The sequence below is a fragment of the Clarias gariepinus genome, chromosome 18, assembly GCF_024256425.1.
Source record: "Clarias gariepinus isolate MV-2021 ecotype Netherlands chromosome 18, CGAR_prim_01v2, whole genome shotgun sequence".
NCBI lineage: Eukaryota > Metazoa > Chordata > Actinopteri > Siluriformes > Clariidae > Clarias > Clarias gariepinus.
In genome coordinates, this window is record NC_071117.1 from 26,787,942 (window position 1) to 27,076,299 (window position 288,358).

At 39.2% G+C, this 288,358-nt stretch overlaps 10 protein-coding genes across 22 annotated transcripts in view; 3 read left to right on the forward strand and 7 right to left on the reverse strand.

The window, feature by feature from the left end:
• Positions 1-308: 308 nt before the first annotated feature.
• On the forward strand, positions 309-40,133 carry LOC128506637 (GDP-L-fucose synthase-like). Of its 6 annotated transcripts, none has more exons than XM_053477186.1 (10): positions 309-330; positions 21,236-21,396; positions 21,559-21,673; positions 21,776-21,904; positions 22,070-22,143; positions 32,953-33,086; positions 33,836-33,967; positions 36,329-36,408; positions 38,936-39,035; positions 39,268-40,133. In XM_053477186.1, exons 2-10 carry the CDS (start codon positions 21,236-21,238, stop codon positions 39,321-39,323), a joined length of 981 nt encoding a protein of 326 aa, XP_053333161.1. In that variant the 5' UTR covers positions 309-330; the 3' UTR covers positions 39,324-40,133. The 6 variants fall into 6 exon arrangements, with proteins under 6 accessions (XP_053333161.1, XP_053333157.1, XP_053333158.1 ...); XM_053477182.1 differs by lacking the exon at positions 309-330 and adding an exon at positions 6,677-6,705; XM_053477183.1 differs by lacking the exon at positions 309-330 and adding an exon at positions 7,059-7,187.
• A 2,264-nt stretch (positions 40,134-42,397) lies between these two features.
• On the reverse strand, positions 42,398-102,038 carry hecw2b (HECT, C2 and WW domain containing E3 ubiquitin protein ligase 2b). 4 transcript variants are annotated; one of them, XM_053477179.1, is made up of 30 exons: positions 101,449-102,038; positions 79,226-80,108; positions 76,331-76,438; positions 76,129-76,223; positions 73,209-73,284; positions 72,755-72,909; positions 72,325-72,467; positions 72,131-72,231; positions 71,201-71,817; positions 70,804-71,107; positions 70,606-70,707; positions 70,216-70,366; positions 69,953-70,053; positions 69,730-69,854; positions 54,809-54,994; positions 54,471-54,605; positions 53,373-53,475; positions 52,800-52,896; positions 51,228-51,311; positions 51,038-51,147; positions 48,806-48,926; positions 48,607-48,720; positions 48,330-48,482; positions 47,966-48,064; positions 44,676-44,805; positions 44,426-44,572; positions 44,219-44,333; positions 44,051-44,136; positions 43,845-43,957; positions 42,398-43,656 (listed from the first exon to the last, which is right to left on the reverse strand). In XM_053477179.1, exons 2-30 carry the CDS (start codon positions 79,533-79,535, stop codon positions 43,545-43,547), a joined length of 4,293 nt encoding a protein of 1,430 aa, XP_053333154.1. In that variant the 5' UTR covers positions 79,536-80,108; positions 101,449-102,038; the 3' UTR covers positions 42,398-43,544. The 4 variants fall into 4 exon arrangements, with proteins under 4 accessions (XP_053333154.1, XP_053333152.1, XP_053333153.1 ...); XM_053477177.1 differs by having other exon boundaries at positions 72,740-72,909; XM_053477178.1 differs by having other exon boundaries at positions 72,740-72,909; positions 101,440-102,038.
• A 3,059-nt stretch (positions 102,039-105,097) lies between these two features.
• On the reverse strand, positions 105,098-113,455 carry gtf3c3 (general transcription factor IIIC, polypeptide 3). Its single transcript, XM_053476539.1, has 18 exons — positions 113,262-113,455; positions 112,159-112,249; positions 111,754-112,019; positions 110,806-110,929; positions 110,527-110,718; positions 110,272-110,437; positions 110,042-110,189; positions 109,853-109,952; positions 109,610-109,710; positions 107,920-108,091; positions 107,211-107,413; positions 107,005-107,106; positions 106,774-106,909; positions 106,438-106,663; positions 106,168-106,358; positions 105,956-106,080; positions 105,432-105,584; positions 105,098-105,299 (listed from the first exon to the last, which is right to left on the reverse strand). Exons 1-18 carry the CDS (start codon positions 113,361-113,363, stop codon positions 105,177-105,179), a joined length of 2,721 nt encoding a protein of 906 aa, XP_053332514.1. The 5' UTR covers positions 113,364-113,455; the 3' UTR covers positions 105,098-105,176.
• A 278-nt stretch (positions 113,456-113,733) lies between these two features.
• On the reverse strand, positions 113,734-118,204 carry fastkd2 (FAST kinase domains 2). The gene is made up of 12 exons (XM_053477188.1): positions 118,110-118,204; positions 117,306-117,883; positions 117,037-117,143; positions 116,848-116,956; positions 116,623-116,746; positions 116,331-116,470; positions 116,082-116,254; positions 115,833-115,996; positions 115,513-115,737; positions 115,210-115,258; positions 114,861-114,975; positions 113,734-114,572 (listed from the first exon to the last, which is right to left on the reverse strand). Exons 2-12 carry the CDS (start codon positions 117,852-117,854, stop codon positions 114,462-114,464), a joined length of 1,866 nt encoding a protein of 621 aa, XP_053333163.1. The 5' UTR covers positions 117,855-117,883; positions 118,110-118,204; the 3' UTR covers positions 113,734-114,461.
• A 289-nt stretch (positions 118,205-118,493) lies between these two features.
• On the forward strand, positions 118,494-127,021 carry mdh1b (malate dehydrogenase 1B, NAD (soluble)). Its single transcript, XM_053477417.1, has 9 exons — positions 118,494-118,576; positions 118,759-118,871; positions 119,006-119,140; positions 121,176-121,318; positions 122,170-122,663; positions 123,573-123,714; positions 125,545-125,720; positions 126,274-126,413; positions 126,516-127,021. Exons 1-9 carry the CDS (start codon positions 118,555-118,557, stop codon positions 126,555-126,557), a joined length of 1,407 nt encoding a protein of 468 aa, XP_053333392.1. The 5' UTR covers positions 118,494-118,554; the 3' UTR covers positions 126,558-127,021.
• Positions 127,022-129,219: 2,198 nt separating this feature from the next.
• On the reverse strand, positions 129,220-139,529 carry retreg2 (reticulophagy regulator family member 2). The gene is made up of 9 exons (XM_053477522.1): positions 139,168-139,529; positions 136,682-136,785; positions 136,542-136,572; positions 134,853-134,982; positions 134,359-134,443; positions 132,993-133,130; positions 132,798-132,886; positions 132,558-132,693; positions 129,220-131,068 (listed from the first exon to the last, which is right to left on the reverse strand). Exons 1-9 carry the CDS (start codon positions 139,425-139,427, stop codon positions 130,473-130,475), a joined length of 1,569 nt encoding a protein of 522 aa, XP_053333497.1. The 5' UTR covers positions 139,428-139,529; the 3' UTR covers positions 129,220-130,472.
• A 1,754-nt stretch (positions 139,530-141,283) lies between these two features.
• Positions 141,284-149,275, reverse strand: prkag3a (protein kinase, AMP-activated, gamma 3a non-catalytic subunit). 3 transcript variants are annotated; one of them, XM_053476985.1, is made up of 13 exons: positions 149,204-149,275; positions 148,836-148,872; positions 147,341-147,447; positions 147,181-147,262; positions 146,519-146,577; positions 146,330-146,375; positions 145,727-145,781; positions 145,509-145,635; positions 143,848-144,013; positions 143,058-143,095; positions 142,814-142,960; positions 142,258-142,449; positions 141,284-141,338 (listed from the first exon to the last, which is right to left on the reverse strand). In XM_053476985.1, exons 1-12 carry the CDS (start codon positions 149,264-149,266, stop codon positions 142,330-142,332), a joined length of 1,047 nt encoding a protein of 348 aa, XP_053332960.1. In that variant the 5' UTR covers positions 149,267-149,275; the 3' UTR covers positions 141,284-141,338; positions 142,258-142,329. The 3 variants fall into 3 exon arrangements, with proteins under 3 accessions (XP_053332960.1, XP_053332958.1, XP_053332959.1); XM_053476983.1 differs by having other exon boundaries at positions 146,315-146,375; XM_053476984.1 differs by lacking the exon at positions 141,284-141,338 and having other exon boundaries at positions 142,225-142,449; positions 146,315-146,375.
• A 3,329-nt stretch (positions 149,276-152,604) lies between these two features.
• On the reverse strand, positions 152,605-157,510 carry cnppd1 (cyclin Pas1/PHO80 domain containing 1). The gene is made up of 8 exons (XM_053477700.1): positions 157,342-157,510; positions 156,363-156,465; positions 155,648-155,729; positions 155,411-155,531; positions 155,191-155,319; positions 155,008-155,069; positions 154,732-154,849; positions 152,605-154,475 (listed from the first exon to the last, which is right to left on the reverse strand). Exons 1-8 carry the CDS (start codon positions 157,402-157,404, stop codon positions 153,993-153,995), a joined length of 1,161 nt encoding a protein of 386 aa, XP_053333675.1. The 5' UTR covers positions 157,405-157,510; the 3' UTR covers positions 152,605-153,992.
• Positions 157,511-158,810: 1,300 nt separating this feature from the next.
• On the reverse strand, positions 158,811-169,102 carry abcb6a (ATP-binding cassette, sub-family B (MDR/TAP), member 6a). Its single transcript, XM_053477364.1, has 19 exons — positions 168,942-169,102; positions 167,937-168,472; positions 166,144-166,284; positions 165,625-165,814; positions 165,455-165,547; positions 165,168-165,360; positions 164,966-165,087; positions 164,746-164,855; positions 164,603-164,668; positions 164,372-164,497; positions 163,590-163,666; positions 163,424-163,487; positions 163,218-163,303; positions 162,085-162,142; positions 161,385-161,664; positions 161,052-161,164; positions 160,733-160,827; positions 160,579-160,647; positions 158,811-160,441 (listed from the first exon to the last, which is right to left on the reverse strand). The coding sequence occupies exons 2-19, from the start codon at positions 168,450-168,452 to the stop codon at positions 160,282-160,284; spliced, it is 2,559 nt and encodes an 852-aa protein (XP_053333339.1). The 5' UTR covers positions 168,453-168,472; positions 168,942-169,102; the 3' UTR covers positions 158,811-160,281.
• Positions 169,103-202,480: 33,378 nt separating this feature from the next.
• Positions 202,481-288,358, forward strand: part of pard3ba (par-3 family cell polarity regulator beta a) — a 123,824-nt gene continuing 37,946 nt past the window's right edge. The window contains exons 1-19 of one of the 3 annotated variants that reach the window (XM_053477471.1): positions 202,481-202,698; positions 202,829-202,961; positions 213,037-213,138; positions 234,691-234,859; positions 242,512-242,615; positions 243,514-243,611; positions 248,840-248,926; positions 249,643-249,768; positions 250,895-251,307; positions 256,437-256,576; positions 256,871-256,999; positions 265,295-265,480; positions 266,488-266,658; positions 273,157-273,274; positions 274,133-274,259; positions 274,740-274,852; positions 279,489-279,533; positions 286,030-286,233; positions 287,873-288,062. In XM_053477471.1, the coding sequence (XP_053333446.1) occupies positions 202,845-202,961; positions 213,037-213,138; positions 234,691-234,859; positions 242,512-242,615; positions 243,514-243,611; positions 248,840-248,926; positions 249,643-249,768; positions 250,895-251,307; positions 256,437-256,576; positions 256,871-256,999; positions 265,295-265,480; positions 266,488-266,658; positions 273,157-273,274; positions 274,133-274,259; positions 274,740-274,852; positions 279,489-279,533; positions 286,030-286,233; positions 287,873-288,062 (2,639 nt within the window). In that variant the 5' untranslated portion in view covers positions 202,481-202,698; positions 202,829-202,844. Of the gene's footprint in view, positions 202,962-213,036; positions 213,139-234,690; positions 234,860-242,511; positions 242,616-243,513; positions 243,612-248,839; positions 248,927-249,642; positions 249,769-250,894; positions 251,308-256,436; positions 256,577-256,870; positions 257,000-265,294; positions 265,481-266,487; positions 266,659-273,156; positions 273,275-274,132; positions 274,260-274,739; positions 274,853-279,488; positions 279,534-286,029; positions 286,234-287,872; positions 288,063-288,358 lie in introns of all 3 variants that reach the window. The other 2 variants (XM_053477470.1, XM_053477472.1) reach the window with 2 other exon arrangements.

Sequence of the window (288,358 nt, forward strand, 5' to 3'; positions counted from 1 at the left end):
TTTCTGGCACTTTAATAAAATGACTTCCTCCCATTGTAAGGATAATGCCGGGATCTCTGATTTGTCTTCTTTCTTTTTATGATTTCTGTTTGAATTATCCAGCGTTGATTTCAAGAGAGATTCCGACTTTTGGCCGGTGAGTATAATTTTTTAAGTTGGCTCGACCTACAGACGCAAGTCTCACAGATAACGCCACCCTACTGTATATTGCACTGCTGGAGGTAGTGGAGGCCTCTTGAGATCTCAATGCCGCGTGTCTTTCTGGTTCACCTGAAGTTTGTTGTGTGACTGTAGTGGAGCCCTCTTCCATCTCTACTGGCGGGACAAAAGGTTAGAAAAACAGAAACTTTTAGTCAGGTTGTAAATTTTAAAAAAAGGACTTTTTTTACTACTTAAAAATAAAAAGGGAATATAGAAATTGAATCGTTCTTTAGGATGAATTCTTCAGCATGGGGTTATCTCTCTGTTTCACTTTTGGCAGACACTTTCTTGGTGTGATTTCTCTTTCTCTCTCTCTGAAGCCCTATTTGCATGAGAAATCATAATTAGCCATTTCTGGTCATTTGTAAAGGTAAAAATTCCCTCGCAAATGATCTACCATATTTTTCTCTTTTTTTTTTTGTTTGTTTCCTGTGCGCCTTTTTATCCATCTTGAATAAAGAATGGAGACTGCATTGGAGACAGTGCCTGGGTAGTATGGCGTGTAGCAACTCAATAATGGAACCCAGATCCCACTGAGATACCCTAGCCCTTACTGATTCATCTATCGTGTGAATACGCGAAATGTGCAGCAGTGACGGGTGCCAGGAAAGCCCCCCTAACCTTTACCGATATGGCAGTTTAACTCAAAGGGCTATGAGTGACAGGTGAAGTAACAAAGTGGTTAAACACTACGTGTATCTTTATCATCTAGCTTTTGACGATGAACTGAGGATGCTCAGGGGAATGCTTTATCAGATGTTTATGTTCTACACACACACACACACAGCCTCGTTTTAGGTGACAGAACATCTGGAACACAACATTGCCATTAGTGAAGTAATCAGAAGGTTGTTTCAAATATGAAATTAGACTATTTGGACACATTCGGGGCATTTGAATGACTTCCTTTCAGTTATGATTAATACTGATCATATAGTTGGCCTGATGTTGTGTTTCCTGCAAAGGTGAAACAGTACTGAGCCCAGAGGTGAGAAGATGAAAAGAATGTGCTGTTTGTGTTGGATTGGCATGATAACAATTGTCCCATGAGCCTGAACTATGAACACAGTTTTTTCGGGATTAATTAGATAATACCTGTTTACCCGTGTGTGTTGATATAGTGTGTAGACTGTTGGGTAAGCATAAAAACAGAAAAGGTGGGTTACTTCTTATTGTTTTTAACATGCGTGCACACACACATCTACACATCCACTTAATGTTTCCTAATTTTTTTTGTTTCTTTCTTTTCATATTTTCCAATAACAGGGAATTTCACTATTCTTTCATTATTCTTACAGCTGCAAGGGATCCATTTTTTTAATTTTTATTTTTGCCCTAATTCTTTCTTTCTTTCTTTTTCTTTCCTACATTCAAACTCATGACTCTTTATCTGCCGCAGACCAGATGTCCTCGCCTTATCATTTATTCAGGGCCAACTACAAGTTTGTTTTCTGTTCTATTCCTAGCCTTGTCTTTCTATGTCTCATCAGACAGGTTTTAAAGCTTCTACAGTATAGTCTACTACAAAAATTAGAATGAACACATCGCCTTTTCTACTCAACCCAGATTTAGGAACCGTACTGAAGGTAAAAACTGATCCGCAGACCTGAGGGAGCATGCTGGACTGATGAACTGATCACAATGGGGGGATGATATGCTCTACTATGGGGGATGTGTGCTCTACTATTCTTATATTCTCACCCCCCATATTAGAGCATAAATAAGTTTTATTTATTTTAATATTCTATTTTTAAATAATGATTACAGGATAATTTTTATAAGAACGAAAGCACAGTGTTTACAGATGTAGGACCTCAAGGCAAGGCAAGGCAAGTTTGTTTGTATAGGACATTTCATACACAGTGGTAATTTAAATTGCTTTACATAGACGAAAAGAAAATAAACATGAAATGAAATAAAAGATAATAGCAATAAGACATTTTAACAAAAACTTTTAAATTTCATTTAAATTAAAAATAAATGCAGTTTGCAACAAAACTTTAAACTAATTAAAATTTAATTAAAAATAAAAATAAAAGACTAATTAAAACTAATAGAAACAATTTAAAATAAAAATAAAACAGTTTAAGAGATATAAAAATAGTACAGTCAGTTCGGACGTAGCACAGTGCTCATTGAATAAATGAACAGCTGAACAGATGAGTTTTGAGTCTAGATTTAAATGTGACTAATGTTTTATCTGATCTCTTCTGGAAGCTGGTTGCAACTGCGGGCAGCATAATGGCTTAAAGCGGATTTCCCTTGTTTTGTGTGAACCCTTGGTATTTCTAACTGACTCAAACCTAACGATCTGAGCGGTCGGTTAGGGTTATATTCAGTGAGCATATCTGTAATGTATTTAGGTCCTAGGACATTAAGTGATTTATAAACAAGTAAAAGTACTTTAAAATCTATCCTAAATGTTACACGAAGCCAGTGTAAGGACCTGAGGACTGGTGTGATGTGCTCAGATTTTCTGGTTCTGGTCAGAATTCTGGCAGCAGCTTTCTGGATGAGCTGCAGCTGTCTAATGGTCTTCTTGGGAAGGCCGGTGAGGAGACCATTACAATAATCCACCCTGCTGGTGATAAAGGCATGGACTAGTTTCTCCAAGTCTTGATTTGAGACAAAACATCTAATTCTTGCAATGTTTTTGAGATGATAGTATGCTGATTTAGTTACTGCTTTGACGTGACTACTGAGACTAAGGTCTGTCTCCAGAATCACCCCAAGATTCTTGACTTGATTTTTAGTTATCTGACCCCTAGAGTGAAGGTATGCATTCACCTTCAGAGCTTCATCTTTGTTTCCAAATGCAATGACTTCCGTTTTCTCCTTATTTAATTGAAGGAAATTCTGGCACATCCAACTGTTAATTTCATCAATGCATTTGCAGAGGGAGTCTATGGGGCTAAAATCATTTGGAGATAAGGCTAGGTAAAGCTGGGTATCATCAGCATAGCTGTGATAGGCAATTTGGTTCTTTCTCATTATCTGACTTAGAGGGAGCATATACAGGCTAAACAGGAGCGGTGCAAGAATTGAGCCTTGTGGGACTCCGCATGTCATGGACGTCCACTTGGACTTGTGCTCTCCTATACTCACATAATAACCTCTCCCTTCTCCCCTCAAACAGAACTGATAATTGATCAGAAAAAGTGCATCTCATCTCAAGCTGACATGATTAAACAAGATCTAGCATGTCTCCCTGCTGTTGTGTAGGAGCCAACACAAACTGTACAATGATCAAATAAACAGTGTTAGGATCACAGACGTGAATATTAAAATTACCAACAATCAAAAATCACGTTTAGGATAAAAAAAAGTCACTGACTAAGAAGAAGAAAAAAGACCTTATATTTAGGCAGTCTGTATATCATAGGCTTTAAGAATGGTTCAACTCAAATAATGTTTTCTTGTTTCTTTGAATTCAAACTTTTCTCTTTTTTCTTTCTTTCTTTTCCTCCTTTCCTGTATGTTCTTAATGTAGGTTGTTTTGTTTTTAATTTCATCGCTTTAAAGTTTTTCTCTTCTGAGCTTACTTTCTTTTCTCTCTATCTATCTATCTATCTATCTATATATCCATCTATCTATCCGTCTATCTATCTATCCATGCATCTAGACAGGTCAGATGTGAGCAGGTAAACTGGTTTGATGGCTTTAGACACTGTTGGTCTCCTGGGGGGAGTGCAGGTGTGGGTTACCTGTTGCAACTGTCTTAAGCTCCTGGCGAGTTCATGAGGGGATGTGACCAGGTGCAGACTTGTCCCCCCACACGAGCCGTCATATAGGAACACCAACCGATTCTTTCAGAGAGAGAGAGAGAGAGAGAGAGAGAGAAAGGACTCCCCTTACTTTCTCTGGTGGTTACACCTCAAGGTGTCTCGCTACTCTCATTCGTGTCTTTTTAAAACCTACTCCGCCCCCTTTATTCTCACCTTCTCCATTGTTCACGCAACTAACGTTTCAGATGACGGTCTTTTGTCCTTGGGGGACTTAATTACAAGGAACTTACCTTAGACGTAAGAAGCTACGTACTTGCCACTGGGATAAATAAAACGATTTAAGATTTTGTTCCTGTCAGTGTTTGCGATGTAAAACCTGTCCAATCTTGCAGCACTGACTCTTGTGTCAGTTGTACTATACAGTATATTGTTTTATTCCCTGGTTCGTTTCTCTCTATGGATCCATAAATCCACGTTTTTTATTATTTCCTCTACAACTACAGAAGATTGTATATGTGGTTCTTTATTTAATGTGAATTACAGCATGTGAATAAGTACGCAGGATGCCAGTCACATCATTTGAAGCAAAAACTCCAGATCCAGTTTACAAATGTCTTTTACACAGATGTTACCAATGTGGTTTTAGTGACTTTTTGTGGCTTTCAATAACCACACATAGCTTGTCATTCTCCCCTGAAATACAAACTTGTACTTACTGTAGCTCAGTTGGTGCTGAATTATGTTTGAAAACTACACAAACGTCAGGATATGTCACAACTTCTTTTTATTTGGTCACTTTTCATCTGATTGTTACGAGTATTTCCTACTGCTGAGCCCATAAGTTTTGTTTCCACACCTTTGTTCTCTGTTGCTACATTCACACAGTTGCTCTGTGTTTCTGTCTCATCACCCTCCCCCCTGCAGGTTCAGTCTGACTGAGAGAGAGAGATAGAGAGACTCTGACGTCTACAATTTGTTCTTTATTCGTACTAGGCACATTAAACAAAAAAAACAATAGGTGTGATGTACGTAATAAATAGATTAGTAAAATAGTCTTTAGATGAATAACTAAAATGTACACATCAAATAGATAAATAAATATACATGTAAATAAATGAAATAAAAATAGCATTCTCTTAAATTTTATTGCGTGCAAAAAAAAGTTCCGATGATCGTAAAGACACAACACTCGTCACAACATCACACTGTCATGAACATTTCTCCTTACTTCCAGGAACAGGATGGGATCGAATCCCTCAGCAACAGCAAAAATTATGTTATTTTGCAATATTTTTTCTACTCTTCGCGTTGCTACGTTAAGCAGCTCTGACGCTAAAATGCAAAACTTACTAAGAGTTATCCTGTGCTTATGCTGATGATGTATTGAAGAATTATCATAAAAAAAAGCATTTTAATGCCATTAAACACAAATTTAACAAACAAACTTGAAATTTTAACAAATAGTCCTTTTTAGATTATGTATTTTTTGTTTGTTTCTTAAAACCTATTTAGTTTCCTTCCTACACAAAAATTCAATTATACTTTGTATGAATAACAGATTGGCAAAAAATAGATTTACTGTATTAAAAATGCAAAAATATCTTCACACAGGTGTACTCCGTTTCTTGTTGAATAAACTGCCCGAAGGAAAAAAGGTCACCTGATATGTGTATTAAACAAATACAATACATTTGTTTATCAGCATTAAACAAATAAGAGTTACGGTCGAATATTGACTTTGGAAAGTACACAGTCAAAATGTATTGAGAAAATTGCATCCCTTGTTTTTGTGTGGACTCCCACATGCTCGTGAAAGAAAATCTTTTTTTTTTTTTTTAGAATCGGCTTCTTCAGCTCCACAGACCACCTTGGCTTTATTTCCTCCCCTAACTTGAATAACACGTCTCCTGTCATTCAATTAATAAATAATGTTTAGTGTCACCTTACTGGAGGAAGACACAAAATTTTGCACTTACTAATTCTGGAAGCATAAAACACATGTTTATATGGTTTCTGTGATATAAAGGCCACATGTTGGATGTTCTTTCAAATTAACCCTCTTTAGCATGATGTTGCCCCTTCGGGCAACAAACCACTAATTTGGCCAACACACTGACCCTTTAAATTGTTTTAGGTAAAACATCACAACTTATCTAAAAGCCTGAGATAAGTCTGTGACGAAAGATATTTGACATGGGCGTGGGTGTGACCTTTTGTCTGGGGGTAAAACAGTCCTTTTTGGGACCATAGCCAGCTTGGACACACTGTTAGCAGAAGATTAAACAAATTTAACCTTTTAAGAAGATAGGGGTGGGTGGGGTGGATCTGCTGGACTCTCTCATTATACTGTATACCGCAACAAAGAAGTGGCACCGCCGGCTGATGTTCCACTTTATCGACATGACCATCGTGACTGCTTGGCTGCTCTACAAGAGAGACTTCACAGAAGGCTTGTGCAAAAGTGTCAAGAATCTGGCAAGAGAGGTTTTCCCAGTTCCACAACTGATGGGGGGTATACAGAAAAGAGGAGAAAGGGGACCCACCACACTTATTCCAGTCCCTGATGTGCTACTGGACATTACAGCCCACTCGATGGTCATGATTTTATGATGAGTGACCCAAAACCTCCATGGGTTATTATGTACAGGAAACAGAAATGAGTAGCTACCCCTCGAGTTTTCAGGTCTGCGTCATTCGTTCTTTTGTCACGTGACTCCTATAGACGCTATGCGGTGCAATAGATTCAAAGACCGAACGACTCAGACTAGAAGATATGATGGTGAGCTGCTCATTTCTGTTTATCATAGCATGTCCTTAGCTGCATTGTAATATATTCATTAGTGGACCTATAGCCAAAATATGTGTATGTTGACGTGTTGAGGGGGGGTTAAAAAGATTATTTTAATTTCTAATCAAAAGAACAGAATAAAATAAATGATTTAAAAAAAAGAGATATGTTCTTTTTGATGAACGAGATTGACTGCAAGTTGAACTTACCCTCAAGAAGAAAGCGTAAAGCTGTACGTCTTATCTCCCTTTTTTTCTCTCTCTCTCTATCTCTCTCTCTCATGACTTTGAAAAGCCTCAGGGGTGCTCATTATGGTGCCAGAGCTGCTTACTGTGAAACGCCCTTTCCCGTCCCCCTCCCTCTCCTTCCTGGACGTTATACTCTGTGTCCCAGCTTCGAATAACTTTAGCAGCATAAACACAGGACAAGGGAGTAACACATACAAATGAACATGAAAATCGTACAGTATATGCGTAAGTTAAAATGAAATTGAGGATATAATAAGCACAGAGTCTGCTCCACTGTGGATAGTCACGTGATCTTACATGATTGTTTCAGTGGCAGAAGTTTCATCATGTTCATGTTCCTTCAGGTCTGTTTATGTTTATCCTAGCTTAAAATATTTTCAGCAGCAGGAAAAAAAATAGTTTTGGTAAGTCTGGCTTCTTTTTTTCAACCAGTGTTCGGTGTGGGCAGGGGAGCACCATGGCAGGATGGGTGTCATTATTATTATTATTATTATTATTATTTGTTTTTAGCCGTGCTGTATTCATAAGGGGAGAGTCGTGTCAAGTTGGTTACTTTTGATAGCGTGGTATTTGATTTTTATATTACATCATTTACAAGTTTGGCAGTATCGAGTTCAGAGCAGAAGACAGCAGCAAAATATTCAGGCACTATAAATTCAACATAATGGTTTTTGTTGTTGTTGCTGCTGTTAAGGGATTGATCACACCCGGTTACTGAACGTGACTGTATTTACATAACCGAATAAGGGGTCCGTTTCAATAAAAAGGCGTGCCAGCTTTGCTTTGAAGATAGTGATTGTGTAATGGGGGACAATCCATACCAGGGGGGTGTTTCAGCGCATAACACTAGCAGTCAGCCGCGCCGCCACCTTAGCCCTTTCTCCCCTCAGATAGAGCAGGTTTATTTGCTATTACTTTTTTAAATTAATTTATTCTTATAATTAGTGGTGCTTGCGAAGCGAAGCACTAATACTGTTATCTCACCGGCTTATTTTTTTTCCTTTTCTTATTCTTCTTCCGTACAAAAGTTTGGCATGTAACGAGTCCCGCACCGCTTGTCGTAGACCCATGAATGGGGTGCTATGACTTTTCTACAGGTGTTGGAAAAGTCCCACAGACTTAACATTGAGACCAACATCAACTATGACATGGCACCACTCACATTTTCTTCAGGAAATGTGCCTCTCTATTTATTATCAGGGCCCAAGCAATATGACATCACCCCTATGTCGTCATAGTGTGTGAGGGCAATATTGTTATTCTTACCACCATTCAGGGGCTTTTTTGGGGGGGGTCGCAGACAGATTTATTAGGATGCCTGAGAGTCGCACACGAGATTTTGCTGCATAGCCCATACACACTTTCACATATACACATAAAAGGCGGTACATATTTAGAGCTCATTAAGCTGAATCGTCTCTCATACTTTGCACTCCACACACAGCTCTCACCCACCAACTCCCAGCATGCACCAGAGAGAGATGTAACAGAGAATAATGTATTATTATTATTATTATTATTATTATATTCCTTTATTGATCATGTCCACAAGAATCGCTTTATCTTTGACTTTAACTAAATGTCTGTACTCTTTTACTTAATATACAGTCGAAACTAGATATAAACATAAACTTCAGAAAAAAAACACAAAAACTTTTTGTTCTTTAATGTCAAACCTAAAATCAGAGTAAACCTTTTCTGTTTTAGATCAATAAATATTAAAAAAAATAATTTGTTAAATTTTAGAATCGAGCAAGAAAGAATTTTATGGAATTTTTTTAATACATTTCATCAGTCAAAAATTTACACACACTTCCTTAGTATTTGGTAGAATTGCCCTGAAATTCACTTGTTTCCCTCGGGCCAAGCGTTTTGGGTATCCTTCCACAAGCTTCCTACAGTAGTTACCTGGGTCAGGATCGTAGGCCTTCATGCTCGCACTTGCCTTTTCAGTTCCACCCACAATTATTTTTTTTTTTGGAATTGAGTTTAGGGCTTTGTAATGGACGCTCCAATACATTGACTTTGCTGTCCTTAAGGCACTTTGTAACTAATTTGGAGGTATGCTTGGGGTAATTGTCCATTTGGAAGACCCATTTGGATCCAAGCTTTAACTTCCTGGCTGATGGCTTCAGATGTTGTTTTAATACATTATATCCGCATAATAATAATCTCCTTTTCTCATGATGCCATCTATTTTGTGAAGTGCACCAGTCCCTTCTGCAGCAAAGCAGCCCCACGACATTATAGCCCCCCCCCCCATACTTCACATTCGGGATGGTGTTCTGAGGCTTCAAAGCTCCGCCCTTTCTCCTCTGAATATACCCTTTATTATTATGGCTGAAAAGTTACATTTTTGTTTACAGTTACTAACTGTTGTAGTCTGGCTTTTTTTTTTGTTGGTGGTTTTGAAGTACAGTAATGGCTTCCACCTCCCAGAGTAACCTCTCAGCTCCTGGTGGTACAGGACTCATTTTATTTGGATACTGACAAGGTCTTCTGCTGTTATTCTGGGGTTGATTCACACATTTTGCACCAAAAAACATCACTTAAATAAAAGATTTTTCCATTTATTTATTTTTATTTATTAATTTCTATATGTATAAGTGGTGTATGTAAATATTTCATGTAAATATCTGGTTTCAACTGTACATTTATTTATTGTTACTCTTTCTATACTATTCAGTTTCTGTTTGTTTATTTTGGGGGGAGAGAGACATTTTTTAAACATTCATGGCATGACATGAAAAGAAATAAATACATCTTAAAAAAAGCTTTTACATGAGTAGATGAATTTAAGTAAAACAATAAACACATGGGAGAATAGGTAGATACATGTAAAGTTACATAATAATTAAAATCCTAGAAAGAGAGAGAGAGACTTATAGTTACTCACATGACTGTATGAAGCAGAGAAAGACAATAAATCTCACCTGAAGGGGAAATAGGGCGTGGCTCAGTTAAACAAACCATTCAGTGCTGAAGTGAAAGAATCGGCTCTTGTGAAACAGTGAGGCGGTTCCTCGTGTCTGTGCGAGTCCTTTGCATCACACAGGTGTGTGTCTGTGAGTTGGCAGGTCTCAGATAATACCCCTGTTCTTCTGGAGCTTTAACACATTCCTCGTCCTCCCTCAGTCGTTTGCTTCAAGGACTTAATTTTTGGTTCCTGCTCGTGTGTGTGTGCGTGCGTGTGTGTGTTTGTGATAGTGTGTGTGCCTGTGTGTTCATCGAGGTTGTGGAAAATTTATTTTTTTTAAAAAAGGGAAGGAGAGGAGAGAAGAGGACACACCTCAAACGCCTGGAGATCATTTCTTTCACAATATTCATAGCAGAATAATAAAAAAAAACAAAAGGTAATTCACTTTTTTCCCTTATTTTCTTGCATTTTTTCCACAAAAATGTCAGCTTTTTTCTTTTATTTATTTATTTATTTATTTATTTAATGAATGGTGGGTGGGTCAGGATTTAATAGTTTTTGATTTTTTAGTTTTTTTTATTAGTTTATTTATTTGTTTGTTTGTTTATTTATGCATTAAGAAATAAATAAAAAAAAGAAGAAAGACAGATGTTATAGTTCAAAATTATAATAATCCCGAGACACGGTGTGTTCTTCTTAATCTTAAGCTCGCCATTACCTGCTCATGAGGTGTTTTGCCTAAAGACAAGGTTCACTGCATAGTCGAGACAAGCAAAAAGAGTTCACAGCGAACAGCACATTAATGTTTTACGTCAATATACCGCTAAAAAAGAAAATGCATTTCCAATCTAAAAAAAAGAAAAAACAAATTAAATAATTCAATCTGTTGTTAAAAAAAAGTTAGAATGTATTTTAATTTCTTTTAAGTTATAAATTAATTTATTCAAATGTAAAACTTTAAAGGGATTACAAAACTGCAAAGAATTAAAAATCAACAAAGATAAACAATCTAATAATGGATTATAAACGGGTTTGGTTAAAGACGTAGTCATAAAATGGTGACTGAGCAACCAACCTTGTGTGTGTTTAGTTCACCTCCAGCTTGAATTTACATTAGATCACCATGAACTACACAACACTGAGATAAAACAAAAATATACTTTTTACTTTTTAAAATTTTACTTTGAAATTTTAATTTTACTTTTTAAAATTTACCTTTACATTTATAAAAATCAATCAGTCAGTTTGAACCGAGTCCAGTTTATTGTACTATAAAATTCTTGTTTTAAATTATTAACTAATATTCTGTTAGAAATGATTTACAATACTTCATTAAGGTAGCGTCGCTGGATCTTATTATTGTATCAAAAAACACTCGGATCCCTTCACAGCGACCTGCTCTGTGCTCGTAATTAAGACCAATTTATTTTACTGTAAATGTTTCAAATTACTGCTCTTTAAAATCACAAGATCCATTCATATATTTGACCCAAGGAGAAACTTTTTCGTCTTTATACCCTTTAATGACGAGTAAAATCTGCTCCACAGTTTGCCTCGGGGCACCAGGTTTATACCTTATGGTACACAAAGGCGAGGTCTCTATTACATACATTTCAGGTGCACAAACGACTATTACAGTAAACAGGCTAAACAGCAAGAGTGAGAGAGAACGATTGAGGGTTTTTTTTTGTTAAGTTTTTTTCCTCTTTGCACTTTACTAATAAATCACAGAACATATTGAACTCGCCACAGAATTCTGATCACTTATTTTAAATTCCGGACTCAGTGTTACTGTGATTGCTTTGTTCCGTACACAAGCACACTTCCTGCTTTCACAGGCTCGAAAAGTGTTTACTTGTTTTTCTTTGTTTATTGTTAATACATAACATAAACAGTTAAAACTGAAAAAAGTGGATTGAAGAGAAACCAGTAATGTTAAACCTCACTAAAATAATAAAAATAATAATATTAGAAATAATAATAATAATAATAATAATAATAATAATAATTGGTTAAACAGTAAAGTGCCGTTTGCAAAGTATTAATAAGGCGTGATTTACTTTATGTCGAAAAGATTAATGGATCAAAATCTACTGCAAATGTTCAAACTGATACAGTAGATCTTCATAATAAAAAATAAAGTCCTGAACAATTACATTGTAATAATATTGCTAAATTAAATATGACATTTTCTGTAGGGTTATTTATTTAATTTGTGTTTATTTAAAGTTTAAATTTTAATTAGTTTCAAGTCCAAAGACAGGCAGATTAGTCTCATTGCTCTTCACAAATTGCCTGTGTGTGAATGAGGGTGTGTGTGTGAATGAGGGTGTGTGTGTATGTGTCATGCATTGGATTGTCACCCTGTTTATGTACTTTTTCAGTCTTTATAAACCTGCAGTTCAGGTCTTCAGGCTAATTAGTTCTTTACAGCATTTATGATCTAATAGATTTAAATTCAAATTATTTATAAGAGCAAATGTAAAGCGATCATTTTAAAGCAGCAGATTAAAAATTGTCTCAGAACAAAAAAGGCAAAATAAGGTGGGCATTTTTTTTTCTTGATACAGTGAAGCTCATGATAGCGATGTGATGTGAGTGGGTGTAATCATCTACCAATTTAAATCGAATCATTTATTTTTATAACAAATTAAGACAGCATCCTGGCTCTGTTGAATTCTGACAAGTCTTGTGTTTTTAAGTTGCAAAATGCAGTAAATTTCTCCCTTTTTTATGAAATGAAACTCAATAGGGTTAACTGTAAAAAGTAGTAAAAAGTTTTTTAGTTGAAGTAAATTAAAATCTTGCCAATTCAATTATAATAACATATACAGTATTTTTTAAAGCAATTACTCTTTTAAAAATAAGAGTAAAATTAATTAATCTTTACTGTGAGCATAGAGTAGGTCCATAATAATAATAATAAGTCCTAAAAGCAGTGTGCGGCAGATTAGATGTACCATGACTCCAGGAAGAGCAGATGGCAGTGCGTACAAACGTCACCTGCTGATGTGCTTTCTTTCAGTTGGATCTTTGGTTTGTTTTTTTCAGCTGAAGCATTAACATCACGTTTGCATATACAGCGCACGGCGCTACAGGAGGAGTTTGTAAGCAATCATCTTGTGAAGGTTGAGAACTAAAACAATACCGGAAAAAGTCAAATCCTTATGGCTTGGATTTGAGGAGCATGCTGATTTGTAAAAAATATATATTCTTTTAATTCCATAATCCATTTCAGTGGTGGTTTAAACCGGTTTGACCGGGAGGCCAGGGGATTTTTACTTTTTTTATATGCAAAGACTACAGAGAGAGAATGATTACTTCCATTTTATATATGTAGTAGTAATTGGCATCAAATTGCTTGCTTTTTAGTCATTTAAATAACAATAATTGACATTTTTACTTTATTTACTCTCATAGCAGTTGTATTCTGTAAGTTTTTTTATATATATATATATACAGTATAAGCAAAATGATCTACAAAGTAAAGGGAGTTCAAGGCTATTAATCATTGCTAAGAACACCGATATTGCTCAACCCGTCATATCTTGATGTGGAACCTAAGGGTTAAAAAGTAGAACTTTTAGAAAAAATAGAAAAACTGCTTTCACAAGTGGCTGTACTTACCGGGAGGTTAACTGTTGTTTTACAACAGTTGTTTTGTTGTTTTGCAAGTCTACCTTAAAATAAAAAATTAAGCATACCGTAAGACCTTTTGCAGTCAATCACAACACTGGATATTTTTGTTTTGTTTTGTTTTTTAAAGAACCTTCACCCAACATTAGGTTGCTATGTATTATTGTGGATAGTTATATTTGTTGTGTATTTTAGAGCCAGGCAATATTAGCCATAATAGCAATGTAGTAAATCTGTATAATGTGGAGAGCCACGTCAAGCATGCTCACGAACAGGGAATGTACAGTAGAGAGAAGTACAAAGACCTATCTGAAATTAGACACATACTCCATGTCTCCTGCGATGTTTAAAGACGTAATTAAAGCTCCAAGCCTATCAAATTTCATACCACATGTAGGTCACATGATTCCATGGTAACCAGCAGTTTACCGTACACAGGCAGTGATCGCATAACATTGCAAAGCCTTGATGTCTACCAGTAATATGTGTTTTGGGCTGAGTAACACGTCTCTTCAATGCCACGGTAAAACAACAAATCATTTCTGAAATAATCAAAAACCCCAACTGTGCTTGACTAATGGCACTTAGTTAGAAACCTAGTAACCCAGTGAACGTATCTATACAGTAATGGAAACTTCAAAGCACTTTTTGTAAGTTGCTCTGGACAAGAGTGTCTGCCAAATGCGTAAATGTAAATGTAATTCATCATGGCTAGGGTTATGGTTAGAGGCGGTGCTAGAGGTGCAAGGTGACAGTGCTAACCACTACGTCACAGTGCCGCCTGTTTTGCCTTAGACCTCCTTAAATGTGAAAGTTCATTGCTTGTACTTTATACAAGTTTAATAAAGTTCATTGGCTATATTTAATAGACATCAGATTCAAACTTTTGAATATCAAGTGCTGAAAGTTACAAGGTGGGGCATCCTCCCATATGTGACAAGCTGTGATCCACTGGGTGTTCTGATACCTTTCAATTGTATAATTTGTGCTGCATTGGCTTATAAATGTACCTTGTTCATTTTATGGCTGATCAGTCAGTGTAAGGATTACTTACACTTGGGACTGGAGTTTGGAGGGGTTTGAACACCAGCACCTCCGGACTGCTACTGTTGAGCTCTTAAACAAAGCTCACCATACCTAACCCTATCTGCTTCAGAGGTACTGTATCCTGGTTGGCGCTATGCTTTAACACCAGCTTCCTAACTGGTATATGCAAAAAAGATTATTTCAATGTTTTTGGTCTTTTGGCTGCTCCTGTACTGCTGTAAACCGTACATAAATGGTAAATAATTTGCTCTTACTTCTAATCTTAATACGGTCTCGTCCTGCTCTGCAGACAGACTGTGTCACGATGCTGGGTGTTATTGGCTGTCGTTAATGCTGCAGAGTATTGATTTAACAAAAAACGTCTTTTTAATAACAAAATGAACCAAAACATGTACAAGAAACAAAAACACCTAAAGAAACTGAATCCCTAAACACAGGCTCTGTCAAACATAATATACACACTAGACTAGCTCTTTTAAGTATGATGCACACATACTAGCTCTTTTAAGCATGATGCCCCCCCAAAAGATGGGATTGCCACCGAAGCTGAGCTGGGGAGGCAGCTGCTGGACCGGGCAGCTAAGGCAGCACTGGATCGCTGGTGTAGGCCAAGCGGTGGAGACAGTCGGATGTTGAGCAGCGGATGCAGCACTGGGTCGTTCTCCAAACCAGGCGGCGGATGCAGCAGCAGCCTGTCCTCGAAGCTGGGTGACGGAGAAGGCTGTAGCTCGTTCTCGGGTCGAGCGTTGGTGGAACCCCTGACATTGAAGCCAGGTGGTGGAGATAGTCCTGGATACTATTTGTGGACCTGGCTGGTGAGGCAGGGCCGGATCAATGTAGGCCAGTCGGCGAAGGCAGCACTGTGTCGCTCTTGTAAATCGAGCATCTTATACAGCGCTGGGTTGACCTCCAAACCGGGCGGCCGATGCAGTACTGGGTTGTCCTCCCAGCCAAGTAATGAAAACTTTTTTAAATCCTTTCTGTGGACCCGGCTGATGAGGCAGCATTGGATCACGTAGGCCGGGAGGCGAAGGCAGCACTGCATCGCTCTTGGAATGCAGCGCTGGGTTGTCCATGGAACCCTTTGCTATGCCTTTATAACAGTCGAGCATTCCATACACTCACACTCCTACAAGCGACATTTACCCACTTGCACTCCTACGGGCGGCATACCATAGACTCACACTCCTACAAGCGACATTCACCCATACCATACCGCTCCTACCAGCAACGCTCCTACCAGCAACATTTACCCACTCGCGCTCCTATGAGCGAAACACACACACTCGGAGCTTACCCAGACTGATATCTTACATGGGCTAAGAGCTTGCACAGGCTATGAGCTTACACTGGCTATGAGCTTACACTGGCTATGAGCTTACACAGGCTTAGAGCCTGTACAGGCTTAGAGCTTACACAGCCTATGAGCTAAAGAAGACACTAACGACATAGGAGAAACTAGAGACAAGGAAACGCAAAAAAACAAGTAAACAGGACCTACACTGAATAACGTCGGTAAGGGCATCCGGCGTATAACCTGTGCCAAGTTGTAGTGCGGACTGGGTATTCCGCTGTGGCAACCCCTTGCCGGGAGCAGCCAAAAGACCAACAGCATTATCTTTTAGTTGCACTCTATTTAGTACAAAGTTAACTATTATGTTTTTCCTGGAAAATAATTACACCGTACTACACAGGGAAACCATCTTGAATACTTTTACCTATCTGATGATTTATCTAAAAAAGTTGCTTCTTTTCATCTGGCCATCACAACAACAAAAAAATCCAACACAGGATACTTTTTGAAAGGAGCACATTATTAATGGAACACCACATTCTTTTATATTTTTCCAGCATTTACAATTTAACTAACCACCTCAGAAAGCAAACACTTGGCTTTGGAACTGGGTTCACCAAATATTACACATGGACAGATCCGGCAGTCAGGTTTCTCTTATTAATTACAGAGGTGGGCAGAGTATCCAAAAATGTACTTAAGTAAGAGCAACTGTACTTCAAAATATTATTACTCAAATAGAAGTAAAAAGTAGTCATCCAAAATATTACTCATGTAAGAGTGAAGAAGTATTCAGTAAAAAGACTACTCAAGTACTAAGTAACGGTTTGAATCGTAATGTCCAATTTAATTTTTTAGAAATTATAATGATTTTATATTTTTATTATATTTTATTAGATTCAGTATTGCAACATTCAATGAAACTGCTAAACTTACAAAGTCAGGCTAGAACTTGAATTTCTATATGCTGAAGTGTGTTTGTTTTGGCAGATAAAAAGGACACTGCGGTATAAAACTATTCTTTTGCAAGCGAAACATGCTTTGTATATGATGCCTGGGATGCCAGCTGTGCTGCCAGTTTGGGTGCCGTCATGTGACTACATGTGGTTACTGTTATTGCGGCCGATTGGTAAAACAGAGTCATGTATTCATTTTTGCTGTGTCTGATTGGTGAAACAGTCAGGCTGTAGATCCAACGGCTGCATGTATCGAATAAATGGGTATAAAAGTAACGACTCGAGTGTAGCTGAATGTAGCGGAGTAAGAGTAGCGTTTTTTCTTCACAAATCTACTTAAAATAAAAGTAAAACATATGGTGCAGTAAAACTATTCATAGAAGTAATTTTTTTTTTTAAAGTTAATATAATGAAGTAAATGTAACTCATTACTACCCACCTCTTATTAATTACCCGTATTCTCCACTCTCTGATACACATCAAGGAACACTGACAGAATGCCACATACCAACGTACATCTGTTCCCCGGTTCTACACTTAAAAACAAATAATAATACTTGAGAATGTAAAAGATATATTTTAATTATTATAATCCGAATTTATGAGCAAAAAATGCACTATAAAATAAATTTCTGCATTTCCTCAGTAACCTTAAAGTCAGTTATGTAGCCTTGGTGAACAGAGCATGCAGGATTGAAAGCAAAATCTTGTTTTTCTAAGATGCCAATTTAACATGTCCTTCTAACAAATGAGTAACACCTTATAACAAGCTTTCATTTTTACCCTTCTTTGCAATGATTCTTGGGTATCACATTACTGGTCATGGTGGCTGCACATACACAAGCCTTTTTTGTATTTAGTTAGGAGTTTTTCATTTGTGTATTTAATTTTTTTATTTTTAGGAAATCCGCATAGTCATACCTGTTTGGCAAAGTTTTGTCACGTTATGATAATGGCAGACTTGACCTACCCTTTGCTGACAAACTTTGGTATTATATCAGATATCCGAGCTGTTTTTTGGGGGGCAAACCAACCAAAGAAAAAATACTTTTTAATACTTTTTAATTACGGTCTTATTATACTTATATATATATACTTATGTACTAGTTTGACTCCTAATGCCTGTGTTTCATCATACCCCGGTGATTTAAAATAAAAAATGAAACCACAGGTTCTATTGTCCCTGGGTGAAAAGTTAGGCTTGTGTATCCACAGGCTCGGATATCTAAAGTATGGATATGTTTATCACTGTAATAAACCAGTCCACATCGCTTTGCTGCTTAAGAAACACCAATGACTTTTACAATTTCAGGAGATAACTATCTGGCAGAGTGAACTGATTTAAAACTTCACCAAGAATGAAAGATTTTGTAGCTGCAAGTTAACATTAAATGAGATGAGATTAGATTAGACATCAGATAGGTATTTTAATAAACCTACAGGTTTATTGTTGCAAGTTACAGTGATGATTTTGTGTAAAGGTTTCCAGATGCTCAGTATGCAGTGATCCAGTTACAGTTACAATCTCTATTAGCTCGGTACAGTACACACTGCTAACCAACAGATTTGGGCAAATCAATCGGAATAAAGTGCGGGTTGTATCCTGTTCATCTTTTTCTCTCCACTTAAGTGGAAGGGAGGGTTCGAGAGAGAAGCAAGAAAGAACTGGATCGGTTTCTGGATGTTTAGTACAAGTGACAGATCATAATAGTGGTGTAGTACAGGGTACAGGCCAGTGGCAATTTCTTTAAGACTGCAAGGGAAGCTCAGCTTCACCTATAATGTCACAAAATTAATGGTCAAATTATGTACTATTGTATTAACATTTTATTGACTAAAAATGCGTTAGAAAACGTTCATCTCAAAGACGAGTTCGTTCAGAATCAGTTAGATATAGCAGGTCGGCTGACTTGATTTTCTTCTCATACCCGTAGCGTCACAGTGCATTTTCCTGTTGAAGCCCAGCGTCCATTGACTTGAATGCGGCTACTTTGAACTTTTTTTTTCAGTGCTTTGAAACTAGACGGTCATTGGATAAACGCTGCGATTACGTCCCACCCACAGATGCTCAGTGTCTCTGGAGGTGAATGAGGAGCAAATGAGGAGTGGGCTAGCCTGGACTCCGAGCTTCTGCGTAATGATTGGAGAGTCTGTCGAAAGATTGCATCTCCTTTTGACTGACAGCGATTTTGTACTATAAGGAATCGCTGAAGCTATTCGTGCTTAGTCGAAATAAAAACTGCTGCAACCTATTTCTTTATATTTGCTTGGCGAAATTGCTTGATTTTCATCATACATTTCACACAATTATACACCACATTCCTTGTTTCACTTTTACAGAGTTAAATTTTTTTTTTAGATTGTTCATTCATTCATTCATATAGTAGGCTAGCGTCGTGGGTAAAACTGCACACGATGGCAGACAGTGCTAATATTGTCGATCTGATTTTGGCGAAGCCATTTGAAAGTGTTACTTACGAGGAAAAACTTAGAATTAAACAGCAGGGCAGATCAACACCTAAGATTGATTTAGTGCAAAAGATAGGGAAAAATAACAGGTCTTTTCAGCTCTCCTGGTATGACAAAGTTAGCTGACTGACTGGAAGTGCTGTGACATATAAAATGTACTGCTGGCCGTGCCTCTTGATGAAACCATCTCACGGATGTGTTGTTTGGTCAAAGGTGGGGTTTGGAGATCTGTCTAACTTTGACAGGGCATATAAAAGACATGAAAAGAGCAATGAACATGTGAGTGCATGTGCAAGATTAAGTTGCATGGGAAGGATCAGGGTTAAGCATGCAATAAATGAAGGTGCTCGCATTCAAGTGGCTAAACATAATGAAACAGTCAAACAAAACAGGGCCTTCTTAAACCGCCTTATTGATGTGACATCCTTGCTAGGCCGGCAGGAGCTGTCATTTAGGGGACATGATGAGAATAGTGAATCATCCAACAAGGGGAATTACAGGGAGTTCACAGAAACATTAGCTAAATATGACACTGTCCTGTCCACATAATTCGAGTCCTCAACTGTGTTATCTGGTATGTCCCATACTATTCAAAATGACTTGATCTCTGCTCTTGCAGCCACCATTTCAGATCAGATCAGAGGTAATATTTAGGATGCTCCCTTTTTTGGATGGCAGGTGGATGAAACAAGTGATATATCCTGCCGTGCCCAACTCTCTGTCATTGCTCGTGATGTGGAAAGTGCAGGTAAAATTCAGGAGCGCTTTATTGGATTTTTTTATGTTTCTGGGGGCAAGATGCCAATGCGTTTTTGAAATATTAAATGAGAACATGCAGGGCTACAATTTTAAGGATAAGCTTGTGGAACAGACCTATGATGTCATGGCTTCAGATCTCAATGGTCTGCATCTCATAATTTGACACTGGTACAGTCATATGCAAAAGTTAGTGCCCCTCTTTTAATTTAAAGTATTTTGTGTACAAATAATCTGAACATAGCAGTTCTCAGTCTTAGGCAAATACATCCTCAGACGAACAACAATATATAACTTTTTTCACAATGCAATTATTTCAAAGAAGAAAACATAAAAAAAAAAACATGGGCAACGCTAAGCTACTGTGTATTGAGACAGTGTGTGGTGAGGTCGGACTTCCTGTTCACTTGGTTACGATCTAGTAGAATACAAAAGCATCCCCATGAGTTAAAGGATGCTTATGATATGATATGATATGATATGATATATGATACGGTATGGTACGGTACGGTGCTATATTATATTATAGCACTCTCGCCTTGCCCGGTTTGGATACCCAGCCAAACCACAGCCTCTGGATGCCAAGCCCGGATAAAATGGGAGGGTTGTGTCAGGAAGTACATCCAGTGTAAAACCTGTGCCAAGCTTGTATGTGTGGACCGGATGGTCCAACCATTTACCATGAGCAGTGAAAGACCAACAACAACATGTGTATTGATTTCAAATAACCCAAAAGAAAGAAAATGTGAGAAAGAAAATACTTGAAATTTTCTTTTTTAAAGGATGTATGTTGTATACTCATTCTGCCCCAAAAGACTAGTTAAGAAATGCATTGAAATTGAAAGGATGCAATATTGACATTGTGCTGATCATGAGCATACTGCATGCCAGGGTTGATGCTAACGGTGATGATGATGTCAAGTGTGCATTAGCTCTGCCCAAACGTTACTGCATCTATGTTAACTATAAATCCATTCAATTTCAAGTTACTGAAACTTTAAAAACAGTGTACTATGCTGCTTCCATGACTCCGATTTGCATAATCCTGCTTTGAATTGCCTGCAGATCATGCAGTTAGGGTCAGACAATGAATATTCACATCATTCTCATCAAGTCTTTGTTCAAACTGTTCATTACTTGTGTTAGGATTCTGTGGAAATAAATTTGATCCAGAACCGATTGTTTATCTGATCACCAGATGGAGGGTAAGACGGGGCCGACCCGGAGGCCGATGCGGGTGCTGGTGACGGGCGGCAGCGGCCTGGTGGGCAAAGCCATCGAGTTTGTGGTGCGGGAGGAAAAATACGAGTCAAAGGGAGAAACATGGATTTTCCTCAGCTCTAAAGACGCAGACCTGACGTGAGTTCCTGAAAGCAAGCAACCATTGTGCCAACTTAACTTGCCCTGAGTATATCTGCTCTGTCTATATCGCACTTTTCTCATCGTACATTGATGATGTAAGGATGATGTGACAGAAGTATTATAACATTATAATATTTTTTGCATTATTTTTCACATCAGTAACGCAGTTGAGACGAGAGAAATCTTCAAGAAGCATCAGCCCACACACGTGATCCACCTCGCAGCTATGGTGGGGGGGCTCTTTATGCACTTGAGAAAGAACCTAGATTTCTGGGTAATCAATCTCTCTCTCCCTCTCTCTCTCTCGCACACACACACACATACACACAATTCTTTATAAATTGCTGGACCGTTTTTTGTTTCTTATTTTTTCAAGAGGAAGAATCTGGCCATCAACGATAATGTGCTGCAAACGGCCCACGAGTCTGATGTAGTAAAAGTTGTCTCCTGCCTGTCCACATGCATTTTTCCAGATGTAACGCCCTACCCCATTGATGAGACCATGGTACACCTCTTTTTCTTCGATCCTGTTTATGATTATAAGTATCGCATTTTGGACAAGATCAGATTTGCAGAAATTCAAATGTGGGATAAACAAGAATACAGGAGCAAAGAAATACAGTTCAGGGGTGTAAAGGGGTAAACTGTCGCTTGTCTATCTTGTCTACAGATTCATAACGGTCCTCCTCATGACTCAAACTCTGGTTATGCCTACGCCAAGAGGATGGTCGACGTTCACAACAGGTTTGTCACATCCCGGTAATTTAAAAAATAGATCTTTAAGAGGACTATTGTGTATTTGATGGACGAGTGATGAAAGGAGTCTCCAGTGTGGGCGCCTTCTAGATGTTTGAGTTTGAGTAGTTTAGGGGATTAGTAAGATTATATTACCAATTTTGAAGACTGGTTTGGTGGCAGTGGCGGATAGATTGCTTTGGGTGATTTCCACAGTGATGTGGTGTATGCAGTAAAAACATGTAGAGCTCAACTTGTTCCTGTGTGTGTATACATGTGAACAAAAAAAAGTTGATTTACGTAAGTATACTTAAGTTCAAATATATTTCCCAAGTGAGAAGTACTTTAATAAGTATACAGATGAGCAACTGAAACACACAGGCCTCATAGAGCGTAATGCAGAAAGAAGAAATGCGTGTTTTTTTAAATAAAAACATTTCTCCTTGTTAAGAACACCTATGTTTCTGTGCCATTTTCATTTGCTTCACCGCACACATGACTACAGGTCTAAACCATATGGCAACAAGACGTGCAATGGATCACAGTTGATCCACGGCTCGGCATGCACGTGACCTGCGGATTAATTGCACTAGTGCGTAGGCACTAGTGGTACGAGAAAACTGTTTTGAAGTCGTAAAGATCGAGCATGACCATGCATCTGAACTGATATCACCTTGGTGTGCAGTCAGGATGCGAACCACAACAAGTACAGCAACAGCTGCTCATCGCTGCATTTAAGCAGAATCGGCACCAGAATCAGAGCAGGCTAAAGCGTTTCCTAAATCTTTCGGGGTGTTTTATGCAGCAAACATGAGGCCATACTTGGTCGTTTGTATGCAGTCACACAGGTACTGTACTACTAGAAGCGGTAGCAGGGTGGAAGTTGAAGAGGCAAAATGCACATGAAGCAATAGCCCAGTCACCACAGATAATCCACCAGAAACCAAGTAAACGCAGTGACAGAAGCTGGACTGGGGCCACAGATATCTTGCTTTGCACATGTGACAAATTTAGCATGCCAGTGTAAATACCCTCACATTGCAAAGATGGCAAGACTTTACCTTGCTGTGCTTGCCACTTCAGTTCCTAGTGAGAGGGTGTTCTCCACTGCTAGGGACATACAGTAGTGACTGATGAGAGGTCTACTCTCTCCCCAGAGAATGTACTGTAGACATCTTCTTCTTTGTCTTTTTGCTGTTCCCTTTCAGGGGTCACCACAGCAAATCATTTGCCTCCATCTAACCCTATCCTCTGCATCCTCTTCTCTCACACCAACTAACTTCATGTCCTCTCTCACTGCATCCATAAATCTCCTCATTGGTTCTCCTCTAGACCTCCTGCCTGGCAGTTCCAACCTCAGCATCCTTCTACCGATATATTTACAATCTGTCCTCTGAACATGTCCAAACCACCTTAATCTGGCCTCTCTGACTTTATCTCCAAAACATCTAACGTGGGTTGTCCCTCTGATGAACTCATTTTTGATTCTATCCATCCTTGTCACTTCCAAAGAGAACCTCAACATCTTCAGCTCTGCTACCTCCAACTCTGCCTCCTGTCTTTTCTTCAGCGCCTCTAAGCCGTAGAGCATTGCTGGTCTCACCGTCCTGTACACCTTTCCTTTCATTCTCGCTGATACTCTTTTATCGCACAACACACCTGACACTTTTCTCCACCCATTCCAACCTGCCTGTACCCGCCTCTTCACCTCCTTTAAACACACTCTGTTGCTCTGGACCGTTGACCCTAATTACTTAAAATCCTGCACCTTCCTTATCTCTGCTCCCTGTAGCCTCACCAATCCTCTTGGGTCCCTCTCATTTACACACATGTATTCTGTCTTGCTGCGGCTAACCTTCATTCCTCTGCTTTCCAGAGCATACCTCCACCTCTCCAAATTTTCCTCCACCTGTTCCCTGCTCTCGCTACAAAGCACAATGTCATCTGCAAACATCATAGTCCATGAAGACTCCCGTCTTACCTCATCTGTCACCAGAGCAAACAAAAAGGGACTTAGAGCCGATCCTTGATGCAGACCCACCTCCACCTTGAACTCTTCTGTCACACCTACAGCACATCTTACCACTGTCTTACAGCTCTCATACATGTCCTGCACCACTCTAACATACTTCTCTGTCACTCCAGACCTTCTCATACAATACCACAGCTCCTCTCTTGGCACCTTGTCATACGCTTTCTCTAAATCTACAAAGACACAATGCAACTCCCTGTCACCTTCTCTGTACTTCTCCGCCAGCATCCTCAAAGCAAATACTGCATCTGATGTACTCTTTCTAGGCATAAAACCATATTGCTGCTCACAAATGCTTACCTCTGCACTTAACCGAGCTTCCACTACTCTTTCCCACAGCTTCATTGTTTGGCTCATTAGCTTTATACCTCGATTAATTGCCACAGCTTTGCACATCTCCCTTGTTCTTAAAAATCATCACCAATACACTTCTCCTCCATTCCTCTGGAATCCTCTCACTCTCCAAGACCCAAATATAGAAAAAAACGAGCAAAATTTTTTTTGACCTCTCAGATATTGTTTTAGGAGGCCTCTGATGTAGGAATTAAAGATTTTTCACATTTTTTATTTTCTAGTAAGTTTTTAGGGAAATGTTGTAATATTGCAACGTTGGGCCTAGTTGTGAGCAGAATGTCTGTATTTGTACTCACTTTGCCTGAACTGGTATACAGAACATTTAAGCATTTATTTGCAGGGTTGTTCACTTATTTAGCCCCATAGCAGTATATATCATAAGTAATAATCACACAACAATCATATTTTTTATGAATAAGCATTTATTAATAACATTTTTGGAAATAATTATTTGGTCACATTCAGTGTGGTTTGAATAAATGTGTTTATTTGCAGTGATAATCCCTAAGACAGTTCTTTTCTTTTCCATCTTCCTTGAAGATGGTCGCCCTCTCTTGGGTGATGTGTTGTGCGTGTTCACCAGGATGAGAGAGGATGCAAGTTGTGCCTGAAACTGTCGCCTGTTCAGTATCTCTTTCTTAGTCATCTTCAGAGCTTTACAGTCCCGCTTGTAAAGGAGCCAGCCGTTAATTACAGCAAGGATGATGGTGTGCCAGAAGATGTAAATGTACCAGCGGTGAGATTTCATGGGAAACTTGTACTTGGCAGCAAATGAGTCCAACAAATCCACACCCCCCATGTGTTTGTTGTAGGTACCAACAATGTAAGGCCTCTCAACATCAATGATGGTTTTAGTGGCTTTGTCCCACCGCTGAATTTTCTGCACAGGTTCTGGTCCAGCAAAGGATGACACAAGTGTGACCGCTCTGTTGTCATACCATTTGACAGCACAAATGTTGTGGTTCCCCTCAGAAGGGAGGTGGCATCATTGGTGATTTCTGAACCAGAAAAATCTGTATTAGGACTGATAAACTCCTTTTTCAACCAACGAAACCTGTCACGGGGCACTGTGTGTTTTTTTGGTTGGGGCGTGATGTCCACATCATCATTAGCTGGGCAGTCAATGGGTTGGTGGTTTTCTTTGTCCATTTCACCTACATCCTCATTCTCTAAATCACTTGCATCAGTGTCATCCAAGTCCATTTCAAAATCACTCTCTCCATTTTGGACTGCAGCAATCACATCCTGCACACTGAATAGATGACCTTTCTGTATTGGTGGCATTCTGAAACTGAAAAGGTTTGAAAAAATGTAATTAAATATGTGAATAACACATATAGGTCTTTTATTGTAGCAGATAAACAAAGAATAGACAGGGTGGTAGACCATGTATCAAGGGTAGAGAGCTAAGTATTATCCATCAAAGTATAACCATTTCAATGCAAATGCTGATCAAAATTCCACTACATTCAAACAATGCTGTCTAATTGGCCTATTATAGTCTACTTATCATACTAAAAGGGACACATGCATCCCCCCAGAGCACTAACAGGTTCACATTCAAGACCATGCACACCTGTCCCTAAACAATGCAACAGGCTACCACTCTGACCCAACGTTGTAGAATTACAACATAGACATAATAACCTCTAAATCAAATTTTATCAATGTTTTCTAAAATAACTAAATATGTATATGTTCTAGACATTGTAATAAACATAGAAAAAAATATTTTAGAGATTTTACTTACTTAAATCCTGACAAATCCAGGCGTGCAAAAACAGGAGATCAGCTCAATGCGAAGTTTGCAAGTAGAGTAAGTTCACGGCAAGATGACCAGACCTATAAACACTTTTTCCATCCAATAGCATCATGAGTACAAACAATAGGACCCATTAAATATGTAAATGTGGTTTTGAGGAAAATAAAACAATTGCTGGCCTTTTTTTAGAATTGTTAAAAGTGATGTTGTAATTCTGCAACAGTGGGCTTTACAGGGTTAAACAAACTAGTCAGAAACTCTACTGCCACCTCCCCCAAGCACTTCCATACCTCCATAGGTATGTCATCAGGACCAACAGCCTTTCCACTCTTCATCCTCTTCAACGCCCTTCTCACCTCACTTCTACTAATATTTGCTACTTCCTGTTCCACAACAGTCACCTCTTCTACTCTTTGTTCTCTTTTGTTTTCCTCATTCATCAAATCCTTAAAGTACTCCTTCCATCTTCCCATCACCCTCCTGGCATCTGTCAGTACATTTCCATCTCTATCTTTAATCACTCTAACCTGCTGGACATCCTTCCCATCTCTATCTCTCTGCCTTGCCAACCTGTACAGATCGTCCCCTCCCTCCTTACTGTCTAGCCTAGCATACAAGTCCTCATATGCTCTTTGTTTGGCCTTTGCCACCTCTACCTTCACCTTACTCTGCATCTCCCTGTAATCCTGTCTACTCTCTTCAGTCCTCTCAGTGTCCCACTTCTTCTTAGCTAACCTCTTTCCCTGTATACTATATTCCTAATTCCACCACCAAGTCTCCTTGTCCACTTTCCCCATACCTGATGATACATCAAGTACCCTCCAACCTGTCTCCCCGATCACATTGGCTGTCAACTAAAAGCACCTCCTGACCACCCATAGCCGGTCTCAACTCCTCCCTAAAGACTAGACAACATTCTTCCTTTTTTAGCTTCCACCACTTTGTCCTCTGCTCTGCCTTTGTCCTCTTCACCTTCCTCACCACCAGGGTCATTTTACACACCACCATTCTGTGTTGTCTGGCTACACTCTCCCCTACCAACACTTTGCAGTCACTGACCTCTTTCAGATTACAACGTTGACACAAGATGTAGTCGACCCGAGTCCTTCTGCCTCCACTCTTATACGTCACCCTATGTTCCTGCCTCTTCTGGAAAAAAGTATTTACTACTGCCATTTCCATCCTCTTTGCAAAGTCCACCACCATCTGTCCTTCTACATTCCTGTCCTGAAGAGCAAACCTGCCCATCACATTTTCATCACCTCTGTTCCCTTCCCCAACATGTCTATTGAAGTCTGCACCAATCACCACTCTCTCACCTCTGGGGATGCTTTGCATCACTTTATCTAGCTCACTCCAGAATTTCTCCTTCTCTTTTAACTCACATCCTACCTGTGGGGCATAACCATTAACAACATTGAACATTATCCCTTCAATTTCCAGCTTCAGACTCATCACCCTATCTGATACTCTCTTCACCTCTAGAACATTCCTTACAAACTCCTCTTTCAGAATAACTCCTACTCCATTTCTTTTCCTATCCACACCATGGCAAAACAATTTGAACCCTGATCCTAAGCTTCTGGCTTTGCTACCTTTCCACCTGGTCTCCTGGACACACAGTATATCCACCTTCCTTCTCTGCATCATATCAACCAACTCTCTTCCCTTTCCTGTCATGGTCCAAACATTCGAAGTCCCTACTATCACTCCTAAACTCTTGCCTTTCCTCTTCTCCTCTTCCTCTTCTCCTTCTTCGATCAACAGTCGCCCAATTTCCACCAGCACCCTGTAGGTCAACAACACCAGTGGTGGTCGTTGTTAACCCGGGCCACAACTGATCCAGTATGGGAATTATATTCGTGATTCGCATCGTTGATTTTGGCAAATGTTTTACGTCGGATGCCCTTCCTGACACAACTCTCTGCATTTATCCAGACTTGGGACTGGCACAAGAAGATACTGGATTGCGCCCAAAAAAAAAACTCATGGAAATTGGCAGACAGGTTGGAATCTGCTGCCACAGGATTTTGCTGCATAGCTCATACAAACTTGAGCATATGCAGATGAAACTCAAAACACATTTAGAGCTCATTGAGCAGAGCAACTTTTTGGATGTCCTGGGCTCAAATCAACAGGAAGTCAATTATTTTGTGTCATTTGCGAGATGGATTTTGACATACTCCTCCTAGGGAATTTATACGATCGCCACCAAACCGGGCCTCTGTGATCTAAAGACATTGAGGATGCACAATCGTAGAGGGATTTTTGATATCTCAAACGGGTCAGCCGTGACGATGCCTTAAACTTTCTGTGTGGCATTGACATTATATTCAGTGAAAACATAGTGTAAGGCTTATTGTACACACGTACACATCACAAATGTTAACACACAAACACACTTGTACACACACACGCATGCACGCACAAACACACTCATATATCACACACATACACACATCACAAATGTTAACACTCACACCTCCCTCTCTCACACACACACACATACAATATACATACACATAACACACATCATAAATGTTAACACACAGACTCACACACAAACATGCAAAAACACATTTACTCATCACACACAGACTGACCCACACGTCTCACACACACACACACACACACACACACACTAACATACACATCATAAATGTTAACTATCACAAATATACATCTCTCTTTCTTACACACACACACACAAACACACTCATATCACACACTCGCTTCTCACTCATATCACACACTCGCATCTCTCTCTATCTCAGACACACACACACACACTAACGTACACATCATAAATGTTAACTATCACATATACACATCTCTCTTTCTCACACACACACAAACACACACAAACACACGAACAACATGTTTTGTTCAGCCCTATTATGTCATAGTTTGTAAAGTATGCTTAGGGTGGAGAGGGCGCATGGTGCTTGGGCCCGCTAATCGTTGCTTGCAACTATATTTATTATTATTATTATTATTATTATTATTATTATTTATGTCACAAGGCATTAGACCAGGTTCGGATCAGAGCCTGCCATTTGGTGACCCCTGCTTTGAAGAATACTTTTAGGAAGAATACTTAGAAAGTTTGGTATTTTGTACTACAAGTATACTTGTTCATATTCTTGAAGGAAATTTCAATCATTTAAAACCTTATTTTATAACAAACTGTTAACGAAGTGTTTTATATTAAAAAAGTGCCATTAAAACCAATACAAAAATACAAAAAACAAACAAGTACAAAAAAAACTAAACAACTTTTTCCCTTTAATATAAGGTCAGGCTACATTAAAAGTAGAATGACCTTATATTAAAAGCCAAATCATTCCACAACCTTGGTGCACCCACAGCATCATGCTTGATCAACTCTGGTCTTATATTTAGTCTTTGGTGTATATAAATAGAGCCAATCATAGGATCTGAGTGAGCGTGTTGAAGAACAGAACTGCAATTAATCATCAGGGTAGCAGAAAGCCAAGTAATTTGAACCCTTATAGGCAAACATTAGAGCATAAGCTTATTCTGTGTACAGGGTCATGAACGCCTAGGCCAGGAAACAATTCATCACAGGACACACACACACACACACTACAGGCAATTTAGGGACCACAGCGATAAACACTAAGCCACTGTGCTGTCATGCCAGTAATGGTACAGGGAAGTGGTAATACATCGAGCCTGACCATGCTTTCAGGACTAAAGGACTATATGACTATAGAAAGAAAAGAATAAGACCTAGTATGGACCCCTGAGGCATTGCCCTGAAATAATACAGTATTAATAATAAAAAGAAGGCTAGGTCCATTATCTTAAATTATAAACATTTTTGCAGGCTACACTGTAAAACAAACCCTGAACGTAAAAAAGTTAAGTAACAAGTTGCAGGATTAAAAAAAAAAAAAACCTTTACTTAAATTTTCAGATAAATTTGCTAGCCAAATAAAATATTTCTTGTTTAGTTCAACATGTTTTGTTTATTTGACACAACATGTCTTCTCCTTTCTTTTTTGTCTTTTGAAAGTTCTCTTTCACCACAGTAAATCATCTGCCTCCATCTAACCCTATCCTCTGCATCCTCTTCTCTTACACTTCAGTCCTCCCTCACTGCAGCCATAAATTGCCTCTTTGGTCTTCCTCTAGACCTCCTGCCTGGCAGTTCCAACTTCAGCATCCTTCTACCGATATATTCACAATCTGTCCTCTGAACATGTCCAAACCACCTTAATCTGGCCTCTCTGACTTTATCTTCAAAACATCTAACATGGGTTGTCCCTCTGATGGACTCCAATTCAACCTTCTTACTCCCAAAGAGAACCTCAACATCTTCAGCTCTACCACCTCCAACTCTGCCTCCTTAGCATCGCTGGTCTCACCACTGTCTTGTACACCTTTCCTTTTATTCTCGCTGATACTCTCTCACACAACACCCCTGCCATATTCCTAGTTTCCCCGTGCTAACCTGCTAGCACATGCCTCTTTACCTCCTATTCACACTATATGTTGCTCTGGATTTACCACTTAGAAGCCTGCACCGAACATGCGAGCAGCCAGCCCTTTCAGCCATGGCATTCTTTGGTTTATTCTCCTTGTAGAAGGTGTCAGCAATGTTCTTCTAGATAACTGTCCAGTTAGCTGTCTTCCACATGATTCCACTAAGATAGACCAAGAGATACACAGTATTTATACTGTATGAATAGAAATGTACTAAAATGTAAGAAATGTAAGCTGTAATTAAGTCACTCTCTCATTGTCTATACAGCTTTATCCTGGGTACAGGGTCATTTGGGGCGAAACATATCCCAGGAGACTTAGGGCATGAGGCAGGGTATAACTTGAACAGGGCACACAGACATTGTCACACACACTAACATGCCAGTTCACACACTAGCGGCAATTTGGGAAAGCCAATGAGCCTAATCTGCATGTGTTGGACTGTGGGAGGAAACTGGAGTATCTGGAGGAAAACCCAGCACTGAGAGCACGTACACACAGACCTGAGGTGGGAATCAAACCAAAAGAGACGTACATAAGATTTAGCAACATCACATTCTATAGTTTAAACTATGTACTTAATTTCAAACTACCTAACAAAAAGCCGATGACAATAATATAATAACGATAAGAACTAACGCACGCAATGTCGCAGGGTCCAGCTGTGAATTCAAACTAGAAGCGGAGGACTGGGGAGCCAATTAGTGATGGGTCGTTCATGAACGATTCGTTCTTTTTGGACAAATCTTTAACATGACTCAGAAGTATCTCGGAGAGTGATTCCTTTATTTTCTACTGGGCGTGCATGCAAAAAAAGCATCGCAGAACCCCAGTAGATTATGGACAGGAAACAGAATTGATCAATTCGTTCTCAATGACTCTTCTACTCCGAGTCGTTCGTTCTTTCGTCACGTGACTCCCATGGATGCTATGCGGTGCAATAGATTCAAAAGACCGAACGACTCAGACTGGAAGATATAAGAGATGAGCTACTCATTCTGTTTATTATAATATGTCCTTAGCTGCATTGTAATATTTTCACTACTGGAACTATAGCCAAAATTTATGTATGTAGACGTATTGGGTGTCTTTTTAATAAAAAGGCAACATTTTATTTTGTTGAAATTTTTTAATTTTATTTTATTTTACATTTTATTTTATTTTATTTAATTAAAAGAACAAAATGAACTAAATGACTCAAAAAGGATCCGTTCATTTTGATGAACGAGATTTAAAGAACCGTGTCACTAAAATGGTTTAAACTTCCCATCACTAGAGCCAATCAGAAAACAGAGAATGTGCCCGCCTCCTGTTTTCCATTGGCTGGTATTGCCCCTACTCTAGTCGCTGATTGGCTGAAATAGTGTCAGCGTTCTAACGAGCAAGTGTAGCTTTATTTTTTTTTTTACGGGATTAAGTACTGTATATTTGAGCAATTAAATCACCCTTTCTCATGATTCTTCCATCAGAGGTTCATGCTCTGCTGCTTTTTTTGGGGGGGAAGGGGGGATTTTTTCCAGATTTTCTCCGTAATTTAGTCATGTCCAATTCCTCCCCATCACTAGGGGGCTCCCACATTGAGGCTAATATTACCATTCAGCGGGGAGGGCCAAAGACTATTACGTGTTTCCTTCCTTCCTTAAACTGCTCGCTCACACACCGTTAGGGGCGGAGTAACACACTCGGAGGAAAGCACTAGCCGCTTCATGTTCCTCCAATGTGATCCCTTCTCAATATTTAATACTATTAAAGCAGTGGATTAGAAATTTTATTATTAGTGTAAATAAAATAAATAAATTTTTTTAGCATTTTGGTCAACTGTGTTGTTTAATTAAATAAAGGCTTGGCATGAAACGTTAAGAAGTATAATATTAGTGTACTTAAATATACTTCCTTTTGCTAAAGGGGTGTAGCATCACCTAAAAGATATTTGCTTAAAATGATTGAGTACACTTTACTTCAAGGAAGCATGACATACATGTATGGGTGTGTGTAGGGGTGTGTGTATGGGTGTGTGTATGTTTTGCTCACTGCAAGTGAAATATTTCTAGACGATTTGTTTAACCTGCTGATAGAACACTGATAGAATGCATCAGTGTGACTGAGTACATACATTATACTTTGTGCATAATTGTATGTGCGTGTATGTGTGTGTGTGCAGGGCTTGTTTTCAGCAGCACGGACGGCGATACACAGCTGTCATTCCCACAAACATTTTTGGGCCCTACGACAACTTTAACATCGAGGACGCTCACGTTTTACCTGCACTCATCCACAAGACCTACAAGGCAAAACGTAAGAGTCATGAAGCAGTGACACACACACACACACACAGTTCGACACAGATTTCCCATAGCCGATTTCCCCTGAACAAGGACAACAAATATATATACCGTGCAGTTCTGTGCTAGTGCATTTCACACCAACTGTAACGTTGCACAAACCACCATGACACCAACATGAACACCATCTCCAGGAAACTAGACAGATCTCCAGGATGTCTTCTTCAAACATCATGCATCATGGGAAATTTGTCCACAATTAGTTGATCCATGTGTTAGTGTTTATAGCCGTCATGTACAGAATTTTTTTTAATATATATATATATATATATATATATATACAGTTTGCACCGTTACATTTAGCTGAATAAGCCTTTAGATCCCATATGTATAAAGACGTTTGAGACGCTCTACAGAACAAACACAGCAATGGTTTCTACGGTATGCGAAGGCGAGGATCTAGTGGCTGCGATGAGGAGATGTCTGTAGGAAAGAGTAGCATTAGCAACATGAGCTGAAAAAAAACTGAAAACTGGTTCTGTAGATGAATTAAAAGATGCAAAATCGAGCTGTTTTTCTCTGCAGTAAGTGATTCACACCTACAGTATGTGACATGACACGTCTGTGTGCAGTTAACTAAGGCTCTAACCAAACATATCTGCCTTTCCTTTGTGGACTCTGATAACTAGACAGACATTGATGTGTGGGTTTTGCATGATTATGCACCTGACAAACCTGATAACAAAACTGTGTGTGTTTTAGGGGATGGGACCTCTCTGGAGGTTTGGGGCTCTGGCAAAGGACTCCGGCAGTTCATTTTCTCTGTCGACTTGGCTCGTCTTATCATCTGGGTGTTAAGAGAATATGACGAGATAGAGCCAATCATTCTTTCAGGTACTCACTCTCCACCCGTGCATTCTTGTTACAACACATGAACGGAAAGCGTTACATAAAGACCAGTTTAACAGCATGAGTGGTACATTTCTTCTGTAAAGTTAGACTGAATTCTATATTATGCCTATGGTTACCAGGGGGCCAAGCACCAAAGGGTGCATAGTGTTTCTTCTTCTTCTTCTTCCTCCTCTTCTTCTTCTTATTTCTGCTACTAAAGTCTGCATATTAAGCATACTGACTGAAATGCATAACTTTATGTGATACTTTTACTTATCTTCTGTGTCTGTAGACAAACAAACAAATAAACATATACCGAAGATAAAAACAAGCTAAAGAAGTGAATGTAATAAAGTAGACTGGAATAGAGAGGGGGAAAATAATAAATTAAAATGGTAACAGAAAAAAATACAATCAAAATAGAATAGAATAAATTGGTGGGGAAATGATGACAAAAACACATACACATGGAATTAAACAGTGAAATCAGCTAAAAAAAAAACAAACGTTAAGTAAAATAGATAAAATTTTGAATAAAACATGAATTAAACAAGGAACAAACAAAATGATAACATTTCGGATTCGACTCCTTCTGAATCACTCACTAAACGAATGGTTTGAATTACTTGAATCAGTAGGGATTCTGAATGCATTTTCCTATTGTCCATCATGCATTGTCCATATTGTCCATTGTTCATTTATTATATATTTAAATATTTTGAGTCTGTTTTTATTTGTGACCATAAAATGTAAATGACTGAGAATCATGAATTATGAAACACCAATATTTATTTTAATGACAAATGCACATAGAAACAATTTTAGGCAACAACATATATAACAAATGAATAAAATGATTATAAATATATCTGCGGTATCAAATTTTTTTTTTTTTTTTTTTAGATTTAAGGAAAATCCATGTGGTAAAGTCGACATTTGAGCTGGGGTTTTCCTGCATATAATACAGTCATTGTATACATTGAGCTGAATCATCGCACTGTTAGCGCCATTAGCATTACAGTTCTGGTGAAGGTGTGTTGTTTTGGAAACCGGCCTGATGCGATATAAATGCCAGAGGCGTTTTTTTTTATCCCAGTTTTCTCATAATACACATCTACATAGATGTTTGTTGGTAATATAATCAGATTATAGGACGGCGCATCTAACCACACAATACCGTAAAAGTGAAACAGCTGCGGTTTGTTGTGTCATTGTGATACGCATTCTGCCTGTTTGTGCCATGGTCCTCCACTAGGGGCGCTCAGCAAAGCCTCAGAATCATTGGACTCATGAACACACACCGAGGCCTTCGGATCCGGCTGTTTCACTCCGCGCTGCGAGTTCGGCGGATCAGCCGAGTCCAACGGTTCAAATGAATCAGACGGATTAGTCGCCGCTATTCTGAGTCTCTTACTTGTTTTAAAAACAACCATTTGTTCCTACAATTAATAGCTAACAACTACTGAGAACAACTGAATGGTGTGATTACAGTTTGTGTTTATGTATGTTGTTAGCAACAAAATAACTTAGGACTCAACTGATTATGTTATACATCTCTATATTAGTGATGGGTCATTCATGAATGATTCGTTCTTTTTGAACGAATCTTTAACGAAAGAACGAAGAACGAGTAGTCTCGGAGAGTGATTTGTTCATTTTCTACTGGGCGCGCATGCGCAAATCATCGCAAAACCTCCGTAGGTTATGTACAGGAAACAGAATTGAACGGTTCTTCTCGATTAAGTCTTCAAGTCCCGAGTTGTTCGTTCTTTTGTCACGTGACTCCCATAGACGCTATGTGTTGCAATAGATTCAAAAGAACGAACGACTCAGACTAGAAGATATGATGGTGAGCTGCTCATTCTGTTTATTATAATATGTCCTTAGTTGCATTGTATCATTACTAAAACTATAGTGTTGGGGGGGTCTTTTTATTGAAAAGGCATAATTTTATTTTATTTTTGATCAAAAGAACGAAATGAACTAAATGAAAAGATTCGTTCATTTTGATGAACGAGAGTCAAAGAAGCGAGTCACTAAAATAATTCAAACTTCCCATCACTACTCTCTATTGTATATATAGTGGTCACGTGAGACTTTTTGACGAACAGGGTCATAAAAATTCCATCATAATTTATTATTGCCCATCATATAAATTTTCATATTTTCTTTTATTTTTCTTTTATTTGTTTGTATGAATGTCACTCTTTGGAATCGATATACTAACTTACAAAAATGCTTATAAATGTCTGATAATAATAAAGGTGGCTATGTTTGGCTTGTGCAATACTGTTCTCTTACAGTGCTGCTTACTTATTAACCCACACACACACACACACGCGCGTTTCTCTGTTCTTTTTACAGTTGGAGAAGAGGATGAGATGACCATTAAAGATGTAGTGGACGAGATTGTAAAAGCTTTTAATTTCACAGGACCTGTGAATGTATCCTTTACTTTATGCATACTGTGTGTGTGTGTGTGTGTGTGTGTGTACTAACCTGGCCTTGAACTGAAATCTGAACTTTAAACTCTACAACGGCGCTCATGAAACTGTTTCCCACTTATTATTCCCTAACAAGCAAGCATATTTATACAGCACATTTCATACACATTAGAAATTAAACATGCTTTACATAATGCATCTATTATGTTTTTAAAGAGAATGGAAAACAATTTAAAGAATTATGATAAAGCACGCTAGCTTAGTGTTAGGTTAGCATAGTCACCTCGCATCTCCAGGGTCCGGGTTTGATTCCCGCCTCGGCTCTGTGTGCGTTGGGTTTGCAAGTTCTTCCAGTGCTTGGTGGGTTTCCTTCGGGTACTCTGGTTTCCTCCCACGGCCCAAAGACATGCAGATGAGACTAAATGGTGTTCCCAAATTGCCCATAGTGTGTGAATGAGCATGTAAGTGTGTGTGTGTCCTGCGTTTCTGCAATCCTGTATACATGGTAAAGCGGTACAGACAATGAGGGTTGGAAAAGAGCATTTTGAAAGAGTTGTAAGATGTATGATGTTTAAGGCCGTTGTCACACCGCAACAAAGACCTAAAGTTCCCACTATGTCGTAAAAAAAATATCAAAATATGCAGTGGGAACAGGGACAAAGTGGAAGAGTGTGCATTTATCAAGTTTATTTTAAGTACTTGATGGCCATGTCCCTGTCAGGTTCTCCATTAAAATTAAAAAACATGAATAGGCCTCCGGATGTGTCTAGTGAAATTTGAAACCTTGTCAATATTGCACCTAGATTATTTAAACAGGTGTTCGTTCTCAGTGCCCTACCCTTTTAATAAGCAGTGAGCACGCTTTCTTTTTTTGTTGCTGTGAAAAAAAAAAGGTTTTAATGCATCCAGTTTTATTTTTTAAGGCATGTACATTTGGTTTATATAGATTTTTTATCATCTGCATAGCTGTCATGAGAAACCCCATAGTCCTGGATAATAGTAATATTAAAAATTAAAAAAAAGCAGGAATAACGTGTAAGGAGAACAGTAGAGGACCTAGGACTGGAAGAATCACACTCCACTATATTTAGTCTTGTATACACTATCGCTATACAAGACTAAATATAAACCTTTCCTGAAGGTCCGAACTCATTTTCTAGTCTGTCTAGAAGGTTTTTATAATCTGTAGTGTCTGATAGGATCTTAACACCAAGAGCACTGAACTTCCCTAAATGGTATATAACAAGGTCGTTTAAAATCTTCTTTTGAGAGAAGTTTCAGTGCCGCGATCAGGAGAGCAGGAACTCTCCAAAAAAAAAAAAGATACATCTGATTAAAACCACAGTCCAATAGTTAGTACCCCTTCTTTTAATTCTACGTTTTTTTTCCATCTAAAGACATAAAAATCATCTTATCATAGCAGGGTTTAGTATTAGGCAAATACAACTAAGACAGCTAAGGTAGCTTTGGGTTTAAGGCAATAGACTACTGCTAATACCCCTATCTCACCTATGTGGTTTTACTCACGGTGAGATGTGGAGTTAGGCACCGTGAGGCGCCGCGATTGCCAGCCGACGTTCCACTGGCATTCCGCAAAGTTCTGTAAGGACCGCAAGCTTTGAAGAAATTAAGACGGAAATGTATTCACAGCGCCAGAAACTCGTGGTGAATCATGATGAACCGTACTGCTGGCCACTGCACGAAAGCGTGCAGGTGAGATAGAGGTATAAAAAAGTCAAAGGTTCAAATCCCAGGACTAGCTGTTGAGCAGGACACTGAACTGCTCGGAAGTACAATGAGATCCAATGTAAGTCACTCTGGATAAGACTGTCCTATTGTAAAAACTTTGAACACAATTTTTTTTGTACTTTCACTTATAAGATACTGAAGCATCGAGACTTCTCATTTCACTTTTTTTGATGATTCCTTATAGGAGTGCGTCATTCACAACATACAACTAGTCTACTGCCAGTAAGCTAAAAAACACACACACACACACACACACAGGGAGGCCCAGAGACGACATCTGACCTGGGTAATGTGCAGCAGAAAGTCACATAGGGGTGGAGAAAAACATGCTGGAGGAATGTGTGTGCTGTCCTTCACATTTATCTGCACATTCTTGTTTGGCTTTGGTTTTCCAAGGGCACAAAACAAATTGAGCGGTTGTAATTCAGTGCGGAATTTTACGAACCCCATCAGTTCGTAACAACGAACTTTATAAGGTCCAAGAGATGCTAAAATTGTCAATAAACCTTACTAGTTTAAAACGTCTAACTCTAGTCTAACTCTAAGCTGTGTCTTGTATTAAACATTTGTTAAAATGTTCCAAAACCATTTAGGATCAAAGACTTTAGGCTCAAGTTTGTTAAAATTTAGTTAACAAGTCAAGTGGCTTTAAGAAAAGATTAACCAGGGAGTGAAAAAGGAGTGGTGTGGAAATGCACTCTGAGTGTGTATGTGTGTGTGTGTGTGTGTGTGTGTGCACAGTAAAACACAGTGTTTGTCCTTGACCCACCCTGTACAGTATGACACAAACAAAAGTGATGGACAGCTGAAGAAAACCGCGAGTAATGCTAAGCTGAGAAGTTACCTTCCAAATTTTACCTTCACCCCATTCCATACAGGTGAACACACACACACACACGCACACACACACACGCACGCGCACGCACTGTCAGGTGGTAATGCAACCTACTGTACTCCAACCTCTGTTAAAAAGAAGAAAAAAAAAGATACAAACACAAAGACTGACACACACACACACTTACTGCAAAACACATTTCCTCACACACTCTGAAACAATAAATATATACACACACACACACTGACTCTGGATCTGCTTATGTTTTTCCTCAGCTGTGAAGGAGACATGTGATTGGTTTGCTGCTAATTACGACACCGCTCGCAAATGAAGGCACCGCTGAGAGACACTCGTCTCCTTTTCCTCTGGTGTTACACCTTCTGTGAACTCTCTTCTGTTCCGGTCTTTTTGTTTAAGAATAAGGACAACTATGGTTCCTTCCAATCTCAGGTTATTTGTTTTTTTGATATGTTTAGAATGCTACGGAACCCCTAAAAGGACACTTTGGAGGAAAAAAAAATCCACCTTGGCAACAAAAAAAAAAAGCCAGGCAAAAAAAATTATAAAAAATGCGAGGCAAAAGAAAAATGCTAGGCAAAAAAAATTTAAAATGCGAGGCAAAAAAAATAAAAAATGCGAGGCAAAAAAAAAAAAAAAAACGGGATATGAGACACGAGGGGAAAAAATCTGGAGAGGAAAAGGAAACCGAGACCGAGATGCATGTTTAACATCAGCCGAGTATTATCTTTCCCCGTATGCGTCTTCTTCTTCTTTTAAAATTTTTTTAGTGATTGGCAGCCAGTCTTTAGGCGCATTACTGACTTGGTTGGACTTGTTGGATTGGATCGATATTACATGATCAAGGATCAAGCCTTTAGAAGCATTGCTGCCACCTGCTGCAAACTTTTTGCGAGATCTCGCAAACGTTCTGCGATATGCACAATCTTAATTTTTTTGCCTTGCATTTTTTTTTTTTTTTTTTTTTTGTCAAGGTGAAATTTTTTTCCCTCCAAAGTTTATTTTTTTTCCACACATGTCCCTTTAGGGGGCTCCGTAGAATGCTGTGCTGTTTTTTTTTTTTATCTGATGACAATCACTTAAAAAAAATCATTTAAAAAATAAAATTATACTTTGATCTAAATCTTGCTCTTTTTCTTTATTTTCACAAGAAAGCTTGAAGACATTTGATTGGTTAAAACCAGAACATGTAACAACATGGTGCTAATTTCCTTCTAGCCACTTTCCTTCACAGACAATCAGTTATAGTCAGGTGATCAGGTGATTACACAAAGGGACACACCAGTGTCTCCCCTAAACCTGTTTTAGCATGATGTTGCTCCATGAAGACATGGTGTGTCAAGAGTGTGTTTGAGTCTAGGAACTCGAACCGAACCCCACTGAACGATCGACCTCCTAGACATCCTGACGTCAGCACCTGAGATGACTTGTGCTCCTGTAGCTGACACTCCAAAATCTAGCAGAAAACCTTTAAAGAAGAAGTGGAGCTCAGTGTAAAAACAAACAGGGAACAAATCTAGAATGACGCAACAAACGAGCAAAAACAAACTTTTGGCTGTGCAGTGTGGCGTACTGAGACTGTATAATGACTCGCAGCTCATCTACATGTACATTGTCCTTAAACAGTGTAATACACTGTGATACAAATGTTTTTTTTAATATTTACGACTTTTATTATATTTTTAATCACTGTTAAAAATGTAAATTAGTGTAACTGTCAACTAAAGGGGTTTCCTCACTGCATAAATAACAGTTGTTTTTTTTTGCCTTAACTATGGAAAAATGTTGTGCAGTCTGGAGAAAAAAAAGTTTATTTAAGGTTCGTGAGTGAGGCAACATGAACAAGGTTCGGTTTATCCTCGAGAAGTGAGCACAACCACAGATTCCGAAGTTCCAAAGTTCCGAGTTCAGATCTAGATGATACCACAAACCAGCTGTGGTTGTGTTCACATCAGGACCCAGAGATCATTTCTGAGAACACTTGACCCAAAGTCTGGTTTATTTTGTTCAGTAAGAACACAATCGTTCCGCACTTGGGAACCGATGAGGAGTTCACAGGCACAGTACAGATTATTTGAGAACGGATCAAGTTTATGGTTGTACATCATCAGTGCTGTTGGTCTCCTCTGAAATCTCCGTCCCCTGACCTAAACAGCTGTAGCGGAAAGTCTAGAATGGCGCACAAGTGCTCTTGCATTTAATGGTGGCTAACAAACCGAGTAGATGGATACTGCCACCTGCTGTATTGGAGATTGTAAATACACAAGTGTATTGGATTAAATTTTTCAATTCAATTTTATTGAAAAAAATGTGTTTAGATAATAATAAGATTGTGAGATTGTTCCTGATGAGCGAGGATGACCGTGTCAAGGGAAAGCTCACTGAGATGGCAGTAGGTAGAAACCTTGAGAGGAACCGGACTTACCATGGAACCCATCCTCATTTTGGTGATAATGGATAATGGAAATTATATAACGACATGTGGGTTAGACTGCTGGAAGTTCATTATAACAGAAGTTGTCCAAGTTATCATGGAGTACAGTTTAACACAGGGGCGAGTCAGCAGATGCAGAGGACAGAGGGGGGTCTGGATCTGGGAGCTCAGGAGCAAAATGTGTAGATCCAAACCATCGTGAAGCAGAATCCAGCTGGAGGTGGTCCTTCTCTGGATGCCTTGGGATGGGTAGAGAAAGGATGAACAGGTGGAAAAGAATTAGCGTAGATGCCGTTCAGGATATTAGCAGCCGTGTACCTGAAATGGACTGGCCAGCGGGAGGAGTATGTAATTAGTATGTAAAGCCTTTGCTACAGATCACTACAGGGATAGCATCATTGCACTTAAAACTTCTTGACGTCACGTGAACTGTGCCACATCTGCTACCTACGATTAATTACAGAAGACCAAAAAGGTTACCGTCTTAGGAAATACACTGCAGAACTACAGGTCATAAAAAGCTGCGAATGTTAGAAGATATTTAAAAGAATTAGCTGGGATCATTCACACCACACCCTTATCACATGACTACCTTAAAGCTTTGTGCTTTTCCAGTTATCCTACTAATCCTAGTAATTATACTAGTAATCTCTTTTAGTAGTTTGCTACTTAAGATGGCTCATATTTTGCCTCAAGAATTTTGTTTAGCAGTTTATACATAATCCGATTGTATTTCAACAATCCGTCACTGACTTACCGCCAGGTTGAGGAACAGTCCTGGAAAACTCCAGACAAAACAAAAACTGTTTATACACCGTACAAACTGACTCGTGGTTGGAGCACCTGATAAAATGGCGGTAAAGCAAAATACAAACCAATACAAACCAAATGTACCAGAGTCGGGTCTTTATCCTGGTCCGGACGGGAAAATAAGATACACAAAAGCCGACATGTAATCAACATTTCTTATTTTTTTACTTTCTGGTGAGTGCAAAAACAGACAGACAATAGCACTATGAAAAGTTAAGAAGTGAAAGAAAAGGGTTTGAGTTGAAGGTGGTGAGGGAAATTTCAGGACGGCTCACGCCAGTCCCTGAACCTTTGGTACATTCAGTGCAAAAGTTAAAAAGAGCATAAATTTATGGAATAATGTGAGGCGGGATTAACCCTATAAGGAGGATGATTTGTTCCAGTTTTTTTTTTTAATTTAGAGACAGCTTTGTTTTATTAAAACATTCGCGAGCGTACGGTATTACGCAGACGTACAGGTTGACGGCAGTGTTGGAAAGAGTCCAAACGAACGTAAGTTTGAGCGGCTACGACGCTTTCTCACTTAAAGATGCCTGTACGTCCCGTCTAAAGCTTGGTTACAAAAAAGAACGAAATAAATAAAACAATTAAGAACGAAAGTTTTGTCCTACTCTGTTACATTTGCTTCTCTGTGTAACTCTAAGAGCTCTCAGTCACAGGCTTATCCCCCTCTGTGTCACAGACATCATGCCAGCTTGAGAAATCTAAGAGTAGAGTAAATATAAAGATAATTATCAATATAGAAATATGTTAAAGTGTATACATTTTAACCAGTGCATTCAGTTTGATTGTGTGTGTGAATGTTTGATATGGATGAGTGTCGTAGGTTTGGGTGATTATAAAAAAAAAAAAAAAAAAAAAAAGATTTTTTGCCAGGAGAACTTGTAACATTCAGCATGGGGGAAAAAAAGTCACGTTCAAGAGTCTCCACGTGATAAATTCCCGAGTCGCTCGGAAGGTTTTCTGCTAGAAACGAGACTTTCCCTCGTCAGCACATTTCCAGCGATGTACAGTGCGCGTGGTGCCCGTGAAGGTTCTGAGCCTGAGGTCTTGACAACCAGTTTTCTGAGTGAACTACAACTCACAAACCACGCCTCGGCTTTCCGGCGATTTTTCCTCTACCGCTGTTCCTTTAATCCCGGGTGCACGTCCTGATTTATCTCCCACCTGGTTGGGACGGGTAAGAACACTTGTCACTGATTGGTGCATTAAAATGCATTCGAGTGTGTGTTTGCTAACAGTTTGGTCTAAGGTCCTGAAGAATCGTGCGGAACACTGGGGGGTCGAGGGTTACTCTAAACCAAAGGTGCTGGTCTCCTCCACTGCGGTTAGCATCTTCTCGTACAGCATGGAGAAGGAAGGATACGGCGGCAGGTCGAGGCGATTAAAACACGTGTGAGCCCTGTCGATATGTGAAAAATAAAAGGCAATGTTAATGGACAAATAAATGTCATACGTAATATATTTTCATTGTAACAGCCCACTGAGTTTCCTTATTACTTTCGCATGTGTCGAAGTTATTGTTTTTTTGGATGCGCCACTTACTGAGGCTTACAAACAAAAACGTGTGTTTATCCTGGTCTGGGGTACCTGGGTAATGATGTGATCTTGCCCCACTTTTCCACACAGAAGCGACGAGGGCCGTTGCTGCCCCTGAGAGAGGCGAAGCCCTCGTAGGGAATACTGGACGTCCCTGTTACGAACTAAACACCAAAACACAGTGTCAAGTACTGCTGCTTTAAAGGGTGGACTGTCTGTTCACGTATGTGCATGTGTGTGTCTGTGTGTGTGCTCACCTGAAGCAACCTCAGCCTCTGCTCATTATTAAATCGCTCCACCGCTGCCCAGAACCAGCGAATTACAATATGGTTGTCATGGTAACCTAGACAGAACCATAAATAATAACTTGTACACTGATGTTTTTTTTGTTTGTTTATTTATACATTTTTTCTGTGCTGCATTACCTCCTCGATATTCAGTGTTGTTTCTCCAGTCGCTCAGATCGATCTCTGCCGTGCCAGCGATCACCAGCTCCAGCTCCCGGGCGTCGAACACAGACACGAGCCTGGCGTCCACCACCTGCACGCACACACACAGACACGTGATGATATGTTTCCCCAAAAGTGACATACTAAAAAAAAATCTTTCCATACAACAGGAGCTTCACAGACCTCATAGAAGCCTCGCACCAAGCTTTCAGTCTGCTGGACAACTCCTCTCTCTATCCTCCACTTTACCATGCGCTCTATGTACTCCTTCTTGTTCTTCTCCGACACAGGGATGTTGGCGCCGCCGGGCTTTAGCTCTCGCTCAGTGATCTGGAAACGCGACACACACAATATATAATATAACCATACAGTAAAGCAGGTTCGAAGAACGCGCTGATATCAGGTACAGTAGGAAGCATTTATCATAGCATACCTGTCCAAACACTTCCTCGTTAACAGTAAAGGTGAGGTCCAGCATGTCCTCAATGTCATTGTCCTTCATCCACTGCAAGCTCTGGTGGAATTCCTCATCCAGGTACTCTAAATCACTCAGATCACACGGACTAGTGATAGAAAAAAAATGGATGTGCACGGATTACTTGAAGTTAAGATTACTTAATCTTACAGTATCTGGGGATTGATTCTGCCTGATTTGTGTCACTTAACATAAAAATAACTTCCAATTAAGGTAGAAATTAAAGTAATGTCAATCTTTTTTTCATATATATATATATATATATATAGCCAAAAGTTTTTGCTCTCCTGACTTCTTCACATGCATATGAACTCCTAATCCATAGGGTTTGATGTTGGCCCTGCCCCCTCTGCAGCTTTTTTGGGAAGGCTTTTCACATGGATCATTCTTCCAGAAGCGCATTTGTGAGGTCAGACACTGATGTTGAACGAGAAGGCCTGGCCCACGGTCACCGTTCTCTTATCATTCCAAGATTGTTCTATCGGGTTGAGGTTGTTTTATCAACCTTGCTTTATGCACTGGTGAGCAGTCATGTTGGAACTGGAAGCGGCTGTCTCCAAACTCTTCCCACAAAGGTGGGAGCATAAAACTGTCCAAAAGTTTATAGTATGCTGAAGGATTAAGAGTTTCTTTCACTGGAGGTAAGATGCCGAGCCCAACCCTTGAACAACAACCCTGCACCAGTTCCAACTTGACTATGCACTCCCACTTGGTACAGTCTTGCAATTTATTCCTGAAATGCTGCTTCAATAGACAAACTTTAATAGAAACACTACCTACGAGACCTGCTAGTTTATATGGTTCTCTAATCAGCCAATCAGGTGTCAGAACCATACTGCACCATGGGGAAGACAGAAGAACTGCCAATGGGACGGCATATTAAGGTATTTGAAAATTTAAAAAGCAATGAAAAGATATCTCAACCCTTGTACATGCCAGTCAGTACTGTTTGACCTCTGATGAAGAGGTAAATAATAAGAGGTTCTGTTTATTCTAAGCCACGTTCAAGTAGAACAAGGAAGACTTCACCAACTACTGCCAGAAGAATTCTTCGTAACAAAGAAAAGCCCACAAACAATTGCTCTGAAAAAAACAGGGTGGTTTTGTTTTTTCAAGGAGCACAAAAAGAAGGTACTTGATAACAAATGATCTGCCTGGTCGAGATGGCAGAAGAAAGCCGTTAATCCGCTCATGCTACAAAAAAAATCCATACAGTACGTCTGAGAGTACCTAGACAAGCCTCACAGCTTTTGTCATTTGAAGTGACAAACCCAAAATTACACTTTATGTTTGGAGAGGAGTGAAAAGGGCACTACGGCAATCCATTCTCCACAGTAAAGTATGGTAGTGGATCACTTATGTTTTGGGGCACTGTGAGCTCCAGTGGACTCACTCGGACGTTCCAACACGCCAATTATCCAAAACACAAGGTCACTTAGATGCTTCAATGGCTACAGCAGAAAAAGCTGAAGGTTCTGGAGTGGCCATCACAATCTCCTGACCTTAATATCATTGAGCCACTTTGGGGAGATTTCAAGCAAAAAGTTTACAGAGAGTGAAAGCATTTCGCCAAGAAGAAAGCCAAGGGCAGCTATACGAATTGAGGGAATTAAGGACTTTATGCACAATTATTCCAAAAAGACTGAATGCTAAAGGGGGAAATACTGTACACAATATTAAGAACAAGGTATGTAAATGTATGAACAGGGATCATTTCCTCATTTTCTTTATTGTCATATTTTGTTTGACTGTAACATTCTGTTGTGCCTTACACAAGAACTTGAGTCCATTAAATAATAAAATGAATTAGTTTTGTGAGAAGACTTACAGGGGTTAGACAATGAAACTGAAACACTGGCCAATTTAGTGTTGGAGGTTTCATGGCTGAATTTGACCAGCCTGGTGGCCAATATTCATTGATTGCACATTTAACCAGTAAGAGCAGAGTGTGAAGGTTTCAAATTTCGAATGAGGACAAATTGTTGGTGCGCGTCTCGCTGGCGCATCTGTGACCAAGACAGCAAGTCTATGTGATGTATCAAGAGCCACAGTATCCAGGGTAATGTCAGCATACCACCAAGAAGGATGAACCACATCCAACAGGAGTAACTGTGAATGCAAGAGGAAGGATAACGGGGTGCTAACCCGGATTGTATCCAAAAAACATAAAACCACAGCTGCTCAACTCACCGCAGGATTAAATGTGCACCTCAATTCTCCTGTTTCCACCAAAACTGTTAGTCGGAAGCTCCACAGGGTCAATGTACATGGCTGGGCTGCTAAAGCCAAACCTTTGGTCACTCGTGCCAATGCCAAACTTCGCCAACTTTTGCCAATGGTGCAAACAGCAAAAATCTTGGGCTGAGGACAATGTAAAACATGTATTGTTCTCTGAAAAGTCCACCTTCACTGTGTTTCCCACATCTGGAAGAGTTCCCGGTGTGGAGAAGCCCAAAAGAAGCATACCACATTCTTTGGGCTGCAATATCATGGCATTCCCTAGGTCCAGTACCTGTACTAGATGGGCGCATCACTACCAAACCATTCTGGAGCACCATGTGCACCCAATGTTTATATTGTATATCTGTCAATATATTTATATATTGTATCCTGAGGGAATATTGTATTAGGATGATAATGCACCAATACACACAGCAAGACTGGTGACAGAGTGGTTTGATGAACATGAAAGTGAAGTTGAACATCTCCCATGGCCTGCACAGTCACCAGATCAAAATAATATTGAGCCACTTTGGGGTGTTTTGGAGGCACGAGTCAGGAAATGTTTTCCTCCACCAGCCTCACGTAGTGACCTGGCCACTATTCTGCAAGAAGGATGACTCAAAATCCTTTTGGCCACTGTGCAGGACTTGTATCTGTCATTCCCAAGACGAAATGATGCTGTACTGACCGCAAAAGGAGGCCCTACACCATACTAAAGAATTATTGTGGTCTAAAACCAAGCGTGTCAGTTTCATTGTCCAACCCCTGTATGTTTGCTTTAAAAAAATGGACTAAGACTGTATGTAAGTAAGTTGATATGTTACAGTGTATAAAGAATAGTGCATTAAATATATAATTTAAAGGTTAACTTTGAAGAGACATACAAATCAGTTTGGACTGGGATATCATGTTTTTCCCCTTGATACAAAACACTATAATATAGTATGTTGTTTCAGCATTGTGAAGCATGGTGGTGGGAGGCCTTGACTTATTTTGAGGCACTCTGTGCTTTGTGTGATACTCACATACGCAGCAGCCCCTTGTAGAAAGGTCGAGTGAAAAAGGCATCAAGCAAGTACTGATGGATTAAAGCCAGGCCGAGGATACGGCCACTGAACCGAAACCTTGAGGAAGGGAAGTTGAGATGCGTATAAGGATGGATGCTCTATACAGAGTTTTTAATCGTTTCGTTTAACCTGTCAAGGTAACCTAATGACACGATGCCAAAAATTACCACTACTATTACCACACTAAAAACTCCTAAAAAAGTTAAGATATGCCCTTAAACAACAACAAAATAATAAAAGTCTAACACGCAGATAATTTCTGAATATTGATACTCATTAAGAATTTCGTAATTAAGCAGCTACAGCTGTGACATTTTCAGACCATTCGTGATGATTGTCGACAAAGGCGGACATGGGGCTGATCTGGACGGTGTAAGTGTCATTGGCTGAGTACTCGAACAGGCCGTAGTAAGGGTTAAAGAGTTCACGGGACACCAGGAAAAAGAATTCTCTTGAAGGGCCACTGTAGTCCAGCCTGTGGACAAAACGAACAATTTAGCTCAGCTACGTCAACGCATTTTTTACTTTAATTGTCAGACCAAGATCATTTATCAGTCATGCATCCAGTATGGCAAGAATTCCCCCCCACACACACTCACCCCTCCTCTCCGACGAAGCTGACGTAAAGTTTACTTCGCTGCAAGTCCTTCCTGGAGTAGCACATGATCTGGTTAAACGCATCTTCCAGCAAGTGGTCTCTGCGCATGATCAGTCTGAGATGGAACACAAAATCGGCGTGAGCATTAGAACGTGCGCTGATGTGCGAGAACATTGTTGACTTAGTTTGCAGGTCCTTACTTCACTTTGCCAGGACCTTGGCCGTAACCCTTGGTCTCAAGTTTGCGGTAGAAGTTGCGGAGCTTGGCCTCAAAGTCTCGCTTGTATGGAGCAGGAGCGCGGGCATTGGCTCGTTGTGTGCCTGAAAGATGGATTAGATCTTAATAATAGCTTTAAACAATGAGGTGACAGTCATTAACAAAGAGGACAATGTTCCAACAGGCTTTGGACTTATGATATATAGATTTACAACTTCCTGTAGCTACATGTGACAAACTCTAATAAGCTGTTGTAAAAGTTGTAACTAGTTTTTAGTGCACATTTACTATCCAGTGGCCATTTGCTGCAGACAGTAAGCTCTTAATAGAAGCAGGTGTTTTCCCAGTTAATATTGACCCAGGTTTTACTGTTCTTTACACAGATAAAATACTCTCAGGCTGTGGAAACTCTTATCTTAGAAAGTCTTATCTTAGAGACAAGATAAAGATTTTTTTATTTTTTAATTTAATTTTTTTATAGATATTATACAATTCTGTACAAGGAGGACATTAATCATTTTTGTGTGAGTTTAATACATTTTCTCAATTCTTGGTCTCTTGGCTCTGTGACATCACATGCTATCATAAACTCTATGAACTTTCTTTGATTTACCTATAGGGTACCTACGACACCTCACGATTTGCTATGAATTGTCAAGACTTCATCAAGGAGAAACCAGTGGAGAGAGTGGACAGCTTTCTTGGTGCATCGGTGTTTACATCACGCAAGACCTGTCATGGTCCTGTTACATTAACACCGTGGTGAAGAAGGCGGCACAGGAGCATCTTTACCACCTTATACCCCTGAAAGACTTTAGACTTCCTTTCAAGCTGCTTAGTAACCTTTACTCCTGCTCCATAGAGAGCATCCTGATAGGTAACATCATAACCTAATGAAACTCAATCAGCAAGCAGTGCTGGACCAAGACCAGGAAGATGGTGGAGGACCTCAGCCACCCCAATATCAAACTGTTCTCTCTGTTGCGGTCAGAAAAGCTCTTCCGCTCCCTGAAGGCCAGAAGGCTATTCAGGCCGTCAACCAGAACAACACGAAGAACTAAACTCGGATTTGATTTAATTTTTACAATAACTTACTGTACACCACACACACCATATTTTTACCTTTCTATATTTTTATAACCTTACAATTTGTATATACATAAAAGACACAGTTTTTCCATTCAAGTCCTGTCAGCTCATCTGAATCCCCTGTATTTTGGATTCCTTTTACTAATATTTAAATCTAAATTACACAAAATTTTATATCTCATGTCAGCATAGATAGCATAAAAAAGCACTTAGCAAATAGTCTAAGCCTGAAATCCCTTTAACCTTGACATATGGGGAAAGCCACTACTGTAGCTACATTTGCGTACATTTGTGGTCATTTTTGAGAGTTTTAAGAATTACACAAATATTAATTTTCACAAAGTCTGCTGCTTCAGTTTTTTGTAGATCTTTCTTATCAGATGTTATTTTGAAATACTGAAGTACGGTGGAACCTTGGATTACGAGCATAATTCATTCTGGAAGCAGAAACTTCAAAACACTCGTAAGCCAAAGCAAATATTCCCATAAGAAATAATAGAAACTTAAATTATATGTTCCACAGTCCAAAAAATAAATATATAAAAATAATTAATACAAAATATTAAGTAAAATTAAACACATTAACCTGCACTTTACCTTAAAAAAGTAAAAATAAATCCTGACAGATAAGTGTTTTAGTTTATGTGCGCAGGCACTCTGTGTGTGTGTGTGTGTGTGTGTGTGTGTGTGTGTGTGTGTGTGTGTGTGTGTGCGTGTGCATGTTTGAGTATGTGTGTGGAGCTAAAGTAAGAGGAGAGGAGGAATCAAGGAAGAGGAAAATTGTCAGAATTTGTGGGGTTTTTGTTTGCCCAGGATTGACCACAAATTCTCGGTGGGATTAATGTCTGGAAGTTTCCTGAGATTTTTTGTTCCCCGAGCCACTTCCGTTACCTCTTTTTCCTTATGGCGAGGAGCTGAAAAAGGCATTGTTTCAACATTAAACTGTTCTTGGATGGTTAAGAGAAGTTGCTCTCTATTCATTTTTTTGTAGCATTTTTTTACATGGATGTGTTCTTAGGCAAAATTGTGAGTGTGTCATTCTCAAAACTTTTGGCCTCTTCGGATACCAGTTAGGTAAATTTGCATTCCTTAAAGGAACCTATGCGCATGGACAGGAAACACTCACCAGGCGAGTTCTGTGGGGAAGAAACTGGAGAACCTCGTGGAGACTGACAGTAGCTGGGGTGCAGTAAGGCATGAGGGGGCACGTACGACATCACTTCCTCTTCAAACAGGCTGGGGAATCAAATATATAAGCGGTCACTCACTGAATGGTTTAGAAAGTTTGGCAAAGTGGCCGTGGAAATTTATGGTACCTGAGCAAAATAACCAGATCTGCATCACTGGAGAGACGCACCAACCCGGGTGCCCCCTCGTTTCGGATAAACTGCACCTTCTCCCTGCAAACACCAAGAAAAAAAACTGGATTGACAACATGTCCTGATGAAGAACTTTACTCTGATAATAAAAGGAAATATAAAAATTGTATGTTTCTATTGTATTACTGCTTGTACTAGCCAGGTAGCTAAAATAAGATAATCCGACAAGATTCCTGTCAGGAGTTTCAAGTCACCTAGACAAACAGTAACACCTGCACTAATCATGCTGACTAGCTAACGAACATGGGCTAAATGATGGAATTTTTAAGGAAAAAATAAGCGAATTTCTAAACTATGTTTAAACAGTTTTATAATTTAGCGTCTTAACTTTACTCTGATAATAAAAGGAAATTTAAAAATTGTATGTTTCCATTGTATTACTGCTTGTACTAGCCAGGTAGCTAATATAGACTAATCTGACAAGATTTCTGTCACGATGCTTAAGACAAACTGGCCAACTGGTATAATTTCTCTGATAATTCTAGCTAGTTAACTATCTTTTATGCTAGTTAATCATTACCCATTTTTGAGAGGATTTCTAAGCTTAATATTAAACCTTATTAATATATTTTACTGCTGAACCTAGGTAGTTAACAATTAACTTAACTGACATAATTCATTGAAGAGAGTTTAAGCTATAATCATAATCCTTTTATGAATTATTGTTTTTTCCAGGTAACTAGCTAACATAAGCTAAGATTATCTGATTTCTGAGATTATTTCCCAAGAGGAAAATGTTCAGAAAAAGTTGTACATTGTGCATTGAGTATTAATCAAACATTTAATATGTTTCCTTCATACTTGCGAAACATGACCTAAGCTGACAGGATTTGGGAGTGGATTTCCATTTTTAAATACTTCAAATTGTATTGGTTACATCAGCTACAGTAATTAACTAATTTACTAATCTGACAAAATTTCTACTTGGGTAATTTTTAAGTCATATCCATGAATGCAAACTTTTTACAGCTTATACTGGGTAGTTAGCAAGCTTGATCTGATCTGAGGAATTTGAGGTTATGTTGACAAATACAGAGACGAATCCTGATTGTGCTAGCTAACTAACACGAGCTAAGTTACAGGATTTCTGAGGTTTTTCTGAGCTACTACAGTAGTTGTAGCAAAGTACTCTGTAGTAAAGTAACTAATCTGACAAGTTTTGTTGAGAAATTTGAATCCAAATTTAAACTTTAAAAAATATATTGCTAATACTCACTAGCAAGCTAACATGACAGAATTTCTCGTGAGGAATTTGAATCCAAATTCATTTTTATTTCCAAACATTTATTGCTAATACTCATTAGCTAGCTAACATGACAGATTTAGTGTGTGCTACAATGTGTTTTACAATATTTCCTGCTTATACTAGCTAGACAATCAAAATAATAAAAAAAAATATTGTTCAACAATATTTATTTAAAATGAAAAAAAAATGCTTTTTAAACAGTAAACTTTTATATTTGTGGCATAAATATCTATGCGTCACAACATGGTGAAGGGATGAGGTACCTGAGTGAGTGATTCCTACTGAACTCGGGCTGTCTCTCTTGCAGGATCTCAAATATATTCGGCTGCCGTAAAAAGGCCACAATCTTATCATTGTAGGCTGAAAATATAAATAAAATAAAAAATAAACCCAAATAACTTTATATCTTTAAAACAACTTAATTCTTAAAATAATCAAGTCTAAATATGGGCTGCATCAATAATGCTACTCATATCAAAGTCACATCTAAAATTACTAACGGCTTAGTTAGAGCATAATTACTCCTACAAATTATAATTCTATATTGAACATTACTATGTTCTTTGTATTACAATGTCATACTAATCAACAGAGTCTGGATGTATTTTGAGATTAATGATGACAATCAAGCTGAAACCTGCTTGTGAACTTCTTGGCCAATATTCAAACCAGAAAAACATGTCAAAGCTAAATAAAATGTTCAGTTACATCCATGACTGGTTAATTCCAAGTAAATCTGTCATTTCAGTAACAATGAAAAAACATGTTTTAAAGCATTCCTAGGCTTTAAAGAGCAGTAAAACACATCTTTAATCACATGTGACCACAAAACATACCAACGGGTACGAGATCCTGGCACTGATTGCGACTGGAACCACTAAAGGTATTAGAGGGCCGGGGTAGGACGGCTGGGCTGACGTGACGAGGATCATCACCCACCTGTAGCCCGTATTTCACAAAGTGACAGTGAGATTGAATTAATCAACAGCAGTGCGAAGCATTCCACAGACAAATCGACATGCAACAACAAATCTGATGGGTGAGCCATTTGGAGTTCTGTATTTACATGTATTTTGTATTTGATTCACTTCAATGTGCCATAACAAGCACACAATTTCCCTAAGTCACTCTTTAAATGTACTGTATTTTAAGAAAAATAATATCAAAGATGACAGTGACAAATTTCCTTCTACTCTGACTTATTTGGCTACTGACAAACAGGTTCATTGATAAACATCCACAACCCCTGATCCGTACTCTTTCTTCAGTCCTGTCTTTTATGTTAGAATTTTCAAAAGTTAGCTTGGTAACATTTGTGCTGTAACCAGGAGGTTGAGTCATACAAATCTTATGCACAAAATCTCTTGCTAAACCACTTCGTGCAGGTATTGTATTTATACTTACGTGTTATGAAGTCAGGAGCTTAGTGAAGTAACACGGTGGGAATCAGCCTACCTGCTAAGCTCATGATGATTGTTGTATAATCACGTCCTTACGTCTAATATAAACTAATTGCCAGTGTATTTATCTAGTATGTATGAGAAAGTAATAGAGCTTAAGCTTCGAACACTTAAGTGATGCGTCATAGTTTCTTTTCTTTTCTTCTTAATCTTTTTAAATAAAAAAAGTTTAGCAGTGTGCCACTGACCTTAGTTTCTCTTTAGCTGTATTAATGCCTTTTACCTCGACTGCATTTGTAGAAATTGGAATAGTTTGCATTTCATTTAAAATCATAGTTTCATTTAAAATCTTCATTTATTATTTTTATTTTACATGCCATAACAAGGACTGATGAACGTTGGGATGATTCCCTGGTTTTCAATGATCATCACTCAAAATCATTGAAACCAGTTTGGAAATAAATTCATGACTGCAGTAAAAGGTCCCTACTGTATGAATAAGTGTGTATGTGTGTGTGTGTCTCTTTCTCTCACCTCTCCGGCACTGTGGCTGCGCTGCCGGCTAAGGTGTTGGCGGTGGGCGAGCAGGCCGCTAGGCCGAGCGCTTTGCAGAGGCAACCGCGGGTCAATGAAGGTGGTGGAGCGGCAGTTGTGGTCCACAAAAAATGGCTGAAGAGAAAAAAAAAAGAAAGGGAGAATGCTTGAAACAAGCTGAGGTGCCAAAATTATTACTCATATGAGAGGAATTCTCTAAATCCATGGCATTTGAGGTATAAATGTAGCTCTGGTGATTTGACCGTGAATGAGTCCCAGCCTGAGAGCTAAGAGAGCATTAAAATAATGACGCAATGCTGATGGATGGCGCGGCTCACCTTGCCAGTGTGGTCATGTTTCATTTCCCAGCCCCGCGGCAGCTCCAGCTGTTTGTTGGCAAAGAGGTTGAGGAAGGTTACCAGGTCGCGGTTGTGCTGGTAACGTTCGAAGTGGTGCGCATCACGCCGCACCTTGCTGATCATGTGCTTCAGACACGTGTTACTGGTAAACATGCGGTAGGCACTCTAGATGAGATGGCAAATACATGACATGCTTTAAACAGACTGTAAATTTGATGGATGTTAAGTGATTCAGATTTGAATTAGTTGACAATATTGTTCATTTTGTCAGTTATTTTTGTCACATATTTTAGCCTCAGTCTTAGTCACGGAATAAATGTCCCGGTTAGTTTTTATCATATTTTAGTCAATGAAAACGTAACATCTTAGCAATAAGATTATTATTAATCAACAAATGTGATGACGAAGAATTAAAGACGACGCACCGGATTGTGAGAAAATTATATGCTGATGAAAATAGAGATGTTTTATTCGTTTTTATTTTTTTTAACCACATTTTAGTCTCATCTATTTTCATCAACAATACTGCATGCTGATTTCAACACTGTCGCTGTTCAATTACAGTATATCCGTAACGTCTCGTCATTGTCTTGTCTTAATCACATGCAATCAGGTCATCACGCAATACTTTTGGTGAAAATTGACGGAATGAACACTACTTGACCAATAACATCTCCAAAAGTCCTATCCCTTTAATAAAACATAAAATTACCAGTGATTTCTAATTTAAATTAATTAACTGCTATGTGGTGTTGGTGTTCTTGTCACAACCCAGAGCTCATCAGTCTGGTGGACCTGCCGTATTATATATACGACATGAAAACATGTATACAAAATTGACAAACATTCCCTTCGTCTTATTTATTATCTCATCTCTTTAATTGGAGATAAAGATGGTACTTATGAGACTTAAATAAAAAATATATATAAAAAGGGAAAATCTCCTTCCGCATTTGCCTTTGAATGGGTTGTTGTTTTTTCTGGAGCAAAAAGACATGGAGCACAAATAGAAGAAAATCTGATTTGGTTCAGAAGATTCAACTTATTTTGAGTTGCCTGATTTCAATACTGGGTCAAAATTTGATTATTAATGCTGTCCTGCAAAGTCTACAAAAGTCTAATAGCCTCTCAACTGCTCGTTAGTGATGACTGACTCCAGCTGGTAGTTTCTCAGTGCAGCATAAAAAGGATTTGTTTGACATCACTTCTCGGACCGACCCACACAATACATTCGGGAAGTTTAAAGAACTCAATGCAAATCTAAGAAAGAGCATGGGAGATTCAATAAAATGTATGTAAGTCCACATATTATTAGAAGTTGGAGCCACTACTTCATTGTCAAGGTCTGGAAGACGACCCAATCTGTCATCTTCAGCGGCAAGAAAACTGGATGGTCTGGAACAACCCAGTAACCACTGAGGCATGAAAGCTGCTGAAACACACAAGTCACTGTGTACAATGGTTTAGATCACCATGGAATGAAAGGCATCCGTCCACCTCCTCCAAAATCTACACTTTTACACTTCACTAATGCAGCTCAACACATGGACAGAGAAAGCCTTCATTCAGGAGGAGTAAAGGTAATGCCAAATCTTGGGTATGGTGGTGGAAGCATTGTGCTTTGGGGCTGTTGGGCTTTTAGCAGAAAGAAAAGAAGAAAGACTACCTTTTCAGCAGAACCGCACATCATCAGAAACTTGGACATAATTGAGTGTTTCAACAACTCATTAACCCCAAATTAGAGCTGGTGGTGGACCAGATAACGATTTAACAATAACAATAATTGATATTAGTATTTGTCTTTTTAAGTAAATACTGAATGAAGACCCACACGTCATACTAGCAATATCATTATTTTTAAATGTACACATTCTTTGTTGTGCAACCGCCACAACCGTGATGACATGTTAACAAAGAAAAGCAATAACCCGAAACTCTTTATCTCCTAAACACATTCCTATCCCTGAACAAACACAGCTTGACCTCTGACTGTGTGACACACAGATAAGCTTCTTTCTTCTCTTCCCTGGACCACCTTTTTGTCCTTGTGTCTAACTGTAATCCTGTCCTCTAATTTGTCATGTGACCCAGCTCCGCATCTCCTAAAACTCACATGTGCCTCTTTCTCATCCTCTCTTTTTACTCTCACACACGCGCACACACACATTAAGGACATTAAGGATCTCAGAAACTACAGTTTTGGCGTAAACTCTGATATTTATAAAAAGGTTCAGTACTGTGAATAAAAACGAGAAAAAGTTGGGGAAAAAATGCCATAAAGTAAATTTTTTTTTTTTTTAATTAATTTACAAAATTAAAAGAATAACCTAATACGAATCAGTATTTGGTGTGGCTACTCTTTGGCTTCAAACCAGCATCAATTTTGACACTTGCACATTTAACAGTTGGGCTGTAGATATCGAATAGTTTAGTAATCGAGTATTATACCAAAAATTCGATTGATCGAGTAAAAAAATTTACTTTTGCTTAATTAAACAGCAATGTAAAATATATAAAAGAAACAAAGAATAATTTATTTTTTTTTTAGAAAAATTAACCTTTATTTTCTTAAATGCATGCAGCATTTTATCAAAAATAAACATGGTCAGTATTTACAATACAAGGAAAAGCTTAAGTAAAAGTTAACTGAGATGAATTAAGTGCATTACAGGGCCATACTTTCCTATTTTAATGCCTTTTCTCAGATGCAAAAACTTAAAAATAAAAAAGTAAAAAAAGGTATGTAAAATGACTAAGTATCAAAAAAACTAAGGCACTTAAATTTTTATATAATTTATCGCTCCCTTCTATTTTGCAGCTGCAACAGAACGCTCACTCAAATCAATACACATTACTACATTACAGTACACAAAGCCAGATGTTTGATTAACCAATTACACCAAACAGGTACTAATTATAAAATGATAATTTGATATCTGGGTTGAAATACGGTCATTAGATTAAAACAAACACAGCTGTGTAGGAGGCTTAAAACTGGGTGAGGAACAGCCGAACTTTCCTATTAAGGTGAGGTTTTATGTCACAGGTCACCACGGCAAGACTGAGTACAGCAAGATACAAGACACAAGGTAGTTACACTGCATCCGCAAGGTCAACGGATTTTGAGGCAGACTGCTGGTTCCGGGATGTTCACTTCAAGCTATCCTGAAAAAAGCACAAAACCCGGCGATGCTGAGGCCTGTAGACACGGTGGTCAGCCACAGAAACCTAACGCAGCAGATGAAAGACACATCATACTTACTTCCCCTCAACACTGGTCCAGCAGTGCCATCAGCATAGATCTTTCAGGAACCAGTGGGACCCTATGTACTGATACACCCATGTACTGTCTGGGGAAGTCTGGCCAAAAGTGGTGTTCATGGAAAAAACTGCCAAGCCACCGACGTGTGGAACAACGCTAAGCGACTCCAAATCATAGGACCTGGGTTGTAGAAAAATTGCAGTAGATGCTCTGACCTGATGAGTCAAAAGTTGAATTATACGGCTGTAGCAGAAAGACAGACTGGAGAGCATTGCAATAGTGTCTGAGTGTCTGGAGGCAGGCGGGGAGGCATGATGGAGGTTCCGTGCAAGTTTGGGGCAGCATTTCTGCACGTAGAGTTGGAGATTTGGTCCGGTTTAACAGTGTCCTCAATGCTGAGATACAAGCAGATACTTTTTCATCATGCAATACTATGAGGGAGGCCATGTTATTGGGCAAAAATTAATTCTGAAGCAACCTCAAACATACAAGCGTGTCATTAAGAACTGTCTTGAGTTAAGCGTAGAGAATAACAAGGAGTCCTGGAAGTGATAAGTCTGGCTGGGGTTTTATGTAGAAACAGAAGAATTAGAAGCAGCCTACAGAAACGGCTACAAAATGTTTTAAATATTTTTGTTATTGTGTCACAGGTGTAGTTTTAAGAGTTGTTTAGGCAAGAATGCGTGTGTATACAGCTCAAAACCTGCAATGGTTATTAAAGATAGCGTCTATTTAGAAAAAAAATGCCCCAACAATTTCAGAGATTTGAGCTTCAGGAAATCTCCCGGCGCTCTGCGTATAACACCGCGCCAACTCATGTCGGAAAAAATTTATAAACGTTTTCTAAACGTGGGCTGTTGTTTTTTACTTATAGAAAAACAGCAAGGAGACTGACTCTGACCACACTCTGACCAATTCTTTAATAAATTAGTAATTTCTTTGGTTTCGGCTGTAGTGATGAAGGTGATCATGTCATCTCGTCGTCTCCACAGCAGTGGATGCGCATATAATTCACTTTACATACGAATTACATAATCTAAAATTTGTTTTCCATTAGTTTATATAAAATCAGACATTTCTCTTTCTATAACTTTACTTTGTTTAAATTTGATACAAATAAGAAACTCCTTTATTTAATTTAAATTCTAAACTTGTACTGTAATTTTAGTACTGTGATTGTAAATTTGTTTAATGTTTCACTTTTTTACGGCAGTGGTACAGCGCAACAGGAGTGCTAATGGGATGTAAAAATGTAATATGTTAAAATGTTTTCTTTATTCATTAAGGAAAATCACGATGATCATAACAGCCTACTGCATTTAATTCTTAAATATATATATTTTTTTGAACTTCAGGAAATTCTCAGGCGCTCTACACATAACACCGGCCCAACACAGCCTCACCTTGTTTTTAATGTTGTTGTAAGTTAATAAAACAGTAATTGCTAAAATAGTAAAATAAATAGTTTAATGGTTTAAATAATTAAAATGAATAGTTAAAATATTAACAAGGGGAATGTTTGATGTCATGTGGGCATTATAAGATTTGTATTAAAAACTTCTAACTAAAAAGTGACAGCTGTCATGCTTAAAATAGATGCAAGATTATTTTTTATAGTCTAAATAAAAATGCTTTTCTAAATGCGGGATATTGTTGTTTATTTCCTCCTCTATAATTTCCTACAGTCTAATCAGCGCTCAACCGCACACAAAGTTTTCCCGAGCGCAGAGGAATTCTGTTGTACTAAATCCCTCTCCACACTTTAAGAGCCCCTGAGGCTCTTCTGGAGACCTGCAGTGATTCAGGCCTATTTTTAAATTTGTGTAAATTTCATCTACTGGATTCTAAAATTGACATTGTTACTGTTTTTAATCCCTGAAATAGAAGAAATGGAGATTTTCCTTATCGTATCATAATCATAATAATTGTATTGGTTGTAATCACTCTATCCACAATCATTTTCTTTGGTATTTTTATAAAATATTTATATAATCTATAAAATATAGAATCCGCAGGAGCTCAGTGGTCCGAGCACAACCTCTCGCGGGCGCACTTTTCTCCGAATACGCTGTGTTTACGAGAGTGGGGATAAGAAACACGCATCTCGGTTTATTCATTTTATTGCTTAAATTCGATGCAAATAAGGTCCGCCTATATATTTAAGTTAAATTCTAAATCTGTACTGTTAAGTTAGTACTGTGATTGAAAATTAGTTTAATGTTTCACTTGTATTTCATAAGGTTTTGCCAGCGGTGGTACAGCGCAACGGGGTCATTATTTATTATTAAAGAAAATTATGATGATCATAACAGTGTACTGCATTTCATTCTTATAATAACGCAAAAACACAAGCGGAGCTGAATGACATCGACATCTGCTGACGCAGTAGAACGTCCTGACAATGTTATAATTTTATGGTCATTTATTTTAGTTAATAAATCTACTACAAATTTAAAGAACACAAAATATAAGATGACACAAAACCCTACACATGTAGCTTTTCCAATTACACATGATGAAATCTAAAGGCTCACCATGTTAACGTTTACTTAGCTTAAATTCGATCCTAAAAAGATTAAATTTAATTTAAATTCTAAATTTATACTGTAATTCTAGTACTGTGATTATGAATTCGTTTAACTACAATGGTTCACTTGTTTTTATCTGCAACTAGGGCTACGTGCGGCTCTAGACAAGCTGCGGCTCATTAATTCTGGAGAGAATGAACTAAGGCCTGAGGCGTCAGCTGTAGTTATATAGCGCCGCTCAGCGGTAAAAGCCAGCAAACGCACAAACCCAAATGCTGCCACCACAAGGCGCCGTGGTAAACGTAGAACACCGCTTGTCTAACATCTGTATATCTCCAAGATGTTTGGAACAACCCACTTGCTGAGTTCCTTCAGAAACTGTGTGTGAGTGTGCCTAGAAGAACTGAAGATGATGGAAATAGTGATTTGGCATTCAAAGGGTGTTCACACCAAATACTGATTTGATTTGGATTTCTCTTCTGTTTATTCAATTTTTATTTTGATGAACTGATGAAAAAACAAGCTATTAACACAGCACAGTACTGGGGAACGTGAATGTCCACTACTCAGTCACACCTGAAATGTCGTAATTCAGAGATCAGTGTCAAAATTCACAAATACAGTCATGTGACTCACAAATGTATTTTGAATTAACAACCTGCTCGCCATTTGTAAACACCCCTGCATTTGTGTGTGGATTTCTGAGACTTCCCTGAAAGGCTTTGAATTTTTTTCTTTCAAAATCGCATTCATTCCCTGCAGCCATCACATGTCTCATACAATTTTACTTAATCACTAGAGTGTAAATTGAAAGGAATGCTTGAGGGAAAATTCAAGGGCACATGCCTTCCACCAAGTTTACAATTATGTGATTACATACTTAACGAACAAAAGCACCAAAACAGAACGGAAAAAAAAAAAAACATTTCCTGAACAAATTGCTGTAAGTGAAAGTTAGAGCTCTGACTGTTTGGTTAAGCACTGTATTTAATTTATAATTACATATTACGACCTGACATGTTAGGACTGTAGGAGCCTGATGGTTAGAAAAACATGCGGTTGATTCAGAATAAATATAAAACATAAAATCATTATTAAACAAGCAGGCTGTAATAAAGTGTGAAATGAAAATTCTGCCCTGTTTTTACTCATTTTGCATTTTAAGATAAAAAGAGTGAATGGACAGCAATTTGTATGAATTCCAGAATAGTTTAAAAACTTGGGGATGTGCTAAAATTTTAGCTTATAGCGGAACCTTTAAAAAATATATAATAATAAATAAATAAAATTTTCCATTCTTGTTTTTTTTTTTTTTACACATCAGCAACCACGCCAGGGACAATCTTGGCTGTGACAAACCCAAATCATCACTGTTTTAAAGCTGCATCTTCGCTGTTACTAAAAATAAAAAAATAACACAAAGTATCAATTACCTTGGTTTCTGTGGAGACAGCATACAAAAATTTTGTTGACCAACCAGTTAAATGCAATCTGTCATTAAAAAAAAAGTATCCTGTTTTGGTCCAAAAGTACAGTGGGGCAAAAAAGTATTTAGTCAGCTATAATTGAGCTGGGACCAAAGTAACAAAGGCTACCATCAGTAACACACTACGCCGCCAGGGACTCAAATCCTGCAGTGCCAGACATGTCCCCCTGCTTAAGCCAGTACGTGTCCAGGCCCGTCTGAAGTTTGCTAGAGAGCATTTGGATGATCCAGAAGAGGATTGGGAGAAGGCCATATGGTCAGATGAAACCAAAATAGAACTTTGTGTTTGGAAGAGAAAGAATGCTGAGTTGCATCCAAAGAACCCCATACCTACTGTGATGCATGGGGGTAGAAACATCATGCTTTGGGGCTGTTTTTTCTGCAAAGGGACCAGGACGACTGATCCGTGTAAAGGAAAGAATGAATGAGGCCATGTATCTTGATATTTTAAGTGAAAACCTGTAATTTTTATCATAGGTATACCTCAACTATGAGAGACAAAATAAGAAGAAGGGAAAAATCAGAAAATCTGGGATCTGGGGGACTCATGGACGTAGAGTATTAGGTGAACTGGTATGTTTAGATGCTGTCTTCCTCACTCTCATTGATCACTTAGGTTTGTTGACGGTGAGGTGATTGGTTGCTTTACATCTCAGGTAGCCCTCATATCTGTGTTTCCTTCTGGCTCCTCCCTTTTAGTTATGCTGTCATAGTTAGTCCTGCCTGAGTCTCTGCTTGCACTCTACAGTAAATATACATTCACATTATACATTATGTGACTGTGACCAGACCTAACTGTTATCTCTCCTCTTCTGCTCTCTCTTCTCTCTCTCCCCTCTCTCTCTGTCAGAGCTACTGTACACATGTCGTTCCTGAGCTGCCAGTGATCCAGACTCCCTCTGCCCTCTGGACCTGTCTGACCCATCCTGGTGCCCCGTTTCTGGTTGAAGATCTTGTCACATGGATGTCCCGTGTGTCTCTTTGGGATGAGTCTCTGGGGATGGTTCTCTCTCTCTAGAAGACGGTTCTGGCCTCGACTGGTGTTGGCAGCTGTTTCTCTGAGGACTTGATCGTTCGATAGTTCAGCACTGGAACTTGAAGTCTACCTGAGTTTTTAATAACTAACTGGACTCCATATTAACATCAATTAGCATCAACTGTTATGCTGAACTGCCTGCCAACCAACACACAGTAAGAATGCAGATCAATTCTTGCTCTCTGTTTCACCCAAATGAGGATGGGTCCCATGTTAAGTCTGGTTCCTCTCAAGGTTTCTTCCTACTACCATCTTAGGGAGTTTTTCCTTGCCACTGTCGCCCTCGAATGAGGCCATGTATCTTGAGATTTTGAGTGAAAACCTCCTTCCATCAGCAAGGGCATTAAAGATGAAACATGGCTGGGTCTTTCAGCATGACAATGATCCCAAACACACCGCCCGGGCAACGCGAGTGGCTTCGTAAGAAGCATTTTAGGGTCCTGGAGTGGCCTAGCCAGTCTCCAGATCTCAACCCCATGGAAAATCTTTGGAGGGAGTTGAAAGTCCATGTTGCCCAGCGACAGCCCCAAAACATCACTGCTCTAGAGAAGATCTGCATGGAGGAATGGGTCAAAATACCAGCAACAGTGTGTGAAAACCTTGTGAAGACTTACAGAAAACGTTTGATCTCTGTCATTGCCAACATGATGGAAATTACAGGCCAATCAATCCTTTTAAGTGGGAGAATTTGCACAGACTAAATACTTTTACCCCACTGTATCTGTTATGAGCACTGTCACTCAGTGTTACTAAAACGTCTCTCAATGTCTCTCCTCTGCGCACATCTATGACTTGACACTATTTCCTTGCAACTCCTAACCAGTTAGGACACTAATGGAGCTCTGCTACTGTACATTCTGGTGGAGATAAGAGCGATTTCCTATTTTAAGAATGTTGATAAATTGCTCTGACTGCTACTCCTAAGTCCCTAAGTAGGACCAAAATTGCATCATTTTGAGAATTTTTGGCCGCTTAGGAGTGATTGCCTACTTTAGTAAATACGGGCCCAGAGCTCATCCACCCTAATTGTTTTTTTTTTTTTTTTAAACTTAGCCGATAATTCACTCCTACCACATGGGATGAAAAGAGGTAGAGCGCCACCTGTTTGATTATAAAGAAACAGTGATGTTTTTACATGAGCGTGTTGAGAAATGTGTTCTATGTGAAAGTTCCAGCTCTGACTGTATGACTCATTATAAAAATACAGTGAGTCCTTGGATTGCGAGGATCCCCACAACAGTAGGAAAAATAAAAACAGTTTACTGACACACTAACAAAACACTGTATTGTCTGTACTGCTCCTATTGTTTTGTGATTAAAAAATATGGACATGCAGCAGTTGTTGTGATGTTAAAAATAAATATAATTAGTTTAAAACATCAGATGAAAAGATAAATTTTAAATGTTAAGATAATTATTTTGTGGAAAACCTTTAAGGAATTGTTTTGGCTTGACTGTAGATTGACTGTAGGGTTAATCAGTAGTCTAAAACTAGACTAAAATGTCCAGACTTTTAGTCGACTAAAGCTTGACTCTACAAAAATAGGATAAAGACTGATTAAATATGATAAAAAAAATAACGGGGACATTTATCCCGGGACTAAGACTGAGAATAAAATAGCTGACAAAATGAACCCTGCGGAATACGTTTTCTGATACGTCTGTTAGAGACATTCAAAGCTCCTTGAATGTGTTACAGTGCAGTAATTAAAGACTCCTAGATCTGTTCAGATAACAATTAAACATCTGCAGGGATTAAATTAAATCTTCTGACTGATTTATTTTGTTTTCATGCCACGTCTTGTCTATATAGTAGATTATTTACTGTCAACAGTAGTTTTTTCTCTCCTGATTTTGTTGCAATTTTAAGATAATAAGCTTTTGAGTCATAACTCAAAAAGTTTTATACCACAGCTTAGTTTACAACTGAACTGAACGTGAGTAATTAAACGTAGCCCGTTCCTTAAGACGCTAGTTTTCTCATGTCGGTGAAGATTCTCTTTTCTTGTTAGCTAGAACGGGAAAGAAGTCCAGTTGACATGACTCAACTTACAGATATTCAGTTTCTTATTTTAAAACAAACAAGCGCTGCATTTAAACAATACAAACTAAATTTAAACAAGAGTTTAATGTTTAACTTCAAAATAAACGAATCACAAAGATATATTGCTACGAGCAGCACGCGTCTCTGTAATATGCCATGATTATTATTTCTAAACAAACTTAAGCAAATAATTCACTCCGACTTCACGGAATGAGAACGTGTCATTTGTTTAGAGCGCCACCTGTAGGAATTTTATAGAACGAGCTATGTTTTGCCTTCAAAGTCTCCGAACTCCACTTTGAGCGGACGTGAGCATGCGGACGTGACAGCGTGACTTCTGATGAATGCAATTTCCAAGACTGATTTGTGCTCGATTTGTTTTGCTCTTTCACACCCCTGCTTATTCCAGAAACACTTTCCTAACCACATCCCTACGTGTACAGGTCTGCATGGCTTAAAACCTGAATTATAAACAATCTTTTCAGGGTTTAATAATATATTGGACAGTTCTTTACGCATTTCATGAAGCTTCGGCGATCTCCTTAGCTGTTTTCCTTGCTCGATGCAAATAGATAATTTGATTCACCTCCTCACTGCATCAGTTACGGTTATGAAAATCGTTGCAGCTGAAACACTCTGTAGTAATTAAAGGCTCTATGATCTCTTCAGACATCAATTAAACACCTGTAGGGATTAAATCAAATCTTCTTTTTTTCATGCCAGTCATAGAGGAGGCTTTAATTAGAAATTTTCCCCACATTAAATTTTGACAAAGATTTTAACAGGTACTGTACTTCCACATTTTGTTTTCTTAACTTCGGATAAACAATACAGAAGGCCATCAGGAATGCAAATATGAACAGGGCTTCTCAGACAGCAGGAACTGCAATTACACTTCCCAGCCAAAATAAATAGGCACCAGCTGGATTTACCTAAGCAAATATTTAACCCTAACCGGTTCAGTGGGGAGCTTCTTATTTCTTACATGACCATGTCAGGAGATGTACCCTGCAGTCGTGGCAAAGATGTTTGAGAAGGATCAAATCATTGGGCTGCGTCAAACAAAACAAAAAAAATGACTAGTGAGATTGCTGAAATTAACTGAAATTGGGTTAAGAACTGTAAAACGCATTACTAAAACCTGGAAAGATAGCAGTGACTTTTACAGCGTGAATTAGCGTGATGGGAGATCACTTAAACGCTTAGTGAAATCAGAACAGCTGAACTCATACAAAACACATAGTCTATGAGAATAATATTTCATATAAAAATAAGAGACCGCTGCAAAATAATCAGTTCCTCATGTTGTTTTTTTCCCCTTACAGGTGAACGTGTTGGTCAGATGAACAGTTTTGTTTCATTTTTTTGTGAACTGCTGACAATATTTCTCCTAAATTCAAAATATAACTATTGTTATTTAAAGTGTATATTTAAAGGAAATGACATCACAACAACTCAAAATTACCCAAGATCATGCAGAGCTGTAATAACTCAAATAAATTAAAATGCACATAATTTGTAAACTAAGTGTGTTAACGCTTTGGCTAAATTACATTCAGAAATCAGTATTTAGTGGAATAACCATGATTTTCAGTTACAGCTTTCATGCGTTTTGACTCTCTACCAGTTTTTCACATTGCTGTTGGGTAACTTCTTTATACCACTCTTTTTGCAAAAAAAAAAAAACTCAGCTTTGCTTGATGGTTTGTGACCCTCCATCTACCTCTTGATGACATTCCAGACGTTTTCTCCAGTAAATTGCAGTGCTACCTTATTTATTTCCATTGAAAGTGAGAGCATTTTCATACACACAATGTGACGAGAACTCAAGAGATTGGGACTAAACAGCTGTGCAGCTTAAAAAAAAACACTTATCAGCGAAACTAATCTGGGGAAAAGGCTTCAATGTGCTAGGGAGCATAAAGACTGGACTGTGGAGCATTGGGACAAAAGACCACGTGATCTGTGAGTCCAGACAGAACCGGTTCCAGAGTGAAGGACGCATCAGAGAAGAACAAGAAGTCTATGCTCAGCTAGGTATTGTGGCCAAAAATTCTAGAGTTCTAGCTGACGACCTGAACAAACTGAATGACCAGGTTCTACCATCAATAGATTTTTCCATGCATCATCACATTTAAATTGTGAAAAAGGGGAATCAGGGAGCATGAGACATCATTTTCACACACATGAGTGGTTGACCACCACAGCGTTCAGACCTAAACCCCAGTGAGAACCTTTGGGAAGAGCTGGAGGAGACTTCATGCAACTCTCCCATCATCAATACAAGATCTTGAAGAGAAATGAATGTGACTCTGGACTGAAAATAAATCTGACATTGCATAACTTTTTTCAAGCGAGCCACAAACAAAAGGTGGTCCATTGAAATATAAGTGTGACTGTTTTTTTTCTTCTCACAATAAGATGATCAAAGAACTTTTAAATGATCATTTCTTTTATTCATAAATAACACTAAAATGCTTTAAAACTTTAATCTTTAATGATGAAATGATTAACACAAAAAACAGAAATGACGAACTGTGATTTTTGGAACACGAGGTTAGACGTCCCTTTCCACACACATGGGCCTGATTACTGCCAGACATGTTGAATTAAGAAATCATTTAATGCAACCTGTCTGACAAAATAAAGGACGCTAAATGATTAAAAAAAAAAAAAAAAAAGCAGTATGATTTAAAGAAACAGAACAGAAACAAAGTAATTGACATGTATCGGTCTGGAAAGGGTTACCGAGCCATGCAAGTTTATCTTTGTGTAAACCTGAAAGATTAGTTTGATGATCTGAATCATTGCAGTGTGAACAAAATGACAGGAAGGGGCAGAAGAACTTTTTACAGCCCTAGTTATGAGCGCAGCTACACCGCTACAACCGGCTCCAAGTTATTGCGCTTTTAGGCTAACAGTACATTTATGGCGTCGCCTAGCCGTGGCTCACTTCCTTAAATAAAAAGCACAGTAAGCTTCACACGTCTCCGCTGAGTTTAAAGTGATTAATCTTTTGTCCTCAAGCCTTAAATATTGCTGCCTGGGGCACTGTCAATCTGCCACTGACAGACCTCTAGCCACACACACACACACACACACGCACACACCCAGAGCAGTAAAATAATGTGTCGAATAACATGACGTCCCCATAATGGCTCGTGATTTAAAATGTATCTCCGTGTTGTTTTCTGTTAATAATAAATCACTCTTGAATTACGCTACATGTTTCTGATCAAAATAATTATATTGCGTAATAAAGACGGACAGCACAGTTTTACAGGCCAAATGCTACAGAGTTGAGAGGAATTAATGTGCACGATGTTAAAGCTACATCCCGTCACGATTATCACCAGCAAAAAAAAAAAAAAAGTGTGTTAAGTGTGTAATTTTTTTAACTCATAAATGATTATTATTTGTTTTTATGACTTGTCATGTTTATGTAGTTGGTTAAAGTGAAATTCAGTTCATCACACACCACACAGGACTAAACCATTTTTGCACATTCAGACATTTCTAGTTAAATTCAATTTTAATTCAGTTTGTGCATTGTGTAAACCTACAAGAGTTTTCTATATTTGTATAGCTAAGATCTTTTTTTTGTTCTTATTATCTATAGCTATATATTTTTCATAGCTAAAGTTTTTCTACGTTTAATTTCTTATTTTATTCTAAAATTTATTTCTTACTGATAATCTTTTTTTTTTTAAAGGTCACTGGTGGTCGTGTAAATATTTCACTGCATAACGTACTGTGTATGACTGTATATTTGAATATGAAATGCTAAGTATTGACCCATATGTTTATTTATTATAATACAGTCATGCAAAAATTTGTATTTTGATTTTTAAACAAACAGTATCATCTTTGTACATTAAAGAGTGTTTAGTTTTTTTTTTTACTCTTCACATATGGGTAAATGAAGGGGAGGGTTTGTAGATATTAATAGACATTACGTCAAAAAAAATGATGTATTTGATGTATTTGTTGTTTGTTGTGTGTTTTGGAGTACTTCGTGCTGGCAGGTAACGCAGACCCGCTCCGCTGACTTCCACCACAGGTACCTTTGAGGAACACCGACTTTGCATTGTAAACCGAGAGCAAATTAGCTTTGGATCCCTTGAAGAACCGCACGACACCCATATGATTTTGGAAGAAATACATCCAAGTTTTAGATACATTAGCAAAAAATAATATGTAAATTTCATTTGTGCCTTTTTTTTTTTTACTTATGGTTTGAATGTTCAATGTGCTTGAGTTTTGCACAACTCCATTCATTAGCAGGGATTGATTTGCATTATCTTTTCCTTAAAGATTGCAGGAGCGATGACGGTGCATAGGACCTTCCTTTTTTTTGGAAGATGTTCATTAAGAAAGCTTCTTAAAATAACCTCCTTCTCATAGAGAGCTAGATTTAGTTCTCATTATTTTGCATTTCATATTTAGAAGAATCTTCCACAACACTATAAAAAATTGACCCTGGGTACAAACCTCACACCCTACACCATAGAGTCTGGACTGGAGAAGAGAAGAGAAGGACTCACAGGGTTGGAATGGAGCACGCTGAAGAAGTCGGGGCTGGTGAGAAATTTGGCGCTGGGCGACTGAAGCAGCAACGAGAGGCGTGAGCAATAGTTAGCGCCCCCCACCGTTACGTCCCTGCGGTACTCTGGACGAGAAAAGGTTGCGTCTTATTCCTCTTATTAAGTGTCTTAAGTGTGATTCATCTGTGTGTCATGGAAATTTATTCTTAAAGTCTGGATGTACCAGGAATGGCGTGATGCATCAGGTCTGTGTCGTCCGACGGCATCTCCGCGGCCTGGTCGTCCGCGCGCTCGTTGGTCATGGTTCTCCGAATGCTCTGATACCTGAGAGTTGGAGAACGCAAAGACCGGCAGAAAGACATCATGAAAATATCATACAGTTCAAGAATTTTGGAGTTGATCTAAATCTCCTCAGTGATCAACTAATTGTTAATGTGCATCTGTGTGTGTGTGTGTGTGTGTGTCTGTGTGTGTGTCTGAGCTGACCGGCGGTTCAACTGCTCCATCTGCTGGATGGAATTGGATCTCTGTAGGACCTGAGGAGCGGGCGGAGCTGTGGGTCGCTGCCAAGTCGTGGTTCTGTTCACGTGATCCACGTAAAAGATTCTCCCGTGACTGTCGATGCGGGCCTCCCAGTCTGAACACACACACACACAGAGATCAGTGTATCAGAAAAAACACTTCCAAGTGTAATAAACTCGTTGTCTATAGATGCATGATGGACAAACCCGGCTGTAAGATTTATGCCAAGTTATCCTTTTTTTTTAACCTAATTACAAGTATATTTTGTGATCCATTTACAATTACATTTAATATTGTGTAACGTTCATGTGATTTTTTTTTAATTATTATTATTATTTAATTTTTTATACTCACTAGGTGGCAGCGGCTCGTCCACTCTCTGGTAGCGGCTGATGTCATGACGTACAGCTGGAAGGGAGCGGACAGGCTGATGACCGTTAACCTGAGCGCTGGCTCCTACAAAAAAAAAACAAAAAAAACATCCAAATCCACAAATCACGTCCCACCATGTCATATTTAACCAATCATAAAGATAATAAAAAATAAAAATACCTGACTCCCCGTCTGTTTCCGCCGAATCGGTTCCCCGTCTTCCTGATGACTCCGCCCCTTCAGCCTGTGACTCCTCCCCTGACGCCAGCAGGCTCTGCCTCCTCGTCCACACCTCCTCGCTCTCCTCCTGGCCGTTGGCTTCGTTACGCGGTTCCTGAGAGATGCCAGGCTGTGATTGGTCCGCTGCGGAAGCTCCACCCTCCGCGCCGGCTACACCAGAGCTAGCTGCAAAGGCGTCAGAAACGAGGACTTCGCTCGCTACAAAGGACTCCTCGCTCGTGCCCTCCACAGCTGCGTCTTTATCCTACAGTTTGCAAAATTTTACTTACGGTTTTACAAAGTATCAAGCTAACAAACATGAAAAGTTAAAGTTGGATAGTTAATGCAAGACTCTCACTTGAGCTGCTGGAACCAGATACACGGACTGTGGCTGGGCAGACGCACCAGCCGCTCCCTCCTGGCTCCCTTCCGCTCCGCCTCCTTGGCTCTTCGCAGTGTTGCTACCTGACTGCGCCGCCGCTGCCGCATCTTCACTAAGTGTGGGACTCCCCTCCCCCTCGTTTTTAGACCCTTCCCTCTGCTCCTGTTCGTACGCCACTCCATTAGCCAACCCCTGAGAGACGTGAGATTCCTCGTCTTCATCCGAGTCGATGTGCAGCATGGCATTGAGCCGTGTGTCAGTGGGAAAGCTGGAGCGCAGTTTGGGGGATGCCGCTCCCAGGGGCCGATCCTCAGTGCCGTTCTGAGCCTCGATGGTGTCCAGGTAATCGTTCAGAGAGGTCTGTCTGTGGGTGTGTCCGGAATCGAAGACTAGGTTTCTGAGGATGCGCTCTTCGTCGGCTTCCGATGGACCCTCGTCAGTCCTGAAGGCCTCGTTGTGGAGAGAGCCCTCAGAGCCGGTCGGAGACGCAGCCCGGGGCACGCGGGAGGAGGGAGGGACCATGTCCTCATCGTCGGAGGGGCTGCCCGGGTCTCCGTTCACAGACGAGGCCCCCAGGAGTGAACCCATAACATCTGATCAAGGGATGATACGTTTGCCATGACTTGCACTTTTACACTCCTACTTCTTCTATTTATACCGATATCTATTCCCACTCGTACACTTTCAACCACACTTATTCAGCCCCACTTGTTCCCTCCCTTCAATTAGTCCCACTTGTTCGCACCCACTTGTTTATTGCTACTAATTGAGCCCCATTAGTTTCCTCCAACTCATTTACTTCCATTTGTTTATTTTCCTTCATTCAATCCTTCTGACTCCTTTCACTCTCCCATTCGTTTCCTCCCACTTGTTTATTTCCATTCATCCATCCTCACTCCTACTCACCTTCATGTCCAGCAGACGTGATCTCCACCCTGAACTGAAGCTGACCGCTCACATGGTCCGTGGGCAAACGGCGGCACAGAGTGTAGCTTACAGGCTGATCCCTGAGTCAAACACACATACACACGTTAGCAAGTGCATTCGTACTAAACAAATGTGAACAATTTTCATGCAACTAGCGCCCCCATGTGACACACCCTGCCCCATGCCTCTCCAAGAGCCTTTGCACCGGGATGGTCAGCTGACCCAGAAATCGCTTGATGATCGGCCGACTTTTAGCAAACTTGTCCTTCACCTCGATCTCTAAAACGTCGGTCATGAGTGCGACGAAGGTGTATTTCTGCAGAAACAGAGATTCATGCGTTAGTCTGCTAAATCCTATGATGAAATATCCTTTTTTTTTGGTACGCATTTGTCTGATCAGGTATTTGTAGCCTGTCATTAGCGCGATGTCGCAACAGCTACGCGAGTTAAGGTATGTGTCATATAAATTACATGCAAATCAGGATGGGTTAGAAAGTGTCCCATGCTTATGGCATGCAAATATCGAGCGAAGTGGGTGTGGCCTTATGAGAAGCCACCATCCACCGCGTGTAGTCGTGTGTGTGAGACCTCTCCGTGCCACACAGGGTTGGTGGTGTTGGAGATGATGGAGGCCCGTCTCTCTTGGCCGTGGTGTGTGAAGGCGGGGAAGCCACTGCGCTTTCCGGGCTGGATGCTCATCTTCAGATACGGATCCGGATTGAAGAACATGCCTTTCTTTAAACCCTGGGCTCTGATATCTTTCGAACACACACACACACACACACACACACACACACACACATTATCAGAGCTCTACATAAAGCTAAAGCAAAAATAATAATCTAATTTTGCTTGTTATCCACTTTCACAATTCACCATTAATCAAATCTTCAAACGCGTACCAGCAAACCAGGTTTGCTTTTAACTTGTACTGACACTAGATGTCCACAGGGAGGCAGTGCAGACATGCAGGACGTACAGAGAGGTCTAGATGCGCAAGATTTTATTGTTTTTATTTAAATTAGTCCTTTATTTCTGCATTCCTGGTTGCAGCCACCTGATAATGTGAAGCTGACGAGTTTGCGGCAATGCTCCGTCACAGACTGGCCGTCGGCTTGTCCTTCTGGTCCAGCCTACAAAAGAGAGAGAGACAGAGGACAGCGTAATCTAAACAGCCAGCTACACCCTTTTTTATATTTCTCCTCCCTGATCGAAAGCTGACTCGAGTACAAATCGCCCTTCGCACTCAAAGCAGGACTACGCTAAGCTCGGACCATCTGGACGCACTGTGTAATAAATCACAGCGGCGTGGCCGCGCGCCAACCTAACACAATCACAGGATTAGTGCTTAGACATTTCATATAAAATGAATTCATGCCAGCTGCTTGCACTCCATCCGGAGGTACATGTTGCATACATGAGGAGAAAGAGAGGGAGAGGAAGTACGTAGGTGGTTACAGTTCACGTAGTGCGTGCTCCTAAATTATTTAACTCCTCTGCAGTGCATTTGCACATTAATATGACACCCTGACTCGTGTCAGGACGGCGGTGTGTGAGCGAGAGTCAGACCGCCATGGGGTGGAGCAAACGCGGGACAATGAGACGGTGTGCACGTATCTTCTTTATTACCACTGTAATGTCATATTATTTACAAACATTATCAATTAATTTCTTTACCACTGTGTCAGTTCTAGTAAAGGAGGTGTGGCTTTTTGTCTGTTCATCATAATAAAGTAGGCGTGTCCTTTGTGTATGTCCATCATAATGAAGGAGGCGTGTCCTTTGTGTATGTCCATCGTAAAATGGGAGGCGTGTTCTTTGTATCCGTCCATTGTAATAAAGGAAGCGTCCTGTGTGTCGGTCCATTGTTATAAATGAGGCGTGTCCTTAGTATCTGTCCATCCTAATGAAAGACACGTCATTTGTATCTTTCTATCCTAATCATGGAGGCATGTCCTTTGTATCTGTCCATCCTAGTGATTAAAGTGCGTCATTTTTATCTGTCCATCCTAATGAAGGAGGTGTGTTCTTTGTATCTGTCTATCCTAAAGAAGGTGACATGTTCTTTGTACCTGTCCATACTAATGAAGGAGGTGTGTCCTTTGTATCTGTCAATCTTTTTGAATGGATGAGGCATGTCATTTGTGTCAGTCCATCCTAGTGAAGTGAGCGTGTCCTTTGTATCTGTCCATCCTAACAAAGAAAGGCGTGTCTTTCATTACGAAGGAGTTGTGTCCTTTTTGTTTGTCCATCATGGTAAAGTAAATGTGTCCTGTGACTGTCAGTTCTAGTAAACAAGGTGTTGTCTCTGTACCCGTGTTTCTAGGAAAGTAGATAGTCCTTTAAATCTGTCCATCCTAGCAAAGGGGGCATGTCTTTTGTAGCTGTCCATACTACTGAAAGAGGCTTGTCCTTTTGTCTTTCCATCCTAGTCATGAAGACACATCTTTTTTTCTGTCCATTCTAGAAAAGGAGACATTTCCTTCGTACTTTATCTGTCAGGAATATGAAAGGACGTGTGTTTATTTGTCCATTTTAATGAAGGAGGCATGTCCTTCGAGTCTGTAAAGTAGGTGTGGTCTCTGTACCTGTCCTTCCTAATGACTGAGGTGTGAGCCTTGAACCCATCTGTCCTAATGAAACTGCGATGGTCTAGGTGCATATGTTTTAGTCAAAAAAGGTGTGTCCTTTGTATCTGTCCATCCTAACAAATGAGGTGTGTCCTTTGTATCTGTCCATCCTAACAAATGAGGTGTGTCCTTTGTATCTGTCCATCCTAACAAATGAGGTGTGTCCTTTGTATCTGTCCGTCCTAACAAATGAAATGTGCCTTGGTTTCATTGTGCCTTGGTTTCTGTCCATATTAAAAAGGATACGTGTCCTTTAGATCTGTCCACCCTAGTGAACGGGGTGTGTCCTTTGTATCTGTCAGTCTTTTTAAATGAGGTGTGTCCTTTGTACAGTATTTGTCCACCTTATTGAAGAAGGCGTGTCCTTTGTATCTGTCCATCCTATTGAATAAGGTGTGTCCTTTGCCTCTGTCCATCCGAATGAAAGAGACATGTCATTTGTATCTTTTCATCCTAATCATGGAGGCGTGTCCTTTGTATCTTTCCATCCTAAAGAAGGTGACATGTCCCTTGTATTTTTCCACCCTAGTGATTGAGGTGTGTCCTTTGTACCTGTCCATACTAATGAAGGAGGTGTGTCCTTTGTATCTGTCAATCTTTTTGAATGAGTGAGGCATGTCATTTGTGTCAGTCCATCCTAGTGAAGTGGGTGTGTCCTTTTATTTGTCCATCTTAACAAAGGAGGCGTGTTTTTTATATCTGTCAATCTTAGTAAAATGGGTGTGGTCTCTGCCTATATTAGTCTTATCGACGGAGTCGGGGTAAACCTTCTGCAGATGTGCAGAACTGCTCTCATTTTGAGCATGTGTATGTATGTGTGTGTATGTGTGTTTATGTGTGTGTGTGCATGCCTGGAAAAGTCTGCTAAAGTCTCAAGTTTCAGAGCACTGTCTTCGTTAATGTCATCAAACTACAATGTATGAAATATTCAGAGAATCTTAATAACCATCTTTCATTGTGCTGAAGAACCAGAGATGCTCCGCGGTGTAGAGTTTCAATAACCAGGTTTGAGAAGTGAATTATTTAGCTGCTGCTACTTTTCAGTGGCCACATCATACAGTGTGTGTGTGTGTTGCTTTCTTAAGTGCACATGAAATCGTTTTAGGGCAGGACGCAGGAGTCGGTGAGTTCTCGGCATGCTGATGAATCTGATCCTCTCTCTGTGTGGAACTGACACACACACACACTGTACATCATGATGTACTAATCTCCTGAAGTCCCTTGGATGCTCAGTAAAAGGCAGGACGTCGGGTATTTTCCTGGCTCTGGGATCTAAGAGCAGATTTTCAGGTAACACAACACAGTGGGATCTCAGGGATAATCAGGCACACACACACACACACTCACCAGCACACCGGGGTTCTTTACAGTGATGCAGGGCGTCATCGCTCTTAAGGCTCCGCTCACTCCATGGTAATATTTGAAGCAGATTTTGGTCTCAGCTTCATACAAACACACACAAAGCCAATATGTAAAAATATAACTTTAGATAATAAATTAATTTTTTCAAAAAGTAGCGAAGACGTGATGTAATGTAAAATGCCCTCACGCTCCATAAAATAAGGCCCCGCCTCCAGCCTCCAGACGATCTGTCCCCGCTGTGTGCCGTTGACGCCGCGGTTCTTCGAGTCCCACACGTTTGCAGGACACGTCTCATCTAGGAACAAACACACACACACACACACACACAGACATGTTTTAGCTATCAGGATTTGGTGAGGCATAAGAAATAAAAAAAAAAACAACAACAATGTGGTGCTGTTACAGGAAAGCAATCAAAGTGTTGACATGGGGACATGAGGAACGACCCAAGGGCCACTTCTTCTGTAGGACATCTGATGAGAGGACCTGCTGGAACAACACCCCCAGGGTGTCTTACTGCCGCAGTCTGAATACGGACCATAAGAGTGATTTTGTTTGTTTGTTTTATTCCCATCACATTTTCCTGTCTAAGCCAGAGGCTTGTATCCTGCACAGGTATAAAGACGCCTCTCACTGGAGCAGATTAGCCTCATGCAGCATGATCTACACCCCAGTCTACATCACTCACAGCTTTCTCCTCAACAGCACTCAATTCACCCTGTGTGACACCAGCACGGGCAGATAAATCACCATGCCGTCCTCCAGCTAATAGCAGGAGCCAGGAGCCAAATGGACACGCGGAGGAAGGAGAGGAGAGGAGAGAAGAGGAGGAAGAAAAAATAAAAAAGGGGGTAAATATAGAAAGAAAGAAAGAAAGAAAGAAAGAAAAGTAGGTAGAAAGAAAGAAAGAATAGTGAAAGAAAGAAAAAGAAAAAAGGTAAAATTTAGTAAGAAAAAACATAGAAAGCAAAAGATAAATGAAATAAAAAGGAAAAAATTAATTAAATAGAAATACAGACTTTGAACAAAAGATAAAGGAACAAAGGGAAGAAAGAAAGAAAGAAAAGAAGATAAATAATTTTTAAGAAGAAAAAAGAAAAAAGAGAAAATAGAAAAAAAGAAAACAACTAAAAAAAAACATGTAAGACAAAAATAGAACGAAAGAAATGTCCCATGTCTTCTTCATCAGGGCTGAATGAATCTACTCACACAGCCCTCTGTAATTAATTATCAATCATTAGCCCCAAATTGTTTGGGATTATCTAAAGTGTGCAACTTCAAGACAAGATGAGTCTTGGTCCGACCCACACCCCTCACCCCACGCCCCTCGCTCCGAGAATCCCAGAATCCTGCTCCTGGGCCGCGGGTCCCTCAGAGACTGTAAGCTGAGCCCCAGGGAGCCGCGGGCTGATCAATGTCTGGCAGATCGAGGCTTTTCTCTGTGGGGGACTGTGCTGGAATTTCCCTGACCGGATCAATAGCTACACGGAGCACGGAGTGGTGGAGCGAGGGATCGGCTTTCTCCCGCCTTTAGCGCCAGACGTCAGGGAAGCGCTACAGTGACCGATGTGACCACGACACATCAGGAACCACCATCGATGCCTGGGATGTGTTCCAGGTGTGGAGTTACTGTTGTAAATGTATTTCCGGACGTGCCGTGTTGGTGGTGCTAGGAGGTATTAGAAGGGGAAGCATAAAATTCCAACAGGGTCTCTAAGTACTAGCACCTTTCAGCTGTGTGTTACTATGCTGTGTTGTGTTTAGGTCTCTCGGGGTCAGTTTAACCAAAGTTCACGCGCCTCTTTCACCCTTTTTTAATCAGAACTCTGTCGGGCTTTTGAAACCTCAGAAGTAATCACACGTAACCTTTCGCTTGAGTAACGTATCACAGCGAGTGACGGGTAAAAGGCAAGGCAGCCATTATGCCGCTGACTCAGGGTTTTATCTCCCACGTTCCCTCTCTTCCTTTACACAGGGCTCATAATCTCTCTCTCTCTCTCCCACTCATACACACACACACACACATCTCTGCCCTGCTTTCACATTTCTGGCTCAGTGGACCATCAAAGTACAGGATTATTTTTTCCATGGCATGCATTGTCCTCTACTGTATCACTGCTAGCTAAAAAAGAAACAGATAAACACCTTCCCTGGCGAATTTGCCACGATACAAGGGTATACAGTGAACCTATTCCGCCTTTGTACGAATTCCTCCCATAATACACTACATTAGTGCACTATTATATCTATTATATTAAGTACAATAAACAGCCTTGAAATAAACATTTCTTCTACCCTACTACAGTACATAAACAATAGAGATGTAGGTGGGGAGGATGGGAGCTATATATTGAAAATTTTTTGTGTGAAAATCAATGTGACAAAATGTATTCATTTTTATTAAAAATTATTTTTCATTTAGATCTGTTTGCGTTTGTGGTGGTAAAATGTTGCAGTTCCTCTATAATCCTATAGGCGGTGCACTATAAAGTTTTCAAACACTTAACGTGTGATTGGATTAATTATTTACCTAGTTTGTTTTTAATTGTAACAAAAAATGTAAATTTAATTGGGAACATTTTACAAAATCATGATACCAATGGAATAGCCACCCAGGAATCATGATAAAATGGGATCTGCTGCTCCTTGTCCCTAATAAACAATTGACTAAAAAAGATTTTTAAAACTTTCTGAAAGCAGAAGCACCAACAAAATAAAGCAAATGCGTGACTCTAAGTTGTGTAAGTAGTTTGTTTAGTTTGTTGCAAAAATAAAGCATACAAGTCTCACAGCAATCATTTTTCATGAGTTTCTGTTTTTCATAAGTTCCTGGTATCCTTACCTAGACAATTTTACTTCCTGTAAAAAAGCTAGGAAGCTGAGCTTATCTCAAAATATATATATAATTTACTGTAGAATCTCTATGTAACTTCTTGTTTTTGTGATACCACACCAAAATTTCAATCAAATAAATCACAACTCGCGTGAAGGTCTCACTCATTTATCTCAAATTATAAACTGCTCTAAAGCTTGCTCACCCATCCTCTAAAGCCTCAGTCTCACCATGTATGTTGAGTCTTACCAATGTGGTAGAGCCCGATCCAGTCTGTGGCATCCACCTCCTCCTTGATGTCCCAGGAGATGACGAGATTCTGTCCTCTTCCCAAGGTGAACTGATAGGTGGAGGCAGTGAGAGAAGAGCGGCTTTCTGACGTGACCAGGTCGGTATCACTGTTTGCCCGCTGTAGCCCCATTGTCTCAGCTGCATTGCCTCCTCTTGATGACCCGCCGCTGCCACTACCGCGCAGGTTCTCCGGGCCCAGGGTGTAGCGCATGTGCGGGCTGCGCCTCCGCACCACCAGGAGGTGCTCACGTGCTGTGCTGTTAGCCATGGAAAGGTGAGGGGTGGGATGGCTAGGGATAGGGTGAAGACCAGGGATGGGTTGGTGGGGACGGGAACGGGGAGGGAGGACAGCTGTGGCCAGTGAGGGGCGAATGGTGAAAGCCGGGTGAACAGCACGATGATGAAAGAACGGCCTAAAAGGCCAGAGAGAAGTAAGGAAAGAATTGGGATGTGACCCAACAAGGGCCAACAAACCCTCTTCACGTCCTCCACCGTCTCTACAGGCAGTATCCACTTACTCAACACCGAGATACCGCCACTTTTTCCTTGGACTTCCCAGCATTTGAAAGGAAACATTCAATCAGACAGAGGACTTACTGACTCACCCCTGTTAAGAGGGGTGCGACTGCGAAAGTAGATCCAAACTCTCCAAGTTTAGCCATATTCACTTGCTACATGAAACATCAAATCCGATGGATATGACAAGCTTCAGATGTCATTTTCTGTCAAGTTCTATGACAAACCACTGGGTCAAGAGAGGCGACAATGGGGCAAGTCGATCATTTAAGATCCTTGTGGTCCATCATGCTGTGGTCTCGACATGACACGTACAAGCAGATACCTAAAAGACAAAAGAAAAAAAAGAAAAAGAGAACAAACAGGCATGTGAAAAGTCTGCAACTCAACAACCCCCTGCAAATTGGCAACAGCCTAGAATATTCTATGTAAGCAATGATATTATCTCATCAAATAATGCCCTCTGCAAAAAGCCAAAGCTGGAAAAACAAAGAAAAAGGCTTTAAGTCAAACTGTTTTTCTAACAGTGAGATCATTCAGCAGACAGACGAGCAGACATCCACAATGAATACTGTAATCTGTTTTCTTTTCTAAGGAAGTGACGAGGCAGAACAAGAGCACTACAGAGGTGGACGAATAGGCAGGAATATCTACAATATCAGTGGAGAAACTGACTGTTATGTCAGATCTAACTGCCTGTCCTTCTGTTTCTCCATCCATCCATCTGCCCCTCCATCTGCCCCACACCCCAACTGAAGCATTACTTCTAAACAAGTTTCAGTTAGATGATATTAGGGCTGGATGATATGGCAAAAATTTATATCACGGTATATTTCTTGATTTCGTTCGATACGATATAATTCTACAAAAAAATAAGGTTCACTTTTTATTTGTATTGAACCTTTAAAAAAACAAGAACTGTGAAATAACACAACATAACATGTGAAATAACACAACATAACGTGAAATAATGTGTTTAAACGAGAACAGGCTGATTATTCATATAAATTAAAACAACAAAGCAACTGCTTCAGCCAGAATAAAGAAACAAAAATAATAAAATAAATAAAGAGTGACCAACAACAAAAACACATTGCTCTGGCCAGAACATTGTTGAGTGTTGATGACCCCCTTTGACAGACTCTAGAGGTTTCTAGAAAGGGGAAAATACTTTTCCATGGCACTGCACATGTAGTCAGATTGTTCCACTGGGGTGAAACTGTGCCAGGTGGAGGTATAGCACTTTCAAAATCATACTAACTTTACACTGATCTAAATAATTTTGAATACTGAACTTGTTGTTCTTTTCTTTGTTTTACAAATATGACCCAATATATGTTCAGTGATACTTTTTTATTTACGTTATTGTTTGTGTTTTTTTTTATACTAGTATATGGTTTTAAAAATGAATCTCCACTTTAATGGGCCAGTAGATTATGATGTGGGATGTTGTTTGCTGCTGGATCCAGCCTCGCTGTCCCTGACCGTAATGTTAGAGTCATCAGCGGAACTGAAACTTTCCTTCACACCAAAGACAGAATCTGTGCATCTAAAGCATTTCACAGCATTTACCTGTAAAGCTTTTTCTTATTTTCGTGTAACTCTTAGCTCCACCTTTTCTTCTTCCTCCTTTTCATTCATTAAAATTATTATTAATTTGCTCAAAGAAATTTGCTGCATCGAGAAAGGATTAATATCTCTCCGTCCCTAAATGTATGTTGAAGGTGGTCTAATTTATATTGAGGGAGGGCAAAACATCCACGCGGTAACAAACACACTGTTAGCTTCTCCGCTATATTTGTAATGTTGCTCTTGACAGCGTAACAGCCCGTTAATTCATACTCGTGTAATGATGAGAAGGACAAACTGCTCGATGCCCGTTCTTTTATTTGCTGCATTGTTAGGTATAGTACAACCTTTCGGGTGGATCCTGCACTTAAATCCAACTAAAAACTACTGAAAAGAAAACAAAATTTAGGCTCTATATCCCAGCTTACATCTCGCATTCGAGTTCGCACACACCAGGACCTCATTACCCACAATGCATCTCCCGCACTGGACTACACTTCTGTAAACAGCTGTCGTAAATTAACCTCTCTTTCCTGCAACATCACGCTCTTTGTCTGCAGCACCCGTGCGATCGACGCACTAATCTATACTAGTAGGAAAGAGATGCAATATTAGACAGTAACTTGTCTTTTGAAAATCATATTTCCAATATCACAAAAACAGCCTTTTTCCATCTTAGAAATATTGCCAAACTTAGGAGTATCCTATCCGTATCTGATGCAGAAAAGCTAGTTCATGCATTCATGACCTCCAGACTGGACTATTGTAATGCATTACTAGGTGGTTGTCCTGCATCCTCAATAAACAAGCTACAGTTAGTCCAAAATGCAGCTGCCAGGGTTCTCACTAGATCCAGAAAATATGATCATATAACACCTATATTATCATCCCTGCACTGGCTACCTGTTCAATTTAGAATTAATTACAAAATAGTACTACTTACATACAAGGCTTTAAATGGTTTAGCTTCCACATACCTAACCAGTCTTTTGATACGCTATAATCCACCACGTCCCTTAAGATCACAAAACTCCGGACTTCTGGTAATTCCCAGAATTTTAAAATCTACAAAAGGGGGCAGGGCATTTTCATATTTGGCTCCAAAGCTTTGGAATAGCCTTTCAGACAGTGTTCGGGGAGCAGACACGGTTTCCCAATTCAAAAGTAGACTCAAGACGCATCTCTTTAATCTGGCATACGCGTAACTCATCCCATAACCTCATACTCCAGTACACCTATCCTGAATGGCAACTACGCTAATTCTCTCCATCTTTTCTGTATTTTTCTACCCATCCCGAGGCATCTGGAGATTGTGCCAGCTTTAGTAGACAAAGGCCAACCCTGCGAGGTTTCTAAGGCATCTTGAGAAGGACCTGCTCCAGCTAGATTCTGCTTTATGATGGCTGGAGCTACCATCCTGCTCCTGTGCTTCCAGTGATCCAGACCCCATCTGCCCTCTGCACCTACTGCTGAACTGAATCTACACAACTTCTGTTATATTAAACTTTCACCTGCACAACACACATGATGTTATTTCTAGCTGTTACCCAGATGAGGATGGGTTCTCTGTTGAGTCTGGTTCCTCTCAAGGTTTCTTCCTATTGCCATCTCAGGGAGTTTTTCCTTGCCACTGTCGCCGTCACCCTTGGCTTGCTCATCAGAGACATTTCATTCATCTTTCATTCATTTCATTATTATCTAGACACATTTTTCTCACACATACACACTTCCAAATATTTTCTTTTCTTTTCTTTTCTAGAAAAAAAAAAAAAATTCTTTAATTTTTTTTGTGAAGCTGCTTTGAGACAATGACCATTGTTAAAAGCGCTATATAAATAAAATTGAATTGAATTGAATATTATGGTTTCCGTCATTTATTATATAAATATATTGATATCATATATAAATATATGATATAAATCCCGGCCCACCGGGAAAACCCCCAGTCCGCCACTGTATATATATATATATATTTATATATTCAAAAGTATATCGGAATACAGTGGAACCTCGGATTACGAGTAACGTGGTAACGAGTGTTTTGCAAGACGAGCAACAATTTTTAATAAATTTTTACTTGAAAAACGAGCATTGTCTTAGTTAACGAGCACCGAGTATCATGTTTCACGCATGCGCTTCTTGTTTTAACAACGAGCGTTACGTCATCACAACTGAGCCAACGTTTTTTCTCTCTCTTGCAGCAGAATTGTAGGTAATCGTCTCTCCTGCTGGGTGAATACACACACGCGCTGTGTGTGTGTGTGTGTGTGTGTGGGAGATGTGCGTGTGCGCGCGCGCGCGCACACACACACATTAACGGAGAGACCGTTTTTAAAACCGTTTAAAAATTAGCAAGGAACATCGCTAGTCACACTCGCGTGAGTGCATACTAACGGGATTACTACTGTAAAGTAAAACAACAACAACAAAAAATTAAACAGCTCCTCACCTTTGAAAACAGTCGCGACAGAGAAGAGTTTGTGTGTTTATTTGGCAACCTGAGAGAAGGGGAGCTGTAAAGCCGAGACCTATCGTCTCCCCTGCTGGGTCTTAGTGCTTGCAGTGTTTTTGAGTGTGTGTGTTTGTGTCTGTGTAAGGCAGAGAGTTTGTGTGTTTGTTTGGCAACCTGAGAGAAAGGGGCTGTAAACGCGAGCGAGCCCCCCTTCATCCCCCCTCCTCTCAGGTTGCCAAATAAACACACAAACTTCTCTCTGTCGCGATTGTTTTCAAAGGTGAGGAGCTGTTTAATTTGTTTTTTGTTGTTGTTGTTTTACTTACAGCAGTGATCCTGTTAGTATGCGCTCACGTGAGTGTGACTAGGAATGTTCCTTGCTAATTTTTAAATGGTTTTAAAAACGGTCTATCCGTTAATGTGTGTGTGTGTGTGTGTGTGTGTGTGTGTGTGTGTTTTTTTACACATACACTCTGCATGCACAAACGAAAACCCTTATCTGTCGGGGTTTAATTTTAAATTTTTTTAAGGTAAAGTACAGGTTAATTTGTACTTTTTACTTTATATTTTGTATTAATTATATTTATGTATTTATTTTTTGGGGGGCTGTAGAACGAATAATTTAGGTTTCCATTATTTCCTATGGGAAAATTTAATTTGGTTTACGAATGTTTTGGAATACGAGCCCACTTCCGGAACGAATTAAGCTCGTAATCCGAGGTTCCACTGTATTGGAAATGTGTTTAAAAATCATATCACCATTATTGATATCAAATTATTGCAATATATATTGATATCAAATTATTGTCCAGCCCTAAGTGACATGTGTCTTAGAGCACAGTGAAATGATTCTTTTGCATACCCCAGGGTAGGAAGCTGGAGGAGCACAGGGTCAGCACCTAACCCAGAGCCTTAACCATCTGAGCCACCACTGTATAATAGATAATAGCAAGTAAATTAGAAAACACTGCATAAGTGCTGCTTCAGGTTGAGTTTGGGGTTGGGGATGGATGGATAAAGGAAAGAAATTATACTACGGTGGTATAATTACAGGATTTTCTGCCATGCTTCAACAATCTCCCATCCATTCATTCATCTGGCCCAAACTCAACCTGAAGGAGCACTCATGCAGTATTTTCTGATTTACTTGCTCTAGGACCACCTATTCTGAACACCCTAGTCTGTTTTCTCCATCCATCCATCTATCTATTTATTTATCTAACCATCTCATCATCCCAAAACCCAACCTGAAGCATTTCTCTTCTGATCTATCTGCCCATCTGCCCGTTTCTCCACATATCTATTATCTATCCCTTCAACTGTCCCAAAACCAACCTAAAGCACCAGAATCTTTTGCCTAGTTTGGCCTACACCTCGAAATTATGTTTTCTCTATGTTGTTCTTCATCCATCCAGCCAAACCATCCATCTAAATTTTGCCTGTCTTTCTTTCCATTTATCTGGCCAAAAAAATCCAAGCTGAAACATGACCATTCCAGAATTTTCAGACTCTCCATCCATCCATAATGAAACATAATTTCACATCATCACTCGTATCGGCACTTCTGCCCTACTTGGTCTATACTTCTGCAATCCTCTGTCATATTATATCCTTTCTCTCTTCCTTTCTCTCTCTCACATCAGCCCTGCTTTCTAAAAGCGTCGATAAGCATGATTTTCCTTGGAGGATCCTAAATTAGCTTCCTCCGTCTGAGCTGTTGGGAAGGACTGTGAGACACGGCGTAACACAACTCGCCCAAACATTCTTCTTATACCTCAAGCTTTTCCACCAGTTTGTTCCTGGGTTATTTGATGGAGCAGTTAAAGGGAATCGAAAGTTATTTTGTGACCGAAGCAGAATAATATATGCCGCACACAGATGGACGCAGATGGACAAGGCAAAAAAGTGCAAGAAAAGCAGGCGCGATGGAGACCAGAAGGCACAGTCATGTCCTGGCTGGAAGAAAAGAAAAAAAAATAGCCTAGACAAGCAGGAGATCTGGGTTATACAGTACTGGTTTACAGCAACACTAAACAGCGAGTGATCCTTGTGCTTCTAGGACGGTCTCATAATAAGACCTCGGCCCATTTCTAACACCCTAAATATTTCTCTTCAGTCTTCAGTATGACGCGCTATAAATTCACAAGCGCCGTTCCTGTTTTAACAGGAGGCAGTGATCACGAGATAGAGCAAAGGAAAACACACACACATACACTCCCACACAGTCCTGTTTCAAAACACTGATGTGCAAAGCATCCTGTGCTGGAGGAGAAATGCAGAAAGGAGTACGTGAAAGTGTGTACGATGCTCCTCCAGAATCAGGCCACGCACACTTACACTCCGGTAGAGAAAGTAAACAGGACCTGAGTATATCTTACAGCAGAATTTTACACTGATTTATTGAGATCCTCATTGTTTTAAAAATGAACTGAATCCTGTTTATTTCGCCAAGGTGTTTACCTGTTTTTATACCATCAGGATGGTGTTATATATAAAAAAACTACTCCACGGCTACGTCTGGATCACTCACACACACACTTTACAAGAACTGATACGAGAGTGCGGATTCCTCTTTGGGCTCTCTGAGTTTATTTTGGAAAGTGATGCTGCTACTGATACAGCGTAATCATGTAAGACACAATGCAGTAATCTTACAGGAAGCCCTGTTAAAACGATCCTGTTTGAGAATGTGTGATGAACACAACGCTGCCTGCTGAGTAACACACAAAGTCATGTGGTCGCATCTCGAAATATGAGATCACGCTTCATCCCTAAAGAACTCCATCTATCATTAATTGCATGGCGATACGACGTTGGTTTGGAATGCAGGCTTGAATCATCCAACAGTTCTTTTTTTCACTTCCTCATCCTCCTTAACTCGCTGTGCTGCTAAATATATCTCGGACATAATGTGTTATTTATAGTGACATGCAAGTCTGTGCGTAGGTCCCACCTTTTACATAGAGAAAGCCTTAAAATAGAAAAAAAAACTATATAAAAAAAAAACAATGGCTTTAGGGGAGCTAAAAGACACTGAACACATAGACTTATGTGTATGCATCAGTATGCGTACAAGTATTGCGTACAATCACTCTGCAGATGATGCCATCTTATCAGTGAACCACACAGCCCTTACACACCTGGAGAATAAGAATTCCTACGTCCGCCTGCTTTTCCTGGACTTTTCCTCTGCCTTCAACACCATCTCTCCACAGACATGAATTCTAAAGCTTTCCTTTCTTAGCTTAAGCCCTTCAGTAGGAAACTGGGTCCTAGACTTCCTTACCAACAGATCTCAAACTGTCAGGATCCATGACACCATCTCCTCCACCATCATCATCAGCACAGGCTCGCCTCAAGGTTGTGTGCTGAGCCCCCTCTTGTTCACTCTGTTGACGTATGACTGCATAGCGAGACACTCCTGCTGTCATATAGTCAAATTCGCAGATGACACAGCAGTAGTGGGACGCATCACTGACAACGATGAATCCTATTACAGAGAGGAGGTAGAACTGGTACATTGGTGTAGGGGAAATAACCTCTGCATCAATGTAAAAAAGACCAAAGAGATGGTGGTGGACTTCCGAAAGGACAAGCGAACTCCTCTCCCCCTACACATTGATGGAGCAGCTGTGGAAGTGGTCTCCAGCTTTAAGTATCTAGGCGTCCATATAGCTAAGGACTTAAACTGGAGCGTCAACACCTCGGGCCTGATTAAAAAGGCCCACCAGCACCTCTACTTCCTCAGGAAGCTAAAACGAGCTGGGCCTCGTTCTGAAGAGTTTCTCTCGAGGAGCGGTTGAAAGCATCATCAGCTCCTACATCACTGTGTGGCATGGCAATAGCACCGTAGCTGAGAGGAAAGCCCTGCAGAGAGTAGTTAAGGCTGCAGGCTCCCCACTATCACCAAACTGTACACTGGAAGATGCCGAGGAAGAGCCCTCCGCATTATTAAGGACTCCACCCACCCTGCACATGCTCTATTTCAACCTCTACCCTCGGGCAGAAGGCTGAGAAGCCTTCAGTGCAGGACCACCAGGCTTAAAAACAGTTTTTACCCTTAAGCAAACTAGATTGCTGAACTCTAGCCATGCTCTGTAGGTCCTCTCCCATTAAACACAATCAAACTTTTAGTGTAATATATAACTCTATGGGCAATACATATATATAACCCTATAAGTCGAATATACAATGTGTGCAAGACAGCCTCTGAAAATGTGCAATACACTATGTATAGTTTATGTCTAATTTCCTGCATAATATATCCCTGACTGCTCTTATTTATATTCATATTAGGGCTGCAACAACTAATCGATAAAATCGATAATTATCGATAATGAAATTCGTTGTCAACGAATGCCGTTATCGATTAGTTGGGCTGCGCACGTTACTGAGAAGCGCGATCCCAAGATGCACAAATACACACAGCCGCTCGTGCAATGGAGGTTACAGAAGCGCCGGCAGGAAAAAGCGCGCGCCCCGAGTCCTCCAAGGTATGGGAGTGATTTACATTAAACGCCACTAAGAAGACGGTAACCTGCACGCTATGCAAGACCGAGCTTACATGGCATGTCATGCACGAACACTTAAAGAGAAAACGTGTTGGTGTTACGGATAGCGAAACGTCTGCAGGGTCGGTAAAAACTGTATCTCTTCATCGTGTAAAAGTTGTATAGTTTAAGTGCTTTTAGTTTAAACTGTTTGCTAACTTCGGGACAGTCGCGCGCTAGATCTGTTCACGTGCTACTCGCTAGCATCACATTGCGCAATCACCTCATGAGCAATAGTGATTAGTTAAATGGCGCTATTTTAGATCAGCTTAATTTACAAGGTGTGAATAACAGTAGAATATTACATTTAGTGATTGTTGTGATTTTCTGCGAATGAAAATAACAGTATATTTGTGACTATTAGCTTTTTGCATTTCTACAGTTTTTTTATAGTCCACTAGAAATTTAACTTGTAATTAACTGTGGTTTTACTTATGCATACATCATTTTATTATACAAAATTACATTATTTTAGCTGTTTATATCTTATCAACTGAATATATCAGTGTATTTATATATATATATATATATATATATATATATATATATATATATATATAGTATATACTGTATATATTATATACTACATTTCATTTAAGGTTTAAAATGTCCAAATTAAACATTATTAACTCTATATGTGGCTTTTGCATTTTTTAAAGTTTATTTTTATACATAAATAATACCCTGATTTATGTTTTTTTTAATAGTTATAAGCGAAAGATCAAATGAAAGAAGCGGTTAGGCTTTGTCCGATTAATCGATTAATCGAAAATATAATCGCCCAACTAATCGATTATCAAAATAATCGTTAGTTGCAGCCCTAATTCATATATATACATATTTACACCCTCATATTTATACTACTATGCTATCTCTGTGGCTTAAACGGGACCTGAGTCCTAAAATCGTATCAGAACATGGAAGTGTGCTGGTATGACAATAAAGCTCCTTGAATCCTTGAAATGAATGTAGTTAGCCTTATGAGCCTTCTAGAGATGACGCTAAAATTATCATAAATATTGACGCATTAAAAAAAATTATATTAGCGTCACAGGTTGGTGGACTGCTAGCTTCAGTTGGCAATCGTCGCATTTTATCACTAAAACCAAAAGTTACCCCAACATTATTAGCTCTCAATTGTTGCAAACGCATTTAACGTGAATGCAAAGCTTGTTTATTTGTTTGTTTTTTCATCTGGTCATATCGAAGGCGGCATGGTGGCTTAGTGGTTAGCACTGTCGCCTCGCACCTCCAGAGTACGAGTTCAATTCCTGGCCAGGTTTAATTCCCGTCTCTGTGTGCATGGAGTTTGCATGTTCTCCCCGTGCTTGGTGGGTTTCCTCCGGGTACTCTGGTTTCATCCCACAGCCCAAAAATATGCAGATTGGCGTTCCCAAATTGCCAGTAGTGTGTGTGAGTGCATGTGTGTGTGCCCTGCGATGGATTGGCACCCTGTCCAGAGTGTACCCCTCCTCATGCCCTAAGTCTCCTGGGAGAGGCTCCAGGCCAGCAACAACCCTGAATACAGGATAAAGCGGTATAGAAGATGAGTAAGTGAGTGGTTATATGGATTCGGCTGATGTGACACACCCGACTAGCACGCACACACCACACGCAAGACACATACTGTAGAGTGCTTAAATGGATTACTGAACAGATTTATGAAAAAGCTGTCGTTAATCCCTGTGGTACCACCCAACTGACTTCATTTCCTTTTCCACACACACACACACACACACACAAACAATAGTTCTTGCTGCTACGCAGCCTGTATTTATATCATATTTTTGCTTTACTGTGCAATGTAAATGATGAATATCCAATACAGTAATATTTTAGAAAGCGTAAATCATCCCATAACCTCTTAGAATGACCCTGTTAGGGATGAACCGTTCAACCTTATCGTCTGCCCGATTGTGTGCACACTGATTCAGCAAACTCTAAACTCCAGCGAAGTGCGTGAATTCAATCACAGGCTTTCACCGTTTACGATCTGCCTCGATGAACGGCGTCGGCACTAATGGCCACCTCAGACAGGAAGTGCTTAGAAGTGTGCATGAGGTCATCTCTTAGATGAAACCAGAGCTGCACTCGCATTAGCAAGGCCGAACTGATGGAACGCACTCTCACTGACCCAAAACCCACCCCCTCCCCCTCGTCCACACCTTCACGAGTCTGAAAGAGAACGCTGGTATCAGGCGCTAACCTGATACCAGCTCCATCTTTTTAATGTCATTATGACATAAGGATGGAAGTATTTACAGTACAGAATTTGATAGAAAGTGGTATAGGTGGGGCAGGAGGAGTACGTAATTACTGCGTGATAACTGTACGAGTAAAATGTCTGCTTATTTAAGTCGGGAAAATGTTAGGATATTGGTGGACAAGTTTTTTTGTTGTATCAGGTTTAAAAGTTTTTCGCTTTTTTTTTTTTTTTTAAGTTTAAGACTTATTTAGACTTCATTAATTCATTTTAAATCTAAAGACATTTTGAAAAAGTTAGCAACTGTTTTGCACTTGATGTGGCTCTTTTTCCAACAATCACTGATTACCAGCGTCCCCACCAACCAATCACTGATCACCACTGTCCCTACAAACCAATCACTGATCATCACCGTCCCCACCAACCAATCACTGATCACCACTGTTCCCACGACTAATCACTGATCACCACTGTTCCCACGACTAATCACTGATCACCACCGACCCCACCAATCAATCACTGATCACCACAGTCCCCACCAACTAATCACTGATCACCACCGTCCCAACCAACCAATTACTGATTACCACTGTTCCCACGACTAATCACTGATCATCACTGTCCCCACCAACCAATCACTGATCACCACTATCCCCACCACCAATTAATTACTGGTCACCACCATCCCCACCAACCCATTAATCACCTTAGTCCTTTCCATCACTACAAATGACCAATCTTTAATCACCATTGTTCCCAACAACAAGCACAAGAATGTGACCGATTTCAGGAAACATGAGTCAGTTGCTGAGAGATGAGGAAAACTTAAATAGAAGTTAGATTCTAATTGGTCACTTTGTGGGTCTCCAGATAAATCTGTTACGTACAGTATTGTTTAAATTTACCATCCTATCTTTTAGCATGTTCTTGAATTATATTATAAAAAAAAATGTAAAGGAAAAAAACAAAAGGTAAAAAAAGTGTGTGGCGGCGTGATCAAATACGCATAAATAGCTAGTAAACAGATACAGTGCCGTGACTTGTGACTCCTCATTAAATATATAAGGAGGTACTTTCCCCTAAAAAAAACTTAGCAAAGTAATCTGTTGACCTGGAAATGATCAGCTTTTCCCCCCGGTACGATGTTATCAGTGTACAACTTTAGATATTTCCGTATCACCCCATCATTGTCGCCATCATCCTTGTGTGTGTGCGTGTGTGTGCAATGTGTTTCCTTTTCATCAGCACTGACCTCTCGTTTCACCTCATTACTGCGCTTGTGAGACATTAATGACTCATTCGGTTCTGAGATGAATGAAAACAGGAAGTGCGTTCCACACAGTATCAGACAACCGAGACATCCTCTCAGCAATGGAATAAATTGTGTGTACGCCACCTGTTACCATGTACCACGGTAGTTATTAACTCTAAAATGTCATTTTCTAACAGTTGATGGCTCGTGTATGGCTGTCGGAGTTGTTTGGTAATCAACAAGAGACAGGACATGGATGGACATTTTACATTTGTTTATGTAAACATATCCCGGGGAATGTGGGGCACACAAAGTGGAGTACACCCTGGATAGGGTGCCAACCCTTCACAGGGCTCACTAGGGGCACCAATCAGTGAACCAAGTGGAAACCACACATACACACACAGACCTGGGGCAAGATTTGAACCCCCAACCCTGAAGGTGCAAGGCGAGAGCATTGGGGTAGCTCAGTGGTTAAGGCATTGGACTACGGTTCGGAAGATCCCAGGGTTAAAACCCCACAACCACCAAGTTGCCACTGTTGGGCCCTTGAGCAAGGCCCTTAACCCTCACCTGCTCAGATGGGTAATGAGATAAAAATGTAAGTCGCTCTGGATAAGAGCTTCTGCCAAATGCCCAAATGTAAATGTAATGTAAATCTAACCACTGGGCCACCGTGCCACCTGTTGGCATGCATTTTCATTTATGAGGCTCCTAAATGGCTTTTCTCTTTAGGTGGGCGGGGCAAACTTGTCCTGTAAGCTTGTATATGCTGAAAATGGTAACTTGTTTTCCAAGTATGTTCCAAGTTTGTTCTGCAAAAGACAAACAACTAGTCGGGTTTTCTCTTGTTCTGCTCGAACAAAAGACTTTCAAGACAAGGTAAGACTCTCAACCAGATGTTATGTGAAAGAGTGGGAAAAAAACTTACACACAAAGAGTGAGAAGGAAAGACCATCGTAAGTACTCTGTGGCTCCAACCCAATCCCTGCAGCTGTCACTCTGCCAGGAACTGACAGCTCACCTACATTAGCTAATGATCTTCCGTCCTGTCCCGTCCGTTAGTGCATTTCCTCCTGAGGACACTCAGATGGACACATGAGCTTGAGAGTGAGCCGAGGATTAGCTCGACTTGGCTCGGCTCTGGCTAATGCCTCCTCTGAGACGCCTTGAACCTCCTTGCTTGAAAGATGGAAAGGATGCTGGCATGCAAAAAGGCACGCTAACAGGGAGTTAATAAATATTTAAGGGGGTTAATACGACTGGATGATGGTAATGATAAGCGTTCAATTCATATCTTGTGAGGTCAAACCTGAACGTAGCTCCTGTTAACCCTTTTAGACATGTAGCTAGGTATCAGAAGGAACTAGCAGATTTTGATATCAAATAAACATTTCCTCAAAGATGATATAAAAATGAGTAATTCTGAAAAAACATTTTGCTTTTTACACTAACAATTACCATCACATACGAGGGGTATTTTTGTTATTTGTAAATTATACACAAATTCGACTCCCAAAATTATAAATCGCCGCAAAAAAAGCCTATTAGCTATGTTGTAAGGTAAAATCTGTGAAAACTGCTAAATTGTTAAAATTTTGACATGGTTACAAACACTACAGATTTTTTGCTTTTTAAGCTTTTTCCGAAAAACTATACAAGCAGCAATTTTTACAGGTCATACATTTCTAAAAGCTTACACCAATTTAAGTCACATGAAACGACAAACTTAAAAGAGTGTATTATTCTAAAATGCAAGATTGGAAAGATATTGCAACATAAATTTGACATGGTTACGGACACTACTTTAGCCGTTTTGGAGAGATGATTTTAAATATGTTCATTTTCAGTATAAATATCTGCAAAGTGCCAAAAAAATGAACATATTTAAAATCTTCTCTCCAAAATGGCTAAAGTTAGCAACTTTCAGGGAAGCTAGAACTGTCACTTCAGTGTTGCATAAAATTCAGAAGTAGCTTCTTTGGTCACACACATTTTCTGTGTTATATGTGTAACATAAAAAAAATAATAAAATCAGCATTGATGCTGTTTTTTGGCCGATAATGTTTGCATTTGAGGTGGTAAATTATGTTATCATTCCTCTATAATCCCACAGGTGGCGCACTTTAAATTATGTGTTAAATTTGTTTAGAATTGTAATAAAATAAAATAATTATATATATAAATCGTGATATTTAAAGTATCCGCACCGACTCCTGTCCCCAACCAATTGAACGAATATTTGATGAATTTGATAAAAGTTTACCCCTTGTGTTTTTTTTTTGTTGTTGTTGTATTTAAATGTATTTTTTTTTTAAGTCTTGTTTAAATAAAAGTATTGGCACTCTGTGTGCCTCAGGAAATGCAGGGTTTTTTTTTTCCTTTACGTTTTTGTTCTGCATGTTGTTACATAAGCACTGTACTGGCTTTGTGTTAAAATCCCCAGTTATAAATATATACGTGACCCACCGCGTATCGAAAAAAAATCGAGCTCTTAGGATGAGCATCGCACTCTTCAAACTGTCCCAGCTTTGGTTCTGTATCTACCCACACTTTCTATTAATACACAGCGCAGGGTTGAACTATTTATACCGCAGACAACACATCTCGAGCTCAGAGAAGCCCAAGCACTGACCCATATCTGAAGCCTTAATACATTCGGAAGCAAATATTTGATTCAGGATATGATGCGCTACGACCTGGCCGAGGTGTTGAGATGCTAACAGGTGGAAAGAGAGTGCTTTGACAACTTTCATTCTGCTATGACGAAACACACTACATCTGTGTTTCTCTGTGACATTCAAAGAGAGACAGAGAGGGAATACATGAGAAGTGGGAGACTAAAAGGTCAAGAGCTGAGGTTCAAGCATGTGACAATTAAAGGAACAGGATGATGTCATAACCTCAGCTACAATCTGTTGCTACTATAGAGTTACGGGGACTATTTTAGAGCCATGTGCTAAGAAGGTGCTGTGGGTACTGAGCCGGGGCAAGCGCGCATTCCTGACCTCCTGCTTATTGTTGCACAGCCCTGTTTTGACATTCTTCATGGATGCAACACATCCTGTTTAGAGTGGAAGGGGGGACTCCAGGCCAGGGTTTGACCCTCTTTCCTGTGACACACACACACATACACACACAATCCTAAAGGCAATGCAATGAAGATGATTTTATTATAATTTTATGTTCTTGTACTTCTATAAATTTCAGTCTTCATGGAAGGAGTCTCCAGTGTCAGAGACAAAGCTGATTTGTGATGAAGGCATAACATATGATAATAATCAACCTTTATGAATACATGTATAGCCATACTGACTCCACAATAATGTTTTTTAATGCTTTTTTTAATTTATTTACAATGATTCCTCGATTTACAAACAACTTCTAAATTCTGTTTGTAACATGATTTGGTTGTAGACCAATCAAATTTTTCTCACAAGAATACTTGTAAACAGAATTTATCCGTTCCCCATCACTATGAACTATATTTCCCTTTTGATTTGTTTATATCACAAAATATAAAATAAAGCATTAATAAGAAGAGGGAGATGAATGAGGAGCAGGTTAGTGTGTATAAGGAGACTCCTCTTCCATTCTAATGCTGAGTAATTCTCCTTCAGGGGTTTTCTCTCTTTTTTGTTTCTTGACCTCTGGTTTGTACGTAACAGACGCTCTGCGCTGCACAATAAAAGACACAACGTTATCGTACATAAGGTGTAACGCTCGTTCGTCACAGTTTTGTTCAGATGAGACAAAGGCTTGGACGTCACTTCACTGCACAAAGTTCTTTTTATCACGTTTGCGATCCGCGACCGCGGACTGAGCAAAAACGATGCTGGGTGACGCACTTTTTTCAGCTGATAGCGGCAGCTTGCGAAACCAGTTCACGGTGAGACAAAGTTAAGGCCAATTTTTTTAGTCATGAACCGATTTGTTTGTGAACCGTTGGGTCCAGTGTACACACACTATATTGCCAAAGGTATTGGCTCGCCTGCCTTTGCGTGCATATAAACTTGAGTAACATCCAATTCTTAATCCATAGGGGTTAATATGATGTTGGCCCCGCCCCTTTTGCAGCTATAACACCTTCAACTCTTCTGAAAAGGCTTTCCACAAGGTTTAGGAGTGCGTTTATGAAAATTTTTTACCTTTCTTCCAGAAGTGCATCTGTGGGGTCAAACACTGAAGTTGGACGAGAAGGCCTGTCTCGTGGTCTTTGCCCGGAATTTATCCCAAAGGTGTTGGTTGAGGTCAGGACAGTAAAGTTCTTCCACACCAAAATCACTCATCCATATCTTTATGGAAGCTGCTTTGTGCCATGTTAGAACTTGTGTGGGGTTGTTTTTCAGGAGCTCAGCACCTTACTTCCAGGGAAAAGAACTCATTATGCTTTTGTATCCCAAAACATTTTGGACAAATTCATGCTCCCAACTTTGTGGGAACAGTTTGGGGACGGCCGCTTCCTGTTCCAATGTGACTGCACACCAGTGCACAAAGCAAGGACCATGAAGTAAAAACTACTGAAGTCCTCACAGTCCAGGGCCACCTTTCCCTGGATTTGTTTCATTACGATCGGTCCACAGGAAGAGAAGATATGCTACTTAGTATTTTAAGCCTGAAAATGCCCTTTTAGCATAAAAAAATAATAATAATAAAATAAATTAACCTTGAAAAAATCATTAGTCCATCTTAAAATTTTAAGAGATGGCGGTGTATATTTTTTAAAACGCAGTTGAGTGTTTTATTCAATTTTAATGTTTGCAATCCTCAGCATTCTCCCCTGCAGCGTCCTCAGCATATTATTTGTTTAGAATTGTAACATCAATAAAATGGGATATTTGTAACACTTAGTAAATTACTGTGATAATAATATTGACATGACCTCCCATGTGACTGTGATCGCCGGGTCCCCAGGTGACCTACACGAGTCGCTGGCGACAAATCGGACACAAACAGCCTTGCACTTGGTTTACTTTGCATTAAACCACAGAGTGGTGGGGGTGTTTGTGTGTGTGTCAGGTCAATGTGGGGATCAAATTGCTGCCAAATTAACTGTGCATTAACAGCTTCCGGTGACACTGCATGCAACTGAGCCAGAGAAGAATGGTGTATATATGGTGTTAATATTGTTGATATGGTGTTGACTGATGATGTTTAAGGTGTACAGACTCATTTTACACCGACATGAAGGACCATGAAGGATCTTCTCTCATACCAAAACACGAAGTATTGCGTTTCCAGGATCGCAGCGTAAAGGAAAAGCTTCCCCAGGAAAAATTCACGTCGTTCCAAAGAAAACATCCGGACGAGAAACAGAAACAGCATCGAGAGAAACCTGACATGGAGCCTGAAATGGACCAGCACTGGACAAATGTGGTATCAGTGAGTCTGTACAGTTTGTAAATCCGGGACTGTAAATCTTTATCACGCGGATGTTTCATGCTTAAAAGCTGCAACGGATGCAAATTTAGCTTCTTTTTTAGCACATGCAGGATGTGAAACAGCAGGTGAGAGAGAGAGAGAGAGAAAAAGAGAGAAAAAAAAGGAAAACAAGCATCGTCATTAGTAAATGTTTGTTCAAGATGAAAGGACGTGGTGAGGACTGATGAGATCCCTGACGCTTTTGCTCAGAAACTGCAGAATAATGAAGGGAACCTTTGGTAGACTAAATGTTTAAATGCCAGGTCTCATACAAATGGACGATGCTTTCTCCATCTTTGTCTTGGTGCTATTGCACTAACTGTGCATGAACTCGAAAGAAGAAGACGTGACCCTCTGGCAAAATGCGAGTATTTTTGCACAATACATATACGGTTCATTTTTTTTCCTGGGTGTACTTTTAAGAATATGTCAATTTTACCCAATTTAAGGTGAAATTAAAGCTATCTACATGTAAACTGATTCAGATCGGTTAAACTGCAAAATCGTTTGCGTCGTGTTCTTACAGTGAAATTATAAATAAGTCTATAGTCACAGTTGGGCAACGATATTCAGTCCATACATGCATTCTACCAAACTAATCTAACTTTCTTTTGGCCTCATACTGGCCTTATCACAGCGTCCACGATACTGTCTCTGAAACAGGGAGAAAATCATGTCGCAATTCTTTTTTGTGCCAATTCATGTAAAGCCACACTGAATACGAATTTTTTTTTTTAACTTATATAAGTTTGCATTTGAGGTGATAAAATAATGCAGTTCCTATATGATCCTACAGGTGTATAATCCTACATAATCCTACATAATCCTACACTATTCCCTGGTGATTCCTGTCCCTATCACACCCCAGGTCCACACTGATAAAGTTTGACATGTCATGTTTGCATGCAAGACATTTTGCTGAACAGAAAACAAACCAAGACTTTGAAGTTCAAAGGGAGAATCTTGGCAGAAGAGAGGCGCACATATGCCAACTTACTGAGTAAAACAAGGTCATAAGATTTTCCAGCAGTTTTATAGCGTGCTTCCAAATACTGGTACAGGAAAAAAAAGAACAAAAGAGGAAAAATGTGTTTGGCTGTTGTACATAAACGCTTGGCGAGATGAGGTTTGGCCGAGCTGCCCGAAGCACAGCGGCCACCCTCTGAGCGCTAACGACACACAATGTCACGCCGCCTGTCGAGCATTCCCTTCACACATGGACCTTGTTCTCGTTTTTTGTCGCTTTTACAGAGTCAGAGTCTCCTGTGAGGGGAATTTTGTTCATCGGAAAAAAAAAAATACTACAGAACAAAGAAGTAGAGAAAACTGTTTATAACCCTTATAAACATTAAAAAACAGAAAACGGTACATAAACCCATTGCTGGTCGTTTATCATTTTTGGACACTTTTCTGGCAACAAGATTCAGAATCTTACAGGCTGAAATCTCTGGAACAAATGAAGAAACACTGGGAGACGATCAGATTATCAGATTAAAACCTGACTAGCGATCACGGTTCTGCACAAGTGTTCCTGTTCTCGCCTACGTAGCAGTCATCTTTTTTTATATGCTGTCTTGCTAAGGGTCATTTCCTTTGACCCAGGTCAAGGCTTAGCCTATTTGTTCCTGTTTGTGAAAAGTTTAAAATTTCAATTCTGCAGTTGACAGACTGTATTTCTGGCATCACATGCAACTTTTTATCCCTACATTCCGCTGTAGCTCGTGTCTTTCTTTTAGAAGCGCACACCATGAGAGATTCATTGCTCTGAAGTGGGGACTTTAAACAGGAGTACCTGTCCGACCTGAGACCGGGCACAGGGCCAGGATCGATACACTTAAGTGAATCTTTTAGGACGATGGATATTGGACTGAAAGGCAACCGGGCCACAATAAATAGAGTTCCTCTGAAATCGTTCGCAAATGCTTAAGGATTGTGTCAATTCAGTAACGTGAAACGCTCCGGGAAAACAGAAGTACTTTTTAAAGGGATCTTATCAGCCGGTATTTTTGCACATAAAGAGAAATAAAGGTTGGTTTTTATTTCTTTTTTGTACTCTTCTCGTCAGAAAATTGGGGTGCATACCAAACACTTCATAATCAGTAATGTATCAGATTTAAACCACTGTGAAGAAACAAAGCTACTAGCTAATTTATACTTAAAGTTCATAAGGCCAGAAAAAAATTCATAATTTTATAATTCATAATTTATTTTGATTGTGTAAAGCTGCTTTCTGACAATGACGTGTTAAAAGCGCTATACAAATAAAATTGAATTGTATTGAACTAATAAAGGCGGAAAAGTATTGTATTTTGCGATTATATCTGAAGCTGTTTCTAGTGTATAAGAGAAATCACTCAAGGTTCGAGTCAAGGCCAGGACATGGTGGAGATACAGCACTGAGGTGTAAACGCAGAATTAACTTTGGAGAGTGTGAATATATTGAATGCGTTTTTAACAGGTTACTCTTGCACTGAGGACTCGAGGTGTGAACACTATGGTAGTGTACACTGGAGCTATAAAAACAGACATATTGATTGTCTGTCATCAACTTAAAACCATCAAGTGGAGGAAGAGTTTGTCAGTCGTATCAAATGTAGAGTCTGTGGATATGAGGGAATCACCAGGGACCTGCTGATACAACATCTCTGCGATACCTTTGTGGAGATTTGATCTGTATTGTGATTGTTAGAATCACGATTTTTTAAATATCCCAATTCTGGAGGGGGGGGGGGGGAATTTAATTCCCTTTATATTTTGCTAGAATTCTAAACAAACTTAGCAAAGAATTTTCCCCTACCACACATGATGCTGTGTGAATAGTTTAGAGCATGCAACCCATAAGATTATAGAGGAACAGCAACATTTGACGACCTGAAATGCAAACAAATGCAAAGAGATAAAATGTGCAAATAAATTTGACTCAGCATACAGGGTATTTTCAGCATACGAGAAATACGGCATACGTATGCGCCAGTCACGCATACTTCCAGTAACCGATCAAAACTCAGTAGAATGCCAAGCAAATAGAGAGATTACATATTTTTGTGTGTTTTTGTTTTGCATTTTGTGTACGATTTAATGGACATATCACCATGGGTCCTAAGAATGTTAGCAAATATGGCAGAAAATAGTTTCATTCTTAGTTTAGAGGAACCATAAATTAATGTTAAGAGAGGGTTATTGTCTATTTGTTTCATATTTTACTTTATTTACGTGTCTTTTCTAAATGTTTGACTGTTTTATATGCAAAAATATGATTATAGTGTTGAAAAGTGGTAATATTAGCAACATTCCTGGATGGCTGGAACGGATTATCTGCATTTACACTATTTCCTAAGGGACAATGCGTTTCACAAAAAAAAAAAATTCGCATTAAGAAATCGCCTCCGGAACGGATTCAATTTGTACGCCGAGGTACTCACATCAGGTGTGAACACTATAGTACATCTGAAGCTAAAAAATTAGACATATTGATTGTCTGTCAGACGACGCAGGTGGCATAGTGTTTAGCACTGCTGCCTCGCACCTCCAGGGTCCGGGTTCGTTTCCCGCCTCGGCTCTGTGTGCATGGAGTTCGTACCCCGGTTCCCTCTCACAGACCAAAGACATGCAGAGGACAGCAAATTGGCATTCACAAATTGCCACAGTGTGTATGTGTGTTGCGTGTGTGCGCGCCCTGTGATGGATTGGCACCCCGTCCAGGGTGTACCCCGCCTCGAGCCCAATGTCTCCTGGGATAGGCTCCAGACCCCCCCTGACTCTGTATACAACATCAAGCATATAGACAGATGACGGATGTGTGAGTGAGTGTGTGAGTAAGTGTGTGTGTCTGTCATCAACCATCAGGTGGAGAAACAGAGTGTCAATACAATCAAATGTACAGTCTATAGATTCTATCTGCCGTCCACGCGCGTTATACAAGAAAAACCTGTAGCTTACGAGATCCTACATATTTACACAAGCTCGTGTTAACGGTTTCTGTTACCTCAGGTTTAAATTTTTTATATTAAAAAAAAAAAAAAAACGTTAAAACCGTTAAACTCCTCGCGCACGCAGAGCGGTCCGTTAATGTAAACAACACGTTTTTTTGTTTTTTTAACAAGGCGCAGCATTTTATACACACGCAGTGTTAACTTACCGTTGGTGTGTGTGTGTGTGTGTGTGTGTGTGTGTGTGCGTGTAAAGATAATAAAAAATAATAATAATTACCAAGCGTACATTTTGGTTAATTGTGAGGCGCTCGAGCCTCCTGTCTGGCCTCGTTGCTTCACCGCGCGCGCGGGAGGGAGGGAGGGGGATCCGCCTCCGCGCTCGCGCACGTTAAAAAAAAAAAAAAAGCGTCAGCGGAGAGAAATTAAAATGATATAAAAAAATAAAAATTGTACAAAAAAAATGTGCTCCTTCTCGCTCGGTCCGCGGTTGTTGTTGAAGTCTCTCTCTCATCCGCATCCGGATCTGTTTACGCCCACTTACTGACAAAAAAACAATAATAATAATAATAATAATAATGCAATAAAATAAAAATCTGCCCTCAGTGCGGAGAGCGTCTCGTCCTCATCTTCATGGCCATGATGATGATGAAGATGAAGACAGAACCGGAATGTTGCACGGCTGCTCAGCTCCCAGATTCCGTTCTTCCTTTTGTTTTGGATCTGTGTGCGTCAGAAACCCGGAGTCCCAATCACACCAGATCATTCCCGCTCCAGTCAGGATTATACACTGAAACAAATCTACTACACCACAACAACAGGGTCTTGAACAGTGTACATTACTGTAAACGTCACCTACACGGAGAGCCGAGGCTGATTAAAGCGATTTAAAGGGATTAACCGTGATGATTAAAATAACCCAACCTGGCAACCCTGGTGGAGAAAGAGGGCAGGTCCTGCTTGGTACCTCTTTGCTTTTTATTCCTCCTGTGACACACCCAGTGTTTAACTGCATCTCATTAAAAAAAAAAAATCATGCATATATGATATGGGCACACTACTGTGTATTTAAAGTGGCATGAAATTATTTATCAATAATTATACATCAATAATAATGAAAATACAGTAATCTGTTCCAGCCAGCCAAAAATATTACCAATATTACATATTTCCAACAGGGGATTGGTGGTGTCACGCCTGCTCCAGCCCTTCTCCCCCGATCCTTCAGTTTAGATGACCGGCCAGCTCTAGGAAGAGTCCTGGTGGTTTTAAACTTCTTTCACTTACGGATGATGGAGGCCACTGTGCAAAAAGTTTTCTGTAACCTTCCCCAGATTTGTGCCTGGAGAAAATCCTGTCTCAGAGGTCTACAGACAATTCCTTTGACTTCATGCTTGGTTTGTGCTCTGACATGAACTGTCAACTGTGGGACCTTATATAGACAGGTGTGTGCCTTTCCAAATCATGTCCAATTAACTGAATTTACCACAAGTGGACTCCAATTAAGCTGCAGAAACATCTCAAGGATGATCAGGGGAAACAGGATGATCAGGGGAAACAGGATGATCAGGGGAAACAGGATGTGCCTGAGCTCAATTTTGAGCTTCATGGCAAACGCTGTGAATACTTATGTACATGTGCTTTCTCAATTTTTTTATTTTTAATAAATTTGCAAAAATCTCAAGTAAACTTTTTTCATATTGTCATTATGGGGTGTTGTGTGTAGAATTGTGAGGGAAAAAATGTGGAAAAAGTGATGCGCTGTGAATACTTTCCGGATGCACTGTATCTTCTATATCGCTTATCCTGTGTACAGAGTTACAGGGAGTCTGGATCCTATCCCAGGAGCCTTGGAAAGGCACAAGGTGGGGTACACCCTGAACACGGTCCCAATCCATTATAGAGCACACACACATTATAGGCTACTAATTTTTTGCCTACATAAACCTAATCTGCATCTCTTTCCACCTTCCACTAAGTATGAGGAGAACACACAAACTCCATACACACAGTCCCGAGGGTGGGAATCGAACCCTCAACCCTGGAGGCTACACTCACATTACCAGCCTGAAGTGACTTAATTCTGATTTTTTTTTTACTTTAATGTATATATATATTAGATCTGTGTTACATTAAAGTAAAAAAATCCGCCTGCCAATATATATATATATACATATATATATATATATATATTTGTCTTAACGCAAAAATCTGATGTTTACTAAATCGGATCTGAGTCACTGTCATACGAGGTCCTAAACTGGATACCTTTGTGGTCATGCAAATTAAATGAGAACAGACAGATCAGAATTCATGTGACTTTTTGATTCTGTGAATGCGTCAGGAGCTCGCTGACATCAGTCAGCACTGGCAGTGCGGAGATTTGGACATCTGGCATACTTTCTTCTTCTGGACTTCAACACATAACTGCTCACCATCCTCCAGAGCATTTTTTGTTGTTGTTTTGCTAAAAATCACATCAGTTGGTTGAAATGAATGAGTCAGAAAAAATTCACCTGTAATTACAAATGTGAACCTTCATGATGAAAAAAATTGCCCATTCCTCCATGCAGATCTTCTCTAGAGCAGTGATGTTTTGGGGCTGTTGCTGGGCAACACTGACTTTCAACTCCCTCCAAAGATTTTCTATGGGGTTGAGATCTGGAGACTGGCTAGGCCACTCCAGGACCTTGAAATGCTTCTTACGAAGCCACTCCTTCGTTGCCCAGGCGGTGTGTTTGGAATGATTGTCATGCTGAAACACCCAGCCATGTTTCATCTTCAATGCCCTTGCTGATGGAAGGCGGTTTTCACTTAAAATCTCACGATACATGACCCCATTCATTCTTTCCTTTACACGGATCAGTCGTCCTGGTCCCTTTGCAGAAAAAACAGCCCCAAAGCATGATGTTTCCACGCCCATGCTTCACAGCAGGTACTGTATGGTGTTCTTTGACAGCACTTTGGTCTTGGACATAGTGGAGTTTGGAGTGTGACTGAGGTTGTGGACAGGTGTCTTTTATACTGATAACGAGTTCAAACAGATGCCACTAATACAGGTAACAAGTGTAGGACAGAGGAGCCTCTTAAAGAAGTTACAGGTCTGTGAGAGTCAGAAATTTTGCTTTTTTTAAGGAGACCAAAAACTTATTTTACCAAGGAATTTACCAATTTATTCATTAAAAATCCTACATTATGATTTTCTGGATTCTTATTTTGTCTCTCATAGTTGAGGTATGCCCATGATAAAAATTACAGGCTATCTCTAATCTTTTTAAGTCGGAGAACTTGCACAACTGGTGGCTGACTAAATACTTTTTTGCCCCACTGTATAGGGATAATTTCCTAACTATATGGTGATATCTGAGGCTGGTAACTCTAAACGAACTTCTCCTCTGCAGCAGCGGTAAGTTTTGGTCTTGTTTTCCTGAAAAGGTCTTCATGAAAGACAGGTACATCATGGTGCTTGATGGGTTTTAGAATTGCACTTAATAACACTGTTCTTGCAAGAACTATTCCAAAAAGGCTGACATCCGTGTCTAAAAGTAACAACAGGCTGGTATTGTCCCCAGTATTATTAAAAATGAATTCCCAGTCCTTGTTAATGTTAGCTCTAGTAGAACGGCCATAGGTTCTGGGGTGGAACTGTCCACAAATGGGTGGTTATGTGGGTGGGTTAAAAAAAAAAACTCATATAACTCATACTGTATATAATGTAAATATTTTTTTCCTTTGAATAAAAAATAGATACTTTTCCAAACATGGTCTATATAAGTTTCAGTGTTAATTTTCTTAAAATTATCTCAACAAACGTGTGTATTTAATGGTTTGCAATTCTAGCACCACCTTGTGGAAAAATCATTAAAACACATATAAACCCATACGCACAACAGTATCAACAATAAATAGCTTTATTCAAGTAGAAAATTATTATACAAACATTTTGCTTACTAACTCACTGACTCACTGTCTATACCACTTTGTCCTGTGAGTCGTGGGGGGCCGCCACACACACACTCAAATAACACAATATGTGTGTATGTAGTAGCGGGCCATTTCGATATTGCCACTAGCTTGGTATATGAGTGAAAGATTATAAGCGATTTCTCTGCGCAGATCTATGTGATCGTCCTCGATGCCCTGAAACACAACCAAAGAGAGATGCTCATATCCAAGATTACATGCCGTGTAAAATAACGTCTAAGACTATTTTTGTTTTTAAGACGCGTCTGATAAACGAGACAACGTTGTTGTTGTTGCTGTGGTACTGACCTCCAGTCTGAGAGGCGGCATGCTCAGGGCTTTCTGATAGTAATGGATGGCCAAGTGGGTCAAACTGAGCTGATGCAGAGCACGACCTAGATTATACAAACTCTCCTGACAGTGACCTCTGAACTCTGCGTAACGCCACAGAAAGGAGAAACCCTGCACAAAGAGAGATATCGGTCAGATGAAAACCGTGATGCCGCCACCACCATGCTTCACGTTTCCATATTATCTAAGTTAAGCCTTTATTTGTCACATATACATTACAGCACAGTGAAATTCCTTCTTCGAGTATCCCAGTGTAACTGGGGTCAGAGCGCAGGGTGAGCCATGATACAGCGCCCCTGGAGCAGTTAGGGTTAAGGGCCTTGCTCAAGGGCCCAACAGTGGCAACCTGGTGGAGCTGGGGATCGAACCCCCCGACCTTCCGATCAGTAACCCAGTAATCCACAGCCTTAACCAACTGAGCCACCACTGCCCGGTCCAGCTGTTTATTTACTGTTATGAGTAAATCTGTTTCAAAGACGTACCTGGAGCACCAACGGGTGTCTCTTGGTGACAAACTTCTGTGAGGCCATGTGAAAGAAGGTAAGCCCCACGCACAGGCAGTGCAGAGGGTGGCACGGCTGATTCCTGAACGCCTGCATATACTGACCTGACGACGAACAAACATCAAGACTTATGTCACAATTATACAGTAAATATCACCCGCTAGTTGTGTTGCGAGAGCTCTGTGCCGCACCGAGCGCGTGTTTGAAGGTCCCGGAGACGAGCGAGGTGTGGCCATTGAGCAAGCAGAGTGCGTGATTCTCCGGGTTCTTCAGCATAAGGCGCAGGCAAAAGCGGTGATGGCGTCCGTCCTGCGAGTGCATCGTCACCTGGCTGAAGATGTTCCACAGCTGAGTTCGCTCCACGCTGGACATCAGCATCAACCTGAGACACAGAAAACGCACAGAAGGATAGATTTTGCCGTTGAACGTGACGCGCGGATCTTCCGACGTAAAATACTCACCTAATGTAGTCGTACGCTTTGCGAAAATTGCGGTCCAGGAAGGCGGCGCTCAGCCCCAGGAACTCGAGCTCTTTGCGCTTGACGCGGTCGTCGTAGAACGAGTAGAACTCGAGCGACGAGTCGACCAGGAGCTCGGCCTCGTTAAAGCGTTTCTCCTCGCACAGCGTGTTAAGGCAGCTCAGCAGCAGATTCCACCAGTCTTCGCGAGACAGCACGCTCGTTTTTCCTGCGCGGAAAAACAAACCGGGTTACAAATTTACTTCAACTAAGAGATGTTTTTTAGCTCGCCGCGGTTGTAACGTGGTTGTTTGCCATTCCAAAGCTAGCGCGGCTAACCTGTCACGTCTAAGTACGCCGCTTCCTGGTCCTCGATTTCAGACAGCGTGTTCTTGGACACCCTGATAAGGCGCAGGTGCCTAGTTCCAGTAGACGTGTTAGCAATCAGGCACACCTGAGCTCTTACCATCGCCACCTACAGGGCGAGAAGATAATTGCAAGACTGCAAAGATCCTGTGCATCTTGTGATTTTTACAAACTGTACAAAAAAAGACAACATGAAGGACGAACCTTAAGCAGCATGGACAGCATGGTCAGCAGAGTGTCGATGTAGTCATCGATTCGGCCTTGCGATCTGAGAAGCGTGGAGCGGTGCAGCAACAACTTCAGCTCCTGAAAGCGAAGAGTACACATTGGGTTTGGGGTTGGAGGCGCTGTACATTTACAAAGGGCACGGCACTGGAGAAGCCGACGTGAGCGTGAGCCTGGACACGGACCTGCTGGGCGGCTGAGGAGTCTTGGACCAGGGTGTCGGGGTCGTACATGGGCTCCAGCGCCTCGAGGGCAGACTCAGGTCTACCCAGCTGCTGCTGCAGGGTGGAGAGCGCCAGACGTGCCTCCAGATGCAGAGGTGCCATCTCCACCACCTTACTGTAGCTCTTAGCAGCCACCTCTAAATGACCAAGGGCCTTCAGGCACTCTGGAAACGGACAAGACGTGGGCACAATTATCGCTAAATGAAAACCAGTGAATTAAAGAAAGAGAGAAGGCGGTCAGACAAATGACGAGGAGTCTAAACGAAAGACAATGAAAGAAGCTAGACGAAAACACAACAAGTCCAAATAAAAAATGAGGACAAACGAATGACATGCACAGGAGTCAAACAAAGGAAGAAAACCGAGGAGACCATATCTAAACAAAAGACAAAGAATCTGAAAATTGGTGGGAAGGCAAGCCAAAGACATGGTTAAGGAAAAATAAGGTGGCGGTGGGTAAGAAAGTTAAATTAAAGGCAGACCAAAGACAAACCAAAAAAAAGAGAGAAAAACAAATAATAATAAAATAAGACTGAAAAGAAATGTAAAAGCTAAAGAAAAATGGAGCAAAAAAACATCAATCCAATAATTCAGGCAAGATATGAGGGAGGAATAATATTAAATCAAACAACAGAGATGAAGCAAAAGAAAAACTAAAACCCTCCTGTACCAGCGTGACGAAGCCAGACTACGGCAAGGTTGTATCTCTCAGAGCAGACGAGTGCAGCGAGCAGCGGCAAGGCTGAACCGTACTCGCCCTTATCCATGAAGGCCTCGGCCACGTCCAGATACAGATCACCCATCTCCTCCGGACTCTGCTCCATCATAGACGTCACCATTGCCTGCAGCGAGCACAAGGGTCAAGGGTTAAGACCTGGAAACTGTACACTCAGCCAGAAGTTCAGGTACATGCGCAAGGACTGTGAGTTATACAATACCCACTAGTCTACTCTATCCAATTCTATTCCGATAAACCATTTGCCATTTTATTCCATATGTATGTATGTATGCTATTCAATATTTGACACTCCTTGACATTCTATCCCATCCATCATATGCATTCAAATCCCATTTCATCCTATTCAATCCCACATCATCTCATTACATTCCACCCCCATTCCAAAATACCCTAATCCAACACTGTCCCATCTAGGGCTAAAAAGGTTCATCGAGTAACTCGAGTAATTTGATTACAAAAAATGATTAAGGCAAAATATTTCGCTTTAAAGCTTCTTTTAATTAATTTTAAAAGCTTGTGTTATGTTTTTGCGCAATTATTTGTTTGGTGTGACACAGCGCGCTTCCGGATGCAAGCTGCCACTAAACACAGACGAAGAAGAAGCGCTTATGTCACCCACAAAGCTGAAGGAGACGCAAACAGTTAGCTGTGTATTGATTTGAGGGAGTGTTATGTTGCGGGCTGCAAAATGGAAGGGGGCAATAAAAATATCAGCGAGCCAAGAGAAGAAGAAACCAGCAAAAGAAAATGACAGAAATTGTTAGTAAAGGCTTATGTTAAGCCTAAGCTGTAGATTTTTTAACTTTTAGTTCTGAAAGTTAAATTGCACAACTTAGTGTTTTTGTATAATTATTTATTTTAATGTGTACCATAGTACGATAAGTGAGATAGGGGTATTAAGCTATTCCTTGTATTGTAAATAATGACGATGTTTATTTTTGATAAAATGCTGTATGCATTTAAAAAATAAAAGTTAATTTTTCTAAAAAGAAAACCAATTTATATTTGTTTCTCTTATATATTTACATTAAGCAAAATTAATCAATTAAATTTTCGGTAGATTACTAAAATATTTGATAGCTACAGCCCTAGTCCCATCCCAACCATCATATTCCACTAATTTCCATACCATCCCTTCTTTTTAACCCAAACACTTTATTACTTTACATCCAAACCCATTCCATCTTACAACAATCAATCCATTCCCCTCCCTCACATCACGGATTCATGTCACATCCCAGACTATCCAATGATGTCCCATCCCATTCTACCACAACCATCACTAGGTCTTCCGGTCCGAAAGTACGCCATTCTATAATATCCAATCCCGTCCAATATCACATTCAATATTCCCAGCATCCCAATGCTACCATATTATGTTATATAATATTTCACCCCATAACATTGCATTGTACTGTACAGTATTCCAATTTACTGTATCCTGATGCATTGTACTTATTCCATTTCATCATAACCCTCCATATCACATCCCACCAATCCCGTCAGATCCTATTCCATCCCCCATATCTTGCTTCATCTAGTGATGTTTTTTACATCAGGATCTCAGTGAGAATGGAATACATTATTTCTCCCAAAACGTACAGTATATCTGTGAACTTACATGCAAAGGTTTGATGACATTCTGATGGACTAGACACACCATGAGCTTCACCCTGATGTCTATAGGAACATTATCAGGCACCACCACGTCCACAATTTCTCCTACAGACAAAGAGATACAACGAGAGAGAACGAGAGCGAGCAAAGAGCAGATTTAAACATTCCCACCATGCTAAAAGGCACAATTGATACAGTAAAAACTCACCGGCTTTTAATATCCCCTTAGAATCAAGACGTCTTTTACCTTGTGCTTCTGTAGCCTCAACCTTTGTTTCATCCTGATTCTCTGCTTCCTCTTTGTTTGCTCCTCTCTCAAGGACGATCCCACAAAACCTAATCAAAATCTAAACAAGACAAACACTTAGACAAAAATAAAAAAAAACAGGTCTTAATGCTTGGTAATTCGAGATGAGATATCCAAGTGACTCCTCACCTCTAAGGCTTTGGCGTGATGGTGGTTGGCAATGTAGAGCTCGGCCGCCATGTTAACAAACTCGTGCGTGACGAGCTCAGGATGCCTGGACAGAGCTTCTTCCATCACGCCGATCGCTAAGGGCAAGTCGCTGCTCTCGTAGTAGCTCCTAATCTCAAAAAAAAGATGCTTTTAAAAGCTACCAATGGTGCAGAGCAGTGTATGGTGATAAATCACTAAGAGTGACATACTTAGCCATGTCGCGCGACAGCTGCATGAAGTGCTCTCCATCAGTAGGGGGCAGCAGCGTGATGATGCGCCGGTAGCCGTCCATGGCCTGCTTGTGCTCGCCCACCTGCTCGTAGAGACTCGAGCGCTCCCAGAGATACCGCACGTTACTCTGGTCGTATTTAATCGCTGCAAAGACAACGAGAACGCTATACAGGTTATACAAGATGTAAAAGATAAACATGTCGATCTCTAATGCAAACAGGCTCCGTCCTGACCTTTGCTGTAGCAGATGATGGCCTGTTTAACGTTGTCCTGCTCCAGCGACATCTCGGCCAGCTTTAGCCACTCATCGCAGTCGCTCGGGTTGAGGTGCGCGGCGATCAGGCCGAACTGCAGCGCCTTCTCCACATCACCTTGATCCTCGTAGATCATCGCCAGAGTGGAGAACGGCTCATACGCCAGGGGAGCTACGACACCCGCGGAAAAGACGATGTCCAAGAATGACACTCTTTTTATTAATCATGTACAGTGGAAACATGAAACATGAAACACACCTTGGCGGATGATCTCCATGCACATTAGAACGGCGTCGTCCTTATCTCCGCGAGCGTAGCGGATGTTAGCCTCGCCCATCAAACCTCGGAGCGCACGCGGGAGCTTACTGCGGGATCGCCGGTCCTTAAATATTGCACAGAAAGAAAACACATTGTGAAAACCGTAGAAATACGATGTCAGAACATGATCAGCATGGACTTTATATAAAACTTTTTTTTATTTAATTGTATTTACTACAAACTGATTGAAACTGTAAATTTGCAACAATATCAAAAACGTTTTAGTATTTTTTTTATATTAATGAAATTTTCAAGTATCATTTAAATCATTTATTACATAATTTTAATTTTAAATGTTTGCATTATAAAAAAAAACTAATATAAAATTTTAATGGTATTCATTTTTGTATGTATAAAAAAGACGTTTCATCAAATATTCTGTTTAACAATATAATAAATAAGAAAAAAAAGAAAAATATCTAAATAATAAAAAATATAAATAATATATAAATAATTTAACAAACTACAAAAGAGCATTTGTTTAGTCGGTGATGAAAGTATTATTTATTTAGTTAGTTATTTCTTTATAAATATAATTTATTGTAATATATATATATATATATATATATATATATATAAATTCAATATCTCTACAATGGTGCAGTGTCATCATATGATTGATAAATGTGCAGATTTTATGTAAAGTTTGTTTGTTGATATTTTTTTTTAATTGAGAGTTGCTAAATAAATATACGACAAACATTCTCAATACACTCAAATACAAAACGGTACATTTAATAATTTAATATCTTAGATTAAAACATAAAATAATTGCAATGTGAGTTTTTTTTTTATCAAAACGTCCGGCCCTACTTTATACAATGATACATGATTAAAATATGATTATATATTTCAATCATATAAAAAATTTTTATTAACTGTTAGCACCTTCATCATCTTCTTATTTTCCCGGTTCAGCTCCATCTCCAGAGCGAACACGTCCCCCGGGGTCATGTCATTGTCATTGTCATTGTTGCTGTCACCGTCGCCGTCACCATCACCGGTGCCATCACCGCCCGCGTAAAGCTCCCCGATGTCCTTCCACTCTGCGTCGCCATCGTCCTCATCCTCATCTTCCAGGTCCTCGTCTTCCTCCTTGAGTATGGAAGCAAAGGCTTTCTGAACACACGGGCTGACGCCTTCTTCGGCGCCAACTAGAGGTGAAAAAAAAGAGCAACAGCACACAACACTTGAGTGTGTATATAACAAAAACGCAAACTACTATAACAGTGACATCAGTGTAATGTGATAAAATAATTGACAGGCCTGGAAACAGATCATGCAATAACGTACATGTGTGATGTCTGCGCTTGCAGCTCTGCATCGATGTGCTCGGAACAGCGTCATCATTCTCATCCGAGGCGTCGCCTGCGTCCTCCTGGACCTGAACCCGGGAAAAACAACAGGTTTTCTTTATCAAATATCATATCACATCAGTCCTGTGAAAAAGTATTTGCCTCCTTCCTGATTTTTTTTTTTTTTTTTTTTTAAGTGTGACAAATGTGTTCAAATTTTTTGAACATAATCGTCACACTTAATTAAACACATTTTAATATTACATATGCATTGTTTAAAAACCTGCCTGGCCTCATGTAAAAAAGTAATTGCCCCCTTGCTAATTTATGAATGAACTGATTTTTGGATAGGATTAAACTTTCCAAGAGTTAAACTTCACTTCCCATGCTGGGGCTGCTTCGTCCGGACTTAAATCTGATTGAGATCCTTAAACAGGCCGTTCACGCTTAAAAACTCTCCAATGCGGCTAAATTAAAACCAGTCTGGAAGGAGAATGGGCCAAAATTCCTCCACAGCGATGTGAAAGTCTCACTAACAGTCATCGCAAACGCTTAATTAGTTATTAAGTTATTAGATTTAGGGGACAATTAATTTCTCACACAGGGCCAGACAGATTTGGACAGATTGTTTTTTTCCTTTAAAAAATAAAATCATTATTTAAAAAATATATAATTTTTTATTTTACGTGTAACAAATATGCAAAAATTAAACATGTTTCTGAATCTTCATAAGCACGCATAAAATATTAATGCTTATCAGCTAATGAAATATAAATTATTTGTTACAGTTATAAGTTATAATTATTTAATGTGTAAACTGTCATAATTACATAAATATTCAGATACACATGCATAAATAGGTATAAAAAATGCGTTAGAGTCTTTCTTTTAAAAAAGGAATCAGGAAAAATATAACTATGATACATTTTAAGTGAATTAAGTCACCAGAAACAGGGCCGAATCACAAATGGCACGCTACTGATTCTATAGTGCACTTCCTATTCTGTATAAGCCTAAGTGTAATCCCCTAAGTAGTGAACGTCATCTAGGGAACGAGGCGCTGTTTGGAAACCTAAACGCGAAGCGCTAACACTAACATACCTTTTGCCTCGCTTTTATTCGCTCTTCTCTTCGTCTCTCGAACTCCTCGAAGGAAATTCTACCGTCTAAATAATCATTAAGCTCAGGGTTTGACTCTGACATTGTATTATGAAATATACAGTGTATATATTTTTTTAAAATATATATTAATTTTCCCTGCACATTGAGCTACCTTGCGTTCATGTTGTTAGAAAGTTCCGGGTTCTACCACGTGATATGGTCACGTGGCCTGCTTCGTCCAATCATACGCGTAGTTGTATGTTAATTGTGGCGCCGCCATTTTTTTTTTTTGTTAATTTAATGTTCATATTTTAGTACTTTAATGTTTATATTATTAATTTATTGTTCATATTTTAGAAAAGTTATATTAGCACAAAACTGTCCCAGCAAAGCACACATTTCATTAAAATACTACAGTAATTATTAAAAATTAATTATTAATTAGTTAGATGAGGTCATTATTTTGAATAGTTTTCTTTTAATGAATTCAAACAGCATACAAATGATACAAACATTCAGGCATGGTGCATTTACTTAAAATGTCATAATTTCTTAGAAGTGTTAAATTCTGGCGGATTATTAATTTCTTGCAGAACTGATTCATCACCAACTTTTATAACACCTAGTGTACTGTTCGTTGCTCATTTTATCCCCAGGGTGCCATTACTTATGTAAGCGTGTGGGGTGGTAATTGCCTTAGGTTTATACACCTGACAGTTTTCTTGGTGCAGGACAGGAGTATGTGCTTTTACATAAAACACACCACATCCAAGTTACAGTATATGTAGTCCTGATGATCCAGAGCAACTGAACTCAAAAACATTTTTATAGACAAACCCAAATCTGTGGCCATGTTTCTCTTTTCTCACACCAACAGAACCTATAGAATATTAGGGGTGTCCGTCAGGGGGGTGTCCTGTCTGTCCCGACCCTATAGAAGGGCAGCTCAAAGTGACTGAACCCTGAAACAGATTTGCTTCACATCATTATTATTAATGTTATAAGTTTGGCTTTTATTTTATTATGGGAAAAAGCAAAAATGTATGGCGTTTCCGGGACAATAAATACTCATACAAATATATATAGCAATGTGAGAGGAGCGACCTGGTGAACATTCTGGATTGTCCAGGGAAAAGAAAGAAAGAAAGAAAGACGGGAAAAAAACAATACTTTTAAGGTGACACAGTTACACACTTTTAATTATTTCACTTCACATTCTTGGACACTGTTTTCTTGTTCGGGAAAAATTAATTTCCTCAGCAGGTCGATCCTCTCCTCGGCGCTCCGAGAGACTAGCTCCTGCATCGGCACCTGAAGAAAAGAAGAAGAAAATGAGCAACGAATAAAAGAGGAATGAGGGGGGGGAATGCTGCAAATACTGTAGCACTAAACAATAATAAAAAAAATAATAATAATAAAAATCTATGATAATGAAAAGAGGTTCGATCCTAAATTCAGTACAGGTGTTCACTAGACAGGCACGATGTTGATATGGACGCTATATTAACACTAATTAAATAAAGTCTATTTAAGGTTCAAAATTTTTTTTTTTTTTAAATGACATAAACTTTTTCTATAAAATAAAACATATGAACGCACCAGGACCAGGTGATATCCCATGAGCTCGAGATGACGGAGGTTTATCGCCATGGCACCGATGGGATGTGTCGAACCGAAGCAGAACGAGGTGGGAGAGGCACAGAGCAGCGCCAACCTGCGAGAGCGACAATACAAGCACCGTGTTTGTTTTGGATGGGGAAAGGTTGAATACGTATGCAATCACAACTGGTTTTGTTTGTTTTTTTGTTTTGCAAATCATTTTATATATTATGTACTGAAATGTTTGAAAATAAATAAGTTAATTATATATTCAGTTTATAACAATACAAAAAAAAAAGGGGGAAAATTTAAGAGTTATGCAATGTTATATATCTGGAGTCAAGGTTACCTCTTGGTTTGCTCTTGTGTTGTTTTCTGAGGCAGCGTAGCCACAAAGTCTAAAAATAAAAACAATAAGAGAACATTGGTTTGGAACGGATTTGATTGGATTGAGTTGAGTTGGATTGGATTGGGTAGGATTGTCTTGGGTGGGACGGTGGTGTAGTGGTTAGCACTGTCGCCTTGCACCTCCACCTTGAGTGGATGGATTGGGTTGGATAAGCTTGGGTTGGCTAAATTGGATTGGATTGGATTGGATTGGGTTTGCTTTAATGGATTGGGTTGGGTTGCAATCTGATGTCTTGTAAGTTACCGATAAAGTAGTGCCCTTCTTCGATGACTGAGTCGGTCACTGCATCCTCTCCAAGCAGGTTCTTCAGAGTTATGAGCAGCGCAGGGTCCACGAGCCGGCCCTGAGGAGGTGAGCCATCGAGACGTGGTATGGATGAGAGGGAGGCGGGGAGATCGTGCCGGTCCAGACGCAAACACAGATCCAACGTCTGGAGCACTCGCTCATGTCTGGCGTAAAATGGACTTTCTGCAGGTTGTGCAGGGAAAAGGAAACAGAGAGAGTGAGTTAACTGATTTGTACAATCTTAAAAAAAAACATAATCTGCATCCTCGAACCCTGACCTTTGTTTAGAAGATCATCCAGAACATCGTTACGCAGCAGCTTCTCCAGCGCAGCCCGAGGGAAGTGTCCGAACACACAGAGGCAGCCGACGGCTTTCAGGACGTCTGCACCGGACATCCTGGGAAGATACGAATCTAAGACGTGCGTCACGCTCTCCAGAAACCTGGCGAGAGACGGAAATACATACAGAAATCAAATGTCGGTCTGATGCTACAAGGCGCCTGTCTTGATCAAGCCTCCTGACTCACGCCTGCTGATTTTCCTTCAGATGATGGTTGAGGAAGGAGTAGGACTTCAGGACGCCCTGCAGGTCCCGGAGCGTGAGGATGTCGGCTTTCTGGACGATTCTCTCAGCGAAAGCATCCATCAGGGCGACGGGCCGAAACCGGAGTCTCGTAAACTCCAAGAGTAACAGCAGCACCTATAAGGACGTCGTGATTAGTCGGTGCGGAGCGAGACACAGATGGAGATCCTGAGAGTTTGAGAAAATGTCTGACCTGTTTGTTGCTCCACATGGGGAGCGTACTGGCCAAGTACTCGGAGACGGACGTGAAGAGGTGCGAGCTCTTGTAGCCGAGGTCGTTGCAGGACTTCAGCACCGCCATCAGCCTGGTGAAGGAAATGCTATGTACGTTCTCTAAAGGAGAAGAAGAAGAGGAACCAATCACCATTACTTCTCGGCATCTTTTAAATTTGCATTCCTGGCAACCCAGGATTAAGTTATGGTTTCTAGAGTAAAAAAACAAGGCTTTTTGTGAATAAAACTCCCCTGGGAGTAAAGATCCTTACCAGCGAGCTTCTTCCTGCAGACATCCAGGAGCGGTTTGGAGTTCAGCCGGATGACGGCCAGCGTGTCCAGCATGTACTGCACATTCAGAAGCGTGAACTGATCCACCATGGACAGAGCTTTCCTCTAAAAAAAAAAAAAAAAAAAGCACAAACACCAGAGTTACGCTCTCAAGCTGGTATCAATAAACAGTATGGAAGGATGTCCGGAGCACAAACAGGTCAGACCTCTAGCTTATGTTTAATGGCCGGCGAGGCGTCTTTCCCGAACAGCCGCATGGTGGTGTGGAGAAGCATGACGCTCTGGATGGAGGGAATCCGCTCCTCCAGGATGAGCCTTGAATGAGAAGTGAGGTATTTTTTTGAGCACTGAAATGTAAAAAATAAAATAAAATATAAACGATTCACGAGTCTTACTTTAAGCCCTGTTTGAGCGCGTCTGAGTTTTTGCAGCTCTCCATCTCGGCGAGGCAGGCGGCGAGTACAGAGAGAGCTTTCTCGTTCTCAAACTCGTTCAGACGTTCCTGGAAAGACACGACAACATGTTCTAAATGTGATTTTTATAAGTGAGCGTTTGAGTGTTTTTTTTAAGGGTGTTTAGGTCAGGTTCTGGGACGTGACCCCAGGACCATCAGAGACACCGCTCCACTAAGTGAGAAATGTCTTGATGCAGGGAGTGTAGAAACCTGGATGACTCGGAGTATGGACTGCACCACGTAGCTCCTCTGAGACACCCCGAGCTTGACCAAGGACAGCAGCGTGAACGCCAGGTTGTGACAGTTCATGCGTGGCGCGCTCATCCTGGCGCTGTGGCACAGCTTTTCGAAAGTCGGGTGCTCGGCCATGAGCCGGAGCTCCCAGTGCCTCCGCTCGTCCGGCATCTTCTTGGTAACGTGCCACATCCGGGTCAAGCTGTTGCTGATGCACCAGGGCGCCACCTTGCACCGGTCCACCAGGTCCAGGATGTCCGAAGGCGACCTGCACTCCTTCAGCTCCTGGTAGAACCCGGCTCTCGTCTCGTTCGTTTTAAACGCTGACAGGTCAGGGACTCGCAGGCTCAGACTGGTCTGGTCGTTATCGGTCTGGTTCGACGTCTGGATTTCTTGCTGGCAGAAACATCTAACGCCGTGAACCCCGGACCACACACTCCGGCTTGTGGATCTGTGGACCTGGAGAGCGGTCCTGTTCAGGGGGAGTGACGCAAACCTGCTCAAGATGGTAGCAAACCTAAACATCTTGATTAGTGATTAATTCAATCCTGGATCTGAGAATAAAAAGCAAAATGTGTGTGTTAGCAAAAATCACATGGGGTCACTTTAATTCCTGTTACATTTAATTGTCACCTTCAATTAGGTTGGATATCTAAGTAGGCAGCAAACTAGCCTTTACGTCTAATTAATCATTTACACATTATACATCTGGTTAACTAATAAACTAATTCCTAAAACTCATCAGATTTGCCAGAATTAGTCAGTTTAAACACTACTCACCCTTCACTATCTCATCCGCTCCATTTCTGTCGCATGGATTCGTCGGGTCAATCCCGAACAGACATCTAATTCAAATCGAGTGCACTAGATATCCCATCTAAGTCATTCAACTCAAAGCGCGCTATGTAGTCGTCACTAAGGGATTTGTAACACATCCCTAAATCAGACCGCGGCCATGTTTTCTAGCGCTTCCACTAATATGTCCGACCTGATTAACAAATAAACCAAATTAAATCCTGTAATACGTCGTAACATAAATCAACATCAATAAAACAGAATAATACATTTCTCACTGATTTGTTTGTTTATTTTTTTTATTTGTTTAAACGAAAAGCTTTTATAGTATAACGCGCTAGCCTGGGACGCGTTTCTAGCCGACCGCTTTTTTGTGTAACACCAAAAGGTTGCTAGGCGACTGTTATACACAAGGAGGACTTGAGGAGGAATGGCTAAGTTTGTCCTAGCAGGTATATATATATATATATATATATATATAATTTGTTGGTTTGTTTCTGTTTAAAACAGCAAATTATATCTAATTAGATGTCTTAATGAAAAGCAGAAACAAAGAATTATGTTATAGTGATTATAATAACAACATTTATATAGAAGACATGTTTTTTCTCTAATTGTGTATTTCTCTGGATAGGAAAGGCGGATTGTCCTTATTATGCCAAAGCTGAGCTTCTAGCTGATTTGCTGCAGCGTATCCTGCCTGATTTCCGCATTCACAAAATCTGTGTGCTGCCCGAAGCCTGGGAGGTACACAAACACACACACACACACACACACACACACACCCCAAACCTACGGTACCTCACACACAGTCCCTACCCATCTGGTTAAGTGCCGCTAATTAATTTAAGAAGTGTTTATCCTTAAATTCCTCTTGGCAGAGCTGGCTTCAGGACACTTGCTCGTCAAATGGTTGGAAGCACCAGAGCAGCCCGATGGTGTGGAGGGAGCTGACCGAGCGTGGAGGGAAGGGCACGCTGCTTGGGGGATTCAGTGACTTTCTGGAATATGTACAGGTTACACCGACTTTAGAGATATTCATCACATCAGTAAAATAATGCTAAGAGTGTAAATAGTTAAACGGTTTAATCTAATAATATAGGATCTGATCTTTAATGTAATCAGTGCTATTATCATTATTAATTTTAGGTTGAAGCCCACGTACATGTCTGTGTGTGTTTTTGTACAGCAGAACTCTCTGTCTAACTTATTAATACAAAGAAATCCCATTCTGTAAGGTTGAGTATCTTACGCCTTGTTTACACTAAGTTGTCCTTCTTTGGTGGTCAGACAAATACACTCCCTGTTAAAATTCACTTATACCACTTCAGCGCTGTTATTTCAGCCAAAGTGAAAATATGAACTAATCCCAGTAAAAATATTCACTTTATTGTTTCTAATTAATATCTATTGGTGCAGGTGTTTGTTTACATTGAGACAGTAGCGCATTAGTAGATGATTTTAAAGTAGATTATTAAATCTGGCACATAACTGTTCATAACATCACTTTTACTCAACATTTAGATTTTACTTATGGTGCAGGTTAAACTTCAGGCAGAGATCTGAGGACTGCAGGAGATTCATTATATTCTGTCCAGCGGTCGATTTAAGACGCGCCCACAGGTTGACGTATGCGCAGTACGCTGTTAAAACGCGTGACTTATAATCCGGTAGATAACTGCTCATAACTTCAACTCTATTTATTAATTTAATTTAACTGACGGTGCAGGTTAAACTTTAGACAAATAAATAAGGAGTAGAAAAGGTCCAGGTCCTCTAGTGTAGGAAACATAAAGATATGATTGAAAGAGCGAGTTCTGACCAATGTACAGACTAAACTTTTCCTTTATTTATATAGATTTATTTTTTACATAATTCGTTTATTACATATGGTTTTATTTCTCCACATTATTCGTCCATTTTCACATTTATTTAACTGTATAATTTGTAACATGATTCATTAATTTCCAAAAATTAATTTTCCAAAATTCCATGTGATTTCTTTGCCACAATTCATTTCCTTCCTCCACAATTAGTTTGTTATCGCGTGGATCATTTTCCCCACCTTACTTATTTTCACATTCCAATTTATTTACTTGTGACACAATTTATTTATCACATAATCTTTTTTTTCCACCTGATTCATTTTACCCAAAATATTTTACATATGATTAATTTATTCTCACATGATTATCACATGATTTATTTATATTTAAATTTAATTTATTCTACAGTACTTGTTTTTTTATACACAAATCATTTATTTTGACATAATGCATTTCTATTTTAACCTCATTCCTTTTACAAAATTCAATCATTCATTTTCATAATTTTTTTACAATAATTATTTTCCCTGTATTTATACTTTATAACAAAATACTCAATACTCAATACACAATTTCTACCATGATTTCTTTTTTCCCACACAAATAAATTTTCACTTTTTTTTTTACATTCTTTCACTTTTTTTACTTGAATTATTTTCCCACATGATACATATTTTTTTTTAAACAGTTCACTTATTACATGATTAGTTTTTTCACAGGATTCTTGTTTCATACTGATTTATTAATTTTCATGAGATGTTTACGATTCTTTCCACGTCATGCCTTTCTTATGAATAATTTTCACTATTTTCATTTATTTAATTTCAACTTTCATTTGATTTATTTACATTTCCACCTTATTCTTTCCACATGTATAACCTTTTTATGATTCCTTCCATATGATCTTTTTCATTTGATTAATTAATTAATTTCTTTTTACTAGTGGATTTATTCATAAAATACGATTGATCCTTTCAAGGAATAAAGAGTCTTTCACACATCACCAATATATTAAATCTGGAATCTATTGCTCCCAGACTCCCGCCACGAACATTTCTGAAGGCTTAAGAAACATGAGTTTGAGAGAGATATAAAATAGAGATCAATGTGTTTACAGAATAGTTTATTAACAGTTTATTAATAGTTAGAAATAGTTTATTAGTGTGTTTACTTTTGTATCGGTGAATAAGACCTCTCTCTTTCTCTCTCTCTCTCTCTCTCTCAGGGCTACTATGGGATCACGTCAGACATGGGCTCAGAGCTAATGCTGAACATTGCAGCAGAGAACCTCCAGACGATGGAGCTACAACTTCAGGACGAAGAACGACGACGTAAACTCCACCGATCTTACCACATCTGGATCGGCAGGTCAGCGTCAGTCCTGTTATTCATGTCATGCTTGGATATAAGCAGAATCCAACCTTTCAGGATGTCCAGTTATCTCCTTTAGGGGCTGTGCTTTATCACGGCATCCGGTCGTTGATTATGTACAGTAGTAACACAGCTCCCATTTTTCTCCCATTCTTCCTATTCTTGGATATTTTCCACTATTTGTCACATCTTTTTATTCCTTTATTCCTCCCAAATCAAGCTGATTACAGGTAGTCCCTGACTTATGAACATTCGAGTTACGAATTTCCACGGATACAAACCGAATGTGGTTCTACCTCTGGTTTAATGACGGAAGGAGCTCACATGTATTGTACAAACAATAGACACTGCACTGCACCAAATACCAATATTTACAATTGTATAGAATATTTTTTGGGTGTAAGTAAATATATAAAATGTATAATGTTTTATAGTATATTGTATGTGTGTGCGTACGGGGTGCGGGAGAAATAAGTCGACCTCAGCGGTTTCAAAAAATCCGGGGAGCACGATGATAGAAAATGTCTGTCCTGTAAATCTGTCCTGATGGTGGATAATGCTAATTTTGGAAAATCCTCAACAGAACAGAGTTCACAGTCCAAATACGGAGGAAAACAGCTTCCCCTTGCGATTTTAAATGTGCAGAGTAAACACTTACATTTCACACGTGAATTCATTTCCTTAGACGCGATTATGGTTTTCGGCCACATGATGGCAGTGTGGGAAAAGGGGACAGATTTAAGACTCACTTTGTCAAACTTGTCGGGGACTACCTGTGACACCCTGTCTTATTATTCATTTTACTAAAACTGCGCAGTTTTAATATCTCACTGTCTCTATCTCTGCAGTGCCCTACACCCTATCTGCTACCACCTCGTCCCGTTACTCTTCACATCCAGCGTTTTCACCGCTGTGCCTCCCATCAGCCTCCACTTTTTAGACATCGACGCCAAGGAAGACTCTCTGTTAGCTCTTAAAATGGAAGTCGAAGACATGGCTCTGCCTCGGCTCGACGACATCACCATCCACAATGACCAGAGTCAGGCGTTCCAGTCAGCCGATCTGATAGTCCTCCTGGACGACTGGGGACACAGTGAGGACACGGAGCAGCGGTTGAGGCGAGTGGTGGAAAGATTTAGTCAGTACGGAAGTCTGATCGAGGACAACGCGGGTAAGGATCTACGCGTGCTGGTGGCAGGAGACGTCTATCTCAACCTGAAGTGCGGCCTCCTGATTGAGAACGCGCCCTCTGTGGATCCACGATGCTTCGTGGCGATTGCAACACAACTGGAAGGAGAAGCGAGGACTCAGCTCGCGACGCAGCTGTCGGTGAAAAGCCATGGTGATTGATAACAAGTTTAGCTCGACAGATTCCTCACTTTACGATAAATGTATATATGTATGTGCTTAATGTAAATAGGGACGTAAATTAGCTCTTTGATGGTAAAGTTGTAGTGGTCAACATTTGAACAGTTTTTAACTCCTTCAGCCCGCCCCAATTGCCAGCGATTTTCATAAATCTCCACCCTCATAAATAAACCAACAGTTAATTTTCCAAACTGGTTTAAACAGGTCAAGTGAGATATGTAGTGCTGAATACATAATGTTTTTTCTATGTGGGTCAAAGTGTTTCCAATTTACTGAGTGTGGCTTATACAGTAAGGTTTATAAAGGGAATTGGTTTGTAGTATAAAGCAGAAACCAAGCTTGTCATGGATGTGATACTGTACAAAAGCCTGAGTTACTGACTACTGCATGGTCAGTGGTTCAAGCCCCAGCTCAGTCACCTGCTGCTGGGCCCTTGAGCAAGGCCCTTAACCCTGTCTGCTTCAGGGTCACTGAAAAAATCACTGACCCCGTGCTCTGATCCCAGTCAACTAACAAAAATGGGATATGCCAATTTCCTTATAAAACTGCACAAAGTGTACTTTAAACTAAAGGGTCCTCAAAGCACCATCACACTAAATATTGATTTTGTTTTATTAATAACTATTTACGGGCCTTTATTGTTTTGTTTTTTTGAAGCCGTCCTTGCTCTACAGCATTTCTCAGACCTTTGCACAGTACTGTATGATGGATGTCCTTATACATTGGGCGGGGTTTAGACACAATTTAAGTTTTAAGTAAAAAAAAAAAAAGGTAAAAACATTAAAACAAATATATTGCTGTTTCCATATTATGTATAAAAATGTATTCCAAAATTGTTTTCTCTTGTACCGTCCTGCTTTAACCTTTTCTCTTTATGACCTAGATATCACCGATGTCATTATTTGGGGAAACATCAGCGGTCGTTTCCACATCGACCTCCAGCGAGCTAAGGTTTACAGATATAAAGGTGCCATCTGGGGCCCTAAAGGATTCTCGCAGGACGTCTTGGAGACGGTTTATGATAGGTAAGGAATAAAACAATGGACAAGCCTAAAAAACACAACCTCTGCAAAAGGGTGAAGGTTATGTTACAAGCCTGAGCTGACCTAAATCTAATTTTTTAGGACAAAATCTAAGCCACCTCAGTTACTCGAGCAGAAGGGTTACAAATAAAGCCTTGCTTCGCGGCGTGTTGTGTCTCTTAGTGTCACATGACCAATGAGAAACAAAACCCCACTTTTGTAAGAATCACGTGAACGATTTGTTTGCCGCTTCAACTGACTTTAGTCAAACTTGTTCACATGGATGTATCATTGTTGTGAACTCTGTCATTATTTTCCTTCCTATATAAAGTCCTAAATCAAGATTCAGGAAAACCACTTTTTTTTGCATTTCACAATAAACACATATTTCTTAAACACACAACAAACTTTTGATTTACATTAATACCTCTCATCTATCTCATCTATCTCATAAACACTAGTGTTCCATATCTAATTTTCTTTCCCTCTTCAATTAATTTTCTTTAGTGTGTGTTTTAATCATTGTTTTGTGTATTGAATCCTTAGTCCCTAATTTGTGTATCGGATACAGTTATTCGTAACCATTTTCATTTCTCCAAGTAAGGTCATTACTTAAATTCACTGCTAGAACGAAGTCAATGTTATTTTGTTCTTCACTAAATTTTCAGAGATTCAGAAATTGTAGTGATGTGCACCAACATTCCCTTTGCTTCATTTTGTTGCATTTTTGGTGGGATTTTGAAGCTATTAAATAACACATATGGAATTAGGTAATGAAATAACAACAACAGTCAGTTGTTATTTTAAGACACAGAGGTCAGCCTTTCTGGATGAGTTCCTGCAAGAATAATATTGTCAAGTACAACCCATCAAGCACCAGGTAAAATCCATTAAGCTCCATGATGAAACTGCCTCTCACGAAGACCTTCCCAGGAAAGCAAGACCGAAACTGAGCTCTGCTGCAGAGGAGAAGTTCATTTAGAGTCACCAGCTTCAGAAATCAACAATTAACAACCAGCACCTCAGATTAGAGCCGTTATAAAGCTTTACAGAGCAGAAGTAGCTGATACATCTCCATATCAACTGTTCAAAGGAATTATTGTGGATTTTGGATAAACATTTCCAGTATTGTTTTACAGTCTATAAAGGATCAGGAACAATCATGTAGATAGAACGTGATCCCAAAATCCACAAAATTGCTTGCAAGACTAACTGCTATTTGCTACACAAAATTTATCCACTAGATGTCACTACAACAAGCTAGGAAATGAACCTTTTAGTGAAACTATTGGCTGGGAAGTCTTGACACCTACTAGCGTCATCGTCATCAAAATAACAATATAGCGAAGGGATGTAAAGGCTTGTCCACAATTTTTGTAATGGGTGGTCAATAAGGTCAACATAGAAAGTCTCAACAGTCAGCAAAACTGTTACATTTCCCCTTTTTTTTGGATTTTTTTCCAATTCCTTCCCATCACTAGGGGTCTCCCACATTAAGGCTACTACTACCACTCAGTCGGGAGGACCGAAGACAATCACGAGTTTCCTCCGAACCACGTGACGCCAGCCGACCACATCTTTTTAAACTACTTGCTAAAGGACCGTTGGGGGCGGCGTAACACACTCGGAGGACAGCGCTATCCGATCCTTCCGCGTGCGTGAGCTCACAGACGCCCCTAATTGGCTGTAGAGCCGCGATTAATGTGGGAGCACCAAGTACCTCTCATCCCTCCCTTCTGAGAGTGCTCGGCCAATTAGCTCTCTCTAGACCTCCTCTAGACCATTTTCCTATGTTATTTATTATTTCAATAATTCTACGTTTCCTTTTGACAGAAAATGGCTGAAGAACAATTTCCCGAGCTTGGTCGGCGCACGTCGACGTGAAATTTCCCTCAAGACCAAAAGGCCTGCAGCTATTTCAGCAAGCAGAGCAATAATTACAGCTCTGAACGCGTGGATCAACGAGTCCTCTTCTCAGGAGATCTTCTCTCTGGGTGTAATCAGTACAGGTATGTCCCCCCAGAGATCTGCAGAGCTGAGTAACAACTCAGAGGAGGAGCTTTTCTCTTCTGTGAGGTCACATTTGGTTTGTTTAATACAAAAATTAGAAAATGGAAGCCAACCAAAACACAATTTGACAAGTTTTATTATTTAAAAACTATTTAGCATGTATCCTCCAGCCTGAGTGCTTCGTAACAATCAACGGTAAAGCTGTAGGTTTTAAGATATCTCCAGGAGAGACAGTTAAGACTTTGTTTGTAGCTGCTATAAAGTTAGCAAGAACTTGTTTAAACTGATAAACAGATTAAAAAATAATATTTGGCAAACTGTAACTGTTGCCAAACCTCTGTGGAATAAAACATTAAAAGTGCTGTTCGAGGAAAATAAAACAGCATCAGTATGATAAAACTTAATCTGCTTTATCACACCACCACAATATTGATTGTTTTCCTATAACGGCACAGCATAGTGTTTTATTTCTTACAAAGTGGGAATGGATAATAGCAGTAAATGCTTTACTCTAATTCTTTTTCCACACATGTACCCTTTCGGATCATCTAGGGCACTTCGGTATTCCTGACGGTCTCGTTTTTTGCGTCCCCGTGACCTTCCAGAAGGGCAAGTGGTCGGTGTGTTCAGACATCATCATCACAGAAGAGCTGGGAAGGAAACTGGAGGCCGCTGTTAGTGAGATTACAGAGGTGAGCGCATAGCAAGAAAAAAAAGAAAAAGAATAAAATAAGTTGATTGATCAGAAATGAACATAATTTAGCACTTTTGTGTGTGCTGTTCATTATCTTAAGGAGAAGACCGCTGCAGCTGGAATAAGGATGGGAAGTCAATGAACAAAGATGTAGGACGGCGTAAATGCAGAAGTTAAGACCTTATTAATTAACATTGAAATCCAATCAGGGATCATCAATCCAGATGACCAACAGAATTATGCACAAGAGCAACAACAGTAAACCTAACAGATTAAATCAGCAATAAGCAAAACAGATGTGAGACAACTAACTGACTGGACCTACAACTGAACAATCTACAGATTTTAAACATGTGACGGAGGTATGCTATGGGTTCAAGACAAAGTTCAACTTAAAAATTCAAACACAAAACATGGAACATCGGCTGTGTTCCATTCCACAGTGTTCTCCCTACTCCCTGTGCAGGAAATGTCGCTTAAGGGAACTTTCATACTGCGGACATTAAATCATGAATATTTATTGAAACAAAAACTGATACTATTATGAAACATATACTACTGAAATGTGTAAAAACACATACATCAATGTATTGATTGATTTACAGAGAAATTTGTTATTATTGCGCAGTTTTTTGTATTTATTTTTTATACAGATTATATAATTACATATAATATTAAGGGTTTATTGATTTAATTAAATTAAAAATAATTATGCTGTATTAAAATTATGTCATCCTCTATAATAATGATAATTGATATATAAATCCCTTTTCAAGCTCCCTTATTTGGAAGTGAGGCACAATGAATGATGAGAATTATTTCATGTCCACTTCCGACGAAGTGATGGAGCATTGTTCGCTTGTTCTCCACACTGTTCGCAGTTCCCTGAGCAGAACTGAGCAGTTTTACTCCTTGCGGTTTGGAATCGCACTTAACATGGCTGAACACCCTGTTTAGTGTACTTTGCAGGGTACTTCAAGCTGATCGAAACGCACCCCATGGGTGCAAGGCGCCCTCCAGGGGTTATCCCTGACAACAAATCTCTAAAATAATCCTCTAATAAAAGTTCTTTATCAATCCAAAAGCTGTTTGTTGTTCATTAATCATTTTATTGGTTGTAGTAAACTGAATGTACTTGTTTTTATTTCATATTCTATGTATTTAATGCGTGTTGTGTTTACCTTGTCAACGTCCCAAAATGGCTGCACTCATACATTCAGTGCTAAGCATGCTTGAAGTGTAATTTTATTTAAAATCTCAAGGCTTTTTTCAGTAATTTACCACAGAATATAAGGTAAAATTACCACATATACATCTTTGACACAACCTAGACATTTACTAATATTAAAGATGAACCTATTAATTCAGTTAGCGCTCACTGCTAAGTATATACTTATTGTAAATTAAGTCATATAATGTCTTTTTTATAACATTTTAACCAAACTTCTGAGGTAAATATTGATCTTATCTATGTTTATATGTCAAAATAAGTTATCACTTAGTAATTTCTGACAAAATCTGAGGTAAATTCACCATGTTTACATCTTTGAAGCAACCTGGAGAATATCTAATTAATTAATATCTAACATTAGTTTGGTTAGCGTAAAATGCTAAGTGTCCTTAGTGGGAAAGTAATTAAACTATAATTCTTTTATAATAATTAATTAATACTTCTGAGGTAAATGTTGATATTTTCTATGTTTTTTTTTTTTTTTAATATTGCTACAGTCACATTCCTCTTATATTATCCATATCCTCTGGAGACCGGAATGTCCTCATATGAGGACGACATTTTCTCCCAACTTCATTGTAGAAGAGATTTTTTTTTTTTTTTTTTTTTGGAGCTGATGAGAGACAATTATCGTCATTTTCCGTGTTGTCATGGCCGGCCCAGATATTGCTCGTGCTGTACTTTTAGGGTCATTTTTGTCAAACAGTCTTCTTTTTGGCAATTTACCAAAACTTCTGAGGTAAATGTTGACATTTTATCTTATTTCTATATTCATTTTGATGTTACATCTGCAGTTTGTACTACGCAAGGCCTAAGCACCTAATTACGGTAAATAAAAGTTTACGCATGTAAAGGGAATCACATTATAGGTACAAAAATTGATAAATTTTAGTTGCAAAATAGCACGACTTACAGCACTGCATGATGGCGGAAGTTTTGCCAAAGGTTCATTTATGTAAGTGTTTGTAAACATCACAAAACCAAAAAAAAATAAAAAATGGTTAAACCCCAAATGAACCGGTAGCCATGGCACATCTACACACACACAATGAATGAATGCAGTCCCAAATAATTGTAATAAAACTTCAAAGTGTGTTGTGCAGAAATCTTTGTTCATATTTCAAGCAAACACTCCACACCTCATTATTATAAAACAATTCGATAAATGATTTTTATTTGAAAAGATTTATATGGGAAAAAGTGATTGTTACACATCATGATCTTCTTTGACAGGTCATGCACCACTACACGGACACAAAAATTGATTTTTGTTAAAAACAAAAATTTTACATTTATATATTTTATATATTTTTATATATTTTTAAAAAATGTTGCTCTACATTCCTCTAGATGGCACTCTAAACTATTTACACATTGTAAAGCATACTGTGGCACGAGTGGATTATCATCATGAGTGGATTAATTTTTATTTATTTTTTAAATAGTTTAGAATACATATTTTTTATAAAACTGTGATAAAGATCGAATCGTCTGGTCCCTTGTGGTTCCCTTGGCTAATGAATTTCCCAGTTAAGTGCTGAGAGGACTCAGGAAGTAGAAATGAACACAAGTGCAAGATGCCAAAACTGGTTTTAATAGAACATAACCTGTGAAAATCAAATAATGCAAACTGAGCAAGGCATACATCGAGGTGTACAGTATTACATCATGACCGAGGCATATGGATAAATAAAAAGTCCCTGACCCCAAAGAAGAAATGGACAAACACACAATATTTATATAGATATATATTAATATGAACAGAACTATAAACGATAAAACATCTCTTTAAACTTACACTAGTATTTTTTGAGTGCTTAGGTCTCTGGGTTAAGGATCTGTCAATCTACACACTAATAAAACATCATTATTTATTGTATATTTTAATTTCTTTTTTTATTTTACAGCAGGATGTAATGCTCACATAAAGGCTACTCTGTTCTTTATGATCTGTAGTTGTTACCAGTATGTGGAACAGGAAATTGAAGAACAGAACAATATACAGGTCTGACTGCGAAATCCTGCTTGGTGAACTTATAGATTATTATCTTCCGTGTAAATTTATTCACTGCAGCAAAAAAAAACAAAAAAAAAACGAAAAATACAACAACAAAAGAAAAACATTTCTTTCGGTGAAGTATAAATCATGTCTGGGAGAGAAGAGGAAATAAAAAAAAAAACTTGTACAGATTATTATTATTTTTTATAATTTTTTTTGGGAAGTTTCATTTCATTTTAGTAAGCAGGACGGATTATTATGGCCTTGGAGCTTCATCTTAAAGGAAAACTTCACCCTGAACCAAGTTTACTCTGAAATGTGAAACGTGTCGTTCTGGTGCTCATGTTTATTTCATCTCCCGCTTTCAGTTTGCTGCCTAAAAACGAAAGATAACTCAAATCTGACTCGGCTAAATAGCGCCGTACAACATGACGACCGTTTGGATCAAGGAACGCCTGATCGACTTGAAATGAGGAACTCTAAACGATGTCTAAACATCTAAACAACCCCAACGTTCAGGAAGTGACGCCGAATTAGAACGGCCGCCCGCTATCGGTGACGGTGCTGCAGGAAATCAGACCAATGTTTAAAAAAATAATAATAATAATCACACTAATAGACTAAATAAAAGTTGTTCAGGGTCAATTTTTTTTCCTTTTAAGCTCTCGAGTGAAGCCACAAAGGTGCCAAAACTTCTTTCCGTTTGAGATTCTTGCCTGAAATCAGTCACAGTGAGCATTTAAAGCTGACGGTGACTGATGACGGGGAGCCTTTAGTGCGCGGACGCGTCTACACTATAATTAGACGGGGGCAGTTCGGTACACGAGCTAGGACTCCTGGGGCTGCTGGTCGCCGAATGGGGCATCTGTGGGCGTCGTCTGTCCTTCAAACCCTGACCCGAACCCCTCGTCCATGTGCTCCAGTTCGCTTTGGTCCAGAAGCTCGAAGTCCTCCTCCTCTGGCGGAACGAGCGTCGTGTCCTCGCCGGTTCTGTCCGCTTCCTCGAGAGGAGACTCAGTGGGACACGGCGGCGTTTCGGAAGGAAGGAACTCGGCCACGCCGGGCGCCTCGGCCGCCTCCGAGGAGCTCAGCAGGGCCGAGAGGGTGTTCTGCACCACGGTGGAGATGGCGGTGCTCACGATCTCCTCGCTGAGCGCCTCCAGGGTGCGAGAGGACGCCTCAGGCTCGCTCGGCGCGCCGCGGCCTCGGACCTGTCCGTTGAAATGAGTGTTGACGAAGTGCAGCGGCGAGGCGAGGTGCTGGATGAGCAGACTGGCCGGGCTTTGAGACTCCTCCTGCGGACCCAGGGGAAAGTGAAACAGTCCGGGCTCGATGGACGGGAACTCCTCCACCGAGGGGAATTCTGGGAGATCCTTGGAGAAGCTTTCCTCAGGTTCACTGTGCACGCTCTGCTGGTCCAAATCTGCGAAACACGGAGAACCGGATTAAACCAAGTATACAAAGTTCACTCTGGAGCGTGAGGTAATGGAAAGAGAGAGAGAGAGAGATCTGGAGGAATGAGTAAGAAAAAGAAAAGGTAGATTTGGTTGAGAATGAGGGAGAAATATTGACGAGAGAGAGGGAGAGAGAAAGAGAGAGATCTGGTCAAGTCAGAGTAAAAAAGAGATCGAGTTGGTTGAGTGACAAAGAGAAAAAAATCTGGTTTACTGACAGAGAGAGTGAGACCGATCATTATTGTTATTATTACTATTTAGGGCTGCAACAACTAATCAATAAAATCGATAACGCCTCTAAGAAGACGGTAACCTGCACGCTATGCAAGACCGAGCTTTCCTGGCAGGTCATGCACGAAAACTTAAAAAGAAAATGTGTTGGTGTTACGGATGGTGAAACGTCAGGAGGGTCGGTAAAAACTGTATCTCTTCATTGTGTAAAAGTTGTATAGTTTAAGTGCTTTTGTTTAAACTGTTTGCTAACTTCGGGCTAGATCTGTTCATGGGCTACTCGCTAGCATCACATTGCGCAATCACCACATCTTATCAACTGAATGCCAGTGTATTTTTTAACTATATATATATATATATATATATATATATATATATATATATATAAATAAACACTGTATATATTATATACTACATTCCATTTAAGGTTTAAAATGTCAAAATTAAAGATCATTAAACTCTATATGGGGCTTTTGCATTTTTTAAAGTTTATTTTTATACATTAATAATACCCTGATTTACAGTTTTTTCATAGTTATAAGCAAAACATCAAATTAAAGAAGCATTTAGGTTTTATCTGATTAATCGAAAAAAAAAAAAAAATCTCCCAACTAATCGATTATCAAAATAATCGTTAGTTGCAGCCCTATTACTATTATTATTATTATTATTATAATCATTATAACGTGTATATGCTTCCCTTTTTTAAAAATAATATTCACAAGTCCTTATTTTTTACCAATTCTGTACTCTTGTATTTTAAACGCATTTATTTATTATTATGCTTTTTCATACTCGTCTTTTTTTTTTTTTTTTTACTTCTGTCATTTTCTTGTGACTTATTAATGAGAGAGAGAGACCAGGTCGAAAGAAAGAAAGCATAAGTGTGTGTATGTGTGAGAGAGAGACCTTGTCAAATAAGAGAAAGACTCGAAAAAGATCAACAGAGAAAAACAGACCGGTGTTGAGTGTGAGCGGGACAATAAATGCAGCACTGACTACCATGAGATTCTGAACGTCTTTAAACTTGACTACAAGCTATAAACGTGTCTAGACGAGGACTTAAACAGCTCAGCGGCTGCGATTTCTGAGCGCTGTGTGTTCGTCTGCTCCGTCTCTCCACCTCCGTGTAACTGTAGAAGCTCTATGCAAATGAACGGACAAGTCTTGATGCTCTCCTCCTTCACACACACACACACACACACACACACAGGATCCTGACGTTACCTTCCGACACGTCTGTAAGTTGCGGCGTGGTGGCTCTGGACACCGAAAATCCTCCGCTCTCGAGGATGGACACTTCCTCGTCAGAAAGCTCCGAGTCCGTGATGGCCATCGCCAGCGCCGTGGTCTTGACGTCCACCTGAGGACACGAGACACAATGACCGGTCAGCATCCGGAACCGTGACCTGATCAAAAGTGCAACAGTATTGTTTAGAACACGGTGGTAAGGAATGAATGACGTACAGTTGGGGCGAAGCAGGACAGCTCCTCCTCGCTCTCGCTCTCCGTCTCCGCCCTCGGCTCGTCTCCTTCCTCCTGCTCCTTCTTCACCTCTGCTCACACACAAACAATTAATTTTTTTTATACATCACACACATCATGCAAAAAACTAAAACAACCCATAACCTCAGAGTTTCAGATGAAACATTTCCGTCTCACTTCTCTTGTCGTGTTTGCGGTGCTGCGTGTCCCCCTTCATGCTGTAGTCCAGCTTCATCAGGATGGGCTCCAGTCCCGTGTACATCTTCTGGATCAGCTCATGGTACACAACCAGAGGCCAGAGCAAGACGCTCAGCGCTGCACACACACACACACACAAAAATTCTTCTTCACATAACAGGTAAAACAATATCACAGTTTTTGCAACTAGAGCAGATAATAGCGTGTCACGATTATAAAAGACACAAGGACGAATACCTTCCCCCACTAATCCCGCCTACTCGCTTTCTATTGGCTCACAAAGCCGACTTTGATGAACAACAAAGACACTTGTATAAACCTTTCCTGTGGTGAACTGGCTTTAAATTTAGTTCTCAGGTGGTTTTCAGGTGCCACCCATAAGCTCTCTCTATAGGACAGGCCCTAAGACCCTAAGTATTAGCACCCTAGTTTTTAGAGACGGGAATCACCAGTCACCTCCCGATACGACATCATCACGATAACTCTGTGCTGATTCCATTAAAATTTTAATTCTATACTGAGATTTTATAAATATCGCAATCAAGTATAACACTCCCCCACCCCCTCTATTTTGTTACAATTTTAAACCTTTAAAAAAATGTTTAATGAGTAGCACCAGCAAGATTTTAACGGACATTCCATTATATTTTCCACATTATATAAATAATTTTAATTAAAAAATTATCTTTTTACTTTAATTCATTTCTGTTCAGATCGTTAATTCACTCAACTAAATTAAAATATTAGAATTTACATTTTAAAGATAATTTAAAAAAGTAAATTTGTAAAGGAATAAAGGAAAAAAAAATTTTTAACAGGTAGTGCCCGACCTAGGAACGAGTCGTGTTTCAGGAGCACATTTGTAAGTCGGATTTGTTCTTAAGTTCAACAAAGTGAGTCTTATTTTTGACACGAATATACACGACATGTAAATCATACCAATCCATTTGACTAAATCTGTCTACTTTCCACAGACTGTGGAAACTGTAAACTGAAAAACTGTAACCGCGCCTAAGGAAATTAATCTCACACGTCAACTGTAACAGAGTCGCCTTTATATCGCGAGAAATCCCAGACGCCATTTTGTCTTGGGGCTGTTTTCCACTGCATTGGACTTTGAACTCTGTTTTGTTGAGGATTTTCTAAAATAAGGATTATTTACCATCAGAACAGCTTTACAGGACAGACTGCAGTGTCTATTTTTTGTACAGTACGTGAGCTACTTCTTTTGGCATGTTCAAAGTCAAAAAATTTATTATAACTGAGGTATGACTATTTATCACTCGCGTTTATGATACAAAAATAATAATAATAATAATAATTTAAATAACTCAAGTTGACTCACAAATAATGTAGGAGATCATGACTCCGGGGATGTAGTGTCCAACCATGGCCAGCAGGAGGCATCCTGAGCACGTCATCACACAAAACTGATTGGACAAAAGAGACAGACGCACACACACGTGTATAAGGTAAAACACCTGCAGCACTATTTAAAGTCTTTAAGAATAAAAAAAAAACTATTATGTAAAATATTTTATAATAAAGTAATAAAGTAACAACCTATTATTGTTAGCCGCATACCTTTGCTAGTCATACGAGTGTGTTGGGTGTGTGTGTGTTTAGTTTTCGCTCTCTTTCAAGTGGTAAGTCTATCCAGAGCTTTTATTTGCATTTGTTCATTTATTTTGGCACACATTTACTAGCCATGTGTGGAAGTCTCGTCCTTGGGTCTTGTTTAAACGCCCATATATGGGTAGAAATGGCTGATGAAATAAATACAAACAAAAAAAAAGAAAGGCAGAGCGTTGCGTCGAAAGTCAGCGTGACCGTTTTTACCTTGCCGTGATTCTGACGTTTGAACTGAAGCATCTCCTGGATGTAGAGGCTGCAGGTCAGGTAGCTCTCGGCGAGGTGGTGGCTCAGCTCGGCCACGCTCAGGAGCCGCGGGTGCACGCCCATGCTCTCTCTGCAGAAGGAAAAAAAAATAAATATATATAAATATATATATATATATATATATATATATAAATAAACTTTCAACTGCGCTTAGTTTATTCATCCTTAGTAACAGCCTGATTGTGGTCACATGGTGACGCTTATTTAACCCAAGGTAATATCTGCTAAACCAAAATCATTCACCCTGTTCAATTTTTATTAAATTCACCCAAGTTAACGTTTATCATGTTACATTAAAATCTTAGAAAAATCCATGTTACCATTTTCCTAATTGCTAGCAGAGTTAAAATTAACTCTTACATTAAAATTCGAATTTAACAAAATTTGCCACATTAAAATGTGAATTATTTACCATGCTTAAATTATCAAAACTGTAATTATTTTGTGGAGTTAAAAATTAAAGGTTTGCGATGCAAAAATTCGATGAGCTTACCATAATAAATAAAATTTTTGTTATTTACCACATTTAAATTCTTATTATTTATTATGTTCAGATAAAATATTTGCCACTTTAACATTCTAATCATTTACAACATTAAAAATCCAACTGGCTATTGTTTAAAATTTAAAAAAAAGTTTAAATTGTAAAACTACAAGTTTGTTACAATCAAATTGTAATTGTGTAAAATTTATTATATATATATATATATATTCTTTTATAATGTTAAAATCAAAGGTTCAACATTTAAATTATTTTTGTTAAATTAAAATTACATTTGTTTACCATAAATGTAAAAAAATGTACATTAAATATTATAACCAACTGCTTACAATGTTACAATCAAACAATTGCCGTGTTTAAAACATGTTTACCACATTACAACAGAATTGTAGTTGTTTACAACATTAAAACCTAAAGTTTATTACTTTAACATATTTAACTTGTTAAGCAAAAAAAGTTTGGCATGTAAAAAAAAAAATTGTTAAAATTCATATTGTCTATAGTTACAATTTAAGCTGTGTTTAAGATGCTGTGTTACTAACCAGTAGAGTTACTGAGAATTTTTTGTTTTGTTTTTGCTTTTCATTCTCCCGAATAACCCAAAGGTAAATCAGAAGCCTTCCTGTCAAAATTTACAAGGGAACTTTTTTTTACTCTTCTTCTTTAACACATTGTTGAATTTGACCAAACTGAGAAATATAATAAAACCTCATCAGAACAAAAGTGGACCAAAACCAGAGACTTGTGCGACATCGTATTGCAATTTCAGGCTTTTAATAATAAACTAACCAGGATTATGCTTTCATAAAAGTTTTCTAATTTCAATAAAAATTTTATCAAAACAAACACACTGACAAAAAGCTTAATTAGATGACTTAAATGGAAAAGGGTGGGGCTTCCATGAGGTGGCAGGTTACATCAGACCTTTTAAAAACAAGCCTATATAGCCATGAAATTTACTAATTCTAAATTAGGAACAAGTTTAAAATAATAAAAATTTAAGATTTTTTTATTTTTATTTAAACCAACAACCTCCCCTTTCTAAATATAAGTCATCTGTATCTGAATACAAACATCAACGTGATAAGATTCCACAAAACAAGCTACATAATTATACATAACCATACCGTTCTATCCCGGGTGCCTCTGCGTGGAGCACTGTGCAGTAAAAAAAAAAAGCAAGAAAAATTATAAATAAAATAAAATTATTTTTTCTCAGGAGCATCATTATAAACAAATGTGCATTAGCAATCAAAAATAAATTTACCAGCAATCTGAGGGAGCTTGTCCTTCCATCTTTCCAACAGCGTAAAAGCGAGCAGGGACGCGCAAATAAGAAACAAAGGACGCAAAGAAGTAGATGACAATAACCTGGAACACAAAAAACGCAGTTCGGATGGGATTAGTTGGGCGTCATAGTTTAATACAAACTGATAGCGTTCAAATGTTTTAGAAATGCTTGTTCAGGCCTGGCCTCGCATGTTGCGTTGATCACTTGATCTTAACATTTACATGCAAGGATCTTAGTAACGTGTCTATAACCATTAACGTCAAAAGATGTTTTGCTTTTTCTAGTCTAAGTTTAGGTTTGTTGTCTCTGATTTGTTTGTCGTCATATCTGTCAAATTTCACATCATTGGGAATAAGATTTCCTAAACATGACTAGGTTCAAAAAGTGACGTATTTTCACATATTTTAGAGGGAAACATGTATATTTACTTTTTTATTTAATCGATAGTTCTTTAGTTTTAAGTCACGAATATCAAGTATAAAAATCATCCAAGTTTGCAAATTAATAATAAAAAGAGCAAAAATAGATGGAGATTATTTATAGTTTAATTTACATTAACATGGTGTGACAAAAAATTTTTACTTTCAATTAAATAGTTATTTACTTTGATCAGTTATTTATCAGTGTTATACAGTAAGTCCCCTACATACGAACAATTCCATCCTGAGAGATCGTTTGTAAATCCAATTTGTTCATAAGTCCAAAAAACATTGTCCAGGTATTAGGATACTAACACAATCCATAAAAATTTCAGGTCTATCTTAATTCTGTTTTCTATCTTTATTACGGTACATAATGTAAATTTTACAGCCAAAAGTTCTATTTTCTGTACTGTACATTTTTTTATTATAATTTAAATTTTTATAATTTTTTTAAATTATATTCTTATTTAGAACTTTTTTAAAGGTAAGGGACGGTTGTTAAAAACATTTTCTTGCATATTATAAAGTTTATGACTGTGTGTGACAAATAAAATTTTAACATGATTTAAAACTAACATGTTCCATGATCCCGTCCTTATTTAGACGATGGTTGAACGATTCATGGTAAAGGAACGAACAATGTCTGCCATCTTTTTACCTCACTCTATTCTGTTAATTATTTTCACTTTTGCCATCATCGTTATTGCTTAGCACTTCTTAGCAGTACCAGCTTCATCGCTGCTTTTACGCTTGCTTCCGGGGACATGTAATCTGTCTTTCTCCATTAAACATGTACAAACGCATGTTCGTATCTCTAGTTCATAACTCCAATGTGCATATGTAGGGGACTGTATTTATACTCGTTACATAGGCGAGACTTTGTTCACATGGAATTTTAATTGTACACTCATTAGTGCAATTTTTAAAAAATTTACAGCGCCATCTGTTGACTTTTAAAATGAAAGAACGTTGAAGTAGAATTTTTCCTGATATAATGGCGTTTTCCACTTAAATTTCAAAGTATTATATCTTCTCGTCCTGTGGGCCGATTGCGATTAAAACAAAGCCTATACATTACCTCAGCAGTGGCCAAATACCCCTGTGAAAACCCCATTAAAATTTGTTTAGTAGGTTTTATGTGATGCATGCACAAACAAAAAATCTCAAAAATCACTTGATGTGTTCCATTACTCATCATATGTCCGCCCAAATTATTTTTTTCTGCAAATAACTTTAATGCCAACTTTATAGATTTATTATATAGAGGTGTCTGTGACTGACAGAACACAGGAGACAAACATGTCCACACCTTTTAATTAATTAAACATTTTTTGTCTTTTTTTATTCAAATAAAACATTTAACTTTTTTTATTTAAATTAAAAAGAAATTCCTTAATATTGTATTTAAAATATTTTTTTTTACTCAATTTTTCTACTTAAATTTTAATTGTTACTTAAATTATCCCTTATGTAAAATTGTTTTACTCAAATTTGGAGTAAAATTTTAATGTTGAATCAATTTTTTACTCAGTTAATTTTTTTTTACTCAAAATACACATTTTACTTAACTTTATTAACACAAATTCAAATATGTATTAATTTCCTCAAGTTTATAATAAATTTATTACTCAATTCAACAAATATGTTTACTTTAAATATAATTAATATATAAACATTGTTGGTTTATTTGTTCACGAGCACTGTTGTCGCATTTCATCAGTAAAAGGCCATTAAACTAGGGCTGTGTCCCAATCGCGGCCTCACTCCCTGTAGATGTGCACTACGCAGAACACAAAATCGTGCATGTTGTACACTAAAAAGTGCACTATTTTGTAATAAATGATGACATTTGGGATTTATAGGGAGATAGGATAGGCTAAGCCAAACCGGACAGCCTGACTCGTTAGCATCTTAGCTAATTACAGGCACTTTGTGTATAAAACACGCGCGCGCAGTTTGATCCGGCTGGTGATGGTGATGTATACCCCGGGGTTTAGACTTCCGCACTCCGCCGCCATGTTGTGAAGAGCGAGCGCTTACCAGAAGGCGGTGTTGAGCGCGAGCGCTGCGACGGCGCTGTGCACGGGCCTCTCCCACACCAGCAGACTCTGCGCGCACAGCACCGCGCGCTCGTAGGGCGCGAGCCAGCGCTGCAGCCGGCTCCGGAGGCTCGAGAGCTCGGGACTGTCGCTCCGCTCCGTGCACGCGGCCGGGAACAGCGACTCGAGCGCCACCGGAGCACACGAGGAGGAGGAGGAGGACGGGACGGACGAGCGCGCGGCCTCCTCCCCGCTCGCCATTTTCCTTTCTTTTTCCTTTATTTTCTCTCTCTCTCTCTCTCTCTGTTCTTACGCCTCTCCTGCCAGATCACGGGGCTCTACGGAGGATACCGAGTGGTCACGTGGTCCACGTCACGTGCGTGATGTTTACTGCGCTAAAACAGCGTATATTGTTGTGTCATTAGCGACATCTGCTGGACACGACCCAGAATGCAGGAGCGACTTGATAGGTTGAGAAAGCTCCAAAAACTAGAGAGAGTACAGAGAGCAATGTTAAGAGTCAGAGTGTGTAGAAGAAGAGTTAAAAGGTTAAAGCTACAAATAATCTGATCTGATCTTTAATGTAATCAGTGATATTATTATAATATACATGAGAGTCTGTCTGTACAGCAGAACTCTCTGTCTAACTTATTAATACAAAGAAATCCCATTCTGTAAGGTTGAGTATCTTACGCCTTGTTTACACTAAGTTGTCTTTCTTTGGTGCTCAGACAAATACACTCCCTGTTCGGTAATCGGAGAGTAAATCACAGATGAGAAATGGAAAAAGTAGATAAAAGGATAAAGATGAAGTTTTGTCTTAAAACCATTCCAGCGTGTTAAAATTCACTTATACCACTTCAGCGCTGTTATTTCAGCAACACGCTGTCAAAACTTGCGGTTCATAATCGGTACATAATCGGGAGCAGCCGAAAGACTAACAACAACAACAACTGCTCATAACTTCACTTGTACTCAATATTTTTTATTTCATTGATAGTGCAGGTTAAACCTCGGGCAATTACCGCAGTTGTCTGTAATTTGCGAGGGTGGTAATGTAATGAGGTTATTATATTGTGTCCACCACATAGTGTCTAGTGACCGCGCAATCACGTATACTGTTTTGTTCCCACGCCTTAGTAAGTTGTGGCTAGGAATGGCGGCAAAGGTACCACTGGAAGTGGGTTAAAATCTGTCCAACACATTATTAAAACCTGGAAGGATAGCGCTATAAACCGCTTTCTCACAGGAAACAGCATCAGTTAAGATAAGTAAAAACATAAATAAGTGTGATCAGACATCACTTAAACGTTTGGTGAATTTGCATCATATTTAGTAGAAATCAGAGCTGTCAATGTCAGGGTGTTTTGCTTTGTTTACACTACTTTATTAAAATAAAACGCTACATTTTATATTCAATAGTTTTGATCCCTGTACTATTTACACCATCTAAAAATAATAGTAAAAAATAATAATAATAATACATAGGTGTGTCTGAACCTCTGAAGGACAAACAGAAACATTCCCAGACACACAGAGAAACAGAGACAGGCAGAGAGACAAATAGACACAAAGACACAGACTAACAGGCAGATAAATAGACAGACATATATAGAGGCAAACAAAAAGACACACAGACACATAACCACATAAACACACACCCAGGTACATAACCAGACAGACAGACACATGACCACATAAATGTACAGACAGAAATAGACACATAGACAGGCGGACACATTGACAAACTGATACACAGTAACACATGAAGATTATTTTTAATATGTTTAGTTTTATTCTATTAAAAGATCAACACAACAAATCTGTGTGTTGATCATTTCCTGTATGAATTAATGAACACGTGTCTCTATTAATAATTTTTTGTAACACAACCCCCCCATGATCACATGATGCTGAACACATAATAATATAATTAATAATGAATAACGCTCTCATTTTCTACGACAGCAAAGCCAGAGTTTATTTTCAGCTTTTCAAACACAAATCGTACAAAAAAAGTTATTTACAGCAAGAACAAAGTCTGTCTTCAGTTTCAACAGACTGAGAGAGAGAGAGAGAGAGAGACTGAGGGAGACAGAGAGAGAGAGAGACTGAGGGAGACAGAGAGAGAGAGAGACTAAGAGGTCATAATGGCTCGTCACTCTGCAACATCTGCGGAGAAAAAATACAAAACATTTCATGTTAATATTTGAGATGATGATTATATGAATCATAAATAAAAAAAAAAAGACATTTATACATACCTGAGCTTTAAATACTGTAAATAAATAAAATTACTAATAAAAAGTATAAAATAATGTTAAGATCTAACTTTTTGAAATATAGAAATAAAGTTAAATATAAATTTAAAAAATTATAGAAAGAATACAATAATTAAACAGTTTGATTATTTTTTATATAAATTTAATTATGCATTATGAATTAATACTTTATTTTATTTATGGTACCAAGTAATACTACTACTACTAATATTAAAAATTATAATAAAAATTACTAATGAATTAAAAGAGATATAAAAGATGATAAATAATATAAATAATAAATAAAATAATAAAAAGAAATCCATGTATAAAAAATAAAATAAATTAAAAAATAAAAAACAAAAAGTAATATTAAAATTACATACAATAATAATAATAATAAATTGTATAAATAATAAAAACTGTAAACAAAATATATTAAATGTTTTCATTCATTTATTAATTTTATTATTTATTATCACATATGATTATATCAAGATATACTAGACAAAAAACACTTTGGGAAAAAGAAATAAATTAATTCATAAATTAATACCACTACTACTATATATTACAAAATATGATCATATCTAGGAATACTGGGAATATTTAGAAAAAATAAAAAAAACTTTTATTCATAAACAATAAATTAAGCATAAACATCAAAACACATAAAATGCTTTTACCATTTATTTATACATATTTTTAAATACAACATATGATTATACACAGGAATACTAGGAATAAACAAAATGAATGAATAATAAAGCAGCACAGGACAAAGCCCCGCTCTTTTTCGACTCCCAGCAGCTCAGAGGGGATGAACTGACCTGTGGCCCGTGATGGAGGAGACGAAGGAAGCGAGTGAACTCAGGGTGAGGAGTGGACCCGCCACGTTAGGGCTAAGCCAGCAGAGCGTCGATGCCCGCTGGAGATAAAATCATGGCCTGGAGAAGATCTGAGAGGGAGATGATGCCTCGAACCGTCTCGTCTTCTTGGTCCACCAGAACCAGCCGGTGAACCTAAACACCAGGACACACAGGAGCACAGGAGCCTTAGAAGGCGGGGCTAAGACGAATAAGGGCCTAAGGGCGTAGTTTCAAGGTTACAGTATTATTGACATATGATGAGGACAAAGGGGGCGGGGCTTAGATATGTTCCATCCATAACAGAGTTTACATTTTTATTGGTAAAGAAATACTATATTTTGTTTAAGTATTTGTCAATGATAACAGATGGCAACATACTTTGATGTTTGAAATTTTAAACAGCAAGTTTGCCTCTAGGCTCCGCCTCCCAAAGTATACCAAAGATTGATAAAGATCATTAACAGCAGTCCATTTATTGGATTTATATAATTATGAGCAATCATCTGGGAATTTGTACCTCTGCATCAGCGATTCTGTCAACAGCGGTTTTTAAGGTCTCATCAGGGTAACACTTGATAACTCCCTCGACGAAACAGCGCCGCCTCTTCAGCGCCTCATTCATGGTCATGCTCAGGTTGTTGTAGCTTTTCTGCGCCGCCAGATTCTGCAATTGAAGCACCCAGTCAGCAACAAAAACATGCTACATGTGACTGTAATTCAATACGGATAAGATTATAGGGGACAATTAAGATTTTACTTACTATTACATCAAATCTCGAGTATAGAGCCACTACTTTACCTAAAAAATTGAAAGTTCAAAAACATCCTTGTATTATTCTTGTTTACCTAGAATAATAACAAAATTGGTATAATATGAATAAAAATAACTATTGGTTATAATTAGTTGTACAGTCAGGTCCATAAATTTCCACCTTTGATGTCTGGTGACAAATTTGAGCCACTTTACACTACCACATTGAATTAGAAATGAAACACAGAAGATGTGAGCGAAGTCAAGATTTTCAGCTTTAATTCCAGGCGTTTGACAAAAGTCAAGCAGTTGCATGGGCAGACGTGGCCTGTTTCCTCATTAGTCCATGACTAATCAAGCAGATAAAAGGTCGGGAGGTGGTTCTGAGTGTTACATTTTCCATTTGGTTACTGTTCATTCAAAACCTCTACATGAGGTCCAAAGCAAGAAAACTCAGCATGTGTTCATGTTAATGTGTTTCAGACTGCAGGCACTCATTTACTGCAAAGGATTTTCATTCAAGTTTTAGAGGCAACCCTTATGTTTGCACTTATGTTAGTTTGTTCCAATATTTGTGACCCCTTAAAATGGGTGTGTCTATGAAAATGGCTGTAATGCCACGCTTTTTTAAAATAAATAGAACCCCTTAAATTAAAGCTTAAGTCTTGACTTCTTTCACATTTTGAGTGTTTCATTTAAAATTCCATATGGAGGCCAAAAAAAATTATCGTTGTTCCATAATTTATGGATCTGACTGTATAAATGTTCCCTGCTGGATTCAAGTAGAAAAAAACTGTTACCATTTTCATCCACCACAGGCAGAGCAGATACTCGTCTCTCTACAAAAATGGATAATGCGTCGTACACGGTGGCCGTCTGCTGTATGGTGGCGATGTTTCGAAATGTCCCGACACCTGCCTCTTTAATTTTCCTCTGCAGAAATCGTGGAGTTGGGATCGTGGCTCTCTGTGCACAACAAAATGCCGACCAGAGACGGACGTAAGCTTGAAAATGTCCTTATTAGCACTGTTTCAAAAATACTTGATTATTAAGCAGGACTTAAGGTCGTGAAACGTACAGTTTACATCTGTACTCAGGAATCAGTGAAAAACCTGAAAGACACTTGAAAAACTGGGAGGTAAAAGAGACAATGAGAATGAAAGAAACCAGTGAGAAACAGTAGGAAACCAAGTAATCAGTGGGATGATATAAAAACTGGAAGATATCGGGTATCCATGAAACCAATAGAAAAGATGAAGTGTACTGGAAAAGCATAAATCACTGGGACAAAACAAAAGCCATGGGGGATCCAGGAGAACACTGGGAAACTAAACACTGAGGAATAAGGAAAGAACTGTGAAAACTCAAATACCACTAAGAAACCTGAAACTGGAAGGAAAACCAAAACCCCTGAGAAGCAAGCAAAACACTGAGAAAACTAAATACCACTAAGAAACCTGAAAAATACTGGGAAAACCAAAAGCCACTGGGGAACCAGCAAACGACTGGAATGAAACAAGAGCTACTGTGAAACCAGGAAACCACTGGAGCAACCAGAAGCCACTTGGGACCCAGCAGGACAGAGGGGAAATATCACTAAGAAGCCTGAAAACCACTTTAAAAAACAAAAGCCCCAGAGGAACTACACAATATTGAGGGAAAAATCTAAGGAGGAAAAAAAACCACTGGAGGGAAAAAAGCTACTGGGATCCCAGCAAATGACTGGACCAACCATACATCATTGGGAAACAAGGCACCCACTGGAAAACCAGAAGCCACTGGGAGATCAACAAAGCACTGGACTATCCAAAAGCAACTCGGAAAACTTGAAGCCACTTGGAAACCAACAAACTACTCGAAAACCAGAAATTACAAGGAAAAATCGGAAGCAACTGGAAAACTTGGAAAGTTACTTGGAGGCTAAGAAACCAAATAGACAACATAAGCCACTGGGAAAATAGTACATGGTAGAAAAGAAACCAGAGTGGAATTACAGGGAAAGTAGGATGCCATTGGGAGAACATGAACAAACTATTGAAGCTAAGGTACCAGTAGGACACCAAGAGGTAGTGGGAAATATGTAGGCCAATGGGCAAACAGGAGGCTACTGGGAAGGCTGGAAGGTACAGGGAAGCAAAGTGCACTAGGAAAACCTACAAGTCTCTGAGAAGTCAAGAAAAGCAAAGATTGGTGATCAGTAATCAGTGGCATGCTAGAAAAAAGAACAGAATTTAGAAATATGTATTAAAAATATGCAGCACTTACGAACCAAATTGATATTTCTAATCAGGTAGGGATGACAGAATAAAGGTATACACAGACAACGAATTTACGAATGGATGCGGTCAAGATAGTCCTGCAGTAGAAGCCTAGGAAAAGCAGGAAGTAAACAATCGTAAAATACAAAGGACAGAGCAAAGAATGAGGAGGGAATTATAGTGATGATAAATGTCTTACTAACAAATAGATACAGGAATTTGAGAATTCGCTTGTGGGTTAAAATGTGCAGGACGTTGCCAGATTTGGGGTCGATGACTGGCAGGCGGTGGATTTTGTGCTTCAGTAAGGAATAAACCGCATCGAAAAGGCTGTGAAAGAAAGAAGATTAAGAGGCGTGAAACTTTATAGTCGCATTTTGTTGTTGTTGTTGGAGACTCGTGGAGTGTGAATTATAGTTACCTGGCTTCAGGTTTGATGCTGATGAGATTTTGATTATAGTACTGCAGGTAAATGTCTAAAAAAGTGAAAGATGGAAGTAGAAAAACCATTAGAACAAGCAATACTATGTAACCTCCAGTATATGCGTTTAACAATTATATTTTGTCCTCAGTTGTAATTTGGAAAAAGGTCAGAAAAAAACATCTAAAATTGTCAAAAAATCCCCTTTTCACAAATAGAAAGAAACAAAAATATAATTCTAATTTTCTTTTAATAAAAAATAAAAAAATACATAAAATTTCATTTATTATTATCATTATTATTATTATTTTAAATAAATTAAAAATCAAGGCTAAAAATTATGGCTAGTAAAATTTGAAACTAAAATACATTAAAACATACGATTCAAATTCTAATTCCATAATTAGCATAATATTTAAATTCCACAATTAAAATTAAACTTGAACAAAATAGTTATAGCTCTTCTTTAATAACATTTCTTGAACAAATGCCACAGTGGGATTACGAGCCGGCCTATTAGAACACAGAGTAATTGCCGTGCTCATATACAGTCAGCCTGATATCATCGACATAATGCAGCTCATTTACTTTGAAAAGCATCACCTCTCCATGTCTGAATCTTGTGCTCCTCCAGCTCGTAAATTTGAACCTTCAAGGGAGAGAAAACTTTTATTCTACAGACGGCCAGACGATGACGACCTGACAGCTACTTCAGATAAGATGAAGCAAAAAATGAGCAAGTGATATATTCAGCTGAACTGCTCCTTTAACACATCTAGTGTCACCACTGACCATGGGCGATTTATAGTAGCGATGGAGAATGGTGATGAAGTCGGTGATCGTCAGCATACCTGTGCGTCATGGAAGAAAGGAAAGAGGTCAGAGCTCAGCTTGAGGATTTAATACACATATTATATATAAAAATTATGTCTATATATATATATAGAGAGAGAGAGAGAGAAAGAGAGAGAAAGACATAATTATATATATAATATGTGTATTAACTTTTGCACGGTAGTGTGTGTATATATATATATACACACCAATATTTCCTCATCAATCAGTTTTATGGACTTTCTATTGTCAGACATTAGAGTTAGTTTTTTATGCAAAAGGTGGACGGAGTTTGCTGAAACAGAGGCACATCTAAATTATTTTTCTTGTGCAAGATCAACCCAAATAAGGACTAATATTGTATTAAGTAATTTACAAAATCACAAAATGAATTAAACACATTAATAAGGCAGCATTGCGGTGGATCAAGTGCTTTTTTACGCTCAAAATGTTCTGCACAGAAAATCAGCAGCCTGCGTAACCCAACTCTGAATACGTGTAACTTTTTAAATGTCTAACTTTTCAACTTGACACAAAGTAATCATCATGGACCATGCGGATCTAATCAGTGTATAGTTTTGAGATTGTTTTTGCTTGATTAGTCTATCTGTGCATCTTACCCACAAACCTCTGCAGTTTGCTGTCCCACAGCGGTGCTGCTCGTAACCCGTTCGACACTAATGCGAAGAAGGCTTTCTTAACCTATAAATTAATAAATGTATTAGTTGACTTATTAAATTGATTTTTTAGTATTGGGAAAAAATCGATAACGCAGCGTACCTGCAGAGCCGTGTCGAAAATAACGAGTTTACAGCTGGTGGGAATGGCATCGTAACAGCAGTGTTTCTTCATAAAGTCTAGGTAGGCCTCAGCTCCTGGGTCGGTTTCTGAAAGGGAGACAGGAACAGACTAGGTGTGTGTTTGTGTGTGTGTAAAAGTATGTGTTTGTATTTCCATTTGTTAGTTACAGAGTGGCATGTGTCAGTTAGATAGTGACATCTTTCAGTTACAAAGTGGCAGCTGTTAGTTACAGAGTATCATCTGTTGGTTATGGAGTGGCATCTGTTAAGTCGGTAAGAAAGTGCACTCTGTAATGTGCTAACTAGAGAGTGGCATTTGTTAGGTACAGAGTGGCACTTGTTACATACAGAGTGCCATCTGTTAGTTAAAAATTGGCAGGTGTTGGTTAAGAGGTGGAACCAGTAACTAAAATACCTGGGTTTCATGTGTTGATTAGAAAGTGGCATCTGTTAATTACAGAGTGGCATTTGTTGTACAGAGAGTGGCAGCGGTTAGTTACAGAGTGGCATGTGTTGTACAGAGAGTGGCAGCAGTTAGTTACAGAGTGGCATGTGTTGTACAGAGAGTGGCATCTGTTAATTACAGAGTGGCATTTGTTGTGCAGAGAGTGGCAGCGGTTAGTTACAGAGTGGCATCTGTTGTACAGAGAGTGGCAGCGGTTAGTTACAGAGTGGCATGTGTTGTACAGAGAGTGGCAGCGGTTAGTTACAGAGTGGCATGTGTTGTACAGAGAGTGGCAGCAGTTAGTTACAGAGTGGCATGTGTTGTACAGAGAGTGGCAGCGGTTAGTTACAGAGTGGCATGTGTTGTATAGAGAGTGGCAGCAGTTAGTTACAGAGGGGCATCTGTTGTACAGAGAGTGGCAGCAATTAGTTACAGAGTGGCATGTGTTGTATAGAAAGTGGAATCTATCTGGAGTTTATTTCGTAGTGTCTTGTATAAATTTTTTGGGGCCTCTCTATCTATCTGATGCGTGCTCATGCGATTTGAATGAGAACAAGCAGATCCGAGGTCACGCAACTTGTTCCCTTTGCACATACATAGCGTGCTGAATGATGAGCGTCGCTAACAATAGCAATGCTAAAAGCGCTAAAGCGAGGCATCTGGCTTTCTTCCTTCTTCTGGACCTCAACATCAAACTCAGCCGACCTAACTGCTTGTCGTCCCCCAGAGCAAAAAACCCAAAGCTAATTTTTTAACCCAAATGAAGTGAGCAAAAACATATAGATGTGCAAACGCGTTCTGTTTCAAAGTACAGACTCTTTCACTTTAGCGGCAGCGATCGGCTTGTATTTCACATGGAGTAAAGCATCTAACCAATCATCGACGAGAATGACGTCTTACATCCAATCATAACGCAGAAGGCGGGATTTGAATATATGAACTCATATTCAACACATATTGAAACATCTGCTACAATCCTGTGACGTATCAAGCCGTTATATTAAGTCCGAAGCATATTTAGGTGACCTACCTGAATTATTCCTGACATCAGGGTCAGGGTGAAGCTTCTGGAGAGGGAAAGAAAAGTTAAGGTCAACAGGAAGTGTCCTAAATTACACACTAAGTAATTGATACAATCAGATAAGATTATTTAAAACTGAATATTAAAATGATTATGGATTTCAGCAGCCAATCAGATTCGAGCTCTGTCCCTCCTGCGTCATCAGGAACCGTTAAAACTCGAGGTAAATAATAATAATAATAATAACAACAATAAATAAATGCTATCATGTGTGTGTATGATTATACAGAGACATATTACAGAGGACATGTTTACATACTGTATGTATTGTATGTGTAAATGTAAAGTGTTTATTCTGGGTGTTGTTTTTATCTTACCTGCCTTACAGGATCCATAGTGCGGGGCCGCGCGTGCCTGTGTGCGGGTCGTGCTCTGCGCATGCTCCTGACCACTGGCGCCTCAATCTGTATGTGGAGGTCTATAATAGGAAAGTGCTGAAGGGGACTGACGGTGTGTGTGTGTGTGTGTGTGGAAGAGAGAGAGAGAGAGAGAGTAGGTCGCCTATTTTCAGTTTGGGATCCATGAATCGTTCAAAAGTCCACTTACTGGGTGTGTTTCAAATCACCGTGCTGTGGCTGTGTCCAAAATCTCACTGCATACAAATGATTTATCCTCCCCTACTGAAAATTTGGACTAAATTACCAACTTTCAGATGTTTGTAATAAATCAATAAAACAAAAGCATTTTAAAAAGCTCAACACAACAATGTTATAAATTAAATAAAAAAATTAAAAAGATTTTGTCTTTACATTGTCTGTAGTCTATGTATGTCTGTAAGTCTGTCTGTCTGTCTGTCCAAGCAGATTTTGTCACAGCATCACACAGAATTTAATGAAACTTAGTCCTTAGGTATTTGCCAGAAATTATAATTGCACCATTATTTAAATAAAAATTTAGAGCTATTATGAACAGTTATGTGTGGGATTTAATGATCTACTTTAAAATAATCTACTAATGCGCTACTGTCTCAATGTAAACAAACACCTGCACCAATAGATATTAATTAGAGAAGATAAAGTGAATATTTTTACTGGGATTAGTTCATATTTTCACTTTGGCTGAAATAACAGCGCTGAAGTGGTATAAGTGAATTTTAACACATTGGAGTGGTTTTAAGACAAAACTTCATCTTTTTAAACTTTTATCTACTTTTTTTGATTTCTCGTTTCTCATTCGTTACAATACGATGAAATGACAGTAGATTCAAAATCTTGCAGTGAACTAGATAAATTTTGTATAATACTTATGTATTATAAACCCATACAGTATAATGCTGTCACACAATACATAATTTAGTGAAATGACTTTTTAAGAAAATAAAGTGGTTCAATTCTGTGGAAGGCAGACATGTACGTGGGCTTCAACCTGAAAATAATAATAATAATAATAATAATAATATCGCTGATTACATAAAAGCTCATCAGATTATTTTGAGTTTTTAACCTTTTAACTATTTCTACAAACTCTCTTCCCATTAACGCCATGTACTTACGCTGGTGTCTCACTTTAACTTCAAACGAAGGTGACGTGAACGGTAAAGTCAGCTAGCATCGCTGCCGCTTGACTGGTCGAAATAAAACGAGTGGTTTGAACTTTATTTCTACATTTACCTCATGGGAACTTTCTAAATATTTCAATATGTCTTATATACACAGTATTAACAAATCTAGTCAGTCAGTTTTTCCCTCCAGAGAGAGATGATGACTACGCAGGGAGCGAGGTGCTGATTCGACACACACCCCTGAGTCCAAACCCTCAGCATGCCACAGTGCTCACAGGTCAGTCCAAATTTAGCACTTGGCCTCTGGGAAATGTAACAAACCACACACACACACCCAGGACCTTACAAGCAAGACACAAAGAGACGAGCCCTAACACCTGGCTAAGACCTTTTAACTCACCCCAGGGTTACAAACTAGTTTATTTTAAGAACGAACATTAACCAGAGCCAGCCGTTTTCATGCTACTGAGAAATCTCTAAATGTAAACTCCTCCCCTTTTGAGAATAGAAGAACCTCTGACACTGGAGACTCCTTCCTTCCTTTAGTTCATCACATCACACAGACAATTATATATTATATATATAATTTATATATATATATTTAAAAAAAAACTTTTTCTGACCAATCAGAGTCAAGAATTTAATAAAGAGTCAAGAATTTAACTAAGAATGAAGTATTTTCTGTAATATTTGCAAAGGACTAAATGTTTGTGCTAAAATCTTATATATAGATATAAAGAAGAGCTTTATTATAATTCTGCATAATTAAATATAATATTAAAAACATCATAACTAAATTAAACAGCTCAGAAATAAGGAAGTATTTTTTTATGCTTTGAATTAATTACATTTTTTTGTTTTTTTAATGCCGTCACAAAACAAAAACAAATAAACATATATTTTACAACCAATGTCATCTTTATTTACATTTATAATTACTAACTAAATGGATAATAAAATTGTAATGAATAAAATAATTGTAGTAATAATTTTATAAAATTTATAATAATTCAATTATAAAATTAACAAATATCATGATGAAAAGTTGACTTTGGAAAACGTTGCTACATTTAATTATAACTTCAAACGCTCCACTCATTTCCATCAGCAGCCTTAAGATAACATTGTTTCATAAGAACAATAATGAATAAACCCAGAATCAATCACAGCAACACAAGACAGGTGGTTTAACGTATTTATTTTAATTATTGCAGTATTTTTCTTTTATGATTTATAACAAAACGAGATACATACTGCAGCTTTAAACATGGCCAAAGTCTTTCCAGGAAAATAACTCGACCCTCTTGCGTAAGATCTTTACAAGAAAACATACGATATATTTCTCTGTTCCCGAAACCGGTCCAGAGACGTCAGATATCAGGTTTCGTCCTGGATCGTTTTAGAAAACTGATCTTTCTAACATTGATGAACATGAGAGAACTACTGAGAACCTCTTCAGGAACCGGAGATGTGTGTCCGGGTTTCATCAACATTTCCTTCTATCTAAATACCTACGATTAAATCCTTGGCAAGGTGCAGTTGTGAGTAAACTTCCAGTGGCTTTCAAATGACTCGCCCATTACCTTTTAAATTCTTCTGTTATTTCTAAGGGGCGGAGCTATTTTCAAAACATTTCCAAAATGTTCCTATTCCAGCTTTCTAAAAACGATCACCTGATCTGTTGTCGAAAAAATTATTTTAAAAAAAAGTGAAAAAAAAAAGTAGTAATGTAACTTAACAAGACACTTTAATCATTTATTCATCTCCAAGCTGTATAACCAAAAACTGAAGTGAAAAAAACAACAAAAAAACCTAGACTGTAAAAGCAACTAGCTTTGGTGCTCTTGTTCCAGACGGTACAATTTATATCAGTGTATGATAGGGGGACAAAAATAATTTCTAGTAATCTAATAATCAATTCTAAGTATCATAACAGATTTAAGATCATGTGGGAATGCGACAGCTTGAGAGTCCTGATATGTTTAATTATTTTTTTTCTTCAAATTTGTTAGTGAGTAAAATGTTTCATTTACTGACGACGTAGCGTAATTCTCTTCATCGCATTACTTGCAGTTCAAAAAACACATTCCCTTAAAAGATTTTGTTATCCTTCGTCTTGTTGCGTTACTCGGAAAAGAAAACTCGTAAACATTGGAGACAGATCCTTCCATGAACGTTAAAATGTTAAACAAACCACTCATTGTTTACTCATTTGATATGTTTCTCATTGTTATTATTAACCCAAGTTTTTATATATTTAAATATACCATCTGATGTATTATAGAAACAATAACCTGTATCAGAACTAGCTACGGTAAAGCTGCTGTTATAGTTCTCTAACCAATCAAAGCCAACAGTGCCGCGGTATATTTATATGTAACATCCGTAGACATCGCGATCAGGTCCTGACTTATCAAAGCGCTTGTCTGGCTATGAGTAAGCGGTTTATAATCTCGGAAAAACGCGTGAGGTTTATCCGTGACTCGTTAGCTCGTGTCGGAGAAGTTCTGGATCCGACCACTGATTCACCTATTCATCGTCTACTTCACTAAAAGCAAACAGTGGAGCAAAAAAAAAAAAAAAAAAAAAAAAAAACTCACTTTCTGTTTAATACTCGCCCTTCATTGTTCTTGACTTATTGAGGGCTTCAATGTGCCGTGAATTGTTAAAGAAAACAAACAAAAAACACAAACACTGCAGGAATACACTCCAAAAAGCGACTGAAAAATGAATAAGCGACTAAAATTCTTGAGAATCGTCAACAAACAAAAAAAAAAAAAAAAAACTCTTTCACAGGTAGGGGGCACTGTTGATGTTTTAATCCTCACCTCAAGAGCAGTAACACACCATTACCCAAACAAAAACAAACAAACAAACAAACAAACAAACTTCACCTGCTATCTCTTTTATCATTATAATTATCTTTTAAAGCGACAACATTTTTTGTTGTCGATTTAAAAGATTTTTTTTAAGCACCAAAACTGAGTAAATGAGGAAGAACGTTTTGGAGAAAGTTTGAGCAAAAAATAAAAAAATAACCACACACACACACACCATGGTGAAGCTTATCTTTTCTTTTTTTTCCCAAAAAATCTTAATTTTTTCTTTCTTTACCAATGCAAAAATATATGTATATTAATTAACTTTGTTTTATATCAGTGCTTTCAATTGTAAACCTAAAAGTTTTTCTAGTTTAATGTAAAATAAAATTTGTATCTATGTTAGAGAGGATTCTGAAAGCAATCTGGCAACCAATTGATTTCCAATGATTTCCAGTGAGTTCTGTAACTGAAGTCTGATGTATTTGTTTGTTATACATTTGACTTGGTATAATTTTTTTAAAGCGTTAAAGGGGAAAAAAAATTGAGCTAAAAACTTGACTTTGATTTTAACAGGTTGTCAAGTTTTTCATCAACATTTTTTTCCCAGCTCCTCGTACACACTCTTCTATCAAACTCCACCCTGGCATCCTCTTTTAATTTTTTTTTGCCATCGGATCAAAGTGCTTTTATATTTATAGAAGGTGTTAAATATAATATGATGTACAAAATTCAACCTGGAAAAAAAGAAAAAAAAAAAAAAAACGCGTTACAATCTCTATTTCTTTAAGTTGGTATGAGGAGAACCTGCGCCTTCCCATGAGGCATTGCAGCTTCCGTGCAACATCTGCTGTGTCTCTGAAAAGCAGCCAGTGGGCTCGGGTGTGTGTGTGGGAGGAAGTCGTGGGTGGAGAACCAGGAGGAGAACGAGGTGACATTGTGAGCGCCGCAAACGTGAAGCTCCTCCGACCGGCCGCCCGAATGCACGAGGGCGGAAAGGATGGAGTTCCAGAGGGAGAGGGCGGAGTCCGGGTACAGAGGATGGGCGGAACTCGGGCCGCGGCGGGGGTCATGACCCCCTGGGGCGTGTTCGGATTTCTGGGTGGAGTTAGTGAGGACACAGCCGTGAGGGTGGACGGTGGTATGAGGATGGAAGAGGGCGGAGTTGACGGGTCCGGCGTTCGGGAGATTGAGCTGGTGAAGGGCCACGGACGTCGCGAGGAGACCGGTGACACTTGTTAGGTAGAGGAGGCCGATCATACACGTCACCTGTGGAGAGGAAGAAGGAAAAAAAACCACACACTCAGATTCATATACAGGTAGTCCTCTACTTACGAACAAGTTCCATTTAGAGAGTGTGTTTGTAAGTCGGATTTGTTCTTAAGTCTGACAAAGTAAGTCTTATACGGAAACGAGTATACAACGTAAATCATACCAATACTTGACTATTATCCATCATGTGGTCAAAAACCGTAACCTCGCCTAAGGAGTACTCCGCAGACATGAGGTTATTGTTATGTTGTACCTTGGTGAGGTGCTGGTACACGGCGACGAGAGCGCTCCTCCAGCTGGCCTGCTCCAGCAACACACACAGGTCAGTGTAGGTGTACCAGCCACGCTTCATTCCCTGCCGCGCCGCAATGCTGTCAAAACAAAACATACTCGTCTTTACAAAGGATTAAATTTAACTATTTTTTCCTGTTTTTTAATCGCATTTAAAATAAATTAATTAAATTCAGCATCACTTGACCTGTGACATCACACTTGATATCTAAAAATACATATCTAAACAACAACTAACCAAGTTTCCAGTTGGCTGAGCACGTTGAAGAACTCGCTCGGTTCGGCGAACAGATGCCAGTCCTGAAATGGACACATCACGTTGTAAAGTATAGCAAACTTCATGATTCCTTACTGCTTAGTAAGGCAGGTGAACCGTGTGTGTGTGTGTGTGTGTGTGTGTGTGTGTGTGTGTCTCACATACGATGGCACTGAGGAAATTCAGCTCCAGCATGTTGACCGTCTGGACATCCAGCTTCCCGGCCGCGCCCCATTCGTCGTTGAAAACCTCCTCCTCCTCGCCTTCGTCATACAGGTATTTACTGGCAACCATCTGCACGAGGAGAAAGAAAAACATCTCTCTTAGTGTGAGCAGCCATATAAATGTCTGGCAACCGTGTCTCTGGGCTTCTGAAGGGCGTTACCATGGAGATCAGGAAGAGGTCAGAGGACGAAATCTGCTGCAGGTACTCAGGGTTTCTGTGTCGGAGTCGCTCGATGTAAACCAGGGCCAGCATCATGGCGCAGGGGGAGATGCATGCTTCTCTGAGAGGGAGGAAAGGAGGGGCGTGAACTCACGTATTTTACACACACAGTATACGTAAAGTGAACTAGTTAATCAACACTTATAGGCATCTGTATGACGCACTCTGTACACTCACCTGGCTACATGAGCTGCGTATTTCTTGCGGAGTTTCCGTATAGGGCTCGGGGCTGATTTCTGGAGGAGTTCGACGGCAATATCTAGAGTGAAAAACGAAAATCAGACAAACAATACATTTTGTGGACCGGAAAATGCTCCTGCTTCACACAAAAAAAAACAGGGTGTGTGTTCTCTAAAACGATAAAACACACCTAGTGTCCTAAAGGAGGTGTGGCCAATATAGCAGTCAAGCTTTGTGAAGATACTAATGAAAGAGGCGTGGCCCTTAGCCTTTCCTAAGAAGGTAAGGAGGCGTGGCCTTTCACTGTGCCTACCAGTCCTACTGAAGGACTTATGGCTGCTGTGCACTTTAACACTTATGAAGGAGGTGTGGCCTGGACATCAATTAACGCTAGTGAAGGAGGTGTGGCCTGGACATTAACGCTAGTGAAGGAGTTGTGGCCTGGACATCAATTAATGCTAGTGAAGAAGGTGTGGCCTGGACATCAATTAACGCTAGTGAAGGAGTTGTGGCCTGGACATCAATTAACGCAGTAAAGGAGGTGTGGCCTTGACATCAATTAACACTGGTAAAGGAGGTGTGGCCTGGACATCAATTAACATGAATTAGTACCAAAAGCGTGGCCTAAAATTCTACTGATACTAATGAAGGCAGTGCGAAACAGTGCATCATATTAAGTTGCTTTAACTTTACACACACGGTATAAACTCACCAGTAACAGGACAAGAAAGTGCATCCAGGGTCACATCTTGGTCCAAACCGTAGTACAGACGCTTCCTCACACGCTCTGACAGTCTCTGATGTCCTGGGACAAACTAAACACAAACAACAATATATCAATTCACTGTCAATTTTTTATAACTTTGATGGTATTTAAGGTGGTAAAACGTTGCCATTTCTTTATGATCCTACAGTTTGCGCTGTAGGAATATTAATGAGTATAACCAGTATGCAAACGCAACAGTCACATGACAAGGTGTCAAAACAAACAAAATTTCAAAAACCAAACCGAAGATTTTTTAAATTAAAAATTCCATAAAAAATTTCATCACCACAGATGAGAGGTTGGGCCTAATTAGCATACTAAGAGTACAGGCTGCACAAAACAATTTTCAAAAAGATTTTTTTAGAGATAAATGTGCATGGCCAAGACAATAAAAATATCACTCATCATTTTTATTAATATTCTTCTTATTTATAGTCTACATGTATAGTCAGAATTAACATAAAAATAATTTATTCATCAAATAAAAAATTAACAATTATTTAATATTTTAAATAATTAATAAAGTTCTGACCATTCCTAATTTGTGTTTGTTTCACAACCAGATATTTCAAAGAAGCTTCCATTATTTACAACCTATTCAGACGTCACCGCTTTGGGTCTGAGTTCAAATCAGGTGAAGTCTCACTCACTCACGCACTTGTGCACTTCGTAGGTCTATTTGGGACACGACCTGGCGGCCATATTTGAGCATTCATGCGTGACACAAAATACATTAATTATGAATATTAAAATCATAATAATCTAACATTCTTCTTTTTTAAACTGTGGATTCGTTTAAATTCGAATTTCTTGCAGATAAATAAGTCAACATGACCTAGTTAGTTAGCATTTTTAGTTAGCACTCCTCGCGCCACTTAGACAGCTAGCGAATACACACAGGAGCTGAAAACAAACAAACACACACCGTAAACTCCTGAAAGTCGGAGAAAGGAAACATCCGCTCGTCGAATAAATCCCCAAAATCCATATTTTTACGATTTAATCAACCGACATTAGACATAGAGTGAAACCCGATAAACGCGCATACAGACGTCGCCCTCGGACGCCTCTTCTTCTTCCGCTTCTTCCGTAACAGCGGCTGCACCCAAACGGAGCGCCGCCTTACTTTAGTGCACCAGGTAGTGAACACGCAACAGGATCACATACACGCAGTCGAACCTGCCGGTGTGGGGATCGTGTACGTATTTGGGACGCAATCCATCACTTCATGGGAATCCAAAATGGCAGAACGAGTTTATTAGAAAAGCTGCTCATGCGGAAATTTAAACCGTAAACCCTGAATAAATGGTAATACAGTACAAATATACTATATATATAAAGATGTTAACACTGTACATACTGTAAAGTAGTGAGAACATGCAGGAATAATAATAATAATAATAACAAACCCGACCTTAATGTCTCAAATAAATGAAAATCACTAAAATTAATAAAGATTCATGATTAGTCTTAGAATACTTTTACTACTAATACTCCAAAAAAAAAAAAAAAAAACTACCATGGGTTGGTGCTGCCACCACCACGCTTCACTTCCCTCATGATATACAACACTTGTTCAAGTCAAGGTGGGACTTTTTAATTGTACAAAATAACAGAACATAATTATGAAAGTAAAAACTACTTTTATTTCTCTATATAATGCCCTGATGCACTAAAGCACTTTTACACTAGTGCTAAGTTACCATCAAGGTAGGTATCAAGGTTTCTCAGTGATGCGTAAAGCCTGTCTCATCAGAAAAATTGGCCTCCCAGGAACTCCTTTAATTGCGTTTCCATAGATGTGGACATGGCTTGGAGTGAGGTCGAGACCGTACATGGCATGTGTCCATAACTTCCAGCAGAGTTTCTGTAATGTGCAGTTGGTTGGTGTAATTTTCCAGGATCAGACGTTCCAGAGTTTTGTAAAACTCTGTTCAGTGCATTTTTAAAATAAACAAACAAAAAAAAAACCTCTACACTTTTTCTGGTAATTTGTATTCATAATAGCATTGATTTATTCTGAAAAATAAAGAATATCTATATATAACATTTCATTTTTAAAACATGTAACATTTATGTCAATAAAAAAAAAAATCTCATGATCCATTTTTACATTAAATTCAATACAAACACAAAAACCCACTTCATGTACAATCCTGTGCAAAACGTGACAGCTCATACAAGATGCCCTAATTCTGTTCATTCGGCTTGTACAAAAAGTCTTCAATATGTAAATAAATCCCAGATTTACAAATTGCTTTAAATGAAACATTCCAGGTTCATAATTAATGCACATTTAGTGAGAGAACTCATTTGCATTTCTTTGGCATCCTGTTACACAAAACCAGTGTGTGTGTGTATATAGAGGACCTGATGAAGCTTAAAATAATGAGATTCATTAAACAGTAAATTAAGATTTTGCCAAAAAACCCTAACAAATTTATTTTATTCTAACTCAGTTGCTTTTAAACATATTTGCAAATTAACCTTATTTGCTTAAGTTGTGTCTGTATGTATTTACTTTTTATTTCATCTGAAAGTTTTTTTTGGTATTTTTATCTAATTATTAATATCACCTGAATTTTCATTCTACTTTGTGTACACTTTTTTTTTTTGCAGATCTGTTCCTCCATACACACAAACGCCACTCGCAATCACACACACAAAATTAAAATAATGAATTCACAAATGACCCTGCAGTCGAGCTGTTTTCACACAGAAGACCACATGTTCACAGATGTGCGTTATCTATTGAGCACAGAGGATGATCACTGGACGTTGTGTAATCTCTATGTTTAAACACACCCTTTTGTCTTAACAGCCTGAGTATAGTGTCTTTCTCCTAACGCGCGCGCACACACACACACACACACACACTTTCTTATTATATATCAAAGTATTTCTTAACATCTTTAATAACACAACAAACTGACTGAATTTAACGCAAACACTCTCAAAAAATAAACTTAAAATGTCTACTAAAAAACCCAACCTAGAACAGATAATACATGATCCAAAAAAATAATTACATCCTAAGTCAGTTGAACCTGATGAATATTTAAAGTAGCTATTTAAATCTCCCAATAAATACTATCATTTAGTACTCACAAACTAACTAACTAAGACATAACCCGAGAGATAAAAATAGTAAAACATAAAAAGACAGAAATATTGAATTAGAGAAAAAAAAATATTTCAGTGTCAGTGTTTAAATTTAATCATGAAACAAACAAACGAAAAACATTCTAGCTAAAAATCACCTGGTGATGGTCTTCGGCTCTCTCGGGGACCATCGAGCTTGTTAGTACCTTGTTTTCTATTTTGTTTACATAATAAACACATTGATGATCTAACGTAACTAAGTGGCACGTTAGTGCTTTTTATTATTAAGGTATCTGATTTATTAGGTCGTTTAACTAAAAACCAAACACTACGTAGTGATGGGGGAAAAACAGAATTAAAAAAACTTTCAAACTTAATATGAAATATTAAGTATTCCTATTTTTAGAATTTTCCAAGCTTTAAGGTAATTTGAATATTTAACATGAATGAGGCAAATGCTACCACCACCATGTATCAATGAAACCAAACAGCTAAGTGTAAACTCTTAAAATTTAGAGGTTTCTCCTACCAGTAAATATCCACATGAGAAGTGTGGTTTTGTTCTTTTTCTTTGATAAAGTGATGCAAGAAAACAGAATTTCTTGACAGTGCAAGCGTACATTACTTAGTGTAAAGACAAGAATACATCTGTTCTAATAATGAATGTGATCTCGCTCATGCGCCGCCTCAGTAGTGGATGAAGACATGATAATTCATCTTATTAAAAAAAAAAAAAAAAAAAAAAAATCCTTGCTTTGGTCCCTTAGTGATGCCCGTGTCCTGAAGAGGACGTCGGCGGTTGCAGTTTCTCAGGAAGTCTGTCTTTGGTTTCCGAGTCGGAGGCCGAGTCGGAGTCGGAGGCCTGCTGCTGTTTGAGCCACATGTCGGCGTAGAGCCCTCCTTTAGCCAAGAGCTCGTCGTGTCTGGGAACAGATTAAGGGAGCAGGGTTAAAAATACAGTTTGTGCAGGGAGAACATGCAAACTCTACACAGAGGGCGTCTACAAAGGCGGGAATAGAGGTGCAAGGCGCCATAGACGATATCAGATCAGACTTATTACCTTCCTCTCTCAGCGATCCGTCCGTCTCGCACCACGAGGATCTGATCGGCTCCGATGATGGTCGACAACCTACGACATCAATGAACGTTAACGAGGCGAGTACAGGACACTCTTGTGTTACACTTCTTGTCATGTGACACTCTGGTCCTCTTACCTGTGGGCCACCACCACGGTGGTTCTGTTGGCACACACTTTCGCCAGCGAGGCCTGAATGTTGCGCTCCGTCTGCGTGTCCAGGGCGGAAGTGGCCTGAAAACATCAACACAGGAATCATGTCAGACTGCGACCTTGGAACAATCACTCCTGTTTAATGTACATTTCATATTTTTTTTGTTGTTCTTTTATGTGGTTATGTGGAGATTCCCGTGGTACTAATATGAACGTGAATATTACTCTGAGGCTGAAACTCCTTTCTAAAACTGTCATAAAAAACAAACAAAAAAGCAACCGGAGAAGCAGATGTACTCGCTCACCTCGTCCAGCAGGATGATCTGCGGCGCTTTGAGGATGGTGCGAGCGATGGCTACTCTCTGCTTCTCTCCTCCGCTCAGCTTCAGACCTCTCTCGCCCACTTGTGTGCTGTAGCCTGAGTGTGTATAAAAGACAAAAACAGGCGAGTCAAAAATGGGTGGCACGGTATCCACACACACACGCGCACACACACACACACACGCTTACACAATAAGGGAAATGAAATCAGTTCAGTAAAAACGATTAGGAATCAGAATGAGTAAATTAATATAAACCTGTAAATTAAAACAAAAATACAAACCAAAAAAAATTAGCTTTTGTAAATGGCTACTCACCGTCAGGAAAAGAGAGAATCTTGTCGTGGATGTCTGCAGCGATGGCGGCGTCCTCTACTTCCTGGTCGGAGGCGGAGATCCGGCCGTAACGGATGTTCTCGCGGATGTTGTCGTTGAAGAGGACGGTGTCCTGGGGCACGACGCCGATGTGGGAGCGCAACGACGCCTGCTTCACCTTGGTAACGTCCTGGCCGTCGATGCGGATACAACCGCCCTGAACGTCATAGAAACGGAAGAGTAGACGGACGATGGTGCTCTTCCCCGAGCCTGACTGACCCACCTGTGTGTGTGTGAAATAAATAAACAAACAATTAATATAAGACATCTAAAGAAACCAGGTTTATTAGCAATAATATGAAATCATAAAACTATTTAAATAAATCAAATTACTGTTAAACTATTCAATAAATTATTATTATCGAATTTTATCGAAAATTTAATCAATTTTATTCAGAAATAATCAAGAGTTTACTCTATCATCAAGAGAAATGTTTAATCTAAATTTAATAAACATTTATTTGTATTATTCTACTCTATTAATATAGTGAGTTACTTTATAAATTATTTCATGGAATATAACTAATGGCTTAAATCATTTAAATCATAAATAAGTTCAACAAATTAGTGTCATAAAGTGGAAAGAGAAACTAAATCTGTATAAATGTCCCTTTCTTTTTGAATCTTTCTCCACGTTACTCACGAGAGCTACGGTTTGACCGGGCAGGACGGTGAACGAGACGTCCTTCAGGATCTCCTTCCTGTTGAACACAAACACAATTTTACATCATACTCTATATTATATTTAAAATGAAAGAAAATGTAAATACATAAATACAGTGTTGTGAAAAAGTATTTGCCCCTTTCTTATATGTTTATTTCTTTTGCATATCTGTCACTTTAATATATTCAGATCACCAAAAGCATTTTATTATTACTAATTTCACTTATTAAGGGAAAAAAGCTTACCTGGCCCTATGTGAAAAAGTAATTGCCCCCTAAACCTAGTTGTGCCAACTTTAGCTGCATAACCGCTGCCATGCGCTTGTGATAACTGGCAGTGTGTCCGTCACATCCCTACGGAAGAATTTTGACCCGCTCTTCTGTTCAGAATTTTTTTTAATTCAGCCTCATTGGAAGGTTTTTGAGCATGAACAGCATGTTTAAGGATCTCAATCAGATTTAACTCCATAAAACCTTAATTATGTTTTTTGAGCCATTCAGAGGTGGACGGATGTGAGGTGTGTTTCAGATCATTGTCCTGCTGCAGAACCCGAGTGTCCGAGTAGACGTTCTCCTTCAGGATTTTCTGGTAGAGCGCAAAATTCATGGCTCTATTAATTATGGCACGTCGTCCAGTTCCTGAAGCTGCAAAGCCCCAGACCATCACACTGCCACAACCATGTCTGACTGTTGGTGGTCCTGATGTTCCAGGTTTTCTCCAATTGTGGATAACGGATCTCACCGTTGTTCACTGGAGTCCCAATGCGTTTTTAGATCTTTTAGCTTTACTTTGTCAGACGTGATTTCTTGATTCAACAGGTCTGGCAGCACTCCGGTCAGGGGATTTTAACCAAGCTTTCCAGAAACCACAGTTCTTTTATGATTTAGAAAGGGGGGGGGGCAATTACTTTTTTTTGGAAAGCTTTTTTTTCCTTAATAAATGAAAACGTGTTTTAAAAACTTTATTTTGTATTTATCTTTGTGTAATATAAAATTTAGTTTAATGATCTCAACCATTTAAATGTGACAAAAAATAATAATCAGTATATATAATAATAATCAATAAATACTTTTTCACAGCACTGATACAGATATTCCAGTGAGAAGGTTTACCCCTCTACGTAGCTGAAGAAAACGTTCTCGAACACGATCTCCCCCCGTTTGTACTGCAGGGCTCTGGCATTCACGTCGTCCTTCACCTAATACCCAAACAAACACGTGACATTAAATAAACCATGTAATTCATAAAACAAGGGAACCAAGGTCATCATATAAAACTCTGCTGTGAAATGAGTCTTCCTCCTTCTCCTCCTCCTCACCTCCTCCTCTTCATCAAACAGCTTGAACATGCTCTCCATGTCGATGAATGACCTCTGGATGACCCTGAACAGAACGAGGGAGGAATCTTTATCTCTCTTTCACACTGATAATGAACAGAATAAATCCTCTGTGTGTGTGTGTGTGTGTGTATATGTGTGTGTTTACCTGTAGTATGTGCCAAACCAGTTGAGAGGTGTGTAAAGCTGGATGATGTAAGTGCCGAACAGAACATAATCTCCAACCTGCGCACACACACATACCCACACACACCGTTTCCATTTTATCAGCATCAGGAATTATTAATTAGGAACTGGCTTTGTTTTTCCATGGGTTAGAGAGTCACGTCATTACATCACTCTATACATCGTTGTACGTTTCAACTTTCCCACCGATGATGGCAGAAAAAAAATGTTAGCAGCACAAAAAAAAGGAGGGGGGGGTCACAAACTTAGTTGGTTGGAAGCGGTTCTTTGTTCTGCCCCAGCACAGTGTTGGTGCTGCCATGTTTTTTTCTGTTCGAGGGCCGGTGATTTGGCGGTCTGAAATCATAACAACCGGTTTGAAATCGGGCTCCGAACTAGCTCCGGAACCGTCTTGGTGGAAAAATATTGGGGTATTAGAGACAGATCAAATTCTAATTTTATTTCTCACATACAGATTGATATGGAGGATAATAAAAGATGTAAAGACAAGGACCTAATAACTGACAGACAAATTAGAGACATACTGTAGGTAGACAGATAAGAAAGACAAGTAGATAAAAAAAAGAAAAAAAACAGATAGACAGACACTCAGATGGACACGGAGTAAGAATGAAACCGACCGACAGACGAAGAGAAAAAATTCAATAAATACCAACTACAATAAAAAAAAAAATCTATAAAGTGAGACGTGTCTGGACGTCGTGTTTCTTAAATCAGCGTAAAGACTAAAACTCGGTGTCGGACCTGAAACTTGCCCTCGGAGACAAAGTACGCGCAGAGCAGCGAGCCGGCCAGCAGCCCCGCGCCGATGATCAGGTTCTGTGTCTGATTCAGCAGAGCCAGAGACGCGTTGGTCAGCCACTCCAACGACTAAATACACAAACACACGGGTCAGATATACAACGCAACACAAAACACCACAACACAACATCCCCCACACACACACACACACACTCTCAGACTGAACGGCGGTACCTGGTACTTTAGGATGGCTTCCTCGAAGCGGCCTACTTCATATTCCTCTGCGTTGTAGTATTTCACCTGTGGAAGGTCACGCAGCGCGATTAAACCACGGATCGAGTCATGAACCCGAGTGTGAGAGGAGGAGCATGCCGTACCGTCTCGAAGTTCAGCAGCGAGTCCACTGCCTTCGCCTTGGCGTTGTTGTCCTGAGTGTTCATGTCCCGCCGGTACTTCGTCCTCCATTCTGTTATGATGACGGTGAGAGCTTTGACGCAAATGAAATAAATAAGTAAATGAATGAATAAATAAACAAAACCATGCACATTTATTGCTTTGAATGTTATATCAGTCAGGAGACGGGGGGCGGAGACTCACTGAGGTAGAGCGCCATGCAGACGAACACGATGAGGCCGAACCAGGCGTTGAAGTTGGAGATGAAGTAGATGATGGCGATGATGATGTCGGCGATCGTGGGGAAGATGCTGAACACGATGTAGCTGCGGAGAGAGAAAATTATGTTAAAAAAAATAATAATAAAAAAATTCCTGTCTAATTATGAAGCAGATGTTCCTGGGACCTGAGCAGGCTGTCGATGGAGGAGGTTCCGCGGTCGATGCTGCGCAGGACTTCTCCAGTGCGCCGCTGGAGGTGCCAGCGCAGAGACAGCGAGTGTAAATGGGCGAACAGGCGGACTTGGACCACGCGACCCGTGTACTGCTGCACGCGGATCCACAGGAACGTCCGGACGTTACTGACGAAGCCTGAAGAACCTGAAAGGGATCAAAGCATACTCTTATGAGTGACGTCCTATCGCTACGATATATAGCTTGTCTTTGCTAATCTGATCTCGCAGCACACACGTACCCGCACCACCTCCTTGCAGGAACTTGAGCAGGACGTAGATGCACACAGTGGTGGCCAAGGTCTTCCAGGGACTTCCTCCGGTCAGGTCGTTTACTACCGGACAACAACAACAAGAACGTTAAATAACACACACACAAACACACACACACATCACTAGACGTGTCCATCACCTATGTTTTTATAGTAGATGGGCACAAAGACATTGATGGCGCGTTCGGATCCTAGCAGCCCAAGACAGAGCAGGACGAGCAGCTGGAGGACGACGCTCCCGCTCGGCCACATGTACGGCAGCAGGAGACGCACCTTCCTCCTGAAGTCAGTCCACGCCGACTGGCTCTGTGCTGCGCCGCCTAGCAAAGGCTGTGAGGAAAGAACGGGAAAAATAAACAACAATCTAGCATCTACTGCATAAGTGACTGAAATGTCAAGTTGTCCCCTAGACATCTAGACTATCAGATTATTAACAATCGAGTAGCTCTGCAGCATGAAGCGGACTTCCTCTGTTAGGGAACGTATCGAGGAATCTGTGCGTCTGACTTTAACTGTCAGAACCTTTTCCTGCATTAGTACTTGAACTATTATCTGAAACGATCAGCCAAAGTGATTTAGCTACGAAGCTACGGTGATTTAGCTACACACTTCACATATCAGCATGAATATTTATTAGCTACACCTACACACACCCTTACCTGCCCATCACTTTCCACGTCTCGCTCATCCTCGTTAATAAGGAGCGCATAAGGTCTTCGTGGAAGTCCAGGAGCTTTGAGCCCGATGAAGAACAGCGTCCCAGAGCAGATATAACGGAACAGCCAGAACGCAAATTCCACCTGCGCGCACACACACACACAAACCTCTTTCACACTACAAATAGCAACACACTCCTACAGTTGCCTCACAAATATTTGTTGTTCACATAAACTATATAAAAAATTTTTTTAAGTATGTCGTACATTTGTTATCATTCTCGGCAATTGTTTTCTTACGTTTTTGCGTAAGCGGCGATTTGATTAGAAAATGTAAAAAAACAGGACAAAGTATTAAAGTGTACATAAGGGTGCAACGGTATGGAACATCACATCGTATCAGCCAAAAAGACGCTCTTGACTGGATACAGCTGCACTTAGTATTTGGGGGAAAAAGTTCTCATTAAAGAAATTACTTATAAATAAATAAATGAACTATCAAAAATAATAATAATAATAATTAAATAATTAAATGTACAGTTTCGCATCCAATCAGCAAATAACGCAAAAAATATCTGGTTAAGAGGATGTTCTCCAACATTTATTTATCACCACAAAAGTTTAATATAAATACTGTACACAGATTACAATTACTTTCATTATTGACAAGTTAATAAACTGCAGCTCTTTGCGATGAAATAATAAAAGGTCCATATTGCAATACTTTTTTTATGCTGATTAAATGCCAGTTTTTCATAAGGTAATAAGCTAGCTCATAGCATGTTCACTTCAAAAAAATTACCTCAAATCTTCGAGGTCTGATTTAAAGAAACGCTTCAGCAAGCTAACGTCATAAAGCTACATCAGCTATTAAAGACAAACAAACACTAAATAAAGCTAAATGATTTACTCTCTCATACATCACTATGGATAAAATCTAGCAAAATTTGTGGATTTAAATTCAGAAGATTCTAATAAACTTAGATTTAAAAAAAATGCAGGTGTGCTTCATTTTACAGTTTTTAAAAACATATTTAGTTTTATTTTCAGTTTTGCCATGTCATCCTGCTTATAACTCCATGACTAGCCGTAAAAACTGCTGAGTCAGTGGGAGTGGCCTTACTATGAGGGCGTGTCTTGTGCCAGCCATGTGAGCATGGCTACTGATTTATTCATGAGGAAGAGAAAATGTGCCGAGTCATCATTGCTCGGAGGATTCTCAGTCATGAGTCAGAACACGATTTGGCTCACGTGTCTGATCTCGACCTTGCACAACGTTCCCTCAGGAACCAAAGTGATCCTCTGGTTTGTTGATTTCAGAAAAACTGTCCCTAGAACCCTTAACCATCCAACAGCAACCTGTTGAAGACAGACCCTCAGTGAAGATGATCAGATCTTCTTCAGGAGCTTAAGGAGTTTAGGCTTTCTAGTAAAGAATTTCCCAAAAAAAGAAAAAAAAAGAAAAAAAGAAACCATTAAGCAAGCTAGAACCTTTAACCACCCAACAAACCCTGCTTATCCTGAAGATGCTCAGATCCATCTCAGCAGTTTATGGGTTCTAGCTTCTTTAAAGAGAAGAAAGGTTCAAGTTGAAATCAATTTAAGACACTAGACCTCTTAACCGTCCAACAAACCCTTAAAGACGGAAGCATAGCGAAGATCTTCCTTTGCAGCTTATAGATTTCAGGATTACTTGATTAGTAGACGACGTTCTTCAAGCAATCTAGAACCCACTTATGACAAGAACCCTTTCTCATCCATCAATATTTTCAGCTTTTTTTTTTGGCAGTACTCACCAACTGCTCAGGGTTCTCGAGCCCCCACCACCAGCTCGGGCTCTCCCACGACACGAACGCCAGGTTCTCGGCGACGAACGCCGCTGTCCAGTATAGCAGCAGAACGGCACTGTGTCCTCTCGTCCTGTCCATCAACAGAACCCGCTTCCTCTCCATCCTCAGCAGCGCCGTCGCCCACACCCACGCCAGGGCATAGAGACAGCCGCAGAGCACCACGTACCCGGGCACCGGAGAGTCCCGTACCACCCGGAATATCATCCAGACCAGCGCCTGGAGCCCGAGCAGGACCGACAGGGCCAGCTGCAGTTTGTAAAGGCGGGAACGCGGTACGTATCGGGACTCGATGCTGGTCCCGTAGCGAGCGTAGCAGACGCAGTGAAAGGTGCCGAGGAGCACGGCGAGCGTCCCGAGGACAGCGGGGACGAGAGTAAAGAAGAAGCAAGGGGCGAATCCATTATCGGTCCACACCCGCTGCATGGACACGCCCGGCTCGCAGTAGCTCCTGAGTTCTGGCATTATTTTTCCCCTGGGAAATCCTGAGACAAGAAGATTAAAAGGTGATTATTTACTGATGCTGACACTGAAGACTCCTTCCAAAGATCTAAGATCTTGGAAACAGCAATACTGCCGTAATATTACTAATATAAGTGGTATCAAAAAGTGTGGAGACTAGTTTTGTAACACGCGAAAAGAAAAGACAAGGCAGGTCTTAAACCGACAGGTTTTAAAACGTTTTTGGGTGGGCGTACACCAAAAGCGAATCTAAAAACTTTTTGATTTTCCCCTTTGCAATAAGTAATGAAACTATAGAAACCATAACACTACATTAAAAAAAAGAGCGCACTGATATAAAGCTGTGATTCGCCGCAGCCGAAACTACCTTTCCAATTTATCAACACAATCAGACGAACATATTCGAGAATTTACGGTAATTGTTAAATAACGTACGCACATGTGAACGCTTTGCGCGCGCGACCCGGTGTTTTGCGGTGATAACAAACTCACCTTACGGAAATTCAGTCAAAAAATAAAAACAAAATGTCCTTAAAGACAGTTAAACTATATCTCTGTGATAAAGACAGACATTTAAACTACAGCTCTTTTCTCCGTCCTTGTCCTTCGCACAACTATACACACTGCAGCTTCCTTACGTCACACCCTCCTAAAAACCATCCCGGAAGTAAACATTCCTAACCGCCGTTTACCTTTTAACATCTACTCTCTTCTGGTTTCAAATTCATACAATTTATAACCTTTCCCAAATAAAGGATTGTCATATAATGATGTGATTTAGACACCAAAATCACATGTAATAAACGAAATATAGTTAAACAAAACAAGTAATTCATTTGTAGTCCATTTTTACGAACTAGATTTCCCATAATACCTTTCATCCACATCCGGGTATTATATCTTTTTTCTTTTTCTCGTGTTCAAAAAAGAATGCTAAATTAAATAGTGTCAGATTTTACATATTATATTATTTTAATAATATTATTATATTTAAATGAACACTTATAGCATATTATATTTAGTAATATAAATAATAATAAATATAATACAATATTAGTTTGCTCGTTAGCGTGATTGCTAAAAGAATAACGCTAGAAGTGTTTTATTTAAAAGAGCCCGTGATTCTAAAACATGATACAACATTTCGAATAATAATAATAATAATAATAATATATTTGGAGTATAGCTACAATTTCCGGAAAATGGAACTCATTTCCGGTTTCGCTGTGACGTAACGCCATGAGTAATCAAAAATTACATCGCCCTCTAGCATTTGCTTTCTGCATTTCACGCTGTATTTTCGCTACATTTCTAAAACAAAAAAGGAAACAAACGAATCAAATTTTCGTATATCGTTATTTTGCATCAGGGTTAGACACGCTTTAGAAATTATATAAAGGCGACTTATTAATGAAAAATTTCAGTTTAGCCAGGATTTAAGTTGCACGCTAGAGGGCGCCATTACTCTATTACGAAACATTATAAACAGGAGCTTGTTGTCTGAGATAGCTGGTTTATGTATTTTTTCTTATTTAATAAATTTATTTAAATTTATTTCATTTAAAAAAGTTTTTTTTAAATGACAAAATAAAGCATATTTTAAGGACTTACAAGGTTTAAATTATTTCTCAATTATGAGATTGCAAGAAAAGTAAAAAAAAAAACATCAAACAGATATTATTATTTATAATAAAAAAAAAAAAAAAAGACTTATTTTATATTTAAAAAAAAAGTAAAACTGTGTGCATGGTTGCTTCGCACCTCCTGGGTAGAGGGTTTGATTCCGGCCTCGGGTCTGTGTGTGCATGGAGTTTGTACGTTCTCCCATTGCTTGGTGGGTTTCCTCCGGGTTCTCGGGTTTCCACCCACAGTCCATAGACGTGCAGATTAGGCGCGTGTGTGGGTTTGTATGTGCCCTGCGATTGATTGGCACCCTGTCCAGGGTGTACCCCGCCTCGTGTCCTAAGCATAGACATAGGCTCCAGGAGACACGGTATACAGGATAAGCGGTGTAAACAAAGGAGAAATAAATAAATATTAATAATAATAATAATAATAATAATAATAATAATGACAACCGAATTCCCAAAAAGTGGAGACAGTATACTGAAAACATAACTGTATTGATGAAAACACTGTCTCCAATTGTTCAGACGTCACTGTCTTACCAACTGTCACTGTCTCTTTAGTAAACATTTTTACTAAATCTGTTGCTGTATTCAACCTCAAACTTCAATATTGTCCAAGACCTCTCCGGTGTCAGTCCCATCTGAGATGGACACGGGCACATGGGAAACATGTTTTGTGGTTTTGGAAACAACAGCTGTCATTTTCTCTGGGTCAAAGAGGAAAAGATCTCTCCAAGCTGGTATCAGCGTCAGGTCCAAAAGCCAGCATCAGACCTGGTATGGAGGCGTGTCAGTGCTGGTGGCGTGGGGTAAACTGCTCATCCCTGACGGCATTAATGCAGAAAAATGTGGAGTGACATATGCTGCCATCCAAACTTAATGTTTTCCAGAGACATCCCTGTACCAGGCCAATCCACATCCTGCTCGGGTTACACACGCACGGCTGCTAAACACAGAGTACGGGTGCGAGACTGTCCTGCCTCGTCCAACTGAGACTCTGTGGTGCATTATGAAGTGCAAAACATGGCAATGAAGAACCGGTACAATCGTGCAGCAGAAGATCCGCAAGAAGTGGACGAATGGGAGAAACTCCCGCTGGATGAACCTGACCCTCTGGTGTCCTCAGTGTTGGAGGACGTTGCAGAGACCAGATTTAAAATGAGATCCTATTTTTCAACAAGCAATAACATTCACATATAAATCATCAAATAATGAGTGTTTTTAATACACATGACGATGATTCATTTTTGGTTTAATTACCAATTTTTTCATAATGTTCCAACTTTTTTCAGAATCAGGGTTTAGACATAAAACTTAATGAAATTAGAGCTATGAGTATTTGAGAGGTGGAGTGTGTCTCATTACAGCATTTAAAAATCTTTCGGTTTCTTCTGTTTTCTGAATGAGTGTGTTTCGATCTCATATAATCCTACCATAAAGCTTTTGTCAGACATACGACATGTGTGTGTGTGTGTGTGTGTGTGTGTGTTTTTATGCGTTAGAGAGTGATGAGCAGCCCTAGAGGGACAGGTCATGGCTGATAGAGATAAGAGCGGAGGTTAGAAAGGTGCCTGGGCAGAGAATCCTGTTTGCACATCAGACAAAAATCAGGAACTGGATTAATTACGTGACTTCGTTTGAACAGGAAACAGTTTCTCCAGTAAACATTCCACAGGAAGACACCGGCACGCCGGAACGCCGGGCCTCGGAAAAGAAAAGCAGGATATTAGGGATGGGTTTTTATTTATTTGTTTATTTTGGACAATGCAGATGGAAATGCTGAGAGGAGTCTCTCCAGTTCTTTATTATGTCTGTTTGTCTGTCTGTCCGTCCGTCCATCTGTCTGTCCAGGTAACAAGCTAGACTGGGGCCCTCTAGGACAGTTCAACTTCTCCTTTTTATGTAAAACCTAAAATAGATAGAAATAAAAGAACAGAACTTATACACTTTTAAATGAAGATTGAGATTGTTTTTATATTGACATTTAAAGATTAGTTTTTTTTTTACCTACACAGGGATTCCATACTGTGGCGTTTCTCCTAACTGTAATAAACAACAGTAACGTCTTTCTGTCTCTGCTGTTCTGTAAAAATAGATGACATTAATATGAACGTGTAAAAGTATAAATACTCATTATTTCTGTTGCTTGTCCAGGACCCTAAACGCAGTGTCCCGTTCATGCTAAGTGCTATGTGCTAACTGACATGGAGCGTTTGTTGGACCTGTTTTCTGTACATGACAACATCAGGAACAAAAAGCAGAATTAACAGATAAAACTGTCTCTGTTTGTCTCTGAGTCTGAAAAAAAAAAGAGTCTGCCGCCTCAGATCCGACAGCGTTAGCGAGATTGGCCCCCGGAGGTGCGCTTCTGTTTGTGAGAGGTTTCTAGGTCATTTTTCAGTCGTGCCCATTTCCTGTTTGGACAGGAAGCAGAGCGGTGGAAGCGTCTCTCAGGAGCGAGGCAGCTCGTTCGCACCTCGTTTTCACTGCAGCACCGGAGTGCTTGCGGTTTTTATTGTAAGGAAGCGAGACTCAACGCGTTGCGACGTGACGCTAACAGGGCAGAGCGGAACATCAGACAAGCAAAGATCACCGAACATTTAAAAGAATCTTTGACTGTGATAGAAAAAAGTTCATAAATGCTAGCGCTAGCATCTCGATAATTATTTAAGTCATGCTAATGCTAATTTATGAACGCTCAGTCTCGATATATCATTCATTGCTCATGAAACCGATCGAAGCTATGCTAGGAAGTCACTTCGATCAGGTCGTCGCCTTTGTTTGGCCAGCACTGAAGAAAAATAAAAAAAGATTAGCTGCACCATTTCCTAAATGGCCCTTGATGTCATGCCTTCGGTGGCCGAAGATTCCTCATGGTTTATGGGTTATTAATAGAATAAGGGGGCGAATAAGCCGGACCCGGGACCATTAGGCACGCTGAAAGGGACTTAATTGTTTCCTGAGTGTCTGGAAGTCGGGCCTGTAAGAGGAGGGTAATTAAATTGCTCCCTCCATTATCAACCTCCCGGTTTTGTTGACTCGGATCTCAATTAAGGCAGTTCGTTAGGACAGAGGGCTCGTCTCCATCCGAGACAGGGGGCCTTTTGTCTTCCAGTGGCTTCTGTGTAATTTCCTTGGACAAATCGAAGAGGTCGGGTTCTGTGGTCGCACGAAAAAGCAGGAGCCATTGTTTCAGCCCTTGTCATGTGATACTGCTGAAATCCTGGAGTCCTCTAGTTCAGAAGAATGTTGGACGAAATCCTTCACAGATACAAAAGGTTCAGTTTTGGCACTTTGGGTTTTAACGCTAAAATGACATTGTAGGGAATTTACCTCTGCAGCCAGTATTTTTCATACCCGGTTCACAACAATTCCAGACGTCATTGAAGGCAGGTACAAAGTTTTGGAACAGCGTCGATCCTGTAAGGAATGTTAACAGGCGTGCCTTATATAAATTTAATGTACAGTACAGCCCCCCCCCCGGCCACGTCATTAGGGGTAACCCGGTTAACTTCATGTTATCGCAAATATCTAATCAGCCAATCACATGGCAGCTAATCAATTCATTTAGGTATGTGGACACAGTCATGACAATCTGCTGAAGTGCAAACCGAGCATCAGAATGTGGAAGTGGCTTCAAATGTGCCGTGGTTGTTGGTACCAGACTGAGTATTTTCCACACTGCTGATCTACTGGGATTTTCACACACAACCATGTTTAGTGTTTACAGAAAATGGTGTGGAAAAGAGAAAAACCCCAGTGAGGGCAGTTCTCTGGTTGAAAACGCCTTGTTGATGCCAGAGGTCAGAGGAGAACGTCCAGACTGGTTCGAGCAGAAGTGACTCAAATAACATCTCATTACAACCAAGGTATGATGAAGAGCATCTCTGATGTAGGACCATGAAGAGGATGTTCTACAGACGCAAAAGACCTCACCAGGTGTTGCTCCCGTCAGATGAAAAACAGAAAACTGAGGCCACAGGTCACATGGGCTGTGGCCCATCAGCAGATAGAAAAATATTACCTGGTCTGATGAGTCTCGATGTCTGTCATGACATTCGGACGGTCGGGTCAGAATTTGGTGTGTGAAAGCATTGGATCTAACCTGACTTCATCAGTGTATCAGGCTGTTTCAGGCTGGTGCTGTAATGGTGTGGGGAAGATTTTTTGTCCCCACACTATTATTGGGCCCCATAGTTCCAATTGTGCATGATTTAAATCCTACTGCGTACCGAGTATTGTTGCTGACCACTAGGAAGACAGGCCATGCTACAAAATCATCACGCAGAGGAACCAGCAGCGACTGTGTGATGCCGTCATGTCAATATGGATCAAAGTCTATGAGGAACGTCTCAAGCACCTTGTTGAAACTACTGCATGCCATAAAGAAGAATTAAGGGAAGTTCTGGAGTCAAAGGGGGTTCAGCCCTTTACTAGGCAATGAAGTGTCCAGTGAGGGTACATGAAGTGGGCAGGGCTTGGGTTTGCAGAGGTGAAGCGGATTTAACTGTCAATCTTTTAAATAATAATTAAATAATAATAATAATAATAAAGTGTAGATAATAAAGCGTTTCTGCCACATGTGGGGAATTTTCAGCTTTCTGGTATTTGGGTTGATTTTGGCCAAATTTTTTTAAATGTTCATTCCTGCCATAGTGTTAAGAGATTTACAGAGCTCATGCCTCCAGCTGGAATGGGAATTCTTTGGCACCTTATTGGATCTCCAACCCAAAGACTTCTTAATGTCGTGGATTAAAACCAGAAAGATCAAAACCATCTTGTTTTTTTTAATCAATTACATTGAAATATATTGAAACGTTTAGCTAACTTTTTTACTTTAAAAATATTCCTGAATGCAAACTTACTTTCTGATTTCATACAAAGTTTGGTTAATCGACAGTCATAAAATTCACAATGGTGGTACGAGTTACAGGATAAACTCGAGTTACAGGATAAACTCGCTTTCACGCTAACAAGCAAAAAACGCTGTTTATGCAAATTAGGTGTGACAGTAAGGCGCAAATCTGAACGATAGGCTGGAGCGATTCCTCGAACACGTAGATGGTACACCACTTATAGATTAACTTCCATTCTGCAGTTTCAGTGATTTTTTTTTTGCATACTGTAATGAAATGATTAAGCACCAAATAAATGTTAATATTACACAAAGATTTACTGTACATGTAAAAATGTAACCCAAGTAAAAGAAAAATCCAGCTTTTAAAACACGATTTCATATATCAAAAGAAAAATCTGTCCAAACCCGGCTCTGTCTGAAAAAGTAATTGCCTTTAAACCTAATAACTGGTTGTGTCACCCTTGGCGGCAACAACTTCAATCATGCGTTTGCGATAACTGGCACATCACCGTGGAGGAATTTTGGCCTGTCCTTGTTTGCAGAATAGTTTTAATTCAGCCACATTGGAGGGTTTTCAAGCATGAATGGCCGGTTTAAGGATCTCAATCAGATTTTAGTCTGGACTTTGACTTGGTCGTGTTTTTTCTTCTTCCTTTTTTGGAGTCTTTCAGAGGTGGACTTGCTGCTGTGTTTCAGATCGTTGTCCTGCTGCAGAACCCAAGTGTGCTTGACTTTGAGGTTTTCATGGCTCCATGGATTATGACATGTCGTCCAGGTCCTGAAGCTGTAAAGCACTTACTTACAGTTTAATCCACCGGACTGAGATGTACAGAGCGGGTTTTAATTATTCTGGTCATCTTTGTGATCTTAAAATGACAGATTATAAACCCCAAATTGCTGCTAATTATTGCTGAAGATGCAAAAAACTAATTGTTCATGGTTAAGAAGCATTTACAGGGATTTTTTGGTCGAACGTGGCGTCTGGGATCGCCGTGGTGGGTGTAGAAGGGTTGGCTGGTGTGTGTGTGTGTGTGTGTGTGTGTGTGTGTTGGGGGGGTTACGGGTAGATGGTTTCAGCTTCCCCGTCATACAAATCCCCTGAGACGAACCGAAGTCTGACACTCATTAGATTTCCTGGCTTATTTGCTTAAAGGAATGTTTGCCATCAGTAATTATGACAAAACTATTATCTAATTATGCAGTTAGCTGATTAGCCCATTAGTCCAGTCGATACATACAGGACGAATCCAGGAATATTATAGAGAGGAGCAGTGATTAGTTATTACTCGAGCAGATCGAACATGATGTACGGTCTATAAACTGAGACAAAGCCTTGGAGCAGCGCTTCAGAATAATAACCAGTGGTACCGCTCTAGCTAGCGCTAACAACTCCCAATCACTTTGAACAAAAGGTAACAAAATAGGATATAGTGTAAGCACAATGGTGTTTAATCAAACCGGGACTCGCTAAAATTTCTTATGAGCGAGGTTGTAATAGTGATTGTAAAAGACGATCTCGGCCAAGGTGGTTTGGAGCCCGCTGCAGTCATTCATGTGAACTTTCATCAAGCGGAACACCTGATCCTAGGAAATCAACATCGCCAACTTGTGAAAGAGACGCATCGTTCACCAACACCACTCGCATGTTACAGGAACTCGAACTCGGCTGGGAGTTAGCGCCACATCCTCCGTACGGTCCCGACCTCGCTCCAGGACATTTCCTGGGAGTTCCTGGGAGGCCGGCGTTCCAGGCGTCAATTAGTCAGGCAGTCCGATCGTAACTTTCTACCTCGATGGTGTCCAAGCACTAGTGAAACACTGGGATAAGTGTAGCAGGAGATTATATAGAGAAATAAAGGGAGTTTTTACTTCAATATCATGATGCTACTTACAGTAAATAATGCGTATTTGTCTTAATTCATCCTGTTACTCGTTTAAAAGCAAAATGCTTGCAAAAAGCTTCATCCCCCCGTAAATTTTTTTAAAAAACCCACCTCAAATGGTTCGCTTTTAGAATCTCCAGAGCCGTAATGGCATGAGAAATATTATATCATGTCATGTCTGTGACTGAACACGGCAGTGGGGATTAAAAAAGCGATTAATCTTCATTCCCAGACGAGCTAAAGAGGTGGCATGGCGGATCTCTCGCAGGACCGAAGTCCCGTCAACAGCTGGTAATTAAAGCGGCAATAAATCAGAGTGATATTTTCATATTTATTGCACACGCTTAGTTTCTTTCTACACCTCCTGGGAAACACACACACACACACACACACACACATACTCATACACACACCGGTTGATATCAGGGTCACGCAGTCGGGGTGCACATACATTATCCTGTCCCTTTCTAAATCTTCAGAAAGGCAAGTCTTCATGATCCGTCGCTATTACAATCCACGTCAGGCAGGTGGTCTCGTGTCTCAGACAAAAGACGAGCGCTGGCAGGTCTCAGATCAGCTGGAGACGCTCGCCGTTTGCTTTTCTGCTGGTCTGTGAGTAACTTAGTTAATGCGCTCTAATTTGGCCTGGAGGGAGATCTTGTTCGTACATGTGTGTGTATTTGTGTGTGTGTGTGTGTGTGTGTATTTGGGGGGGATTTAAAACAAAAGTGGCAGCGTCTGTGGTGCCAGAAAGTACAGGCCATCTGCTGGGGACAACAGGAAGCCGCTACCTGCTGACAAATACCAGCTGCTGAAAGGAAACGTGTCACAAGCTCCCACCACTAGGGGGCGGAGAAGATTTTCATTCCTGATAGCGAACATTCAGGATTCGAGAGATACGCAGACAAACTGATCAGATCACGTTTTTTTCCCCCCTGTTTATCCAATTACATGCTGTACAGTATGTTCATGCTAATTATTTAGCTAAAGGCATCACACGCTGGAGACTAGCGTGCAGTAACGATCTCTAGGCAACAACTAAAACACGATGATTTTCATCGGATAAGAAGCCGATTTTTTACTTTACTCTCATGTGAATAGTTATTGTATAATATTTATCCTAATCTGTTAGTAAACTTTATGCAACGTTGTCATAAAGTTGGTTATGAATTGATCACGGGTAACTAAACTGTATCGTAGCAGGTCCACCGTTATTTTATTAAATATCAAATTGTTGTGAATTAAAATCCAATCTTATTGTGCGAAAGTCTGCAGATTAGCTACAGGTTTAAGTTCGGTCCACAACCAAAAAATAAAAATAAAAAGAATTTACAAATTTCCTAAACTTGTTTTGTCATTTTGTTTGCAAAAAAACTTAAAGACAATTGTGCGTGTTAAGATGAATTTAGTTGTTCTCCTCGAATTAAATTCTGAGGCTCTGGACAAAACATGGTGCGCCAACACCAAAGGAAAAAAAAATCTTCAGATTGTCTCATTTATATCCACAAATTGAGTGCTAATGCTAACAGTAGTCGTGGTTGTTGTTTGTTCGCGTTAGCCGCTAATCCGGGACTTTAGGAGGAATTTTAATAGCCGGACCTTCTTTTAAATTTAAGTTTAGGTTTGTAGCTTAAGTTCAACTTATCCACATGTAACTCAATGAAAAAGGATCCGGAGGATCGTAGCTGCGGTGGTGTTGGTGACGTTCCTGAAGTGGACATACTGTATCCATGTCTTTGCTATGTTGTAATGTCACCTGTATTACACTACAGCTTGGTCAGATCCTCGCTTCTGATTGGCCAAAAGGTGTTGATTTATTCCCTGACAGCACTGACAGTGATCACGGCTAGTTTTTATAAACCTGCGTGTTTATCACATTATCGCTTCTATAGTGGGACAGTTCTTTAAAGGGGTCATACAGCACTACATGCACTATTTTAAGCTGTTTGGACTGAACCGTGTGTTAGGAGAGTGCGTACACAACCACTCTACGATGATAAAGAGCCGCCCAGTGGTTTTCTTTTCGTTTATTACAGTAACATGCCCCTTCTGAAATTAGGCCAATCACAAAAGCCTGTCGATGTGACACCAAACCGACAGAGGCCACTCCTACACAAGTTGATTGACACTGGTGTTTTAGCAAAGACCCGCCCCGAGTGAGAAGAAGCTGTCGGCCATTGTTTTTCGCCGCTGGAGTAAAATGGCGCCTAAGCGAGTGTTGTGTACAGTAGTTGGGTGTAATAGCGAACACAGCAGTCGTCATTCACTACCTAGGGTTAGTGACCTAGGGTACCTACCTAGGGTTAGGTATCTGAGCCGCTGAGGACGCAGTGGCTGAATTTAGTTTTTAAAGCTAACGTCCCCGCTGATTTACCTAAATGCGTTCATGTTTGCGATAATCATTTTTCACCAGACTGCTTTATAAACGCGGGTCAATATAAAGCAGGTTTTACTAGGAAGCTGCTCCTAAAAATGGATCTGTACTAACGCTTCGTGTTCCTGCTTCATCTTCACCAGGCTCAGTGAGTGTGATTTATTTTACTACGACTCTTTGCAGATCGCCTTTTCTAATAATCACGATAAATGCGGAGTGTAAGTTAACTTACACGCTCATAGAACATGGTTATGGCTTCTTCTCTATGTACATCCGTCTCTATATAATCCCTAATCGCCCGTTTATAATAAACAATGCATTAAGGTGATTGTCTAGTTGCAAACTGTGTACGTAGTCGGAAAACTATATTATGCTTACCTTTGTTACGTTAGATGGTTTATAACGATGTCTGTCGAAGATTAAGAAGTCGTGTAAACACATCAGTAAACACATCGCGTCCGTATCTCTCTCGGTAAGTTTCTCCGCTTTTGTTGTTGTTGTTCGCGGCAGCGCAACAGCCCGTTAATTCATGCACATGCAGTGATGAGAAAGACAAACGGGTCGATGCATGTCCATTCTTTTAATTTCTGCGTTGTCAGGCGATATTACAAACTTCCGCGTAGGTTCCCTACTTAAATCAAACCAAAAACGACTGAAGAAAACAGGCTCGGGCTCTATAATCCATAGTTTTCCAGTTTGGACTACATTACCCACAAAGCACTGCGTTGTGGCAATGCTTTGTGGGTAATGCAGTCCAAAGCATTGCCCGCACTGGACTACACTTCCGTCGCGCCCCCACACAAGGGGGGGAGGGGGGGGGGGCGCGCTCAGCAGAGGTCATGAGTATTTAAATTAGCATGTACTGAAACAGGTTGCTGAGAACAGAGCTAGTTTTTACCAGGTAAAAGTAGTGTTTTTTTTACACAATCCTTTTGAATTTTTAATTAACGTATAATACAAACTTTTCATTAGGACCCTAAAGATCAAATTAACATTTAATGAAAAATATAATGTGTAGGACCTTTAAGGAGATGTTTATTTTGCACTTATTGAAGGAGTCTCCGGTTTTAGTGTTGGAGCTGTGTAATAATCCTTCTGTCCATTTTCTGCGTTCTTTCAGTTTTTTGTTGTTTCTTATCAACTTTATTTATTTTTCTTTCTTTTTTTCCTTCTTCCTTTTTCTTTCTTTCATGTTTTCTCTCTTCTGTTAATTTTTACTTTCCCTTTTCCTGCATTCTTCTGTCATTTCTGTCTTTCTTGCTTTCTTTTGTCAAGTATTTGTTTTGTATCATTCCAACCTTCTTGCCATCTTTTTCCTTCTTGTTTCAGGAGTTCCATTCTTTTTTTTCCCTTTCTTCTACATTTTTGTTAGATTTTCAACCAACTTTCTCTTATATTTTGTACGTTTTTAAAATAATATTTTCTTCTTTCTTCAAAATAATTAATATTTATTAATTTATATTTTTAAGCAGAAAACCATTTTCTTTTTTTCTTTCTTTCTAACATTCCACGTTTATATCTTTTTTTTTTCTTTTTCTGTCATTTCTTTCCTTCAATTTTATTAATTCTTTCTTTTTTCTTCTGTAAAATGTACCATTCTAACCTACTTTCCATCGTTCTTTCTTTTTTCCTTTTTCCTTCCTTGTTTAAGTAGTTCCCTTTCTTTCTTTCTTTTTCAAAAGCATTAATTTCCCACCTTTCTAATCTTATTTCCATCTTTCTTTTGTAGCATTGTTAAATATTCTACCATCTTTCTTTCTTTCTTTCTTTTATTTGTTGTTTATATTTTTTCCACTTAATTTTTTAACTTTATATAAACCATTTAATTTATAACCTTTTTTCTTCTTTCTTCAAAAAAGAGCTTTTTGCTATATTTACTACTGATATAGTTTTCTATTATTTTCTTTCTTCCCATCGCTTTCTTTCGATACCCAGGCATGTTGTGATGTGTTAGTGATGAAAGCGTGTGAATGGCGATGGGGATGAGGTCTGCGCCCCAGCTGTGCCCTGATGTGGAACTGTTTATTGAGGATCGCTCCATTTCACACATCCTGCCCTCTTCTCTTCTTCACGTTCTCTCAGGATCGTGTCCGTGTTTATCGTTCCGTGTTACAGTCCACATGTTAACTCCTGACTTATTTTTCATACGCGCTCTCTGTCCGCACCATCGCGCGTCATTAACTTGATTTACCCCGGCGTTGCGTGCCCTCGCGGGCGATCTGTACGGCCGAACGTGACACCGTCGGGGCGTGGGGTGAAAAAGCAAAAAAAGAAAAAAACGAATAGGGAAAACACACACACAAAGGGCTCTCCACGGCCCCGCGTGACAAATGGAGTTATTATGGAGAGCGCGATCGGCGGCTTTATGAGACCGCTGAGTGATCCGCTGCCTGCTGCTCGCACACATGTACTTTGTTTAACCTCCGTTTCTACGAGTGTTGAATCTCTCCAAAAACTATTTGTCTACTCGGTGTGTGTGGTTTTTTTTTATACTCAAAAATAAACAGATTTGGAAGGAAGGAATTCCGGGCGTCCTGCTGAGAATTAAATTCCCTACGTGTTGATGTTTTTCTTTGAGGGAAGGAGAGCAATAAAGTCGCTGCCCGTAGTGAAGAACGCATCTCAGCAAACATTGCTGTGGGGGATGGAAACGCCAATGAACAGAGAGAGAGACAGAGAGAGAGAGAGAACCAGATTCACGAGCCATTGGCCCTCGTTTCCAGCAAATTGCCTGAAAAGAACAGACTGCCTGTTACACCAGCACAGCGTTAATGGCCTGTTATTAAAGACATGCATCATACGGCATCCCTGTGGAGCAGACCACACACACACACACACACACATGTTTCTCAGATTCCAGAAGGGACAAGCCAGGAGAACAAGGCCACTAGCCAGGTCCTGGTGAATAACCCCCGCGTCTCTGAGCTAGCCGTTTCAGTTGTGCACCGTGAACCATTAGTCACATTACCGTCCCAGATAATTAGCCTGGAATTAGCTAACACCGCGGCTTTATAACTATGTTCTCTCCTGAACCTTAATGTGACAGAGACGAACAGCAGCCACACCTCCCCCGCGGACAGCCAGCGTTCCTCGCTAAAGCTTGTTAGCAGAGCGATTGGTACACCGTCACCTGCTAACACTGAGGCGTCAGGCGCGAGTCAGCGGGAGGGGTGACAGTTAGCCGGGCTGCGGCGGTGACGGCGACGCATCTGACACATCCCAGTGCTTTAGCACAGCGCTACTGACCGAGCTAGCAACAACACACACACACACACACACACACACACACACTCTTTTAACTGCAGGAAAAGAGCAAGGGCTGATTAGTGTGTGTGTGTGAGGCTCAGCATAAAGTATATGTTGTAAGTAAGTGTTTCTTTCTTTCTTTCTTTCTTTCTTTCTTTCTGTCTGTCTTATGTTAGGCATTCATTTTCTTTTGTTCCATCTTTTTTCTTTCTCCTTTTCTTTTGTCTTTCAGTCCATACTTCCTGTATTTAACTCTCAGTTCTTTAAGCAACTGTTATTTGTCATTTTTGTTTCATTTCTTTCTTTCTTTCTTTCTTTCTTTATTTGTTTGTTTTAGTGGTCTCATTTCTTTCTTTCCTTCTTTCTTTCTTTACTTGTTTCAGTGGTCTTCTTTCTTACTTTCTTTCTTACTTTCGTTCCTTGCTTCAGTGGTCTTCTTTCTTTCTTTTTTCCTGTTTTAGTGATCTTTCTTTTTTCTTTCTTTCCTTGTTTTAGTGGTCTTGTTTCTTTCTTTCTTTCTTTTTTGTTCTTTCTTTGTTTCAATAGTTTTCTTTCTTTCTGTCTTTTTTTCTTATTTTAGTGGTCTTTCTTTTTTTATTTCTTTCCTTGTTTTAGTGGTCTTGTTTCTTCCTTTTTTTCTTTTTTCTTTTTTTTGTTTCAATAGTCGTCTTTCTTTCTTTCTTTCTTTCTTTCCTTGTTTCAGTGGTCCACTTTTTTTCTTTCATTCTTTTGTCATTTTTCCTTTCTAACCTTCATTTCTTCTTATTTCTTTCTTTTATTTCAGTTATTCCATTTCTTTCTTTTTCTTTTTGTCTGTCTGTCTTTTTAAAAAATGATAATATACATACATAATAATACATATACATATAATATAAGATTCTCAACTCTTTTCCTGTTTACTTTGAATGAAGTGTAAATGCAGCAGATTACACACACAACTCAACACATCGTATTTAACACACAGAACACTTTGTGTGTGTATGAGTGAGTGAGAGAGAGAGAAAGAGAGAGAGAGAGAGAGAGAGAACTGTACTGTTTGTTTCTGAGAAATCACTTCAAAACAATACAATCAGATCAACAAAGAAATGCAACAAGCAAACACACACACACAGCTCAATTAGTTGAGTAAATGTGTGTGTGTGTGTGTGTGTGTGTGTGTTAATCAGTATAATAATTTACCCCACTCTCTTTTATAACCCCTGCCCCACCCCCACCATAATGAGGATTGTTTTATCCCTCTGTCTGGATGTTTTTTTGTGTCTGATGAAAAATGATAATGAAACACAGATCCCTTAATGAAGAAGTCCAATAACGTCTAATCAATAAGAGAGAGAGAGAGAGAGAGAGAGCAGTCAGAGTTCATTACTTAAATGCAACAAATCACAGACATGGAGAGCTCCGTCTGAGAGGAGCGACCCTAAACCCTTAATGTTTACCCTAAACCGAGGGTTCTTTACAGCTACAGCCTTTAAAGGTACAAAGTCTACAGATTATTGTAGTCTCTTGTATTGTATGTCTGTCTCTTTTCTTGCCTTTCCACCACTTTCTATATCTTTCTATCTCTTCGTTTTGATCAGCTCCCAGACTCCCAGACGTTTTTTATTTGTGATTAGTTTATTTTTTCTCTCTTTTCTGTCACTCGCTACTCTTCATTATTTTGTCTATCTTTATACTCATTTATTTTCTTCTTCTTTAGTTTTTCTCCATGTTCTGCACACACACTTTCTTTTCTTTCTTCTCTTTTCTTGGAACTGTCTCTCTCTCTCTCTCTCTCTCCTTTTTTGTGTCTCACCATTCCTTTGTTTTCCTGTACCTCCCTTTCCCCCATCTTTTTTTCTCCTTCCTCTCTCCATCCTCTCCTCCTGTGTGCTGACAGATTAACATGATCAGTGTCGGCGAGTTCAGGTAGATCAGACGGGTGGCCTATAGATGGCGTTGTCTACCTGAGCAGCAGTGATGCATGGCTCCAGAACATCTGTATGCAGTGCTGTGAAAAAGTATGTACTCCCTTCATGATTCCTTTTTCAGATCTTCAAACCAAAAGACACAAGTCACAAGAAGGAAAAAGGTCATTTTCCCAGCGTGAAAAAGTAATGACACCCCCAAGCCTAATGTTAGTTAGTGATTGTGTCACATTTTATAAAAACTGTCACAGCGCCACTGGGGGGCTGAAGATCAACAAGAGACGAGTGACTGAGACTGAAAAGACAGATATATAAATTAATATCATAAAGCAAAAATATCTCATAGCAAGAGTTAACTCCTCCTATAAATCCACAAGACCTGAATATTGTGTAGGATCGATTTGTATAGACAGCAATGACAAGCGAAATAAATGATGTGTGAACTACAGTGGTACCCTGGCATACGACTTTAATCTCAGGGAGTCAGAGGAAGCTCAGTGGTTAAGTCATTGGACTACAGTTTGGAAGGTCTTAACCCACAACTGCTCAAATGTATAATGAGATAAAAATGTAAGTCGCTCTGGATCAGAGGGTCTGCCAAATACAGTAATGTACATGTGAATGTAATCCGTTCCGGAGGCGAGTTCTTAAGGTGAAATGTTGTATTGTGAAACGTATTGTTCCAGAGGAGATAATGTAAATGGAGATAATCCGTTCCAGCCACCCAAAATATTACCAATATTACAGATTTCCAACAATATTATTATATTTTTGCATATAAAAACAATCGAAACATTTAGTAAAGGCATGTTAAAGAAGTAAAATATGAAATAAATAGATATTAAACCTTACTTAACTTTAATTTATGATTCCTCTCGGCACCGGCTGCTTTAAAAACCAAACTGAAAGTGTCTCCCTTTTCTTCTTGCTACCGTCCTTGAAAACATTTTTGGGACCCGCGGTGCTACATCTTCACTTAATCCTATACCAAATGCTAAAAATCTACGGAAAAACATGTAAATTCACTTTCACTTGGCTTTCCAATTCCAACTTCTTTATCTATTTAAAGTCACATTTTCGGAACATTGAAAATAACTTGTCATTTACAGTATAGCAGATATAAACAGATTCTTTTACCAGTTAAAAAAACCCTTTTCTTTTTCTTTTCTCAGTCTCTCTGACACTGGAGACTCCTTACATAAATGTAAAATAGACCTATTAGAGAAAACATCACATTCGAAACGTTAAAAAAAAAAACGTAACCTCTGATCAGTGCTGCAGAATCGAGCGTCCAGCATAAAGAGTGGTTTGTTGTTGATTTGCACATGAAATGACAAGCTGAAATAAAGTAGGTTTTTTTTTGGGGGGGGCGAAGGGGGTCACATGATCCTGGACATTTTAGTAAAAGTTCCAGGAAGACATTTCTGATGTTTCTGAATGTCTCAGACCTCACGAAACTCACAGTGAAAAATCTGACTGTAAAGAGCGTGACAGAATCCACGTGTGACATTTCCAAGACATTTGCTTCCTAAAGATCTTGACATTTCCATGCGATTTCCAGTAATAAGCTGCGTGGTGTATAACCGTGTTAAACCGCTTCTAGTCTGGAGCCTTTTCTCAGAGCGCGCTATCGATCAGGAGAGACGGATCATCGGCGGAACGCAGACGGAAAATTATTTAGCGTCAACCTTCATATGCGCAGCAGTGTATATATTAAATGATGATCAATAAGACGCCAACCATTCCAGACGTTTGCTGATATTTACTGTATTGCACAAAAAAGTAATGTGTGACTGATAAGTTTGACTTTTAAAGTAAGAAGCAATGTCGGATTTACTCAGGATTCATTAAGGTTCACTGTTTTCATTTATTTAACAACATGGTTAGTTTTTTTTTTTAATGATTCAACAAATTCCATCTGACTCTTTTAAAACACAAATTCTTTATTGTTACATTTTTAAAATTCTTTTTCTTGAATGTGATCCCTTTAAACATGATTCCTTTATTTCCCACATGAGATTAGTTTTTTTGTAATAAGGTGATTCTTATAAAGATGATTCATTTACTTTCTTTAAAAAGTAATGTGTGACTTTTAAATTTGAATTTACTCTAACATTCATTTTTATACATGAATCAAGCAGTAGTTACATGATTAATTTATTTTTATGTTTAATTGTTTTTAAAGAAACACAATTAGTTTTTTTAATGATTAAACTAGTTTCATCTGAACTTTTTAAAACACAAATTCTTTATTGTTACTCTTTTATATAAAGCAAACAATTCATTTTTTAATGATTCACTTTTTTACATGATTTATTTTTTTCATGTTTCTTTTTTTTAATATAATGTTATTTTTTTAAGCATAATTTGTTTACTTTTAAAGAAGATTCATTTGATTCCTTTTTCAAATAATGGGATTTGTTAAACCATGATCCATTTACTTTCATTAAAATCGAGCGTTTTTCTTGCGTTCGTAGCGTCCTGTGAGTGCGGATCAAGCGGCGAGTGTTTTCTACACATAGGAGTCAATGAGAGTGTTCACACAGGCTTTGGTGACGTGCGTTTGTCCGACTGTGCGTTTATATGGCGTCAAAAAAACGTTGCATGCAGTATTTTCTTGGTGTTTAAATCCCAACGAACGCAAGGAAACCACTTCTATCGCATTTTCTTCACGTTTATTTTATGCTTCGGAGGACCGGATATATCCCATGATCCTACATGCTATACATAGGGAAATGCGGAAAAGGGCAAAATAAAATAACATAAATAGTTGAAAAACATATGTGGAAATTTTCGCATTTCTTTATAAACCACAAAAAACGTCCTTTAATCCGACGTTGTGCAGTCAGAGAGTGAACCCAGTAGTTTCGTGGGCTTTCATATCCAGCAAGTTAGTTTATCAAAAAATTTAACGCCTGTGTGTTTTTTAACGGCCTTAAACATGATTCCCGGGTGATGCTGTAACCTCTCGCAGCCGGAGGTCCAGAGAGAGCTGATTGGCCGAGCTCTTTCAGAGGGAAGGAATGAGAGGTACATCGCTGCTCTCACGCGAGCGGAAGGAGTGGATAGCGCTGTCGTCCGAGTGTGTTACCAATGGTGTGTGAGCGATCAGCTCAAAAAGATGCGGCTGGCGTCAAATGGTTTGGAGGAAACATTTTGCATTATTTTTTTGGAGTTTTTGCAATAAAAAGTATTTTAACATGTGATTCTTTTCAAGTTGATTTGTTTATGCAAATGTTTTGCGCAAGATTCTTTTATATATTTAATTTATATTTTCATATATGAAAAGTAATTTTTTTAACATTTTAACATTAATTGCTTTATTTATTTTCACACAGGATTATAATGTGATTATTGTTAGATGAGAGTTGAGTGATTAATTTCCTTTCACATATGTATTGTTTACAACGTTTCATAAATTTTTTAATGTGTTGGTTCTTTAGGCAGCTTTCATTAATGTCAGTATTGTTATTAAAGGTGAAAGCGATGCACATATCCGTGCTTTGTTGTTTTTTATGAGAATGAGCTGTTTATTGGTTAATGGCACGGTTTGGTCAGGGGGTAATGACGAGACACAGTCGAGTCTTCCAATAAGAGAGAGAGACAGAGAGAGAGAGAGAAGCAATTCTTCTCCAAGAGCTGGAAACAAAGCCAATTAGTCGAGCTCCTTTTATCTCTCACCGTGCGAGCGTGGCCGGCTGCGATAGAGCTGAAGGCGAGCGTATTTTTTTTGCTTTTGCTTTGATTTAATTCCGGTTGCACATCACTGCTGATTATTTCAGAATGATGCATTATTGCCAGCTTGGAGATATTTTTGGAGGGAAACAACTGCAAGATGATGAGTTGCTGAAAAACAAATAAACAATAGAATTACATAAATGTTTCTGTTTTTTACTTAATTTTTTTTCCATGATTTGTTTATATTCGTACGATTCCTTCCATTTTATCATTCACGTTGTTTGGTACCGAACTGTTTCCAAAGGGAAGTTAACCCATGCAGAAGAGGTCAGCTTTCTCTAATTGTTTCATGATAGAGCGCCCCTAGTGGCAATGCTGAGACTGCATCTCGTGCACGTGTCGTGTTAGGATCGCACGCATGGTGATAAGTGATGATGCACTTCCAGGTCTTGGGTTCGATTCCTGCCTTGGGGATTGTGTGTTTCCTTGGGGATTGTGTGTTTCTCCCCATGTTTGGTGGGTTTCCTCCAGGTACTCTGGTTTTCTCCCACAGTCCAAAGATATGCAGATTAGAATAATTGGTGTTTCCATGTTAACCCATGTAGAAGAAGACAGCTTTCTCCTGTTGTTTCATGCTATATCGCCCCTAGTGGCAATGCTAAGACTGCAACTCATGCACATGTCTTGTTAAGATTGCATGCATGTGATGACGAGCATAACTCACTTGCATGAAGTAGGTTTCAGGCCAAGGTAAGGGCTTTATTCATTGGACTGTTGGATCTTATCTAGATTGATTGACCAGCCAGCAGAAAAACTCCAACACTGGATGTGACGACCAGGGTTCTCCGGTTTCCTCCCACAGTCCAAAGACATGCAGATTAGACTAATTGGTGTTTCCAAATTGCCCGTAGTGTGATTCATTCTAATATGTGATTCTCTTATACATGACTCATTTGTTTTCATCACATACCTGATTCACTTAATTTCACATTTTTTTTTTTTTCATTTTATAGTTTTTTTTTTCTTTTTCAACTAAATTATTGGTAGCACGGTGGCTTAGTGGTTAGCATTGTTGCCTTGAACCTCCAGATCCTGGGTTCGATTCCCGCCTCAGGTTTGCGTTTGGAGTTTGCATGTTCTCCCCCTGCTTGGTGGGTTTCCTTTGGGTTCTCCGGTTTCCTCCCACAGTCCAAAGACATGCAGAATTGTCTAATTGGTGTTCACAAATTTCCTGTAGTGTCTACTGTTTGTACCACTGTTATAAAAATGGGAATAAATACAACAATCACCACTGGCTTCCACAGTCCCTTATCGGACTACAGAGGTTCCCAGATGGATGGATGGAACAAATTACAAATTTTTTGAGTGTTTTTAATACATCAAATATTATGCAATGATATCAGGGCATAACACTTTTAAATGCATTTTCACATATTATTCAAGTGTTATTATTATCTATGTGTTTTTTTATTATTAAAGGAACTAGCAGTGCTAACACTAATACTTTTTTTTGCCCGAGGTTGTACTACTTGTTGTGTGTGTGTGTGTGTGTGTGTGTGTGTGTGTGTGGAAGAGACAGAGAGAGAGAGAGAGAGAGAGAGAGAAGAAAAAACATTGCAGAGGTCTTCTATAACAAATCACACTTTTTATAGCGGATAATCCAATGACAGCCAATTTGCCGAAGGGATATACTTTTTTATTTCATGTCTTCTTTATATATTTCTTGCTCGCTCTTTTTAGAAGGTACTGAATTTAAGAGCCAGGCTGAATGAAGCCGGAGACATTAACATGCCCTTCCAATCACCGAGGGCAGATTATGGCCACCAGGACCGAAGCGCCTAATCATTAAAGTGCCACATTTCAGTACGTGGACAGGGGGAGAGGTGTGGTTTGGATTAGGGCGAGAAAGTGGGTTCTTCATCTTTCTGCCACTTCTTAAGTCTGTTGAGGTCATGAAAAATGTTCATGGATGATCTATGAAAGGAGCAGAATGCTGAGAAACTCTGATCCCAATCCAAATCTAATTATAAGATTTTATTGGTGGCGTTCCTCAGGGGGTGACTCTAGGGCCGCTTAAGATTTCATGCAGTCCTTAAAAGTGTCTCTCATAGGTTCTTTAGAAATTCATTTATTTTTAAGTGATTTATTTTTCCCTTAATAAAAGTATTATTTATTAATTTTCACATGATCCTTTTGTGTTTTAATTAATTCATTTTAAAACAGTATTTTTATGTGTGTTTAATTTAAATACAGCTCATTTATTTTAACCCGATTCTTTTTTTAAACATGATTCATTCATTAACTATGATGGAGTAATTATTTTTTTATTACGTGGTTCATTTAGTTTCACATTATTCATTTATTTTCTATATGAGTATTTTTATACAAAAAAGATTAGTATGCTTCCATGATTCATTAATTTTCCATAAGTTATTAATTTTAAAAAATATGATTCGTCTACTTGCACATGATTCATTTATTATCAACATGTGATTTTTTGTAACATGATTTACTTATTTATTTTTATTGTGATCTGTTTATTTTCACGTGGCTTTTGTAATTTAAAAGTCATGTGATATAAATTACTCATTTTAAAGAGATTTATTTGTTTTTCCATATGTGATTTGTTTGTGGTTATATTTCATGTGATAACTCTGAGCTCATGGATATTGAAGTGACTTCTGATGAAGATCTGGAGGACAAAATGAAAGTCAGATTTGGTTTTATAAAGCAATTTTATTTCCTCCACCTACTAACGTGGTCAACTGTAGCTGAGATCATGCTTTAAAAGATTAACAGACAAAATCCAAGTACAATGGAATAACTGGATGGAAACCATTTGATCCAAATTTTCCCTGGCTATTTAGATGTCTTCTCGGGATATACATGTGGAATCCATTCACATCCATTAATCTGTAGACAAATGCATTACCCATGGTTGAAGTGTCGCTCATTTCTTCCATTCTTCTTTCTCCCCAGAGAACCCTAGCAATCGCCCTCCTTCTCCACTCTCTTCCACAGCCGAAGCCTGTTAGATCCTTCAGGGTCTTCTTTGAGAGCTGGGCATGCCGGAGGTCACCCTACGCCAAGACTTCAAACGCCGAAATGCTAGGTGAAGTAAGATGGACCAGACGGAAGGAAGCAGAAGAACACGCCACTGCTCTGATCTTTGGAGTACAGCGCTTTCTTTGAAGTTTCCTGGAGCACATATTGCATGGGGGATGGATGGAGTTCTGGTGGTTTAGTTTTATTAGGGGAAATATATATATATATATATATATATATATATATATATATATATATATATTTTTTTTTTTCCATGTTGTTTTGAAATCATTGTCAGGTTAATAAGATTGTTTGGTTTAATAGATTAAACATCAGGCAGGTTCTACTGACCAACCAACATAGTTCTTTGGTTTGTCCCTCAAGAGAAACCCATAAAAAGATAGAAGTGTTTCCAAACTGAACTCATTTAGAAGTTGAACTCTTAAGGAACTCTTTTTAAAAGCATGTATCTTAAGTCTTGGACTGTGTATTTTAAAGTTTTTGTGTGTTTTTATGAGTATTCCAGAAAAGCTTAAGCTTTGTTCTCAGCCAACCTCTTCCACCCTTTCTCTGACTTCAGATGTCTTTTCATCTTGCGTTATGAATGAAAGGAAGTCATGCTCTCTGGTGACCCCTTGGAGGAAGAGCGAAGACCGCACAGATGACCCCGTGACATGGTAAAAGAAGATGGCAGAATGAACTGAACTACTTGTGTCAACTTTGCACATTTATCAACAGCTAACACACCGACTCTTTGCCTTCAGGCATCAGTGTGGACGGATCGTTCATCTCTCTCTCTCTCTCTCTCTCTTTTCTTTTCAAGCAAATATCAGAGGGCAGAACAGGATTCATTTCCTTATTGACAAGAATTATTTCCATGGCAAATTGATTTTCTATAGTGTGGATTAGTTTGTACCTGTACTTATTAAGTGCAACTTAAATGCTTGGGGAATTTCTACGCATATTAACCTGAGTCAAATGTAAAAATGCATGGAAATTTCATTTTATCATCTCTCCCAAGTATCAGAGTACTGATAAATATATATCAAATATGTCAAAGTTTGCTAGGCTGAAAGACTTTATTCAACCTTACCAAGTTCCAAGTTTCCATCTGTAAACCTACAACGACATTATTTAGTTTATAATACAGACTATACTTTGTAGCTAAATAAAAATACACTATGTTGTCTATGCTTTATATACACTCAACAAAAATATAAACGCAACACCTTTGTTTCTGCTCCGATTTTTCATGAGATGGACTTAAAGATCTAAAATTCATTCCAGATACACAATATAACCATTTCTCTCAAACATTGTTCACAAATCAGTCTAAATGTGTGATAGTGAGCACTTCTGCTTTGCTGAGATAATCCATCCCACCTCACAGGTGTGCCACATCAAGATGCTGATCTGACATCATGAGTAGTGCACAGGTGTACAGTACCTTATACTGCCCACAATAAAATGCCACCCTGGAATGTGCAGTTTTGTCTCACAGCAAAATGCCCCAATGCCACAAGCATTGAGGGAGCGTGCAATTGGCATGCTGACAGCAGGAATGTCAACCAGATCTGTTGCTCGTGCATTGAATGTTCATTTCTCCACCATAAGCCATCTCCAAGGGCGTTTCAGAGAATATGGCAGTACATCCAACCGGCCTCACAACCGCAGACCACGTGTAACCACACCAGCCCAGGACCTCCACATCCAGCAGGTTCATCTCCAAGATCGTCTGAGACCAGCCACTCAGACAGCTGCTGAAACAATTGGTTTGCATAACCAAACAATCTCTGCACAAACTGTCAGAAACCGTCTCAGGGAAGCTCAACTGCATGCTCGTCGTCCTCATCGGGGTCTTGACCTGACTCCAGCTCGTCGCCGTAACAGACTTGAGTGGGCAAATGCTCACATTCGATGGCGTCTGGCACGTTGGAGAGGTGTTCTCTTCACAGATGAATCTCGGTTTACATTGTTCAGGGCAGATGGCAGACAGCGTGTGTGGCGTCGTGTGGGTGAGCACTTTGCTGATGTCAATGTTGTGGATCGAGTGGCCCATGGTGGTGGTGGGGTTATGGTATGGGCAGGCATCTGTTATGGACGAAGAACACAGGTACATTTTATTGATGGCATTTTGAATGCACAGAGATACCGTGATGAGATCCTGAGGCCCATTGTTGTGCCATACATCCATGAACATCACCTCATGTTTCAGCCAGATAATGCACGGCCCCATGTTGCAAGGATCTGTACACAGTTCTTGGAAGCTGAAAATGTCCCAGTTTTTGCATGGCCAGCATACTCACCGGACATGTCACCCGTTAAGCATGTTTGGGATGTGCTTGACCGGCGTATACGACAGCGTGTACCAGTTCACACTAATATCCAACAACTTCGCACAGCCATTGAAGAGGAGTGGACCAACATTCCACAGGCCACAATTGACAATCTGATAAACTCTATGCGAAGAAGAAGAAGTGTTGCACTGCATGAGACAAATGGTGGTCACACCAGATACTGACCGGTTCTGAGTCCCCAGACTAAAGCAAAAAACTGCACATTCCAGGGTGGCCTTTTATTGTGGGCAGTATAAGGTACACCTGTGCACTACTCATGATGTCAGATCAGCATCTTGATGTGGCACACCTGTGAGGTGGGATGGATTATCTCAGCAAAGCAGAAGTGCTCACTATCACATATTTAGACTGATTTGTGAACAATGTTTGAGAGAAATGGTAATATTGTGTATCTGGAATGAATTTTAGATCTTTAAGTCCACCCAATAAAAAAATCGGAGCAGAAACAAAGGTGTTGCGTTTATATTTTTGTTGAGTGTATATATATATATATATATATATATAGTATAAAAAAGTGGACCATGGATGTGGTCTGACGTTGTGTGAAGGGGCGTTAATTAGCATAAATGGTCCAAATTAAAGGTTGAAAATTGTTAAGCTAGCTCACTAGTTGATGTTAGCGCTTTAGCATACTTCATGCACAAAAGTAATTTGCTAAATATTTATGTACAGACTTGAGCCATTTCGGTCATTCCATAAGCAATACTTTTACTCACGTCTGTGTGTTTTTCTGCTCGTTCCACCAGCAGTGACATCGCTCCTCATTAAGTTTCACCTCCGTCTCGCTGCAGTCTTTCTTATTAAAGTAATTACTTGGACCTTGTTTGGTTTAGAAATAAATGTGGCAGCTAATTGCTCAAATCAACGTTAGGTGTTCTCAGGATCACTCAGCTCATTAGCGACTCAGTCTGCCGTCGCTATGGTTTCCACACAAAGGACCGGACTTCCTCTGCTAAGCGGCGGCGGTGCGAACTTTAATTAAGCTGTTTTATAGCGAACGTGTCTCATCGAGGTGAGAGGAAACTCAGTCGGCTCTAAAACACTGGCTAATTCGGTCCATTATATCAATATGACAGCTAGCACCGCCGCCGCCACGACTTCCTCTCACTTTAATAGCTGTTTACATGGCAAGATTTTACATTATGTTCCTTTGTGAAAAAAGTGAAAAAAAATTAAAAGTAAAATAAAGATAATAACCTTCAGACACGCCAGGAAGATGCTAGTTTTTTTAACTTTTTGCATATTTAGCTCTGACTGGATTAGCGAGCATGTTTGACATCCTGTTTCGCTAGGATTAGCTAATCCACATTTGGATGTTAGCATGGAGTTCAGGAAATCCTTTGAAGTTGTGGAGAATGTTGTAATCCAGGCACAAAAACATTAGCAGGAGCTTGTCTGGTTGCATAAGATATCCTGACTTTTAATAAATAAATAAATGAATAATTTACAGCCGAAGTGGCTGGTTGCTATTTTCACTTGAAAGTTTCAGTTTCTCGTGTCAAGCAGTTGTCCTTAGCCAAACTCAGCTTCTCTTCCAGCAGTGTTTTTTTTTTATTTCTTTCCTTTTTTTTTTTGGAAGGGGGAGAAATCTGGAATCACTTTAAAGTTAATATGAATTCTTGGACATTCTCGGATGTTATTTGCTATTGTTAGCATGTGGCTACCGCCATTAAATCGAGGGTTGAAATGGGAGTCTTTAACCTCCATTTCCTCTCAAGGTTAACCGGTCAGTGCTCTGTCCTTTGATAGGGTCGAGTCAGACACTGGCCATGCGTAAACCATTTTAGAGATTAGACGGGAGGGGAAACGGAATAATGACACTAGGTACTGTTTCATCTTCCTCTTTTTGTGCCAAAATAAATTGAAAGGGTTCTTCTTTTTAAAATCCAGGCAGGAGTAAAATACTAAAATAAAGGCAGTTAAATTTTTCAATCCGTAAATTATATTCCCTTTAATGGGACAGGTTTTACACCGGATGCACGTCCTGCTAAATCCACCCATTTCTCCAGGTACATCTCCGGTGGCTGGGTATTTTATTTCCGCAAAGTATTGGTGCTACCAAAGAAGTCACATCGGAAGTTTATGCAACATGGAATTGACCGATCTTGCTTTTTAATAGAATTTCAAGTTGCTAACTTTGTAGTTCTGGAGAAATGAATTTATATGTGGGCATTTTTTGGCGTTATACTGTGTCGTAGTGTCCGTAACCATGTCAAATTCATGTTGCAATAACTTCACAATTTTGCATTTTAGAATAATACACTTTTATATGAAATCTAAATCGCCTTTAAAAGTTACATCTGAATGACACTTAAGATCGTTGAAAGATTTGAATTAAAAAAAGTTACAGACACTACTTCTACATTATATATATATATATATATATATATATATATATATATATATATATATATAAACTTCAGCTGTTTGAAGAGATGATTTTATACATGCCTCGCAATAAAAAACTTTTTCAGCATTACACTGTTCTACTTCAAACAATAATCATTTAAAATGCAAATTATTTACATTTCTTTATGAGTATTGATACTAAAACTGGTGTAAGCTTCTAGAAGCATATCTGAACATCTGAACATTGTTGCTTAAATAGTATTTGGTAAAAGCTTAAAAAGCAAAAAATCTGTAGTGTCTGTAACCATGTCAGATTCATGTTGCAATATCTTTTTATAATAATACACTCTTTTAGGTTTATGTCTTTTCATGTGAAATCTAGATTGGCCAAGTTTCATCTGAATGAGTGGTAAACTCATTGAAAGATTTGACTTCAAAAAAGTTACGGACGCTACAGAAAAGGGCATGGAACTGTATATATTTTTATCGGATAAAACTAGAAACGTATATGCATATTTACAAAAAAAAAAATGAAGCATGGCTCGGGAGATAAGAAGCAGTAAATGCTTTCTAACCTGCAGCACGGGATGTAATATTACCTATAAGAGCCCTTATGCAGGGCTTCTGAGGGGGTCAACGAAATAGGAGTGTGTGAGAGTGCTTATGATACACACGGGAAGACCTCCCTGTTTGGAGATAGCGTGGGATTATTAATAAGGAAACTAAAGAAAACTGAAAACACAAAAAAAACAGAGCTCCACTGTCTCCATGTGATCGAACGAGGCTCTAGAAACTAAAAATAAACCCTCGCTCACACCCGACAAGTCGACCCTTTCTCTAAGAGCCCATGGCTTACTATGTACTTTTCCCTTTAACTAAAGCCAAGGGTTCACGCCATCCATCACCCTGCTGCTGGTTCACCGGTTTTCCTTCCTTGGACCACTTTTAAAAATTTTGGAATAAACTTTTGGAAAGATCTCACAAATTCTAGAAACGGGACAGAACACACAGTGCATCACTGTTTTGGGAGCAAAAGAGGGTCCTACTCAATATTATGCAGGTGGTCATAATGTTATGGCTGATCATTGTAGGTCACATGATAATTTACATCCCACCCTCAGGTTTAATGTTTTTCTAAGCAAATTTTCTAAAAATAAAATGACAATTTAAAACAGAAAAATCCTGTTGCAGTTTCATTTTAAATAGCAGTTTATTTGCATTTGGTTTCAATTTATTATTTCATTTAGTTCCTGTTATTAAACTGAAAGTAGAGAGTGACACGTCCGGAAATTATACGTCCATGAATATGTCTTTCACATCCTTAACAAAGACGAAATCACATAAGAGAATTTGCACTGATCTGGCAACCGTGTGTTACTTCTTTTCTGTTCTCATTAGCTAAGTCCTTAGGAGTGTTTGGAGAAAACATTACGTCAGGTTTATTCATCACTTGTAATTATTAAAATAGCCTGTAAAAGACTGCTAGTGAATTAATATTACGATGAATGGATTAGCATTAGAGCAGTAGATGTAGCGTACACAGGAGCATTAGAGAGATTCTGACTCGGAAGCTAAGAGGGAGTAATCAAGTCTGGGTTTAACAAATGATAAGAAGAAAAAAAAAAGGCATCGGCTTCCAAAAATAAAGATTACCAGATGACCCAGATGGCGTCTGTTCCCCCGGTGTTGACGGAACGTATCTCAGTCGAGCACCGTCTGCTGCGACAGAGTGCAATAAGAAACATGGCTTTATTATTACTGGCTGCCATGAAAGTCATGACAAGAGGTGGCTGAATACATACCACACATACCACAGTACGGGTGAAGTGCAAGTCGCAGTACAGATGTTCACACACACACACACACACACAAAAGAGAATTCTTGTGGTTGGCTGAGTTATTATGCTCGATGACTCACTTAGTGAATCGTTCTGTTAAATGAATTAGGTGGGGTTTGAACCGGTTTCATAGCATGATCCACTTCATTTCATTTCATTACGGCCTTTAAGTAACTTAATACCTCTATAGAGTCATGGGATAAAAAGTGAAAGTGACCAACAATGTATGAATACGGTATGAGAGACGGTTTGGTGTTTGCAGCATATCCCTCAAAAAGCTCTTAGCAACACAAAAGGCTTTGTTTGTGAAACTTAATTGCACTTTTGTTGATTGATTCAGTAAATGAATTTAGTTTTTCAAAATTTTCTAAGATGTAGGAATTCCTTGCGAAAACATAGCAGTAAATACAAACCGAGTTAATTTCCTGCAAATACTCGCATTTTGCAAGACTATCGTGTCTTCTTCTTTTGACGTTCATGAGCGACTGGTGCATTAGCACCACCTACTGGACTGAAGCGTAGAGCAGAAAAAAGATTATCGCATTTTTTTAAATACTTTTTGTAGTAGTTCTAAAACCTGAGATTTGAAATTAAAACCTACTAGAGACAAATCAGACAATAAACAACCATTACTGAATCGACTCGTTAAATTGCAATGATCAAAAACTCATTTGAATCGTATCGAATTAAACAGGCTGTCTTAGTATCACAGCTCTAGTAGCTACAAAAGATGATTATTCGTTAATTACTAAATATGATAAAAAAATGCTTATATTTTCATTAGAAAGAGCAGAAAAACATTTTTTTTGTCATTTCGGACACTTCCCAATCAAGCTGACAGATTTTCCAAAAATATCTATCAATAAAAAAGCTATTTCCTGTTAATCAGTTTAGTCTCCGATAATACCAACCAGGAGGTAATAAGGCTCACACCTGCTTCCATTAAGATAACGTAAAACCAGCTAACACATTCAGAGTAAAGCGCTATTCGTCCTTTTCTACATTCATGATCCTACAGATCATCCAGTGTCATTGTAATTGGCAGGACAATGTGGCAACAGATGGTTACGGTGTTGGTACTCATGATCTCACGTGTCATGTTCAATAGTACACTCTAACAAGCACGCCGCAGGCCTCCAACCTTCCATCCGCCAACCTTCTAGTGCTTCCGCTTCTGCTCACAACAGCTGTAAATGATCGCATTAATTAAATCAGGAGTGTGTTATCATATAGGAAGTGTGAATGAAGAAGTTGCAGGCTGAACACACACACACTATGTGGTCATTCTGTCATATCTGTTTGTGATAAGAGCCTCTAAATTATACACTTCCTCTTCCAAACAGGAAGATCCGATGAGATATGGTGGCGTTTGAATGCCATCAGGTATTATTCCACCATTTGTTTTGTTTTTTTTACACCTTTGAAATTGACCTACAGAATGTACAAATGATTTCCTCTTTTTAACCAGGGTGCAAGCCAAAGTAATGCATTTAGTCACTGTACACAAATAACAATAATAATAATAATAATAATAATAATTATTATTATTATTATTATTTGGAAAAAAATATAAACAAAAGTTTATTAGTGTGTATCTGTCTTACTTTGTTAGGTATGTATGTATGTGTGTGTGTGTGTCTGTGGAACTGATCGTCAATGCCACATTTCTCCTGTCGTGAGGAGCTTATTTCCCAGTAGGTGAGAGATAAAACAATCCTCTCACACACCTGCTGATGCGACGTGGCCCGGGTTCGACCTTTCTGGTTAAATGGTGAAATGAGGCTCATCATTCACCCGCGATCCATGTGGCCATAATGGATGAAAACAAAACAGGAGAGAAGGATAAAGCAGAGTCAATTATATTCTGTGGTTGCCAGATTGTGGACGAAAAAAAATAAATAAAATAAAAGCGTTATCCTAAGAAGGATTTTTTAATCAAAGAATGAACATTTAGATAAATATGTTTTAATATAATCAATGAATTTACTCAGAGTAGTGAAGGATTAATGGTGCTACAGTACGGTGGCTCAGGGGTTAGCACTGTCACCTTGAACCTCCACGTCCTGGGTGCGATTTCGCGTCTGTGTGCATGTTCTCCCTGTGCTTGGTGGGTTTCCTCTGGGTCCTCCGGTTTCCTCCCACAGTTCAAGATTGGGCTAATCTGTGTTTAAAATTGCCCGTAGTGTTGAGTGTGAATGTTGACCGGAGGTCCTACCACGGTCGTACACATGATTACAATCAGAGCTGCTGTTATAGAAAATAAATCAACAGCTTTTGACCAAAAATGTGGCAGAATTCAAATGCACTGTCGATGTAAGAATTGATATATGGATTTAGTTTATATACGTAAAAAAAACTGTAATTAAAAGGTTGTTTGCAAAGCATAACTTGGCCAAATTGTATTCACTAATAAAAAGCGATGACATAAAAATATTCATCAAATAAAACAAAAGTCATTTGCCCCATGCCATAGCTTTTCATCTCACAAGGGAAATCATAACGGATTCTGTTTAACGGGTATAGTTAGGTACTTATGCCGGCTCCATTAATTCTCTGCTATGCGAAGCGGTTTTTAAACTCTCGCACATCTGTCACAGGAGAGTTTTACACGTGTTCCATGCTCTAAAAAAAAAAAAATGCTGCATGTGCCAAGTTCTGACAACGTATACCGTTTATGTTCACAGTAGAGGTCGTTATTTCTTCGAGATGGTTATGCTAATGCTTTACTGCTTTGTGGTATGCATGTTGTGTGTATATGTATATATATATAATTTTTTTGTGAATGGGGATTTAAGAATGCTTAAACATCATTTTGCTTAAAGATCATTTTGATGATCCAAACCCAAGGCATAGACCCTCTGGGTTCTGAAGGTCACTCAAACACTGGACACATCTGTCCTGGCTGCTTCCCTAAGCATGCAGCAGTGTGATTCCTCCCTCAGTGGAGCGCGTTTAGCTCTTGCTGCAGTTCCATTTTTGACCACTAGGTCAATGTGTGGGACTTGATGGTGCATTGAGCATGCTGCCCCATAATTCCATACTCCCTTTGCGTTGTTATAATGCATGCTGCCTTTGAAGTCTTTCCAATAGAGATTTCCAATGTCAGATTTTAGAGCATAGCTGTGGAGATTTGTGTTCATTTATCTACAAGAACATTAGTGAGCTCAGGCACTGACATTGCGATGTCAAGGAGGTTCAAGATCTAGTTCATCCAAAAGTTGTTTAGTGGGGTTGAAGGTCTCTGCAGGACACTCAATTTCCTCTATTTCATTCTTAACACACCATGTTGTCATGGATCAGCGCTGGACCAGTTAATTCAATTCAATTTAATTTTATTTATATAGCGCTTTTAACAATGGTCATTGTCTCAAAGCAGCTTCACAAAAATGAAATAATTTTTTTTTTAAAGAATATTTTTGCAAGTGTGTATGTGTAAGAACAATATGTCTAGATAATAATGAGATAATTGAATGATGAATAAAATGTTACTGATGAGCAAGCCAAGGGTGACGGCGACAGTGGCAAGAAAAACTCTCTGAAATGGCAATAGAAAAAATCCTTAAGAGGAACCAGACTCAATCAGGGAACCCATCCTCATTTGGGTGATAACACATAGAAATCATATAACATCATGTGTGTTATGCTGCTGAAAGTTCAATATAACAAAAGTTTCTTTAATTAACATGAAGAGTTACAGTAAAGGTTATTTATTTGCAGCATACAAAAGACATCCTGTACAGATGTGTGCTTCCATGTTTGTGGTAACAGCTTGGGGAAGTCTGTATCGGTCATCTGTTCATATACTTTTGGCCACTGAGTCTATATGGTTGTACTTTAGATGGATTGTAGGTCTGAGTTTTTACTGCAGTTTTTTTAATTTTTTTTAATAATTCTGTAAACAAGATGGAAAATAAAAATAGATGGTCTCCTAGCTTGACCAGAGTGGGCATTGGTGGGTTCCTCGTCTGCCATGCAGAAGGCCCGGGTGCGATTCCCACCCAAATCCCACTGCACAACTACTGGATCCAGTGCTGGTCCCAAGCCCGGATAAAATGGGAGGGTTGTGTCAGGAAGGGCAGCCGGTGTAAAAAGCCTGTGCCAAAGTTGTGTGCGAATCGTGTGGCGACCCCTTAATGAGAGAAGCTGAAAGACTAACAACAGTAACTAGTTTGAGCTCAGCCTATGTTTGTTGAGGACTTGTTTTCAAATAATAATAAAAAATTCTTTTTTTAAAGATTTTTAAATATGTGGATGTAGTTGATCGTTTTTTCTGTATTAATGACAGTATGTTTTTTTTAACTGTAACCTGTTTTGTAATAACAAAAAAATGTATTTAATTAAACGTTCAGTAACACTTGATGTGAGGAAATGTATATTTGATGGACTTGATGCGAATTGTCTATCTTATTTGTAAAAAATAAAGGTTTTAAGTATTTTATTACAAAAAAAAATTGTGTTTGTGATTTGGTTTTCTCACTTCATTTGAGCATTGGGACAATTCTTTGAAAAACAAACAAACAAACAAACAAACAGGAAAATAAAGTTTGGACCTGTTGTGTGGCGTATTAGCATAATAGCATATTAGCACTTAATGTTTATATTAAAGTTTTCATTATCCTGACTTTATAAAATAAAACAAGGTGTAAATCTGGATTTTAAAATGTATTTATATGTAAATATATGTTTGTATGTTTGCATATACAGTAACTACATTTTGAAATCAAGATGTACACCTTGTTGTTTTTTTTTTATATAAGTTTATTGTCAGGATAATGAATTAAGCTAATATGCTGCTGATACGCCTCACAACCGGCACTTCCTGTATTCTCCTTCACTTCCGGTTTTCCGGCTAAAACAGAGTGAGAGAGAGAGAGCGCGACAGCGAGCGCGCGCTGGGGAACTTAACTCCGCGGACTTTGATTGCACTTGTTTTTTTCCTGTTTAATTGAGTTTTATAGTGAATTCGTGTCGTTTTTTTTTCACGATAAGTGAGAATAAATCGCGGGAAGAACTCCGGGGGACAGGACAGGACAGGACAGGACGAGGCGCTCGCGGCCGCACCTGAGTTCCCCCATGACACCTGTCGCAGGTGTGTTTGTGTTCAGGCGCGAGCGCAGACTGACACCTGGTGCACGAGCTGCTGCGCGCGGTAGAGCGTTATTATAACGTATTTCTAACATTATCTATCGTTTCATCATTATTATTATTATTGCTATTAGTTTTATAACCGTGAGAATGAAAGTGACGGTGAACTTCGGCAGTACCGGAGTGGTGGTTCCGTGTAAGGACGACTGGATCGTTCGGGATCTGATCGACCAGGCGACTCAGCGCTACAGGAGGATCGTGGAGCAGGTAAAGTTCATCACCAATCTAACGACTAAAACTCAGGACTCAACTCAACACGACGCGTTTAACTGCTTCCTCTCTGTAACGTTCACCTGTGTGAGTGGGAGGGGCTTCACCCGGTTTGATCACGTGACTCGGGGACAACAACAAGAGTCTTCAGTGTATCAGAGTATCACAGTCTTATAATTTATATTTTAAAAATATAGATATTTCTTTACACCTTTTTTTTTAAAGTTGTACTTCTGAACGCTCCTGTGAGCTTGTGTATCTTTTGACATTTATATAAAATATACCAAAAAAGTATAAATATTCTCCCTCTCTATACACACTGTATATACACACAGTGCCGATCAAAAGTTTGGGCTCACTTGCACATTTCCTTGTTTTTGTCTAGTGATTTATTTTCTACATTTTACACCCATACTGTGGACTTCAGAACTATATAATAACACATACGGCATTAAGGCTATTGAGTGACATCATCAAAAACAGTCAGGTGTTATTCTAAGACGCAGAGGTCAGCTGTTCTAGAGCGGTTCTCACAAGAACAGTATCGTGTCGAGTGCGTTTGTAAAACCCATCAAGCTCCATGATGAAACTGTCCCTCATGAAGACCTTCCCCGGAAAACAAGACCGAAACTAAAGTTCATTTAGAGTCACCAGCCTCAGAAATCCCCAATTAACAACCAGCACCTCAGATTAGAGCCGTTATGAAGCTTTACAGAGCAGAAGGAGCAGATATACATCTCAAAGGAGATTATTGTGTGTTTTGGATAATAAACGCCTTCAGTATTGTTTTAGAAGGAAAAAGACATCAGGAAGGACAAACTTTTGAGCGGTAGTGTGTATATTATAAAATAGTTATTTAAAACAAATGCATTTCAAAAGTAGTGGTGGTAGTGGCATCAATAGTGGCAGAACTGGCAGAGGTAGTCATGTAAGGGGTATTAATAGTATTGGATCTGGCAGTAATAGTAATTATTTTGTTTTATTCATTTTTTAAAACAAACCCTCACATTCCTTTAGCTATTGTATACTACGTTAAAAAAACAGTTATTGCTTAGTATTTTTTATTTTTTCCCGACTTATATTGCATTTCTGTTCTGCATCATTAATGAATTCAAATTCAAATCATATATTTTTTCTCTTTGATTTATTTTAATGAGACAAGTATGTTTTTTTTTTCCCGTTATAATAGTAGTAGCAGTAGAAGCCCCTGGAGTGGAAATGAAGGTAAAAGTCATAGTGACAGCCGTGGCAGTAATAATAACCGTAGTGCTAGAAGTAGTGACAGCAGTGGTAGTAATGGTGAAAACCACAGTGGTACTGAGCGGAATAGTATATTTATATTGTTTATGTATTTTTAAATCATTTAAAACAGTTATTAATTATTATTGTTGATTCTTTCCTGACTTTTATCACACTTTATGTGCTGCCTCATTGCTGAATCAAATCATAACAGTTTAGATTTAGTTTTTTATTCATTCATTTAAATGTTTATTCTGTTTTTTTTCTCCTTTATTCCAGAGTTTTTTTTTTAATTCTCACAGTTTTTCATTCAGATCACATTTCGCCCCTGTATCATCATCATTTGCCAGAACGCATCATGGTTCTGCCATCACTCCATGACTGAGAGAATCATGATGTGTGTGTGTATGCGTGTGTGTGTGCGTGTGTGCACGTGCGGGTGAGATAAATGCGACCGTGCCATTAATCGGCTCCTATCTGCGGCCCCAGACCTGCACCCCGTGTTTGATTAGTTTGGCCTGGATGCCAGGCTTTGTTCAGGCGAGCGTATTCCTGTGCCTGAGTGACAGCTGTAATGTAAATGCAGTTTAAACCCCCGTGTTGCCCCACACACCTGGCAGAACTGGCAGGCTCAGGCTGCGCCAGGTGCAGCGGGCATAAACTCCATTACATTACCTGGTGAAGTGACCCAAAAATCCTCATAAATACAAAAAAACACCCAAAGAGTTTAATTATATCCAAAGCGACGATAATTGTGTTCGCTGTGGAGGAAAGGAATCAGGGTCGACCCGTTTTGTAGTCCAAGAATTACCGCCAGACTGGTCCGAAACAAAGACGTTAATCCTGAAATGTGCTGCGTTTAAATGATGGTTTACACCACACATGCAGGTCCGAGGTATGAGAAGTATTTAAGCGCAAAAAAAAAAAAAAAAAAGTGTGTGCTTGTTGGGAATAAAACGGACATGAATAATAAAATACGCATTAATGTTTCGATTTCATAAATGGAATTTTCCTTAAAATGTTGAAAATGAAAATTGATTCGGATTCAAACAGCATATAAAACGTGAATCAGAAAGCAGTACTAGTGGTAGTGAACTTCGACCTTTTGGACTTAAGGTTGGGTTGATTGGAAAAGCAAGTCATAAATAAATACAAACAATACATACAGTATGTCAAGAGTGTTGTTTTTCTACTACTAGTACTACTTCTTTTTCTTCTTCTTATTTTAAATCGCCATTACAGTAGAAATAAAAATAATAGCAGTAAAGTAACAAAGAAACAAATAGTTTCTACTAGAATGGTGGTAGTAATTGTAGCAACAATAATAGAGACCATTATTATTATTATTATTATGATTATTATCAAGTACCAGTCAAATTAATAAAATAAAAATATTAGTTAGTAACCCAGTGTAAGGATCTGTCCAATGAGGGAAATGGTAGCAATTTTGTTTGTGTACGTACGAGGTGATGACGGGTAAAGGAAAAACGGGAAAAGTCGACTGTCTGTTTATGCGATTGAATAATTCAGGCAATTTAATTGATCGTTTTCTTTGTCGATTAAGTAAATTGAATCAGAAAGAAGTTTTCTTTTTTTTTTCTTAAGCAAACACATTAGTTCCTAATGTTCAATGGTCTTAACTTGATCAAAATCAAATGTGCAGCACAAACCGTTTCCATCTTATGCAAAAATATTTGCATCTCGCAAGAGCATCGCTTCTCCGTCTTTCGAGTTCATGTGCGTTTACCCTTACTGGACTGTTTTTTTTTTTTTTGTACTTTAAATCCTATAAGACTTAAGATTCAATAAGAGCACTAATGATTATCAAATCAGTTTGCAAAATCTAACTGAACTAGCTCGACAGTTTACCCATGATAGCAATAACTTGAGCAGTAATATTAATAAAAATAGCAGTAGTATAATGCAAGTGATTTTTTTACACACCTAAGTTTCTTATGTTTTATTCCAGAGTAAACGCCATAACTGGCACAGAATATACTGTTTTGATTAAGCCTTCATTTAAAGCCTGGGACTCGAACCTCCGACCTTTCGATCAGTAACTCAGTACCTTAGCACCCTGAGCTACCACTACCCCTAAATAAGGAAATAAATAAATAAGGGAATATTTTTTTGTGGAACTTGTATTACTACTGTAGCTTGCTCATAATGTAACTCTTATCAGGTTCTACTGCATATCAAGAGACGCATCAACATTCCTAGTGCAAACTGTACTGGAAATATATGGTGTGCGTAATTACTTTTTGGCTGATGATTGAGGTTTGTACAGTAGAATAAATAATTTAAAATATTGCCTAAGGTTATGTTTTTATCCTTCATGTGTTGAAACTGAGAAAATCGACCCTGTGACAGAATTTTTTTAGAAACTCAAACATAAAATTAAATTATATAATGTTAAATATATTGTTTTCTTTTTGTTAAACCATCTGTTGTAATCTTTCAAGCTCATTTGATGTACATAGTTGAGGTTTCTCACAGATCTCATGAATGGTGTAAGGTGCTCCATGGAGAAACATAAGCACCTTATTAATGTAACGAGATTGTACAGAACACACGTTTTTGTTAACGAGGCCCCGACTACAGCACTGTGATCACTGAATATAACGGAGTGTTTCCAATTACTGCTTCTTTTTATTCCAACACCTTTTTCCCCCAAGCTCCACTCCCTCACGGCGTCTAATGTCACACTAATTTTGCCGCTGTTTAATGAAGTGTTTAGAGGATTAAAGCATGAAAAAGCAGAGCCGTGAGAAATTCCTCGCTAATCATCCTCACTTCCATTCTCACCCTCTCCTCCAGTTCCTTTCAGAGGAAGTGATGACTTAAGTAGCGCTTCTGATTTATGTTTTAACACAATTTTTACATTTAAAAACATAACATTTTTGATTTCTTGGTTACTATTTAGGATGGGGGGGGAGTCTGTTTTGTGAAATTCTTTCTATGGAGTCTTGTATAGAAACAAAATAACAATAAAATCCACCTGCTGTAAATTCATCAATGCTAATCACTGAAAAGAATAATAATAATAATAATAATAATAAAAATCAGGGTTATTTAGCACCAGGAGGCCAGACTCAGCAGGTTGTAAGTTTCTTTATTAGAGTTAATCAGAGTTTTATTTGTAAGTGAGAGTGAGGCTCTGATTAGTGGCATTTACTGGAAAAAAATGAAAATTATGATTATTATGGTACTCGTTTGGAAAACAACCTTTTCAATGTAATTACTTTCAAACTGTATCAAGTCAGATCAACTTATGGTTAACTTTACAGTTTAAAGTTCTTACAAGCTCTGCTAATACACAAACAAATATTACAAACATACAAAACAGAACTTTTTATTCTAACACACTGAAGGTTATTTACTTAACTCACTAAATGACAATACACTAAATATAACTTTATACCAACTACTACTTGCCAAGTGCAAAATTTTAAACCAAAACTGTAACTTAGGAAACACATTTCTGATCACTAACATACTCTACTAATCGTGATTTAATAAATGCAGCTTTACTCTCTAATAAACTTATTAAATATAACTTAAATCACCAACAAACCAACTATAATTAACTGAATACAACTTTGCTTACTAACATACAAACCATAATTTACTAAATATAAGTTAAATAACTGACATAATAACCATAATTTACTAACTATAACTTCACTCTTTATCATACTAGCCGTAATTTACCAAATAAAAATGTACGCATAACATACTAACCATAACTTCCTGAATAAAACTTTACCCTCTAACTTACTAGCTACAACATGCTAAACACAACAAACTTAATTGTTAAGGTATAAAAATGCATCATTAACTAACATACTAACAAAAATCTCCTAATGAAAACACTTTTTAACTCACTAGTTATAACCGACTAAATAAACTGTAGCTTAGATGCATACAATTACTGTTTTTTTTACTTTGTTCTTTTCTAATTAATTTACTAACTATAAATTACCAAATATAAATTACATTACTAATATACTAACTGCAACTTAAAAAAGCTTACAACTACAATAATAAATATAGGTTCACTGAATAATACACCATTTCTATTTTAATTAAAATAAAACCTTAATCAGTTACACTTCATCTTTAGAAATATGATGTGAATGCACAAACCATACAAACTGTTTATACAAACTGTTTAAACATTTATCAAATGTATTTATAGTTGATAATTCTTGTTCTATAACTTAAATATAACTTTATTTACTAATAGAGCAATTACAGTTTACATGTTTTTCTGTTAACCTACTGTATCACTAACTTATGTTCTCACAAACTAAAATTTACTAAATAGAATTTTACAAACATACTAAATACTGTAAATAAATACAACTGTTACTATACTACATACATAAAAATAACTATTTAAAAGTAACTGATTACTTAACATACCAACTGTAACTTGAATATCACTTTGCTTACTGATGTACTAAATACTGTATAAATGGCTACAAAGTGTTAGCATACAAACTGTTAAGTAAATAATTAGTTAAAAACATTATTACTTACTAACAACAATTTGCTGAGTATAACTTTATACATCAACATACTAAGTATAAAATATATGTTTCATTATAAACATATTAATTAAAATTTAAATGTACTCATCATTTCAACTTCAGATTTGCATGCTGGAGTGCTAACTGAAGCTGATTAGCATGCTAACAGCTATTTCAAATTTAAACACACTGCTTGTGTAGTGAGTGAAATTTCAGCATCACATAACAGTGCATAGTATTATTTACACCTACACCTACGGCATAATAGCTACACCTTGTCCAGTGTGAGATCAGGGCGTGTCCACTGTAATGTTCTGAACCCTGAGCCTCCTAAACCAATAAGAATTTGTTTAAAAACATTATCTTTCAGGTGATGAAGTGGTTCCACAAGTTAGTCTTGTTTTAATGCATTTCTGCCTTTCAGACAGCGCGACTATTGTGTTGTTTCTGGCGTTTTTTTTTTTCTTAAAAACCATTTTCTTCGTTTTTCAGATTCTTTATGTTGAAAAGTTTTGGGCAAAGCTGCTGTGAAGGCTGATCCAGTTCTAGTGAACAACTATTTGTTTGCATAGCGTCGTACTGAGTTTTGGTAGCGTGTAGCCTCAGGTGACACAACATTTGCATTCAATCCACATTAGCATGAAAATCAGTGATGTGAATTGACACCCTTCCTTATCTCCACAGAGGTGTTTTGCAGCGTTTACAGATTTTGAATCCTTGCTAAATTGATACAGGTGTATCTAGCGGTAGCAGTAGCAGTCAGGGCACAGCGGGAATTGGTTTGCTTCGCTTCAATTTTATCTACAAAAATTCATGAAGCGCTATCTTGTGAACTTCACTTCCAGCGACGTACGCTTGGGGTTCTGGGGTAAAATGTGGTATTTTCTTTCTCCCTGGTAGTAATGTTGGCACTTCTGTTCGCAGACTCAGTAGGTGCGTTTCTATTGCTAATACTCGTGAGCCAACAGAAAGCAGCAGATGGCAGAACACTTGTCTCCATTGTTTAAAAAAAAAAAAAAACAATAAAAGAGCTGCTATTAATAAAATATACCAAACTGTTTTCCTACTGACAAAGGGAACGTACAGTAGCAACAGAAATTTGCTAAACTCTACAGTGGGCATACTACTTTATACACACACACAAATATGCTAGTGCTGATGGCTAAACCCTAAATAACGCTGCTAATTAATAGAAAAGGAAAACATTAAATGATAGTCATTAAACTAGACAGAACACGGTCATTTTCTGTATATTGTTGGAGGATCCTCATCAGCACAGCAGTAAGGTCTACAGTCATATGTGAAAGTTAGTGCCCCCTCTTTTAATTCTATGTTGCTTTTATGTGTAAAAAAATCTGATCGTAGCAGGTCTTATTATTAGACAAATACAACCTCAGACAAACAACCTTTAGCAGAATTAGCTTGACGTAATGGTTTCCTGTATCACATCATTTTGGTCCATTCTTCTTTACAACTTTGCTTCAGTTCATTGAGGGTTTCGTACGTTTGCTTATGCACGGCTCAGTTAATGTCTCGCCGGAGCATTACAGCTGGTTTGAGGTTTGGACTTTGACTAGACCATTCCAAATCCTTGAATGGAAACCCTTTTCCATTCTTATGCAGATGTACAGTACTGATGTACTTAAGATCATTGTCCTGGTGCATGACCCATTTTTGCCCAAGTTATACCTTTTGCACAGTTGGCTTCAGATTTACCTCTGAACAACCATTTCAATTTTTCAATTAATTATTTTCAAATTGTATCATTTTATAGTTAACTTTATGGTTTAAAGTTCTTACAAGCTCAAAAAATATTACAAACATACAAAACTGAACTTATCGAAGGTTATCTACTTTACTAACTATATCTTGACAGAATTTACTTGTTTAACTTTTTCCAACAATGACTGCAAGGTGCCCAGGTCAGCCGTCCACCGCCGTGCTCGACCGTGGGTATGAGATGAGGTGTTTCTGCTGAAATATTGTTTGTTTTTTATCAAACATGGTGCTGGGCATTAAGGCCAAGCAACTCCACTTTGGTCTCATCTGTCCATAGGACATTGTTCCAAAACCTTTGTGGTTTGTTTAGCAGTTTTGCGTTTCCATGTTTTTTTTTGTTTTTTTTATACAGAAGTTGTTTCTCCTGCCAACCCTTCCAAAAACGCTGTACTGGTTCAGTCGGCTAATTGTGCTGTCACGGGTGTTAACGTTTAACATGATCAGTGAGGCCTCTAGGGTCTGAGATGTAGCTCTGTTTTTTTTTTTTTTTTTTTTTGTATTTCTTTGAGCGTTGCACAGTCTGACTTTGGGGTCAATGTGGTGAGACGTCCACTTCTGTCTTAAATGCTTTCTCACTGAACACTTTGAACTCCAAATTATTAGTAAATAGTTTTATAACCCTTTCCACATTTCTTCTCTAAGTCCGTTGCTTATGTCGTTCCCTCTTGGCTTTGTGGTAACACACACCCGAATGCTCCAGAACGGCAATCAGTCGAAACGTGTGATTTTATAGAGGTCTTCACACCTGCTGATGATCAGTTAATAAAGGGCTGATGATTAGCAGCATCCGTCTGCAGCTTACCTTATTAAATCCTGTGAACGCAGTAAGGGGGTATTGCCTGCATGGTTTTTCTTTTCATCATCAACTTTGTTAAATAAATAATGGCTGAGATATTTTAAGTTACATATTTTGTACATTATTGTACAGTGACATTCTTTCTTCACGTATCCCAGCGTAACTTGGGTCCAGAGCAGGTAGAGTTAAAGGCCTCGCTCAGGGGTTTAACAATGGCATCCTGGTGGAGCTGGGGCTCGAACCGCCGACCTCCAATCAGTAACTCAGGGCCTTAACCCTCTGACCTACTGTACCACTGCCCCATGAGGATGTAGATGTAATACTCAGACTTGCTGTGATCAGGTGATTAAGATGTTTTTACACAAAATGTGTGAATGGAAATGGAAATCGCGAGTCATCAGATGATGTCACGTCCAAAACAGGAACGCCGCGCAGGGCGGGGTTAGCTACGCTCTGTGTTTTTCAGGCACGAGCGACTGAAATACGGCCTGCTCCTCACATCTGTTTGTTTCTTTTATGCAGATGCAAAGATGTAACTTCCTGGTTGATTTAATATACAAAACATTCCTTTGTCCTGTGACATCTGGCCGGCTGCTGTGGATCTCTAAAGCTCTTTTGTGCTCCGAAAGTTTTAGCGCCTTTTCAGCACGTTCTGGCTCACACAGGAAAAAACACGCCCTCTGTGTTTGGCGTTTCTATTGTCTCCCCAGCTGTATTAGTTTGTACATGGCAGAACGTATAAAGTCAGATTCATAAGTATTGGCACTGCAGGAGAAGATGGGGTGTGGTAGGAGCGCCCCGAAAGAAATTAAAGGTTGAATTAAAGTAAATGTATTATTTAAAAATAATCAAAATGTAATTGGAATTTTTTTTTTTTTACAGATTTTTAACAGCAATTCTCACAAACAAAATATTAAAAATATATTATTTTATTTTTTTCAATTTTTTAAAAATTCTTCTTTTTTTATTTACCTGAAAATGTTTTACCTGTAATTTTTTTTTCAATTTTTTTTCTTTTTCATCACTTACACAACCATACACAGTATGATATGCAGTGAAATGTTACACGACTGCTTGAGTAAAGGAGCAAAGTCCTAATAGACAAGAATATAATAATATAATATAAAATATACAAATATACAATTTTGTTACAATAAAATAAATGTTGGGGTGCCAATAATTTTAAGATGTTTTAATTTAATATATGTTTCATAATGTTTAATAAAATTTATTTTATGTTTTCCTTTTTTTTAAAAAAAACATGTTAAAAAAACGAACACAAACAAACAAAAACAAGGGTGTCAATATTTCTAGAATGGATTGTAAATTGCATTTCATGAATTTTATGAACCGCAGTTATTTGTAATAATTATTATGGTTGACTATCATTGTTAAGAAAAAAGAAAATGATTTTCTAACTTTTCAAAAATAATAAATAATTATCAGAGTGAGGCAACATTTCATAGCATCCTTTAAAACCTGTCTGTACCAGGGGTGCCAAAATTTATAGTCACAGCCAGGTAAAGGTACATTATAGAAGATCTTGCAGCGTGAAGAATGAGGAGAAGAAAAATTAAAACTGGTAATATTAAAATAAACAGCCTACTAGATTTATAAAACCGTCACGCTTCTCCCAGAATGCACTGCAGTCTCGCCTTCACCTCCTGCCAGCTGCTGGAACAGGAACTTAAGACGCTTTGCTAACTCGAGCCATTGTTCCCGACAGGATGGGGAGTTTCTGGTGCGTACACATCATGTGGAGTACGCTGACGGTGGGATTCTCGACCCTGACGATATGCTCGCGGACCTGGTGGAGGACAAGGACAAGGTAAGACGAACACACAGACAGGTGGACAGACAGACAGACAGATAGACAGATGGAAACTATGGAGGTTTACTGATCTCAGTTCTTGGTAGTGTGTGTGTATGTGTGTTTGGGGTGGGAGGAGTAGAGGCTGTGACTTCCTGTGCTTCTTGAAAGCATGAATGAACAAATCGGGACAGAACAAAATATCTGAAACGCATGATGATGATCATTTCATATTACACATCTACAGCTTCCTTTATTAATTTATTATAGCGGTTTAATGTCCTTAGCAGGTTAGAACCAGCTTATTTAAATAAAGTAGTGTGTGTGTGTGGGTGTTATTACTTTATTCCATTATACTTTATTATACTTCACATCACTATCCTGTATTACTGTCTACTCTACTCCACTGTACTGTACTGAACTGTACTTGTACTTCACTACTGAACAGTTGATGTTAGATTGCTGTACTGTTATACGATGGTTAGTTCTGATTGGACGAGAGGTATAAAGCGCTTCACGGCTAATACAATCTACAAAGCTAACTAGGTTCTAACACCAGGCTTCATCCCAAATCCCCCCTAACCCTTGATCAAGGGCACTACTTGGTGTGTGAAACAAGGGGATTGTACACCCTGTGTAGTGCTGAAATGTGTGTATATAAAGAAAGTCCGCTTAAAAAATGTATACACACTTCAGGAAAAGAAAAACCTATATATAAATATATAAATATATAAATATGTTAATACTAAATGTAAAAATGTAATTTAATACTAAATGTTAATATACTGTGTATATATATATGGTATAATAATAATAATGATAATAATAATAATATTAAATTAATAGCATATACATCATTCTATTTATTTTTTCATATATATATATATATATATTTGTTTATTGTACAGTACATGCAACAGTAGCGTTTGCTCATGATTCCACTTGTTTATTATTTAAAGAATGATGCATTGCAGTTTATTAAGCTTTCTTTAATTTGATGATGTGGATCATCCATACATCAAGTTTGTTCCTGTTCTCACGAAATTATCATCAATCTTAACATCTAACACAGAAGTTACTATAGAAACTATAATGCATGAGAAAGAGCACATGGATATAAACGTCTCTTCAAAGAAAATCTACACCTGATCAACCTTGTGTGTGTGTTTAGCCACCGTTTGAATCTTTTGCACTTTTTTCATGCAAACATGTTAAGGGTCAGTAAGAATGCGTTTCAAAATAGCTCGGCCTTTGTTTCTGAGCAACGCGCGCACACACACACACACACACACACACATGACATGAAACGAAACAGGCCACACAACAAACCTGTTTGCTTGCAGTCCAGGAGAGCGTGGTGTTCCACATGACGTGTAGACCTGCTCAGCTGGATCTTCCTGGTTTGTCAGGAATGTGAAAACTTTGTTAACCAAGTCCTCATCATCATAACCTGTTGAAGTAATATTTAGAATTTATTCTAATAAGTGATAAAGATGTCTTTGATGCCAGTATTTGAGAAGGAGGACATGTATTTACAGTCACAGCTGATATAAATAAAAGTGATCAAAAAGCCTATTTTTATAGTTTAAACCCTAAATATGCTCCCAAAACACTTTAATTTCATTTTAAACTCAGCTTAATATATCACCCTTTAAAAAAAAAAAATGTAAAGGTCACCCAGTACTGTACCGCTGTGTCTCCTGCGGTGCTAGAGTGTAAAACACAGATGTGTTACCCGTCTATACGTGCTGTAATTCATGTGAGTGTGTTTTCTTTGGTATAAGGGAAAATACTGTAATAATTCACCGCCCCAAGACGCGTTTTCCTCTTCAGTTGCTTTGTGTTCTCTCTACAGTACTGGAAAAATAATACAGTAATATATTTTATATAATAATTTATGTTAATATTTGTGCCAAGAAAAATTAGTAAATGATATTGTTCTTAATACTGTAGTTTAGCCATAAAAAAATTGCGGAGGATATTGGCGGTTTCCGTGAACAATTATTGGTCAGGTCCTAAAGAAATATCCACGAACTCTGAACCGCGACTTCGCAGGGCCGACTGTATAACTCATTTTCAGCACTAATTAAAAACGCTTATGAACACCATAATGTACCATATAAAACTTTTTAAGCTGACATATATTTCATTATGATTGATTTTTGGTATTATCATCATAAACATCATAAAATTATTTTCTTTTTTTGCGAATTTGTAACACCTTAAAAACCGTAATTCAATATTATGAGTTGGATTCTTCCAATTGGGTTTTCCATCATAAGTCAAAAATACATTTATTATTGTGAACATGACCTACTGTAGCTTAAACTTGCTCAGGACACTGACGTTGGCCAATAGTTGCATAAAATAAGTTGAAAAAAAAAAGAAGCTGTGAACAAATTTATTTAGAAAACCAAAAATTTTTTAACTATCATAAGTCATGGGCTGTCTTTTACAGCTAAAAACAAACAAACTAAAAAAATGCTAAAATATTAATAAGAAAAATACATATTTATTATAAATTAAAGCAAATTTTATTGTTTATTGGTAGTACTTACAGTAAGTAATTAACTGTACATTCACGAGATTTATTAATTAAACATATGCTGTTCACTAGGCTGCTTGCTTATCCGCGATGTAGCGCTAATAGATGTTTAGCGAGAACCCGAAGAAACGTCTCGGCCTGGATTTGTTGTGGGTTTGTTGCTCTGTTCTTTGCTAGTGTTAAAGATCTACACGGTAACTTTATGGAAATAATTTACCCCCCCTCCCCCACTTATTTATTCATAGCCTTTGGCCTTCTTGTGCAAAAACACAATCTTATAATAATGCTAATGGATTCTAATGCAATGCATTATTAAGATTTCTGGCACATTAAAATTTAGAATAAGAGTAATCTTAGTCAGCAGGAGTGTGATGAAGCATGTAGATACGCACATACACCATTTAGGATGATGAATAACAGCTTTATTTCAAGCAGGCTGATTAAATGATGCTTTAAGTAAAAAAAAAAAATAATAAAAATTTCGGCAGCACCGGATTGTGACCGCAGATTTGAGGCGAAGCGTTAAGAACAAAAACAAGAACAAAGTGCTGCTGGACGGTGAGACTGCTGTCTGGTAAAGTACAGAATAAACTCGCTAATGAGCGGCTGAGATCCGTCCGGCAGACGTCAGTCAATTAAGGCGATCCCCTCTGTTTCCAGCTCTTCTCCCGAGCGTGTTCTGAGCGCTCCTGAAGCTAATCAAACATGCTAATCGACACTAATACAAAGCCTGAGCTGTTTCGAGTCCCCACTCTCGAGGTTGATGAGGGTGAAATCACCGTGGCTCCGCCCCTCCCTCAGTGGTGCCCCAGAGCTCAGTGGTGATTGACCTGATTGTGCACCCGGCTCATGAATATTCAGCGCAGCGTGATGGATGGTGTTAATGCGCGGCGGTGCCGCGGTGGACCGTAGGGGGTGAAAGGTCACGCTGAGAACGGCTGACAGAGTGCGACGCTTAGTTAATTAAACACTTCTTACCTCCTCCTTCTTCTTTCGCTTTCCTTCTTTTTTTATTGTTCCTCAGATCAGTCAAATATTTTTGTAGCTTATGTCCTAAAAAATAAAGGACCAAGAAACATTTTTCACACTTTTAAACATCCATATTACTGAGGAATCCGTGGCAATGATATTGGTCACTCAGAATGTCCCAGAATGCAATGCACACACTCAACTGCAGAGCTGCAGCTTTAATAGTTAGCGGTTTATGAAGGGACATGATTGGGCCAATCCGTGATGAAGCGTATAGAAATGTGTTGTTCTCATTAAGGCATGTCATGAATGGCGTTAAGGCTAAAGTAAAGCTATAAAAGTGAGTTCAAAAATCTGATTGTAGCGGGTCTCAGTATTACGCAAATACAATCTCAGATGAACAACCAAAAACAACTTCTACCGTGCTTTATTGATTTAACAAAAATTAATTAAAAAAGGCAGAAACCTTCTGGCCATACTACGTCTCGTCATACTGCTTCCGCAGGTGCTGCTAATCATCAGCTCTTTTGATCTTCAGCAGTGTGCAGACCTCTATAAAATCACACATTTTGTCTGTTTGCTGTTCTGAAGCATTTAGGTGTGTGTTAACACAGTGCCAAGAGGGAACCACATATGCAATGGTCTTGGAGAAGCAGTTGTTGCTTCATATCATTCTTGAACGGGTTATAAAACTATTTGCAGGAGAAGGTCATTTCTGTCTAAAAAGAATGTGGACGCATGACTTCTTCTTTGTCTTTCGGCTGTTCCCTTTCAGGGGTCGCCACAGCGAATCATCTGCCTCCATCTAACCCTATCCTCTACATCCTCTTCTCTCACACCAACTAACTTCATGTCCTCTCTCACTGCATCCATAAATCTCCTCTTTGGTCTTCCTCTAGACCTCCTGACTGGCAGTTCCAACCTCAGCATCTTTCTACCGATATATTCACAATCTCTCCTCTGAACATGTCCAAACCACCTCAATCTGGCCTCTCTGACTTTATCTCCAAAACATCTAACATGGGTTGTCCCTCTGATGGACTTATTCTTGAATGTGGAAGCATGACTGAAGTTCCCAATAGTGCATCTAAAAAAACCCAAAAGGCTTCTGGAACAATGTCCTGTGGATCGATGGGACCAGAGTCGTTTTGGCCTCAATGTCCAGGACCATGTTTGGTGAAAACCACACAGCATTTCAGCAGAAACACCTTATACCTGCAGTTACGCACGGCGGTGTAGGGGTGGTGATTTGGACTTGTTTTTGCAGCCACAGGACCTGGGCACCTGACAGTCATTGAATCGGCCATGGACTCCTCTGGATACCAGAATATTCTGGAGGTAAATGTGAGGCCGTCTGTCTGACAGCTAAAAATTGGTCAAAATGTGCCTGTTCTATGTCGGAATGGATGAAAAATGAAAGAATCAAGGTTTTGGGATGGTCTGGTTAGTCCAGACCTTAACCCAACTGAAATGATGTGACCTTAACAGACCTGTGCATAAGCGAAAGCCCAAAAATCTTAATGAACTGAAGCAATGTTATAAAGATGAATGGACCAAAATAATGTGAGACACTGATAAAGTCTCTACAGTAGGTTGTGATAGTAGGCAGTCTTGGTTTTTTTAGCTACTGTTTTTTTTTATTTTTATTTTTTAATGCTGGCTAGAGAATACGCTCTTGCTAGCTAGAGCATTATTTATTATTGAATTATTTCTCATTTTTTCTTTTTTAAGCCTCTTGATTAACAATTCCTGATTCATAAACAGACGTCCCTGTAACAACCTGGTTTATATAAAGGTCAAAGTAATCAGTTCGCATTTCGCATAAGAGATGTGTGTATTAATCATGAAACCTAACCATAATGTGCACAATGTTCAGACAGTGCAATCTCTCCAAGGCTACACCCCATTCAAGAACAGCTCATAGTAAAGGTCAAACGAATGAATGAATTGTATTAAAGCGCGGTTTGTGTGTAGTACATGTGGAATTGTTGGTGTTACGACCATGCACAACGTTATATTCAGAGATCACTTATCCAGAGTGAATCTAACATAATTGCTATAGAGATCTCGGGTGTCGCTGCATAAAGCAAAATCAGTTCAACCAGTGGAAAAGCGTGTCCAGTTCACAACACACCCACTCGCAAGCTGAGAACATGTAATTCATACACTTAATGGCCTTCTGAGCCAAGAGAGATCAAAAAGGAAGGTCTGAGGAATCTTTGGGTGTGTAGAGGATCGACATACTGTACAACTAAAACCATGTCAACGCGCATGTGGGAAATGTTGAAGATAAAAAATGAAAACGATAGTAATTACAAATAAAAACACTAAACATTTAAAAAAATACAAAAGCAAAAAAAAACAGGTGATGTAAACTTGCATTAAATAACTTAAGATTTACATTAACAGCTGCAGTAAAATTTACGCCAAGATTTACGTAACGTTATGTTAAAATTTTATTTATGTTAAAAGTTTTTTGTTACAACTTCTGTTAAAATCTACGTTAAGATTTTCATTTTGAGCTACAGTATGTTGAGATTTGTCTTTAGAAATGCTATTTCTTCGTCATTTTTTTTTTTTTTTTGAAGAAGCAGCTTATTCTCATTTACCCAAAAATGTATATGAAAAAAGGTTCAAAATGTATCCATATACCTGTGGGCATGGCTAGAGTAGCTGGAATTTTAAAACAAGGTTTTTACTCCATGCCTTGATGAATCCCGGTGTACACTGAGAGGACGAAACAGAAGTTTTTCCACCTACAGAAATGCTAAGTGGGTTTTTGTTTAGGTTTCTGTACTTGTTGGCGAAGTTCCTGTTCAGTGGGTTGTGTTCCTTTATCTTTTACAATTTGTTTACAAAGAAAATATAACCCTGGTTTTGCCGGTTCCTCTGAAAGAGTCTCCTCAGAATCGTTACTCTGAGAACCTTCTGAGTTTCCATCCATCTGTTTCCAGTTTTTTTGGAAACTTTTTAAGTGTGGTTGAAATGAGTAACCTGACTTAAAAAAAAAAAAAAAAGTTTTTTGTACTGTCAAAAATAAACAAAATGTGAAAAAAAATATTTTTAAATTTAAGTACAGTATCTGGGATGAAACAAGAAAATGAACAAAATAAACGCAAATCTGATTAATCTGAAAAAAAATCCATTAACATTTTTCGTAAAAAAAAAAAAAAAATTATAATAAAAAAAAGTAATAATAATAATTAAAAAAAAAAGTCTCACCAGACTGAAAAGTGGAAAAAAAGTTGTAAAAAAAAAGTTGAATGAGCAATTTCTTCAGATTCTTTAGTGGGAAAAATGAAAACAACAAAAATGTATTTGATTTTGAAAGTAGTTTTCCTGTTGTGTGAATTTGTAAAGAATTTGAACAGAAATGTATTTAGCTCCCGAGGAAAAAGATGGAAATATATAAAACAGAAACAAACAAGATAGAAGTCTTAATAGGTGATGGATTTGTACAAATTCTATATGCTTTTAGTGATTGTAAAAAAGAAATTACGACGTAGTGAGAGGTTTCATAAAAAAAGGGGGAAAAAAAGAATGCACACTAGAAGCATTCGGTTATGGAAAAGTTCCTGTATTAACTTTTTAGAAATAAATCTAAAGAAAATACTCTGCAAACAACAGCAGGGATTTTCATCAGCGTCTTTCTAATCAGACTTGACATTTAAGGGCATCTAATAAAGTAAGCACCGAAATGAAGTTCATTTCAGAGAGAATCTAATAAAAGTAAAATGGCGTCTGCCCACCTCTGCTAATTTTCCTTTTAATTTGCCAGCTTTTACGCTAACTCTGGATCTAATTTGGTTTAGCATCTCCAAATTGCTCTTTCTATCGGCAGCTGATTCATTTCATACCTTAGCTAAAAAGGTCTGATGGCTTTTCCGCTCTCTTTTGCGAATCTTGGTCATCTTGTTAATGTTTCATGTGGCAGAAATAATGCATTAGCGATACTAATTACCGCTAATTTGAGAGCTCATTACGGGTTGATGGAAATATTGTGCTTGCACTCGAAAAAAGCTAATGCGCAATCGAGATCATTCGAGACCTTCATCGAAGGCCACTAATGAATATGCAAACTCTCGTGTGTCGTGCTTGCGTTGGACGAACTCTTTGTGCGATTGCATCAGGAATTCGGGCTTGTTTTTGTCATAAAGCAGGCCAAGAGACACCATTTAGCCTCATTGGATTGCTCGTTGCTTTGTGTATGAGTAATGAGGAGTGCTGAATGGAGGCTGATTGCAGGCTTAGGTAATTTGCAAAGCATTGTGGGGTTGCAGATTAACTAGTGCCAAAGACAAGAGCCTGTCAAAGCCCATTTTTGTACGACAGGAAAATGGATTTTTAGCTAACAGCAACTTTATACTGAAAAACTATATATTTATTTTCAGTTATATTCCACGTAATCTATAGGTCCTTTCATTTCCTAGCAGATAGATTTAAATAAGTCACTAGCCTTAAATTTTGGTTTCATGGAAACTTGATGAGCTGATGAGTTAATGTGTCCTGTGTTGAGATGGCTAGCTGGCTAATCCTTCTTACGACAAACAAACCTGTGCATTGCATCAAACTTTCTTCCTGTTTAAGATATACGTGGATTTAAATTTTTTTTTATACATTCCTCATTCTGTTACTGTTGTTATTTGTTTATATTTGTTGTTAATTTTAGTAGCAGTTACATAATTGTGTTGTAAATTATTGATTAATTTTCGGTTTCTTCTGTGGCAAAGTATTGGTGGATTTATTAGTTTGTTTATATTTTTGTTAAGCTGGTGTTAAATTGTTGGTTATTTTCGGTTCATTCTGGGGTTTGTAGTGTTTGTAGATTTATTGGCTATAAGTGGTTAAGTTATGGTTTATTCTGAGGTACTGTAGGTTAATTCTTTTTTTCGTCATGTGGTAAATTCTTGGTCTATTTGTTATGTTTGTGGTAAAAGATTTAATGATAAATTATCAGTTCAGTTTTGGAGAATTTTGAGGAAAATTACAGATTCATTTTGTGGTAAAGTATTTTTTAATTTATAGTTCCTCTTGTGGTCAATTATTTGTTAATTTATGATTCATTCTGTGGTAAATTATTGGCTAATTTTGTTTTTATGATGTGGTAGATTGTTGATAGATAGCCGATTAAAAAAAAAAAAAAAAATGTTGTGTCAGTGGAAATTCATGGGAAGCCAATTTTTTTTTTTTTGTGTGTGTGTGTGTGTGTGTGTGTGTGTGTGTGTGTGTGTGTGTGTGTGTGCGTGCGTGCGTGCGTGCATGCAAGATTTAGTGAGGACATAGCACCTTGGGTCCCAGGAATGTTAGCAAAAAAAGCCAGAAAGAAGAAAATGTAGCCACTTCTAGTTTGGTTTTTAAACGAACTGTTGCCAAAAGGAATCATAAATTAATTTTAAGTGTGGTTTAATGTCTATTTATTTTATGTTTTACTTTATTTACATATTTTCTAAATGTTTTAATTGTTTTTATATGCAAAAATATCATTATAGTGTTGGAAATTGGTAATATATGTTCTCTTTTGGGTGGCTGGAACAGATTATCTGCATTTACATTATTTCTTATCTGAAAATGCGTTTCACAATACGAAATTTCACCTTAAGAACTCACCGCTTCATTCGGTCACTCATGTGGTTCATTCGGTGGTAAATTATTGATTAGTTATTGTTTGTTAGTTTTTGTAATGATTTGTTAAATTTGTGTTTATTCTGTGGTGGATTGTTTGTGAATTTAGTGGTTATATATATTTCTTTTTGCTTCCTAAAGTAATTATCGGTTTACTTGGTAAAGTACTGGTAGATTTAGTGGTTTTGTATATACAGAGTGTGTGTGTGTGTGTTTATTCAATGTATTTAAATTATTGCTTATTGTTTACTGGTAAGTTAGTTGTTTTTTCTTTTGTTATATTCTGAGGTAAATTATTAGTAAATTATTGGTTGTTTTTAGCACACGCTGAGTACTAAATTATTTGTAGATCTACTGGTACAATTATTTAACTTGTAGGTTAAATGTTGCTTTAGCCTCTGGTAAATTATTGGTAGATTTAGTAGTTTTTCGTGGTAAATGTTAAATGGTAATTATTTGTTTTTAAGTTCACGCTGGAGTTTTTTTTTTTGTTATTTTATCATTTTGCAGTGAATTTTTATTACTTTAATTGACTTGAACAAATGAAGAAATGTTACTTTTAATGCTTCATTTAGTTTCTGTGTAATTGGTTAATTAATCGTCCCAAACACTTGAAAACAGTAAAGTAATGGCCCATGGCGTCTCTGTCAGCAGATACATACACACCTTTTAATATTTTAATATTGATTTTCCAGGCAGAGATGCCTCGCTGATCTCCTGCACACACACACACACACACACACACACGTCTATATCAGACATATTGTCTGTAATCAAATAATCAGCGTGGTCATTAAATGCTCATCAGTTAGCCTAATGTCAGTAAATAACGCATGCTGATTAGCATGTGCGCGGCCTCCGAAGAGAGATAATGCAATGCGTGTGTGAGATTCAGCACCTTTTGTTTAGAATTTACACCCATTTCCTTTTCATGGCTTTTGTTTGTCCCAGTTGTTAGGGGGTCCGAGCACCAGAGCTCAGAGTCGTGCTGTTTTATTAAGGTTGGAATATTAAAACAAATGTCTTACTGCTGCTCAGTTTGGACTAAGCCTACCAAATTTGGCGATCTCTTCATTAGAAAACAGCAGGGCAAGATATCATCTGTTTGTAATGGTGTTATTATTATAGTAATAATAATAATCATGATAATTTCGTGAAAGTATATAAACCTGAGAATGAGGAAATATGTATGGTGTGTAAAACTCTGCCAGGTTTTACAGGTTGAAGTCTGACTCATAAGATTAAAGGAGCAGTGAATGAATAGCCTCACAAATCCTGGCCGTTTTCTTCACTTTCATGACAGATCTTTCCCGTTTTCTTCTCAGCTCTGAGCCGAAAGTGAAGAATTAGAGCAGGATTGTGTTGATGAGAGCACAGGGAGAGCACTGTTTACAATCTGATAATAAAATGGCTCGCTCCTATCGAGCGGCGGGATTACGATGCTATGAATCTGGCGGCAGTGTAGGGATTTTCTCGTTTACAGAATAAAACACTTCAGGTTTTAGAAAACCAGTCAATGGTGGGGTGGTGTGAAGGACCGAGGTTCACGTACATATTCTCAGCACGTCCTCAAGTTACTTCCTCTCTGCCTGTCAGTTTTTATTTCCTCATGGTTTTGTTTAATTATAGACAAGTTCTCAGTTATACATTAGACGGGTTCTAGCAGGTCTAAACACGGTCGTTCACGGTCACACTTCTGAGATCAAGTACAACTCACTGACACTGGAGACTCCTTCCATAAATGAATGTCTCCATTAAGATTATACTAGGATACCCCGATATGATCACGATACCTAAACTGCGATACTGCGATACGATTTGTATTGCGATTCTGTATCATAATTTTATACATGTTCAGATTTTATATTAATATATATTTTAAAAATATTTTGTTACAGTTCTAAACAAACTTAGCAAATAATTAGCTTCTCCTACACATGATGCTGTTCCTGCTAAAGTGCATAATTTAGAGCCATCTGTAGGATCATAGAGGACCCGCAACATTTCACCACCTCAAATTCAAACGTATATAAATTAAACAGAATAAAAAAATATATTTAAGGGTCATTGTGATGGTACATGAATTGCCAAACAAAAGAGCTGTGATACATCCCTGAATCGTTTCCCCCTGGCTTTAATATGCTTTTCATAGTTTAACAATAATTTGTTTATTTTAGTTTATTGTAGTATTTGTTTATGGCTAAGAGTCGTAGAATATGTGGAGTTTATGCTGCATAAATTCCTGTAGAAATCCTAAAGAACTTAAATAAAAGTCTAAGCATTTTGTTTATTCATAGAGCTGTGTAAATGAATCGATTATGCAGGTTTAAATGATGTTTAGATCGATGGGTCCGTTTCCGATTCAGAACCGATTTCATACTTTTCAAATTCCATTTGCAAACATAGAGACTTGCAAGACATAAAAAATTATAAATTCCTTAAAAATTCACCATAAATATACGAGCTGTCAGAGCAGTACTGCCACCTACTTGACTGGAGTGTGGAGCAGAGGATCAGCAGGAAGAAAACAGTCGCTTTGTACAACATTTACGCAAACAGCAATACGATCAAGTTCCACATACTTTCATTGTTTTTTTTTTTAGATACTTTTTCCTAAGTTTTACCTTTAAGACATACTGTATAGCCACTTGAAACAATTTAGACAATGAACTAAATTGAACTAAAAATCGCAAGGTCCAAAAGTCGAATCCAAGCGAATTAAGATTCTACCTTCGATTCACAGCTCTAATTATTTATATAAAATAAACCTAGTTTTTCTTTTTTCATGTTCTGTTTTTGTTGCTGTTTTTGGTACATTGTGTTTGTGAGCGTCGCTTTTTTGTAAAGCATCCTCAAACAACCTCTTCCACACACCTTGTGTCCTGGATATTTGTTCTTTTTTCCCCCTTTTTTTCTAAGTGACAAGTCTTGTACCTGGCGTCTCCGCTAAGCCAACGCCCGGAGAGGAGGTAACCGCGTCAATCACCGAGTAATAACTAATAAACACAATCAGCAAGCGTTCAGGCAGCACCTGGGTCCCCGCCATCTCCACCAATCACCAGTCAGCACCGCCGGCCTTATTGTTATCAAGGATTTCCACAGGCGGACGCAGTGCTAATTAATTATCCAAACGAACGGACCGGCTTCTTTGATTAGATGCTAATGAGGGAGAATGGCTCGCTCGGAAACAAACGACGGGCCGGAGCGGCAACGTCGCTCCTCATTTGCTTCGAGGACGTCTGGAGAAGCTCTAATGGATCGTAATGGCGTGTCTCTCGTGTTTCAGGAGGGCGTAATTACACATCATAACGCTAACTTCATGTTAATAATCTTCATCTCAGATTCATGGAGCTTTCCTGCCCGTCAGATGAGGGCAATTTGTCTGGAATAGCATGTGGGGCGGGAAGGCAGACAGGTGGGGGGAATTACCCAGACGTGAAGGCGAGCCGACGGATCGGGTGTGAAGCTGTAACCTGCGATAAAAGAACGACAGATTAAACAAAGCACAAGAAAAGACGGATGAATGATTGGAAAATAAATGTGAAGTGGTGGAGGTTATTATTATTATTATTATTATTATGCAGAGCTAATGGTGGTGAGAGAAAGAGAGGTAGAGGAAAAAAAGAGACTTAAACGAAGAAAGATGGACAGTGAGGACAGGCGCAAGAAAAGAGAGACCTGGAGAACCATAGAGAGGTAAATGGAGGAAAACAATGAGAGAGAGCATGGAGAAAATGAGTCAGATATGCAAAGAACAGAGGGAAGAGAGAGAGATGGAGAGAGACTGACAGGGACAGGGATACAGAGAGAGGGAGGGAGTGACAGACAAAAGGTGAGAATAGGAGAAGGAGAGAGAGAGAGTGAGAGAGAAAATGAGAGAAAGATGGAAAAAAAAACAGAACAAAAGAAAGATTAGAAGAAATGGTAAGACACATGGATGGAAAGAAAGAGAAAGTCTGTCCCTTTGTTTTGGGGTCTTTATGTTTCTGGTCAGGAGGAATGATGGAGTGATGAAGTGTGTTGTGTTCGATAACGTCCATTTGCTTTCTAAATAAATTAACAGGCTAGCTGTGTGTGTGTGTGTGTGTGTGTGTGTGTGTGTGTGTGTGTGTGTGAGAGAGAGAGAGAGAGAGGGGCTGCCAATCTCCATGGCAACGCCCCAGGATCCTGGACGTAATGAACACAACACATCTTTTCCACTCGCTCCCTCTCTCACACACTCGCGCTCTTCCTTTAGCTCTTAAACACACCTCCAGTCATTTTACCTCTCCAACCCTCGGCCTCTTCATCTCACTTTTTTTTTTTACTTTTACCCCTGCATCTACTCTGTTCTCCATTCATCACTCCATCATCAATCTTCATCCATCCATCCATCCATCCATCCATCCATCATTTATCTGCTTCTGGTACATTCTTCCAAAAACCCATACATACATTATTACATCATCGTTTCAGTTACCTGTCCATCAGTGTTTTGTCTTTCCATCCATCCATCCATCCATCCATCCATCCATCCATCCACCCACCAATGGTCCTGTTGTGTTTAGTTTGCTGCATCTATTCATTTTACATAGCGAACTAGGGTTATTTAATCACGTCTCCAATTATTTAGTGATCCATCCATAAATTTATTGTGAAGTGTATTAGTCCATCCATCCATCCATCCATCCATCCATCCATCCATCCATCCATTGATGTTTGTTTGGAAAGTCTGACTATTTTACTTTACACACTTGCACCATTTAATTAGATGTTTTATTTAAACATCCATAAAGCCCTCATCCATCCATCCATCCATCCATCTACCATCCATCCATCCAAGTCACCATAACCCCTCCTGCTTGGTATCACAACTATTCCCTGCATGAATCTATATTTTAATAAAGATTTGCACATCCATTGTTATTACCTCATTCATCCAAATTCACCAAGTCCTCTATTCATATATTCCTCCATCATCCATCCACAGACACATCCATCCATCCATCCATCCATCCATCATTCCATTCATTCCATTGTGGTTTAGTATAAACAACCAGTTCACCCATTTACGCAGTGCTCTGTCCATAGAGTTTGTCTTTTATCATAAAGTTCTGTCCATCCATTCACTCAAGTTTTATCCATCACTTGACATCATCGCTTCCAAAAAAATCTATTCATGCATCAGCCCATCTTGAAATTAATTTACCTGCCCTCGTCCTCCATTTCTACAGTATAATGATTTGTCCATCCATCTGTCCATCTGTCAATGTGTCCTAGTGCTGCACAAAATGGAAATCGCAGCGTGAATTTTTGCATTTATTTAATCCAAACGGCTGCAATTTATAAGAGGACATAAAGGTATAGGTCGGAATCTTTTTCAGTAATTTACGTTTTTTTTTTTTTTGTTTTAATAATTACCAAGTATTTTTTGTTTTAAATTAGTGTGTATATACATTTTGGCAGACGTCCGCTAATGTGGTGATCATTTGTCCAGTTATTTGCTAGAAAATAAGTACAAGTACTTTTCAATACAAAATGGTACATTTAATATTTAAATATTGTAGTCTTCCATTTATACCGTCATCAATCCCCCATCCGTCTATCCGTCCATCCATTATGCTCAGTTTGGTCTTTTGATCATGCATTATTTACTCCGTCCTCCATCTATTCTGCCTTTAAACATATTATTCCTCCCCATCCCCCTGTCTCTATAATGCTCTTTTTGCCAGCCCTCTTGTTTTTCCTTTATCTTTTTTTTTTTTTCCTCTCCATACCCGGAAGTGTGTAGTCTGGAATTAAGTACTCTAGAGGGATTTGGGTGCTAAAGTGGGGCACTAACGCCTCCTGATAATCATGTTGTTTATATGGGCAGTTCATACAGAGTTCCTGATTCACACTCTGTTTGTGTGTGTGTGTGTGGGTGTGTGTGCCTTTCTCTCTCTTTTTATAATCTCTATCATGAACTTTACGCTATCATTTTATAGATATACAGTACAACCCCAGGATACAGACAGCAGTACTGTTAGTGAGAGCTAGGTGGCGCCGTCTCTCTGACTCACTCTCGGATTTCTACAATGCTTAAAGAGAAAAGGGTTAAATTTGTGAAGGAGCTTTATGTTAGGATCCTCCTCGAGGCGTTGAGTTGATATGAAGAGTTTTTCATGAAGGAAAGAGGTGTGAAAAAGAGCGCCCCCCCACCTCCCCCTCTGTCTCTCTCTCTCTCTCTCTCTCTGTGTTTTGCTCTTGTATGCGATTTCCCTTTCGTTCTAATCCAAAAGTCAAAGGCTTGAAGGCATGTTCATTTCGAGCAGCGACTCAAAAAGAATCAAATCACGAGAAGCACAATCAAATTGATTTCAAAATAAAAACCTGCACACTTTCGACAAGACCCCGTCCTCCACACGTGTTTCTGAAACGTCTGTCATCTAACCCACCAATGGTTTTATTTTGGTATAAACATTTTTTTTTTGTATGTATGGTGTTCGGAGTGAATCCAAAGATTCAAACGGGTCATCTGAGTCATTCGAACAGCTCTGTCTGTTCCCCGAATGACCCTGCGAATAGTGCAGTCATTAAGTGATAAACATGCTCAGGCTGAATCAGGCTGAAGTGATAAACATTAATCAGGCTTAATTAGTTGAAGTTAATAAGGAGTAAGTCCACAAGGTCAGCCATTGTGTTTGCTAAACTTTGGTGTTGTGTTCTTAGGTTGTTGGAATTTAGTCGATAAATATTGGTTATAGGACACTGGCTGTATGGATGGATAGATTGATACATTAGTTGATGGGTGAATGGATGGATGGAGGGATGCATTGTTCACTGGGTGGATGGATACAATGGTGGGTGGAGAGGTGGTTGGATAGCTACAGTACATTGGTGGGTGGTTTTGTGGATGAATACATTACATTGGTGGGTAGGTGGATGAATGGATACATTGGTGGGTGGGAGGAAGGATGGATGAATACATTGGTGGGTGGATGGATAGATGGATGGATACATTGGTGGGAGGAAGGATGGATGGATGGATGGATGGATACATTGGTGGGTAGGTGGATGGATGGATACATTGGTGGGTGGGTGGGAGGATGAATGGATACATTGGTGGGAGAAAGGATGGATGGATTCATTGGTGGGTGGGAGGAAGGATGGATGGATACATTGGTGGGTGGGTGGGAGGATGAATAGATACATTGATGGGTGGGTGGGAGGATGAATAGATACATTGGTGGGTGGGTGGGAGGATGGATGGATGGATGGATGGATACATTGGTGGGTGGATGGATAGAAGCAGTGGATGGATGGATACGTGGGTAGGTGGATGGATGGATACTGTGGAAGGTAAATGGATGGATAGATAGATATGCTGGTGGGTGAATGGATAAATGGAAACTTTGCTGGGTTGATTGATAGATTGATACATTGGTGGATGGATAGATGAATGAATGGATGGATTAATTAAAGTTAATGAGAAGTAAGGAGCAAAGTTCTGCCATTTAGTTTGCTAAACTTTTGATTGTTGCACTTTGGGTGTTAGAAGTCAGTTACTGGCTTTCAGTTGTGATTTTGCTTGTTGTTGGTTGCTGTTGTTTTATGTTTGGATTTTGGACTTTTGCTATTTAATGCTGAACAATGGACTTGGGTTATTTTACAACCAACTCGCTAGCATAAGTTTAATGAGAGACACATGCTTCTTTAATGTTGATGACCATGTCCAGCTGTTTTGTTAGCTGAACTTTTGGTTGTTAAACTTTTAGCTGAACTTTTTTTTTATTTACTTAACTCTGGGTTGTAATTTAATTGTTGGACTTCAGTTGTTGTTGGTTTGTTGGACTTGGACTTAGTTTTGTGTTTTTGTGTTTTGTTTTTCTGACGTGCCGTGTCTTCCGAGTCTCCCAGGTTTCGATTTCATCTGACCTCAACATTTGTCTTTCGAGATGACCTCATTTGGGCTCTAAAGGCACAGCCGGAGAGCCAGGTACAGCAGTGCATATGTTAATCTCATTACTGTCCGAGGCCACATTACACCCAGGGGAGTTATAATAGCAGACACATCCCTCTCAAACCATGCTGCGTGCTATTTTGAGACCCTGGCAAGGGCCAAGTTCGAATGTTGCACTCACTCAATGTACACATATCTTATGACAGGCCTGTCTTCAAGCTATACTGGCACCACTAACGACACGTTCCACCAGGGGCAAGAATGGACCCTGCCGTCTTAGCTCTAATTTAGTTCGGTTTCTGTTTCATTTGTATAGCACTTCATGTCAGAAGGCAGCATTACATAAATCTGGATGTAGATTTAAAAGCCTAATGAGGAAGTCAGGAAGATCTCCCACACATGGCATGAGGAAGTTAGGGACTATAATAGAAAGGTGACTTTGGTCCCACACTTGTGTTTGAACTATGACTTTAAACCAGGGGAATTTAGATAAAACTGATGAAGGTCCAGTTTTATAAAAGTCTTTGGTCTGGATAACAAATGAACAGTTCATGGCATCTTGTAAAATTACAGCGAGATCACTCTTAATCTCTGTTTTGTTGTTTTTGCACAGATGGATTTGATGGGGATCTTTCATGTATTCGGTTCTCGATACTCTCCTGCGCTGTTTTTTTTTTTTTTTTTTGCGTGTCAACCTCCTGTGTGATGCACGACATAGCTGCAAGTCCTGAATGCGCAACAGAAAGTGGAGTTAGAATGAGGAATGATTAGCCTGTGATGAACACACACACACTCACACACACACACACACACACACACACACACACACACACACACAGACCCGGCCATGCTGATGAATGCCTCTCTAGAGGGCAGAAAAGTGTAGAGCGTGTCCACACTTACGACACTCTCGAGAGAAATCACAAGTTGATCTATAGCATGACGGACATGCCACTTCTCCTGAATAAAGCATGAGTGCTGGTGTAGTCGTCATAAAGTGGAAATGAGTGAGGGAGAGGATGGGTGATGACCTGCACAGTTACTTGTCTGGCAAATGAATCCTGTTTTTTTTTTATGGTTTACTTAGTGTGTATGAGTGGATGGGTGGGTAGATTGGTGTATGAGTAAGTGGATGGGTAGATTGGTGTATAGATGGATCAACAAGTGTTTGAATGGATGGATGGGTGAATGGTTGAATGGGTACATTGGTGTATGGGTGGGTAGATGTATTGCTGGATGAATGGATAAATTGGTGGTAAGATGGATGGATAGGTTGATTAGTTTATGAATGGATGGATGGGTACATGGGTAAATGAGTGGTGACACAGGTAGATTGAGGTATGAATGGATGCCTTGTTGCATGAATGAATGAATGGATGGATACATTGGTGTATAAATAGATTGGAGTATTAATAGATGTATGGATGGGTACGTGGGTGAATTAATTGAGACATGGGTAGATTGCTGTATGAATGCATACCTTTTATGAATAGATTGATGGATTCATGGGTGTATGAATGGAGGAATGGGTACATTGGTGTATTGATGGATGGGTGGATGGATGGATGGGTAGATTAAAGTATGAATGGATGGATGGATATATGTATGGATGGATACATTGGTGAATTAATTAAGACATGGATTGATTGCTGTATGAATGGATACCTTGTATGAATAGATGGACGGATACATGGGTATATGCATGGAGGGATGGGTACATTGGTGGATTATTGGATGGATGGATGGGTAAATTGGTATAAATGAAAATACATTGGTGTTTTGATGGATAGATGGGTAGATTGGTGTGTAAATGAATACACTACTGTACATTGGTCGATGGTTTAATGGATCTAGTGGTGGATAAATCCTTGAGGTTTGCTCCACCCACTTAAGGTAGCAAATTCCTTGACTTTTTCTCTACTCGCCTTAGCTTTAGGCTAAGCCCTAGAGCAGGGGTCATGGGTCATGGCCAACCACAAGGGGTGGAGTCAAACTGTTTCTCAAGAACCATAATTGCAATCAAGCCACAATTTGGTGTACTGATTTTATGCTAATTTCTCAGGATCTCTATGTGCGAATTTTGTTGCGCTGTTTCGTGCCAGTCTTTTTACATAGATTTCAAATGATGACAAGTTAAAAAAAAAAAAAAAAAAAAAACTTTAGCTGGTTGCCGATGGCTGATGGTGCTTGGACCCTGCAGATCGCTGCTTTATTATTATTTTATGAAGCTAATAGAAGAGCTCATCAGTGACAAAATAGTCAAATCAGACAGCTTTCTCTGTGTTGAATTTGCACATTTTTGGCATCGAATCCAGTGTGTGTGTGTTTTTCTTTTTTTTTTCCCCAAAAAGTGACAAACGAATGTAGCCTAATGAGCTTTAAACCCCCTTGTTAGATTGCTGCTGTGGAATCACAGCAGATGTGCATGGGATGCATGAAAGAAATCAGATTTGATTTCCTGTCCAAATAAAGCCTTGGAGAAACACAGAGCGACATCTATCCATCCGTCCATCCATTCGGCTCACTCTGATTGCTTCCTTCACTCCCATTTCACTCTCATTTCTCTCTCTCTCTCTCTCTCTCTCTCTCTCTCTCTCTCTCTCTGCATGGGCCTCATCCAATCCTGTTCAATTTCAGCTTGTTTTTCTTTTGCTGCAGGGGGGAAAAAAAGTGAACCGGAATCACTTGCGGAGAGCGGCGCAATCTTTCCAACATGATTGATGAGACATTCCTGTCTCGTGTCACTGCCTGTTGTTGTTTTTTTCTTGATGCAGATGATTTTTTATAGAGAACCAAAGCGTCCTCTTTTCTCTGTTTATATTGTTGTATTTTTTTTTTCTTCATTAAATAGCTTTCTTCTGAAGGCATTTTTAAGGTGATTAGAAGAGGGGAGAGCGGAAAGACAAATGACAGAGTGTGATAATTTATTAGTGAAGGTGGAATGAATTCATAAGACTGTGGACACACACACACACACACACGCACACACAGATAACCTGTCCATGTCGTCTTGACTCATAGAGACAAGCATAACATCATGTTTGACAGCTTCTGATTTCGTTGTCAGATTCAATTTATCCACTGAGGCTTAATGTTCTCACACACACACACACACACACCTACCTGTGTGCCCATTTGTGGTCTGTCGTTTGAGTATATAGAGTCAGACTTCAAATACTGCAGGGATATAGAATGGAGAGATAAAGATACATCTTTCTATCTATACACATTGTTAAAGAATGGCAACTCATTAGATGGATGGACAGATATATAAATGTATGATGGGAGGATATATATTAGAACAAGAGATAGATAGATGGTTACTGGGTATATAAAATAATTTGGATATGTTTAATGAATCTATGGGTGTTGGATGAATATCCATATATGGATGGATGAATAAATGGATGGAAGGATGCATTGATGTATGGATGAATCTAATATTGGATGAATGAATGAATGGATGGATGGATATTATGTAGATGGATTAATACATGGGTGGAAGAATGGATGGACGAATTGAACCCTTGATGGATGGATAAATGGATGATTGGATCGATCTGTTGATGGATTGCTGGATGGATGAATGAATAGATAGATGGAGGAATAGATTGGTGGCTGGATGAATAGATGGATGGATCAGTCTTTTGGTAGATGGATGGATCAGTCTTTTGGTAGATGGATGGATGAATGGATAATGTGGTGGAAGGATAGAGAGATGTTATGTATGGACGAATTGAACTGTTGGTGGATAGATGGATGGATGGATGAATACAGTGGTGGATGGATGGATGAATACTTTGTTGGATGGATGGGTGGATACTGTGGTGGATGGATGAATACTTTGTTGGATGGATGGATGGATGATTGAATCATTCTTTTGGTGGATGGATTAATGAATGGATAATGTGGTGGAAGGATAGAGAGATGTTATGTACAGTATGGACGAATTGAACTGTTGGTGGATGGATGGATGAATACAGTGGTGGATGGATGAATACTTTGTTGGATGGATGGATGGATGGATACTGTGGTTAATGGATGGATAAATACATCGGTGAAAGGATGGACAGATATTACAGAAGAACCAATGGATGGATACATTAGTGGATAGAAGAATAGTTGGATCTGTTGATGGATGGATGAGTGGATACTCTGGTTAATAGATGGATTGGTGGATGGATGGATGGACTGATGGATGGATGGTAGGAAATGTTGGTGAATTAATGGATAATGTGGTTAATGAATTGATGAATCGATTAATTGATGAAGACCAACAGTAACATGACCCATTGCGTTTGGAATGATGGCAGGAGAAGTCTGCCGTGTTTTCAATAATGATCTTGTTTTTATTGGTTTCTCTGCTGCGTGTGTGTGTGTGTGTACACAATAAAGCATTGCCGTATCTACACTGTGCCATCCTGTTTGATCTTCTTTTGGATTTGCACTGGATGATTTGTTTAGGATTTACCAATATTAAGGGAATGTGTGTGTGTGTGTTTTTCCCGCACAGCTGATAGCAGTGTATGAGGAGAAGGAGCTCCAGTCGAGGACATCGGTTAGCCCAGGCGGTAGTGTGGCGTCCGGATACTCCAGTCCCTACGCCTCAGAGCCTGAGCTGGGCGTCCTGCATCCCTCAGTGGGCACGGAGATCGAGGTCACTTCCAGGACCCTCAAGTCCAGTAGGTTTTATTCTCTACTGCACTTTGTGTGTTTGTTTACCCCAGAGAGGGGGGCACAGGTTACACCTGCCAGTCTGTGGGAATTGGCCTGTTTTAGTAGGGGGGTCTGAATTGGCACTCTGGGGGGCAGACTGGAGGGGTGAATTGGAGGGGAGTGGACAGGGTGGGGAAGACTGGGGAAGAGCACTGGGGTCACAAACCTGAGAGTTCGGCTGTGAGAGGGGGCAGGCTGGGGGTCAGATTGGAGAGGTGGGCTGCAAGTATGGACTGGATGGACGGACCAGAGAGGCAGACTGGGGTGTAGACTAGAAGTGCAGATTAGAGCGGGGTGGACTGGGTGATGAAGATTGGAGGGACATACTGGAGAGATGGACTGGGGGTCAGGTTGGAGAGGTGGTCTGCAAGTACAGCTTGGGGGTACGGACCAGAGAGGCAGACTGGAGGGGGTGGACCAGGGAGGCAGACTGGAGGGGGTGGACCAGAGAGGCAGACTGGAGGGGGTACGGACCAGAGAGGCAGACTGGAGGGGGTACGGACCAGAGAGGCAGACTGGAGGGGGTACGGACCAGAGAGGCAGACTGGAGGGGGTACGGACCAGAGAGGCAGACCGGAGGGGGTACGGACCAGAGAGGCAGACCGGAGGGGGTGGACCAGAGGGGCAGACTGGAGGGGGTACGGACCAGAGAGGCAGACCGGAGGGGGTGGACCAGAGATTGTGGACCAGAGGGGGTGGACAAGGGCAGATTAGAGAGATGGATGGGGGGGGATAAACAGAAAAGGTGGACTGGAAGGGCAGACTCTGGGGAGATGGGCTTCTTACTTTTTGTCTTTTTACTTTTCTTTCTATCTTTGGCTTACTTTTTCTTTGCTTTTGTTTGTTTTCTTCCCCTCCCCCCTCCTTAACACACCCATTTTGAAACACACTTCATACGTCCCGCTCTTTATGCAGTTATAGGTGTGTTTAGCGAGCGGCTTGCTAGCGTGACCCCTGAACAACCCCACTCTCAGTCTGAGGTAAAGCTGTGACCCGGGCACGTCTCTAACGCCAGACACCACCTGCCAGTCTTAGACTCCACCCCCTGCTGAGTAAAAAGGAGGAGGAGCCAACACACAGCCTTAACCACTTTACAGGCTGAATTAATGTCTAATATTTCTCAACAATATCACTTACACAAACACACACACACACACACACACACACACATTCAGTTTGGGGGCGATGCCTTCAAGGCCTTTCCTACCGTAGCGAGACTGATTTAATAATAATATTCTTTGTGTGATGTCCCTTTCATCTCAGCTGCTCATACACACACACACACACACACACACACACACACACACACACACACACACACAGCTGGCTTCTATTTGTAGGACGGTGAAGGGAGCTGGACACGCTTCTTTTATTTGTTCTTTCATTTAATTGAAAAATGATGGAAAGAGCGTGTGTGTGTGTGTGTGTGTGTGTGTGTAAGGGGGGTGGGTTTTGAAGAGGGGCAGATGATGGGGGGGGGTATTTATAATGTAATGACATCATCATGGTCAGAGGTGTGATCACACACACACAAACTTGCCAGCTACCCGCATGTTATTAAAGAGGTGACCGAGTTTTTAAAACTGAAGTTGTTTTGTAGCCGCTGTACGTTTTTAAACTCTTCCTTTTTACAACACATTCTTAAGTTGTTGTTGTTAGAAGCAAACAGTTTTATTGGTTGCTGGTTTTATTGTCCAAAAAAATTCGATGCCTGACTTAAAAAAGTTGTGCCTTTTAGGTAGTTTCTCACAATATTTTCCGTATCGATAAGCAATAATTATACAAAAGAAATTGTCAATACATTGCCAACAAACAGAATACAACAGAATAAACGTTTTCAGTAGTATACCTTACAAACAGTTCATCTGGCTGAACATAACTGCATTAAATAGCTTAAACACTTTTGGTAACAAAAACAAATTTTCCACAAATTTAACATAAAAAAATTACATTGTTTTGGTTTTGTAGCTTCCAAACGCTAGGAATACACTTGACCCCCCGCAAAGTTCACAAATTATGCCCTCTGATTTTTTTCTTAGACGTAATTAATAATTGTTCGCATAAACCAAAACAAAAATAAAAAACAAATATAAAACAAATATCCTTCACAATTTTTTTATGCCTTTTTTGTGGCAATTTATAATTTTTTATGCATTTTTATGCACGCTAAACTATTAAGAAGGATATAATTTTAATAATTTTGTATTGTAAATATTAACATAAATTATTAAATTTCTATGTATAATATAAAACTGTATATTTTTTTAGTACTGTAGCTAGAACAAAAAACAGTCGTAAAAAATGTGGAGGAAAATGTGATTGTGATGGTGAATTATTACCGTATTTATCCTGAAGAAAACACGCTTGCATGAGATACAGTACATATAGGGGTGAGATCAGTATTTTACATTCTAGAGCTGCGGGAGACACAGTGGTACAGTACTGTACACTATACGGCTTTCCCTTTACCTTTAAAGTATTAAACTGAGTTTGAAATGAAAGTGTTTTGGGAGCAGATTTAAGGGGTTTAACCTATAAAAACAGCCATTTTTATAGGCATTTGACCACATCAAAAATCTGTGTGTTTCCATTAACCAGAGTATTCCATTCCGTTTCAATTTGTGTGTGATCTAGAGAGATTTTAGGGCTTGACTGTAATGCATTTTGTAAGTTCTTTCTACCCGCTTTAAATAAATAAAATAAATCAGGACAGGGTGCTTACTTTTTCATGGCACTGTAAGTCAACAGCACTGTATCAGACAACTGATCTCATTAAGACGTTGTTCACCAATATTTGTACAGTATGTATATCAACTCAAAATAAGTAAACAAATTTTTAGCCTTTAATGAACTCTGCATACTGTATATTCCAGACTATATGTAATAACCTTTCCTTTAAAAAGTTTTAAAAGCCTTTTCCGATTAAATAATTGCACAGGATGTTGCAATATCGATCTTCTTTTATTAGATCATTTCTGCTGCACTACTAGAAGTTATACTATTTTATTGTGAAATCTTTGAACCTGTTTACATTTACATTTAAAACAGAAGTTTTTATTATTCATTTATTTGTTACTTTTATCAACCAATAATTGTGACATAACATTTGAACGCTTTTCCTTTATAGGAACTTTTTTGTTATAGTTTCTTAAAATCGCTATTTAAAAAAAATTGCCAGGTTAGCTAGAATTTTTTTTTTCCTAGCTAGAATTTTCCCTAGCTAGCATGTGTGTGTGTGTGTGTGTGTAATTGTGCGTTTAGTGCTTTTGTTGGTGTTTATCTGAAATACAGGAACAGTGCTTCTGATATTCCACCTCCGTTGGCATCTCGACAGAGTCTCTCAGTGGTACGATTAGAGCTGCATCGATCCTAGAGAGATACACACACACACACACACACACAGTCATTTCAAAGCTAGACGTCGAAACGGCTGGCTGGAGAACTTCTTCTAGTGAGTGATTGAGGTATCGATTAGCGATAAAGCAGAATTACAGGTTAGCAGATTCAGACACCTTTCAGCGTCTCAGCCTGTCTTTCTCTCTCTTTTTCATTCTCTTTCTTCAGTCTCTCAATCATTCAAATTACAGTTCCAGCATTGTGTTAGCACTGGCTAAAGGATTTAGTATTGAAATGCATTGGGCAAAGAGCCACGGCAGCATGGTGTAATATTGTCACACCTTAAATAATTCTGATTCGTTTTTATTTATTTTATTTCAGTAACGTTCGTTTTATAGTTGATGAAATTTAGCTCGATTTTAATCTTTCTTTGATTTGATTAAACAAAGCAAACTCAATGAAAATACTCTGGTCTTTTTGCAAGGTATTGTGTTTTTTTTTTTTTTTTTTTTTGGCAGCTGTACCTTTCAAAAACTTCAAAACAGCATTTAGGAAAGAGTTAGAAAGTGTGTGTGTAAAAATCTCCACCGTTTAGTAGCTTTTTGCGTCCAGTCTGATCCCCTTCTGAAAACTCCCTTCATAAATCATTCATTTAATAACTGGAACATAAACATCAATAGTTACACATTTTCGTGGGTAAATCACAGAATTTAGACATGACGGTGGTGTTTGATCAACCTTATTTTGGTTTATTTCATGAGTGGTTAAAATATAATGACTGTGATTTTATAATAATTGTAAAACTATTATTACATTATTATTCATTACACATCATTCTTATATTTAATTATAGTTGTTTATTCAATCAGTTAAAATTCATATTTATAAAATACTACAACAGCTGCCTATTTTAATTACAAATTGATAAAATATTGTTTATTTCCAATTTAATCTTTAGGTGTTACAAAAACACCAAAAAATACTTTAAAGCCATAAGTTGTTAAACAACATTAAAAATACTCTGTAGCGTAACACGGTTAAAACAAACAAATACCCCCCTCTCCCCCAAAAAAAAAACAAAAAAACAAAAACAAAAAAACTGTAGTCTCAAATTGTAAAAAAAAAAAAAAAAACTTTCTCAATTTTTTTTTTTTTTTTTAAATAAATAATATGTAACCTTAAACTGTTAAAAACATTATACACACACATATATGGGTGTATATATATAATACTGTATATATAAATATAAATATATATATATATATATTTATATTTATATATACAGTATATATATATATATATATTATAAAAACAGTTTGAGCGTACATAGAATATTTAATTTATTTTGTAGCCTTAAACTTTTACAAAATAAATTAAATATTCTATGTACGCTCAAACTGTTTTTAAAAACAAAAAACTGCTCTTAAAATTACATGAGATGAAATAATACTATGTAGTCTAAAAAAGTCTAAAGAAATTGAAAATCCTAATATACTGTGTAGTCTCACTGTAAATAAAAATGCTATCGTCTCAATCTGTTAAAAATAAAAATACAACAAAAAAGTTTTGTTAGTCTGAAATTCTTAAAAAAAGAGAAAAAACCCCTAAAAGCTTTAGCTTGTGGCCCTGGTAGGACTTTTATTATTCTGTTGTTTCTAATAATAGTTTTATTTTGAAATTGGCCCACAGCGCGTGTTTAGTAAGTTTTTACTCCCTTCACTTTCTCTCCTGCACGACACAGCTCGGTTTGTTCCTCCTGAGGGTCGGTGGAGAAGTTGATTACAGGCTGCTGATGGCGTTGATTATAGCTCTGAAGTCGAGTCGCTCTGAGGATCACATGATTACGGGCTGCCGCCGCGGTTTCCCGGGTTCCCTCTGCGCTCTGCTAGGGTGGGCTGAAATGACAAACTGTACCAGCTCTACAGGTCACGGGGTGAATCTGAGTTCAGAACTATTCCATCCTTTTTTTAACGATCGTTACTCGATGTACAAGAGCAGAAGAAAACATCGTCTGAGTTCTGTGTGATAACGTCACGTGTTTTTCTCAGTGCCGGTTTATACCTGGAAGATCCGGTTATAATAGACCTGCGTTTAAACACGTGCTGCATCATCAACCGACACTTGGAGAGAAAACAGGCTCGTGGACATAAATGTCCCAACGGCGTAGTGAGGACCTGATTTCTCTCTCCAGAAGAATGCTTTGTAACGGTTGAACATTGCTGCTAGCGAGTGTGTAGCTGTGCAGTGGGTTTGCCGCGCTCCAATTGGTGGATTTTAGGTAAATTGTGCCAAACGTTTGACATCATCAAGAGCACGATGTTACGAGTTCCACCGATCTCCGTAGCAGACGAGCGTTTAAATAAACGATGATATGAGAGAAAAGATAAAGAGAAATAAAACTAAGGAGGGTGAAAAGAAAATATGTGAAAATAAACAATAACCAAAAACACGAAGAGAAAAAACTAAATATGAGAAAAAAAATTAAGATTAAAAAAAGGAAAGCAGAAGGACAACAAAAACAACAACAACATAGCCAAGATAGATGATGATAAAAAGTAAAGAAGAAGAAAAAAAGGATAAAAAATATGAAGGGACTAAATGCTACAAAAAGGAGAAGAGGCACAAAAACGAACAAAAATAATGGAAAAACAATAGTACAAACAAAAAGGAAAAAAGAAACGATTAAAAGAGAAATACATGAAACTTCGGTCCACAAACGATCCCAAGGATGAACAAATCAGTTCACGGCCAAAAAATTCACAACATAACACAGAAATAACAAAAAAAGTAAAAAAAAATTAAATAAGAGGAGAAATAACATGAACAAAAAGTAAAACAATAGACAAAACAATTAGAAGGAGACTAAAAAAGGAAATAATAAGTAGACATTAAAAACAATAATTGACTTTATTATTATTTTGTATTTTTATTAATGTTCAAGTCCTAGGTTTGGCGTCCTTGTCGTGTTTTTGCACAATGCATGTTGGGTTTTGTGGTGGATTTAAAAAAAAAAAAAAAAAAAGGCAGTGATTGCAGTTTTATGCTGAATAAGTTTAAAACCTCTCTCCTGAGGACATGGTTGTGCGCTCCGAGCCCGGCGATACGAACAGATGCTCCTCAGAGATAAGAGTTCTGCGCGGTCAGCAGCGACACGGCGAGTCCTGCACTTTAGTTTCTCCTCGAACTCCGTAAAGGTCACGATCACCTGTGGAAACGTGGCTGACGCAGCAGAAACGTGGACACGACGCTGATCTAACGCCATCACGCTGCGTCTTCTACTGCCAGGTTCTCCTGGAGACCAGCGGCTGATTAATGGCTCTCTGTCCTCTCCGTCCTCGCCGTCCTCACGCCACTTCCTGTTCCTTCACACTTTACACAATCAGCCCATAAAATGAAAGAAATAAATTTATGTAATTGCGAATGTCATAAATTGTCACTTGATGTCACGATATCATTTTTCATCATTTTTTCGCATCTGCTTTTAAAAAGATGATTATTTTTATTAAAATCTTTCTTTAAAGATTAAACAATTTGATTTAAATCCTTAATATCATAAAATAACATTTATTACATTCTTGTATTATATAGATTTTTTTCATGTTATATACGATTTATTTAAATGTTTTTGCTATATTTAAATTAATGCAGATTAAATTAATGCAGATGATTTTATGTTAAAATTATCTGTATATTTAAAAATTTACTTATTTTATTTTTTATTGCTGTTAATTTTTTTTTACTTTTATGTTTTTACTACAAACTTTTTGCAATTAGGATAGGAAAGCTATAATTTATAAATTTTGATTATAAGTTAATTTATTTATTATTTATTATTTATTTTAATGTATTATTTTGTTCTTTACAAAAAATACAATATACAATAATATTTAATTCATTTAAATTAATTCTTTTTAAAATAAAAAATGTAATAAAATTTTTTAAGTTAATAGTTTTAAGTTTTTTTATAATATTTTAGATATATTTCTCATATATATATATATATGTTTATATTAATAATTGTTTCCTGCAGTATTTACAATATCGAACATTTTAAAATCTATAGTTGTGACGAATCCAAGTGAAGTCTGTAGAAATCTACATTAAAGTGAGTCACTGAATCGAATCTAATGCACCTATAGGACGTCTGACTCTATCGAACCCGAGTTACAGGTTTTGTTGTTGAAGAGCTCGAGTGAGTGAGTTAAGACCTAATGAACCTGTGTGAGGTGCTTTGATGACTGTGTGTTTCGAGCGGTTCAGCTGATGTGTGTTTCTCCGACAGACACGCCGCTGCTGGTCAGGTGCAGCAGTGACCTGATGCTGTCGCGACCGATGGACTACGGGAGTCGAGACACCGAAAACAACAACAACCGACCAACACCAACGGTCAGTGATTCACAACTCCACTCTTACATTGTAACTAACACCTGAAACAAATTGCTCAGCAGTAACCTGGCTTCCTCACTTCTTCCTGTTGTTGATTAGTTTCTCTGAACAGCACGACACACACACTGTGATGAGATCTTTGAGTTTTTTTTTTATTATTTATTTTATACAGTTGTGTACACATCTGTTCCGGTGTAGGAAATCCATTTCATTTTTCATTCTCTCGCTATGAACCTTGTGTTTCTTTCACGTCTCATATAAGTATTAGAATTTCTTTTGTCATAGGTTGTCTATTTCTGTGTGTGTGTGTGTGTGTGTGTGTGTGTGTGTGTGGTCAGGAGATTGTATTTGTTGTTTCGTTTGAGCTTTTATATTGTATTTTGCCTCTAACACCTGAGGCCCCTCTCTCTCTCTCTCAAAAAAACACACACACTCACACACACACATTTCTCTGAGTTTAATTCATTTCTTTTCTTCTGTTTTATTTGTCCAGGGTACACGCTTGCCTCCTCATTTACAATAAAAAGTTTTTTTTTTTTTTGTATTTTACAGTTAAACATCTGCATACAGCTGTTTAGTTAACTCTTGTGTGTGTTTTTTTTTTTTGTCCTTGCTTTTAAATCACAGCATTCGTTGTTGTAATTTTGTCCCATATGGCACATCTGAGTTTTTATTTGTTTAGAGTTACGCAGTGTTTCAGCTCGCACTCTCGTCCTGTTTCTATACGAGCCGAGTGCGCGGGAGTAATAAAGAGTGTACGGATACACAATAACAATAAGAGGGCAGAAGCATGTGGCCTAGCGGGGGATAATCGCATAACCATCTCTAATCTGGGTCACTGTGTGTGTGTGTGTGTGTGTGTGTGTGTGTGTGTGTGTGTGTGTGTGTGTGTTAACAGGGAGCTGGCCATGTGCTTACAGTGAAGAGTGTAAACATGGATACGCCAAAAGATGACATGATGACCAACAGGAGGACCAACAACAACAACAGCAGCAGGTACTATTATTATTATTATTATTATTATTAATAGTTCTTTTTTTAATACCAAGCTGAAGGTCTGCTGTGTTTCCTGTATCGCTGTTGATGAACAACTCGATAGACGTCGCGTTAAATTAAAGTGAGCTTTAGTTCAAACCTGAGACCCCAGGGTGCGGTTCTGAGGCAGTGATGATTCTAATCATTATTTTCCAGAAAATAAAACCAATGTTAAAGTGCCAAAACCTGCAGTTCCTCAAACGACCACTAGGCAAGACCACCGAAAGCTAGTCATTCCCCGTAGAATCCCATGCTAAGATGTTGAAAGCGTTACCTGTTTGCTATGCAATACTTTAGCTAACCCGCTAACTGGAAATGTACTGTAAGAAATGTAGGAGCTGACAGCGATATGGAGTTCAAGCAAATGCAAAGTAGCGTTAGCTTATAAATTAACATTAGCCACCTTAGTATTTTACCCAAGTTAAAGCTAAGCTAGCTAGAGTGTGGTAACTGGGGTAAGTAGGCAAGGTCAAACCAACAGCCTGGCTCTTTTTGCTCCGCCCATTTGCCCATTTATTGATTAACCGGATTTTAGGAGGAGTTAGCTCCTCCCACATTTGTGCTCGTCAGAAAACCTATGGCAGGTTTGTCTGGTTTATTTTATACGGTAGGTGGTCATCTGTTGTTGTGTGTAATTTGTACTCTTTACTGTAGTCTTTAAGGCATTAAATCAAGAGAAAAATTACAACAGAGTTAATAACTGACTTCGGCTGCGTTCAGTATAACGGCGACTGTTTTTCACTTTTACTTTCTCAATTAATTAACAGTTAAAAAAAAAGTTTTAAACACTGTACAGTAGTAGAGTAGATTTATATCTGGTGAAGGCGATATGTAAAAAATATATAACAACAAAAAAAAAAACACCACCTAAAAGTAAATAAGTCCATGCTGCAATCAGGGTGTATGTCAGACTCTGAGGCTGTTGCCATGGTTACAGGACATGTGGCAGTTCTTATCGCAGGTCATGTGACCCTCCTTTTCTCCATAAGAGTTATCTCTTTTGCTACTCTTCACTGGCTGTGTCAATCAGTATTCCACACACACACACACACACACACACACACACACACACACACACACACACACAAACACACACACACACATGCCCACCTCATTTACCGGCTGAACTGGCACCAACTCATCCTTCTACATCACCTTGTCCTGTGGTAAAGGAGGAGGTCTGAACGGTCGGGAAGCATCACGGCTTCAAAAGCATGACGTCTGATTAGTGTCTCCGCAGGACTTGTGTGTCCGCCGTGGTGTGTTTGTGTATCTGTGAGTAATAATGCTTCAAAAAAGGATAACTGTGACCCGCCAAGCTGAAACGAGCTCAGTACCATTTGTGGTTTTGTTTGTAGTCGTCTTTTTTTTATTTCTGGATTTAAAAAAAACTTGACAAATGTGTTATGGTTACTGTAGCTCCATCACAGGGGTTAAACCGACAAACAGTCCCTGTAAACATAGTAACGATAAATTAAGGTTTAGAGTTGAGGGTGGGGGGGGGGATCGGGTTTAGTGTTAGGGTTTAGAGCTAGGATTTAATTAGACATTAGGGTTGATTTAATTAGACATTAGGGTTGGGTCTTGGGATTGGTGTAGGGTTTACATTTAGGCTTAGAGTTTGCGGTTAGGGTTTAAGGTTTGGGTAGGGTAAGAATAAAGGGTTAGGGTTTAGGACAAATGATTACAGTTCAATTCAATAAAAGTTTCTTTGTATAGCGCTTTTAACAATTGTCATTATCGCAAAGCAGCTTTACACAATCAAAATTTCGGAAGTTATTATAAAATGTAAATGTGCACAAAGTAAAATGAGATTTGGGAAACAGTAAGGTTAGGTTTAGGGTTAAAGTTTAAAGGGCAGGTTTTGAGCCAGACATGAAGCTGTTACAGTGGTGGAGGTAAGGCTGTTTGTAGCAAAATCTAAAGTAAATTAGCATGTGTGCTAATCCAAAAGCTGCAATTCTTATCCACTTAAATACAATTTGTTTCAGCCCTCTAACTTAGCCTCTAACCGAAACCTAGTTTTTAAACCTGGATGAACTCAACTAGCGTCCGAGTTAAATCACAGAGCAAGCACGTAGACGTGATGTTTTAATCAAGAAATAAATGATACTTTAATACTTAATGTTACCGAAGAAACAACTGTAAAGCAGACTGATGTCTCAAGAGGATAGAGTAGACTTTAAAAAGCTAAGCCAGCGAGATTCCGATAGCTGCTAGTAATTGACAGGAACGCTAACTGCTAAATGTTTAGCTCTTTAAACTGTAAGTCTTTTACTTCTTGATGCATTTGTTCCACTAAGAAATGGTTTCTGTAACAACGTTGGGATCATTTGGCTCACGAATACACACAACCTGTTATAGCGTCCTTGCTAACACCGCGAGGATGTTAAGGTTGATTACTGGTTCCTGAATACTGTGTAAACTTTAACACATTCCTGTGGAACGTCGTGGAGGGAACTTCACCTGGGATTTACTCTGATTTACCCTGTGCGGGACACCAGAATTCCTCACAGCCTCCAGAAAACAGAAGAGTCAGCCGAGACTCGTGTCTAACAAGGGCCGGCGTTTCCGATGTGTTATCGTGCTGCTTGTTTGAGAAATCCCCACTGGCATTTTTTTTTTCCTTTTTTGACACAGATGGACTGTTTCACATACCCCCATAATCCCCACCCCCCATACCCCCCACCTCCCACCACCACCACCACCTCTAGCTGCATCTGACTTCTCTCTTTTTTTTCCCCTCCTAGTTCATGTTGGTATTGAAGTAAGAGATGCAGGTAGGCACCTGTGCCTCTGGCGCTGTGTGTAAAACACTCACACACATACACACACACAGACACAAACACACACACACATGCACAACAACAACAAGAGTTGTTGCAGTACCTCTCAGATTATTTGTTTGGCCATTAATGCTAACCCCGAGGACACGAGCGCAAAATGGATTTGAAGTCTGCGTGGACAGGCGTACAAGGTCCAATAGGAGTGTGTGTATGTACTGTATGTGTATATATGTGTGTGTGTGTTTGTGTTAGAGCATGACTGCGAGGCTGTATTTTTTTTTTTTTTTTGCCTTATAACTTTCTTTGATATTCTCTCTAACTGGGTAAAAGTGTTTCTAGAGTTCTTTACAACCCAGAGTAATGATTTATTATTATTATTATTATTATTATTATTATTAATTTATTTTTATTCACTTTTATCATTTATCAGGTTTTTTTTTTTAAAAAATGCAACAAATCCAAAAAAAAAGCTTCTTATAGAAACTTGTACACTGTACACTAGCCTCAAGACCGTAATCCTTTCTGGTCTCACCTTAAACAAAAACTGTCTCTGTCAATCAATAAGATATGGGCGGGGTCTCTTTTAACATGACCCCACCCCCTCCCGCTCACCACCAAGCTGTGAGGACTCGGCGGCATATAAAGTGACATTTTAGATGTCACTCTCTTTGAAAGAAAAAAAATAAAGTTCTGTTGAATCAGCGAAGACATTCTAGCTCTGGGACGCATTTATTTTTTATCTTTTACTTTTTATTTTGTTTAAATCTTTCTGAACATCCTAAACATGTGGATGTGTTGGTGCTCAGCTGTATGTTGAGACACAGGACCACTACAGTAATGTATATGATCCAGTCACTGGGTATGAATGTGTGTGTGTGTATCAGTGTGTGTGTGTGTGTGTGTGTTGTGCAGTTCTCGGCTGGGAGCGCAGCAGGAAAGCAGGAGGTCAGTGAGGCAGATCAGTTCTGTTAAATGATCCAAGAAGGAGCTAATGGAGCACAGTGATAGCTACTTGCCCTCTGGGTGTGCGTCCATGTTTGTGTGTGTGTGTGTGTGTGTGTGAGTGATTGATACTGATAGAAAATTACTACACTCCTCAGATCTCATTTCACTTCTGACTGAGACTCTGACTGAAGCCCAGAGTGTGTGTGTAGCGCTTCATCGGGAACGCCGCGCAAATCTTAAGCAGTTGTGGTCCTGTTTGGACGGTCCTGGAATTCCGAACACGTCATCCCGTGCATCCGTGTTAATTTCGAGAGTCTGTAGGAGAACTTTGAGCATGTTGTAGTCTTGTGGTGACGTTTGGCTCAGTGATAGGGTCTCAAACGTCAAAACCGCGAGTGTGTTTGATAGTTTGATAGAGTCTCAGCTACCGACTCTGCAATTCTGTCGTCCATACGCAATAATACAAACAACCTCAATTGATAACCCGACACTACGTTATTCTAATCAGGTCCAGTATTTAGCCAGTGTGTGGGGACATGTGAGTTTGTCCCAGGGAGCCCAGGCCATGAGGCAGAGGGCGGATGCCTTAGATAAGGTCTCAACCTACAGTATGGCACACACACACACACACACACACCTGATTATACACTATGGGGACTTTGGGAACACCAATGGGCTGTTTGATGATCAAAGGTCCACCAAGCAGTGTTGTCGGTGTTGTGGTCTTGAGCAAAGTCCTCAATACTTCAACTGCTCAGATGTACGAAATGGCGTGAGTGTAATAAGCATGAAAATTGGAAATGGACTGTAGGTAAAGAGAACTTAGAGAGGAAAAACTTACCGGAGAAAACTCAGACCAAAGGCGAGATTCTACTTTAAAGGTGGAGGTTCGCGGCGACAGCGCTAAATGCTAAGACGTAAACAAATCAAAGCTGTTTCTCAGCAGAGCCTTACAGACTTTTTTTGTTTTAGTTCTGTCTACGTTTCACCACTAGGGGGTGCTCTGAATCACATTTCACTAAACCCGCTTTGAACGTTCGATGCTTCGTCGTCATTCCAAACACGAAGTAGGCCATTTTTGCCATCTCAGACTTCAAACTCTTTCTGTTTTCTCTTGTGTTTCCTAATAAGTTTGGACTTCAGGATCAGCGTCTCCAGGATGGAGATTAATTCCCGCTTTGTCCTCATAAGCTCATCGTACAAGAATTTACACACACACTGTATTGTAAAAGTAGTTGAAGGAAAATGTCAAAGACAGTCGGGCCTTTTTGTCCTGTCCTGGGTGTCTCTTCAGAAACAGGAAGTGACTTCATTAATTCAATGACATGTCGCCTAGGGAACGAGTGCCAATGAGAAAAAACAAAGTGCTCCATAATCGCTTCGGGGTGTCCAAACTTTCGCCTTATTCACTGTGCATTGAGGATAATCAAAGGAGTGTTTCTGGTTTTGTTTCCGCAGCAGACTCACCAGGACGGTGGACATTTCCGGGAATACGGGACCTCTAGGAATTAAAGTCGTACCTTATCTTTCATCACTGAGTGGACGGTATGTATACACACACGTGTGCACACACACACACACACACACACACACACACACACACACTGTCGAGAGGGAAACGTCGGATGTGAAACAAAGAGATGCAAAAGGTCAAAACCGTGAGTGTGTTTGTGTGTGTTAGACAAATAATACACGCGCCAGACGCGACAGGAAGTGACCCTCGCAGTAGAAGGTGTCTCACGTCCTGTTGTGGCTAGTGTGTGTGTGTGTGTTTTCCCTCATGGCTTGTTTAAGGAATACTTCTGTTCTTATCTCGACATCATTCATCTTCATTCTTTCGTTTTTTTTTTAAACACTCGTTTTTCTCTCTTCGGGGAGAAAATGTGTTGCGTGACCTTTTTTGATCTCTTGTAAAAGTTGGACACATGCACACACGCACGTGTGCGCAGAAATATTGGCACCCTCAGTAGAAATAAGGCGATATGATTAAAAAAAATATATATATATATATATATATAGAGGACCAAAATAGATTGTTATTGATAAATAAATAAATAAATAAATAACTTTTTTTGCAGAAATATATGTGCTAAAATTTATGACCCGTAAATAAAAAAAAGTTTTGATCCCTAACTTGCTAAGGGTGCCAATACTTTTGACACCAAAAACCCAAAGCAGAGTTACAACCCAAATGTATTCCTCTTGTGATGTTCTGTGGGACGATCTGTGTGACGATGTGTGTGTGTGTGTGTGTGTTGTAGTTCACTGGGCCTCCATGTAAAAGGCATCGAGGAGAACAGTCGCACCAACAGAGAGAGACTGTTCGAGGAGGACGAGTGCATCGTGAAGATCAACGACGCCGAGCTCATAGACAACTCCTTCGCTCAGTACGAACCTTCACCTTCCTCATCATCGCTCCATCATCGCTCTGTCGCTCTTTCCAGCGAGTTCTCGCTCCTCCTGTCGTTCGCGGCTCGTCTCGCGGAGCGTCGGGTTCTCGCCCCGCGTCTCGCTCTACACCGTCTCGTCATTTAACACCGTTAACTTTCACAACTAGGTTCCTGAGTGACTGTAAAGAGAGAGAATTATATATTTGTAATATCACTTCATTAAGTCAAACTGTTGCTCCTTATATCATAACATTAACAAAGAGAAAAAGAAAGAAAGGGATGAAATTTGTGTTATTTTGTCGTCTCTGATCTGCTTCTGTTTTTTTTCTTCTTCTTCCTTTTTCTTCTTGTTCCAACTCGTCATCTCCTCCTGTTACTACTTCTCTCATCTTATTTTTCTCCTCACCTTCTTTCTCTTCTCGTCCTGACATCCTCTCCTCTTGTCTCACTTCTTCTCTCCTTCCACCTTTTTTTCCCCTTGTCCTCCCCTCTCCTTGTAATTATCTCTCTAAATTTCTTCTTAACCTTCTTTCTCTCCTTCTCTCCTTCTCTCGTAGTATAGATAAGCAGAAAAAATAATCCGGCACAAGGTACAGACTGCGATCCCCAAAAGATTTTTTCCAGTGTTATTAAATTAGGAATCTTAATTGATTTTAATTTAGAAGGAACATGAAAGACATAAATATGTTGAGAATAATCTGGTGTTGTGAGGAGACCCTGTAGGAGACCCTGTAACAGACCCTGTAGGAGACCCGGTGCTCTGTGGAAGAGAAAAAAATCATCTTTGCAGGAAAACCTATACTGAAGAAGTGCAACAACTCTAAAAGTAAAAGAAAAATAATTATAATGTCTTAAAATAATTGTTGTTTCTTTCTTTCTTTATTAATTTATAATCCAAATCTAATTTTATACAACAGAATTTGGAAAATAAACGATTGTAAAAAGTACTCCTTACTCCTCTCCTCTCTTTCCTCTATTTATTCCTCTTCTTTCCTTTTCTCTTTCTCCTCCACTCTTCTCTTTCCATGTCCTCCTCTCTCCTCCTCCTCTCTCGTCCTCCTGATGTTTTTCCTCTCTCCTTCTCTTCCTTTCCTCCTGACGGTGTTGCTCTTCCTCTCCTCAGGTCTCAGGAGATGTTCCGACAGGCCATGTCGTCTCCGGTCGTGAGGTTGGAGGTTCTCCCCGTGGCCAACAAGCTCCAGTACGAGAAGAGCCTCATCAGCCAGCTCTTCAGCGGCATCGACCCCGCCCACTCCGCCGTCCCCAAACCCAAGAGTCCCTTTGCGCTCCGGAAAGCCGACGTTAGACCTTCTGACCCCGCCCCACCCGTGACCCCGCCTCTAAGGGAGGATCCCATGGTGAGACGCAGCCCCGTCGCGGCGGACCGCCGTGAGCAAACCCCGCCTCTTCTCATCAGTGCCTCGCCCACACCCAGAAGTCGCAGCGACAGCCCCGCCTCCACAGGAAACCCCTCCCTTATAGCGCTACCGAACGCTAATAAGAAAATTGCCAAGAAGATGATCAATTTAACAAAAGGTGTGTGTGAGGGTGTGTGTGAGGGTGTGTGTGAGGGTGTGTGTGAGGGTGTGTGTGAGGGTGTGTGTGAGGGTGTGTGTGAGGGTGTGTGTGAGGGTGTGTAAACACAGCTGATGTTTTCTCCTCTGTCTGTCTGTCTGTCTGTCATTCTCTCTTTGTCCTGTCTGTCTTTCTCTTTGTCATCCTCTCTTTTCTCTGTCTGTCCATCTGTCTGTCTGTCATCCTCTCTTTTTCCTGTCTGTCTGTCTGTCTGTCATTCTTTCTTTTCCCTGTCTGTCTGTCATCCTTTTTTTCCCCTGTCTGTCTGTCTGTCTGTCTGTCTGTCATTCTCTCTTTTTTCTGTCTGTCTGTCTGTCATTCTCTCTTTTTTCTGTCTGTCTGTCTGTCATTCTCTCTTTTTCCTGTCTGTCTGTCATCCTCTCTTTTCCCCGTCTGTCTGTCTGTCATTCTCTCTTTTTCCTGTCTGTTTGTCTGTCTGTCATTGACTCTTTTTTCTGTCTGTCTGTCACTGTCTCTTTTCTCTGTCTGTCTGTCTGTCTGTAATTCTCTTTTTTTCCTGTCTGTCTGTCTGTCATTCTTTCTTTTTCCTGTCTGTCTGTCTGTCATTCTCTCTTTTCTGTCTGTCATTTTCTCTTTTTCCTGTCTGTCTGTCATCCTCTCTTTTCCCTGTCTGTCTGTCATTCTCTTTTTCCTGCCTGTTTGTCTGTCATTCTCTCTTTTTCCTGTCTGTCTGTCATTCTCTCTTTTCCCCACCTGTCTGTCTGTCATTCTCTTTTTTTCCTGTCTGTCTGTCTGTCTGTCTGTCTGTCTGTCTGTCATTCTCTCTCTTTCCTGTCTGTCTGTCATTCTCTCTTTTTCTGTCTGTCATTCTCTCTTTTTCCTGTTTGTCTGTTATCCTCTCTTTTTCCTGCCTGTTTGTCTGTCTTTCATTCTTTTTCCTGTCTGTCTGTCATTCTCTCTTTTCCCCATCTGTTTGTCTGTCATCCTCTCTTTTCCCTGTCTGTCTGTCTGTCATTCTCTCTTTTTCCTGTCTGTCTGTCTGTCATTCTCTCTTTTTCCGTCTGTCATTCTCTCTTTTTCTGTCTGTCATTCTCTCTTTTCCCCATCTGTTTGTCTGTCATCCTCTCTTTTCCCTGTCTGTCTGTCTGTCATTCTCTCTTTTTCCTGTCTGTCTGTCTGTCATTCTCTCTTTTTCCGTCTGTCATTCTCTCTTTTTCTGTCTGTCATTCTCTCTCTTCCCCATTTGTTTGTCTGTCATTCTCTCTTTTTCCCATCTGTTTGTCTGTCATCCTCTCTTTTCCCTGTCTGTCTGTCTGTCTGTCATTCTCTCTTTTTCCTGTCTGTCTGTCTGTCATTCTCTCTTTTTCCGTCTGTCATTCTCTCTTTTTCCGTCTGTCATTCTCTCTTTTTCTGTCTGTCATTCTCTCTTTTTCCTGTCTGTCTGTCATTCTCTCTTTTCCCCATCTGTTTGTCTGTCATCCTCTCTTTTCCCTGTCTGTCTGTCTGTCATTCTCTCTTTTTCCTGTCTGTCTGTCTGTCATTCTCTCTTTTTCCGTCTGTCATTCTCTCTTTTTCTGTCTGTCATTCTCTCTCTTCCCCATTTGTTTGTCTGTCATTCTCTCTTTTTCCCATCTGTTTGTCTGTCATCCTCTCTTTTCCCTGTCTGTCTGTCTGTCTGTCATTCTCTCTTTTTCCTGTCTGTCTGTCTGTCATTCTCTCTTTTTCCGTCTGTCATTCTCTCTTTTTCCGTCTGTCATTCTCTCTTTTTCTGTCTGTCATTCTCTCTTTTTCCTGTCTGTCTGTCATTCTCTCTTTTTCCTGTCTGTCTGTCATTCTCTCTTTTTCCTGTCTGTCTGTCATTCTCTCTTTTTCCCGTCTGTCTGTCATCCTCTCTTTTTCCCATCTGTCTGTCATCCTCTCTTTTTCCTGTCTGTTTGTCTGTCTGTCTGTCTGTCTGTCATCCTCTCTTTTCCCTGTCTGTCTGTCTGTCTGTCATTCTCTCTTTTTCCTGTCTGTCTGTCTGTCATTCTCTCTTTTTCTGTCTGTGATTCTCTCTTTTTCCTGTTTGTCTGTCATTCTCTCTTTTCCCTGTCTGTCTGTCATTCTCTCTTTTCCCTGTCTGTCTGTCATTCTCTCTTTTTCCTGTCTGTTTGTCTGTCTGTCTGTCTGTCATTCTCTCTTTTCCCTGTCTGTCTGTCTGTCATTCTCTCTTTTTCCTGTCTGTTTGTCTGTCTGTCTGTCTGTCATTCTCTCTTTTCCCTGTCTGTCTGTCTGTCATTCTTTCTTTTTTCTGTATGTCTGTCACTGTCTCTTTTCTCTGTCTGTCTGATTGTCTGTCTGTCATCCTCTCTTTTCCCTGTCTGTCTGTCTGTCTGTCATTCTCTTTTTTTCCTGTCTGTCTGTCTGTCTGTCTGTCTGTCATTCCCTCTTTTTTCTGTCTGTCTGTCTGTCATTCTCTCTTTTTCCTGTCTGTCTGTCTGTCTGTCATTCCCTCTTTTTCCTGTCTGTCATTCTCTCTTTTCCCTGTCTGTCTGTCATTCTCTCTTTTTCCTGTCTGTTTGTCTGTCTGTATGTCCGTCATCCTCTCCTTTCCCTGTCTGTCTGTCTGTCATTCTCTCTTTTTCCTGTCTGTCTGTCTGTCATTCTCTCTTTTTCCTGTCTGTCTGTCTGTCTGTCTGTCATCCTCTCTTTTCTCTGTCTGTATGTCTGTCTGTCTCTCTCATTTTCTCTTTTTCTTGTCTGTCTTTCTCTTTGTAATCCTCTCTTTTCCCTGTCTGTCTATCTCTCTGTCATTCTCTCTTTTCCCTGTCTGTCTGTTTGTCTGTCATCCTCTCTTTTCCCTGTCTGTCTGTCTGTCTGTCTGTCTGTCTGTCTGTCATCCTCTCTTTTCCCTGTCTGTCTGTCTGTCTGTCTGTCATTCTCTCTTTTCCCTGTCTGTCATTCTCTCTTTTTCCTGTCTGTCTGTCTGTCATCCTCTCTTTTCTCTGTCTGTCTGTTTTTCTCTCCTCATCTTGTTAATATTGTTTGCGTGTGTGTGTTTATGTTTGTGTGTGTGGACTATCTTGTTGCACTTTTCTCCTTTTATGTCTCTTGTCTTTTCTCCTCGACTTAACTGTTGTGTCTCCTTTTCTGTTTTCTTTTCCTTCTCATCTTATCTGGTATTTTAGTCGTCTTTCCTTCCTTCCTTCCTTCCTTCCTTCTTTCCTTCACTTCTCTTCTTGTCTTATGTGGTGTCTTCTTATTCTGTTGTACTTTTTTTTTTTCTCTCCTCTTCTTTTCTCTGTCTTCTTTCCGTCCCTGTGATTGGCAGCTGCTCCAGGTGTTAAACTTTAATGAAAGTCAGTCAGGTGCTCCGCTGGGAGACGGGATTTCATCATTCGCCGTCTTTAGTATGCTGGAGCTCTTTCTATCCTCTGTAACATCTTTCAGTCGTGACTGTGTGTGTGGTAGAGAGAGAGAGAGAAATAAGTAAAGACAGACAGACAGACAGCTATAGTAACTCATACGTGAGGAGGGCGGAGTCATGGAGATCCCTATAGTTCTTCTCACAGTGTCTCTCTCCTCCTGGTCCCTCTGTCTCTCTGTCTCTCTCTCTCTCTCTGTCCGTTTCCCTTCACTCCGCGACGTGCTGGCGTGTGAAATTAAAGTGCGGACCCGTTTAATCCTCATAAGGAAAGGTTTATTAGTGCGGGTTCGGGCCAGGCTGAGAGCTCACACGCTCTTATCCCCTAAAAGCAGAGGTGTTCTGGGGTCCGGCTCTCCGCCACGTGTCAACACGGAAAACGATTAAAACGGTAACGTTACTAGTTTATACCCCAAAAAAACAAGAAGTGTTATTTAGGACAAAACCAGGTTTCAGAGATCAAAAACAACAAAAAAAACCATAAAAAAAATCCTCTAACCGAAATCTCGATTCGCGGCCAGAAGCTAAGTTTTTTATTTTCCTCTTTTAAAACTAGTGATTTAGTTTTTTATTTTTTTTACGTAGGAATTTACATCAAAAAACAATGTAAAAAAAAACCACAGTTATGTAGCTACAACGTAACAGTGCTGAAGATCCTGAACATTTTTGTCTGCCTTCAGCTTGGAATTCCGAATCAAAACGTCTGTTAAGAAATCTGCCGTGATGTACCACTTTATTCTTTATTTTAAACGAGTTACACTCTCTTTACATCATTGTTTATTTCTACGTTATCTATTAATGTAAACGTTCAAGTTAAAAGTGATGTAATCACGTAAGTTTGGATGAAAGACCAGTTGAAGCAGAGAGACATCGTCTCACTCTTAGAGGAGGAACCCTTCTTACCTCGGGAACTGGTCAGTCTGTCTGTCTGTCAGTCTGTCTCTATCGCTCTGTCTCTGTCTGTCTTTCTCTCCATCTGTCTTTCTGATTGTCTCTCTCTCTCTCTCTCTCGGTCTCTTTGTATTTGTCTGTCTGCCTGTCTCTCTATTTGTCTCCATCAGTCTGTCTCTTCCTCTTTGCCTGCTTGTCCCTCTCACTCTGTCTATCCGACACTTTGCCGGTCAATCTCTCTATTTGTCTGTCTCTCCCTATCTCTTTGTTTGTCTGTCTCTTTGTCCATCTATCTATCTGACTGTCTGTTTCTCTCTCTGTCTGTCAATTTGTCTCTTTGTCTGTCTGTCTGTCTGTCTTTTTATCTGACAATTTGAACTTTTAAGTTAAAAATGATGTAATCACATAAGTTTAGATAAAAGACCAATTGTCCTGTAGGCACATAGAAATCAGTCGTAAACAAAATTCCATTTTTATATTTTTAGGATTTTATAAAATATATATTTATAATTAATATTTACCAACATCACTAGAAGCTCCACGTACGTTACGTCTTTTAACGAATGCCTTTTTAAACGTGTAATTACTCTACAGTTTGTTTATTTTGTAAATTTTTCTGTGCGCTAATGTTTGTTTAGTCAGTGTTTAAGGAAGGAGTCTCCGCCGTCTGTGCTTCGTAACAGGAACAGGATTTTCATGGACGTTCGTTATAATCAGTTACTTAATAAATGTCAGTGTTGGTTTAATGCAGTTTTCTTTTTGTCGCGGTGAAACGTGTGTACGTGTGTTACGTGACCGTGTAACTGATGGTGTCGTGTCCTGTCGTGTCCCGCAGGTCCGGACGGTCTGGGCTTCACCGTGGTGACCAGAGACATGACCGTCCACGGGCCCGGACCCATCCTGGTGAAGAGCATTCTGCCCCGTGGCGCCGCCGTGAGAGACGGACGTCTCCAATCCGGGGACCGCATCCTGGAGGTGTGTGCACTCCACCTGTTACATCAGACGAAGAAAAGTCTTTCATCACTTCCTTTATACTTTTCCTCTCTCTTTTTTTTCTCATCCATTATTTCCTTTTTTCTTTTTTCTTGCAACTTTCATTTCATTTGTTCCTTTATTCTTTTATTCCTCATGTTTTTTTCTCCCTCCCTCCTTTCTTCATTCCTTCATTCCATTTTTCTGCGTCTTTTATTTCATCTCTCCTTTCTTTATTTCATCATTACTCCTGTCATCAGTGTGAAACATTCTCTGTGTGTGTGTGTGTGTGTGTAGGTAAACGGAGTGGACATCAGTGGTTACAGACAGGAGGAACTGGTGGCGATGTTACGCAGCACAAAGCAGGGAGAGACCGTCTCACTCCTAGTGACCAGACAGGAGGAACCCTTCTTACCTCGGGAACTGGTCAGTCTGTCTGTCTGTCTCGGTCTCTGTCTGTCTGTCTCGGTCTCTGTCTGTCTGTCTCGATCTGTTTCTTTGTCCATCTGTCTCTCTGCCTGTCTCTCTCTATTTCTCTCTCTGTCTGACTGTCTATCTCTTAATTTGCCTGTCCATCTATCTCTCTGTCTCCGTCAATCTGTCTATCTGTCTCTTCTTCTGTCCCTCTCTCTTTTTTTCTTTGTCTGACTATCTCTTAATCTGTCTGTCTCTCTCTTTCCTTCTGTCTGTCTGTCTGTCTATTTTTTATCCGTCTTTCAAAATCTCTCTCTGTCTGTCCACCTCTTAGTCTGTCTGTCTGTCTGTCTCTGTGTCTCTCTCTCTCTCTTTGTCTTTCAGTCAGTCTCTCTGTGTCTGTTTGTATATTCATTGTCTGTCTGTCTGTCTGTCTGTCTTCATGTATCTAATCTATCTGTTTATTTCTCTCTTTAAGGCCGTTTGTGTCTTTCTTGTTTTTCTGTCTGTTTTTATTTGTCTGTTTGTCTGCCTTCGCTCTATCTATCTATCTATCTGTCTTCTATCTATCTGTCTTCTATCTATCTATCTATCTATCTAGATTTGAGAGTGCCGTATGGGCGTGACGAATATTTACATTCGTTTTGTTAAAGTTTAGAAATATTTATTTTTTCTGTCATATCTCTCTCTCTCTCTCTCTCCCTCTCTCTCTCACGTTCTATTCCTGAAGCTGACTTCATCCTCACAATCACTTTGTCTTGAAGCATCACACACACACACACACACACACACACACACACACACACACGCACACCCCTGACCTCCGTCTGTTGATTCAGCGGTTGGCAGGAAGTGCTCGTGCACGGCCAGCTGTTTGACAGGAAGTGGCAGGGCGCTCTGGTGCTCCACCTCTCCCAGATGTGGGTGTGAGTGCCTCGTGCCTCTGTGTGTTATCTCTTCCTCCCCCATGTCCCCCGTCCCCCCCTGTCCCCCGTCCCTTACTCTCCACCTTTCACTTCACCCCTCCGTCCCTCAGCTCAGGAAGCGAGTCCTCCATCCCGTCATTGTGTCTCTGTCTATCTGCAGTTCATTTACACCATGCTGTCAGCACATCAAACACTCGGGGTCGCTCATAAACACCGCACACACACACACACACACACACGAATCTCAGCGCTCACCTGCATTACTTCCTCTTCTCCGCGTCTGATGGACTGCAATAAAGCCCTGTGTGTGTGTGTGCACTACAAGAGTCAACACCATAAGACATAAACTAAAAATGTTTCCCAATGTGTCCCTGAATGAAGGGAGGCTCAAAATCAAAAGTACCAGTCAGTATCTGGTGTGGCCACCAGCTGCTTGAAGTACTGCAGTGCATCTCCTCCTCATGGACTGCCTATTGCTGACAGTCTGAGCACTGATGGAGGGATTGTGTGTTCCTGGTGTGACTCGGGCAGTTGTTGTGGCCATCCTGTACCTGTCACGCAGGTGTGATATTCGGATGTACCCATCCTGTGCAGGTGTTGTTACACGTGGTCTTCCACTGCGAGGATGATCAGCTGTCCTTCCTGTCTCCCTGTAGCGCCGTCTTAGGCGTCTCACAGTGCGGACATGGTGATTTATCGCCCTAGCCACATCAGCAGTCCTCATGCCTCCCTGCAGCATGCCTAATGCACGTTCACGCAGATGAGCAGGGACCCTGGGCGTCTTTCTTTGGGTGTTTTTCACAGTCGGTAGACAAGTCTCTTTAGTGTCCTGCGTTATTAGAACTGTGACCTTAAATGCCTACTTTCTGTAAGCTGTTAAGGTCTTAACGACCATTCCACAGGTGCATGTTAATTAATTGATTATGGTTAATTGAACATGCGTGGAAAACATTATTTAAGCGTTTCTTTTTTTGCTGAGTATATATATTCCATTTTACTGTGTAGTAATAAACTACATTTTACATACTGCATGCTACAATGCATACACTGCATACAGCATATGATAGACACCTCACACTGCTATAAGCTAATACACTATACATACTACATATAACCAACCGTACACCACGAACCACACACTGCAGGAAACAACATACTGCACACCGCAAACTAAATTCTATACACACTCTATACTACTATACTAACACATACTGTTACCTTTCACTTGGTACATACTGCACTATACTATACATACTACCTATTACACACTATACACACTGCATACAATATATAATGCACACCTCAAACTGCTACAAATATATTTAACATAACGCATACTACACCATACATACTATATGTTAAACAAGGTAGTAATAAACTACATTTCACATAGTGCATGCTAAATAATACTACCTATTGCATACTATACACTGCATACAAAATTCTATACACAATACACACTACATGTAACCAACTATACACCACATACTAAATGCTGTACACACTACATACTATTACATTTCACATGGTGCATTATTTGTGGGAATCGTGGGTAATCGTCTCCCCTGCTGGGTCTTACTGCGCGTCTTTCACTGTTAAAATCAAGATCCGTGCACGCGTGTACTGTTTACTATAACACTGTGTGTGTGTGTGTGTGTGTGTGAGAAACTTTTTATTTTGTGTTTGTATGCGTGTGTGGTACAGCGCGTGTGTAAAGCAAAAGCAAGTCAAAAGGGTTAAGAGGTTAAAGATCCATTTTCTCTCTCTGCTCAAGCCTGCTCTTTGCAAGGAACCCTTTTACTTTCGCCTTCACAGACACACACAGACACACACACTCTTTCTCTCTGCTCTACACAGAAACACTGCTCTGTCGTGATTTTTTTTCAAAGGTAAAGTGCAGGTTAATTTGGTTTATTTTTACTTTACAGCAGTGATTCCGTTAGTGTGTCGCCCAATCGAGTGTCATTAGAGAGATTTCTTGTTTGTTTTTTTTGATAAAACAGTGTTTTCATTGTGTGCGCGTGTGCGTGAAAAGAGTGGAGGAAGGATAACTGTGTAAGACGAGAAGAAGGGAGGGATTTATCTTTACTTTTTTTTTAAGGTAAAGTGCAGGTTAATTTATTTTATTTTTACTTAATATTTCGTATTAATTTTTTTTATGTATGAATTTTTTGGGCTGTGGAACGAATAATTTGAGTTTCTATTATTTCTTATGGAAGAATTAATTTGCTTTACGAGTGTTTTGGAATACGAAATCACTTCCGGAACGAATTATGCTCGTAATCCGAGGTTCCACTGCATACGTTACACACTATACGCTGCTTATCACCAAATTTCACATAAAAAATGCACTATATATTACAAAATACTCTGCATACTACAGTATACAATCCATACTATTTATTAATGCTAGATACATTATGCTACACATTACACATCACATGTACTATATATGTACAAAAAAAAAAGAAACTTCCAATTAGTTTTAGTCCAGATTACTGATTTAATGAGAATCCAGTCTGTCTGTCTGTCTGTCTGTTGTCCAGACGTCTGGACAACAAAACAAAACAACTGTGCGAGGTTTGTAATAAGTGAAGCCTTACAAACAGGAGGACTTTGTTTGTTAAAAAATAAATAAATAAAAAAAGTTGCACCAGGAGCCGTTGCAGGAATAAAAGGCCGAACTGTAGTGCAAGAAGTCTTAAAGGTGCAAATATTTATGAGCTGTAAAGCACCTGACTGAGGTATGAGCTGTTAGATATACTCCTCCTTCCATCTTCCCTTGTTATGTAAAATGTATTCTGTTCCCCCAGCGCGCCGCGGCGTGTCATCTCTATCCCCGCGCTTTAAAAGACATCGGGAGTTCTTCTGGAGGCTCGTCACCGGAACGCTGGCGGATCACACGTGCGAGTGCGAGCATGTGGTGTGTGTGTGTGAGTGTGTGTGAGTGTAGCAGCGTTCACAATGACAAGTCCTCGCGCAAGTCCTCCTAAATTGCAGTGCACGGTTTATTTCTGTTCCAGGCTGCTGTGTGATTGACTGAAGAGCTCTGCTCTATTGAAGGTCTGTTAGAAAGGAACAGCTGCCACTTCAAAGTCGCACACACACACACACACACGCACTCAAACACACACGCACACAGGAACTAGAGAGTTCTTTATCCATCTTCAGTCTCACAAAAAAAATCCCTCACACATGCTTGCTTGCTGAAGAAGCATGAAACTCCACGTTAAAGCGAAACGATCCTGTGATTTAAAAAAAACAAAAAACATTCTGGGACAAATCTCGGCTGAAACGTTGCGACGTGCAAAAAAAAAAGAAAAATTGGACGTTTTCAGTGATGTGTGATGCTATAAAAAGATTTAATGATGGTGTAGACATCTCTCCTTTCTGTCACACCATCTGCTCTTCATTGTGTGTGTGTGTGTGTGTGTTTCATGCAACATCTCACAAACAATTACACCATCCGATAAAACAAACTAAGATCTCCAGTCCAAACGTCTAAACCTAGGACAATTAATCTTACTCATTAATCCTGACCGGTCCAATCAGTGAAATGTGTTTCCACATCAGTGTCCTCTCTGTCCCTCTCTGTCCCTCTCTGTCTCCCTCTTTGTCTTTTACTCTTTACATCTTGTTGCTTTCGGGCGCGTTAATGATTACCCGCTGTCCCGAAAGAGCATCTTTTGTCTTATCGAAAGGCCTTGTGGAAATCAGCGACCGCTGGAGGAAGGAAGCCTCGCAGACGACGACGAGCAACGCCCATCCTGGAAACCCAAGTCGGACCGGGCCTGTATCGGAGACGCTGACCTGATTAGAGCGGGGTTTGTGGGTCGCCAGGACTCGCTGACAGACTTACAGCTCTGTTTGTGAGCTCCACGCTCTCTCTTTCTCTCTCTCTCTCTCTCGGGAGATGTTACTAGTTGGATTTCCTGAAATAAAAAAAATTAAAAAACATCAAAACCTAAAACGTTTAGGCGCTGATGAGCTCAGCATTTCCACCACTTCATCAGATGCCCACTAGACTAAATTTACTGGTTTGCTTTCAGCTAAAACACAGTATTCGGAAATTATTTCATGTATTTATTTTTTTATATATATACCTATAATACAGAAGATCTGTGCGGCCAAAAAAGCTAGATCAGAAGTTTATTCAACATGGTTGTGACAGATCTCGCTTCACGTTGTTCAGCCGTTTTGGAGAGAGGATTTTAAATGTGCTCCAAAAATGGACATTTTTCAGCGTTATACCGTCTCGCTTCAAACCATAATCATTTAAAATGCAAATAATTCACATTTATTCATGAGTATTGATACTAAAATTAATGGACGTTTCCAGAAGCATATGGCCTGGAAAAATTGTCTTTAATTGTTTTATGCCTTTTAAAAGCTTAAAAGGCATTAAAAAAAATGTAGTGTCCGTAACCATGTCAGATTCATGTTGCCATATCTTCACAATTTTGCGTTTTCATGGAAATAACACACTTTTTCAGGTTTGTGTCTTTTCATGCGAAATCTACTGTAAATTGGCCGAGTTTCATCTGAATGACAGTTAAAACCATTAAAAGATTTAAATAAAAAAAGGTTTCGAACACTAAAACATAAAAGGGTGTAAAATCGTGTTTAGCAAATGTTTCATTTTATCTGATAACAATATAAATGTGTATGAACAAAGCATGGATTGGCACAGTAAGAAGCCCTAAGTATTATGAAAAACACTTTTTTTTTACTTAAACGAGACCCTTTTTTTTTTCTTTTAAGCACAGACACCATCTTTTAGCCGTTTCTGCCCTATCGTTTCTGTAGAAAAAGGCTCATTCATCCGGGCGCTAGACGTAAATAAGCCGAGGTTTGTTTAACATTTACAGTATGGAAGGAGTCTCCAGTGTCAGGGTCTCGTCCCAGAAAATCCTGTAAATAAAGACGTACGGATGGTTCATACAGTAGCTGCTAAAATGTTAAGCGAGAGTAAGTTTTGTGGACATTGTGCGCCTTGAAATGGACACCGAGTAAGACATTTAAGGTAACCCATGACAGAACGCAAAGGAACTATAGAAGGTAACAACCAGTGTGTTTGCCTCAACACTTTAAAAAAGCAAAATTAGCGTTCTCGTTTTTTTCCTTCATAAACGACGTTCTCAACATGGTCAAATATCCGTATAAAGTCAGAACGCTGTGCTTCGTTCTCAAAGCAGTCGACGCTATGTTTGTCGTTTTTTTGTCTAGCTGCGCGGTTTTTACATATTTACATTTTAAAGCGGCACCGACAGCGGCGAGGTCGCGCGGACACCATTTTGAGGTCGAGGTGCAGAGGTCAGCCTGCACATGGACCACAGGAAGGAGGCTTCAGGGTGTGGGGCTGTTTGCTGGGTTTTGTGTCCTTGAGCTTTCATCCTAATAATCCCCCCAACACACACACACACACTTACACACACCCGGATACGTCCTGTGGAGCCGGGGGCCGTTTTAGTGGAGCCACGATCGTGGATTTAGTTTTTTTATGGAGGCGGCGAAAGATTTTGTGGCTTTAGAATATATCCGCGTAAAGCTAAAGTCGATATGTTGCTGAAAAACGCATTTTTTTTTTAATGAGGTTTATTTTAGAGTTTTAGGTACAGTAGACCAAGCACTGTAAAGAATCAGGCTTACGTATTGCATAATAGTTTAGGAGTTATTTTACGTAAAAGACGTGATTTTAATTGAGAGACGATTGCGAATTTATCTGTAGCTTCACATTTAAGCAGTAAAATAATTTGTTGTTTATTTTTAACTTATTTTATCCTTTTTTATGTTTTAATTACTGACATTTTATATATAGGGTTTAAAAAAATAAATAAATTACTAAATAAAAAACTAATTTTTTCATGTGACGTCCTTAGAATTAAAGCGCACACAATTTATACTTGAATACTTTCAGTTTTCAAGTTTCCACTGATCGCTTGGTGAGTCTACGTGATGGAAACGTTTTTAAGCGATAGGAAAATAAAGTGCAAAAACAGCTGTAATGTAAGAACATCATGCTACTCATCTTAGCATGACTCCACTACTTTAATGCTAGCTCTATGACTAACGTAATCCCAAAGTAAAATCAGAGTTAATGTGAGAAGCGTGTTGGCCCTCCAGGAGATCAGTTTGTGTGATCTTCAGTCAACGTATCGATCGGACCCCCAGAGTTGTCTCTCTCTCTCTCTGTCTGTCTCTCTCTCTCTCTCTTTTTCTTTTTTCGGTCCAGTTTGAGGTCTCCAAGTGACCAAAGCATGATGCTGTCCATCAACACTTCCTTTCTCATGTGTGTGTGTGTGTCTTTGTGTGTGAGCGATGCGGTTTCCCTACGAGCTGCCTCAGGGCAACATCTCAGCTTTTATTTCCATTCACTCAGGATCTCAGTTGGACAATTTGTCCTCGTTCTCCTTTCAGATGTTCTTACTTTTAAGAGTTGTCCAGGGTCAGAGTTTCTCTATGCATTTTATGTAAAGGTGAGACATAATACAAGTGATCAGACTTTGGGATAAAATACATCTACAGCATGTCTTTTTATTTTCCTTGAAGTGCAATAGTAAACATAGGAAAATTAGTTTCGCCGGTTTGATCGATTCTTGCTTAAGCTCCGCCCATTTGGCACATGGTTTTACCGCAGCGTTTAATTAAAACTAAAGCATACTCCAACCTCCTAGTGAAAAACGCACACCAAACTCAGTAAGTCAGAGTCTAGCATGTGATGTCCCCAGTTTTTCCAAACTTGTAGCTTGATCATGGATTTTAAGCTTTATGAAAATTCCTTCCTTATATACTGTATATCTTTATATCATTGCTTCCCCAGCTATATTATTATTAAATTTGTCTTGGGAAGACCAGGTTTTAACAGTTTGTGTTGTGAATCTAAAGCCACAAAGCTACAAATCTCTACCCACTGATTAGCATTCGACTTCTGGTTAATTAGGATTCCCCACTTCTCTCTCCACTTTATGTTTGAAACCAAGAGTTTCTCACCTATGGGTTATTTTACTCACATCTTGCAACCGTATGGCAAGAATGCAAAGAATAAAAATAAAACAGAGGATGATTTAAACTCTTCCCACACCGTCGCTCTCTTTCCAGACGCGGCTCTTAAAAAGGTTATTTTACCTTTTGAAATGGCACGCTCTCATGATCTTACTCTTTCTTTCATGTTCAAACGGAGCCCCCCCCCCTTACCCCGTTTACCCTTTTCACTCTCTCCTTTCATCTCTCGTCATACATTTATCCGTCTTTTCCCAGCCTTTGTGTCTTTTTTTTACGTCTCCTTTATCACGCAAAAATATTTTCAGCTCATCATTTACAAGCCTCTTCGCTCATCCTTGTGAGAACCGCCGAACGATGATTGTTTGTCTCTGGGTGTTAGAAAGGAGAGCCGTCTGGTCCGACCCTGTCTGAGGATGGCCGAGAGCACCTGGTGTACGAGATTCCTGTAAGCGACTCGGGGTCAGCCGGACTCGGCCTCAGTCTGAAGGGCAACAAGTCCAGGGAGACGGGCGAGGACCTGGGTATCTTCATCAAATCCATCATCAACGGAGGGGCTGCTTCTAAGGCAAGTCATATTTTTTTCCTAACACATGCTCGGATTTAGAGCGAATCCCACGATCATTGATCTTGCAATCAAATATATACAGCCACTATGAAATATATAATCTGCATGTTCATGAAGTTATCTGGTCAACCAGTCACGTGATAGCAGCTCAGTACATAAGGATGTGCACGTTAACATGCTTGAAGACCAGCGGATGCATGTTTTACACGTGCTTTTCTTAGATCTATTCTATATTAGGGTATATAGATCTCCAACCATCACTTACACACCATTTAAAAAAACAAAACGAAAAAAAAAAACACCCACACACATGCCTGGCATCAGCCTCATTAATCCTAATTAAAGTTTCAAAAGCTGCACTGATTAGCTGGAAGTGCCAAGGGACGTTTAGCAAAAACGGCACCATCTCCAGAGACGGCTCCTGGGAGAAAAGCTCTCGTCGACCTGCTGCGTCTGTCTCAGCGTGCGTTTGCCTCTCCGTTTTTCTCTCCATTAAAGGCCTCTTCAAACAAGTCAGCACCAGCGGTCACTGGTTAACGACCCAGCCAAAAGGTCACTGACGACCAGAAAACGCTCAGACAATGAGAGGTCTTTAGCAGCTCCGGTGGCTCTTAGCTGCTAATCTCTTTTGTGCGCGGCTCCTCCTCCTTGTCTGAGTTCTATTTCAAGAAGTGCAGCTGTGAGTTCTAATTTAATTCACTCCGTTCCTTTTCTTTCACACAGGAGTGTGTTTGGGGTTTGTTGAATCGCAGTTGAATGCATTAATCTTTTAGGCGTGTGTGCTAATCTGAATATCAATGTCAACATCAATAGCAATGATTTTCAGCAGATGTAACCTTTAGCTCTTCAGTATTCTTGGCCCTATTGAATAAATTGGAATGCTTCTTGCTCATTTCTGGTGTTTGTTGCTGGACTTCTATGGATCATATATTGCAAAGGATCATAATGTCATTGTATAAAATGTACGATATTTCCAATTATCACTTTCGATTATTTTTCCCAACCAGGATGGTCGTCTACGAGTGAACGACCAGCTCGTGGCCGTCAATGGCGAATCCCTTCTCGGCCGATCCAACAACGATGCCATGGAAACCCTGAGACATTCTATGTCTTTGGAAGGGAATCATCGAGGAAACATCCAGTTAGTTATCCTCCGAGCAGTGGAACCACCTGCCCAGGTACGCCTAGTTTCATTCGGTGGTCCACATTCCCAGGTTCCATTGCACCCAGGTTACTCCGTTCAGTATCGCAGGGCCTCAGAGTCGGAGTCCCGGCGAGTTGTCTGTGGTCACCATCACTATGGCCACTACGGGCTTTCAGGTGGCTTCTAAATCCCCTGATGTTTGACTAGAAACCTGTGCTTAGGACCAAGTTCTAGGGGTAAACACCTCAACATTTACATTTCTGTAGTGATTTATACATGATATATTATTTAAAATAAGTTTTTTGAGGTCTTTGTAAATCAAGTGTCCACACTGTTCCTACACAAAACAAGGTTCCTACAATACAGTCCTCACATTGCCGGTTTAAACAATTCCGAGACGCCATTACAGTATATGGCAGCTCACACTACAGGATGTTTTCATATTGTATATCAGATCCCTATGCTGTATTTTTTTCACAGAGCAAGGTCCTCACAATGTAGGACCTGTTCAGCGGGTCTCAGTATATCAGGTCCCCAGAACAGAGTATAGATCACTTTTAGATCACTGTGCAGGTTGAAACAGGCTCAACAGTTCAGGTCCAAATGGGATACGGAGATTATATGCAATGACATTGCTATAGAACAATCAGTATTTGGTACCAAGTCCCTTATTCTTCAAAACCTGCTGGATCCCACTGGACATAGAATCAAAAAGATAAAAAGTCTGCAGCACTCTAGTGTCCCATGCTCAGCCTGCTTTACTGCTTCCTGAAGGTCATGCACAGAAGATGGTTTCTTGACTGCTACAGTGCTGCCACTTTCTATAGGTTCCTATTGGGTTTAGTCCTGGAGATGACCCAGGACATGGCTCTAGAAGTTGAACACCATTGTCATGTAACGGCTTTTCACTAGTTTTTAAGTTAATTAGCACAACTCTTCAGTTAGGTAAGCTAGAACTACTGAGTAAAAACACAAAGAACTATAAAGGACAGCATACAAAATGGCTACCACTGCATTTCCTCACAAAAAAAAAAAAACCTTCTCACAGTATAAGTATAAAATCTTTCAGGAGGTCTTTGTATATCTGGTCCCCACATTGTAGCCTCAAACGGTTTCAGGCTTCTGTTTATCAGGTTCTCACACACCAATCCAGGCAAATTCAGGACACTCATCCATGACCCTGGGTCCCTACAATACAGTTCCAAACAAGTGCACACGCTTTCTGTATCTCTGGTTCCCAAATCGTGTGACCTCACAGAGCACGGTCCCCTATTAAATGTGGGTCCAAACACTTTTAGGGCTTTGTATGTCAGGTCAGAAACAGATCAGGTCCATACAGTAATGTGAGATACTGTTATTTTTAACCACTTTGTAGTGAGGGCAGAAAGAGGACTTTATTTTTTTCTTAAAAAAAAAAAAAATTGAGCTGACACTTTTTTTTTTTTAAACATGTGAATGTTCTGAACTTGTTTCCTGTTATTCCATTCTTTACTTCCTTTTACTGTAGTAATCATTTGTATTAAATTATACTTTTGGTATGTTATACATTTTTTTGAAAGCTTGTTTTGCCTTTTTTCCCTCAAATTCCTGCCTGAAGACTTTTCTGTGCTCTCTTCCTTTTTTGTAACCATTTCTACTTGTTTAATAAAAAATAAATCTCAAATCTCTGCATGCTCTTTCCTTCTTTTCTTTCTTTCTTGATTGTGTGCAGGTGGTATTTAAGTTTGCACTATTCTTCACTATGTTTTCCTGAGGAATTGCTAAAATAGCAGGCAATGATTTCCATTTTGATTATATTTTAATCATTCGAGTTAGAGTGTATCCTGGTGACAGGTGGTCCAATTCAGTTTGAGCTTGTTTGCTTTTTACCTCTCAAGTCCGCACCTGTTTATCGGTTACAGTTCAGCTCGTCTTACGCTGTTAGACAAAAAAAAGTTTCCAGTTGCCAAGTCGGATGTCTACACTCCCCATAAATAATCTGAATCTTTGAAATTATTCCCAAAACAGATGTCAGTATTTCAAACAGCATGGATTGTTTGTCGGGTTGGTGAGTTTAGACATTTGTTTAGACATGCAAATAAGAACCAGGATCGAGGATGAAGTCTGTTCTGTCAAAGATCGTGGGAAGATATTAACCATGATGTTTTCTTTTGGGAATATTTCATGTCTTCATTTGGATTCATCCTCGAACAAAGATGAAGTGGTAAGTTTGCATGTTCTGCAGAGACTGGTAACAGTAACACTCGTCTAAAGGGCCTCATGTTTGGAAGTGTTGTGGGTTCTTTAATATGATTTTTCGGTAAGCCTGGGAAGAAAAAGCCATTAAGGGTGTGCACGTGACCTACAACATAGATCATATGATAAGGCAAGACAAGGGCTGGAATCGGTCATTTCTGCCTGATATAACAGAGTTTGCAACAATAATATATGAAGCCCAGCCACCGATGAAGCCTAGCCTGCCTTCCTTAGACAAGACTAAAGCACTTCAACAGGTTTTTAATTACACCATGTTGTGCACCGGCTTCCCGAAGAAATTTTCTGCTTTTGCATTTACAGCATTTGCCAGATGGCCTCATTTAGAGCAAGTTCTATTTTTGTTTTATTATACCTTGGAGCAGTTGAAGGCTGAGGGCCTTGCTTAGGGGCCCAACAATGTAGTACTGGGGTTTGAACCTGTGACCTTCCAACCAAAAGTCCAACGTCTTAACCACTGATCTACCCCTTCCCTGTTTATTGATGGTCTGCCCATTCCAATACAAGACCCCTGACATAGCCATGGCTATGATTTTGTTTTGTTTTTTTACAGAATTGTTGGGGCAGGACTGGAACATTTCTGATACAATAGTAATTTTTTTTCCTACACACCCTCCATCAAGTAAAATCCTTCAAGTGAAGCAAACTTAGCCGTTCATCTACGTCCAAGAGAGATGAATGGTTATGAACTCCGAGTCGAGTTCAGGAATCTGACTTTGTCTAAAAGGAGATGAGCACCACAGGAGGGCATTAGCATATCACCCCCTCCATCTCCTCTGAGATTGACAGTGATTGGTGCTGCCTCAAACGTCCCCTCGATAAAAGTTGACGTGTCGGCTGTGATGCATTCCCTATGAATCTCGTGCAGGCAGGCTGATCAATATGCCATTAATCATGGTGGGAAAGTAGCGAGATAAGAGAACGAGTGGGAGTCGAGACCCGCTAGACGGGTTTTTGGTGAAGTGAACGCGCTGACACGCCCTCCGCCTCATCGAAATTTAATTCACCGCTTTTGTTTTCGGATTTGTTTAATGAACGAGAAGACACCGAATTCTAATTAAACTCTACAGCGCTGAAATGTTGCTAATGAACGAGATAAATAAGCCGTTTCCTGGCTCATATGCTACCTCCTTTATTGTCTTGTTTCATTTCCCGTTTCCTGCGCGGTGGATACATGACAAACTCCGTCTCGAACCGTAACCCTGTTTTCTCAATGGTTTTTCAAGCCGTTAATCAGATTACACCGCGGGTTCTTTGGATAAAAGCCAGCCTCTGAGATTTAATGAAAGCACGCCTGGGGCTGGCCTGAGGGAATCTAACCTCGTGTCACCCCTACTCCTGCCCCAAGGTCCAGCAAAGCAAAACCGGCCCGAGTCTAGGGTTTTCTTTTGTCGGTGCTTTGTCCTCTGCTACAATAGTCTGATTAAGACACACAGCTTTTGAAGGCAGCAGGAGGGCGTGTCTGTGTGCTGGTAGCACTCGTCAGGAACAGTCATTAATGCCAGGATGAGAATGGTTGATGGAGAGGATGGGGTGACTCGGGGTATAATATTTATGCAGGGTAATGTGCGAAGTAGCCAACCAGATACCATCCTCCTGATTGCCTTCTTCCTCCTGTCAACTCTGCGTGGGAGCATCGGTGTACATATACAGTATGTGTGTGTGAGAGAGAGAGGGAAAAGGACAACACAATACCCTCCCTTCCGTCAGCACCATGATCAGAGCAAATGCCTAAGACAGGACAGGAAGGAGCAACCACCACAGCCAAAGATCTCCATAGAAACGCTTTTGTTACTTTCTTTTTCTTCCCCCCTCTCCCTGTCATGCACTAGAAATGGAGATATGAAACGCATGACATGGTAAAAGAGTCATCAGCTACAGTAATGATGTCCCTCCACCTGAGATTCATCCCTCCTTGCTGTCCCGCTCGTCCTTTGTCTCTGTATCTCAATGTCCGTTTAAGCTAATCAAGGGTAGGTGTGACTTAGTAGTAGTAGTAGTAGTATGACGGAGCTAGGGCTGTATAAAGCTCTGTCCTGCTGTGTGTCCTGCACTTGACAGCTGCGCATCCTTATAAAGAGACATCAGCACACAAGCAGAACGCAGCTAGCGCTGCCTGACAAGCGGCGTCTGCTCTTGGTACCAAAGCATTCAAACGTTACGTTTACGAAGGACTCCTTACACTACTCTTTAAAAGAAAGAATACATGTCCAGGTGCTCAGTGCTCGCCGAAGTGAATTGTTTTGAGACTTAACACTTGTATTAATGCCCCCTGTAAGTGTTGTACGTTGGTTAGTAAGGTACTGTGTTAGGTCCTTTGCTTTGATTGTACTATATACATCCAGATCGCTGTTATTTTGTGTCGTCTGACGTACACTAGGCTTGCATCCCAAAGACTTATCTGGTGTATTTGTCTAAAGCAATTAATAAAATAAGACCAAATAAGGAAGATTTCACCTGAATTTTGATTTAGACAAGCTCTCGGATATTATTTTATTTCCATGATCATGATTTAATAAACAGAAGCTATAACTATAGATTGTGCTACCTGCACGTTCAAACGGATTCTGGCTCGCAGCGAAACAACAGACGCCAACATCCTGGCATGAGAATCCAGTGCAGAAATGTACCCGTGAACGAACCAGCTGTCCGAGCCATATGCTTTCTGTCCTGGATAGTTGGCTGGCACGATTGTGTCCAAACAAAGGGAAAAAAAATAAGGATACTGTTACGTTCAAGTCAATAACTCCTAAACAAAAGGAGTCAATTCAGGATAAATAAGATATCCGAGTTAGGATTGCTATTTTAAGCAGCCAGATGTGGCTGGAACCTGACAGGAATTGATTTCCCAATTTTCTGGCATTCTTTTACTCCACGTCTGGTGGCTGGAGCTTTAATTTTAGCAGCAGTACTCACTGTCCCTGGCTTTCACACAAGTGCACAAACTCAAACCTTTCCTCTTTCTGAACTCCAGAGTCTTGCTGACAGAAGCCTTGGACTCGCTCGCTTTCTTTCTTCAGTAGTTTCATCTTCACTGTCTCCACATACCATGAATTCAACCTGAAGCTTTTGGGCTTCTAGGAAATATTGTGTCCTTTCTTCACATGGGTGAAGGTTTATTCCTTGGATGGATTTAGCTGTTTATGGATGGAAAGAAAATAAAAGTGGTGTGTTGATGCTGGGAGGAGGGATACATCGAAAAAGATGGATGTGCAGAAAAACTGAATGGATTGAAGGAGTGAATTGAATGATTTTTGGAAGATGATGGATGGATGTATCAATTGATGAATGCAAGACAAACGATTATGGATAAAATTGATGAAAACAAAAATGAATGGATAGTTGTACACTGGATAGATAGATAGATAGATACAGTGAACGAATGGAAAGGAAAAAGTGGATGAATGTGGAAGAAGCATATGAATGGTGGATTTTGGTGGGAGGAGATTGTGAATGCAAGGATGAAAAGAAGGAAAAGATGGATGCCTGGATGGATAAATGCATGCATATTAAACATTGGGGGATAAATGAATGGGTGGGACAGATAGATTAATTGACTGGATGAAGGTAAAGAGTTGATGGATTAATTTTAGAGCAGTCTCATGGATGGCTGGATGAATGGATATAACAGGAAGATCATGGTTTAAAGGATGACCCAAAAGGAGGGATGGATGACCAAGCTGGGTGGGCATATGATGGGCAGATGAATTAAAGGGTGATAACTGGGTTTACATCATGGGTATCGATTTCGAGTATCAAGATCATGGGTATCATTTTGGGATCTGGCTGGATGCATGGTGAATGAAGGAGTTGAAATAAGAGATAAAATTTTAGTTAGATGGATAGGAGGATGGATGTCTACGTATCCATTCTACCAGACAGAATGGATGAACTTTTGGAAGTAGATCATGGAGGGGTGGAAAAGATTTTGGTAATTTTGTTGTTTGATATATGGGAGAAAAGATAATAATTCGGGTGAATGAATGAAACTGAAGTAAAAGATGATGTATTGTAAGGTGGTTGAAGTAGAAGAATCCTGGAAGTAGATGGTTGATAAATCTGAGTCCCTTTTATTACTCTTAGCCATTCAATGACTGTAATGAAAAACAAGTAATAGTAGTAGTCACAAAATTTCACAATTATTGGCACCCTTGGTAAAAGTCTTAATCTTACCTTAATCTTCCATTGATGTTCGAGAGGAACATGTGAGGAACCTTTAACAATTTTTTTTTCCTTTATAAAACAATACAATATATAAACATGAACCTAACATTTCCAGGAAAGACGACGAGACGGAGGTCAGGGCAGAGGGACATCCCCAGCTTTTCGTGCCAGCCCCCAGAATGATGCCGCTCCACCACCCATGGTCATCAACAGCATCTACGACCGTGCTCCAGGTACCTACACCAGAAACCCAGAGAGCTTCTACCAGCTTCATGATGTCATGATAACAGTTTTACTACTAACTACTCATACAGTATATAAATAGTATATATGAATAAACTGTTTTCTCAACAACAACAACAACAAAAATTTACGGACTCTGCACGTGTCTTATCCTAGCCATTACTGAACATTAGGGTTTTTAACTAATCCAAGTCAAGCGGCCATCTCGATAAGAGAAGGATTAAAATTTAAAAAAAAGAAGCGCCGCAGCAGTACTATCGTTAAATTTTACCCTCCACTTTCACGCTGTGAGGTCTGACCTTGAAATCATTAGGCTGATGAAATGGATTCTAAGTGGGCCGGATTTGCATACGGCCCATTGTGCGGACGGATAACAAACTGCTTTAAATTCACTCTCTGTTCGGCTCCTCGCAGCCTCAAGAGAGCTGCTGTGCCAACACAAAGCCTCGCTTTTTATTCCAAACCATTGTTTTTGGATTAACGTCTCTTGTCCATCAAAAGCAACACACTTTTTCCTTTGTATTCGAGCAATTTGTATTTGGTGTTGTTTTGCTTCTTTTTCCTCACGCAACACTAAATTATTACCTCCTGCGCACCTCGCAAATCAGACATACGTGTAGTATAGGAGGCGTAAGGAGGAAATACGTGGCATGCTGGTTTAGGAAAATAATAAACCCTCCATTTACCACTATGTTTTTTGACTTGCATTACAGTCCTGATGAATTGTAGATTCCGATTGGTTGAAATTTGGTGATTAATTTTCTGTATCGGGTTTACTGTACGCTCATGCGCCGAAACCACATCCGTATTGGTTTTATTTATTAGTTAACACTGTCTGTTGTTCTCAGGTCCTGTCGCAGCCTCTAATGGGAGACCCGGGATGTATGACGGCGACTCTGACGAAGACAACTTCCCTTCTGGTGCTTCCGATATGGAGTCAGATTACAACTCACGTCATGGATACGCGCGCAACAGGTCGGCCATGTTTTTTTTTTTTTATTATTTAAAATATATATATTGTCCTGATTTCATTAAATTCCTGCAGCATAAATAAAATAACCTTCCCGTTAAATGTCTTTAAAGGTGTTGTTTAATAGCGTAATGTACAGTTTGTTCAGCTTGGCCGTGTTTATTGTCCGTAAAAATGTATTTGAAACATATTAGTTAAACAATAATAATTAGTTGATCAACGATGTGATGAAGCAGATTTCCCGTTGCCATTCCATACCAAGTTATTTTCCAATAGCATTACATCATTAACAATAACGTTCCGCCTATAAAAGGCGCAGCTCGTCATGTTCAGAACCAAGCGGTACAAAGTGCTGACACTAGAGACTCCTTACTCTTATATATACGACTCGTTTGTCTCAGGCTATACGTAATGTGTTTTGTCTTAACAATGTTTCTGTTTCAGCCAGTAGTAATGAGACGTTTTTTTCACGTTTGCCGCTACAGGGCGGAACGAGGACCCGCCTCCAACATAGGACGTCCGACATATAATGACCTTTACCACCCACAGAGATTCCCAGAGAATTATGCACCAAAGGCTTCTAAAAGCATGGACCTGGGTAAGAAGGAGCACACACACACTTTTTCACACACACACACACACACACTTTCTTGTTGCACTTGTGAGGACCTAGCATTGATGCAGCTACTTAATGCTGTTCAGCTCCTGAATCCAACCATAAGTTCAACCTCAGCGAACATACAAAACATTTTGGCGTGCTCGTTTATTTATCAATCACTTTATTTTGTGGGGACCAGCCAAATGTCCTCGTAAGCATCAGATATTCTTGTCTTTGTGAGGACGTTATAAACTTTTGATCATAGCAGTGCCTAAACTGTAGCCTTGTTTTTTCTTTGCCGCACCTCAGAACTCAACCATCTTAACGTGGGACATGAGAAAAAAGAAAGCTGTTGATTTGTGACAACTTTTATGTAACTGATCTCGTCCGAATACGCAGGAATCAGTGTTTAAATAGGAAACAAAAGAGAGGGGCTGGTACAGACCCCGCCCTATTTTTTGTTCATCAAAATATGTGTATATATTTTAATTTTTTATTTTTTTTTTTATAATAAATTCATTTAAAATATTAAACATGTTGAACATGTTGTTATTCATTTTCTACTCATTAACCCGGAGGTTGGAACGTCTATAATCTCTGGCCGAACTCTAATCGAGACGGTTCTCTCGCTCCTCTGTCCCTCCCGGTCATTTATTTTTAAACAGTCTCTGGCTGAATTTGCCGCGGATAACCCCGTTAGCTTCCCCGCCTCCTTTCATTACTTCCTTCTTCTCTGCTGGTTATTTACTTCCTCCAAAGCGAAATATTTTGTCCGTTTCCAATTACGCTTCATTACACTTGCGCTATTGGCTATAGCGATTGACTTTCATTACAGAAGGAGACCTCACTCTTTTTTTTTTTCCCTTTTTTCTTTCCATCCATCTTTAGTCTTCTCATCCTTTTATTTTTTTCTTCAATGTATTTTAATTTTTTTTGCTCTCTGAACACTTTTTTTTTTCTTTGCGTTTGAAAGCTTTGTGTCTGTCAGAATTGTATGGGGAAAAAACAGATTTTCTTTTCATGATGGAACTCGATTTCTGAGCTGACCTTTGACCCCATACGTGCTGCTCATCTCAGAGACTATCACTTCAGTCCTGGCTGTAGATTGGCTACAATTTCCCTTTTAACAGGTTCTTTTTTTTTTCATCCTCCAGCAACTTTCATGAATTTCCGAACCAAATAAAAAAAGACGAATTTTATAGCGTCTTCTTGTGTTACTATAATTCTGATTCTGCTTGGACAAATAATGTTTTTTTTTTTTTTTTTTTTAAAGAAAATTGAATTTTTATGATAGACTATCGTTTCTATGGTAACAACAATCATGTGATTATATGGCGGATGGGGGACGCATGTAACCGTGATAGCTGCGATATCTTCTGTAAAGACATGCGTGTTTAGCTTTTTTTTTCCCCCGGACAAGTCTTTATGTAACAGGTTATAAATATTTGTTTTTTTGTTCTTACCGACATTATGCGTTGAGGTATGAAGTAGTTTTTTTTTTTTTTTATTATTATTCCCGTAATTATTGTCAAGAAAGTGAAGAAAAGTTGAGGTCACTGCTTTTTTTTTTTCTTTTTTTAATTAATATTATTTTTGTTTTTTAAATCAAAACATTAAATATAGCTATAAATGGAGTTGAAACCGCGGTACCGCGGCATATGAACGCCCTGCCTCATAAATTTTCACCTTAACTGAAATTTTGTAAGAAGTTTGTCTCAGCACACGAAGCATTTTCCGCCAAATGAAGCAAGTTTACATTTATTTTTATGTTTTTTTGAGGGTTTCATGGCATTTTGTGTGAGATTTAGTTAAGACGTAGCACCGCGGGTCCCAAGAATGTTAGCAAGGACGGTAGCAATAAGAAAAGGGAGCCGCTTTCATCTTTTAGTTTTTAAAACAGCCGTTGCCGAGAGGACTCATAAATTAGGGTTAAATAAGATTTAATGTCTATTTATTTCTAATTTCACTTCATTTACACGTCTTTTCTAAATGTTTTAATTGCAAAAATATGATTATAGTGTTGGAAATTAGTAATATTAATGATATTTCTGGGTGGCTGGAACAGATTATCTGCAGTTACATTTTTTCCTATGGGACAATGTGTCTCACAATACGACATGTTACCTCAAGAACTGGAAAAAAGATGATTTCTTGTAGTAAAGCGCTACTCGCTTGCTTATTTGTCTTTAAGAGCACCAAATCTTTATTTTGAGTGTTGATGATGTGGCGAGTCTCTGTTACTATGGAAACGCTAACATGTTCAAATGAGCGCATTAGCATAAACCTGCAGTGCTGTCCTCATGGGCCGACGCTAAAATAAGTGCGAGACTCTTAATTAGTCTCCGCCGGAGCTGCCGGTGTGTGTGTGTGTGTGTGTGTGTGCGCGTGTGTGTGTGTGTGTGTGTGCGCGCCTGCCTTATGGGGACCAGGTTGGTGTCCCCACAACGTCGCTTTTAGTCCCCAGGAGGCTGGTGTGTAAACAGGATGCACGAGAAGACCTGAACATGTACACGCATGTGTGGGCGCACACACCCACACACACACACACACACACACACACACACACACACACACACACACACACACAGGAGTGTATTGTTTCTCCTGACTTGCGGTGTGTTCCTCTGGAGGAGAGACCGAGCTTATAAAAAATGAAAAGGATTATTTAAGAGAAATTGCGCCGTAATGAAAGCGTATTATTGTGTCCCATGGTGCGGTGCCTGTGGCAGCAGCTGCCTCCTACACACACACACACACACACACACACACGCACTGAGCTCTGCTTGTCGTCTACTGCTGTAGGTGTCACATTATCTCACACAGATGTATTCTCTCAGATTTCAGATTTCCTTTCCTGTTAGTGTGTGTGTGTGTGTGTGTGCGTGTGTGTGTGCGTGTGTGTGTGCGTGTGTGTGTGCGTGTGTGTGTGCGTGTGTGTGTGCGTGTGTGTGCGTGTGTGTGTGCGTGTGTGTGTGTGTGTGTGCGCGCCTGCCTTATGGGGACCAGGTTGGTGTCCCCACAACGTCGCTTTTAGTCCCCAGGAGGCTGGTGTGTAAACAGGATGCGCGAGAAGACCTGAACATGTACACGCATGTGTGGGCGCACACACCCACACACACACACACACACACACACACACACACACACTCAGGAGTGTATTGTTTCTCCTGACTTGCAGTGTGTTCCTCTGGAGGAGAGACCGAGCTTATTAAAAATGAAAAGGATTATTTAAGAGAAATTGCGCCGTAATGAAAGCGTATTATTGTGTCCCATGGTGCGGTGCCTGTGGCAGCAGCTGCCTCCTACACACACACACACACACACACACACACACACACACGCACTGAGCTCTGCTTGTCGTCTACTGCTGTAGGTGTCACATTATCTCACACAGATGTATTCTCTCAGATTTCAGATTTCCTTTCCTGTTAGTCAGTGCCGTGTGTGTGTGTGTGTGTGTGTGTGTGTGTGTGTGTGTGTGTAAGAGACTCACACATGTTTCAGAGCTACTTGCTTTGCAACTTTGCTTTGTGTTTCTTCTAATTGTAAGATTGAGCATCTGTTAAAGCGAGGGTATGAAGCAAATCAACTCAAGGTGGTTTAAGTGTGTGTGTGTGTGTGTGTGTGTGTGTGTGTGTGTGTGAGAGAGAGAGAGAGAATGATAGAGAGACAGAAAGACAGAAAGTGAGACAGATGTTCTCAGCTTTCTGAAGAAGAAGAAGAAAAAAAACCCTGGCCTCTAAAGCCCTGCCTAATTAAAAAAACAAATGTGTCTCGGCTTACTGAGAGAGTCGGAGATACTGAGGGACTGGGGGGGGGGTACGAGTGTGTACGGGTGTGTGTGTGTGTACGGGTGTGTGTGTACGGGTGTGTGTGTGCGGGTGTGTGTACACGGGTGAAAGTGTAGAAAAGACACTGGAGAAGAGAATGACGTGCATCAAAAATAAAAAAAATTACATAAAAAAACTTAGAATTTAGAGAAACATGAAGCAGAAGATCGAGAGACAAACACGAGCAAATAGAAATAAATACATAAATTAATAAATATATAAATAAATATATAAATATATAAGTAAATAAATAAATATATAAATACATATATAAATAAATGAATATACAAATGAATAAATAAATATATAAATAAATAAGTATATAAATAAATAAGTAAATAAATAAATATATAAATAAATATATAAATAAATGAATATACAAATAAATAAATATATAAATGAATATATACATATATAAATAAATATATAAATAAATAAATGAATATACAAATAAATAAATATATAAATAAATAAATAAATATATAAATATACAAATAAATAAATATATAAATGAATATATAAATAAATTAATATATAGAGAGATTTGGGTAATCATGAACAGGAGAGAGAGAGAATATGTTTACAAACTGTGTGTGTGTGTGTGTGTGTGTGTGTGTGTGTGTGTGTTTGGGATGTGGATTTGTGCGTGTGTTTTACATGTTTTGTGGGTTTAACCATGTGTTTTTTGTGTGTTTGAAAGTGTGTGTGTGTGTTTTACAGGTTTTGTGGGTCATAGTGTGTCGTTAAAACGTTTTTTTTCTTTCTCTGTCTTGTTTTTTAACATCTGCTACTTGTGTGTGTTTCAGTGGCAGACGAGGGTAACATTGGGGGCAGACCAGCACAGAGACCTGGTAAACACACACACACACATACACACACACACACACTCTTAATAATAAACACCTACAAACGAGGAAGGTAAAAACACACACACACACACACACAAACACACTTGAACCTGAGAAACATATCTAATGACTCCGCCCCCATACTCCCAAGCGTCTCACACACACACACACACACGCACAAACACGTCACTATACAGTACATTATATGGAGGTGTTAAAACCTTCTACCTTCTAATACCTCCCACACACACACACACAAACACACACACTCTCCCAAACATACACACACGGTTGCCATAGGAACGGGAAGATAAGAGAAGGAGCGCATTAATATGAACCTGCATCCTGTCGGAGCTGCTGTTCTCGAGAACTAATCAACACCTCCTGACCAATCAGGGCGCAGGGTTCCACAGCACAGTGGTGTAAAACATCTACAGCACACACACACACACACACACACACACACACACACACACACACACACCCCGTGTCATTAGACTGGGGGATTTACAGATGTGGAAGTTGATGAGTATTGACAGACTGCAGACGGTTTTGCTGACGCACTCGTTTTCCTCCCTCGCTCTTTTCCTTTTCTTCTAATGGCCGGAGCTTTTCCGTTCGCTCGGACATATTTCATTACGAGGACACGCTTTAGGAGTTTAATCTCGCTAAAACCTCGGCACGCCGGCCAATCCCGACTCCTGCGACACTCTATCACTCTCCCTCTCTTTTTCTTTTTACTTTTCCTTTCTCTGCTTTCGCGCCCTCCCGCCCCTCCCCCTCTCACTTTTTTAATCAGACTTGCATTTTTTTACTTTTCACACAACTTTTCTTCCTTTCTCTCTCTCTCTCTCTCTCCCTCTCTCTCTCTTTTGTTTGTTTTTCAGTAAGGTCGAAGACGCCACCTTATAGATGTCTTAAAGGCTTAGAAAAAAAAAAGATTTATCAAATGAATTAAAATATCAAAGGTTCTTCTTCAGGTTTGGAGAGAGAGAGAGAGAGAGAGAGAGAGAAGAAAAACAAACCCAAACTCCGGTACATTTTAGAGCGGCTTCGGGAAAATCCCCTTATCCACGCTTCTCATTTCCAACTTGTAGGAGCTTAAGTCTTATTTCTCATTTACTCACTTTAGCTTTATCTGCTTTAGCGTAGGGTTTAAAAAGTCCAAGTCTGAATATTAAGGACTGCTTTCATTTCTTAAATAAATACGAGTGATAGTTCTTAAAATAGAAAAAGAAATGTGTGTGTGTGTGTGTGTACACTCCATACGCGTTCAGTAAACATTATATTGACATTTAATAGTTTTCTCTTTAAATCGTCCACCTTTCAATCGGTTGTTACTATAGAAACGATGACGTACTTATATATCACTAAGACATGCGCGTTAAAATACGGATAAAATCATCCGTGAGTCACACATGCACTGCTGTCTTCACTTCTTCATCAGAATTGATTCTTTCTCCTCGCTGGGCTGCTTTTAGGGGACCAGCGAACCAACAGAAGTTTTAATATAACTTTTTATACTGTACTTGACCAACAACAACATATATGTACAATAGCGGCCCTTACGTGCTACCGTCGCGAGCTACAGTCGTCTGCACTGATGAACATTGAGATTAACATATTTAAAAACTGAATGTACTGTACTGAACACCTTTATGTAAACCGTCCGTTAGAATTCTCAGTGAGCTCCTATCTTAGCTTAAAAAGTCCTAACTGGGAGTCCTAGACTAGAAGTGATTCATGAAACTTCTTAGAGCAACTCTGAGTTAGGAAAGTACCAAAACCTTTATCTTCGCGAGGAGGCGTGGTCGACCCTGTTCGTAGGGATCATGCAGCAATACAAGGATTGTGATTGGTTGATAAAAAAAAGGTCTTAAAATGCGCTCTTTGTTAAAATAGAGTATAGAATTTCAGTGAAATCATAATTTTCGTATATAAAGAGCTTGTATAATCATTAATACAGGCTACTTCATACAAAGTTTCTGTTGTAGGCTAAATATCTTAAAGATAATTAAAATAGCTTAAATAAAAAAGTGTTGAAAATGTGTCTACTTTTGAAGCAACTAATTCCTACACCGTTTGTTACTATACTTAAGTTCTTACGTTTATTTATCATACTGATTTTATTACTTCTAATCAGCTTTTACCAACTTACATGATTGTAGGACAGTCTGTTTAAGTTGCACTTTTGGATGGTATGTAGCCAACAATCCAAGAAAGATGTAAGGAAGGAAAATAACAAAAAAAAAACCCTAATTGGACAGAAGAGCAGTGTTTACTTTTAGTCTTACGTTTAACGTATGGAGAATATTTCTTCTTTCCGCCATTTTGTCCCTTGCTATAGAACCTCTTAAGCCCTTTAAAAGTCTTTCTCTTATCATAGGAGGTCTGAGATATTTAGTGAAATATTTTTATCTTTACTAAGATTTAATCCTAAACCTAAGGGGAAATTCTAAGAAAATGTCATAATGCTAAGAATTTTCTAAGAATTTCATCATTAGGAGCAACTTTTTCGACTTAAGAAGCTTTATGAATACAGGCCCAGATCTCCCATGATCCCTGTACAGAATAAGCGGTATAGAGAATAAATAAGTTATTATTATTGGTCTTCTCATTGAAAAAACTATAGCGGCCAGCAGGCTAGCAAGATAACTACATAAAACTTAAATCAACCTTTAACATACTGTAGAGCTTCTATCCTTCAATGCTTCTGGATCACATCTACATAAGTTGAGAGCATTTATACTTATAAATACACTGGTGTGTCTGTGACACTCTGCAGTTACAGTACACCACCAAACAATTAGTTGGCAGTATGTGTTCTATGCCACTGAGTCTCTGAGGAGTTATTTTTGCTGTTCTTCAAGCATTGGCAAATGTAACTAAGCCGATCTCGTTGGGGTTGGAGCTAAAAGTTGTTGAACAGTTACTGAAATTACTACAACAAAGAAACGAGAGAAGACGTCAGTGGAAACGGTCAGCATGACTTTTAACTAAAAAGCTACCATACCGTCCAGTCACAGTTATTCCGGTCTGAAGGATCCATGTAAAATTAGTCGCCGTGTAATGTAGTAAAATTTTTGGGAAGGTGCGTGTAAAGTGTCCGCGACTACATGAGACCTACGGTGTAGACTTAGACACGGAAGTATAAATCAGCCTTTACTTAAAGCCTCAGCCTCGGATCCTGAACCAATTCTTTTGCAAGCCTAAGGTTTACACCCCTAGCACTGGATTTATTTTATAACAGCATGGGTTAGATTTTTCTCCTCGAGATACACATTCTCAGCCGTAACACACACTTACACGGCGTAACCTTCGCATTATAAAACTCTCGCCTCAGATACCAATACCATGATCTATTCATTTTCTCACAAGGATGCTACTTAGCGTATACACACACCGCTCTGTACTTAGAACATAAAAGGGATTTGTGGTGGTTCAGGGCAGCGAACTGTCAAAGAAATATCTTAGGATTGACCGCAAAGCCACATACACACTCACACACTGGCTTGTTAAATTACCACATTGGGCTTCCAGTTATTTTATTTCCAGTTTTTAGTTAAAAAAAATAAAATAAATTTAGGCTTAGCGAGAACAGAAATAACGTGTACATTTAACACAACCGTGTGCAAAAAAGCTTCATTCATGCCTTATTCTTATAACTGTGAATGCGAATAAATGTTCTTTAACAAGTGGTAGCTCTAACCATCCAATTAAATGTTTGCTTAAAACCTTGTCCTGTTCAGATGTCCTCTATGGATCCTGTAAGGACGTCTGCTGTTAGAACTTTGGGAAAACTTTATGAATTTAACTTTAGAAAATGCAGTGGAAGACTGAAAACAAACACATTACCGCTTGAAGATCGATAGTTACAGGTAATTTCCATAAAGAAATCTAGCAGAAGTAGCATTTGTTCAGCATCGGACAAAGTAAACCGCTCAACAGGCTACATGCTTTGGATATTCATCTCTGAGAAAGGGACTCGAAACCCCTGGGTTACAACCAAGACCCCATTATATCACTGTAGTAAATATTTATGTTTTGTCACGTAGCAAACCGTTATATGCAGAATAACTAAACATTTCTCAAACAACTACAGTATCTCCAGAGTTTTTTGAGTATTTCTAAGTATTCATGACCTTAAATATTTACTGCTTTAAACAAGATCTGGAGTGGCCTAGTTGCTAACAAAAATAATCATTTCAAGCATAAGTGTGGAGCCAATTAAATGCATAAACAGTCTTATGAAGGACAATCAATAAGAAAACTAAAGGCAGAGAGAAATGACAAAGTATCCCCAGCAATATCTGGTTTCGTACATACAGTATTGTCTGAAAAAGTAGGTCATTTAGATTTTTTTTCTCTTTCCCAGGAAGAATAAAGACACGAGCCTTCTCGTACTCGGTGGGGAAGACTTTTTCACTGCTGAGCTGTCAGAAAACCTTTTGAGCATTAAAAAAACATGCTGAATGCCCTGAGGTTGAGTTGGTCACCAGGTGTGTAGGTTTGGACCAGGGAACACAGATGTCAGATCTAGTGCCTTTTGAGGAATAGGGTATAAGGATAAATATTCTAAATGTGTTTTGAGTCAGATGAGCAGCAGTATTGTCTATGCAGTGTGGAGGAGATATATGATGAGAAAGCTTGGGGATTAGGTGCAGTAGTCATGTCTGGAGAATCTAAACAACTTCTGTTGCCAGGAATTGTTGTATTCTTCTGGTTGTTGATGCAATGTGTGAAAACTGGCTTGTAGAGCTTTGCAGAATGATCTTAACCAACATTCTAAGAGTCTTGACTGATTTCGCCCATTCCTGTGGTCATGGTTGACCATCCTACCCATTCCTACACTCACTCTTGGCCAATCCCACCCAATTATTCAAATAAAGTTGGGCAGTCCCACCCACTCTTGCAGTCACTCTTGACCAATCCCACCGATCACTTTATTCACTCGTAACCATTCCTACAAGTTCCATCCCTTCTCTTGATCATTGGCGCCCATTCCTTGCAGGCACTCTTGACCAACCCTAAGGATTTTTTCAGTAACTCTTGCCCAAACCCATCCCCTTCCTAAAGTCATGTTCGAACAATCCCACCAAACCACCCAGTTACCCCTAATCATTTGTCCCTACACTCGTAGAATCAATTCTAGCATTGTGATGAAAACCAGGTTAGAGGACAGATCCTGTTACCTCTGTCGGCAAATGTGAAGTATAAAGGTATACAAGTTGCTGAATGGTTGTTGTTGATTGCTAGTAGACATTTTTTGTTTATTTCTTTTGCCTGCCTTTCCCAGGCTCTCCACTTATTGTCTTTTCTGTTAGCTAACCCTTGTCATTTCTTCTCCTTCTCTCCAGCTTACTGTTTCCTCTTTGTGCTGAGCTGGTATGGCCAGGACCCAGCAAGTGTCGATCTTTCTTGAGACTGGTCCTGAAGCTGTGTGTGATTTGGCTGCTTGATTATTTTGCCATGTTTACATCTTCTGTGATGATAACACTATACGGATATCTGTTTGCTAACAAGAGACTACCGGTTCCAGAGAGTTTGACAGTCTGCATCATATTAAAGTGATGTTTTCCTAGTGTTGCTCTCTCTCTCTCTCTCTTTTGTTTGGCTTCATGCTCTTCTTTGTTGTTGGTTCAAGTGAAAATCCGCCATGTTGGGTTGGTTCCTACTGGCTTGTGTGTGTGCCTTAGGGGGCCATCTGTTTGTTGTTGTTTTTTTCTGCAACACTGCAGCATACTCCTATGGGAATTCATGAGTTTCCGTGAATCAGTCTGTGATTTGGTCTTTTTTTTTACTACATTATTTATAGTACTTTTATAGTAGACTATTTGTAGATGCGAGATGCTTTGATTTAATTTTCGAAAGGTAAAAAACGCGTGGATGGTTCCGTTCGGAACGTATGGCACCAGCCGTTGTAGCTTTCGCACTACAGTTCTGCTCATACGTCAGCGTCCAGGTCTAATAATATGCACTCGGAGCATTTCCCAGAAACTTGGATCTCCCACTGTTCCTGTATTTGCTTGTTTACATTGTTGGTGTAAAAGTTTATTGAAAGATCCAGTTCGTTATAATTGATTCTCATCACTATCTGTGAATTTCAAATTGATTTTTAAAATGGATTAGTTTTTGACCAGAATGCATTAAATTTTATGATGCACCATTCAAAAGCACACAGTATTGCATGTGTCGACAAGCAGTTAAGCTTTATTGCCTGAAAGCTACTTAATTATATTAGACTGCAGCTGAAGTACTGTAATTGCCTTGGATTTTACTTAGTCATGTGTTTTCAAACCTTTCTCAGACCATTCAAACTCGGCTAAATGCATAAGTGATGCGCCAAAATGCAAATTCCTGACCAAAACTGAAAATCGGATTTAGAATTTTTTTTTGCTATTGAAAATATCTGCCTCAAACATGACACAGTTTTGTCTCGACGTTACTTCATACTGCTTCTTATGTATCTTGCCTTTTGTTTTAATTTTTTTTACCTCAGCACCCTCGACATCTCTGGGACCGACTTTAGGCCTACAAAAGTCCAGCTCTCTGGAGAGTTTGCAGACAGCCATGGAGGAGGCGAGTAAGAGCAGCGTTCCCTTTCACCGGCCCGCCGGTCCTATGGTACGCGGCCGTGGCTGCAACATGAGCTTCCGGCAGGCCATCGACAAGTCCTACGATGGACCCTCAGAGCCTGAGGACGGTAGGAACAAGACTTATTTGGTCACACTGTTGGCATTACGGGGTTAGGGTATTCCAGGGTTTTAAGCAGCCAGAAATGTATAATGTTATAAAAAAAAAAGGTGCAATCATTGTACAGTGTTTACCATATAATTTTTTTTTTTTTAACCCTGAACATTTACATAATTTGTTTTTGAAGCATGGTGACGGTAGGATGACGTTGAATGTTATCGCTGGCATCCTGGGTGCTTCTCTAACTGGTGCTCAAATTTTAAATCGTTGTAATAAATTGGCATAAAACAACCCCCCAAAAAACACTTTTAATTCTTCAGGTTGAATGAAATGAATTGATGTAGATCAAATCATATAAATGGGAATAAACCTTTTAGTTTAACAGGCTACCCAAGTGCCTAAAGATACTATATAGAAATGGTTTATGTAAGTTTTTTATAAATATTTGTAATATTGATTTTTATTTATTTATTTATTTTTTTTTTTTTTTATTTTGATTTTTATATTTATTTCAGGTCTCCAAAAAAAAGAGTTAAGGGGAGTAAAAACTTATACGAGCCCCTGTACCTCATTCCAAACGTATTAGATGTTACGTCTATGCAAGCAAAGCCACATGCTAATAAGATTCAGTATGTACAGTAATATATTGGTGACTAGTTTGAATGGACTTATTGATTTTTGCATTGATCTAGACAGCCTTGATTTATTAAAAATGAATGACTTAATCGCTAACGCTCGGTAACACCCAACTAGGCTCTGCTTTAGGAAATTGAACGTTTTTCATGATGAATAACTTTCATTAGTTAATGAATTAAAATCTGCTATAAAATCATTTGTCGAACGAGCTGCTTCAAAATCGTACCAGGAGCGCAACTCACAACACAACGTAAGGAAATGGTTTTGATTACACAGGCGTCTTTTAAACGATATTAATTCAGTAGAAACCGTTAATGAAAAGTCTCTGCGTGCTGAATGTTAACTACCAGGGATTTAGGCAGGAATGTACCAAGCCGTGCCAGACATATGGTTATCATTACCGCAAGTGCAGGCTCTTGATGAGGAAACACAGACATGTCTTAACATTTAAGCCAAGAATTTGCTCCAAATTAGGCAAAGTTTAAACCACAGTCCAAAGGCCAGAACCTGATCATGTCTCTAGTTTTTTGGTCCTAGCTGGATCTATGGACCGGCCTGTTTGTAAGGTCTGTCTTTCAAGCTATGCTAATTTTTCCACATTTTTTAGCTACTGTAGTGTGAAATTTCCACTGCCTTTTAAGGACATCATGGGTAAAAGTGCTCACTTTCCCTAACACGCTGTTGTTCACCAGGTCTGATCATCCAGTGAAAAAGTAATGATGGATGTGTGCTTCAAGAAAATGATTATCTTCTTTATAACTTGTGTCATCAACTGGTGCAGTCGGGGTTTATTCATAAAAACACTTGCGTACATGCAAACCTTCTTTAACGTGAGTTTAAAGTAGGTCAGATAGGGATCATTTTGTCTGGATTATTTTGGATTTTAAATCAACATTCTATCAGACCCCTCATTGATATTTTTTATAATAATAATAATAAAAAAAACAACCTTGCTAACCTAGGAACAAATGGATCTTTTTAATATGTTAATATGTAAGTTTTTACGTGTTTAGGTTACTCCGATGACAGCTCGGGAAGAGACACGCCAGCCAGCGGTTCTTCGCGGCAGGAACTGGAAGACGGAGACAAAGGGAAAAAGAAGAAGACCAAAAAGAAGAAGGAAAAGAAGTCCAAGCCCAAGAAAAAAGACGATGCCGATGACCCGGACAAGAAGGCGAAGAAGAAGGGGTTTGGACTCCTGAGGTAGGAAAACCCTCGGCTCAGGTCTCCTGCGTCTCGTCATGCACCTCACGACGTAAATTCTTCAAATGTTTCCCCCCACGCACAGATTTGTTTGTAGAAACTATTTCACCAGGCTCGTATTTCCTCCTGTGGATAACAATCTGTTACGACTGTTATACATATTTCAACATGTTTCCAAGCAAATTATACGAACATCTGGAGACGGTTGTGGAATCGTGTGCGCTGCTTTCATTAAGATGTTTATGAAATCGTTCCTTTTTGTGAAAATTTGGTTTAAACATAACTGCACATCACAT

Bases quoted from the DNA above. Each gene is read 5' to 3' on its own strand.
- LOC128506637 (XM_053477181.1), top strand. The intron at 36,409-38,935 runs GTATCCTTTACT...CACCCTGTACAG, and splicing joins ATTTCACAGGACCTGTGAAT to TATGACACAAACAAAAGTGA. The intron at 39,036-39,267 runs GTGAACACACAC...GTTTTTCCTCAG, and splicing joins CTTCACCCCATTCCATACAG to CTGTGAAGGAGACATGTGAT.
- hecw2b (XM_053477177.1), bottom strand. From the start codon at position 79,535: ATGGCTAACAGCACAGCACGTGAGCACCTCCTGGTGGTGCGGAGGCGC. The intron at 71,108-71,200 runs GTGAGAGTCTTG...TGCAAACTGTAG, and splicing joins ATCTGGTTCCAGCAGCTCAA to GATAAAGACGCAGCTGTGGA. The intron at 48,927-51,037 runs GTGAGTGTTTCC...TCCATCTTTCAG, and splicing joins TTCCCCACAGAACTCGCCTG to GCACACAACGAGCCAATGCC.
- gtf3c3 (XM_053476539.1), bottom strand. From the start codon at position 113,363: ATGTCAGAGTCAAACCCTGAGCTTAATGATTATTTAGACGGTAGAATT. The intron at 107,414-107,919 runs GTACAGGAGGGT...GTCCGTTTCCAG, and splicing joins AGTCTGGCTTCGTCACGCTG to AGTGCCTGAAGGCCCTTGGT. The intron at 106,664-106,773 runs GTTAGCCGCGCT...TTTTCCGCGCAG, and splicing joins GGCGTACTTAGACGTGACAG to GAAAAACGAGCGTGCTGTCT.
- fastkd2 (XM_053477188.1), bottom strand. From the start codon at position 117,854: ATGTTTAGGTTTGCTACCATCTTGAGCAGGTTTGCGTCACTCCCCCTG. The intron at 116,747-116,847 runs GTCTGACCTGTT...TTTTTTTTTTAG, and splicing joins CCATTAAACATAAGCTAGAG to AGGAAAGCTCTGTCCATGGT. The intron at 115,738-115,832 runs GTCAGGGTTCGA...CACAACCTGCAG, and splicing joins GGATGATCTTCTAAACAAAG to AAAGTCCATTTTACGCCAGA.
- mdh1b (XM_053477417.1), top strand. From the start codon at position 118,555: ATGGCTAAGTTTGTCCTAGCAG. The intron at 123,715-125,544 runs GTAAGGAATAAA...TCCTTTTGACAG, and splicing joins TTGGAGACGGTTTATGATAG to AAAATGGCTGAAGAACAATT. The intron at 125,721-126,273 runs GTATGTCCCCCC...CGGATCATCTAG, and splicing joins TCTGGGTGTAATCAGTACAG to GGCACTTCGGTATTCCTGAC.
- retreg2 (XM_053477522.1), bottom strand. From the start codon at position 139,427: ATGGCGAGCGGGGAGGAGGCCGCGCGCTCGTCCGTCCCGTCCTCCTCC. The intron at 134,444-134,852 runs GTAAAAACGGTC...TTGTCCAATCAG, and splicing joins AACGTCAGAATCACGGCAAG to TTTTGTGTGATGACGTGCTC. The intron at 132,887-132,992 runs GTGAGACGGAAA...GTGTGTGAGCAG, and splicing joins CCGCAAACACGACAAGAGAA to AGGTGAAGAAGGAGCAGGAG.
- prkag3a (XM_053476983.1), bottom strand. From the start codon at position 149,266: ATGCGCAGAGCACGACCCGCACACAGGCACGCGCGGCCCCGCACTATG. The intron at 145,782-146,314 runs GTAAATGAGCTG...TCACTTTTTTAG, and splicing joins GAGAGGTGATGCTTTTCAAA to ACATTTACCTGCAGTACTAT. The intron at 142,450-142,813 runs GTACAAATTCCC...CCTGGTGTTTAG, and splicing joins ACAGAATCGCTGATGCAGAG to GTTCACCGGCTGGTTCTGGT.
- cnppd1 (XM_053477700.1), bottom strand. From the start codon at position 157,404: ATGGATTTTGGGGATTTATTCGACGAGCGGATGTTTCCTTTCTCCGAC. The intron at 155,070-155,190 runs GTATGTGAGACA...TGTCCATTTCAG, and splicing joins TGAATTTCCTCAGTGCCATC to GACTGGCATCTGTTCGCCGA. The intron at 154,850-155,007 runs GTTAGTTGTTGT...TTGTTTTGACAG, and splicing joins CTCAGCCAACTGGAAACTTG to CATTGCGGCGCGGCAGGGAA.
- abcb6a (XM_053477364.1), bottom strand. From the start codon at position 168,452: ATGCCAGAACTCAGGAGCTACTGCGAGCCGGGCGTGTCCATGCAGCGG. The intron at 164,669-164,745 runs GTACGGCATGCT...GACCTTCCACAG, and splicing joins CGCTGCTGAACTTCGAGACG to GTGAAATACTACAACGCAGA. The intron at 164,498-164,602 runs GTACCGCCGTTC...TTGTGTATTTAG, and splicing joins AAGCCATCCTAAAGTACCAG to TCGTTGGAGTGGCTGACCAA.